We start from the raw sequence: 288,358 nt of genomic DNA, 5'->3' as shown, positions 1-288,358 counted from the left end.
TTTGACAGACTTTAGACGTGGTACACTTAACAAGAAAGTTAAATCATATTCTTCTGATCCGACTACATACAAAAATTCTTTCTAATAAAACTTTAAAAATCTAAAATATTTTTATCTTTGATTAAAGTTGTGCATTGATGTTCCTTATAACTGCTTTGGCTTTTCCTAAGCAAAGGTGGTAGCTGACTGTGTGTGTCTGAGTGGAAATACAGGAATAGCAGATACACAGACACTTCAGCATCTGATACTCTGTGTGTGTAGGTTTAAAATGCTGGGGTTCATTTAGGTTCAGGCAACATTTTATTTGGCTGTACGATGAAAAGTCCCAGCAGTGCTCTTGGCTTCTCTTAGGAGGGTTTTATCCTCTGACTTGGTTCCATTTTTCTTCTGCTCTTATATTTCTTCCCCATCAGTTTGTACCCTTTGTCGACTAACAGGCAAGACATGGACTAACCTTTAAATCAGCTTTGTAGCCGTTTTGGGTTTTGGTGACTGTCATAAGCCATGTTCTGTATGCTAGAAAGAGTCTAAATTTAAATGTGCAGCAGTATGAGAACTCTAAGAAAAGAAGGTGGGGGTGGGGCCTGATACAAAGGAAGATGTGTTTGTTACCGTTTCAGGAAGGTGTGGGAGAAGAGTGCTGACAACAGAGCAGAGCAGGCGGAAAAGGCACACTGAGGGCCTTGTAACTTCAATTTACATGCTGCAGGAAGGAAATTCATAAAGCCCAAGTGCAAGGCAGAGATGTGTTTATTTTTCCTGTTTGCTCTTATGTAATAAAAAACAGAGTAAGAAAATAAGTTTAGGTTGCAACTGTCTGTGACAAAATTTGTTTCTTTGGGGCTTCCATGCACTTGATTTAGTATTAGGCAGGGGAATCATAGATAAGCTGTTTTGGTTTTTTTTTTTTTTGGATGAGGCATGAGGAGATTCAAGCCTGATTTAAGTATAGATGATGTGTCACAGCATCATGTAGTGCATTTTCTCAAAATATTTGTTACTAGGAGTCCTACAGTCCCCAAAAGATATAATAACAGTGAAGGCTGTGTTAGAGAGGTGTCACACTGTGGGGTGTGCAGTGCTCACATCTGGTAATTTCCATAGGGATGCTGAATAGGCCCAAAGGCAGTGAAGTGACTGACTATTAACTTGAGCTAAGTGAGCTTAAACACTGAAAAGCAGTATTCAGTGAGCATCATTCTACAACAGTTTTTGGAATGAACCCGTGTTTTAGTAAATTCTTGGGTTTCATGGGCTTCCAGTTTTTGGAGAGTGGGAGGTAAGGGGTGTAATAAGTGTGGAGATATGGGACATTTTGATCTGGAATATGTTTTTGATTCTAAGATAACTAGTAAGTTTTCATGGAAATGTGTTTTGGTTCTCTCTCTGTTCAGGTAGGTGCTCACAAAGAGTGTTTTCATGGTTTATACAGGCACTTGAATTATTATATATATTCTTTTATATGTATATAACAACATAATATTGTAATTATTCAGGTACTCAGTCAGTTACTTCCATAGTTGATTTTAGAAACTTCACACTTTTGGTGGTCCTAATCTTTCAAGTTGTCAAATATTTCATTTGCTGAGCAGTTTGTCTTCAAAATAACTGACAGCAGTAAACATTGCAAATCAAAGCATATCACAAACTTGTTTTATCTGCTCTGAAGAGGTTTCCATTTTTGTTGCACCAGAAATGCATAGCTACAGAGCTTGATTCACCTGTTTTTCCTAGGCCTGTTTCATCAGCTAGATGAATTCATATTCATTTGTCTAGCATAGGAAAAAGCAAGATGATCTCCTCGTCTTTGATATTTGGAGTTCTGTATATCTATGTTACTAGACATATTTCCCTTCTGTTAAATGTGTTAGAAAGCACTTCTGAAGACTTTGTGGTTAGGGATTTGGATAATAAAATTTTAAAAAGCAATAAATAAAAGGTAAATAACTGAAAGTATTTTTACTTTAGAGGTATCTGTCCAAATAGCTGTTGAAATCATATTGGCTGAAAACACATTAGCTCTGCTCCTAAAGTCTGAGTGATTAAATGCTAGAAAAATTTGGTGTCTGAGAAGCTTCCTTGATTGCTGATGAAGCTTCTTGTGTGTGTGTGTGTATATATATATATATATTTTCAAGAAGCAGAACTTCATGAACAGTTGCAGATTGTCAGCTTCAGGATTCTTTAAGTTGTCTGAAGCTGGTCCAAAGTAAGGAAAGGTGTTGTGGTGTTGTGACTGACACAATCTCCTTGGACATCTTTCAGCCATTCGTTAGATCCCAGTGGAAGGTCTGCAGTTGCATTGGGACAGTCACCAGCATCACTACAGACTGGGTGTTGAATGGTTTGAGAGCAGCCCTGTGGAGAAGGATTTAGGGGTTTTATCTGAATTTCTTGCTCATCTGTCAGAAAATGACCTTTTTGACAGGGGCTGTTAGTCTCAGGGCAAGGGTTTTAAATTGAAACGGATGCAGATTTAGATTGGACATGAGAAAGAAATTTTTTACTAGGAGGGTGGTGAGGTGCTGGAACGGCTGGCCTAGAGAAATTGTTAATATGCCATCCATGGAAGTGTTCAAGGCTGGATTGGATGGGGCTTTGAGCAGCCTGATCTAGAGGAAGGTGTCTTTGCTATGGCAGGGGTTTGGTACTAGATAATCCTTAAAGGTCCCTTCTCACCCAAACCATTCTGTGATTTGGTAGTTAGATTAAAAATAAAACTTCTGGCTGACCTAGAAATACAATTCCATGTCTTCAGGTTACCATATCTGAGCTTTATATGCAAAAATAATTATGTTAATTATTATTATTAGTTATTAATGGTAATTAACATTATTAATAATGTTATTTAACATTAATGTTATCCACTCATCACTACAGATTAGGAAATATAAAGATTCATGGTAAGTTAATGATAAAATAGATCTTGATATGTTAGTCAAAGGTAAAATGCAACTCTAAGTCGGCTTTGAGAATACAGTAGTTTGATGGTTTGTTATTTCAGGTTGCATCTCTTAAGAGTTTTTTAGTAATATGTTAACATTTAGAAATTTAACAGTAGAGATGTGGAACTGTCAAAATGTTAGCATTTGTTTCATGGTGTATGGTACATGTTAGAGAGGAATTAATAGTTAACTTAGCCAATTCTTCTGCTTATAAAACTAGAGGCTGTGTAGGAAAGTAATTATATATTTTTCCTATAAAAAGTTTTAATGAGGAATGATAATAGAAAGTTGGTGTTGACACGTTTCAACAAGAGGAATAAAACACCCAACTAAGCTATAAATGCTCTTACAAAGTAAAAATATTTGTAAACAATGTCCTTTTCTCTGGCAACTACAGAGTGGTTTTTTTTTTTTTTTGCTTGAGGGAAGGAAGAGGGAAACACCTGGAATTTGTTTGCTGGACAAATTGAAAATCAACCTGTTGGTCTGTGAATCTTTGAGGACAGTGATAGTTTCAGGAGCCACTCATTGAGCACTTAATAAATACTGAGGAGCCCTGTGAGCAGATGATGTTGGTAGCCTCACAGTTGCTGTTACCAGAATTCCCTAGGTCATACTTGAGTACTATATAAAAATAAAAAGCTTTTTAAGGTCTCTTACTAAGAACACTGGGATGTTTGTCTTGATACAGGATGTTTATCTTGAATTTAATAGGTCCCAAACCATGTAATTAAAATCTTTTTTTTGGTGGATGTTGCTTGATTCTATTTATCAAAACTCCTTTGTTGTCAAGAAATTGCAGTTCCAAATAGAAATACTAAAAAACTGAACTTTTTTTCTGAGAAAAAAATTGGAGAATGGTTAATAAATTTTCTGTCTTTGCCTTCAATTGTCCAGTCATTCCATCAGCAATAAAGCCAGAAGGATGATGAGACAGTACTGGTGAAACTGCAGGTAACACCCAGTTATAGCTCAGTTAAAGCAAATGCACATAACACCATCTTTTAGCTTCCTTAGCAAGCTGCTGAAATTAACACTGAAATTAATGCCAAGGCACACGGTGTGGACAGCAAACAGGAGGAGCAGGGAGCACTGGAACACTGGCATTGGAACAGGCTCCCCAGGGCAGTGATGGTGTCCCCATCCCTGGAAGGGACGTGTGCATGTGGCACATGGGGACACGGTTTAGGGGTTGTGCTTGGCTGTGCTGAGCAAGTGATTGGACTCAATGACCTTACAGGTCTTTCCCAGCCTAAATGGTCCTGTGAACAGTGGTTGAACAAGTGCTGAAACAGGATCTTTGAGAAGAAGAAAAGTGCTTTGGAGCTTCTCTTGTCCTCGTTATTTTGCTGTGCTGAGAGGATGGGATTGGCTGTGCTGGAGTCTGCAGCAGCAGGGCAGAGCTGCCTATGTGGTGTCAGGGTGTGAGGTGTGTGGGGCATCTGCAGTTACAGCCGTCTGGGGGCTGTCTGGACCAGCAGGAGCTGCTGGGCTGGGCTGGCTGCCCGTGTTGCTACGGGAGAACCAGCACAGGATCAGCACCAGCTTTTGACTGGAGCAGGGGTCAAAGTCTATTCTGATACTCAAAATCTTGTAAAGGGTTGGCTTTCGTGAGCTGAAAGCTTGCCACTCCCTGTCAATATTTATACAATAAAAACTGTCATGGGGACAGTATGTAAGATCTCTTTATTAGTGGGTCCTATTTAAAATCCAACTGCAGATTTCTTTATTTTGGCTTCTGTTATGTTTCTTATATGCATTCATTTTTCTGTTCTTTCAAATATGTGAAGGTTTGCTTGTTTTTTGTCAGTTGCATGGTCTAAGATGATGCGAAGACCATGCTTGGAAATCTCTGTAGGAAACACTGCACACACTAAGGCTTTATTTTGGACTCTAGATTGGAACTACCTAAGAGTGTTTCTAGCTTGAGTGTGTCTGGGCTGTGGAGCTTATAATTGAACTGGAAACACAAGTGGAACATGTCCTTGTTTTTTCTTACAGATCTTCATGAGTCATAATATTCATTTAAAAAAATCCTCAAATTCCAGTAGTTATGTAAATATTGACTAATTGTGTTTTTATATTTTTTCTCTAACATAGTAGAAAGCAGCCTAGTACTTAGTGCTGCGCTATATTCAGATGTATTAAATGCCAAGGTATGAGTATATACAGAAAAAAACTTGATGTGAGATAGAAGATGGCTGTTTTCCTGTGTAGTCAGTGACTGCTATGAAAATGCTGTTTCTGTGGAGGCTGAGCTTAATTTTTAGCAAATAAATAATGGCCAAAAAAAACCCCTGACTACACAAAACTAAGTATGTCATCTGGAATGTGCTTTTTGAAGAAGAGGAAGCCAGAAGATTGTCTTGACATCTGGAAATTTCAGCTAGGAAATTTTTTCCTGTTTTGTGGTTGGAGATGGTACATTTTTCAGCAGATGGTTAGTAAAACTTGTATTATAGCCATAATGGTTATTTCCAGTGGGAAAGTGTAAAGGACAGTGGTTTCAGGCATTCATCTCCAGCTGGCTGCTGTTTGATCATTTGTTTCTTTTGTCTAAATCACTTACTTCGGATGGTGATTTGGAAGTCTGCCTTCTCAATTTTTATTACCTTGTATTGTGGGAAAGTAGTATATTCTGATGTTTTTTTCATAGAATGAGTACAAATGATGTTTTTTTCATAGAATGATTGAGGCTGGAAGGAACCTCTGGGGGTCCCTCATTCCCCTGCTCTGATAGAGTGGTCTAGACCAGGTTGCCCAGGAAGGCTTTTGACAACTCTACAACCTCTCTGGGCAACCTGCAATTTTCCACTTCTCAGAATACTGTCTCTGTTGAAGCTTCACACAGCAGAAAGTAAAATTCACCAAAACTAAATAGACAAGTCATCAGTACTCACTTGGCATTTATTTGCAGAGTTCTGGCCTTCTTGTTCAGTAAATCTGTTTCTAGCCCAAATAATTTTTTTAAAGCTGTTTGTCACAGAAGACTAGAAGACCTTTTTGTGTGGAGGCATTTGTAGATTTGGATATTTTAAGCATAAAAATTTGTATCTGAGGGGTCAGTTGCTGTGAATTTATAAGCTCATATTTTATTTGTGAGTGTGGATGAAACAGATGTAGGATTTTTCTATTGGAGCTAAAAAAAGAGTGATTGCCTTGTTGTGATCTCCAGTTTGCACTTCACTAGTGCCGCTTCAGTTTTTCATGGTTATGGAGCCTTGTGTTTTCTGTATGTGTACACAGATAATTTTCCTCTTGACAAGCAGTGAGGGGTGCTGGGTAGGGCTTCCTTATTGTCCTGGAAGTGTGGAAATCTTCTTGATACTGATGTGACAGGAACATCTCCCTGAGAGACTGGAGGAGGGACTGCTTGTGGAGTTTTTGGGCAGAGTCTTCAGAGGAGAGACCTCGGCTTCCAACTTGGACTTCAGAGAACCTGAAGTGTAGGGTGTCAGTACAACAAGCACCATCTTCCTAGAGTATGAGATCTGGGGGCTCATTTGGCTACAAGTGTTAAAGTAGTAGTCTGTCAAGTAGTTAAAGAGGGGAGGAAACCTCTCCAGCCAGGATCTAACCAAGTAGGAGTGGATGGGGAAGATTCCAGGAGGAGTGAGGTGAGGGTGGGACAGGAGTGAGAGTGTGCTGGTTATAGTTGGCTTGTGCTTTTTGCAGATCCTAGGTTGTACAAATAATACTGGGCAGGACATGAAGCTCTGGTTGAAAATAGAGATAATACAACTTTGTCTTGATACTCTGCACTGCTGTCAGTGTTAGAGGTGGAATCATAGAATTCTCTTCTTTGTTATTAAATCTGATTGTACAAATGTGTTATTATACTAATCTCTTCTTAGAAAGTAGCTTTGATTTTAGTCATGTGAAGAATCCTGTTGGTATTGAGCTGAGAGAATTTATTCTCCCCTTTCAAAGAGGGAAGGTGGTTCTGCCACTTCACTGACGGTTTGTTTGTTGCTCTAATACATCTTCTGTGGGTAGCTGTCCTCCTCCCCCTTCAACTTACTACTAAGTTCATTGGCAATTAAACAAACAATTGCCAGCATAACAATGATACAATTTTTGGTGGTCTTGGGATCTTTCAAATCTGCTGTTACATGCTATATATCCTCTTTTGTGGAAATTCAAGGCTGAAAGTGGTGCCAGCCAAGTGGTAGACTCACTAGGCATTGAAGTTTTTGCTCTGCTAGTACTGGCAACAGTCACCATGGCTTTTGAAAGAGTGACCATTGTTGCCAACATTTGTGTAGCAAAGATGGTGACAAAAATAAAAGAATTGCCCATGAAGACCTGTGAGTGAAAGCTGAACTGTTGATGTGATTGTGTATTTTAATGGGTTGCTTTTTATTTGAGCAGTAGGTTTGTTGGTTGGTTGTTTTGTTTGTGTTTTTTTTTTTTATGTCCAATACACTGAATTTATAATTAGACATGTCATTAATGAGCTAGGCTTTCTCTGTAGCAGATAAATCAGTAGGTTTCCTGGGTGAGCTTTTGTCTGCTGTCTTTTACTAAAATGCCCATGGCTATTTTTAGCCTTTCTCATACTCCACAAACTGTTTTGTGTATATGGGTTTTGGAAGTAGCGTGACCTTAAAGTGTTTGGAGATAGTTTTGACTTGCAAAATCAGGTGGTCAGAGAAATCATCAGAGCTAGTCACAATGTGCTTCTGAGTCAAGCTATGAAGACTCTTGGTAGGAAAACCATGTTTAGGAGAATTCTGGATTGTTTGCCTAAAGAAAAAAGTTGTAACACAAAGAAGGTCTTGTATCACATAACTTGCAAGCTCAGAGCTGTTAATTGATTCTGCATGGCAGATTGGATTGGAGTAAGGAAAGGAGTAAAAGTCTCTCTTGTTCTTGATGAGTGTAAGAGTGTAAGGTCAGAGGAATCTTTGAAGTGTTTTCCTTTTTTTTTTTTTTTTTTCCTGTCCTCAAATGCCTTCCAGCTTTGATAAGAAAGCTTTTGTCCTTCTCAATGCAATGGTACATAGCACTATTATCATTAGTGGTTTGGATTTGGGATTGATGCAGATACCATAGAGAGGCAAAATTGGGGTGTTGGATGCTGGTGCTGCAGGAGCTGCTTTGGGTCTGGGACTGCAGTGACCGTAGGCAGCTCCTCTGCGCCTCTCTGCCTTCTGCACAGTTGAGTTTTGGTTGGTGTCAGGGAATAGTTGGGGTGACTGCATTGTTCTTTTCTTTGGTTGTCTCCTCTTTGAGCTCCTGTCAAAGAACAGAGTCAGATTAACTTCACCTTCGTATAAAGAAGAGTTTCTGTCATAGATCTTTGCAAGTTCATGGGAAAGAAGGGTATGAGAACTATGAGTTTTAGAGGAGAGAAAAAGAGGGTTTTTTTCTTTTTATATATTTCATTGCAATTTGACAAACTCCTAGATATGGTCAGGAATAAAAGAAAAGGTTCATCATAAAACCATTTCTTTGCAGGTTGGGAAGTTTCTTTCAAAGTTTCTGATGCCCTGTAAGTAGAAGCTTAATTTTTCAGTGTAAGATTCAACCAGAATAGGCAGCTGAAGGTTTTCATTCAAATCTGGCTATCTTGTGGGAGGTTGACTAACTCTACCAATGCAGGACATCTTTTGCTTTCTTTCTTGTATGTTTCAACATCAAAAAACTTACCTTACAGTGGTGCTGCATTACTCATATTTTGTGTTGTGTGTGTTCAGAAAAAATGTAATTCTTCTTTCAAGTTGAAATTCTAAGCTTTCTTCTGAATGATAATTCCATTTATAGGCCCTTACATGTAATTTAAGAACAAGTCTTCTGAACTGATGGGTTAGCAAAAGTGGAAAAAAAAAGAAATAGAGACATAAATTTTTGAAGAATTACTTCAAAAAGTAATATGATGTTTTTAGAAAATAAGTTGTTTTTTTTTTTTCAGAGGAGTTGGAATCAACATAACCTCTTTCATGACAATGGAAAAATACACAATCTTTAACAAATAACTTGCAACTCTAGAGCTAAAGCTTATGCTTAAGATTAGGTAATTCTCTCTATATCTTGCTTCCCTTGAATTTCATCATGATAAACAAATGTCTTTCAAGTATAATGAAGTGCAGCTCACAGAAATGAGCTGGTTTATTTGTTAAGCTTCCTTCCCACATCCAGAAGAAGGTGGAAGCAGTGTTAGCCATAAGAGCACCTGATGAAGTTGGGCAAGATAACCATGTCTTCATCTCTGCAAAATACAAGAATCACCTAATTTTTAAGTCCAGAATGGTGGTGTCTGTTGTAATGATTTTATGTTCTTCAGCCTTCACATAATTTCTGTTTCACTTCTGCAGTAGAAATAAAACCAATAATCATGTTCTGACATGGAAAGGAGAAGCAACTAAGGGGACAGTCAACAAAAATTATTTTTTCAGTAATGCCAGTCTTGTCAATTTATAGTTTCTAGTTAATTCTTAAACTTGTGCAATGGGTATTTGCCTACTGTAAATTACTTAATTATTGACAAATATAAAAAATAACTTTATCCTTTTGACGTTGAGGTTGTGAAAAGTCAATTATTCAGTTTAAATTCTTCCTCTTGTATGAGTACTAGTCAAATATCTCTTGAAAAGATAGGAGGCAAAATGAAAATTGGTGTGCCATGTTATCCTCTTACCTTGGTAAATAAAATATCAACAAATAGAAGCATCAGTGCAGTATCCTTGATACTGTGATACATCTTTCTTTGCTTTTGAGTATTTTAAGCTGCAGAACACAACAGATTACATTTATGGTGTGGCAGGGGTAGGGTACAAGAACAGAAAAACGCGCTTTGTGGAGAAGGAAGTCTTGTCTGTATGGAAGATAATTACACAAATATGAGGTTTGGAAAACAGGCAGAGAAATTAGTAAGATCATAATTAAAGATGATTTTGGTGTTGGAATTGTTTGTTTGGCCTAATGTGCCTAAAGTTAGGGTTTCCTGATTTCTTCAGTCTTTTTCTGAGACTGTTTTGTATTTCTGTTTCCTGCATCTAAAATAAGGAAGTACTTCCCCCAACCCCCACAATTTGTGGGTTTGATGGCATGGAGGCAAGTTACTTTTTGTACTCCTTTTAAGGGGTAGGGAAATTTCGCTGGTAGTACCGTTAAGTATTCAAAAAGCAGACCTCAAGCTGCAAGGACGTGTGTCAGACATGAATGGCCAACAAAAACCTCCACAGCAAGACTTAAAGCCAAAAGGCAGGCATGAGTCTGTTTAACATTGCATCTTCACTGGTATGTTGCAAACTGCTTTTTAAATATAATTAGTTGCTTTCAAATTCTTTAATTGTTTTTGTGGAATCACAGAAGTACGGAGTTGGACCCACAAGGATCATCCTGACCTTGTACATTTTACAAACCCCAAGGATCACACCATGTGCCTTAGGGTGTTGTCAGAATGCTTCTTGAACTCTGTCAGGGTTGGTGGTGTGACCAGTTCCCTGAGGAGCCTGTTCCAGTGCCTAACCACCCTCTGGGTGAAGAATCTTTGCTAATACCTAGCTTAAACTTCCCTTGACACAGCTTCATGCCATTCTCTTGGGTCCTGTCCCTGATCACCAGAGAAAATCAGTGTCTGCCCCTCTACTTCCTCTCATGAGGATGTTATAGGCTACCGTGAGGTCTCCCCTGTCTCCTCCAGGCTGAGCAAGCTGAGTGATCTCAGCCACTCCTTGTGAAGTCCTGAACCATCTCAGTGGCCCTCCTTTGGACAGTCTCTAATAGCTCTGTATCTTTCTCATTTTGTGGCACCCAGAACTGCCCCCAGCGCTTGGGAACTGCCCCCAGCACTGGAAGTGAGGCTGCCCCAGAGCAGAGCGGGACAATCCCCTCCCTTGCCTGACTGGTGATGCTGTGCCTGATGCCCCCAGGACACAGCTGCCCCTCCTGGCTGCCAGGGCACTGCTGACTCAGATGCAACTTGCCACCAACCAGGACCCCAGGTCCCTTCCCCTGGTGCTCCTTTTCAGCATCTCATTCTGGTCTGAGTGTACATCCAGGGCTGCCCATCCTTGGTGCAGAATCCAGCACTTGTCTTTTGTTTATGGTTTGTGGTTGCCCAGCCCTCAGATTTGCTGATGTGTCTCTGCAGGGCCTCCCTGCCTTCGAGGGAGTCAACAAGTCTTCCCAATTTAGTATCACTGGAAAAATTACTTAGTATTCCTTCCAGTCCTGCATCCAAGTAATTGATGAAGGTGTTGATGAGCACAGGGCCCTGTGGAGGGATAGAGCCCTGCCGACCCCTGCTCGTGGCAGGTTGGCAGTCTGATGTCACCCCATTCAATACAACTGTTTGTGCCTGACCCCTGAGCCAGCTGCTCACCTGTCCCGTGCTGTGTTTATCCAGCCGAATGCTGGACATTTCATCTGGTGGGACACTGTGAGACAGTACTGAAAGCTTCACTGAAATCCCAAAAGATTAGATCAGCTGGCTTCTCTTGATACCTTGGTGGGTTACCTTGTCCTAAGAGGGAATTAACTTTGTCGAGCAGGACTTTCCCCTCAGGAGCTCGTACTGATTGTGACTGATGGCTGCATTGTCCTTCAGGTGTTTTTCAGTATGCCCCCAAATAAGCTTTTCTCTAACAGTCATTGAAGTGACATTGACAGGCCTGGAGTTTCCAGGGTCATCCTTCTTGCCCTTCTTAAACTGGGACAATGTTTGCCAGCTTCCAGTCAGCTGGAACCTCTCTAGATTCCCAAAATCATTAAAAAATCATTGAGTGGGTTATCCTTTTGAGTTAGAGCTGTAGTTTTCTTAAGTTCCAGATGTTCCCACAGACAAGTAGGGAAAACTGATTTACATGGACAGAGGCTTATGACTGCAATATTCTGGTTTTGGGTAAAGAAAATTAGTTTCTCTGCATGCTAATGCATATTAGTACATGAACCTAGAAATTACTGTGCTTCAGTATAAGTAAAATTTTACAATACATTAGCTTTTTTAGTAGCATGTTCATAATTTTCATCACTCTCTTTGCATTGAATGTGTGATAGAGAATTACTGTATTTTTAGGGGGGAAATTGTATACAAAGAGGAGGTTAATGAAATTTGATGCTTTCAATGGAAAAATGTCAGTACTGGCTGTTGGAACTGTGCTGTGCATGTATATGAAGCTGTTAAAATGAAGATATATGCACTTTAAGTTGCACTTAAACTGCAGTGTCCAGTGCTCCGCTGATAATGCTCAGTAGTATAAAGGGAGACTCCTCCTGTTTGCCATAGTTTCCAGTGGTGTAATCACTGGAGGAAAGGAGGGAGATCACTAAAATGTTCCATTGACCTTAGCAGTTTGAGGGTTGTAATAAATAAAGTTTATTAGTTCTCGGAAATAATTTTCCTTCTTGTTAGCCTCACCTACTGAGTAGGTAGTGGTTTTGTACCTTAATGAATTCATATACAACTATTGCTTGCTTTTTACACCTGTGGAAAGCTTCATTAATCACTCAAGATCATAATTAAATAGATGAATTGGTTAAAAAGAAATTATTAGTACCTCCACAGACTTTTATATACATAAAGTAGTTACATCACAGTATATGTGATGAAAAATATAAAATCATTACTTTCATTTTCCTTTTAAAAAAAACTGCAAATTCAGTAGAAGTACTCTAAGTTTCAGAAAAATTGATAAGAGTTTTTGTTTTCAGTACTGTGCAGTTATAATTTTCTACTCTAGATTTTATTAGAAGGAAATTGTGGTGAGAATATTTCTGTATAGTGAATGGTGACACCAAAATGGCACAAGGAATAGTCTACCTAAATTTTGCTAGTGTAGAGTTGAAATAATTTTGGTGGGACATCAAATATGTATTATTTTAAAAATCTATCAGAACTTGTGGTGGTCAGTGGGTTTTACTCAGGCTTGCAGCCTGTCACAAATGGGGTCTTCCAGGGTCGTTGCTGGGCAGTGTCTTCCTGCATGACCTGGATGGTGGCATTAAAAGTAGCCTCAGTAAATTTGTTGATGGCACTGAACTGAGCAGTGAGGAGACTTTTTAGAAGGAAGAGACATTTTACAGAGAGATCTGGACAGGCTGGGAGAGTGGGCAAGCAAGAAGAGTATGAAGTTTAAGGAAGCCAGGAGCAGTGTCTTACATCTGGGATGGCACAACCGAAGGGCCTGGTCCAGGCTGGGATCTGTGAGGTTGGGAGCAGCCTTGCTGACCTGGGGCTCCATTGGACAGCAAGGTGGGCATGAGCCAGCAGAGCACGGCTGCAGCAACAAAGGCAGATTGGATCCTGGGCTGCATCTACAGCAGGGGCAGTAGCAGAGTTGGAGGTGTCATCATTCCACTCAGTGCTGGTAAGGCCACATATGTAGGGAGGTGTCCCGTTCTTGTTCCTGCAGTTCAAGGAGAGCTCTAAAGGAGGGTCACAAAGGTGATCAAAGGGCTGAGAACTTGGATTGTGAGGGAAAAGTGAAGGTGCTTCCCCAGAGGTGGCTTGGGGGACCTCATCACCGTGTTCCGATGCTAAAAGGACGGCTGCAGAGAAGATGAAAGCTGTCTTTTCAGGAGAAAACAAGGGCCAACACGTACATTGCATGGGCATTGGGGGAGGTTTACGTACAATGTCCCATGTTGCACTGGGGGAGGTTTACGCACAAAAAATTTTTTACTGTGACAATAGTCAGTCATTGGAGCAATGTCCTCAGGGATGAGGTGGAGTCCCCATTGGTGGTGGTTTTCAAGACTCAGCAGGGTGCTGGGCAATGTCATCAAGGCTCACTTTTGCTTGAATAGTTGAGCAAGGTGAACTTTTGAGGTACCACCAAATCTAGACTGTTCTGTGATCCCCTGTCTTTGGAGAAAACATCTCTACAGTTTCACTGGTTGATTTTCACTTTGCCTTTTCCTAGCTTTGTTTCAGAGCCTCAGTGAAGCTCTTAAATCAGTGCAACAACATGTTTGCAGCAGTGCTGGTTAAGCAGGAAGTAATGGTATGTGCTATATGTATGAATTGTTTCCTCAGCTATCGAGGTCCCATTTTCTGACCTGTGACACTATACAGGATATCAGGATGTGATATCTGTGCTGAGCACTGCAATGTTAATTCCTCTTTTAAGGGCAGACCTGGTCTCATGAGGGTGAAAGAGACTTAAAGAGAAAAGCCTTTAAAGGTAGTGGCCTGGAGACATGGAAGAAACTCAACCACAGAATGCATGCATAAAAAATGTAGTTTCTAAGTGGACAAAAATATAAATCGCCTTTATTTTCTTAAATATTTTTCACTCTAAATGATAACTCTAAATAGCAATAGTATCGGAATTTAAAAAGGAAAGCATCAGGAAAAGCAGCTCCCACAGAGTTAATTTTTGTCTCTTTGTGACATTTAATACTCTAGAAGTTAAGATGAACTCTGTCTGGAAGGAGGGAAAGAATATTCTGAGAGTTTAAACCAGCAAGTTCACATTATCCATTTATATTGAAAAGATACCTCTGTTAAGGTAAGAGAAACTTGTAAAATGATCAGAGCTAGTAGGAGTTTTGTCTTATGATGGTTTCAGGTGAGATTAGTATATGCCTCCAAATTAAGAATTAGCATAGAATGAAGTTTTCAGTAAATGGGATGTGATTCTTCTTTATGTGTATGGAAGTAATACAGGTAATTTGGATATGACAGGTTATTACCATATACAGTCAGATATAGCCAAGCAACATTTAACTTTTACTAGATGAAGATTCGTAGTTTATTTGGGCACAAAATGAAGGCTATAGGTACACTATCAAAAAATAACTGAAGTAATTGGTTGAATCTGTATATCTGTTAGAGCCCTAAGAATTATATAGAAAAAATTGTCTAAACTCTGCTCTTAAAGTGTATTTTATTTCTCTGCTGATTATTTTTCTGTAATAAAACTTGGAAGTGCAAGATATTTGTTTTAGAATTCCACTGTACAGTAAGACTGGTATTGGAGGGTTCTGTAGCAGCAATCCTCAGGCCAGTCCATCAGGAGTGAGGCCACAATCTTTCTGCAGCAGCCTCTTGTCTCTGTTTTGCAGGCCAGCATCTAACACAGTTACTGCCTTTGTGCTGCATTCAGGAGTTGCAGTATTTAGCCACAGGCCTTTTAGAACTTACCTCCCTCATGTTTTGGGTTGTGGGGCAGGAGGACACCTACCATCATCCATGCTGTGATCCACCACTGAAGGTGTATTAGATGAAATAAGAAGGCCTTGGAAGAACTCAGGGGAAAGAGCAAATCAAATTCCATCTCTTGCTTATGGTCTTTTCCCACTGGCCATTGGCATTCCACATGCACTTTTGAATGCGTGCTCCAACATCTGTGGTGCCAAACAGGCAAATTCAGTCACTGTCACTGTGGTGTTGGAAGGAAAAGAAATGAAATCAGGATGTCTTTTAGTCATCCCTTTACCATCAGGCTCCTATTATGTTTCTGCTAGTTCAGAATAATTCAGTGTGTTGGTAGTTGACTCTTGACAGAGCAGATCTAAGCCATATTGGCCTTTTAAGGCACTCAAAGGTATGCTTCTCCCTTTTTACAGAAAATAGCGTATTTATTTTGAGGATTGATAAGGAATGTAAGCTGTATTATCCTGATTTTGGGTTTGTAATTTTTAAGACCATACTGCTTGTAATTAAAAGTTTTTAAAAACATGGTACTGAAAAGTCAAAATATGTTTTTGGCATGCTCATGACATTGAACAGCTTTTGGAAACAGAGCAAGTCAGGCTGTAGGATATTCAGATGATTTTCTGCTGTTAAGATTAACTTCTATGTAGAAATAGTATGTGAGAATTTAGAACTATTCCACTTAGCTTTTCTTCTGAATTTTCTTGCTCGTGTCTTCTGGACAGCCATGGATTTTTATATTGCTTTTCAGAAGGAATAGCTTATCTATTCATAGGCTGGTTTTCTTTTGTTTTCTTAATTCTTTACAGCAACATGTACAAAAAGAGGTATTATCTCGAAGAAGTATTATCTCAGTGCTCTTATTTATGAACGTTGGCTTGTAACTGAATCTGTTGAACTGGATGGAGTAAGTGTCATCTTCAGAGAATAAGCCGATTAAGAGGTTTTTCAATGAGGTAAGGTTAAATAAATTGAAAATGTGTCATGTCGTAGTTCAGTAAAGGGACAAAACTATAAGAAATGACCAGTTTTCATATTTGTCCCTTAATTGTGTATTGGAAGGAAAGAAGGAGAGCTCTAAACATGTGAATGTGACATGATCTTAGAGTTGATCTACAGCAGTTCAGAAAAGGGGAAATTCAGTTCTTTGCTGTTTGCTGCAAGTTACATAATGTGTTATCTTGACTGAGGCAAGTAAGGGGGATTTTAAATGTGCTTTACATGACAGTATTACATGAAATGCTGCATTGCTGTTCTTCTCTGAAGGCTGCATATAGAGCTTTGCACCATGAACTACTTGTAATTTTGCAAGTGAAAATGAGTTTGTCTCTGTTGTGTCTCTGTTGAAGTATTTGGTACTTATTTCTCTTCCCAAGCAAACAGTTTGTAAAATGTTATTCTGAATGAAAGTGGTGGGTCACTTTCAAAAAAAATTATTATTATTGGAAATGCTTGGTTGTTTGGGATGTGTAAATCTGTCTATAGAGAACGTTTGCATGCACACGCTTCCTGGTGTTAGGCCTTTCTTAATGTCAGATGGTTGGGTTTTTCCTTTTTTTTAATCTGTAGTTCAGAGTTTAGTTAAATTTAATGATAGTTTACCTCAATGCCAGTGCATTTTGTTAGAATATCACAAAAGATATAACTGCCTTCTTAATTTCCTTTTGAAGTCTCTTATTCAATTATAAAATGACCATGATTGGTAACAAGCATCTGTTTCCAAAATTACTATTTCCATCCATGTTTTATGTAGTTCTTCAGAAATTGGCTCTGTGGTCCAGCAGACTTCTGGAAAGTGAAGTGCAGGACGTCTGACAAAAGTGTGACTCTAAATACTTGAACTGATTATTACTCTTAATTACATTCCAGAATATCTCGTGTTGATACTGCATAGTATTTAGAAATTGGAAACCTGCTTTCCTCAGCTTTCCTCAAATTTATATGAATGGGAAGTGGCAGATACTGCCTGACCTCATTTGACATGGTCTTTGAATGACTTGTTTTTTTAATGTTTTTATACACACATACAATGTATCTCTAATCTCTTAGTTCCTATAGATTTCCAAGAAATCAGTGCTTTTAAAATGACTTCTTTTAAAAAATTAGATACTGGAAAAATGTTCTCATAAAGCAAATCCTGGGGTAAAAATCATATAGAATTTGGATGGAAGTAAAAAGTAGCCTTTCAATTCCTTTCGGTTTATTTTGTAAAAAACACACTTTTATCAGTTTTGCTCTCTGCTTGATGAGAAAGTAAATGACAGCTACTCAAAATGGTCTGTGGGATGGAGGAACAGAAAATATCATGTTAGTGCGCTCTGATTTGCCTCGTGGCAGGCTTTTATGGTGTGACAAAAATATTGCCTGCCCTCATCTCCTGTAGAGATTAAGTTAATCAGCCCAGGCTCAGTCTTGCTCCCTTGTAAGGACAGGCAAGAGAGACTTTGACAAGATTCCATGGTTGTGGCAATAGTCCAGACAGCCCTGGCTCTCTTTCCTCTTGGGTTAAGATTTGTTTTCTCCCATGTCCTAAATCCAAAAGAAAATCATGCCTTTGGAGTCTCCTGTATCCTGGTTGGTTTTCTCAGGTTCTGGAGTGCTATGGAGGAAGAATGGTATTGTGGAGGAGTTGACTTATTCTTGTGTTGTAGCTGGAGAAGTTGGCAGAAGAGTTGCTTTTACAGTTCTGTCTTAGTATTTTAGTAGTTTTCATCCTTATGATCGCAATATATGAGCTTGGTGAAAATACCCAGTGTTGTAGAAGTTGAATACCACTGTTTTATGAAGTTCTGCTCTCTGTGTCTCATGCTTTAGCAAGTGTATTAGGAATGCATGTGTCATGCTTGAGCAATGGAAATGTTGGGAAAAAACTTCTTTCTTGGTCTATGGAGTCAGTAGCTTTAGTTTTCCTCAAACTTTAGTCTCAAAGCTTGAAAAAGCACAAAGAAAAACTTGAGTGCGCGTCCCTAACAATCTTGTAAGCGTGATAAATCACATCATCTTTGGACTTCCTTGAAGTTAAAAATGTTGGATCCTCTAATGGATTTCTAATATTTCCTCTCCTTCTCTAGTGTTGAAATACTGTACTTGAAAATCCCAGATAAACTGGCTTATATTGTTGCAGTATTACATATGGTAAAATCCTTACTGATTATCCTCACAGTTTGTAGAAAGCCACCCTCAAGTTTTCATGGATAGCTTTGGTTCTGTTCTGTCATTTCAGTAGTGGAATGTGGAACCATGATTTCATGTAAATTTTTGATTTTATAGTTGCACCTTTCTTTTTTCACATGCAGTCCAAAGCATTCAGGATTAGTCATGATTTTACTATGGTGTCAGAAAGGGTAAAAAGAGTACTTAGAGATTTGGTTTAAATCAGAGAACTGTAGAATGTTTTGGGTTGGAAGGGACCTTAAAGATCATCTATGGTCAGCCACTATCCACTAGACCAGGTTGCTCAAAGCCCTGTCCAGCTTGGCTTGAAGACTTTTGGGAATGGGACATCCACAATTTCTCTGAAAGCATCTGTTGGGGGAGTATTTTTCGACCTGAAAGTAGTCACTGTTAGTGACTTGAATATACACTGAAACATCCAGTATTCATTAAAATGGTGTAACTAGTGGCATTGTCTGTATATGATACCATTTTTTCTTCAGGTGGGTTTTGAAAGAGAGCTTGTCTCTTCACACTTAAAAAAAAAAATTGCTTGAGGGTAATGGGTAAAACATGTTTTTTAAAATTTATAAAATTAATTCATTGGGTTCTGGACTCTGGAAACAATCTGTTAGCAGAACTGTTTTGGTTCTACATTAACAGTGAAAATTTCCCAAAAATGTGGAAAACTTCCTGTTTTGTTCCTGTTAGTTACAAAATCCTATTAATTCTGACGAATCTAAGTGGTTGGAAATAGAAATGATTTGTCTATAGCTAAAATAATTCTCATGGAATTTTTATAACCTTTTTTAAAAATAACATCACTTGAAAGTCATTTTTGTGGGTATATTCATCATGGAAAAAAGAACAAATATAAAAACATTGGTTTTATGCATACAGACATCTTTTTTATTGAAAGTGAAGTTTTTCTTTTAATCAATGCACAAAAAAATCTACGGGCTTCACTAGGGTTTGTGATACAGAACTGCCTAATGATGCACAAATTCTTAAATAGTGTTAAGTTCTTGTTTAGTTGCATATTTCAAATATGTGCTTGACGTGTGATTGCTTGTGCTGGAATGTTTATTGCAGAAATGTAGCGAGAGCTCTGACGGGAGATTGTGCAATCCAAGAAGCTTCTCAGAGTTGATTCCTTGCTTCAGTTGTGCTCAACTTCCCATATTTTTCGTTTTGCAGATTGGTTAGCATGTGACACTAAGGAAAGACATTGCTTTGCAAATCACTAATTCAGTTCCTGCAGAGTTTTTTTAAGCGTAATTCTTTCATAATCTTCATTTATGGACTTCTCTCATGTAATTGTAGAAGTGTTTTGACTTGCAGAGTTTTAGGGAAGAATTTCCCTTTTAGTGGTGGGGAAGGGGAGATTTTGTGCAATGTTTCCAGACTGCTAGAAAAATTATGATGTTCCCACTCTTTCTTGAAAATTAATTTAATAAATTGTCTGTGCTCTGTTAAAAAAATTAAGTACTTTTGTTCTCAGCATCTGTTTCCAGTCCCCAGATGATTTTTCTGTGGGGTGGATTTTATTACTACCAGAGGGCTTTTTTTCCTTGATGTACCTTTTTAGAGTCTTTTTTAAAGCATAATTATTGAGCTAATATGATCTCCAAGACCAAATTGTCAAAGCTAAAGAGAGAACTTCCCTTTTTATTATTGTATAGTTTATTGTTCATGTCTGTAGTTAGCCCTTAGTTTTGTTTGCAGCAAACATAATCCAGGTCAGGTGACAGCAGGTTCAGTGTGGCTGATAAGGTATTGTTGCTTTATGGAAAAATTAGCATCCTTTCCAGTGACTTATTATATTGCGTACTTTGATGGTAATATTTTTTGTTTGTTTGTTTTTCATAGCAGAGGTATCACTTTCAAGGTAAAAGCATGATGGGAGAGCTAGAAGCAGCAATTTAAGCTGTTGATGTGAGAACTTAGGCTAGTTTTAGTGTAATGTAAAGCTATGAGATCTAAAGTTGCTTTACGTATTTGACAGCTTTTACAAGAACTAAAGCAATTTTATTGCTGTTGTTTTCAGTAACTCCTATGAATGTGTTGGTGTCTTGCTAATTCACATCTTGTCCAAGTGACCAAACCTTACTTTCCAAAGTCAGGTTTCATGGATACCTGGAAAAAAATGTGGGAGGCAGACAGCAATTTCCTAGGCAACAGATGTGGAGGGGGTTCTGTTTCCTTTGGTAAATACCACTATTTCTTAATGGAGTTGTGCAGTTTCTCTTCTTTTGTTGAAGTCTTTACTCGACTCCTTGCAGGTTGCTGCAAAAGAAGCCTTAGACTTTTGAGCTGGGACTGGACCAGTTTGTCTTCATTCTTTGCTATCTCTGATCTGGCTTTATACATTTTGTCGAAGGGAAGTTATGTACCAGTATTTGCATCCATAGTGTTAATTTTTATCCATGTTACTTTTGCTTTCTAATGAGCGTTTCTTAGAGTGTTGACTCCCATTGATCTAAATTGGTAGTTTTGAGTGTTTGTGTTTCAAATGAAAAGGTTGGGAGTCCCAAATCAGAACAGCAGATCTCTCTGCTGCCTGTGGAAGAATCTGCCCTCACAGGATAACCAAGAAAGCTGTGGGGACCTCAAAGAGTGTTGGCTGATATAATTTACAAGTGATGTTTGGCTTAAAAAAATAAAAAAGAGATAACTATCTTATATCTTAGTTGAGGGAATAGGGCTTGCCTTATATTTTTGGTTAGCACCATCACTTTGAGAAGTGGAAAGGATGTGAAGTCACTTTTTTCCATGGCGAAGTATTTCTGTGGATAGTGTGTCAGGTTGTCTGCTCATCTCCAGTTGCAGTTGTTACAGTAGCTGGGAACTCTAGACCTGTGAGGCATTTCCTAATGCCAAGTGCTGCAGTGGCTGTGGAATGCTGCTTCCATGGTGATAAACATCAGTCACTGCTCCTGACCAGGACTCCTTCTTCTAACACTATTTAAATATATATGTTTTAGGTGTACTTGTGTTAATGACATTTAATACAGCTTTCTTGAAAAGGGCGGTTTTAACAGCTGTACTTATGGTTTATTTAATTCTAGTGTTAGCCAAACGTGGCTTGATAAATCATTTAAACCTAAAGTAGGCTATCTATTTTCTTATTTTCTACACATTAAAGTATAAAGAATATCTGTAGCCTTTCAGATAGTTCTACAACTGTGTTAGTCTTTTTATGTAAAGTATTGTTTTCATGGTAGAATGTGCCACATATGATATAGAACCTTGGAAGTTTGTAAAACTTACTCACAGACCATATTACCAATGCAAGTGAACCTTTTTTAAGGAAATGAAGCTGCAAAGATCCAGTGGTCTCACTTGCTGTGAAATGAATTATAATGTGAAGTATAATTTAACTTAATGGCAATCAGTTTTTACTCCCATTTCGCATCTTCCTGAACTGTTTTCAAATTATATGGTACCTGTTTTCTGTCTAGAATTTACTCAATACATTCTTGGTGCTGTATTGGTGTATGTTCTTCATCATCCTTCAAGACACTGCTTTCTCATCTGATAGTTGTTCCTAAAGATGCAATACTAAGTGGAATTAATTCTGATGACAAATTGAAATAATAGAGCAGTAATGTAATAAATTGAAATTTGGATGTAAAGACTATTGACCACAAGAAATTATGCTATTGTAGTGAAATTAATGTTGTAATATAGTGTTAGAATTTGGAGTGGAACGAAACACCCACTGAAATACATCTTCTGGAACACGTCTTCAAACAATGTCAGTTTTCCATAATTTTAGGCATAAAATACTCTCACCGATAGATGTCATTCAGAACAGATGTAGTGATTGGCAGTTTCTCCATCTAGTCAGTGGACAGAGAGGGGCTCTGGTGTGAAGGATCTATGACTTAGACTCTGTTTTAGCGAAGGACTGAGGCATGTGGTGGGTGCTAGCAGTACTCCTGTGTGCTTACTGTGTACTGGTTGATTTCACTACATTTTGTTTTAGTTTATTTTAGATGCTTCAGGAGGTAAGATCCATTGCTGGAGTGACGAAACAGCATTGCCCAGAAGTGCACGTGAAAAAAATTACTACTTGTATGTGTGTCTGTCTGTAGACTTGCTGGAAGTGGCTGAGGTTTCCTAAAGTGCTAATATGGATATAACAAAATTGAGAGGCCTTTTGGCTCTGGTGTTAGTTTCAGTGGGTATTTTGATGTATGTGTTTGTGTTTATCAGTATAATTTGAGATATCAGTATAATTTTAGCTATCTGGATTGATTTATAATGTGGTGAGTCATGTAGGATATGTATATTCCAGGAATTTGTCAGTGCAAGTATTGAACGGCTGCTGTTTGAGCAGAAGGCAAGTACATGTACTTATACATGGGAGCACACAGAATGTGGGTGAAGTTTGCAGCTACACTTGAAATAACCCTTTAAAATGGTCAAAATGAAAGCAATAATCCATACTGCTTTCAATAATGCTGTCTTGAAGTTTCAAGATCTCTTTATTCAGTTGTTAAATCTTCACTGAGTGAAACTCTTCGCTCTTTATTGAGTTAACACCCCAGCCCCCCAGTATTTCTGTTTGAAAGGCTATCTGTTTGAGCAAATTTGCAAGAACTCCTAGGAGTATTGCAGGATACTAGGGAGCAAGGAGCTCTGTAGAGTTCTGTCGTGCTGGGTGATGAATCAAGGGCTTTTTACCAGGCTCATATGTCAGTTTGTGTACTTTGCCTGCTCTAACAATTTAATGAAAATTCTTAAGTGAAGTGCCTTAATTCTGTCTACATTTTCTTGTCCACTTTAAAGATGAAGTGTTAAATTGCAGTTTTCTCTTATTTGGACAGCAAAATTAATGAGCATGATTAACTTAAAACTTAATGGGATCTTTTGTGTATTTGATTAGAGATTGCCAATAGTGCTACATTTATCTTAGTTGACCAGAGAATTATGTGTGACAGGATGTTATTGTGAATTATGATGAACACGTGCAAAACAAGGTGAGTTGGGTTTGTTGATTTGATAGTGAGGGGGGGAGATCATAGTGCTATAGGGATAGGAAAATGGCTGCAATACAGGGAACCAAAATATGGATAGTTAAGTCGCAGATTTTAAGAGTTACTTTTGTCTCTTGAAAAAAGGAAAAGTGGCAAAGAGTTTAAACCTGGGTAACTGCCAGTCTGTCCAAGAAATGCAAATTTTCTATGCTGGTAATACTCATTAGGTATTTTTTTAGTGCTTTGAATGCTAAATAAATAGTAAAGTAATTAGGTGTCTCAATAACAAAGTTTCAACTGAATTTTGTGTATTTTTTACTTGTGCTAGATGGTACTGCATCATAATGAAATGTGTATAAATAAAATTTCAAAATATGGAAATGCTATAATTGTACACTGATAATGTCGGTCATTTATTGCATTTTCTACTTCATATCACTTATGAATCATGAGATACATTTTGCTAAATTGAAATTGGTTGATAGTGCATATTTTCAAATATCCCTATAAAATTATATTAATATTAATTCATGCATTTGAATGAAACCAGCATTACATAATTGTAGTGAGTTTTGAAATTAGGGAATGTAGTTGCAGAGTGAAGAACTCTATTATAGTCATAGCGGACTGGCAGTTTGATGCATTAAAACTTTGGAATTAGGTATAGACCAAAATTGGGAAAAATCCAGTTAATGTGAGACTGCTTAGGACAAACTGAAGAAAGCCAGTGCATTGTAGATGAATCTAATGAAAAGAAGTTAGCATAGCAACTTGAGAAATTCAGTGATAAGAGATTGTGTAGTTAATGTATGTGCTATTGGTAAGTTTTATGTTACAGCATTCTGTATTTTTAGAACAAGTGAAGGGGAAGTATTGGCAAAGGCAGTTGGGCTTGGCTGCTTGTATGAATAGATGGAAAGCTGGTGATCAGTGTATTCAAAACAGATTGGTAATGAAGTTTAACAGGTGTGTGGTATTTCACAGTCATAAGGGATCTAAAATGGTGAATAACCATCAATTTATGATGGTAGAGCAGTAAAAATTAAAGATCTAGCAAGTCAAAGAAGAAATTAATAATTTGTGCCTGGCTGATTAAAAGTGGTGGGTAAAATTCGTCTTTGAATGTTGATTGAGTGCCTGGGAGAAAAACCTGTCATTTTTATGGACTTAGGTTACATTGAACTAGCTTTGATTTCTAATGCCTAGTTTTGTGAAAGAATCAATCTAGTACACAGTGACTGCAAAAACTAAGCAGATATTTCAGTGAAGAACTGAAAACATAATGAAGCACAGAACAGGAACTGTTGTAATGCATTGTGTACTTAGGGTGTGCTCACAACTCAAATACAACATGCAATTTCTCCATATGTGCCCCTGCCCCAGTTAAAAAGTAAATGGTGGAAATAACAAATCACCAGAGGGTGCTGATGGTGGGAATTGAAATAACTTTCATTCAAGGATAATTGGAAGAGAGTTGGCTAGTGGTGAAATGCTGCAAGTGTGTAAAGCTGTGTCTTGGGGGAGGTGGGTAAAGAGTCATTGTCCCTTTTTTGGCTGAAGAGTGGGAAGCTTGAGATGAGGTACACTTTTGTATAGCCTGTAGGTGGTGGAATTCATATCTGTGCAACGCTGTAAGAGCAAGAAACTAAAACAGAGAAAACATTTAGACAAAAATCACCAAAAAAAATGTTGTCTAGAAAATTTTCATCATAGTTAGCTGTGACAGTGCCATTTCTGGCTCACACATACAGCTGAGCAGTGCTTGCTCCTGTCGTCTTTCCTGGACACTCTTACTGTCACCTCCAGAGCCAGTCTGTGCATCTAGACTGACCTTTGGTTTTATTCCATATAACTATGCCTTTTAAACTTCTAATTATGGTGCGTTAATGAACAAAATTCAACCAACAGAATATGTTGAATTGTTGGTTTCATAAGGAAGAACTCTGCATGTTGTAATGACTCCCCAGTGTGCCCTCTTTAAAATTTAAGGATGATATGAGGTCTTCTAAACAGATAATGAAACTATTGAATGAATGTGATATAGAAAAGGCTGTATCAGATCGTGAAACTGACTGAAGAACATTAGAAAAGAAGTTTTTTCCCTGTTCTTTTTTAATCACCTCCAACATACTATTACCATGTGAGTGGAGGTATAAATCAATTTATCTTAGTAATCTAATTTAATTGTTACAAGGAAAATGTCCTTGTAGGCCTGAAAGCTTAACAGGAAAATTGCTCTGTAATGACAAAATAAGGTAGAACTTAGTGTTAGCTGAAAATACCTCTAAGCCACAATATATGTTTCCAAGAAGTATGGAATGTGCTGTATTTAAAGGTACATACATGGCACCCATCCAAGTGGAGGAAAAATCCATCTTAAAATTGAGGCTGTCTTGTTTAATACTGTGCATGATTGCCTCTACTAATGACATCTTGTCATCCTTCAAGAGGAGAAGAGCATGGCTGCTGTAGGCCTTGATGGAAAGGTGATGTTCCTTCCTTTCTGTGTTGCCAGGAAAGTCAGAGGACATATTGAAAGCTTGAGCAAGATGCAATGAAGAAAGTTGAGAGATGAGCTATCTCAGCAGCCACTGGCAGTAATGATCATGTCCATTTGGACTTAACCCTTTCCCTGCAAGGCATTATTTCTACAACTCCATAGTGTGTTCCCATCTCTCTGACCTGCTCCACTTTGAACCAGACTCTCTTTGAGCTTGTGTACTCCTCCCTGTTTGTCCTCTAGTGATACCATTTAAAAATAGCTGTGCTTCTGTGCTTCCCTTTGTGCTGGGACAGCTTGTAGTGTTTGCAAGTTCTTCTGCTTTAGCTAATGTAAATAAGGCTGTTTCATATTACTAGGTATCCCAAGTATTTTACTTCCATTAATTATGATTCCAAAAATTGCTTCAAGCTTAGTCTTATATTTGCAGTCTGACACTAAAATAATACCAAGGTCTTTTTTTCTTCAGAAACTTACTTCAGTTGAAGAAAAGAATTCTTTTGAGAGTTAAGGATTTGCAAGTCTCTTAATTATAGAATATCACCCATCCTTGCCTTTTTTTAATGGGAGTTTTGAACCAGTTTATTCTCTGGATACTGTAATGAAGGGGAGCTTATTCTTGAAGAGCCTTTTAAATAAGCAATTCTTGGCATGTAGCTTCCTTAGATATTGTTTGCATGATCATGAAATATGATTTCAAATGAATGGAAGATCAAGAGCTTAAATCTGTATTTCAGAGTTGTTAAGTATTTTAATTGATAGAGTTCATATATAGGAACTGGAAGGTTAAGAACAGAACAGGAAACTTTGTATATGGTGAATTCTAGGTTAAACAGTATTGAAATTTGCTTTTGCATGTTAAAACTGAATTTGTATACTTTTTCCCATCTTTAAATTAAAACTTTTAAAAATAACACAACAAAATACCTAACATGCCTGAGACACCAAGGAAACCATGAAGTTTTCTGTACTTTATGCTTCTTTAGCATGGGCTTATATTTTAGTATTTTGAAAGAAGAAGTATGATACAAAAGTAAGATTAACGTTATGAATTTAAACATATTGCCATTTTTCATATATTTCTTGTATTTGGTGTTTAAAACCTCTCTTCCTATAAAGTAAGACTGAATTTTGCCTTTTGAAGCAAGCCCTGAATTGAAACAGATAATTGCACAACTCCAGAGCCAACCAGGACTTGATAATTTTGTGCTTCTGCTTGGCATGGGGAAGTTTTGTGTTAGCTGTGGACCTGGACAAATCAATTGACTCTACAGATTGGAAGGCTTCACAGCAGATTGAACCCCAGATTTTGATAGTTCATTGCCATCTCTAATTTGCTTTTAAAAATCGCCTTGTAGCTGGTGTTTTCCTACTGCTTCACACAGCATGGAGATAAATGCACAGAAGCTGCTGGTGGACTTTGTACTGCTGTGCAAGCAGTTATCATGGTTCACCCTTAATTTATTCAACAGAACCAGAGAATTTAATTTTTTTCCTGGATTTTCTGGATATTTGCCATGTGTCATTGGAAGAGGTGTCTTTTAGTAGTTTGCAAAGTATTTCTCAACAAATTAGTTACCCTACCTTCATAGTTTTATTTCTGTAACTACCTTGAGTCCAAATTGTTGTTGGCCTCTTACTTTATTTCTAGTACTGACTGGTTTAATGTTGTTTCCCTGCAATTTGTTTTCTTTTTTCATCATCAGTGTCAGTCCAAAAAGATGATCCTTTAGTGCACAAGATGCAAAACTGACTTTATTTTAGGGAAGTAAAATACTGCAATGCTTTTCTTGATTTATGTTATTTTCATTTTAGCATTTCTTAGTTCAAAATGAGCCACTGCAGGCAGAGGTAGCTAAAAAACGGAATATTTTTATGAAATTGACAATTTTAATAATATCCAGCCTTTAAAGTAATTCTGGTTATCCTTGCAGGTACCCATGTTCAAATTCTAGCATGATTTTACTGCTTACTCTTATTATATCTGAAGTAAACAATTTCTGTCTCACATACTTTAAAACTGAGGACTGCAAGCCAGGAAATAATTTGATTTTGATAGCACTTGGGATTTTTTATAGTTAAAAGTCAGTTGTGAAGACTGAGCTGAAATATAGGTTTGAATTTGAAGTGAAAGATCAAAGACTAATATTTCAGTCTAAATCAAATGTGTTCTCCACTATATATTCCTGGAAAGCTTTCAGAAAGCTTATGCTCTAGCTTTTGTTCATGCACAGTTACTTGATATACTTAGCAAAGACTTATGGATCAGTTTTCAATCCTGAAAAAAGGATAGGAAAATCCTTTTAGAAGCTGAAAGCAATCAAATTAGGTCTAGTCAGATCTGAACTGATCAGATCAAAGATATGTCTGGTCTAATATCTCACTCCAAGAAGGTTAAAAATAGGTAGCATAAACACCTAGCTATGAATGGACAAGTACGTCTCTTGCATGCTTGGGTAGCATCCATCAATTTGTATTTTAGGACCTTTGTCTCTGTTTTTGCCGTTGTCACTTACCTTTACCCGAGGGAGAGAGGACTCCCTAATGCACTTTGATTCTTTGTTACATAATTCCTAGAATACTTGATCATTTTCAAGTCAAAGCCGTATCTGTGGTTTTCAGCCAAAAAAACTGGGTTTAGTTTTTCTCCAAGAAGATGCTACCCACTGAGGAGTCATTAATACCTAGTGACAAACTTAGACTTAAACTGTAAGTCCCAAAGTTCACAGCACTTAACAAGACCTTAAAACTATCTCCTTCTTTGTTGTGTTTGGGTTTCCTGATGGTGTTTGGTTTGTCTTTGTTTATAGGGATGTATGCTGTGGTAGTAGTGCCAGATGGGCTTGTTTGTTTCTAGAATTAAGTAGGAGTGTATAAAGCCAACATCTTGTTCATGAGAATTCACACTGAATTCAGTGGATAAAATGCAGGGGTTGGATTTTGTGAATTAAATTACCATCTTTGTCCTATTTGCCAGTTGCCATTTCATGTTCAAGTGCCTACTGTGTGATGCATTGTGACTTTTTAATATTGCCGAACTTCATTAGAACTGCTATTCTTTTTTGTATTTGGAAAAAGTAATTATTTTCATGTAAGTATGGAGCTAATTAAGGTAATAATACATGGAAGCATATGGAATTAAATTTTGATGAGTCCCATGGAAGTGAAGGAGTAACAGCTGCTTCACATAACTGCTAACAGTCATTAAATAAATGTGAATGATTTCATTTGCATGGAAGATTGATAGGGACAACTGTTTTTTTTAACTTGGCTCTTTAGTTGGCAGCATGGGTAATTATTTTTTCAAATACTTAATTTTGCTTGTTGTTTTGTTTGTTTGTTTTTTTTTTTTCAGGATGGATTAGATGCTTTGGTATATGACTTGGATTTTCCTGCCTTAAGAAAAAACAAGAACATTGATAACTTCTTAAACAGGTGTAAGTATTTAATGTTTAATTTACTAAATAACAGAAGTCTGTAATATCAAAAAGTAAACACTTGTTCTAGCTATTTGAAAGGCAGCTAGGGATTTGGAGTGCACTGAGTTTTTGGGTGCAAGAGTCTTATTTATTTATTTCCCACTGAGCAGTGACAGCTGCCTATGCAAATCTCATCCCCAGCAATTGAATGTCCAATCTGTTGTCCCTGTAAATGGCCTTGTCTGAAGTGGCACAAAGCCTTTTAAGAGAAAGGCCTCTTGTCTTTGTTAGGGCAACTCCCTGGATTCCCATAACTTGTTTTCTATTTTCATGTACTAGGATATCATAAGCAATTAACAATAAAATGGAACAGGGATGTGTACAATGTCCTGGAATCATATTAAATATTTGTTCACTAACAGAATTGGAGCATTATTTTGTAAGCTTTGGGTTTTTTTGGTATAAAAGGTCTCTTTTAATGAAAATCTTACACTGCATGGCTGATGCATTTACTTGTGTATGCAGCTGATGTGTCTGCAGAATTCTCTGCATTTACTTTGTATTTTTCCACTGCAAGATTTCCTGCACATTATACCCTATAACAACATTTTAAAATAGTAAAGTTGATTTTTAAATAGAAATGAGTTCCATAATTTTCATAGTTAAAAAAAAGTCAAGATACTAACAAAGAAAACCCCAGAAAAGGCAATTATGAATCAACACTTATCTGAAGGCTGCCAAACTGGCAAATTCTGAAGATCATGGCAGACATGTTTGCTGATTGAAGACTTGTTTCTGCCTGTAGACTAAATAGGCAAAACTTGAAATTAAGCTAATACTAAAATTTTTACAGGCTTAAGCAATTCAATTCTATAATAAAAGTGGATTTTTTGTAAATACAAAATAATTTGACTAAAATAATCTTTGTCTTTGGTTTGAAATTTATGTGGAATGTTTTTTTTTTTTTTGTTTCCACGGTGTTTTCAAATGGTTTATTGGGTGCGACTATAACCTGTAATAGTGAATTTGTGGTGATTATTTTATATTAATCTCCATTCGTGTGAATATTTGAGTCCACTAGATCTCTTTGATGGCTCATTTGCACATAAGCTGGTTACTAAAAGCCTAAGCTCAAATGTTCTGTTTAACTTTTCACAGTTCAAACTGTATTGATACCATATGCTGAGTTACATGCACATTTTGTATACTCAGTTATTTACTGAGAAGGTGTGGTGAAACTCTTGGAGAAAAGAGAAGTTGTATCAGGCAAAGGAAATACTCATTGCAACAGATAATTTGAATGTAATTTTTATGAGTAGTGAAATCATTAGTGTGTCTCAAAAAGCTTCACTTCTGCAATAGGGGCTGAGTGAAAGAAAACTTTTACATTTACAACCTGATAATGAATATCTTTTAGGTATAAATTATATACTGTGTAAGATGTGACCTGAAGTAATCTGAAGGTGGAGAACAGAACACATTAGTTCCCTTCAAACTGCCTTTGAAACATTAACTTGCAGTGTTTGCTGAAATATGAAAGCAAGCTGTGGATGTGTGAGTAGTGGCCTTAGAGAGAGCTGTGAAGTCTTAGTTTGCCTTGAATTTCTATTTAAAAAAATTTAAAAAATTCATGTTTATTTTATTTTATTAGGAGACTGTTTAAAATATCTTTCTGCAGTATCAGCTGCCTGGTTGCAGAATTATTGCAGAAATTTAAAATAAATTTCTGGATGGCAAATAAAATGGGAGTTTGCTTCCTTTATTTTGTGGGCTGTAATTGCCCTATGAACTACTCCTTATCCCCTCTTTACTTCTCCCTAATTTACATTGTATATTTGTGGAGCATCCAAAATCTGCCTCTACTGGCTGAGGTTGTGAGGATGATTTTTGCAAATGTAGAACCGTATTGTTTCTCTACCATATAGAATTAACAGAATGAAGAAATGAGTATTGCAGGTATCTGAGAGCCCTGCTTTGCAGTGGTGACTCAGTTTATTTCAAAGCAGCATCTGAGCCTATACCCAAAGTTCAGGGCAAGTTGGGAGAGGGTGATTTTGCCATGGGAGCCACCCCAGCTGTTCATACAGCATAAACTGGGCAGGTCCTCCACTGGTCCTGGGAGATAAGAAGGTCTATTGCAGCCTGATACACCTTGTTTAACAGATCTAGAATGTGGAGGTCGAATTTCCAGCACTCTTGTTACTATAACATGGTCTCTGAAAATAACTGAGTGTTAGTATGTATTTCAAGCAGTAAATTTCAATTCGCAGCTGATCAGAAGCTTGGCTTACATAATTTTAAAATCCTTAGTTTAGCTTGCTCTTCGGATGTATTTGCCTTCATTCTGCTTTGTTCAAAGGCAATGCTTGTGATTGAATACCATTTAAGGGTTCATATTGTGCTTAGACTTTTTTGTTGAGAAGAGGTGAACCTCCTGTTGTGAGATTACTAGGGAGGAAGTTAGCAATAGCTAGAAAATTGCTGTCACGAAAATTGTTGCATTTTAGTTCTGTGCAATCTTGCTCCTCCTCTTCTGTAAGCCAGTTGTTACCAGGGCAAATAAGGCAATGCATTATTTGTTGGAACTACTGAGTATTTTGATCTTTATGTGGAAGCATTTGGCAGAATTTAAAATTTTGCTATAATTTACCGGAATAAGCCTGTGATATGCTGCATTGTAAATGGTTGCTTTACATTAGATAATAATGCTGCAGAGTATTTATTCAAACAGAACTATGTTTGTTCCTCTTGAGGTAATAAAATCTTACTGAATTTTTATTATAGATAGGCAGGCAATCTTATGTTTTAGATTGTGGCCTGTGTAGGTAGAAATCTAATGATAATTTTCTGTTAATTGTTTTGTCAGTTTTTAGTGTATGAACTTAAAATATCCTGTTTCTCTTCCGTTCTCTTTCCCTGTCCTTACTTCTCTCTAAACTTTGCTTTTAGGCCTAGAATACTATTTTTGAAAATAAAATACTATTGCATTATTTTTTTATTAGGAGCATATCTGTTTTAGTAGAACTTCCTGGCTTTTAGAAATACTAAAGCACGAAGCTTTTCTACGTAGTCTCATGCCAGTGTTGACCCACATGGATTAAAATAGACTGTTTTAATCTTTTACCAAATTTGGAATTAGAATTAGAATATCTGCCCACTGGGACTTTGTAAATTATTCTAGTTTATAGAATGACAGGTTTATATAAATAATTGCAGTGATTCCCACTGCATGTTTTAAATTAAAATCTACTTTTTTGAGTATTAGGAATCATGAAAGTGCAGAAAAGCATAACTTTTTTCAAAAAATATTTTTTCAAGCATCTTGTAGTATATTTTCTTATACACTTTCCCAGCTGTGTTGCATATTTATTCAGAAATAATATTTGTATACTGATCAGCTTGCAAGCAGGATCATGGTGGATATGAAATTTTTGCATAACTTTTTTTATTTGGTAATTATTTTAAACAAAATTTCTAAATTAAGATCTTCTGTAATAGGATTGTACGGTAGAGTCATTGCATCAGGTTATATCAGTTTTTGGTAACTGGTTGTGAGAATAAGTTCATGCATTCTTACAGAGAATTTTTCAGTGGCAATGTAGGTTCTTTGAGCAGCACTTCTTCTAAAAACGATGAAAAATTGAAGCTAGACAAATGGGTTTAATTAAGTTTGCTATATATGAAATGTAAATTTTGTTCCATGTAGATAAAGACACAGTAAATAAAATGAGAGATCTGCGCATGAAAGCTGAAGATTATGAAGTGGTGAAGGTGATCGGTAGAGGGGCATTTGGGGAGGTTCAGTTGGTAAGTTGAGTTTCTATTTGTGCATTTGAATGTATTCTGTAGTATTTGTCATGCTTCTGTTTCTCAGTGTAGTGTTCAGAAGATACAGTCTTAAATATTAAAGCCTTTGGCTCAGTGAAATTTTATTCCTTTACAATTTATGAAAATGTTTTTTGAAAATGTCCTTTTTCAGTCCTGTCCAATTGCACAAGTACTTGTTTTGCATTGTAGTCTTGTCTCTTAAAATGGAATGTGTATTACTCATAATCAAGAAAATTAGCCTTTACCACCACTGTTTACATGGACACTTGAAGAAGTCTTAAGGGCTAGAAGAGTTTCTGCCAGTTCAGGAACTACACCAGATTTTTGTGGACATAATTCTCACAGATGAGAGATGTGTGTTGTTTGTGATAGGTTAGCAGCCAGGCTTGTTAATCCTGCTTTATTTAATCGAGTCCTGGTGGGAGAAACTGGAGATACAGCAGCAAGTATACACATCTGCTAATGAGCTCTGGAAAATGCATATAGTTTTAACTTTATGGTATTTAACATCACTAACTGCCAATATTTGTCCTTTTAAAGGCACATACATGCAGATTATGTGACTCCTATGCCTATGGACTTCTGTGTTGAAAAGTTCTAGCAAGTATTTTAAAAGTAATGCTTTGTCAGATGTAATTATTTTGTGAATGTACAGTATAGAATCCTTTATAGTAATGTGAAGAGTCTTACAAAATGTGTTAAATAGTAAAGCAGGAAAAGTAACGTTTTCAGTGATGTTCTTCATGTGTTAATATGGCAAACTAATTCTGTGTGTCACATTTGTCTTCATCAGGTAAGGCATAAATCCTCAAGGAGAGTGTATGCTATGAAACTTCTGAGCAAATTTGAGATGATAAAAAGATCTGATTCTGCATTCTTCTGGGAAGAAAGGGATATTATGGCTTTTGCTAATAGTCCCTGGGTTGTTCAGGTAAAGTGATACTACTTTTAAAATATTGTCATTATAGAGTAGTTTGGTTGCAACACTGCATGACCTGGAATTACATGTTTTGAAGTCTCTTTTTTGTTTTTTTTTTTTTGTCTGCTAGGGTATACATGGCTAAGATAATAGCAATTCTGTATAGCAATGCTATACAAAGGAGCAGGTATAACACTTGCTTCAAACTGTATTTTGTCACATTTACCTGATAAACTATTCTCTTTATTATTAAAACTCTTTGCCAGATATATTTTGGTGCATCTGCTCTGTAGTAGTTATTTGGATCATCCAGCATACCAGTAAGCATACCAGAAAGAGGTACTTAAGACAGAGCTTCTGTAAATATTAATTTCTGTGTGTATCTTTGCAAATTATGCCTGCTCTGGTTATTTTTTCCCCATTTCAGTGTTCTCACTGACAGTTTCTTGGGAGGCGCTGCTGCCTTTGAAGTTCTGAGGAACATGCCTGAACCAATCATTGAGCATTGTGTGTGCACATGTCATCTTGTTAATTTAAACTGTTCATACCCTTAAGCATAGAAATTCTTCTGTTAGGCTGGAATGACACAAACTCATTGAAGATTTACCCAAGTCAAATGGGTAACTGCTTTACTATCTGTCTGGGTGGGATTGTGCAGAATAAAACTTAGGAATTTCATCCAGTTTTAAGTAAAGAATAATCTGCCTGCAATACTCATGTTGAACAGAGGACTGGCAACTTTAAAGGAAATATTTTTATTGTTTAAAGTTTAGGCTCATTTTCTATATAATAAATAAATGTTGACAATAGAAAAATAAACATGAACTGATAATACAAATAGAATCAGGCAGATGTTTGCAACAGAGTAATTTTATCTTTGTATATGGGTCCACTAACATCCCAGTGAGAAGGAAAAGACATTTGTCTAAACGTAATGAGCTTTCTTTGAAATGATCTCAAAATTCATTGTAGCAAATACACTAATCATAATTTGTAACCAGAACTCTACTTTTTCCAGGGTAATATAAGGGGATGGAGGATCTGGCTCTGGAGGTTAACTTCTTTTTAGGAGGTTTGCTGAATAATGCAGAGTTGCTGCAGTTTTTGCAGCAACTCTGTTACTTTGGAAATTAGCTTGCACAGAAGTGCCTTTGATTTGCGAACAAGCAAAGAACATAACTGGCTTATTTTTTGGTTTTGCTTTTTTGCAGTTATTTTACGCATTCCAAGATGACCGTTACCTTTACATGGTGATGGAATACATGCCTGGTGGGGACCTGGTGAATTTAATGAGTAACTATGATGTTCCAGAGAAATGGGCAAGATTTTATACTGCTGAAGTTGTACTTGCATTAGATGCAATCCACTCAATGGGTTTTATACACAGGTGAGAAAGAAAAAGATATTACACAGGGTTGTTTATTTCCTGATGCTGCCAGAATTACTTCAGTTTAGGCAGTTTTAAAATTCAAGATACTACTTCTTTATTGTTATTCCATAATTATTCCATCTTAGAAATTGAAAAATTGTTGCCATCAGAAACTGTAAGTCTGAGGTGATACAGTCAAAGAAAAGGTTTTCGGGAGACTGATGTTCCTCAGTTTGGGCAGCGATAAAATTGTCCCACTTTACCAAGAGGTAACAAGAACAAAAATGGTGTGAGATGCTGGCCCCAAAATGGTTCTTTTACTTTGATTAGAAAAAGCTGTTTAGGGAATTTGATCACAGTAGTATCCACTGTTAGGAATTAATTCTCTGCTAGGCATTTGAAGCCTCAGTGACCCATTAAACCAGAATCTGTGAACAATGTGAGGAAAATCTCCCAGCCATATGTTTTCTTGTGAGGGGCAAGATGGAAAATTGAGATGCAGAGCAAAGGGACTTGGATTAGTTTCATATTATGTACTTGCCCTAAAGTGAAAGTCTTTTCTTGGATAGGTTGAGAAGTTTTCTTTTTGATATTTGAACTTGTATCTGTTTCTAGCTTTTAATTATATTAACTGGGAGCAGAAGAATAAATTTTTCAACAGAAAATACAGGAAGAATTGGAGTAGTGTGTAGTATACACTATAGAATATATATTTTCAGTTTGTGATTTGTTCACAAGATCAGTGTTAACACGTAAGCTTTTGCAAAAAAGGCTAACACAAAGCAAAATAAACTACTAATCCATTGCTTGAGTAGGATCTAGAGCATCATTAATTATGTAGCTATGCTGCATCTAATGGGTAAATTATCTGGCTGAATGAACCATTTGTATGTGTGTATTGCAAGCTTTAGAAAGCAGACATTAGAAGATGCCGACAGCACAGAGAGGTTTTTTTCATGAAAATTTAGATTATTTTGACACCAGGAGATTTTTTTTTTTAAGATTTGTTTTCTCCTGTAGTTGATCTGTTCAACTCTGATGAATGAAAAGGAACTTAAGAAAATATGGGCCTACTGCTTAATGGGTCAGGGACTGAGTGAGAAAGGACATGGGAATGGCTGAGGCTGCTGCCTTTGCCCAGCCTTCTTTGATAAGGTCTGTTTTCAGGCCCCTTGGGTCCTGTGCCCAGTGGCAGAGCTTGGGAGAGGAAGGCATTGCTCTGGCAGAGGAAGACCAAGCTGACTCCAGTTGAGCAAACTGCCTATGCACATGTCTGGGGCACACCCTGGGACATGCCATGGGCGGTGAGGAAGCTGCCAAGTAGCATTATGATACTGCTCTCTGTCACCTTGGAAGGTGTGGGGGAATTGGGAGATTCCAGCTGACTGGAAGGAAACAAATGGCACACTTGTCTTGCCCCAAGAAGGGCTGGGAGGAGGGAGTCAGAGGAGCTGAAGGCTAGGCAGCCTGAGGGCACTTGGATTAAAACTGTCAGGAAACAGTTTCCAAGCATCTGGGTGGAGAGGTGATGGTGAGCAGCCTGCATGGATTTATGCCTTCCCAAAGCAATTACCTTCTGTGTTGAGATGATGGGCTTCACTGATGAGGCAGAGATGTTTGTCTTGACTTCATCCAGGCTGTAGATACAGCTGATTTAGAAAGGCACAGTTTGAACAGGCAAAACTGTCTAGATACTCCTTGAGTAGATTGTGCTGTCCAGCAGCAGTCAGCTACCAGCAGTTCCCCAGGGGTTTGGTGCCAGGATCAGCACTGTCTCTGTTCACAACTTGAACAGTGTTCAGGAGGACAGGAAGCAGAACTTAATAAAAAAAAGTGGACCAGGCTTGAAGTTGCATGGTGAAAAGATGAAAGGCAATGGATGACACAAGTTGCAATAGGGGAATACCTAGCTATTCATTAGGAGTTGTTTTTTCCATTATGAGGGAGGTCAAACAGTAAAAGAGAAAGGTTATGGATTCTTCATCCTCAAAGAAAGAAAACTTGCCTGGATTTGACCCTGAGTAATGTAATGTAACTTTGAAGTCCAATCTGACTTTGCAGCTATACTTTGATCAGGCAGCTAACCGAGAGTCTTATAAAAATCCCTTCCAACCAAAATTATTCTGTGAATGTACTGGTATGTTTGCACTACATTTCATCTGATAGTTATGGCCAGAGTTCTCCTTTGAGATCTCTGAAATATACTTTCTCCTGAAATTTGTGTTATGCTATCTTGGTAATTGTTTCTTACTGCTGTTCTGCTTCAGTATGTTCAATGACATCAGCATGCTACACTTCACCAGTTACTTTATGAAAATTCTATAGTGGAAGTACTTGGAGAGTGCTATAAATTAATATTCCTCTTCAGTCATAAGAAAATATTTGAATAATAGAATTTTGAAAATGACATTCAGTTGTTCTCTTGAAATAGAAGTGGTACAGAAATGAAGCTATATTTTCAATGCCACTTTTGACATAATCAGTGAATGTTTTTTAGGAACTTGAAGTTCAAGATTAGTGTCCAGATCTATTAAATTTGGTAACTTAAATGTTCTAATTTTAAAAAATGTTGTTGTTCAGCAGTCTCTGTTGGTCACGATACTTAGAGAAAGCAAAAAAAAATGGAGGCAATAGTGGTGCTTTAATGTTGCTGTTTTTCCATAAAATGTTGCATCTGAAACGCAGTTAACTTCCATTGTGTTCCTAAGTTAAATTTAATAAATTGAATGTTTACTTTTTAAAATACATATTTTTCTTTCAGAGATGTGAAGCCTGATAATATGCTGCTAGATAAAGCTGGCCATTTAAAATTAGCAGATTTTGGTACTTGTATGAAGATGAACAAGGTAAATATATTTTTTATAAGGTTAATGTATTTTAAATAATATGTTTGTGATTTGACTTTTATGTTTGTGAAAGGAAAACATACTTAAAAGTGAAAAAAAAGATACTGAAAAGTTTTAAGCTAAATGAGAAGAGAGTACTCTGTTCTCTTATTGTTCTTCATAGCCTAGTGAAAGGAACTAGATGATCTTTAAGGTCCCTTCTAACCCAAATCATTCTATGATTCTGTGATTCATGCATCTTATTCAGTGACAATGCAAAGTGCAGAAATGGTTCTTCAAGTACTCTTTTTTAGAGAAGAATTTTTCTGAAGGTTTTTTCTTTTCTGAAGTCAAGCTTTTGATTGTATTTAGATGCTCATGGTTATTTTTTCAAGTATTTTGGTATGAAAAGTTAATGCAAAGAAATGAGATGATTTTTACTTAGTGTGCCAGAAATGAAAGAATCAAAACTGACATGCCAGTTGCTTAATACCAGTTTTACTTATTAGCCGTTGCTGACATAGCCTGAGGACAAATCTGAGGGAAACCGATGTCATGAAATTATTTATTTTTAAAAATGCATTCTGAGGTCATTAAAAAAAAATAATTCAGCAACAGTATTCATGTCCTGTGTAGCTCTGTTGTTCCTTACACAAAACTGCCTGGTTTGTCAGCCTGCACATGTATTTGAGGAAAACATATTTGGAAATCTGAAATACGTGGTAGATAGTAGAGTTGGTGTAATGTGTACAATCCTATTCCAGGAGATCTGAGTTACTATACTTAGCTACTAAATAAAAGGCACCAATGAAAACCAAGTGCAGGCTATGTGTAAAAACCCTAGTAGTTTTGAGCCTAGTCTGGGTTCCTCTAGTCTTTTGAAAGCGAAAGGTTATTCTCTAGAAGAAAAACTGCTCAGCATAGGAGCTTAATTTAGGATTTGCTGCATATGCAGCACTAAATTTTATTTGCTTAATTATGTATTTTTATGGCAGTTGTTCCACTGATCCATTTCTAGGAATGACATGGGATTATTTCAGAAGTGCCTGAATGGCACTGGAAAAGAGTGTGTGGTTACACCTTCAGCAGTCTGGATGTCAGCTCCAGTGTCACTGATCTCAGTTCTGCAAGCACTTTCTCAAGGGTGTGAGGAACATCAAATGTTCTTCTCATGTTACCTCTACCCATGTTATCTCATGTTAATATAGATTTTCAAAGCCTTATCTACCTTTAGTCTTCTTAGCATTCAGTATCTAGGGTCATAGGCCAGAAACTTGCAGTTCAGCTGTTCCTGTTATCAAAATTCCTGATGTTGACCCTTTTATGCTAACAGAGGAGCTTTCACTGTTTACAGTACATCCTGTCAGCAAATGACAAATTTATACTGGCATGAGTGGCTGTGTGGTGTGTGCAGGGCCTAGATACAATTCTGATTACTTCTTGGATACTAACTGAGGTTTTTAAAGCAACTTCCATTGTGTTTGACAGATCTAGTGCTTTGTTGTAGCAAAGCACAGCTGAGACTTCACAAATATTAAAAAAAATTTAAAAAGAATGCTTGTTGACAATTTTATGTGGATCTGTTGATGTTTCTTAGGCTGCATAAACTCATGGAACTTACTGGGAATTTTGGAACTTATATTTGGGCCTTGCTGCTTTCCTGTGTTTTGTAGGAAGGAATGGTACGATGTGACACGGCTGTGGGAACACCAGACTACATCTCTCCTGAAGTATTGAAGTCCCAGGGAGGGGATGGTTACTATGGGCGGGAATGTGACTGGTGGTCAGTTGGAGTCTTCTTGTATGAGATGCTTGTAGGTGAGTAGTAGGATCATCAGAAGTGACTGCACTACTTAACTGGACTCCTGTGTTAAAATCACTCTTGTTTTTAACATTACAGCTCTTCTGGCATGAGCTGTGCTTTACAGATCCTGGCATTTACAGAATATATTTTAGAAAAATTCTGACAGAATTCTCAAACATTTGTCCTTGCCTCTTTTTCACTTGGTTGCAAACATTGTTGTATATGTAATTCAGATATTTAATTCAAAATACAATAATTTTGATCTGCTTTTTAATGTTTGTTCTGCTTTTTCAGGTGATACACCTTTTTATGCAGATTCTTTGGTTGGAACATACAGTAAGATTATGAACCATAAGAACTCCCTTACTTTCCCTGATGACAGTGACATTTCTAAAGAGGCAAAAAACCTAATTTGTGCCTTTTTAACTGATAGGTAAGGTTTATGTTTTATTCATAATGAAAATAAGCCTTCATTAAGAGTATTTCTTGTCATGTTGGAAAAAAAAAGTATTTGTGTGCAGTTTTAAACTGCTCAGGAGAGGTGAACTTCTTAGTACCTGGGCATGAGTGCAGTGTAACAATTTGGCAATTGCCTGAGCTGTCCATGATAGTGGAAACAGAAACAGAGCTTCTAATAGACTAAAATTAAAACCAGGCTGTGTCTGAAATATAGCTGCTCTGCTCATATAGAGATCTTATGAAAACATTTGAGTTACATGTACATTTTACCATAGCTTGAGAGGTATTTTATTGTCTCTGTTGTTAGATTATGCTTTAAGTGAGTCTTTCCTTCAGAATAATGTATGGAATCTCATGTGTTTAACCAAAACACTCTTCAACAGGGAAGTGAGGCTAGGACGAAATGGTGTAGAAGAAATTAAACGGCACCTTTTCTTCAAAAATGATCAGTGGGCTTGGGAAACACTCAGAGACAGTAAGTATAGTGCTTTTTTCAGAAATAATGGTCTGGTTTACCTATGTATCATGTTAGCAAATGGACTGGTGTATTTTGTTTAAAGGAGTTTACAGTTTTATTTACTCTGTACCAAGCAAAATTTTCTTAGTGACTTGAGTGATGAACTGATTATTGTCGTACTATTTTGCATTTTTTCTAGCTGTAGCACCAGTTGTGCCTGACTTAAGTAGTGACATTGACACTAGTAATTTTGATGATCTGGAAGAAGACAAAGGAGAGGAAGAAACATTTCCCATACCAAAAGCATTTGTGGGCAACCAGCTTCCTTTTGTAGGATTTACATACTACAGCAACCGTCGGTATGTGTGCAGAAAGCAAATTAATGCTATATTCTTTGTGTGGCACTCTTTCTGACTCTTACCAACCAATATCTAGGTTTAAATCTCTTAAGATACTTACTAATCATTCAGAATACTAAAAATTACCCTCTTTTAATACTTTAACAATGATAAAGTACTGCTAGACATCATTACCTTAAAATATTCCATTGTGTTGTTGAGTGTCCTATTCTGCATTGAGAAGATGCTGCAGAAGTGATGCTGCAGAAGCTAAGCAAGAAAATCCACTGTTGCCACTACCAGGCAGAGCTGCCTGCAGAGCACTGAATTGTGTGTAGACTCATGAATCAAGGTTTGAAAGTCCATTTGTTTTACTGCATATTACTGTCCCTGAGCTGAATATGAAGTTTCCATACTTTCCATCAGTGTTTCAGTGTGTGGTAAATTAAACCTTGGCTTACTAGAAATATTTCCTACTTGCCTGCTTTCTGCTTCATAATTTTTCTTTAAGTACACGTTCACTAGACAGAGTGAGATCGTGATGCTGTACAGCTTTCACTACTGCTTAAAAGACTTTTAAATTACATCAGTTAAACTGTATTAATTAATGCTTTCAACAGTCATTATTATTGTAGGCCCTGTGGTTAGGTGCATCTACACTCAAAAATTTCAATAGCTTTTTAATGCTTGGAGAGCTGCTTTTCATTGTGGTGTCAGTCAGGCTTAAAATGGGCTAAAACTTTAGTCAGAGTGTCAGAGAGAGACTGTTAGTTTTAATAGCATTTCTGGATAGGAAAATCTTAAAGGAAATAAATCTGGTTTTCGTCCTTGCATGGAAGAGGAAGCACTTTTCCAAGCCTGTGGTGAAATTCTTTCCATCTCTGCAAAGAGTTGGATTTATTGTTACTTTTTGCCATGGTGAGGTGTAGAAGGACTTGTAGGCTTTCCATACACTTTGGGTGAGTTCAGCAGTTCAAGAGTTTCACCTATTGTTCTCACTTTAGTCTGTAATTTTGAAAAGTTTCCATTTTTGCCTTGCAGGAATATTTTGGAATATATTGTCAAGAAGTAGCATATTAGGAGCATGTTAATAACAGAATTTCTTCCTTCCCTTTTGGGGGACAGTATCAGGAATTTGGAGAGCTAAATGGCTGTGTTCTTGCTGTCATTGAAGAGTTCTGCTGCTCTCTGCTACTATTGTGACTTTGTAGGCCTACTAGAACTATGATGCTGGCCTAGAACTGAATTTGGTCCTGTAATATTGTGGTGGTGTGATTGTCTTGAAAAATCTGAAATGACTATTCATGCTTGCTAAACCTGTAATCCTAACTTTTGTTTTCTTTTTGTACTGGAAATAGTTCAAGCATTAAAACAAAAATAAGTCTGTATCTGGACATGTTAACACAGATTCTGGAATACCAGCTGAGAACACTTTGTAGCCCTATCTGGCTTGTGAGTTCTCCTCTAGATCTGGTGGAGCTGGTGCTGTGCCTAAGTGTCACATTCTTACTGCTCAACAGCCCTGGTGTGTAAAATAGGGTGGCTTCTTGTACTGCAAACAGCAAGCTTGTTTCCATAGGAAACTTTCATTTCCACTTTGCCATTTGGTTGTCTGAAAGCCAGATTGATGTTTAATTTCACCATGGTTTGGAGATGCCTTTATTTTATTCTCCTTGATCTTTTGGAGAGGTTTTTTTATATCTGGAAATAGCCACGTGAAACAAAAAGGACGTGTCCATCTTTCTCAGTTCATGTGTTGGAGTGTTATTTCTCACATAATCTGAAGCACTTAATAGATGCTTTATGTCTCTTTAGATCAGTTAGCAGGCCAAGAATATCACATCAAATACCAAAGGAATTTGAAAACAGTAATTTGTATTTATTTGCCTAACTCTCCAGATTCATCGCAACTAGAAATTTATGGTATTTTTAGAAAACATTTACATAAAATGAGAACACTGGCTTCAGGGCAAACTTTTTGTGTGTAGAACTCTTAGTAACTTTGTTGAAAGTTACACAATCTCTGCAGACTTTGCTTCATTACTGCTACTTGCTGCATAAGTGCCTGAGTAAATATTTATGGGATGGAAGCCAATGAGAGTGTTGTAACTAAGGAAAGCAAAGATTTTTTTAATGGTTATTAAAAAAAAGAAAAGTGGTTGTATTGTATTTGGCAGAAATCCTTTTTTTCTGGAGGCCTTCTATTGCAGCTTTGTACTTTAACCTTTCAATAAATTGAATTTTTCAATTAAATGTGCTTAAATCTGATTATGTTGCTATTTGATTATCCACATTTTGGAGCAATAAATCTGGGAGTTATATTTTAGGATGTCTCTATTATCTTAATCTTTTTTTAAATAATTTTACTTTTAAACAACTCTTGAAATATAACTTTAGAAATGTTTTTGCAGGTATTTAGGTGTCCCTGCAGAAAATTCCAATGACAACAGAACAGGCTCCAGTGTGGACAAAAGTGTGGTATGTCTTCATCTATATTGTATCCTAATAAAGAGTCTGCTGCATATATAAATATATACTGCATATATGCCATAAACTGTTTGAGTTAGAAATGTCTCAAATTATCTTAGTATTTGGGATCAATGAAATCAATGCATGAGTTTTAGCTCTTTAGTATGGCCTCCCTAAGAAAGTTAATGGAAAAGCAGAATTTCACTTCTTAATATAACATTGGTTGTCCTGAATTGAATAAAATAGCCAAAACTTTTTGTGGAAAAGGATTCACAGTTTTTATCATTAGAAATATCAAAGTACTTGTGCCGTGTTTCTAGAGTGCCTCATTGATCCTGGGTTGCTTTGTGGCAGCCATGGAGTCTGGACTTCCAGTGAACTCAGTGGAAGGTGGAAGACAATGTACCAAGCATGGGCATTCTGCTCTTTCACAGGCCTTCCCCACAAGCTATTGGGGGTTGGGGCACTGATGATCTGCATTTCTAGAGCAGCTCACCTAGCAAGAAATGCTCAGGAATGCTTTCAGTTACATATTCCCAAACATCTCAGCAGTCAGGTTTCCAGGAATATATGCTAAGGTGTTTGAGACTTGGTTGAGTGCTTGGATTCTATGTTAAGTTCTGATATAAATCAAACTATTCCCTGAAAATGGTTTGATATGTTACATTATTTCCAGAAGAAAACATGGTCAAAAATTGATAATTAACTTTAAATCTTGGCTTTGACTAATCTGTGTTCCCTTTTCTCTTAAACTAGCAATGAAAAGGTTTAATGACACATGGCACTACCCAGAGAAAATTTGTACAGGGCAGGGGAACTGGTTATGTCCTTTACTGGGCAAGTGAATGTAATCACTGAAATATCTTGATTTTTTATGTATATTGATGTGCTTGATAGACTTTCATTTCTTTATAAGTGTTTGACTGTTGATACAGTAAAATTTTAAAACAAAGCTAGACTTTCCAGTATTTGAAAGTACTTAAAACTGTGTGCTGGCTTTTGGCTGACTTTGAAGAGAGTTACCGAGTGGACTTGGCATACTCACTGGAATACTACTCAGTGTGTAGCTGAAAAATCCTCAATAGTCCTGTCCATGTTGTCAGACATATTCAAAAGTATTGTGACTTTAGCAGTTTTGGGAGGTGAAGGTCTGGAAGAATTTGAGTGATATAGGAAGGTTTAAATTGATGTTAAGTCTTTATTACAAGTTATGTTTCCCCCACAGTTCTTTCTCAGCTGTTTTTCTTTCATTACATGCTGCAATGAAAATGGTAATGTTGCCACACAGTTAGCAAATCAGTTAGTTCCAGAAATATAACACAAGATGCTACCTGGTCTCTCTGCATTTTGATGTCTGTGTTTTGAATGTCTTGGGAGAAAGACATGAGTGCTACAAATTTTCAAGAAATTAATTGTTTTGCAAGTGTGTAAAACTTAACAGAATTAGGCCATGGTGTTGTGCAAAAATAGAATTCTATATTCTTTTACTGAATATCAAACCTCTTTGAAGATCTGATTGCTTACTTTGGTTTAGTGCTGCCATAACCACCTGTAAACAGTTCAGATTTTAAGAAGGAGATTAAGAGATTCTTTTGCACCGAATCTTGGGTTTCTTCATTGCTCAGGGTACAGAACCAGACTCACTATGCTGAAGTGAGTAAGAAAAAAAAGAAAAAAAAAAATTACAGTTCCAGAGAGCTTTTTCTTTACTTCTCTGTTGCCAACAGGCTTTTCTTCAGTCCTTTCCTCCTCTTCTTCCTACTCAAAATGGAAACCAGGAGCAAACTAAAGCTTAAAGGCATGCTTTTATACTGAGTTAATTGTAACTCAGGATTTTCTGGAGGTATTCTTTAGTCTATTGATAGCAGATTGTGCAGAGCTTTGCCCGGAAGCCTGTTGTCTCTCCTGATATAATTAGACTGCTCAGCGAGCCCAGATGGGTCCCTGGGGTGCAGCCTGATGTGAGAACACGCAGAGAACAGGAGGATGCGATAGCAGCCCGGGCGAGCCGGGGGCAGGACAGAAATGCCTCAGTCACCAGATGTCCTTGTAGACCTGTTCTCATCTATCCCATTTAGTTCCTCTGTGTGCCCCGTCTGGAAGGGCTATAACATGAGTGAAAGGAAATGGAAGAGCAATCACATGGAACCTTTGTTATCCTCTGGTTTGGGGCATTTGCTGTGGTCCTTTCTTACTACAGTGAGAGCCTTTAAATAGTCTTTCTTCTTGCTTTATTTCTCAGTGGTTCATACCAAGGAGATAAATGTGCTGTGTAGTGGTCTTTTCTTTGGCCTCAAAGTCTAGATTTAGAAGCCATCCCTTGTTTTTAACTACAAGCATTGTCTGAGCCACATAGTGTTATGTTCTATGTCACACCAGTAATTTGTTTTCCAGAGCTGCTCTGTTAAGTGTTGAAATGTCTAATTTTTGGAAGTTTTTTGAGATTTTGGAATTAAAGTGGGAAACAACAAAGCAAAGCATCAGAAGCACTTGAAAATGTTGCTTTGAGGAGAGTCTAGATTAGGAATCTAGTACTTCTCTGTGCAGTTCCAAGAGCATTGAGGGAAATATGTAAAAATTAAATAGGCTGAAATCTTTACAATATCAGTGGAAAGGTTTATAAAGAATCAACCAACATGAGGTTGACTTGATGAGCTCCTTCATCATGTTAAATGAGGATTTTGATTTTGGAATGGGATTATTATGCCTAGATATTCAATAGAAGGCGGTAGATACTTTGAGACTACGTGAAAGGAATTAATTTCTGAGTTTATCCTGCTGGTAAACAGTACATGCAGTAATGTGCCATATTAACATCTGAAGTTTGTTACTGTCTTTCAAACCTTGGTACAGTTCTAACTGTAAAAATGACCTCTGACTAAAAAGGTGAGAGCACTTTCTCCCATTGCAGTAACTGGCTGGCCTGGTTCTGCTTCCTGAACTTGTTGGGAGCTTGAAGATGCATTGCAAAATACAGGTGGTGGTCATGCTAGAAGGAATTTTGAGACTTACTAAAGTGTCTTCTTACATTTTTGCAGTAATATATTTAGCCAGGTACTGAAGATATGTAAAACAAGGAGGATTTGATTTAGCTTAGCCCTGTGAATTTTGAAGATACCTAAAATTTCATGTGAATTCAAATGAAAAAAACTGTCTTACTTTTTGTAATGAAATTGTGGGAGGGCAGGGAGGAAGGGACATGCATCACATTTTAATAAGGTAAAATGTCTTATTTTGGTAGAAGAAAGTAAGCTGTGATACAATGTAAGCAGAACTGAGTATTATGAAATACTTTTTAAAGTTTCTAAATTTAATGCATGTTCTTTCATGTACAAATATATATTTAAAGCTGGAAAATATGCAGAAGATGATCTATGAGTTAGAAGAACAGCTACATAATGAAATGCAGTTGAAAGATGAAATGGAGCAGAAGTGCAGGTGAGCCTTTGAACTTCAATTGTTTACATAATTTAAGTATATCTAACACTTCAGCTCTGTGGTACTGCTTTAGGAATTACCAGGATAACACTAAGAATAGTGTTGTAGTTCTCCAGGAGAGTTCCAGGCATAGATCTAAGTCATTCTAAAATTTTCTTGAGTATGGTATAGAGAATTTTTTTTTTTCGTTGACAGCCCTGTAACACATGTTCTTTCTGAGCACTTAATTGTTTCAGTTTACCTGATATCTCTGTATTCAGATGTTTTATTGGACTAAGGTACATGCTCACCATACTGATTTTTTTTTGAAAATGTGAAATTCTGTATATATGGCATATATTGGATTATTAAAATTAATGAGGTGTTTTCTAAATACAGGGTACTTGTTGGAAAACCACCTTTTTTTTCCTATGGCTGACATTTAAGAACAATAGTTTGCTTTCTGAAATTTTGTTTCTACCATGCTGAAGTAGCAGCTATGTGAGAATTGGCATTTTTCCTGCAGTCACATGAACAAACAGTTGAGATTCCCCTTTTCTGATAATCAGACATTTTTACTGAGAGTCATGCAAATGAAATTCCCCTTCAGTTAGCTTCTCCTTTTGAAGTCTTTTCCTGAAGAATTGAATAATCCCAAGGGGCAACACTAGGTATATGATGCAGGAAGAATTTGGACTTGTGAATTAGAACCATAGTGTGTAGCTGTACAAGCTCCTTAGGTGCAAACTGGTAACTGAAATGGGGAATTTTGGCTGTGTGACTCTGTTGCTTACTTAAACACAAGCTCACTGTTGGCACATTCTGATTGCTCTCCACAAGCAGAACATACATTCTTGAAGGATATTCAGTAGATGTCTTCATGTCTTACTACTGAATCGGTCAGAGCACAACCGTGTCTTCTGGTTTGTCGTGCCATTCATTGCAGAGTTAGTAGATAGGAGATATCCCTAACTATTGTAACTGCCTCTTCTTTTACCTGCCAGGCAGCCTTGTCTGGGTCCTCTTTGCTGGTTCTTTGAAGAGGGATGGCTGCCTGCAGGAATGCAATGGATGTGTCAATGCTATTACCAGTTAAATGATTTACTGTGCATTTTACACACTCTCTGTAGTTCAGTCTTCTAATACATTGCTTCAACAGAGAGACTTTCAAATAATATTGTTCATGTACCTTTATCTGTGGTAGGGAGCTGGCTCCTGTGGAATTATTTATGAGCTATTTTAGATATTTGAAGGTCATAACTAGAGGAAATTTTAGCAGTTTACCAGGTTATTCTAACCTTTAGGATAGCCTGTTGTGTACGTACACTGTTTTTTGCAGATAAAGGGATAAAATGTGACACCTAAAGTTTCACATATTTAATCTGTAACAAAGCTGATAAATACTTAGTGATATGTTTTACAAATTATTTGCAATGGTTGATTGTCTTCCTCAGCTTTAAATGTTCATTACAAAATAACATTAATCAAAATATTAACATTTAGTAATGGTCACGAATCAGTTCACTAGAAAAGCAGTATGTATAATTAATCTGTTAAATGATCTTGTTTTATTTTTAGATCTTCAAACATAAAGCTAGACAAGATAATGAAAGAGCTGGATGAAGAGGTAATATTTTTCTTCCCTGAAGATGCCTTAATTGGGTAAAGGGTGGAGTTAGGAATAGTACTTTCATGATTCTAAGATATTTTTTCTGTGACTAAAAAAAATATTGTTCTGTGTTCAAGTTTGAGACCTAACGATCATGTTTCAATACGTAACATTGGGAGATTACATTTTATTTGTAGTCATTTATAAAAACTTTTCTTTCTGTTAATTATGCTGATTTATGTTTACTTTGATTAATATTTTACTTAGTCTTGCTTGTTGCAAGTTTTCTGGAGTTTATCAAAGTCAATTACTGCAAAAATGAAGACAATTTTCTATTGAGTCCTTGTCTCTTAATAATTTTAATAGTTAGTTTAGATATAATTGTACTAACAACAGTTTTTCTAGTAATTGTATAAATTTGTCATGTAGAAGTTAAAAAAGCTGTCTTTTCTGAAAACCTTTCCAAGGAAGCCAGAAATTCATTCATTTGAAACAATCAGTTTCCATGTGTAATTAGTTGCAGAGATCATGCAACTGGTTTAGCGATCGTTCCTTAAAATGTAAGTATAAAATACCAGTTCTTTGAATTTTAGGGAAATCAAAGGAAGAACTTGGAAACAGCAGTGTCTCAGATTGAGAAGGAAAAGGTGGTATTACAACATAAAATAAATGAGTACCAAAGAAAATTTGAACAAGAGAATGAAAAAAGACGTAATGTGGAAAATGAAGGTATGCAATATTGTCCCAACATTGACACTGAGGACATACATGATGTGTTTTGGGGAGTGATTAGTGTCATAGTATCTTAAGTGCTGTGCAACTTTAAGGTTTGAAAAGGGATCTTTTCAAATTATGAACACAGATTTTGAGTTAATTTTTTTTTTTATTTTCAAATTCTGCACTCAGCAGCACTGTGCTGTGTTGTTGGTCTGCAAGGGCAAAATTCGACATAAAAATATATATAAGAAGCAAAAAGTCAACGAAAACCTATCAGTGCAAAACAATATTTTGGAGCATGTTTATAAGGTTTTTATAGTATGCTGTATTAATGGTGCAATTTCTCTTTAGTGTCCACACTAAAAGATCAGATGGAAGACTTGAAAAAAATCAGCCAGCATTCACAAATTTCAAATGAGAAGATAACACAGTTACAGAAACAAGTACGTTGCTTGTGATCCTTGTCTTCATTATTTCTTAGATTTCAGCATTCCGATGTAGCAAAACTGGCTCCATAATCTTTATATTTGAGAATCTTTGTCTGGTTTATTTTTACAGCTAGAAGAAGCAAATGATTTGCTGAGGACAGAATCTGACACAGCTGCAAGACTGAGAAAGGGCAACACAGAAATGAGCAAGTCATTAAGTCAGGTAGAATCACTGAATAGAGAACTGCAGGAAAGGTGCAGAGTTCTGGAAAGCACAAAACTGCAGGTGGAGAAAGATTATTATCAACTACAAGCAGCTTTGGAGTCAGAACGAAGGGATAGAAGTCATGGATCTGAAATGATTGGAGAACTACAGGGTAATTATTCTCAATTTATACCTTACCAAAAAAAGTTGTGATAACCTTATTTAAGTGAAGTAGAGTTTGGTCACGGGAGGAAAGCCAAAAAAAAAGGTGTGACTGAAAATTTTCTGAAGATTGGATCTGGGTTCCTGATCATGTTGAGCAGCTCTTGGGAGAGAGAGAGAGAGAATATCAAAATCAAAGAGTGTCAAACACTGATAGTGAGTCTGGGGCTGTGCTGACCAAAAGTCTGAGTCCAGTGGTGCTAAAATATGAAGAGCTGATACAGTGCTAGAGAAGATGCAGCATTGTCTTACTGCCTTGTGCAATAGCCAAGTTGGTATATCTTGGACTTGCTCTTCTTTCATGTGTGAAGGAGGCTATTGTTTTGTTAAATTGCGTTTGTTTTCTTTTATGAGGATTCTACATTACTTTTACGTGTAAGGTTAAGAGCACAATAAGGCATGCAGATGCGGAATCCTTTTTTCAGGATGATTAAAACTATTCTACTATTTGTATTGATTCTTCTAAAGTAGAAACTATTCAGATGCATTAGTTCATGCCTGTGGCTGTGCTAATGTACGCTGACTCTTAACTTGCCATTTTGAACCATCTGTCTGCAGTATTCAGTTTCCATGAGGTCCTTTTGATGAGGACTCTCCTTTCCCTACTAAAAGAGAGTGTGTAAGACAGAGACTTTTTACCAGGCTCTGTAGTGACAGGACAAGGGGCAATGGTTTTAAATTGAAGGAAAGTATGTTTTCATTAGATATAGGAAGAAATTTTTACAGTAAGGGTGGTGAGACCCTGGGACAGCTTGCCCAGAGAAACTGTTGTTGCCTTGTCTCTGGAAGTGTTTCTGGCTAGGTTGGATGGGGCTTTGAGCAGCAGGGTCTTGTGAGACGTGTTCCTGCATGTGATAGGGAGATTGGACTAGATGATTTTCAGAGATCCCTTCCAAACCATGGGATTCTCTTTAGTATTTCATATAAACTCTTATGCCACACAGGGGTAGATGCTGTGGGGTTTAAGGAACAGTCACTTTTTCCATGTCATTACGCTTAAAATCATGGGATGGTTTTGTTTGGAAAAGACCTCTAAGATCATTGATGCCGACTATTAACCCAGAACTGCCAAATCCACCACTAAACCACATCCCTAACTGCCACATTTACACATCTTTTGAACAATTTCGGGGTGGTAATACCACACCTTCCGTGGGGGGCCTTTTTCAGTGCCTGACTTCCCCATGGTCTGAGTCACACTTAGGTGAATACATGTTCTGTTAGTACCCAAAAATCCATTTGAAACTGACTTTCTGTGTAATGTGCCTTATCTACCTGTTAATGAAGTTAGCATCACTTATAGGTGCTTGTTCCATAGTCTACCAGAACTTGGGTTAATGAAAGAAATTCTGAATATTAGATAATGGAAGTGATGGAAGGCAGGAACCATTTTTGCATGATTAGTTTTTGTGAATTGTTACTGATGATGTGCATAAAGAGTGTCTAAAAAGGGCAGTTTGCTCTACAATGAATGGCCTTTGCATGCCTGAACAATTTGAATTATTTGAAATATTTTATGGGCCCAGAAATCAATAAAAGTTGCAAAGACAATTGATCTAAGTAATGTAACTAATATTGAGTGATACTTAATTTTTTGTGGCAGTTCGGATTACAGCTTTACAAGAAGAAGTAAAAAACATTAAAAACAATCTTGAAAGAGTGGAAGCAGAAAGAAAACAAGCACAGGATATGCTTAATCATTCAGAAAAGGTATGGTGAAATGATGTTGAGGCTGATGCTCTTTGTCAGCTTTTCACTATATTTTTAAATGTTATTGATGTTTCCAAGTCCTCAGGTAGTTCTTACTTGTAGCATTGTGCAAGAAAATTGTGTTTGTCATTCATTATCACTGATTCAAGGATCCAATCCCACTGCCAGTAGCAAGGAATTTTTTTCTGCCTGCCTAACTATGACTGCAAAGACTTGCTTCTGAAAATCTATAAACTTTTCAAAAATCTGGTTTTGTTTTTTGTGGGGGTTTTTTTTTGTTGTTGTTGTTTTTTTGGTGGGGGGAGGTGTTTTTTCTTTTTTAATCTTTACTGGATTTTAATTTGACTGGATCAGTGCCAGGCAGGCTTTTTAATCAACTTTGGTGCGGAATTTTTTCTGTCCTTCCGTCCTTCCTTCTAAATGTTCCTCTAACATCTCTGATCCCTTCCATATGATGGAAAAACAAGTTAACAGTAAGAGGAAATCCTGCACCCTTTCTCCAGACAGACTGCAGAGTTAACTCTGTCTGGTGAGGTCAGGTAAAGACTTTCTGTGCTGTGTGGTCTGTGCGAATAAACCAGAGACAGAACAGCCTGTCAGGGAAGGGGACAAGCAATTCTAATTTGTTGTTATGTGAAGAAGCCATTCAAAGCCCAGTGCTTGTCTCTCAAAGCACATCTCCAGTGCTTGTTTGGTGAATTTCTGTTAATGCCTGGCAATCCTAGCAGTGAAATAACCTAAATCCATCCAGGTAACAATAATTCAGAATCCTCTGTGCTCGAGGATGTCCGTTTGTTAGTTGTATGTTTCCAGTTTAGGTGACTACCAATTATACAAATGGAGAAGTTTCCGTTTTCTTGCAAATTTGTAGACTACTGAAAAAAAGTTAGTGAAATTTTTTCCAGAACACTGAGTACAGTTTTGGTCTGTTACTGTTCTTTGCTAAGCGTGGAAAATAACATTGATAATCTCTTGATAACAAAAATGTAATACTAAAAAAGGGAATAAAAATGTGATTCTTCAGATATTAGTGAAATCTGATCACTTTTTCCTTATCTTTAGGAAAAGAATAATTTAGAGATAGATTTGAACTACAAGCTGAAATCCTTACAAGACCGGTTAGAACAGGAAGTGAATGAGCACAAAGTGACAAAAGCGCGGTTAACTGACAAACACCAGTCGATAGAGGAGGCAAGATCAGTTGCAATGTGTGGTAAGTGTTTCCTGCAAGTTTCAGGTGAATACATAATAAAACATGTTCTGATTATGATATTTCAATACACATTGTGGTACACTGTAGTACTCTTGCACCAGTGTTTGATCCCTTCTATAAAGAAAATGTATATTAAAATCTTAAAACGTGAAAACTACACATTTTAAATTATTTTCTCTAACATGCTATTTCATAAAAATTGTATTGTTTCTTAGTGTTTTACATACCTTACTTTAAAGCCTTCCTTGGCTTCTAAAATGCTATATTGAATCTTGAGATTCTGTCTAATGCTAAACAGAATTGAAAGAATGCATTATCAAGAGAGATGTCTTAGGGCATTCATTCCTGTGTACCTGCATTAAAAATACCAGTGTTGTATTAGGCTTGTCTGAAGTGAAGTGAGAATTTTTTTTTTTATATATGTATAACCATGAATCAAAGGTGTGTCTTGATTTTGTAATTGAGTATGTCAGGTTTTCCTGTGAAGGTCATCAGTACCTAAATGTGGCTTTTAGAGGTAACAATAATGGTAGCATTTTTTTCTTTTGCTGCTATCCATGGAAATGAAACTTTGCCTCACGTCAAAATAATTACTTCAAGAATCTGTGCTTTTTATTTCTTTCACTGTTTATCTTTCAGTTGTCATGATAATATTCCAGTGCTTTGAATGAAGAATGGAATAAAAAATATTTTTATTTTTTAGTGTTCCTTGTAATAATGCCAGGATCTTTTTTCTTTCAAAAAAAAAAAAAAAAAAAAGGAAAAACAAACAGTAGAAAAGCTGAAAATCAAACGGCAGAAAAGCTTATATAGCTGAACAAAAAGGTCTGAAAAATATTAGGATATTTATGACTGTTTTTACAAATGCATGCTTGCAGATGCTATGTAATAATTTCTGTTATTTTTATTTCCTTAATCTTTTTTAGAAATGGAAAAAAAGATAAGGGAAGAACGGGCAGCAAGAGAAAAGGCAGAAAATAGAATAGTTCAAGCTGAAAAACAGTGTTCCATGTTGGACTTTGACCTGAAGCAGTCTCAGCAGAAACTGGAACATCTTCTTCAGCAAAAGGAGAGACTGGAAGATGAAGTAAGTAAAAGGTTCATCACTAATAATTTTCTATATAAATAAGAAATTAGAGTTGAACTGAGAAATAGAAAATTAAATTCACTTATACTGAGCTCCTTATATAATACAACTCTCAGTAGAATTGAGGATAGTTGTTGGCCTAAGTAGGTTTATGTAATTTCTGTTTGTTTCATGACTCTAGCATGTCTTCCATATTTGAACTTCAATTCAATATAACACTTCTTCTTTTGTATTTTCTCTTTTTCTAAAGAAAAGAATTTGCTTGTGAATTTGACTGTGCAGTCTGATTGATGTGGATGATTTACAGGTCTGAGTTTGTGTTGTGTAGTTTGCATTCTTTCCTTTTGTTCAAGAAATGCAATTAGAATATTGAGTGTGAAAACTAGGTACTAAGAATAATAGCTTCATTCTTACTTTTTCTTTACAGGACAGTGGGAATGAATTTTATAACACCTTTCTTCGGGGTCACAACTCATGTAAATTAGTTTTTATGTACTTGATAAGCTGCATTTTTTTTCTAGGGTGAGAGATTTTTAAGATCTGAAATCCATGGAGAGGTTTGCAGACAGTTTAGGTTCCTTCACTTGTTGTCTTTCAGATAAGTTAAATTAGGGGCTTTGAAATAACTAAAAATGGGAAAGCTTTATCATTCTGCAGCATCATAGCCATATGTTCTAAGGGCAGCAGCTTTGTGTGAGATTATTACACTGAAGTGTTTGGAGATTCAGGAATACTCTGACGTGTGTTACACAGTGTAGCATCTAGTCAGTGGTGTTTAATATAAAATAATCCATATGTGAAACCTCTTCAGCCACATGCAATTGGTTATTTAGCAAAGGCTCCTAAATGGAAATATTTCTCATTTAGGTAAGGAATCTGACACTTAAGCTAGAGCAAGAGACGAATAAGCGAATAATGGCACAGAATGAATTAAAGGCACAAGCTTTTGAAGCTGATAACTTGAAGGGTTCTGAGAAGCAGCTGAAACAGGAAATCAATACCTTGTTGGAAGCAAAGAGATTACTGGAATTTGAGTTGGCTCAACTTGCAAAGTAAGTAAAAACGTGAAGTAAAATGGAAAAAATTGCTTAATTATACATGTGCTATTTTGCCTGTTCCTGCTAGTGAATAAAGTTCTCTGGAGCATAGGCATTTTTTCCTAAACTGAAAGAGTATTTTTAGCTGCATGTTATGATTCCTATGTAGCTGCCTGTTATGATTTCTATATAGCCTTCAGTGTTGGAATATTTTTGTTATGAGCTACAATTCAGAACAGTTCTTGGCTCACCATTCTATGTTAAGGCACACACACATATACATGATTGTGTGTGTATATATATGTATATGTGTGTATATATATATATGCCTTTTTATTTGAATGACTTTTTTATGGATTGACTCTGATGCTACTTACTAAATCATATGGGACTTCTAGTACATGGGAGTCAATAGTTTCCTTTCATTGCCTGATTAATTTTCTTAATGTTTCTTTATCTTAAAATGAAGACATTTTTCATTAATTAGACTTCTATCATATATTCTTTCAGCTGGCTTAATGTTTCTCCATTTAGAGTACTTCTTGGCTTCTAAATTACATACTGAAAGGATCATTGTTTTAGACTAAGAACTGTGTTAAATCAGAATTCTAAGATACAGCAAACTGTTGCTCTTTGTGAAGTCATATGTATGCAAATGGAAGATCATTGTAGAATGCTGTTCTGGTTAGAAATTGTCTTTGTCTTTTGTTAGTAGCTGACTTTTTAAATGTTTCCCTTTTTTTTAATTTCTTCAAAGACAGTACAGAGGAAATGAAGGTCAGATGCGAGAGCTTCAGGATCAGCTTGAAGCTGAGCAGTATTTTTCGGTAAGACTTGTAAGGAATTGTGTGTAAGGAATTTTGACATAAAATCATTTAACAGTGAATAGTTGAAACTAAAATTGTTTTAATGCAAGTAACAGCCTTGCATAAATCAGCAGTTCAGAAAATTCTGCTTGAAATACAAACGAGGAGCAAAATATTAGAGAGCATTACATGTTGTATCTAAAATGTTGTTTTCTTGTTTGTCAAAGCTGACATTACATTGGGTAACTCTTACCTGAATTTTTCATCAGAGTTGTTCCCATCCTGAGATTAGAAAGGAGATACTTTTCTGATTCAATTGCAAACTTTACAGAGAGTTGAAAACCTCCAAACTTACTGGAAAATAGCTCATGCTTTTCATCTACCACACATACATTTAAGAACCATAGACCCAGTAGCATTCTGCATGTATTCCTTATTCTAAAAATCTGCCTTCTCTGCACCTGAATCACTGAAGGACCTTACTGGGTACTCCAGGTAGCCAAAATGTGTATTTCATAGATGTAGTTTGGTCTGTTTTGTCTCTGTGAAAAGAAGCAATAGGATAAAATTCTCTGTAACACCTGAACTTCAAATACATTTGTGAATATGGACAGACTCATTCCACTTTGGGAAATACTTTTAAATTTGTTTTTTCCTGGGAGAGGCAGTAAAAAATTTTGTTTACTAAACTACATATGATTATCATTTCATTATCTGTTACAGAGCCTTTTTCTGCATTTCTCCTTGACATACTGCTTATAAGATGCAGAGCATTGTGTTTCTCAGTTTCTTCTTTTTTCGCTAGTTTGTAGTTTAAATAAGACATTCATAATTCAGTCTGAATATTTACAAAAGTAGTTTACTGTAGAAGATCAGATTTTAACTTTCAAAATTACAGGTGATGGTAATAATAAAAATATAATAATAAAACCCAGAAGTAATTCACAGCAGTAAGTAATGTACATAAATCAGACCTCAGCTGAATCCCTTACTAAGTTTGTACAGAAAAAGCTTAAGATTCTAAGAGAAAAAGTACATGGACACAAAGAGAATGCAACAGGTGAAAGCCCAGAATGATGTTAGGCTTGTTGGATGAACATTTTGAGACAAGTGATGCTTCAAGATGCAGTTTTGCCCTGTTGTGTCCGGGAGACCTGTTCTGCTGTGTCACAGTGCCTTCTCTCTCTTTTGCAACACTTGTATTTGTGCAGCTATGTAGCAAAGCACACTAGAAATTGAAAACTAATTTGGTCATATCAGTTCCCTACCTAACAGAAACAGTAAAGAAGCATCTGGGAGAGGAAGGAAGGAGGAAATTTCACTAATGGCAGTATTGGCATTGTGTTGGGGTTTGACAAATTCAAACTAAGTAGTCTGAAAATGAGGAATTTCAGTATGGAATTTGAATAATGGTTTTTTGTTATGCTTTCTTTTACAGACACTTTACAAAACTCAGGTTAAGGAACTGAAAGAGGAAATTGATGAAAGGAATAAAGAAACACAAAGAAAAATGCAGGATTTGCAAAATGAGAAGTATGCCCATTATGTTTCTCATATACACCTAAGTTTTTCCTTGTAATACTGTCTTACTCATGTGTACTTTGAATCAGATCTAAGATGTTTTAATTCCTTTAGAAAAAGGCCTCAAAAGTGTTCCATAACACCTTGTAAGTGGCAAATACATAGGATGTTACCTATACTGACTCACAAAGCCAAATATGGTTATAAATATTTGCTTTGGATATTATCATGTCTGTAAGAAGAATAATGACTTCTCTGAAAATTTACTAAGATTCAAAAATTTTGAAAGACATTCCAATTTTGGTTATCATCTCACCAGCTTTTAAAATTTGATTATATTATCCTGATAATTACTTAATATATTTATATAGTCAGTAAAATAATTTGAGAAAAAGGTAACGAAGTTTTTGAAATTTAGTATATTTCTGATTACAGCTGAACTAGTTATTATTAACAGCCATCAATTGTGATGTGCTGTTTTCTAAGCTGTCAAATAAGAAAAAAAAATTAAGCTTGTTTTTCCAGTTTCTTAATTTATTTTATGTTCTGAAGAAGGAGACTGTGGCCTTACGCATCAAGTACAGTTTCTTCTAAAGTCTGTGTCTCTTGTTCTGCCTGAGGATTGACATTGGAAAGCAGTCTGAAGGGCAGAGGGTTATGTACAGTGTTCATTTTGTATGGCAGTTTGGTAGGCTAAGAAAGGGAGAAAGAAAAGATGTTGTGCTAATAAATATGGTGTAGGAGGAAAATATATGTGTCTCTGCAAGTTGTTGACGAGTGGTAACCAACATAAAGAAATGGGGAGGGAGGAGAAGGTAGGCAAGAGTTCCCTTATTCTCCTTGTGGTTATTTATTTTCTTACTTCTTTTTATAGATGCTTTGTATTCTATTCCCTCTCTATTCTCTGCAATCTTATGTTCATCCTAAACGTTTCTCACTTGGATATAACTATGGGAATTATGATAATGGGCAAACGTGGATTAAGTATCTTTTGTTGGTCCATTTTGTACATATAATTTAGTTTTATTTTCTGTTCCTCGAAGATAGGAGAATCCATATTGGTGTTTCATGGATGATTGAGATGTTAATGAAAATCACAGTAAGCTTGCTGCTGTAGCTGGTGTGGACCATCAAAAGATACAAGTGTACAGAATGCGGTTTTGTAGCTCTTGCTTTTCTTAAGAAACTAAGATAATGGCCATTACTGAGTGGTATAATTTGGGTTTGATGGTCTTCCTGAAAATTTGGAATGTTTTGCATAGAAAAGGAAATCTTAATGACCTTTTTACAGAGAAACACTCGCTGCCCAGTTGGATTTAGCAGAAACCAAAGCTGAGTCAGAACGGTTGGCACGGGCACTCGCTGAAGAGCAGTATTATGAACTGAATCAGGAGAGTAAAAAAGCTGCATCAAGGCACAGACAAGAACTGACTGATAAGGACATCATCATAAGAAGGGTAAATTAACTGTTATACCTGTATACACCTCTTCTGGCTGGAAACCAAAATTCATGGTTTTAATTAATGAAGTCCTGTTGTGATTGTAAGTGATAACTAATTAAGTATCTTATGTTTTGGGCTCACTTACATTTCATCATGTGACAAAATTCACATGATGAATGTGAATTCATCAAAACAAAATTCATTAATCTGAGGTGAGGCCAGAATGAAAGTCAAGTGAATGTCTATAATTCATTTATTAAGCCTTTTGTATTTACTTCTTGTGATTGCCAAGTGTATTATTTAAATCTTGTAAATTTGTAGAGCTGTATATTAGAGACTCTTATTGCAAAGTAACTTAGTCTTTAAAAAAAAAGCCACTTGAGAGTCTCAAGTTTCACAACCCAAACCCCAAAATGTAATTTTTGAAGATGCTTTATAGCATAGCTTTTGGATGGTAATACGAGCTTGATAAACGTCTTTAACTGAAAAGTCTCAAACAGCAAGTCATATGTATCATAGTGGCTTTATCATTGTTTTTTCCCATTTAGCATCAGTTGTGCATGTATTCTTAAAAATTCTGGGGGTGTAAAGTTCCAGGTGTAATTGAGCTTGGCTCAGTTGCTCAAAGCTTTCTGTTAATGCTACCATGGATATTCCATCTCTGTGAAAAGATAGTGCAAATAGTGTTTATTTCATGAATTTGCTTTTTTAAGCTTGAGATTTACAGAATACCACTATTTCTTAAGCAGCATTTAGAAGACTCTGTCTGTGGCATCAAAGGAATACCTTCTTGCCAATATATATTTGGTTTCAAGTTTCTGATTAATTTTGTCAGACAGCTTCATACACAGTTATTTGTATTGGCTTCAAACAAAACCTTTATTTAGGAATACAATTATGTCTGGTTTTTCACATGTATTTGTTAAGTGATCCTGGCTGTGGCAGTGAACGTGGTCACATATTCAAAGTTGTTGAGGTTTTCCTTTCCAGCTTTTTTTTTTTTTTTTGCAAGCTCTGTACATATTTACCTATGTCTGCTTTGTCTTAATCCAAATTTAGTTTTGTTTTTTATCCTGATTTTAATGATTTATGCAGTAAATTGCATAAATATGCATATTTTCATGATTAGCAGTGAATGCCTTGTATCTACTCTAATGCTGGAGTTATAGCATCTGTCAGCTACTTTTTTGTCTGGATTCATGGTATCAGGCCTCTACTTACTAGTTTTTCCAAAGTACAACAAATTAAAATTGCCACATTCCATAACTGACTCTAACTCTGCTTAAGTTGACTTTTGTTTCCATACAACAGTGTTGTCAGTTCTGCAGTGATAATTTTTTTGTCTGGGACAGGTGTATTTTGAGCCTTCCGGTAAATCAAAACAGCACAAGAATAGTAGCATTTTTTACACATTCACATAGGCAGAAGGTGTTCTAAGTAAATGGTTGTTATAGAATTAAGGGTATTTAAAATAATAGTATTATAGATAGTTTTAGAATTTATGTCAAATTTTTTATTCTAAAATGTGTTTCTTTTCATGTAGCTGGAAGAAACTAATAACACTTTAACCAAAGATGTTGATTTAATAACAAAGGAAAATTCAGAAATCAGTGAAAAATTTAAGAAACAAGAGGAAGGTATGTCATATATGGAGTTTTAATTTATCTGTTCTGAAGCATGCCTGAATCTGAAGCATATGTGAAGAAATGGGAAATGGAAAAAGACATTGCTCTTTATCTTCCATATTATTTTGGGCTTGATGTTGGCTTTAGTATTTCAGCTTTGGACCTTTCTGATATATCCTTCTGGTCATTTTCTGTCATTCCAGTAGTGTAGAACTGGTAATTTTTGTCTTTGTAAATTGTATTTTGCTCAAAAAGGGAAGCAACAGGACAACAGAATGGAAAAAAAGATGCACTTACAGAAGTCTAAAAGTTTAAACTTTATAGAAGTTTAAGTTAAGTTTAAAAATAATTACCATGTACTAAAAACCTCAAAATTGAATATTATTTTAACAGATTACAGAATTAAAAAAGAGGAGGAAATCAGTAATATTAGAATGCAATATGAGAAGAGCATAAGCACTGAAAGAACTCTGAAGACACAGGTACAACAAAAACATATTTTTATACAATTTAATAGCAATTATTACTTTGCATTAACAGAAGTATTTCAGGTTTTTTGCTTTTGTGAACTAACTCTTAGTTCCTTTGAAACCAAGTTTATATTCACTATGATGTACAATATGCATTGTTAAATTTACATGTGAAAGAACAAGTTTTGATGCTGTATACTTTTCAGTATTACTTCAGTTGTGAGTAAGGGCCATTTGTGTTGGTGAGGGGATTTTTTTTTTAAATCAGATCCTGTAACTAGAGGAACTGAGAAGTTTTTTATGAAACATGCTGCATATGTAATTTTTCTTACTGGTTCTCCTTTTTCTTAACAGGCCGTCAACAAACTGGCTGAGATAATGAATCGGAAAGATTTTAAAATAGACAGAAAGAAAGCTAACATGCAAGATTTGAGAAAGAAGGAAAAGGAAAACCGAAAGCTCCAATTAGAACTTAATCAAGAAAAAGAGAAATTCAATCAGATGGTTGTGAAATACCAAAAAGAGCTTAATGAAATGCAAGCGGTAAAATAATTTAATTTTTTAATCATACTGTGGAATATATATATACACACACACATATATATACACACACGTGTGTGTGTGTGTGTACATGTGTATGTATAGGTATATATATATATATAGATATATATATATATATAGATGTAGATATGAGTTTTGTTTTCAAAATACTTGGCAGCCATGTTTTTGGTAACACAGTAACTGTGTGTGTATATAAATACAGCAACTAGCAGAGGAATCTACGTACAGGAATGAGCTCCAGATGCAGCTGGATAGTAAAGAGAGTGACATAGAACAGCTACGAAGGAAAATCATGGACCTCCAGCAAGGAATGGATTCTACCAGTGTTGCCAGTCTTCCGACAGATGAAACAGATGGAAATCTTTCAGGTATGAGAAAATTAGATTTCAACCACTTGGCTGTGTTGCATACACATAGTTCTGGAAGGTATTGTTTCAAACAATTACTTGTTACTGCTTCTTAAAAGTCTTCTGGCTGTCTACTTCTGTATCACATCTCCATTTCCTTTCTTTCTTTGTTTCTTTTTTTTAAATTTCATACCTAGGTTGCTTATATTTAAGACTTAATTTTTTCTCACATCACACTTCCCACTGAATGGCTTGGTATTAGCATTTTTATATGCACTTTTGAGGAAGAAGTATCTTTACATCTCTTGTTTTTCAAATACAGTGATTACAATGTGCAGTATTTGGTGAATAGAAGACAGGGCCAACACTTCTACAACATCATGATTGTATTTTATATCTTGAATGCAAAATTGTCTTGATGTTATCTCTTCTTATTCAGTCATGTAGCACCTCTGTGACAACTGGCAGTAATTGCTGTTGTGAAAAATAATTGGAGGAATTTCCATAGTAAATTTATGGTTGTATGGTACTCTGATTTAGCAGATGAAAATAAGAACATGCAATACAGCATAGCCAGCCATTTCCATGTATCAGTACCAGGCACTGTACTTTGAGACCCACTGTTAGACTGCTTAGTTATTTACCTCTCCCCTTCCCCAGAGTTTAAAAAGTGTAATCAGTTAGTACTTTCACATGATCCACTTCTGTGTCTCTCAATACAGGAAAAAAAAATTAGTGTAATCAGGTGTGCTTGACAATTTCTGCACATCATAGCTAGGTATTTCTTTTTTCTATATGCTTAAGTAATTTTTAGAATTCATTGTGAAATTTTTAATATAATTTTGATAAGTCTGAATTTCATTGTAGAAAAATATTTTTAGACATACAAAACCAGAATACTATTTTGGGTGTTTTATGACTTCAGTGGATGAGTAGTCAGATAAAAGTACACAGAATAATTTTAGATGTGTCTTTTCCTGTTAATGCACTTCATGCTGCTCAATTGCCACATTCTAGAGTTTTTCCAGGAGTCTTAGAGTGATTGAAATTTCAGGTAGGTTATCAGTCTTAGTACATGTTTTGATGTAGTTACTCCTTTCTGTGTCTATTTATGTTTCCTATTTTCCCCTAGTTATTTTTAGATTTTTATTTTTAGTTAATACTGTAATGAATTTCATTTTAGAATAGATTTTTGTTCAGATAATAGTATAGTCTTTTTCTCCACAACTTCCATTTTGTTCAAGAAGCCTTTGCATTCTGGAGTTTGATCTTGTAAATTGTCATCTTGTAAAGATTTTGTCTTCTGACACCATCTTCAAGACAGACTCCCATTGGAAATTCTTAGAATTTTTAGATTGGTTAAGGAACGTTTTTCTTCTTAGCTGTCACCTGCTAGGAATTTCTTCTGGTATTTCTGAATTATCAGTACTTCTTAGGAATTTTTCTCATAGATTTTCATTTTCAGTGTATTCCATTTAACAGGGATAAAAAGGAAATCAGAGGGATTTTGCTTATTAAAGTGGATTTTTTTCTCCCCTCAAATTACGAATTGGAATCGAGCCTTATTGTTTTTAAGTGTCTTGTAATTGAAGAAGATTGTGGCTCATAATTTTAGTAGAGAATTTCTGAACTCTCTTCAATTGAGAGCTTTAGGGTTTTTTCCTACAGCAAAGCAGACCAGATTTATTCTAGTCAAAAGAGTAGTTTTGAACTTCTCAGCCATTTTCATTTGATGGCTGTTGTGTATTACATGGAAACCATAAATGCTTCCATCTGGCCATAGATACCTTCCCTGCTTTTTTCTTGAGGGCAGTAGTGTGTCAGTATGACCCCACTGTGTCCCAGATCTTGGATGGACTGTAGGAAAAAGCTCTTTCTTTGTCTGCCTCAGTAATGAAGGTTATTTTCAGTTTTACCTCTGGAGATGTGTGCAGTCAGGCTTTTGGCTGCATAATCCGTTGCATCCATTTTGGGGCAGAAATTTCAGTCTGTACAAGATCTTTTCAAGTCAGCTGGTAATTCCCATTGTTAATTAGAACATGGCAGTTCTGGTGTTCTTGGGTGAGGTGTCTACTTGTTAGCCATCAACTATTTCTTTTTTGCTAGCTTTTCAATTCTCTTCTCTTTTTCGCCCTTTTTGCTACACATGCCTCTGATTTTTACTACAGTTGTCCTGCTGGTTTGATACAGGTAGGACCTCTAATACATATTATTAGGACTTATCTAGATTTAGATCATGTCCCTACATGCTGCTTTGGTTTTGTTTTTGTTTTTTTTTTTGACTGAGTTTCTGAGTTGATCAGGATCTGAATAAGAAGCAGTTTGGTAATTAAAGGAGATTAAGTGACATTAGTGTAGTCAAATTTCACACACTTGTCAAAGAGCTAAGCAGAGGGTGAAAAAGGAGTACAGGAGCATTGTAAAGATGACAAAGAACCCAGCCAGACTTCAGAATATAAATAGCCCATGCCACAGAAAGAGGAAATTATCCAGCACATAGGTTTTTTCCTGCCAACCAGGTAATTAGTGTACAAACCAGAAGGTGACTTATTACAGCAGCTCATTTGCTACAGTTTTGTTGTATGATGTTGATTGTCTTCAACTGTGTGCCAAGTTCCCATCACTCCCACAGCTGAAACATGGCCATTCCTTCAGAGCACCTTGAATAGCATCTTGTTTTTAAGGGCTGGATGTGATGAGTGGTCAATAGCTGGTGCACCAGTTCTAAGGGCAAAGACTCAATTAAATATTTTTTTAGCAAATAAATGGCTGAATTTTATAATAAGTAATTATAGTATGATTTATTCATTTCCCTGTCAAAATAAAAACATCACCAGGGTAAAAAATAAAGATACAAAATAATAGAAGCATATATAAAAGAATGATTCCATGGTCATGATTCTGGCAATGGGCAGTTTTTGATTTAATTGAGAAAAAATTTTATACTTATAAAATTTTAAGGAAAAAAAAAATCTCTATTCAGAAACAGACACAGAGAAATCACATGGTAACACACTTTACAGCTGCATTTCTCTTGGAGCTATTTTCTGTCTGCCACTGGCTTAAATATTCCCTCAAATTTTGGTAGCTGCTAGGACAAATTATCCTCTCCCACGGTGGGGATTGGCCCCTTTACACAATCCAGGCTATTCTCAGGCTCTTGCTCACTTACATGGGAAAGATTATGTGGATGAAATTTTTTCCTTGTATTCAGTTCTAGGCATGTTTTGTAACTCTCACTCCTGATTATTGATTCAGATAGCAGCTCATATCTTGGTTGGTGTCCCCAGTGTTAACAGAGTCCTTGCTGAAACAACTGAGGTATTTGCTTTTAAATTATGCCTTTGGAATGACTTCCTCCTGGCTGGATTTAGGGAGTCTTTATACTTGCATGATTGTAAACAGAATTCCTTTTTGCCAAGACGGAACATGATCAGAAACGTGAGGGTTTTTTCTCCTGATTGTTACAGGGCACTTAGCCTGTTGTGATTGCTCCTTTTCATCTGATTGGCAAGATCATTTAAGCAATTAAGCTGCCCTACAGGTTTAGCTGCAGCACATAATATTTTACAGCATATGTTGTCATGTTTTGCACAAAGATAGGATGGAATAATAAATGTGTGGGGCACTTAAGCAGCAGTTTTATTGGACTCAGATAAGACTTCCTGAAGCAGCCTGAATAAACCTGAATAAACCCCAAAGAGAGATCCAGTCAGAAATCCTTGGTGCAATCCACATGAAATTATAGTAGGACAATCTGCAAAAGGAAAAATCCAAATTGGAAGAATGGAAAGAATTAGCAAGATAGTATCTACAGGTTTTTGGTTGCTGTGGGAGACTCTTAGGAGTAGGAATTCTTGAGCATTGGGAAGAGATGCTCTGCTGTTCCTGAAAGCACCCACATTACTTAGCTCCAGAGCAACAAAGTCTCATAAACACATACAGTCATGGTTATCTTGTGTGATTTTATTGAAGTCTTACTGTTAGCACTCCTATCATACTGAATCCCTATGAACCCTGGTAGTCTGGATACTAGCCATGAAGATGTTTGGAATGGAAATCTAAATTTAAAATATATTCAGAGATAACTACAAGATCTGTAGCTTTTATGGAATTCTTTCTTCATATCCTATTCAGATCCAGCTAACCATCAGATATTTTTGAGGCCTATCTTAGACTTTCTGCATTGCAAATAAGAGGTATCAATTCTGGTGTTTTTTCCAAAATACAGGGGAGTTGTCGGGCAATAGTTTTGAGCCTATTTTTAAAGACAGTAATGGAAGATTCTTTTTTAAAGTCTAGATAGCCCATATTTAATCAGAACACTCATAAATATTAGTCTTCTGGATCAAATATTTGTGAAATGGCCAGATGAGCATTTGCAGTTATGCTAAGTCTGTCAAGAGAAATGAAAATGCACTATAAATATTACTTGAGAGGAACCTTTGTGGTGAGGTTGGAATGAAGGAGCTCATCTACCCTTTCAAGAGTACATTTGGTTCCAGCCAAATTTTAGCTTTGTTGAAAAGATGGTCAGAAACTGTTACCAACTGCAAGATGTTATTCACAGCTCAGAAATCGTCTCTTATTAAAATAGAATTTGCTCCCTAAAATAGATTTGTTGTAGACAGAAAAGAATGTCGACAGATTCATTTGAAATACCTCATTTACTTCCTACTTCTTTTGAAATTGTTTTCAGAACATGCTGAAGTAGAAGGAAACCTAGAAAAACTTATACTGTCCCTATAAGCATCTTTTAAAATTCATCATCATTGGATCTTTCTAGATTTTCATATGCCACAATTTCAACAGAAGCTTTCTTTTCTTTTTTTAACAAGTCATCCTTCCTATATTCCTTTTGAATGACAGTTTTCCATACTTTGTTTTTTATTAGCAATTTATCACTTTGTTTTGCAATGAAAACCTGAGTTCTAGGATGTTTCTGTAATTTCTAAAAATGGAAGAATCTTCTCTTAATGTAAAAATTAATCAAAGTGTTCAAAACAAGGTAAACATATCTGTGAGGCCTGTAGACGTGAAGAAAATAGGTTTTCTTTTCCAAAGCTGCTGAATATCAGTAACTGGGGAGAGTCTGGGATAGCAGAGGAGGTAGGGTTGGGGGGTTTGGGGACCCTTGCCCCCCAGTCCCCACAGTTCTTATGCAGATGTGAGAAGGCAGGGAGGTACAAATTTCCTTCATTTTTCTGGGAAGTTTTCTTGCAGGAATGAGTTCTGCTAACATGCTTTTCTTCCAGTTGATCTCAGTAGTTCAGTGGCCCTCCAGTGTTTTGAAGCCATTCTCTGTGGAGAAATGATGGGAAATGATTCCATATACCTAAGTGTAGTCCATTTCTAACTATTGCCTGCTGTAAGGCTAATGTGGGAAGGGCTTTTATGTGCATCATTATAATGCCTTGCTAGGCTGTCAGTCCCATTGTAATTCTGTATAGCTAAGCATATGGACAGTAACTTTCGTACATCTGAATGCATTTCAGAACTTGCTGGGTTACACCTCACAAAGAGTCATTCTGGAAGGACAAAAGGAACCAGTAGCTCCTCAGGACATAAATAGCTGTGGAGAATGTTTTAGAAAATTTTAACTTAAAGTTTTTGAAGTTTTCAGTGCTACTATAACCTTGCTTCATAATTTTAAATTTTAGAAGCCACTCTCAGTTAGCTGGAAGGGCTTTCTAAATCAACAGTCCACATTAGGCAGAGTGCTACTCTTCCTGTGGCCCTTTTTTGTATCATGCTAAATTATTTCAGTAATTTAATGGTGGGAAAATAGGGTATTACATTTCTCTTTGGATATTTTTTCACTGAAAATTTGAGTAAAACACTTGTCTCTTATTCTTTATATCTAGTTGATTCTTCCTGCATTCCTTATTTAATTATCTCCTATGCTTATCTTCTGTGAGTAATGGGACACCCATGTAGCTTTGCTTGCTCTTGTGCTGTCTCTCCTTTTTTTGTTTCCTGTGGAAAATGTGGATCTGATTTATTTTACTTTCTGCATCTTCCTGCTGAGTATTTTCATACAGCCCCTCTGAATGTTAAATTATGTTTACATTGAAAATCTCCTAATTTAAACTGTAATAAATTTTCAAAGCAAAGTCTTTCCTGCCTGGCTCTTTGCAAACTATTTACATACAGTGTTAGATGTTGGCATCAAGGAAAACAGCTTTACTTTTATTGTGCAGTAACTGTGTAATCAGATGTTGGCTTGTGATGAAGCATGAATTAAATGCTTATATCTTCATTTTATTTAGCTGTGCTTTTTATTCTGCATTGCTGAATAGGTAATTGCCCATTACTGCATGTAGTACATCCTCCTTTCTAGTGGTAGTTTGCTTTTGTGCTATTCTGCTTTATTATTATAAATACACAAAATTATTAAATATGCATTTTTTAAAACCAGAATCAAGACTTGAAGGTTGGCTTTCAGTACCAAACAAAGGAAATATAAGGCGGCATGGCTGGAAGAAACAGGTACAGATGCCTTTTTTTCTTTCTTCCTCAGTTTCCTTGGAAAAGTTTCTAGGCATGTGGTGAATTGGTTTTACAACTCGTATTTAAGAAACAAACAAAATAATTAAGAGTACTTTAGTGTATGTACATTATTGAAGAAAAAATACCCCAAGAAAATTCAAGTTCAGTATGAAACCTTTAGTAATGACATTGTGCAAATTTGCAAGAGGGGAGGAAATGCTTTACAATGCTTTACATCTTGGAACCATTAAAAATCACATTTCTTCTTTGAGTAAGCATCTTTATAATTCTATTACTGAAAAAGAACCTCTTTGTGCAACTTGGCAGCACAGAGTAGGGAATACGACACTTAAATGTTCTGAAGGTCATGGAAGAGTGCATCACTCTCTAACTTGCTGCATATGATTTCCAAGGATGTTTCTGTCTCCCTTACCTTTAAAATGATAGGTTTCTCTTAAAAATAACTGATGTGCTCTCAGAAATGGGATCTCTGTGACAGAATTCCTACTCCAAGCAAAGCAATCTTGTTGTGCCTCTGCAAAGGTTATGATCTGTTTCTTGAAACATCCAATATTCAAATTGAGATACCTAGAACCAGTTTCTGATTATCTTTTCTGGCTTTTCAGTTCCACCCCTTTTATCATCTTTTAGAACAACTAAATGCAAAAGTGAACATGGTCTCTAGAATTTTTTTCAGTTTTAAAAGCTAATTGTATTAAACAGTTTCTTTTCCTTCATCTTTATATTCAAAGACTGCTACTGGGAACTACTGAGTTATTAATCACACTTTTGAAGTAACTTCCTAATTCTTGTTGAAAGGTATTTCTTAAATGCTTCTATTTATATTCACATTCTACAACAGCCGGAAATGATTCCTATAAAATTTAAAGGAGAAGGGATTCATTCCTGTCAGAGAAGCACTTGAGGGTTTGTATTGAGTCTTTAGCTGCTGTGCTCCTTCTTTAGTACTGCTATTTTCAGTGGGCTTCCGTGGCCTTCTTTATACACTCCAAGTGTTGGAGTTCCAGACCTGCCTATTTTTACATCAATATCAGACCGTGGTGATTTGTCTGTAAGTTAAAACCACCGCCTATTCTGGCTTGCTGGGAGTGAGTGATAAGTTCTGCCCTATTTCAACTAATGGCCAGTCCCCTTTCCCCCACCCCTTTGAGTAAGGGAGAAACAAAAGCAGAATTTATGGCTTAACAGTTTACTAAAAGCACAAAGCAGGACTAAGACAAGCACAATGAAACCAGCAATATTAATAGCAAAAGTATACAGAAAGAGATGGTGCTTTACCCACAAAAAAGGTGTTCACCACCAGGAGCAAAACCAAATAGCAGATGTTCCTGTAGGTCTGTTTGGTTGTTAGGGCTGCTTGAATCCTCTTGTTATAGAATTGATGATGCCTGGCACAAATGAGGTAGCTTTGTTCTGTTCTGGATTATATAAAATACTGTGTCATTTTTCAGTCAGGATGCTTCTAAGTACCCTTTTGTGGTTGTTTTGTAAAAATGGAGATTATTTTTGCATTCTCTGACAAATGAAATTCTAAACTGCTGATAAATGCAGCTTCTCCAGTGAAAGACTATCAGAATTTCTTCAGGCATGTCCAGTATAGGCATATTTACTTGCCTCAAGATATTTTAGGCAGTTAATCCATTCCTTTCCAACACTTCCCTAGTTTGAATGTGCTCACACTTGGGAGGAATTTGAGCTGCAGATGGATGGCTCAGTCATGAAATAAATTGTACTGATAAGGTTCCTTAACTAGCTGAGGCTCATATCAGTGAGTCACAGTAGTGAGGGACTGTGTTCACTCAGATGTGCTTCTGTTGCCTGAACTGAACTGCACTTATTTCAGCTGCTGTTGGAACTGAACTGCACTTGTTTCAGCTGCTGTTGTAGCTGAAACAAGCTGGCAGGTGGTCAGCCTCCTCAGGTGCTTCTCTTCCTAATTCTCCTGCAGTTTCAGTTTTGTGAAAGTGAGAGGTATATGCAACCTCAAATATAGGCACGCCCAGATTAAATTAAAGGAAAAGCAAAATCATATTACGAGTGTAATTGGATTGATGCCTGAGTTGTTACAACTTGAGCTGCTGCATTTCTGTCTCAAATGTCAGTAGTACTGATGTTTTTGCCCAGTGCCCTCTGACTTATTTAGCCTAAGTTAGAAGGGGGTGAGTGTGGAAAACTTACTTGAGAATAAACATTTGTTACACCTAAAGCTAGCACTGAAATTGATTACCCTTACTTTTATCTGGAGCTTCATTTCATCCCCAGTGAAGGGGATAAAATATCCTTCAAAAACCATTGTAGAACAGAACTACTGTCAGAATATTTTTTTATATGTTCACAACAGGATATTGACGCTGTTGTACATAACTTTTTTTGTGAGGTTAGGTTGTTCTTTCACCAAGGCTTATCTATAGTGTGACAATTGAATTCCTTTACAGCCAGAATTTGCATTTGTGATGGTTGTCATCTGAAGGGCTTGCTCTTATCTCTGAAAGGTGAAGGTGCACACTTCAAAGATGAAAAAGGCATTAGTTTTCTATTGGAGTGGATAAAGGAATTGAAGTACAATCTTTTTCTTCAATGGGAAAAATCACAAGAGGTTCACACTTAGTGCTTACTGAAGCTGATCAGGCTTTCTATTAAGGAATGGTGACAAAATGCCCTTTCGTGGCTTTTTTTAGATGCATTTCAGTAATTGAGATTTACAACTGTAGCTCACACCTTGCACAGCACATTTTAAAAATGCTGTTGTATAAACTTAAGGTGACTTTCATACTCAGATTTTGAGGTCAGCTTCAATGCTGTGTAAAATGAGGTTGAAACCTCCCTTTGTAGATGGAGTAGACATTTATTCAAATTATCAGTATCTGCATTGTGCAGAAACCCATCCAGTTACCTGCCAGTACTTGGACTCAAGATGAACTATTGGTGCACTCACTCTCATGCTTTTCTGTCCTTCTGGGTTATATTATACATGAATCTGAAGATCAGTGTAGACAGAGCTGCCAGTTTCTCTCCTTTTAATCCTCCTTAGTATCTTATATCTTACAGTTCCTTCTAAAACATTTGAAACTACAGGGGAGGGAGCAGCCACAGCTGTCACTGAACTTATGCTTGTGGACAGTTCCAGCAAAGATGTTAGACTAGCAACTCCCAGTGAACAGCAGCAGGCAGTGAATTCCAGACTTGAACTTACTGGGACGGGCTTAGGTTAGAGGTGTTTGTTCTTCACTATCTCAGTGTATTTATGAGTACCAGACCTCTGTTTCTGCTGATTCATTTGGGCTCTTTATTTTACCAGTCCATTAAATTGGGAGTCTAGGAAATAGCAGGAGCCATGGGACTCTGTTTTAGCCTACCAGCAGTTTGGTGTGAAGTACCAGTGAATCCTGCAGGCCTGTAGAACTAGAGAAGTTTTTTACAACCTTATCAATAAGTGATAGCTTTTGCTTTGTGTCACATTCAGTGATGCAGGAAATTTCCTAGTGACCTGCCAGTGGCAACTGAAATTTGTGAGTTTGTGTACAGATGGACTTGCAGAGTCATCACAAGCATTTTAGTGATCCAGGGACAATACAGTCACTGCAACTGTAGCACAGCACAGCTGTCTGTAGTGTAGCTGCCTTCAGGATGATTTGAATATCTCCTGATGTTAATTGAAACCTTTCATTTACTCTGGCATTTTATGTGCATGTGGGAGTATATGAGGATAAATAATTGCTTTTTAAATTCAATTTCAACTGTTTTACCCTTTCTTTCCACAGTATGTGGTGGTGAGCAGTAAAAAGATACTGTTCTACAATGATGAAAAGGACAAGGACCAGTCTAATCCATCTATGGTACTAGATATAGAGTAAGTAAAGTCATTGTTAGTTTTGGATACAAATTGACAAAAGAGTGTTGTGTGTGAAATAGCAGATAGCAAATCCAGAAGCTTGAAATAAAAATACCATAAATAATTTTTAATTTCCCATACTAGTTGGAAAATGTCTATCTGTATTTTAGTGTACCATTAACAGAACTTTGACAGTACTTGCTCTTTGTCCTGTGATTGCTATAAGTTAGAGAAAAAGAGAAAGGATCATTGCTGTTCTAGTCCAAAGCATTTCTAATTTTTCCAGCTGTTTTCTGTTTGAAGTGGTAAAATATATTAATTGTGATTCCCTTACATTGGTTATACATGAGGAAAATGGTATCAAATATCACTGAAGCCCCTCACTGGTACATGACTGTGATGTTTGAACAGCTGATTGACATTATGGGATCTTACAGAATAGTAATTGAAAAAAGCTTTTAGAATTCATGAATAGATGTATCAAGGACTACAGTGGTCTGGAAGGACTCTCAAACTCAGGAAGTGCTTCAGCTGCCAATTGCTCATAACCAGGAAAGGAGTTATTTTTCCTTAGAACAGTTTTGTACTCTGTTTTCATAAACATCTGCTACAGCCACTGTTGAAAACAGGATCTTGGGAGAGGTGGACTTAGAGTCTTGACTCACATGATGTTTGTTACAATTTAAATAGTTTTTTCAACAGCTGGTGCCCCAGATTTCCTTTTGTGGTGTTTTGGCATAGATTGTTCATCAATGTGGTTTAGTAAAAAACTACTGGATAGTATTCTGCTTAATATGGTTACTTTCATCCAGGTTTTCCTAGTGTTTTGAGGAAGTATTTTAATGCCTTTATCTTAAGTAAATTTACTGTGATGGATCTTGAATCCCTTGTAAGATAATCCTCTTTCTATGCTGTGAAGTATTTTGATCTTATGTGGGTAGACAAAATCTGTATGGTTTATGAATTAGTTCCCAAAACCATATTGCAGTGTTGAAGTAGGTCGTGTTGCTTGCATAATTTCTGAGAACTTCAAAGCAGTTTGGTAATTGTTCTGAACCATACATAACTTTTTAGCATTTTCTGATTCATGTTTCTTCTAATCTAGTAAGCTGTTTCATGTCCGGCCTGTAACTCAAGGAGATGTATATAGAGCCGAAACTGAAGAAATTCCTAAAATATTCCAGGTAAAAAGAAATATATTCTCCTGTCTATTTAACTCTCTTGAAAAAGTGGTGGCTTCTTTGAAGAGGATGTAAAAGTACTTAGTGCTTCAACAGTAACACAGCAGTGTTCTTTTTCAGATTCTCTATGCTAATGAGGGGGAATGCAGGAAGGATTTGGAGGTAGAACCAGTACAGCCGGCAGAGAAGACAAATTTTCTAAATCACAAAGGCCATGAATTTATTCCCACGTTATACCACTTTCCAGCCAACTGTGAGGCCTGTGCCAAACCTCTCTGGCATGTCTTTAAACCCCCTGCTGCCCTAGAATGTCGAAGATGCCATGTGAAGTGCCACAGAGACCACTTGGATAAAAAGGAGGAATTAATTGCACCATGCAAAGGTATACTCATGGTTTTTTTCTGTTCTCTATTCTCCATGTGGTTAAGCCAAACCTGCTGAACTACTGGAGGTGAATAAAAGCACTTCAGTTTAAAATTAAACTTAAAACTGAAGTGATTTTAGATGTGGGAGTTGCTATTAAAGCAATAGGCTATTACAGTGCTTATGAACAGGCAGCTGTGGCAAGCCTCTGTAGGCTGGTCTGTGGTGTAGCTGATGGAGCTCTGCTGAGGGCCCTGAGAGCACAAGGTTCCCTAGAGGTTTGTTCCCAAGTACTGGGCAGCTCCTTGGTGCCCTCACTATTCCCTCTGCACTTATGCTAGGGACAATTGCAGTGGCTGCACCACCAAGCTCTGCTGAGATGCTGAGACCTTGCAGAGTGGTTCTTCAGCCACCTCACAGAGTGGAGGAAAAGTTTCTCCTCTGTGCTGCTGTGAAGTGGAGCATTCAGGGTATGTACTCTGGAACTTGGCCACAAGGCACTCACACAACTTCCCAGCTTATTAAAATTGCAATTAGTGTAAGTTTTTCATTTCTCGAATGCTCATGTTAGACTCAAGAATCTTAATGCAGAATGACAAATCGTGAAAAACATTATATTCATAATCCTCCCTGCTGTTTGCTGTTTTCCAAAAATATATAAACAAATGCAATACAAGAATGTGTATAGGTTCCATTGTTCCTTCCAGTGGCACAGTTGGTACATCATAACTCTTACTTTGAAAAGGAGCCTGGGTTTTCACTGAATCATCTTCCTCCTTTTTCCTTGTAGTGAGTTATGATGTAACTTCAGCAAGAGATATGCTCTTGTTGGCATCCTGTCAAGATGAACAGAAGAAGTGGGTGACACATTTAGTAAAGAAGATCCCTAAGACACCACCATCTACTTTTGTTCGTGCTTCTCCTAGAACTTTGTCTACAAGATCCTCAGCAAACCAGTCATTCCGAAAAGCTGTTAAAAATACTTCTGGAAAAACTAGGTGAGAAATAAGCTACAAAAACTACAGAACTTCTTGGCTAAAAAACCCTCTGTTTATAAGTCCTACTTGTGAAATAATTCCATAGTTATGGCTGTTGAGGTGCTGATACTTAGCTCAAATTCCAAAGGAAGGAGCAGAATTTTCCTGTTATTATGGCAAATTTATCAGCTCTTCACATTTGGGAAGGTTCCATGGAGGTAGTACCTGGCCTGCCAATGCTTGGGAGGGAGCTGCTTTCATTCTATTCCTGTGTGAAGGCAAGGCTCAGTGGATATGTCAGTAATGGCATTTAGCAGCAAGGGTGATCCAAAGTCATCCCATCCATGGATTGACTCAGAGCTTGCCTATGCTAGAAGTCTTCTGCAGAAGGGGCTGAAATGAGAAATTTACAGATTCTGTCTGTTGTTAGGCCAATTCTTTTGTTGTGAGGCCAGATAAGTATTAATTCTGTTCTTCCTGCCTGCTAACTCATTCCCAGTTATCTTCTGTCCCAGCAGTTGTATTTGTAAACTATTTGTGACCTTGTGCATTAACCAGGACATGATGTAAAATACGCTTTTTTAATGCTTAGGTTGCTGTAATCTGATTTTAACCTTTATTAGCTTCCTGATACAGTATATGTGTTGTTTTCTCCCCAAATAACTGAATGAATTGACAGCATGGAGTAGAAACTAGTGTCTCAGTAAGGAAAGAGTCTTCCCAGATTGGCAGGGCTACCAAACATTCCTGGCAATAAATGCAATGGGAGCAGACCTTTATTATATGTTATACCCCATGTCTCCTTACATTATTGTATTAGGAGACATGGGGTATATCATGAAACATCCTCCTTGAAGGGAACAGATGAGGAAAAAATATGAAAGACAAAAGGGGCATTGATTTTCTTGTTCCCAAGAATTCCGTCCTAAAACATAAGTGATGATAGAATGGTTTGGGTGGGAAGGGACCTTAAGGATCATCTAGTTCCAGCCCACTCTGCCAGGGTGGGTCAGGTTGCTCAGGGCCCTGTCTAGCCAGGCCTTGAACACTCCCAGGGATCATAGTTTTGAGATCATAATATATTCAGTGAAGGCCTTCAAGATAATCCCATACTTCTTTATTTCACATTTAGATGTTTAGAGCTGTAGACTTTTTCTTCCAAAAACTCTTAAAATTGATTCTGAGTATGCTCTCCATTTTTCCTTGAGAGGTACTCTGGTAGCTGTAATAACCAGCTTTCTTGCATGTTCTTATGTGAGAAAAATCCATTTTCTTAAATGTATTAATTGATTCTTTTTCACTCTCTCTTGATAGAAGCCCTGGTTTGAAGTTACCTTTAGCAAGGATAAGTGTGCAACAAATCTGTTATAGAAGGAACAGATTGGGATATTTGAAAGTTTACAGTAACTGTTAAAGGAATGGGTATATTTGGGGACATCAGTTACCCAGGCTATTGCTGTTATTAATCCTGTTGGCATTGTCCTGTTAAGAGTGTTACAGAATCACAGAAATGCACAACTAGGGAGTCGAACTACTTTAAAAAATGAGAAACACCATTATTAAAACTCTGTTTTTAAGATCCTAAAGATACAAGGAGTCTAATAGCTCCCCAGCACCAGAAGGAGGACAGCTGCACATTCCTGAGCTTTATCTTGTGTCAGTTCATGCTTCACAGATTACCAGAGTGAGCTGATCTATTTTTCAGCAGAAAATTAATCCAGGAATGTTTTGCCTAAAGGAAAGCCAAAAAACCCAAAGCATGACAACAAATACAATCCAACCCTAACTCCACAAAAGAAAAGCTTGTGATTTTCTGTTGGGTTCAGAAGTTACAGAGGTTTGGGGCAGAGCCTCAAGAACAAAAGGAGGAAGGATGATGGTGATGGTCTTGCACAAGTGGATGTTAGGTCAGATCAGCTGTTCCAAATACTGCAGCCTTGCGTTTTTTCCAGCTGCCCTGGTGTACAACCTCTGCTCACACCTTTTTCTATCACTCAAGGAGATCTTCCAAGTTCTTAGGAAGAAATAAAGCTCTTAGGTTTTCTGTCAATTCAGAAGTTAATACCTGCATGATGTCTTACTTCTTTAGCTTCTTGAATTTATCTGACAAGCTGTGACATGGATCAAACAGTTAACATTTACATGACTCTTCTAGACTGACCCCAAATCCATCAGTGAACTTGATGACATAACTGATATCTTCCTTCTTGATGATATCAAATACTGACAGAGCTTCTAGAACATGTAATTAATTACAAGAAACTCTGTTTTAATGCTGTATATTGTAGTTACTGATTGGGGAGAAAGAGTCCTGTTGAGCATAAGCCATTTAGAGAGGCACAGGGGTGCTGGGTGTGTGTGTGCTCCTGCCTGTTGTGGTGCCTGGAGATGTCTACAGGAGGCAGGTGGGGCCCTTGGAGGGGCTCCCTGGGTGTCTTTGTGACACTCTGTCCCCATCTGACAGCTGGCACTGGGTTGACTGGAGTGCAGTGAGGCCTGCATGGCACCTGCAGAGCAGTGAGAGCCAACAATGAAAAGATTCAGAGTTCCATTGAGCAAAGAAGCATTAGAAAAAGGCCAGGCTGGAACTCTTCATTCTGGCAATTACACTGTGGACATTTTTGTGGTTTCCTCAGACAAATTTTTTGTGAGTTGTATCTGTGAACTGGACAAGTACTGCTCTGATGGACTGTGCTCAGCCTGTGCCCTGATACCACTTCATATTCTGTCCTATGTGTTTAAAAAGAAGAGATGATGGATTTATTTTAGAAAAATTCCTTTCTAATGTACCAATATTTAAATTTGGCTTATTAAATAAATTCACAGTGTAGCTTATATACTGAACAGTTAACTTGTAGCTCAGCACAGTAGCTGAGCTGATTTGACAGCCTGTTGCTACTTAAAGGGGGGGATTTTCCCTCTGTGTCTTCTTTTCCTTCTTTTCTGTCCTTGGATCCTAGATAAGTGTTCAAAATGGTCCATTTTGGACCCTTCCATGAAAGTACACAATTCAGTTTCCTGACTGTCAAAAAAATGTAGACTAACTGTGCCAAGCTAGTGAGTAGATCAGTGCACCGAGAAGTGCAGTGAGGGCCAAAGCTGAGGACAGGTAAGTTGGAGGATGCTCTGCTGGGGTCAGGGATAAAGCAGAGGAACACCAGGCTTTTTTCCTCTCAGGAGGCAGTCAGTTATTGGATCAGCCTCTGTAGACTCATGCATCCTGCAGTTCTCCTCCTCCCTCACCACTTTACCTAGGTGTGGGAATAAGAGAAGCAGCAATGATTTTTTTATGGGATATACATATCTGGCTTTTACTGAGTATCTGAAAATTGTTCTCTTGTCAGACAGTATAGCAGAACTTGCCCTCGGTGATGGAGTCCTACCATGTAAGCAGGCATTAACTGTTTTGTTGAATGGATACAGACTTGAACACATGCTTGAAGACCTTTCAGTACATTTCATTCAGGGTCTGACCCACCTTTCTTTGCAGTCAGTAGGCAGTGCTTCATTGACTTCATGGAGAGGTGTCTCAGACCCATTGAAAGGAGCTTTGCATACCAAAGTTCATCCTAAGTTCTATTCTGCATTTTAAGAACCTATCACTAATGACAATGAATCAGAACTTCATGATGAACTTGCTGGCATTTGCAGTACTGCTTCAAGATCAGAACCTACACTTTATAGCTTCCAGTCTGCTGATTTATTCACATTGTATTAGCACAGCTGAGATCTTTTGTTTTAATACAGTTGGACTTGGGCACTTGGTCAAGTTAATGCATGTTTGAAGAGGAAAACAACCAGCCAGCAAAATGTCTGTGCATCAGATGAGCTCTGCAACTGCATGTGCGTGCTCTTAGCCTAGAGAGCCTTTTCTTGTCCTGCAAGTGAAAGAGGGTCACCTTGCATTTGCCATGAGTACACCCATGATTGTTGACTCTTAATTGCTTACTTGTAAAGCTGCAGTAATACTATCATCTGTTTGATCTCTGTGTTTGCTTAATGTTGTTTGAAACTGAGAACAGTTTGTGGAGGATGATGTAGGTATGATTTTAGTATTGTATCTTGTCAGGTGAAAAAGAATTCTGTTAAAATCAAGTATTTTCTTCACTGAGGCTCTTGGCAAACACGCACTAGTGTTACAAAGCTAATTTTTATATTTGTTGTTAATTGTCTGTTTTCTTTTTTGTTCCAGCTAACCACATGTACAGTGCTTAATGGAACCTCATGGGATGCAGTCAGAGAAACAGGGCTTTTTTTAACCACACAGAGCAGTGCAGACGGGCTGTTGTTCCTTTCAACATAACTATCACAGGCTTCAGGGTTAAGATTGCTATTACTGTCTCCTCCTTGCTTTGGCACAAAAGCACGCTGAGGGTGTTTAATTGCGGGTTTGCCTCAAGGTAGATTAGATTAATTATTACTATGTAATGCAAGTTAAAGCAAATAAAGCTTAGCTAGGTATATAAAAAAGGTGCTGCCTTTTGGATTTTTTCAAAAAAGCCTGTCAGTCACAATGAAACGCAGCCAACTTTCTTCGTACCAGTGAAAGAAAAAGACTGTTAACCCCGTGAAGGGGATATTTATGTCAAGATGAGCATATGAAACGGAGTAGAAGAGGAAGGTTTCTCAGTGAGAAGGACTGCAATTGCTTTCAAGACTCTTAAGTTGTGCTCTTGAAGACTGCAGAACTAGCTTAAAATGAAGCCTTATCACTTGAACTTCAGTGCCTTCACTGCAGAGTTCTTTACAGCCTTAATGCTAACCACCCACTATGGAATGGATCAAAGTGTTAAATATTTTGCATTATGCTTTACAAAATACTGATGCAGCAGGTTTGTAAAGGGGGGAAAACAAGCAATTGCCTTTAATCTATGCATTTTTGCCAAGCCATACCGAATTATTTTATTGTTAGAGGCATTAGAAACTAACAATAAAAAGAACCACCGAGTTTGGAAGCATATTTTGGGGTACATCATTCCTATTACTGTATAATGTATTGCCTTACAATTTTAAGTGATAACATACATTAAGTTAACAAACATTTAAGAATTATATGCACTGTTTGAACTGTAAATTATTCTTAGAACACTTTTACTTGGTTTTACATTGTTCTTTTAGTGCCTTAATTTGAGATAATTGTATTATTGCCATGTCAATAAATGTAGAAACCTAAAACTAAACAAAAGAAACCTCTAAAAAGCTATTGCATATCAGTAGTTTTTACTGAACTATAATTGGTTGAAGTATTGTAGATGCTAGATACATTTCTAAATTAAGTACAATCTTTGAGTGAGAATTCCTCTTACAAAGAAAGACTGATTCTTGTTCATAAGCCAAGAGATGAGTAGGCAATGCAGAAATAAAAAGACAAAAAAGCTCTGGGTGAAATTCAGGAATTTCAGTAAATGCTGTCAGACTCTTGCTTTGTAGCAGGAATACATTCATGGTATGGGCAGTATGGTTTTATTTTATTTTATTTCTTAACCAAATACCTCCTCAATAATTTATATGGCTTTGCAGTTGTGTATTAAATAAGAAGCACTGGAAAACTGATTCGTCCTTAGGACGATTTGCATGTTTCAAGTGGTATTGAAAGCCGCACTGATGGATATGTAATAATAAACATATCTGTTATTAATATGGTAATGACTCTGTGCTCATTTAATGAGAAATAAAATAATTTATGGAAAGACCCATTTGAAAATGACTGGCATGGTGTTTTCTCCTGACTGCAGCTTATACATCTTTCTAAGCATTCAGACATTGCAACAGTTTCCCAGTACAAGGTGCATTTTCATCATAATGCCCAGGGCAGTCTGGAAGGTTTTGTTTTTTTCTTTTACTATTCCTCATGAATAAGTAAATACCATATTAAATGTTTTAATTTCCTTATTCTCTTGGCCTGCTGTAGTAGCCTAATTTGTATTTATTATTCAACCACCACCCTTAGCTGGCCTTGTGATTGCTTCATCCTTCATGATGCAGGTTTGGAGTTTCAGAAATTCCACTTACTTGTGGGAGGGAACACTGTTCAGAAGACAGGGCAGTTTTTGTTGGTGGGGGTTTTGGGATTAGGCTTGTTTGGGCTTTTTTGGAACAGCCATGTGCATCCCATGAAGCTAGCTGTCCATAAATCTCCCTGGGGAATCCACCAAGGCTTGCAGAACAATAGAGCAGTAAGGCCAGATTACATGTGAATCATTGAACGTCCTTTGAAGGTCACAGAGCGGGGAAGTACAGATAAATTGAAGGCATTGATGTAACTTCAGCAAGTTCCTCTGTGTTGAGCTCGCTGTATCTGAAATGTCAGCAATATCAAAGCTGTGGCTGGAGCTCACTGAAGACAGCCTTCCAGATCACCACTCACATTGACAGTGAGCTTGTCAAGCAATATGAGGGATAATTGGGACCTGCTTTAATCTCCTGTCACATACTGGGAAGGGAAAAATACAGTAAGATGATCAAACATATCTACTTAAATATGTATATTATAATAGGAATTTGGAGCAGTTGGAAAGGCCTATGGTCTCTCCAGACTCAGATTAGGTTGTGGATTGCTTTTCTGCTTTCCTTTATGTGTAACCGGCTACCTCTGCAGGCTCAAAACCTTTTGCTTGAGTAATTTATTAATAAATAGTAGTATCGTGTAATTTCGTATTTCATGAATCTGAAAAATAGCATAAGCCCTGTTATGAACAGCTAGTGACTAGTGAGAAGAGGGATTGTGGAAAAATGGTTTTTGCTCTACAGACTGGCACCTACTGTCATTTCCAGAGTGTTTTAGTAATGCTGAAGTTCTGCAGGTTTTTTTTTTAATGCTGATTTTGTTTGAGAAAACAGCAGCAGACATAATGAAGTGTAAAATTACATTGACTTGTGTGTCTGGGATAAATTGCAACTAAAATGCTGTAATAATAAAGTCTAGACGTGCAAATTACAGTTTGTGTGTTCTGGTACACTGATGTTGGCACTTGTTTACTGTAAGCAAGGTGCCTATCTACAGGAATAGCTACACTTTGAATAAAAAAAAGCAGCCAAATGTCTCTACTGTTAGGAAATGTAATGCTTACAATCTCAACTGAAAGTCATCAAGATAGCTGAAACACGTAAGCTGTGAAGAGCCAGCATAAATCACCATGACTGCCTTTATGCTGGTGAAGCTGTAATTTTACAAGATGCTTGACCAATCAAAAAGTTCAGATTCTTACATGATCTTTGTTGTTGTTGTTGATTTGCCTTCACCTTTTAATTTTTTTATTACTGTATTAGGTTCACTGACATTAGCAGAATGCAGAAAATCTGATTCTCTCTTCAAGCCTCCCTATTCCTGCTGAAGGCAACAGGAAAGAAAATGGAAAGAGTAGCTAACTGTGGCTAAACAGCCTGGTAATAAAAAGATAGGGCCTCCTCCACAGGTGGGATTTTCCTACAGTAGCCACTGAGGCTGTAGCCAGAAGCAAACTGGGAATTATGCAGCAAGAGGAGGGGGGTAGCAGCTGAGCTTCCCTCTGAGCTTGTGAACGCTGCTGGGATTTTTCTAATGTATTTTAAAAAATGCAGGTAGAGTTTTGTTCTTGTTCCTTCCCCTGGATGTACACTTATGACTCAGAATGTAAAACGTTCGAAAACTGCTGAAATGGAAGATGTAACACAAAATGGAAGCGGGGGGTTGTTGGTACTCTAAACACCTCCTGGATTGCTACATTTTCTTTACTGAAGATACACAGAAGATACACTGGAGTGTGGCTGCCTCGTCCCCTGAGGTGTTCAAGGCCAGGTTGGATAGGGCCCTGGGCAACACGATCTAGTAAATGGCATCCCTGCCGTGGTCCCTTCCAACCCAAACCATTCTGTGGTAGACAGGTTCCCAAGAAGATGATGCTCCCCACAGAAAACAAAATATACATTAATAAATGCACCTGCCAATACGTTGAATGAGGGTAACTCATCTTGACCTTCAGAGAAACAAGAAATGTAAATGCAGTATTTTAAGTGCTGGGTGTCTGTTATTTGAAGTGAATCTGTTCTGTCCCAGGCACCACACAAGTGCCTAAAGCACCCCTTGTCAAGGGCTTTGGTTTCCTTCCCCACACCTCCTGCTGGATGGCAGCACCTGCTCGTACTGTCTGAGGATTCACCTACCACTTGTGCTCCTTGGAACTGAGCCACGGGAGCTTCCCCAGCATAAAAAACCTTTTCTAAACAGATCTGGACTTGCTCTGAGCCATCCTCCAGCACCCATAAATCCTGCCAGGCCTGTTGGCCGACATGCACTACAGTGCTGATGACACAGCCCCAGCTTTTAGATCCAAGCTGGCCTGTATCCAACCAGCTCAGGAGGGGAAGGAGTCCTGCTCAGACAGCCCTGTCACAGGCCACAGGGACACAGCAGGGCAAGCACTTCTGGTGTCCCCCACCCAAGGTTGCCCTGGGGCCTGCCTTTAAAAGATGCATTTAATAATGTTCAACCAATCTTTTACCGTTTGAATGTCATTAGGTTCATATTTACACATCAGGCTGCACTCTTTGTCTCCTGATCTCAGCACTCCTTATGTGAGTTTGTGTAAGATTCAGGAAAACCAGTGTCTATTGATCCCCTCCTTTAGGAAAAAGGCACACGGCTGTTACTGCAGGAAGGGGCCTACACGGTCTCAGAGGAAAAAAGATGGAGACAGTGGTTCTTCACCTTGCAGAGGTCAGGATGGTTTTTCCTGCTGATACAAATCCCGTTTCTTCTCCTTCAGCACAGCACCCTCTAGTGCCTTTCCCAAATTCTGGAAATGCATGGTCTGTGACTGCCGGAGTCCTGATCAGCTAAGCGTTTTCCCAAAGGGAAGGATTCAGTGCAGCTTCAGACCCCAGAGCATTCCACTTCCATTGAGCTGGCACGAGTAAACGTGACTCTATGTACGTCACTTTTGGTACAAAGAGCAAAACATTCGACTGGAGTTATCCCACATGTAAATTCACAGGCAGGCAGCTGGGATCTGCTCTCTCTTGAATAGATGGTCTGCAGGATCTCACCCTAGAATTGGACCAAAGCTTTTCTAGAAAGCTTCTTTCAGCAGGTCCAAGTAACAAAAGATTCACCACTTTTGCTGGTCAATTTTAACAATTAAATCACTTTAGTAATGGTAAACTCCATCTTTATTCAAGATCCAGCATAATCCAGCAAAATCTCAGCATAACACCCTTTGAAGCTTCTCTGTGAAATGTAATCCTTGCTTCCCCAAACCTCCATGTCCCATCTAGGAGCCTACACTGAACAATAAAATCAACTTTTGCTCTTCTTCTCCATGACAAACTGAAAAGACAGAAATTTCTAAGTCTTTCAAGTAAAGGCTTACATTCAAACCCTGGATTACTTTTATGGCCATTTTATATTTCATTCTTCTACTGTTTCAAACTGAAAATCACATTTGGGGGACAGCAAGGGAAAGATCCTTCTTGTTGAGGATATCAACTCTGGAAAAAGTATGGCCAGAAGTGCACATGCCAACAACCAGGCAGTGGTATAAGCTGTGGCAGAAGCTCTTCACAGCTGCACCTGTAAGCAGCAGAGGAGTGTTGGGAGCTAGGAGGGGTCCAAGGAAGGGATGCTTCTCTCTTGTCTCATTCTTTCCCTTGCATCTCAGAGCACTGGTTTGGTTTCTTTAAGCACATCTGAATACCAAGAGTTTTTGTAGAAGCAGTTGAGATTTGGGTCTACATGTCTACTGGTTTTAATGTTTACAACTTGGGGTTTATCACACTGAAGGCTCCTGGCTGTTGCCATCACGCCCATCCTTCAGTGCTTCTTATCTATCACTTGAGCCTAAAAAATATTGCAGGTTGATTACTCATCTCCTCTCCTTCCCATGAAGTTCTTCTGCTGGTAATTTTAGCTCCCACTTTACCCTTTCCTATAAACCAAACCTATTTCATCCACAAGAGCCTTTTTGTTTTTTCTGCCTGCCTTCCCCTGCCTTGTGCAATCACAGCTTTTGGGCAGGCCCCTGGGGGTGCAAAAGCCCAGCTCAGCTCTCACAGAATCGCAGCATCACAGAATGGGTCAGGCTGGGAAGGAGCACAGCAGGTAAAACCTCCAATCTCATCCAACCTCCCTTCTCAAGCAGGCTCATCCTGAAGCACATTGCACAGAACTGCATGCAGGTGGCTCTTGAGTATCTCCAGTGAGAGAGACTCCACAACTGTCTGTGAAATCTGTTCCAGTGCAGGGTTACCCACACTATAAAGACGTTCTTCTTGTGTTGAGGTGAAATTTTCTGCGCACTAGCTGACACTAGTTGCCTCTTGCCCTATTGCTTGCCACCTCTGAGGAGAGCCTGGCTCCACTCTCCCTTTAGATATTTATACACATTGCTGAGGCCTCCTCTCAGTTCTTTCTTCTCGAGGCTGAACAGGCCCAGCTCTCAGCGCGTCATTGTGACAGAGATGCTCCTGTCCCTTGTCTTTGTTGCCCTTCTCTAGACCCAGGAGCTCCCTGTCTCTGTTGCACTCGCTCCAGCCCTGCGCCTTCCACACCGACGTTCCTCGCCCGCAGCACCAGCCCCGCCTGCCCCTCATTCTGGCGGTCGGGCCCGCTCCAGACCCCAGCCCGGCCCGCTCTGCCCAAGGCTCGCAGGACTGACGGCATCCAGGCCGGGCCCGCTCCCAGCCCGGCCCGCTCTGCCCAGGGCTCGCAGGACTGACGGCATCCAGCTCGGCCCGCTCCCAGCCCAGCCCGCTGTGCCCAGGGCTCGCGGGACTGACAGGATCCAGCCCGGCCCGCTCCCGTCCCGCTGTGCCCAGGCCTCGCAGCACTGACGGGACCCGGGCCGGGCCCGCTCCCGCCGCCGGCCCCGCCCGTTCCGGCGGTGCGCGCGCACTGCTCCCGCCCCGCTTCCGCCGCCCGGCCGCGCTTGCAGCGTCATCCCGGGGGCTGGTTTGAATGAGACCCCGAGCGGGGCCGGGACCCGCCGCTGCCGCCGCCGCCCGCCCGCGCTCGCCCGTGCCGCGCCCCGCCGCCCTGCGCCCGCCCGCCCCGCTGTGCGCTCGGGCCGCGCCGCTCCGCCATGCCGCTCTTCTCAGGTGAGCGCGGCGCCCGCCCCTCCCGCCGGGCCCGGCCCGGGAGCGCTGCTCCGGCCCCGGCGGCGGCGGCGGGAGGCGCCTCGCCTCGCACGTGCGCGCCCATCCCGGCCGGGCCGGCGGCGGGAGCGCCCCGGGAGGCGCGGCCCGGGCCGTGAGGAGGGAGGGAAGGGAAGCGGGGAGGCAGCGCTGGCCTGGCCCTGCTGGCGGGAGGGCGGGTGTCAATCGCGGGCCGCCGTGCCTCGGCACTGCCCTGACTCGGTTTGCTCTGGGTTCCTGCTAAAAGAGAAGTGGTGCTGTCCTTGTGGTGAGCCAGAGCGCGGCATCTGCGCCTTCCAGGTGTGTCTGCCTCCGCTCTTTGAAATCCATTCCATCCTACAGCCTCCGATGGGTTGGAAAAGCCCAAGTCCAACCTTTGGCCAGGCACCACCATGTCAACCAGGGCACTGAATGGCACATCCAGCCCTCTCTTAAACACCGCCAGGCACGGTGACTCCACCGCCTCCCTGGGCAGAATATTCCAGTGTCTAATCACCCTTTCTGTGAAGAAATTCTTCCTAATGTCTAGCTGAAACCTAAAATTAAAGCTTTCTTAAATTGTACTTCATCCCGCTGGCCCTTCTTGCTGTGAGGAAAGGTTTCCGTGGAAGACTTCAAGAACAAAGCTGCCAGTGACACTTCTGGGACCAGTTACTGCCTTGATGATATCTCACAGATTTGGCCTGTTTGGGCCTTCAGCTTTTTAGATAGTATGCAGCCTCAGTACACAACTTGTCCACTGTTTTGGCTGTGGTTAGCAAATTGGGATCCTTATGTCAGTGTAATGATTTTTCCTGAATTCATCCAAATCTCGTGGAGTCTCCCTCACTGGAGATACTCAGGAATGGTTTGGGCACAGTCCTGTGGCTTGTGCTCTGGGATGGCCCCCTCAAGCAGCGGGGTTGGATGAGATAAGCCTCTGTGTTCCCTTCCAACCTGACCTGTTCTGTGAAGTGTATGTGCTGTGTTGTCTGATCAGCAGGGAAAATACGTCCTTCCTCTTTCTTACTTAACATTGTTTTCATGTTTCTTTTGTTTTGCACGAAGTCTTGGTTGCAGTCTCTGAAGAGAAGACAGTCATGATCTTCCATTCTTCCTCTTGAGTGCTGCATTGTCAAAACCAGCAACACTACAGATTAATAATTGCTAACTCTTCTGCATATTTAGCAGTGGAAGCATGACTGTTCAAAAATTCAAAACCCAAAAGTCTGTGCAGCTGACTTGTTCAGTGACTGAGTGGGTTGTCTTCCTGGAAAATGGGAAAAGCCTTGTGCTTCATAGGTCTTAAATATGCAAAATAATAAATGTGTTTTTTACAAAAATCGGAACATTGGGCAAAATATAAGATGCTTTCTATTAGAAATACTGAAAAGTTGATCATTTGAGTTCCTTTGTAGACTAATTGTCTAACTCATTTAGACTTGTCTTTGATTATTCTGTAATACTACACATCACAAGCATTGTATACATCTGAAATCTGAACCTTTTTGATAGAGTTTTTAAAATTATGACTTCTAAGAGTTTTGTGTTTTGAAAAGGTATGGTTGCTGTAATATATTTATGTAAAACCAAAGCAGAGGTAGAAGGATGTGGCTTTCCTAAAGTCTGGTATTTCAGGCACTTACTGTGCATTGAGGATATTGCTGTGTGCTCTATTTGAGTAAAATCTCAGCTTGCTAAGGAAGCCTTATGTACCTGTGTTAGTTCTTGGAAGTGGTCAAAGGTGTGTCACTGTTCTGTTCACTGTGGAGGCACACAGCTTATTCCAGGCATTTTCTGTCTGCTCTTGGTCATTCCCACAGTGAAGTTAACATTCCATTGTGCCATTCTGCCTCCTGTTTCTGCTAATGATCTCATTTCCAGCGTTGAGGTTGACATTTTTTGTGACCAAATTTCACTTTGCTTCTTAATTCCAGTCCTGCACCTCACTGGGGTCAATAGCCTTGCTTTTAAAGAGCGCTGTATTGTTTTTCTCTGGAGGAGGACGGAAGTGCTACTGATAACTGAGCTGGAATCGCACCTCTGAACTTCCCTCAGAAAGTTCAGTTGTTGGCAACAAGCATTGCCAAGAGAATGGGAGAGTTAGTTCCAGACTGCTTTTCTGGAGACCTGCAGAAGGATTTCTCAAACTTACTGTTTACAGGGTTTCTCTGTATTTTACTTTTCACTTGTTTGTAGGATATTTTTACACCTGCTGGAGGTGGTATGTTGTGATGGATGAGGTGCCGTACAGTATAGGTGTTCCCTACCTTCATCATTGACAATTTTAAGAGTCGAAAACAGAATGTTTTGAGACTGTGTGAAGTCTTGGTAATCTTGGTAATTGCATTCTTGAGTATTAGGAAATAATCAAGTTTCAAAACATTTTGTTTGCAGTGAATGTGAAATGGGGAAAAGAGAAATTCGATGGCGTGGAGCTGAACACTGACGAACCTCCGATGGTCTTCAAAGCCCAGTTATTTGCACTGACCGGAGTTCAGCCAGCCAGACAGAAGGTTATGGTTAAAGGAGGAACTCTGAAGGTAGAAATCAGTTTTTATATTATGTCTAACTTTGTTATGGGTTAACATGAACAATGATGGTGTTTCTGGGTGTTCCTCTGGAAGATCTTTGGTTGTATGTGTTAAACTGACTGCGCTTTACTCATTTATACAAAACAGCTTGGTGGGACACTTTTTGTCACTTTTTTATGTTCAGACTCTGAATGCAAATTTCTTCTTTCTAGCTTGTTTAAGAGAAGTGTCTTGGGTGCTTCTCTACTGGAGACTTACTGGTTTAATGAGACGTAGGCAGTTTTGCTGCAAAAAGTTGTTTACATTTAAGCAGTGTTGAACAATGCATGGGAAACCTAATTGAAAACACAGCTTGGCTGCTTTTTATTTTAGTTAGATGAGACTTGATAACATGTAAATAGTTAATATTGTGTAACATTGGATGAAAGACAATTGTATATTTAGAAATGTGATTAATATTAATGAAAATACTTGCTACAACTATCTTGCTACAAGATAACTGACTTGTCTTTTATTTCACAGGATGATGACTGGGGAAACTTAAAAATAAAGAATGTAAGTTCTGAGCAGTAAATTTTACTATTCTGATTTTTTATTTTGGCATTCAAAGAGAGGCTTGAAAGTGCTTGCTGTTTCTGTTTGAATGGGCAGTGCTACCTCAAAAAGTTAGAACTTGATGAAAAATAATTTTATAGATGTCATATGTAAGCATGCTTAGAAAGGTCTCACCATTGATTTATGAAAAAACTTCTTTTTTTTTTTTTTTGCATCAGTAGGGAGCACATGCTATCTTTTCTGGAGTAGTTGAGTGCATATATTTATTTATTCCATACAAGAAATGTTCTGGATCAGAGCAGTGCTGTCTTACCTGTGATCATAAAAATAAGTGATGTTGTTTAGAGAGATCTGCTGAACCTGGGTACTATCTGCAGACCCTTGTCCTTGCACATCCCCAGCTTGGACAGATGTGTTGGTGATGCCAAAGTTACACCTCTGCTTATGTCCTTTTTCACCAACCTGCTGAAATGTGCTCTCCTGTGTTAAATAGCTGCTGTTTTTAAAGAAAGCATTAGTAATGGTAATTCATACATTTGGCTAGTTCAAAAAGAAAACAGAAAGTGTTTGTGTTGCTTGCCTGTATAATATTGCATCAGCGATTCCCACAGATTTTTGTTGGGGTTTTTTTTTGTGTCATTTTTGTTACTGTGCATCTCTTGTAACCTCTTGTAACAGCTTTACTCCAGTTCTTCACTGGGCAGGTTGAATTAGGTAGCATTGCTCTTACCCTTGTAACTAGTTAGCAGCCTGTAGCTGCAGCTATTGTAGCAAAATTATGCAGCAAAAATGCAGTACATAATATTCTTGTCTTTTTCTGCATGTGGTTGTGCTAATAGCTGCTTTTATTCATTTTAATAATGTTATATACAATTTCTAGGGATTTATTTACACTGTCAAAACAGTTTCTCTTCATTCTGTTGTTCATCCTTTTCCTTAGCACTGTATGTTTCAAGACTCCAGATAGTAATTTTCTCCTCCTTTGACAGATCTTATTGTGTAGATGTTCTCCTGCTGAATGCTGAAAGATTCGTTTTCATAATATGCTAGTTCAGCAAGCATGGAAACCTGACTGACTTTTTTTTTTACCCCTTAAGTGTTAGTTCTCATGTCTAAACTGATGTGGTAGTTTAGGTTATTTTTCACTTTTCAACTAGTTTAACCCAGAACTCAGTGGAAATATTTAGCATAGATAATTCTGTGGGGTTGTTCTCAGTAGGTACTTCCTAGATAAGAGGAATTGAGGTACACCCTAAAGTCACAGTAGTGCAGTATTGGTTCTGTTAAACTAGGAGATAAATAAATAAATACAGAAACTGTGTTTATTTTTGGGGAATTAGCTGAAGTGTGTTAAGAGCTTGAGGGTTTGAGTGGAAATAAGTGTCCTTAGACATGGATTGCTGTTTTTGCTGTGTTTCCAGGGGATGACCTTGCTAATGATGGGTTCTGCCGACGCGCTTCCAGAAGAGCCGGTTGCTCGCCCCATCTTCGTGGAGGACATGACAGAGGAGCAGTTGGCCTCGGCTGTAAGCGTGTTTCCAACTTCAGTTTCTTGTAAACCTTATTAATGGCAAGTTCTTAAATGCTTGCAGTTGCTTAAAAGTGGGTTTTGAAACTGTAGTGTCTGTTTAGCATCTTCACCAAGAATCACAAATTTACATTGATGACCAAACTGGGAGCAGTAAAAAGAAATCTGGGATTTAATTTAAAAATCATACAATTAGTGCCGTTTTTTCTTTGAGCATGCAGCTTAGTAGTTTTTATAAAAATAGCATTAGGATGTTTTTAAAGGTGAATTTGTATTGCTCTTACTGCAGCAGTGTCCTGTATTTTGCCTAAACAAGGCCTCTTAGATATGCAAAATTATTTCCTGCCTCTTTCATATCTGTGAGGAGAAACTAGGGTTTGTTTTAGGGTGGGGTGTATTTGGGGATTTGTTACAGTATTAGGTCAACTTTGTGAAAAATGAAAATAAGTTTGACACATGTGTTTTGCTTTGTGGAAGTAAAGTCTGAAAGAGCATAAATAATCTATTATTTTCTTAATGAAGAAACTCTCGAGTTTCCTTTTTTACAGCTTGAAAGGCTTAATTTTCTCACCAATCATTTGAACTGCAGACTTTTTCATACTTAACAGTTGCAAGATTGTTGTCAACTGTGCATGCAGAATAGAAACACTTTGGTGCATGTCTGTATGAAAAAGGATCTGTAGTTCATGACTGGGTTTGTGTGCTTCAGGATTTAGTGCTTTCCAGGCCACCTGCAGGTGGAGGGTATTTATGGATTTTGGAGTAACCCCATACACAGACATTGAGATAACTGAGAGGCAAGCAAGGAGGTGATTTTACTATCAGATAGCATTTTGAAAAGGTTGGTCACGTGAAAATTTTGTTACACATCAAAATTCAGTTGTTTGCAGTGCATGTGTTCATTTCTGAGATAGGCTGAATGAGTTCTCTCTTCCTAAAATAATCTATTTGTATTGGTATGCAGTACCACTTCAGTTTCATTAAACTATGCGTTTTTCCCTGACAAATACCTAAGTATTCAGGATTACACAAAAAAAAAGAAAAATTCTATTAGGTGGTGATTTATAGTTATTTCTGGCTAGCTTACTATTAGTTGGCCTTTACATTGGTCAAAACTTCAGAAATTCACAAGTTGTCTGAAAAGATCAAGTTAATGATCTGTTGCAGATTTCTGGAGAGAAGTTTAAACAATGCTTTTGTTTCCAGCTATGAACTCCATCATTTTCAGAGTTTTACTGAAAACTGATTTTAATTAAAACATCAGTGTTTTGTACAAATGTATTCATGTGGAAATTTCACGGAAATTGAATTTTAAGGTCAAAACTTGAATGGGATTATAGTTGAACTTTCTGAATTATTGCACGCTTGAAGAATATATTAATGAAACTAAACATGCACAGAAAAGCCCCCAAAGCATTCCTGAATGTTCCCTAAAAGTATCAAATAGTGTAATGATAAATATAATCATAAAGTGGATCTGGAAAACCTCATAACATTTGATGGAATATTCCCAGTTTTATGCATAATTCATGTGCTCAGAAGTTGATGTCACATTATAGTGTTTGTACAAAAATGGTTGCCACTTCTCTCTGACTTTCAAGCACCCTTTTGAATTTTTTTGGTAGATGGAATTGCCATGTGGATTGACAAACCTTGGCAACACTTGCTACATGAATGCTACGGTTCAGTGTATCCGATCCGTGCCAGAAGTGAAAGAGGCCCTTAAAAGGTAGGACAAAAGTACTGTGACTAAAATGTTTCCTTTAGCTTATGAAGATATTTTGCAGAATGGTCATCTTCATACTGGTATGGATTATCATGACAGTCTATTACTCTTTAGGTCTATTCAGGATTAACAGAATGATCAATTAAAGTTTATCCTATGGCTGTGTTAGTATGTACTTTAATAAAAAAGTTAAGACTTTGTGTTTCTTGGAACTGGCTTTTAATAGAGAGAATGTGTTTTGCTTAGCTAGAAAGTAGTTCCTGTCAAGACCAGTTTAAAATTCTAAAATAAGCTGCTGAACTCTTAACCCTGTTTTTTTGCTGTTAGTTTTTATGGTCCTGTTCTGCATAAAAGAATCATATGGGAGTCCTGTTCCTTTGAGGACTATTTCCTGCAGTGGTTCCATTGCACAGTATTTTCAGCTGTGAAATTCTGACATTTGCTACTTGGAGGTACAGCAGGAAGTTCTAAGACATATCTTCATGGAATTTTGTTTTTGCTAATTTGTTCTGAATGTAGGATAACTTTTCTGATTTTTATTTATTTTTGTTATTCTAGACTGAAATGTGAAAATGGCTAGTGGTTTTTTGTGGTTGGTTGGTTATTTTTTTTTGTAAGAAATATACAAGAAACTTGAAAGTCATGAATGTTGAAGGAAAAAAGAATACCTGCCAATGTGGCCTGAATATGTCCTCCAGATGAATTGTAATGAGAAAACAATGAGTGTTTATAAAAAAGCGAGAATTAGGTAGAGCATTATTGCCATCTTAGGGTTAATTTAATTCCTTTTCCCCTGCTTTCTTGATTCCCAGTTGGATATTCTGTATTACTGTAATCACTTGTTATTTAAGTAGTTATAAACAGTTTTTCATTCTGTTAGCAGGTGAACCTTTATTATTAAGCACTGAGAACTACTCGTGAAGTGCAGAAATTTGGTTTCAGGGTTTTTATTGGCTATCAGTGTTATCATTTTTGGAAAGTCTTTATTTCCATGTGAAGGACTCTTGAGTTATGACACTGAATCTGAATATTGGACAAATTTACCATAGCAAAAAGTAAAATGCAGCCCGTGAAACTGGCAGACTGCAATACAAGATGTGGCCGTATTGTCCGTGGGAAGTCAGATTCACACTCTGGTTCAAGCTCTGTTTTTCTCTGGAGATTTAGCCTTTTTTTGGTCTTCCTTGCTTGATGACAGCGTGGCAGGCTATAGGGTGCATGGCAGTGGGAAGGTGTGACAGGACTCACTTGGGAAAGCTGTTACAGCTTTTTCCCTGAGGCCTGCTCTGCTGATCTCCCCAAGGAACTCCTCCCTGTTCTGTAGCATGCCAGGGGAAAGTTTCCTGGTTGTCATCTAGCAATGGTCAGAATTTCAAAAGTCCAGTCTGAGATTAGAGAATGTGTGAGTCCCTCCTTTTGCTTGAAGGCTTTGGGGAGTCCATCTGTTCCTCATCCAGCTGCTAAATTAGGAATTTAAAGAAGAGTGGTAGGTTCTTGTCATATAGGTGGACTCCCATTCCTTTTCAGTCTTGGAAATGCTTCCCCAAGAAAACATCTCACCTCTCACTGTTTTGCTTCTGCTGTGGAGGGAGGAAGCAAGTTTGCCCTCCATCTCTGTGCATTTTATCTGACATCTCTCCCTGAAGGTGTTTTTTTTTCACATGTATCTGAAGAAGCCATGGCAAATGTTTCAGAAATGGGGTAGCTTTTGTTCAGACTTTCTTAGTTTCTTTAAAAATAAAACAAGTCTTTGAGGCAAAAGGATTAGAGAAGCAGCAGTGATGTAGCAAGACTTTTTGGTCTGCCTTTACTTACTGTCTGAAAGATGCCAGTTTTCCTTTGCTTCCATGCTTGCAAAATAGCTGAAACGTTGAGGTAAATGTGAGTGAATCTTACCTTTGGTTACTTCTGGCTTGGTGATAGATTTCCTTTAAATGAATCCAGCCTGCTTCAAAAACCCGACTGTCCTTCCTGTTTGTGTTTAATTGCATGCAAATTATTTTTCTTCCCTTTTAGGTATGGTGGTGCCTTAAGAGCTTCAGGAGAAATGGCCTCTGCTCAATACATTACTGCAGGTTGGTGTTTAGAGTAGAAAACAGGGGTTTAGGCAAGTGTGTGATTTCCTGCTAACTGCAGATGAAATTTGCAGCTAAAACTCTGTGTATTGTTCTTTAGTGCATATGCCTTAGGAATGTCAGATCTGCTGGCACTGGAGGATTCATTTTGTCTTTAAAGGCTATTCTGCCCCTGCCTGCAAGGTGTTTATCTCTGCACATTGTCAGGCTGCAGGCTAAGGGAAAGATACTTCTGAGTGATCTAGGCTTAGATAGAAACAACTTGTATCTCTAAATTGTTTTACGTGTAGGCATGAAGTAATTGGAACTTCCTAAGGCAGATTCCATCCATCCATCCATCCATCCATCCATCCATCCATCCATCCATCCATCCATCCATCCATCCATCCATCCATCCATCCATCCATCCATCCATCCATCCATCCATCTATTGGTTTGATCCCTTTATGCAGAAATACTTTAGTTCTTTGTTTCACATAGTGGTAGGCTAACACCATACTCCTGGGATATGTATGTCACTGGTGGTTTTTGATATGATTTATTGCCTGAGCGTTATTGTTACAATGGAAACTGATGCTTTATCAGTGGTCTTAGCCTTTGCCCTAAAGAGCCAGATTTCATAGCTGGAGTGGAAAGGAGAGTCTTCAGAAAAGAAGTTACTCTTTGTTGTGGTGGTGTGGGTGCTCACACTGTGGGAGCTCACGGTGGCCCTGTGTCTTCAAGCTCTAACTAGAGTTCCAGTTAGACCCCTTACACTTGAACAAGGGTACTACTTGTCCACTTTTTCTTTTTTTACTCTATTTCATTGCCCCACTAAGATGCTGGGCCAGGACACTGGGATTTCTACCAGTCCATTTAAGGAAAAACAAAACAATATAAGGAAGGAAAGGTCCAGTTTGTGGGTATGCCTGCTGATCGAATTTTGGGGTGGTAAGTTCAATGGTTACTCTATACAGCCATGCCTGCCCCTCCCCTTTTCACTGCCTTTACTTCGTGTCCCTTGTTTTCTTTTTAAGGTGACAGCTCTGCTTCTTAGGAATTTTAATAGTTGAAGTAATTTGTAGTTAATTCTTGGGTGCTGAGCTGTTCAGGAACTCCTGCATGACACTTATGGCATTTTTTTTTAAATTGCTGTGTCATATCAGTTGCACCTCTTATCAAGGTCAGTGAAGACATTTCTGAAAGAGGAAGCAACTGACCTTGGTTCCCTGTAATCTTGCCTATGTTCACTTACTGGAGAGAGCAATTCATTAGTCTCTTCACTTGTAAATTAGTGACCATGCAGATTTTTGCCTACCTCACAGGGTTGTTGTGAGGATTTACAGGTACCTTTGGAGCGATCTGTGGATTTAAAATGCTGTAACTTGGGTAGATAAAACGTATGCTAGAGTATGGAACAAAAAAGAAAGCCATGTGTGTTGTCATGCAGTCAGTATCATTCATTGGATTGCACATAGTTACGAGCTCTCTGCACATATGCATACACATACTTGTTTTCCTGGGTCTTAAGCATGGGTGTTTCCTAGATATTTTATTAAAGTTTTTTTGCCTTGTAGCTGGTGAAACTTAAATTGCTCTAGAGGATAGATTGTGAATGCCTCCTGGTTTCTCTTGTGAAAGCATTATTCCTCAGATGTGTTCCAAACGAAATCTTAATTGCTCAATTTTTTTCCCCCCTGTTAGTGGCCAGGAAAGACAAGGCAATATGTGCCAAATTCTCAGAATTTCCATCTTTATGCTTTCAAAGTTGTGTTCAGAAAGGAGATCATAGGTGCACTTGTTATGCCACCTGGAAAATTTGGTCCTGCTTTGGAAAGATCAAATTGGATGCTGTTAAATGATCAGTCTTTAAATGTTGTTGCTGTTTTACTGTTCTTTTTACACTTCCTGCCATGTTTGAATTGTTTTTTCGCTTCTCAAAGCATTCACTTTTTCTTCAAGCTCTTAGAGACTTGTTTGATTCCATGGATAAAACTTCCTCCAGTATCCCACCTATCATTCTCCTGCAGTTTTTACATATGGCCTTCCCGCAGTTTGCAGAGAAAGGTGATCAAGGCCAGTACCTTCAACAGGTAAAGACCAATTATTAGCTTATTGTTTAAAATTCTATAGTATGTTGCAAGTTGAGAACAAGAACATTTTAAGACTTTCCTTCTCCTGTGAAAATAATGACTCCCAGTAAAGTGGGGTGGTTTTTCTGTAGAAAAGTTGTATAGAAGTTGAATGTAGTATCAAGTGCTGGTTTTGAGAATGCACGGTGGAATTGGGAGAAATTCCTAGTTAAGGAATCCTCATGTTTGGCTTTATAATTGATGGGTTTCATGTTACTAAATCATAATGCTTGTAGTCAGATTTAATGTTGTGCTCCCTTCCTAGGATGCCAATGAGTGCTGGGTGCAGATGATGAGGGTACTACAGCAGAAGCTGGAAGGCATAGAAGGTGATACAATTATGGAGGTAATTGTAGTCTTACTCTAACCAGAATAATGGTTTATAGTATTTCACATATGTTTTGTTAAGTGTTATCTGTTTGTGAGTTCTTTAACATGTGTCTGGAATTGTGAAGTTGCTTTCTGGTGTTTCTGATCAGCATAATGCTGCTGTGGTCCTGTCAGTGATGCTGTGGAGTGTGCTAAAGGAAACCCTTCCCTTTGGGCTGTGTAAGGGGCAGTGTGTGGTGACACCCTCTCATGTATGTGGTAGTTGGCCCTGATAACCTGTGAATTCAGCACAAAGAACTTTTTTTCTGAAAAAAGTGTGCTACAGTTTTAACTTGAATGGTTAATCTGATACAAGAAATTGCTGGAAGTTTTTCCCAAGATTTTACTTTCTCTTTTCTCTGTAAACTGTTTTCTGGAGACTCTTGGCAGGGCCTTGAAGAACTGTCCTGAAACTTAAGATAGATTTAAGTTGGAGGGCTAGGGATTTATGTTTTTTTTTTTTTTTTCTTGCTTGTTAATGGGCTTCAGGTTGGATTTAACAGTATGTTATAAGCATATTTGTTTTGAAACTTCTATGCTGTGTAAGAAGATTGACTGACCAGAAGAAAATGGACCTATAGAAAGATGAAGGAATGGGCTTTAAAGAATTTAAAGAAATGGGGTAATTTTGTCTGTAGAGAAGACTGTATTTACATTCTGTTTAAAGTTACATCATAAGAGATTTTGTTTTACAGACAGACTCTGGAGCTACAGCAGCATCCTCTAAAAAGAAGAGTTTAATTGATCAATTCTTCAGCATTGAATTTGAAACAGCGTATCCTAAAGACTAAGGCAAGACATAAACGATGATGATTTCACACTTCAGCAGTTGAGTTCAGGGAGAATGAAAAGCATTGTTCAGAATACTATGGAAAATGAAGGTGTAGGTTGGGGAATGGGGTCACGATGTCATTCAAGAGTACACAGAACTTAACTTTAAGATTGGATGTGCTTTGAGAGAGAGGATGATGTGGGGAGAAAGAATGGTAATGAAAATCTACAGATTAAAAAACCCTTGTTGAATTTCAATAGCACATTTCCTCCCCAGAGAAGATTGGTCCTTACCAGCTTCAAGGATGCTCACATGCTTTATCCAATTAAAAGTAATTGTTGTCCTAAATAGGCTTTTTTGGCTTGTAAGAGTGTGTTGCTGACGTACCTGGTGTACTAAAGATGCACAAAAGGTAGCTTGATTGATTTCTTAAGAAATAAATTAGGTGTCCACAGTTGTATGAGTAAGAAACAAATGCAGCTGACAAGTTTCTAGTGGGTTCTTTATAGCAAGAAAAAGAGGATATGACCACATGGGGCACACATCTTATGGCAAGTATTGCTCTTTTCCCATTTCTCCACCCCAAAATCCTGGCTGTCATCAAACTGAGCACCACTTTCTCAAAGAATTATACACTGTGCATTTTGCTTGTCTGAAATAAGGAAACATCTCCTTAGATGAAGTACTGTATCTCATGGTTTGGTAGTAATGAGGAATAAAGGTCTTTTTTTAGATCAGAATCATGCATCTCTCTCCCTCTTCTGTGATGTTTGTTGTCCTTAAAATAGTTGGGAGTCTTGGAATGTGTAGCTAAGAGGAATGATGCATAGGCCAGTATCAGCAAGAAGACTTGTTAGAAGAGTTGCAGACTTTCAAAGTGTGATTACAGCAGCATTTGTAGAATAGCTGCAGTCAGAAAAATACCTGGTTGGAAGGAGATGGATGAGAGAAAAGCATTGGGCTAAAACTATGAAAAGAGGAGAGGACAGACAGAACAATTAAAAGGAATGTGTAGAAAATAATGAAGGAATTAATTTCATTTCAGTGAAGAGGGCAGATACAAGGCAGAGAAAAGAGGCTCTGCATGTTGAAGGAAGCAGGAAGTCTGGCCAGCAGCAGCAGCAGCAGAACTTCATTAATCATAAGCAACAATGGAGTGCAATGTTGCAGGAGGGCTTTGTAACTGGGTGTTGGCAGCCAGTTAATTTGTTCTGTGTCCTGGGGTTAGGTGGTGATGGGGGAGAAGGAAGAAAAAGCAGGCCTCAGGTTGAATGGTGATCAAAGACTTATTTTCCTTTTTTTTTGGTGTGCTGTCTGCCCCTGCTGCCCCTTGTCCTTGGCCACGAAGGAACAGATTGGTCTGAAGGAAGGGCTCCTTCAAATCTTTTTTGTACTATGAGAAGTAAAAGTACTTTCTACACAAGCACAGAATTACCTAAATTGCTGTGCTGCTTGGCATGTTCTTTTCACTAGAGCAGTAGTTCAGCTCTTGGTGCATGATGGTTTTCCTTAATTTTGTGAAGCATGAAATGTACAGAAGCCGAAGAAGAAGAAGTAACTAAAGGAAAGGAGAATCTCCTTCAGCTTAGCTGCTTTATCAATCAAGAAGTGAAATACCTGTTTACAGGACTAAAATTGGTAAGCTATTGCAACTTTTATTGAATTGAAATTCTGAATGGCCTGTGTATTTCTCAGTTGAAATTCTAAGTGACCTAAATGCACTTAGTTTTAAGTGCATTTAATCTGTGACTTGGAATTGATATTTGCTGTCCAAACATTATGAAGTTTCAGGAATCTTTTTGGTGTTCATTGGGAAGATGGCTGTGAAAGGGAATTGCATGTTAATGTCAAACAGACTTCAGCAGAGCATTATCTTCACCCTGACATGGTGTTCCCCATGCAGGTAACCAAGTGCAAGGCAGTTTTCTCTTTGTTTCTTCAGCTGGGTTTCACTCCAGACTGAGCAGTATCATGATTTATGCAGCAATCAGTTCCCAGAAGGTCCAAAAGTCAACTTGGAAATAGGCTGGCATTTTGGTTCCTAATTAAAACCCCACCAGATGATGTCACAACTAAATTTGATATGGCAGATTTTAAAGGGGGCGTAATTTTCCACCAGACAACATCATTCTCAAACTTGTTTTAAGTAGAACTCCTTAAGGTTGTCTGTGATTTTTAGGTATGTATGTATTTTGAAATTGTAAGGGCTTTTTGGGGAGTCTGAAGTAGAAAGGAGAGGAGCTACTGCCAAACCTTTGTAGTTACTGTGTCAGACTAGGGCAGTGATCTGGTTTGTACAGGACTAAAACCAAGTTGTATGATTCTCAGATAATCTTTGTGTATCTCTGTCTTCTTTTTTTCTTTTTCCTAACAGAATTTAGAAGGAAAAGTAGGATTAAATAGCTAATGCTCACAAATGAAAAAACACTATAAAAAAAGAAACTTCACTTTCAGGCCAAAAAAAATCTATAACTATGCTAGATTGCCTGGAGCAAGAGAATTGCAACACTAAGAACCAAGCTAGTCTTTCCCAGAATTTTGTTAAGAGACACCAGCTGTCCATTTAGATGCAGCTCTGGCTGCTTGAGACTGAGAGCTGAGAAATGTGCAAATACTCTTCTCAGAGGAAACTTCAGATTTTCTTCAGTTGTGTTCCAAGCATATGATACATTTGTAACCAAGTCCAGATACAATTCATAATAAAATCCAATTGTGAGTTCTACTCCTGTGGAGCAAAATTTTCTGCAGAGAAAAGCTCAGTGTTGTCAGGGCTCAGGAATGAGCCTGGAGCTGAAGAAATGAATGGGCATAGTCCTTTCTGCCAAGGAATTTCAAAATCTTATGTGTTGTAATGGCTGACAGCAACACAAGAGACTGGCAGAGCAAGATTTAGTTTATGGTTTGTTTAGCCCTGTTGTGCTTTTCTCTCAGCTGTGTTTCCTGATGAACATGTGTTCCTTCTTTCTCTTGTAACAGCGTCTTCAGGAGGAAATCACCAAACTCTCTCCAACACTGCAGAGAAATGCACTCTATATCAAATCTGTGAGTGGCACTTTCCTTGCTCTTTACAATTCTTTTCATTGTCAGTTTTCTGTTCCAAACCACAAAGTTATTGCTGCAACACCATGTGATTTATGTTTATAAAGCATCTGAGTATCCACTACCAAAAATTTAAGACAGAGCTTCAGAAAAGGAGACCTTATTTTATTCCTGTGGGTCTGTGTACAAATACATTCCCAGAATAGACAGTAATTTAGGATGAGCAGTGTTTAAGGTAAAAAAGATCTGTGAATATTTAAAGTAATAGCTTTTTCTAATTTGTTTTTTTTTTTGTAGTCCAAAATTAGTCGCTTGCCAGCATACCTGACTATTCAGATGGTTAGATTTTTTTACAAAGAGAAAGAATCTGTGAATGCAAAAGTTCTTAAGGTAAGTTTTTTGCATATTGAAATTCAATTCCTCTGTATGTTTTCTGTGAGTTTTTATTAAAGGTAGACAATGAGGACTTGAAAACTTCTTTCTTAATTGTTCACCTTTAAATTGCATTTAAAAACATTAAAGAGTCCAGTTTCTTTGCTCAAGTGCCAAGTAGTTTTGTTCCCACTTGTGATGGTGTGTGGCAAACTACAGTACCCAAAATAGACCGAGGAAGGAGGTGAGGGGCAAAAGTGAATTTGTCCCAGTACTGCTAATATTACATCATGACAAAAACCAAGATGTTTTTTTGTCTTTTCTCACCAGTGGTTCTGAGAAGAATGTTTAACTAAGGAGAGGGCCATGCTTTCAAACTCTGAACAGTGTTCTAATGTTGATGGGAGATGTTTATGCTGTCAGACACTTCCTGTATTAGTTATTTTAATTGTCTGGCTTTCTGATGGATAAATGCAGGAACCAGCTGGAAACAGCTGAATGTTCTGTTTTGCTTTCTGTTGGCCATGGCTGACAAACCTCCCAGGCTGCCCAGGAGCATCATGATAGATGAGATGCTCCTTCCTTGCAAGAGGAGGAAATGAAATAAGGATTGAAGGTACATGTTAACTATTTCAGAAGGTAGTTTGGATAGCACAAAATAACATTTTTGCCAGGGTACAGTCATTCTACATGCTTGCCTCTTTTTTCTTTTCCCTTAGGCCTGTATAGGTATTTCCATAGTGTGAAAGTATGGCAGCTAGCAATAAAGAATCTGAATTATTGTTAGTCTATGCTGAATGGAATAATTTATAGTGATTTGTTTGTACTGAATTAGACATTCTTCAGTGAAAGCATTGTAGCTCTTTTGCTAAATACTGAAAGAATCTCAGTAGGTCAGGTTGCCATCAATTTGAAGAGGGTCACATTTAATTTGATTGTGTTGTCTTCCTATGGGAGAATGCTTTGATGTGGAATACCAAATCATGCTAATAAACCTTTGTCTTTTACTTCCTAGGATGTCAAATTTCCTCTTATGTTGGATGTGTATGAGCTGTGTACTCCAGATCTGCAGGAAAAAATGGTTTCTTATCGATCAAAATTCAAAGATCTAGAAGACAAAAAAGTAAATCAACAGCCAAAGAACGTAAGTCTCCTGACACTTTCACTAATTTATACATCTGAAACTGGGGTACTAATAAGGACCAGAGAAAACTTGATGTCCCTAAATATATTATTTTCTTACATAGCAAACTCCTTGGTATTGAGCTTTAGATCTTTTTATTCTGTATTTTCATGAAAATGGTGTGTTTGCTTGATGAGAAATGTTAAATGCTGTAGTCAGACAGCATGTGTTAAATACATTACAATGTAGTGCTTCTGTTTATTAGTGCTGTGCCTAAAAGTTGGCTGTAAGTTACACAGAATTATTCTCTTCAAATATGACTGTTTGGTGGCTGCTCCCTGCTTCAGTGGAGTGTAGGGAGCTGTTCCCTGCTCAGCAGCTGGAAAGGGTTGTACAAGGCACTGTCATGTGCCTGACTGGTAAAAATTAGAGTATGTGTATTTGTGAGCTTCAAGTCAGCATGTAAAAACTTGGAAAATGGTCTCGTGTCTTATCCTGTCTACATAATTCTGACTTCCCTGTCTTTATTGAAGACAAAAGTAAATGTGCTAAAACTGTCATGTTTTATCCAGTTTTAAAAGTTTGCTGGCCTAACTCTTGGCAAATTCTTTTAAGCATTTGGATAAGGCTTGCATTCCCTCTTACGCAGATGGGAGCAAGGGAAGAGTGCTATTTTTGAACAGAATGTATTGGCACTGAGAATCTGTCTCTGGTATTTTCTTATTGTCACTTCTGCTGCTAGCAAGCTCCCACCAAGGAATAAATCTGCAATTGCAGAATTGTTTCATAAACAAACTCATAAATCTCGTGGGTGAACACTGCAGGCAGTATGTGCTAAAATATATTTGCTTTAAAACTGATCTTCTTCAGATAAGGGTTTTGTATGTCCACCTATAAATACAATAATGAGTTTCTTTCAATTTGAACAAAAATGTTTAGACTTAGAAGTGTACTTTAATTAATGGAGACTTGGGATTTGATGTGATTGTGCTAGAGCTTTTATTAAACTGCTCCACATTAATTCAACTTACTCTCTTTTTTAGTCTAGTAAAAGTGATGGTGCACAGAAAGAAGTTAAATATGAACCATTTTCTTTTCCTGATGGTGAGTACAGGGAAGCACATCTACTTTGAAGTAACTTCCTATTTACTTGTGCTTAAGTGTATCTGATGGTAGCACTAATTTGAGAACTCTGTCTCTTTAATGCTTTTGAAAATTAATCTTCAAAGAGTGACAGGAATGGAAAGATTAGGTAAACCAAAACATTGAGATAGTGAAAGGCATAATTGCCATCCATCTGACAAGTTGGTGATAATAGAAGGCACATCAAAAGACATTTGCGTGTAATGTGCACGCTGACTGGTCAGTGTGTGGTGGAAGGCTGAAATCCAAACAAAAACTTAAACTGGACTTCTAAAAGTGCTGTGGTGGTGCTGGTGTTGCCTCAGATTTGGAGAGGCTTGGAGCCTGAAGGCCCAAAGCACTCAGCCTGTGAATTAATTACATCAGTAATACTTTGGGGTACATATTTATTTCATAAGAATGCACAACATCTTCAGTTTCCTGAGACTCTCCTGGCTGAGAGCTGCTGCTGTAGTTCACAGTGGTTTTGTACTGGGCTGTAGCTGGGCTTTTGCACACACGCCTGTGCTGCTGGGGCCTGGCTGATGCAGCAAGCAGGACTCAAGGTTACTTTTTCTCTCCCCTTCAGATATTGGCTCTAACAACTGCGGCTATTATGACCTGCAGGCAGTGCTAACTCATCAAGGCAGATCAAGTTCCTCTGGGCATTATGTGTCTTGGGTTAAAAGGAAACAAGGTAAAAAACAATAAACAAATTGCAGCCCTGTTAACCATCTGCACAGCTCCTTTCAGCAAAGGGGCTGTTAAGCAACCTTAGATTTTCTGCACCTAAGTTACCAATGATGCTCTTGTTTTCCTTGCAGATGAATGGATTAAATTTGATGACGACAAAGTCAGCATTGTTACACCTGAAGACATTTTGAGGTTATCTGGGGGTGGGGACTGGCATATAGCTTATGTTCTACTCTACGGGCCTCGCAGGATTGAAGTCGTCGAAGAAGCAGCTGAACAATAGTCTTCCGTTCTAGCCATTCTGCCTAGGTGTGAAATAAATGTTGATTACTGATCACTTCTTTAACCCCAGAGCTTTAGCAAGTGGATAAATAATTTGTTCAAACCTTCTCATGTGCAGAGGGATATTGGTTTAAAACTGATCCATGTACCAATTAGTCACTATGGGACTGGACTGCCCACTGTGGTGGTGACAATACTTAAAATAGCTTTAATGTCTTGCAGAAGATAATTTTTTTTTAATGAGCCTCTCCTCCTCCTTCTTCTCTAATGTCATCAAGTATTTATTACACACCTACTCTCACATTTGTTACTCTTGCATGGTTTATACCACAGTTCAGTAGCTGTCCATCCTTTGCCTTACCTGGCAGTTCTGTTAGGAAGGTAGAAGAGAAACTGTTGCCTTGTTGTGTAACTCAGTGCTGCTGCCCGTAGCCAACAGCTGTGGCTACAATCAAGTATTTGTCCAGCCTGACCTGCTGATTCAGTCTGTTCTGTTGCTGGCATCTCATGATTTCAGAATAAATTGTGATCAACAATGTGTCTCCATTAAAAACAGCTCCTGTCCTGGTACTGTAGTCAGAATGCGTTTGTTTTCACTTCTTGGGCCACCACTGACAGATGTCTCAAAGCAGTCATGGAATAAAGTCACTTTTTTTTTTAAGCTGTAGGGATGTGTCTCCTGTCCTGTTACTCATTAGTCAGTAGCTAAGTCCAGTGTGGTGGCTGCAAAACTGGGCTTTGCTTACTTACAGGACCTTCTGTAGTAACTGGATGTGTGTGACTGCTTGTAAAAAAAGCCTTTCAGCACTACAGCCTAAAAAGCACTAGCAAGGTCATCAACCCCCTCAGCCCTCGATGTACAGGTTCCCAGTGTTGATGTGTCCCAGTGCCTTCTGAAGAGCTGCCCCATGTTCATATGAAATACTTTCACTTCTCTGGGCAGGGTGCTGAGTTTGCCTGTGCCTCAGTTGATTGGAAAGGGTCCTTCTTTTACCCTTCCCTGGGGACACTGGCATCAGCTGTGGCTGTCACACTCAGCTCTTCTGCCTTGCAATTGTTACTCCAGTGCCCCTGTCCCTGCACAGCTTCACCTGGGAGCACACCAAAAGCCTGGGGTTCTGTTTTAAGTGGATAATTCAAGGCAAGCATCCACTTAAAATAGAGCCCATTAAAGAAGCCCCCAAGGCAGTACTGGCTCTGTTCCTGCAGGCCCCACAGAAACACCTCCAGGGTTAAGTTCTTGTTCTGCATCCTGTTGCAGGGAAAGGCAGGATGGTGTTGGTGCCTGGTTACTGCTTTATGGAACTACATCCTCCCACTGTCATCCTCAGTTTTCCCAGCACTGAAGTTGTCAGTCACGCCTGCACAGCTCTACTCACAATATGCTCAAGTCCCTTTATCAGTTGAAACTGTTGAAGTTCATGCCTTCTACCAGCCCCTACCTGCAGCAGGAGCTGCAGACCTGGGCTGTTATTTCCAATAATTTTCTCTATCTCTGCCCCTACCAACCTTCACTGAAGCACCCTAATCAAATTCCTAATCACATTTAAGTCTGAAGTGGGGCAGACACAAAATCAATGACTCTGCAGGCAGGAACTCTCCTTTGAAGTAGTAGCTAATCATGCTGGAAATTTACAGCTATGAGTGAATAGCTGAAGAAATACAGAGAAGAGTTCAGTGACAGAAGCACTACACAAACTAGCCACAGAACAAGTTGTAGCCAGCTGCCACTTAACACCACAAAAATCTCCCACATTTTGAGGGAAAACAGCTTGTACCCATCTACAGACAACCATGGCCTTAAAATGAAACCTTCACAATTACCTGTGACAAAAAAATCGTCTTTGTTTACCAGTACTCAGGGGTGTTCCTACACAGCCAAAAAACGAGAAGCTAGAAGTAATCACTAACAAAAACCAGCATGGTAATCCCATGGTCATTGACTGAACCAGTGCTTCAGTGGGAGTGCAGGACAGCACTTCTTCCCTGGAAGGCAGTGCTGTGCCTTGGAGTGCCACCACAATTCTCTCATTTTACCTCTTTTGACAGTCCCCAGCTCCCATGACCCCAAAGAGTGACTCCAAAGTCCACACACAGTCCTTTCCTGCTTTGAGGAACAAGCTTGCCAATTCTGTGTCCAGTGGGAGCAACCCGAGTTCTGCTGGTGCCAAACTGTCCCACAGCCTGCCCCAAAAGCTCTCCATCCTCCCCTTCATGTTCTACCACCAAAGATGAAGCTTCCTAGTTCCAGGCCACGGCGACCAATCCTTTTCTCAGACACTCTGGACAATCCAACAGTAATATTAAAAAGCTTTATATCATTTACGCAACATAAAATACCTATCAAAAATCTGTTACCTAGTGACAAAAGTAACAATTATCAATGGCAAGCACCAGAAGAGTCACAATTACCAATGCCCCAGCCCCAAGTCAATCAGCTGGCATGTGAGGCGAGTTAGCTGCTGCCCTCGGTGTCATTGGTGAGGCTCTCAGCCAGCTCCCCGAGGCCGGCCTTGGTCAGCGCCGTCATCAGGTTCTCGGGGGTGGCCTGAGAGCCCTCCTGATCCTGCCAGGCCACCAGCAGCTGCTTGGCCCTCATCTTCACGTCCTCGCTGTCCAGCTCGATCTGCCGGATGTCAGACTCCTTCATCTCCAGGTAGGGGGCCAAGGCCTTCCACTGCTCCCCCAGCCTGCTGGCAAAGGACTCGATCTGCTCGCCCGTCATGGCTTTGTCCCGTTGCACCTCTGGGCCTGGGGAAAACAGAGAAGGCAGCAGTGAGACTCAGGGAGCACCTCCAGACACTGCAAATGAACCCTCCCCATTTTAAATCCTCTGCTGATTTACTGACAGACTGACTTACACCTACTCGAGCTCTGAGAGCAGATTTTTACAGGTGTTTACCTGGGTTTCAAGAGCTATGTCCCTTAATGCCCATAAATAAGGAAAATCTTGCTTTATATGCTATCTCCTTTTATATTGAGAGAAGTGCCTAAGTCTTAAATACATCAGAACTGCCTCCTCCAAATGAAAACAAGGATTTTGACAGACTTCAACACAAGTGAATTATAACATCAAAATACAGAGTGATCTTTAACATCTAGTTGCATTTTGGAATTTTTTAGTCACCTTACTCAAAGTCAACCCACGTAAAAAACCCCAAACAAACAAACCCAGTTTCATTTCCTTTTTTCTCATGTTCCTATTGGCAGTAGGGCTGTGACAATAAATTTCAAGTGCACTCAGTACTTTAATGAATTTTCTATCATTCTGGCATTGACATAAAACCCATGGAACACTGGGCTCTGCTGGGAAGCCAAGTGCTATAGTGATTACAAATGAGTTTGCACATTCATAGCTTATCATGGTCTACAATCTATGGCTTACCACCCGTGTTTATTTCACAATTTTAAAGAAAAATACATAGAGAAAAAATACATAGAGAAATTAATCATACTCCTAATTAAAAAAAATATATTTTAAAAATAATCTCTTATCAAAAATTAGTCCCTTCTTGTGCCACCTGAAGAGAGGTGGCACGGAGCAGAAATTTCATGTCTCTCCAGCCCTTACCAGTCACAATCATTTATCTGACCTAAAGTCACATCCAGGAAAAGGACAAAAGATGCAGACCAATAAAACAACAAAAGCCCTCAGATAATTTCTTATATCTAAGCACAGCAGACCATGGCTCTGCCATCACTGCTTTAAGACAAGATTTAAAGAAAGATGTAAATCCCCCACAGTGACGCCACAAAGGCTGTGTGAATCACCATTAAGCTGAAGAGGAAAGAATTTCTCTAACGTTGCAAAGGAGACTGTGGAGAAGGTCAAGTGCTGGATGGAAAAGGGCAACATGAGAGAGATTCACAGAAGCCCACAGGTGGCTTTCCACTGACAGAAAACAGCTTGCAACAAAGCTGCCAGAGGTAGCCAGTGTTTGGCTTCCATGCCCTGTGCATCCCATCTGCCCGTGCTGGATCCAGGAGCTGGGACACAAGGTTACAACCCACAAGTTGCTATGAGATGAAGGCATGAATGAGGATGGAAGAGGGCAGATTCACAGACAAAGGAGATGGGGAAGGAGACCTAGGAGCAGGACATGCCAGGATTAAAGGCAAGAGACAGTCACAGATTGTGGAGAACAATGAGTGAGATGATGTTTGTCAGGAAGGTTGTTCTTCTTCCAGAGAAACTTTTGCCTCTAAGGTTATTTTAAATGAAGAAGAAGTAAAGATCTCAGAGTTGGAATATATCCATTTTTGAAAGTTCCAGTTACTACCCCAGGAGGGGCCAGGGGAAAGTGCTTACCCCAGTGATTAAAGGGCAGAGAGAACAGGAAAGTGGGTGAGGAGCACTCACACAGGCTTTTACACAGCTGACACGTCAGCCCTGAACACCCAGTGACACTGGCAACATAGACTAGATAGCAGAAAAGGTGAAAGGGGCTCCTAGTGAAAGTGCTAATCCAACAGGCTGGAATCTTTCAGCACTGCAGGCCAGGACACTGGGAGGCTGCTCCTGTGTCCCAAAAAGGCTGTGCTTGCTGGTGCTAATGCACTGGGCTAAGCAGGACTGATGGCCCTCAGAGAAAACTATGTTAAAACACAGATTCTGCAACACACATCAAGAGAAAAACTGGAAAGACTGAGAATATGCAAATCTTACTTTCATTGTTTTCCTTTAATAAAGCATCATTATCTTCCTCATCTTCATCTTCACCTGTTTTTATTTCTTCAGAAGGAGGCTACAATGAAAGAACTAAACATCACTGGATGAATTTTGTGTTCAAAGAGAAATTCTACAGCTCTGTGCTTGTCTCTGGAATGTGTGTTAGAATGGAAAGCCTGACACAATCCCACATGAGAATCAAAAATCCCCCAGAGTCTCCTAAACACCAGTAACAGCAGTAAGTTCTAATAAAATATATTACTAACTAAAAAAAAAAACTCATCAAAGCATCCACTGATTTAATAGGATTCTTCCTTTTCATAGTAACAACAACTAAACATTCCATAGCGAGCTTTATTGCTTGCTTAAAAAAAAAAAAGCCAACCAAATTTAAGATCACTACTGATGATCTTTTTTTTAAAAAAACATTATTATTGTTATTCACTAATTCTATTCCACACTTGGGAAGTCCCCAAAGTTTATGTACTTTCAGACTTCTGGAAGGTGGCAATCAAATACACAAACAACAAACTTTTCATTCCCTCATTCAGGTACTGATCAGCCAGTAGGTTTCATCTTTTTCTATATTTCAGCCACGGGCCTTAGGTACACAGTTGTTTCTTGCCATAGCCTTTGGCAAATGACAGTAGTACCACCAGGAATATTGCATGCAGCCACACCTTAATACATTCAACAAATTACAATCTTCACATTTTTTGTGAACTTGCTCTTAGCTTACAGTTAACTCTGATGGCTGTGCAAACAAAACAGCCATATATTCAACTCCAACCTTTAGACCTCACATCACAGAGGTGGTGGTCTCAGTAGGGAAGCAGAGGTTTGTATCTGCAAGACATTGCTGGGTTGTGTGCCAATTCAGAGGTGTAGAAAGTACCCTTTCCCCACTGGCAGCCTCTCTTATCACTGCCACTTGTCACTTATCTCTTACCTTATCTTATAAAGCCATCTGAAAGGGCTCCCTGGACTCAAATTTGTACTGTTGAACAAGCAAAGAGTTAATGCCTTAATTTTACAGCTCCACAAGATTTATTCTTGTTTTGCTTATTTTAGAAGTCAGGGAGCTGACAGAAGAACTCTGGCAAACCTTGCTGTAATGTTCTGGTAACACTTAGCACAGCACCATCAGCTGCACACGCTGCCTCTTCTCCTGCCACCCCTGCATATTCAGGAGCCATGATTCCAGCTTACACCTTCCATAAGAAATTAGACTAATTTTATTTGTAATTTTTACTTCAGTGTACAAACTTTTTTCCTGTTTTTTTTTCTCCCCCTCTGTCCCCATGTACCAAATGGGCTGCAGAGGGACAACCAGAAAGTGAATGAATTTAGCATTTATTATTATAGGATAATATTACTTACAGGCAGCTCTTTGGCTAGTTTGATTACCATGTTTTCTAGATATTCAGGTAAACTCTTGAACTGTTGGTTTGTTGGCTGGAAGAAGTGGGGACTTCTACGTGCCAGAAGTCTCAGTGCTCTCCAGCCATAGTTAGAATTGTTCACAGCCCTACAACAAAACACAAGTTTGATTATTAAAGTCTGGCATCTATAAAAATACAGAAAAAGATTTAAGACAGTTATATAATTCTGTCCAAGTTTAATCAGTTTTTGTACATTTCTGGAGTCCTACACAGATACTAGTAATGCTGAGAACAGTCTGTTTTCTTTAATAATCCAAACATGAAACAGATTAAAATCAAGTGAAACACAGAGATGGACATACTTATACTTATTTTCAACCATGTTTTCAGGGTCTGCTTGTTCAATAGCTTCCTCAAAAAATTCCTCCAGTGTTGGCATATATTCCCTAAAAAAAAATAAAATCAAATAAGGAGCTTAATATGCTTCACAAACTTCTCTAAAATAGACAATCTTTGTTCCTGCAGACACATCTCAAGCTCATCTACTGAGGAGAAAAATACAAATCCCAAACCAACCCACTCAAACTTAACAACTTTAAATAAGCAAAGAAACTGTTAGATCCATGTTGGTATAAAATTATTAACTGCATAATCACTAGAGTGTGCCAGCAGTTGCTAGCACTGCCTATTATATGCATTTAAACCTCCTGCCATACAAAGAAGTGATATCAACATCTGTCAGCAGCATTTGCACGGCTCACAAGTGCTCAGGAGTCTAAAATGGTTGCTAGTTTTGTGCCATTTGACAGCAGCAAAACATGGCTGTCGCTGCCACCCCCCACCTCAGCTCCATCTGCTCTCAGAACCGCTTGTGGTGGGTTCTGACAGGTACCCAAAGCAGCACAAAAGGAACCCTGACCTAAAAACAGAACAGAAATGAAATTTCACACCATCAGGATGGTTTGCTGCTGAGAAGACTCTACCCAAGAAACCCAGATTGTGTGAGAGCTGTAGGTTACTGAGAGCCAAGACTCTCATGGTGCAAAGCAAGCTCACAATGATCTGTATTTCTCCTACCCAATGCTGACAGAGACACACCTGCTTCTGCAAGGGAGTCTAGCAAAGGGCTGGAGCAGGGGGTAAGCACACTGGTCTATAAAGTCACTTCAGTTTTGTTCTGAAAAAGGCATTTTGCCCAGGGCAGCAGTGCTCCAGGGATTATCACTGACTACTGGAAAAAGCCAGCACCCTGAAAACCCATCTGAGTCCTGCCACATTATCCCCAGAACAACCATCTAAAAAGGGGACAGCTAAGGAAACATTACCCCATTTGAATGGAGAAGTGAAGAACCAAAGCAAAAAGCTACACTTGACCACATACAGTCACAAAAAGCCCGTAACAAAAACCTGCAACTGAATCTGGATGTCATGGCATCTATTTTGCGTTTACCATGCATTTTCTTTGTTTATCTACATTTGTTAAGGGCTTTATTTATTTTTATTTAGAGGCATTGCAGCACAATACAATCACACACATAGAACCAAAAGCTTTGGTTCCAAACACAACTCCACCTTCATCCCTTGGACAAGTACCCTGTCAAAGGCTTTCCTGTACATCCCAGCCTCACAAGAAAGGAGGGCACTTCCTCTGCAAAGCTCTGAACCTCTAGAAAAGCAATTCCTCCACCCAGGAAATCTGCACACATAGCACCTCTCCCCACACAACCAGACTTTAGAGCCACTACTAGCAGAGTTCTCTTTGGGAACTGTCCCATTCCTTCTCCAAATTTTCTTACTCTGTATCATGTCTGCACAGTAAAAGAGATTTTGGTATCTGTAACAAAGAAAGTTGTGTAGCAGAGTATATTTTAAGCATTTCCTACAATTGTGCAAGCATAAGGGACAAGCAATAATTACATTTTTCTGTATCTGCCCCACAAACAGACACAGTATGTGCTGGAACAATGCCTGGTAGCCAATTTCCTCTTATCTAGCATTGTTTAAAGCACAGGCCTGCTCGAAAATCATAGCCAAGCAGCATGCTAACTTCATCAGAGCCAGACTTGGCAATCTTCCTTCATTATATAAGGTAATTAATTATACAATCATGTTCTACAAAAGGGGAGTCTTCATCTGGTTTTCAGCTTAGATTTTACTTTAGCAAGCAATGAAAATTACTGGCAGCATAAACACTCGAAGAAGTGAGGAAAACTGTAAAGAGGTTTTAGGGCAAAGATTCATACAACCACCTTCTCTAAAGGTGTGAAATGCACTTCTCCTGAGATCATCTTGTACATCTTCCTCATGCCAATTTTGTAACTCTTTAATTAGAGTGCTAATTAGTTAGCTTTAAACAATGACACACCCATTTTTTACCTACCTACTCTCAGATTTACAGGCTTCCATATTATCAGGACATAAATTCCAAAGGCGGGTCAGCTCCTCACTGAAAAGAAAAGCATAAGCACACATTGTTTATGTTCATCATTCTACCATGCCACCCTCATGGACTGCTTTAAAGGGATCTGTAAAAGATGGTTATAAGGAAAGAAAGCCTACTGCAAGTTTTAAAAGAGTGATATATCCTTTGGCTGTTCTTTGGCAGTTCCAAAGTAAGGATGTTTGAAAATTGGTGTACAGAAAAAACAGTGGGGGGGAAAACCCCAAATACAAAATCCCTCCAATCAATTAACTAAGCCAAATCCAGAAATTTTGTAAAGGAAAGAGAAACCAACATACTTCCCCATAAGGATTTTTTTATTTGATCCTTTTCCTAAGAAGTCCTCTGGAGCTGGCCTCTTCCTCACAGGCCTCATTGGCTTAGAATCAGGAGGTCTAAGGAAAAAAAAAAAAAGATGCTCCTTAGTATCAAACCAGTAATATCTCAAGAACAAAAAAAGCTGTTTCACCTTCACCTTTCACCTTGAGATGGTGCCAAGTTAAATCATAATGAAAGGACTGAGGGACAGTGAGTCTAAGGGTGGAAGGAGGCAGTGGGGAAAAGGAGAGAGAAGGCAAAGTAGAGATATAGGATTCTGCCAGACACCAAAATTAGTTCACTCAAAAATGTAAAGGTCTACCAGAGTCCCAACAAACAGAAGGAAAAAAAAAATCACAATTGTGCCAGCAGGACGTGATCTACCCTGCTGCTGGGATCATGGCTGCAAGGTCTCTTTCCCCAGCTGCACCTGATTTCATGGGATTAGAGAATGGAGATCCCAGAGCACTGAGGTTAGGGCAAGACCTACCCAAGCTGAAACTCTGGATGAGATCTAAAGGAGACAGAATATTTATAAAAGTCAAATTTCATAAGTTTACTTCCCCACAATCCCCCTGCAACAGCAATTTCTTTCTTCTAACATCCCCCCATCCTTTCATTTACAAACAGCTTAAGTCATGAAGAGGTGGCTGCACATCATCTCTCCAATAAAAGGGAATCTCCAAAGATAGAATGACCCACATGCTCCTTACCACAAAGAGGTCAGTCTGCGTGTACAATGAAGAAGGGTGGAAGACAAATGTTTGGTCATCCCCTCAAGACAGTCAAGTAGACACATGGAGTCAAAGTTCAAGTTTTGCCACTAGTTAGTAACACAGGAAACTTTCAGTGGTGAAAGCCATCTAATTAGATGTCATTCCCTTTAAGGTAAGTGATCACCATCAAGTGGCAAACTAATAAATAAATTGTGTAAGAGAACTCTAACACAAACCCCAGGTATGCTGCCCTGCCCAAAGGCATAATGCCAAAGGCTTCATTAGAGGCAGTCCAAAGGGATAAATGGAAAAGTCAGGTACTAATCACTTCAACCTAGGGTCTGCTGAAAGCAGGAGGCAGCAAAACCTGCTCCAGTCTCCTGGACCACTGGATCCCCAGTACCACAAAATATTGCCCTGAGACATTGAAGAATGCTGTCCTGAGAGCAGACACACCATAAGCACCTCCTCCCTGACACACTGCAAGCCTTATGACTTTTGGCAGAAATCTAAGAGCCTGCACTCGCTGAAGGGACAGGCAGCTGTACAGATCTCCAAGTTGTGTGAGTGGTTAATGCTCATATATACCACGGGTACTGAATTCTGAAGTGGAACAACCATTTCAAACAAACAGCAGAAAGCTTCTGTTCCATAGCACAGTTACCTTTCTTTCACAAAGCTTGGGCAGCCCTCATTTTTCCATGAGTTCCAGTTTTCTTCAGTATTTAATATATGCTGTAGAAAGACAGAAAGTATTGCACATTATTAGGATCATAAGCACTTTCAGAGCTGACCCCAAAGTTTTAAATGGAGTTATTAAAACTAAGGGGAAAACTTTGTTCTAGGTTGTGTGTTTCAGTCACTATCTTGAAGGTCATCAGTACAATCTTAAGCAACTGGATTGATTTATGCAAAAACAGTGTAACTCCTCTCTTCAAAAATTGTGGGAAAAGCTTTATCTCCCCTGTCTAGACAAGAAAATAGAAGCGGTCAAAGTAAAGGAAAAAAGGAAAGCAAAAAGACAATTTCTAGGGTTTTGATTAATTTCACTTGTATTTCATTTCCATGTCTTTGGGCACAGGACTCCTATCTGCAAAAACTTTGAAATATTTTTTGGTTTCCAATAACCCACCATCCTGTATGTACACATGCACATACAGGCACATATCTGTTTCTCCTCTAAAGAAGGAAGAAAGAATATTAATGAAAACATGGGATAAAATGTGACTACAAAATAAAAAGACACTTTTTTAAAGACCATTTTTTAGTAGGATGAGGTAAAAGTTTTCTCAGATATAACAGGTGTGTTACAAAAGCTAGTATAAGCTGAGACTGCTTTTTTATGTGCTATATACTTTGTTCAGGCAGACATCAAAATACTCACCTCTACCATTTTTGAGAATCTTTCCCCATCTGGAGGATTTTCTGAAAGAAGCTATGAATGAGAGAAAAGAAGGTGAACTTTTTGCATTGTATCTGCTGCAGAACATGTAGGAAAAGAACTCCAGAGAAAATGGTGGCTACTGCTCTAAAGGTGGTTGATACAATATTACCTGCTTAATATTCTTCCATGTAATTTTCATGAAAGTAGATACTGTACCAACCTGGTAGACTGCTTTTGTAGTATCTTCAATCCAAAGAGACTGTTCATCTGTTAGAACATAGTTTGAACTGGAATTACAAAAAAACCAACACATCAGAAAGTGTGCTGAGAACACCGAATTTATACTACATACCTTCTGAGGGGTGTTAAGAGGAGATCTGAGGAAAGTGCTTTGAATGTGATCTGCTCTGGTCCCAGGGCACTTATTAGTTTGTGGAATTAATTAGATGTGCTTGGGGACTACACTTTCAAGGTGTAGATTCACCCAACAGGAAGCCCATTGAGTGATTCAAGATCAAAACTCAATATCGGACCCAAAATACAGCAAATGGGCACAATGAAAAGATTTCCCTCAGAAACACTCAGCAAGTGTTATACTACACCATCTGTACCTCATGCCATCCTTGACCACCAATAAGTGACCATTTATAATGAACATTTTAATGCAATGACATTGAAATGACTGTCAGCTCAAAAGGACTGAACTGGAATTCAGAAGACTTGAATTCCATTCCTTCTCAGCCACTAGACTGCCTTGATAAATGATCTGGAGAATTAGGATAATGATCCTAGTTTACAAAGTTCTTTGAGAGGTGTTTACAAAAAGCAATCTATAGCAGGTGGGAGACAGCTGCCTTGTTAAGGATGTTAATTATTATGTGCACATACAGCCCAGGGCACAGGAAATGAGAGAGATGGGTTTTTCTTCAGAATAATGTCAGAGACTAGGAACAGATGGGGTTTGGTTCTGTCCCATGAATTGATAAAAGCAATAATCACCATTGCTATTTCTTGCCATTTTAGACAGAGTTCTGCAGTGCACTAAGAAAAAACAATGCCACATTGCAAAGCCAGTATAGATTCAAAATGATGCCACACACAAGTACCTTGCACTGGTCTTAACAACTGAGTGCTGCCAAGGAGAGTCTCCTTCCCTCTCATGGCTGGCACTCACTGTAAGCAAATTTCAATGGCCTCTACTTCTCTGAGACCCCACAACTCACCAACTTGGCAGAAAACTTACTCTGCAAAGATGAGCAGATTGCATTTCTGCCTGTAGAGTAAATGGCACAATTTTGAGCAAGTCCAACCAACATGAGAGCACAGGAGGGCAAAGAATCAGGCAGAGGAACAGAGAAATTAATTGAGATCTCTGCTTTTCTGCTGTAAAATAACTTCAGCCATTCCCTGTATTTACGAATTCAAGGGTCCAGGTTCCACAAACTCAGAATAAGTAGGCAAACTATTTTAAAATCTTTGGGTTTATCTCCAAGTTCCTAGTTGCCCATCCCCAAAACACAAAGTATTCCACCTTACCTCTTAAATTTGACTTGTCCCTTTAGATACTGAAATAGTATTAGGTACTGCAACAAGATGTGACGACGGAAGTTACTGTCACTCAGCTGCAAATCCATCAGCTAAACAACAATAAAAAAGCAAAAGATCTTTAAATATTTACTCTCTTTTAATTTATCTTTGTAAAGGCAACATTAGAAATGAAATCCAATAAACAAATGGCAGTGTTACTGAAGACACTTTTTCCAGAAATAGAAGCCCTTGAGTCATTAATTAATAGAGGCAACCCAGAAAGAATAAAATAGAAAAAGGAACAGAATAAATCTATCTAAATGAAGCAGCCAAACAGTGTAATGGGATGTCCAGAGAAACTGTGGAGTCTCAACTGGACATAGTGCTGATCAACTGCTCCAGCTGACAGCTTTGAGCAGGGAAGCTGAACCAGACATAGGTTCCTTCCAACCTCAATTGGCCTGGAATTCTGGAAGGGAAGCCACATACCTTTTCACTAGTTAGGAACTTTGCAAAATACACATGTTCTCCTCCTGTTTTTAGTTCTTCCAACTTTTTTCGGGAAGCCTGAGTGTCATCCAATTTGTAACTTTTGAAAACAGCCAGAACTTCTTCTGAGTACTACAAAACAGAGTTATTTACCACATGAAAACAATACTGAACCTTAGCAGACGTAAAGCCAAGTAGTAAAATACTTGGAAGATCTGCTATCAGCCCATTGAAACAACCCATTTGTTACTGATGTGCAGGACTGCTCTGAACACCACAAATGAAGTGAAAATGTTATCATGTCAGAACATTTAATCATGTAGAATATTTAAAGTATGCTAAGAAAAACAACATTTTAGGTTCTGAACAATGATTTGTTGTTTAGACATCAAGAAGAAAAACGATTCACATGATGACAGTGCTACAGTAAAAAATTTCATCTGAAAGACCTAAGTCTGGCCTTTGATCAGTTTCTGAACTGCACCTGTGGTGGTTAACTGTGGGTTTGGTTTTTTTTTTTTTTGCCTCATTAGTAGATGTCATAAATTAGATTTATATTAGGATGTCTGAGCAAATGTTACCTCTAATTACCAGCACACAGAAAATGAAGATTAAAAAATAACTAAGCTTCTTTGAATTAAATAAATACTGAGTGACAAATTTTGAAGAAACGGGACCTCAGCAATAAATCCTCATCAACATTCATACCAAGCAAAACTGAAACAGCTGGCTGAAAGGGACATTCAAGTCATTGCTTCTACAAAGAGTTTTGCTTTGTTAGAAACCAGTAATCTTTAGGATGCCACTGATATTATCAGTATGACTACTCAAAAATAACAGCAAGGACTAGATAGAGCTATTTATCTTCTTGGGGTAAAAAAACCCACCCCAACCCACAACTTCTGCTTTTTGCAGCTAATAAACCACAAAAAAAAAAAAGTACTTCTGGCACTGTTGCAACATATGAAGTATTTCTGGTATTGATATAAAGTAGGAAATTTATTGTACATTTTAACACAATATACTAATGTACTGTAAAAGGCTCACTTAAGAAAACAGCAAAATGCATTTCCTCATGCACAATCATTTTCCAGCAGCCTGAGCCTTTGAACTGTTCCATGCTTATGCAGTCACTGCTACTCATGTAAACAATGACCTTTTCTTAGGCTGAATGGTTGAAGCATGAACTCAGATTACCTTAAGAAATGTTTTCCATGACACCTTCTCATAGCACTGCACAGGATTTCTAAAATAATCTTGAAGTGACCAGAATTTTCTATACAGGTTATAATCTATTGGAATGGAACTGTGGAAGAAATAATGAAAAAAAAAGAACATATTGAAAAGCAATATACTATATTTAAATTCACTCAGGAATGTACATCCCCAGAAAACATTATTCACTTTGGAAGTAAATTAGTGAGTCAGTAGTGAACCATCACAGAGGAATCTGTAACTCAAAATTTGTCCTTGTAAGAGTTTTCCATTCAGTCTGTTGTTACTTGCTCACCATAAAAGCAAAAAAGTAAACAAAAGGGATCTTAGGAGTTTTTCACAATCTGTGGCATGAAGGGGAACACAGCTTTTTCTCCTTAATCATCTACTCAAAATCCCTGAATACATCTTATCACGAGTTTTGTGAAAGGAATTTGTAAAACTCTCAAAACCAGAGTGGTTCTCAGCCAGGGTATACAACTTTTTCAAATCTGTACATTTCTGTTTTCCAGACAACTTAAACAATTAAGCTTCAGCTTTTAAACTTCTGTCAGCTCACCAACTTGTTGGTGCTTCATCATCTCCCATTTCACCTTCTTCCACATCCATTCCTTCTTCCCTCTCCTCGGTGTGCTAAATAGGAAAAAATTATTCAAGATTTATAAAAATGCCACAACAGTTTGCACAGGGCTCTCACAGTGTTGTTTACTGTAAACATTCAATTATATACTAGATCAGAAAGCTTAAGCTGGTAACTCAAGAAATCTCTGAAGTATTATTACTGTAATATGTGTAATAATTTTCTGTCTTAATGCAATGGTAGCCTCATTTCTCCTGAAAAAAGCTGAAGCGACAGCTCTGTCCTCTGCATACTGTGGGGAAAACTTTGCACAGTAAGTGACAGTACTCATTCCTCACAATCAAATCTATCTTTTTCTCCCTCAGAGTGCACAGTTTAATGTTCCAGGTAACCTAACAGACACCTGGGAATGCCTATTCCCAAAACAACAGCTTGGTCTGGCAGAGGGACAACCAAATTATGAACCTACAGTCCCAAACACTTTTGGTGCAAACAATCTTACACATTAACTGCAGAATCAATGAAAAATTACATAGGAATTTTCACCTTCTGTCCCAGAGTGCTCTCATGTTCATTGGTATTGAAAACAGTGACATTTTCCAGGTTAAACTGACTCTGTAGGTTAAGCCCTGTGAAAAACAAAGAGAAAGTCTTAGAAGCTGTGAAGTTCCCAAGTCTGTTTAAGAAATACTGATATTCAATTCTCAGAGCAAAAACTTACATCTGAAACCAAAGCAAATAAAAGTCACAACATCAAGGAAAGATATAAGAACTAGGATGCAAATGCAAAGTGATTTGGTCCAACTGGATTTGGTCTGCAACCATCACAGACTTGAAAGTTTCAGCTTATTTAGTCTCAATGCTAAGTGTGATGAAATGCAAAAAATCTCACCTGACTTTTCTGAAAGTGGAAATAACCTAGCCAAGAACAGCTGAATTCTTCCACAAAAGACTGTGTTTTGTGACTTAGACAATCTTCTTAGGAGATCTAAATATTGTAAAAAGTAAATAACATTAGTATTTATCCCTCTTTTAATTTCTCATGCAACAGAATCCAAGACTTGCTATTTACATGACCTACAGAGCTAAGGAAGCTCATAATTGTAAATTCAAATGCCAGTGACTCCTTCTGATCAGACATACTTCTTCCAAATGCATTCTGCCAATTCTCCTAACACCTTCAACACCAATAAAAAATAAATTTGAATGAATCCTACTCAAATATAGCCTTGGATACAGGCGTTGTCATTGCTGAGGACTGACATTCTTTTATAATGATCTCCACTGATGAAAAGTTCCGTGAGGCCTGAATGACTTTTACATTAATAACCAAGAATATGTATCTGTTCAGAGTGATGCACCTTTTAACTTCATTACTTACTGAGCACATCTGAATTTAAATCAAATTATTAAACTAATTTTCATTTCCTGAGATAGGAAGCTCTTTAATACTGCTCTCCCCTCCCCAAAAAACTACCACTCACCATTGCACATGCGCAGCAAGTAATTCTTCCCTGCAGAGTAAAATGTGTTCTGAAACAGAGTAAAAGTATTTAGAACATTAAAAGATCATAAAACCTTCTTGAGCAGACTTAATACAATCACAAGATATGAGTAAGTCTGAGTCACTCCTACAGATAACTCTAAATTTGAGTCTTCCCTTACATAACAGGCAGGTTTCACAAAAAGGCAAGTCCCACAAATTGCAAGAAAGCATGAAACACATTTACATCCAGCCTTCATAAAGAAAAATCACGTGTGACAATGAACTGCAAGAACACCAGCCACTTTTTTTTTCTTGGAATGCACTAATTTTTACACTCATTTCCTTTATTACTCCATGTGTGATTTAGACAAATAAGCAAAGAGCACACACAAAAGATTCACAGTGTTCACAATACTGGTGATCTGGAAGAAGAAATCGGTAGACACTTGGATTAACAAGTTTGTGAATATATCAGGGGCCATAATGCAATCTGAAACAAATCAACCTAAATGACTCTGGGAGGAGGTTCTAGTTAGAAAATCCAGGATAGGAAAACACTGAGTCAGTAGAATTCTTTTCAGCTGCATCCCTGGAGTTCCTGACACTAATGTGTCAGCCACAAAGACAATTAAATTCTGTTCCTTAAAATGGTTCTTGAAGACAAAAGCTCTGGCCAAACGATGCAACATTCTGCAAAAATACCTACCGATTTCCATGTAGCAACATTTTTCTCCACAAAAGTGAAAATTTTGTCACACTGATCCAAAGGGAGGCAATCCAGAACATCCCCCAAAAGCACAAAAGGAGTTGATGCAGTGCAGATACCTATAAGGAACAGGGAATTTTTTATTCAACAAATTTTAACTGAAATACAAAACAAAGGGATGAATTACACTTGAGGGACATTTTATTAAAAAAAGTAGAAGAAAGAACTTCTGGGTTCCTACAAATCCTAACAGAAAACTTGGGCTAAAATGTGAACTTTCATTAAAGCTATTTCTGCACATATTCAAATGAGATTTGCAAAAGCTTTGCACTAACATAAAACAAATATTTTAAAAAATCACTGTTATAACGACCTCAAAATCTGATCTTTCTGCAGACTGCAAGTGAACTTTTTCAGACTTCTATACCCACAGTTAGTCCCTCTACACACATCCATGAAGGCTGAGAGCCTTTTCAAGCACCACTAAAACACTGCTCCAAGTCCATCCACCCATGCTCTGCAGGCAGTGCCTGCATTCCTCACAGCACAGCTCTTGTTATTCTACAGCTCATAAAACACACATGGAATTGACCTGTACTTACTGAAACAAACAATTCTTGGTGAATTATGTGAACAAACAAACAAAAGGAAGAGAGCAAAAGTCACTTCAGAGGAGAACAGCACACTGATTTCTGACACAATCTGTTATTGAAACAGATTCAAGTATCTAAAAACCAGCCATATCCTGACAGGAGATGTTACTTCTGCCTCTGCCAAGTCATTTTATCTCTCTGCCTCACTGGTCTCATCTCTGAAATTATGATGGGAAACTTCTATCATTTAGAGTGCTGGATAAAGAAACTGCTTATCATGCTGCAACCAAATCCACCCATCTTTCTTTCTTAACAAAAAAAAAAAAAAAAAAAAAAACCCAAAAAAAAACCCACCAAAAATATTCCAACACAAATATCACATATATAACCAAATGTCATTATATTATACTTAATTTCTCTTCTGAAATGAAACACTAGCATAAGAGACATATATCACCAAAGATAACCACAGCAGATGACTTACAGAAATCAAGATTTTAAAATTCCCCTAAATGGTCCCTAAAACTGCCAAAATATTTGAAAGAGAGATGCTCTTTCAATGCTCACCTTCTGTGACTCCATTAATAGCAAGAGAAATAATTGCCAGGAGATTCTCACATGGAGCTTTGTTTATCTAAAGAAAGAAAACACTGTTGAAATTCTCCAGTCTGACCATAATGTATCTAACAAAACTGAAATTCTTGTTTCCAAGTAGGTATATTTAAAACAAATACTGACATTCAACTACCCAAAACAATCTCTAAAATCTGACCTATCAGTTAACTGTAGTAAGCTTTTATTGAGAATTAAACTGTTCCTGACTGCTTCCAGCCACTAAAGACCCAAATGCACAGTCATTTGCCTCTGAAAATTAATATCCCACATCCAGACTTCATTCAAATATTATTTGATCATACACTATTTGACTCCTTTCATAATTCTTTTCAGCTGACAGGGCAGCTTTGTTACATAAGTAACAAATCACAAAATAGTTTTGATTTGGGGAGGCCAAAATATCTCATTGTTCAAAGTCCCCTGTCAGGGGCAGAGACAACTTTCACCAGCCCAGGTTGCTGAAAGCCCCATCCAGCCTGACCTTGATCACTTCCAGGGATGGGGCATCCACAACATCTTGGGACAACTTGTTGCAGTGCCTCACCACCCTCACAGTGAAGAATTTCTTTCTGACATCTACTCCAATCCTACCCCTTCCACCCGCTTTTTAAATACAGTTATTGAACAATGCATGTTTATGAATTGAACTGCTAGAAAAGGCTCAGACAACAGGTCTCACTACAGTGTGATGTCTGTAAAATACAAGGTTCTACCTACCTTCTTGAATCATCTGTATTTAATCTCAATTACCTCACCATTACATAGCTCCTGTTTTTAATAAAGTTTTCTTACACTAAAGTAAGTTGCTGCTACATTAATATACTAGCCTGCTAACAGAAATGTGAGCTTCAACAAGAGATAAGCTTCAGCAATTTAAAATACTTACTATTTCTTCTTCTACAACAACTCTAAAAGCTTGATCCAAGGTACACTTCTTTTCATTTTCACTGCAAAAGCAAACATTCCACCTTGGTTAGTAACAGCCCTCAGGCACAAGATTCCTAAAACTTATCTAAACAGGCAATTAAAAAAAAAAAAAACAAGTGACCTTCGCTTACCTTCCAGGAACCTGGTTAAATGCATTCAACAACGGCTTGATGCTTTTGTTAATCAGAGCCTCTCTGGTGGATGTCTACCAAAATGCAAAGAAAGAAAAGCTACAACACCAGTACAAAAGTAAAAGGATCTTCCTTCTTCTTCTGACAGTGGACAGAAATAACAAGGAATCTTTCTGCCACACACCATGTGTTGTTAGTTTACAGAGAGACCTTTGTAACAGGAAAGGGAAATAACAAGCACATGGGAAATTAGGCACATGAGCTAATACAGCATCTCACGTTAAACGGGGGCTAACAGCCTGGTGAAAACAGCATTTCTAAAGGACACACGGGATCAGGCTCTTGTGACCAACACTGGACCTATCATTGTCTCAGGTGCCACACTCACAGCTTCGGGTGGTTATGATTGTTTGGGACACAGGTCAGGGAACCCTCTGAGTCGGAAGGGACCCACAAGGATCACAGAGCCCAACTCCTGGTCCTGCATGGACAGCCCCAAGAACGGCATCGTGTGCCTCAGAGCCTCTCCCTGTCTTCAAGGGAATTAACAGCTCCTCCCAATTTTCTACCACCTGACAACTAGCATGGGATCCCTGCGAGTCCTGCGTTTATGAAGATGTTAAAAAGCACATGACTCCAGCTAAGAAGGTGGTCTAAAAATGACTACTTCCTGTCACAAAATCGCTCTAAGGGATCGAGTGCTTGTGCCTCGAGCACTCCTGTGCAAATCCCACCCTCTCCTCTGACAGCCTGAGGGGCTCCAGAGGCCGGGAACACACGGAGCCCCCCAGCTCTGGGAAAGGAAAAGCATCCTTCAGCAGAGGCAGCAAGTGCAATACCCCGGGACGTTTTGCTGCTGGGGGCACGCTACACTTTCATTGTCTTCCATATTAATTTTCGCTAACCTGAAGACTCATCCCCCCACCCTCGGCCGAGCCGGGGCGCAGCCCACCCTCACCCTCACCCTCGCCCTCACTCCCATCCCGCCGCACCCCGGCCGCACTCAGCGCTCCATAAAGCAGCGCCCGGGCCGCTCCCGGCAGCAGCCCCGGCCGGGCCGCGGGCCCAGAGGCGCCGAGGCACAGCCCGGCCCCGCAGCTTTCCGTCCGAGCGGCAGGGACGGAGGGAAGGCTGGAAGGACGGAGGGGGCTGGAAGGACGGAGGGAAGGCAGGGGGGATGCGGGGAAGGCTCACCGTGAAGCGGAGCCGCGCCTCGGGCAGGCTGAAGAGCGGCGGCGACATGATCCCGGCGGGCGGGAGGAGGGGCGGCGCTGCTGGCGCGCGCCGATGACGCCGTGGCTCCGCCCCCCGGCGGGAAGAGGGAGGGATGCGGGCATCGGCGGCTCTGGGAGCGGGACGGTCCTGGGAGCACCCCGGTCCTGGGAACACCTGGTTGTGCCGGGGTTTGGGTCGGGAAACACCCCCGGGATGGCCGGCTCCAACCGCTAACCCAGCACTGCCAGGCCCGCCACCCAAACACGTCCCCAAGGGCCGCATCCGCACGCTTCCAGGGTTGGTGGCTCCATCGCTTCCCTGGGCAGCCTGTTCCAATGCTTGGCAGCCCTTCCTGTGGGGCGATTGTTCCTGATATCCGGCCTGAAGCTCCCCTGGCACGGCCTGAGGGCACTGCTCCTGTCCTGTCAGTTGTTGCCGGGAGGAGAGGCCGACCCCAGCTGGCCGCAGCCTCTGAGGTGCTGCAGGGGTGATGAGGGCGTCCCTCGGGGTGCAGGTGTTAGAAGGATAAATATTTGCATTTAATTCTTGTCGGTAGAATTGGCTTGATAAAGTTCAGTATTTGACATGTTTCAATGATCTCGGATGCGGGGATGTTAACAAAGCTTGGGGAGAAGGAGATAGCGCTGAGAGTGGATGTGAAAAATGCATATTATATGATTGTCTTTTCGCAAAAATTAAAATGAATATTACATGTGTTATGTTGGAAAGTTACGCCGTATTAATTTTTTAAAGTAGTGTGTTAAATATAGCTTTAGGTTATAACATAATGTTAAAATAGAAACTATATATGTGAGATTTTTTTTTTAAGAAAGGAATGAGGTACTCGCACCAGGTAGCAGCCACAGGACACCTAAATCTTTCAGAGAAAAAAGAATTTATTGCTCCATTTTCAGAAGTAACAACCTTCCCACCACGTTCAGCCCTGAAGACACCATCAGGATTAAGAGGAGGAAGCTGACACTGACCAGACAGAATCCTGTGTTTGAATGGAATTTATGCATCATGTATGAGGTGTATGAATATGCAACAGGTTATTATTTTTAAGGGCTAATCCTCTGTTAACGTGGGTCCTTTTTCAGGCTTATTTTGGCTAAGAAAAGGTACCTGGGCCATCTGTAACTCTTTGTTCTTATTGTCTCGTATTGTCCTAATCACAATTGTCCACACTTCTATTACTCTAATTATATTACTAATTTTATAACTATTTTATTACAATTAAACTTTTAAAATTTTAAAAGCAAGTGATTGGCGGTTATCACAGTGGGCACAAAAGAATGCAGAATTTACAGGCCACCAGAACGTTTGGCAGACCTCCCGAGATAAGGATGGAATTAACAAAGCCAGCTCTGCAGCTGTGCTGGAATCAGCTGGAGATGGGTAAAAGGTAATTCTGACAGGGAGATTATGACTCATGGGCTCAAGAAACCCACCAGCTTAGGAGAAGGCCTGACCATACAGACTAATTAGCATGAGAATAAGAGAATTATTTAACCAACAGGAGATAGAATACAAATTAATAAGAGAACTATGTAACTTGTAGCCAGTGAGCATTAATATATTTTTTTGCTAAAATGTATAAATAGTGAAACATCCTGGTAGTCAGCGTGCAGGCTTTGTGGATTTGCCCCTCAGCAGCCCTGTCTGCTTGGAGCTGCAAATAAATAAAATACCTCAACTCAGCTTGTGGCTTGGCTTCTTGAATATCAGGTGAGATAACCTATTTTGAACAACAACCTGAGCCTCCTTTTCTCCAGGCTAAGCAACCCCAGCTCCCTCAGCCTCTCCTCATCAGACTTGTGCCCAGACCTTTCACATTTCACTATTGCTAAAGTAGAAATGACTCTTCAGCTGTAGGTGTTGGTTATTTTTTTGTCTGATAAACAGCCCTGGACCACAGTCTGCCACCATTTTCAGAGTATCACTGAAGTAAAAACGATTAGGGACTTATTTATATCATCAGTAAAATCACCAATGTGCTGACAATTTACAGGTTGAGCAAGATCCTACAGATACCTCCTGGACGACAGAAATATTTCCAGCAGAAATTACATTTATCATGACATAGAATCATGGAATTGTTTGGGTTAGAAAGGATGTTGGTGTCTGGCCAAAAGCTCAGGTACTGCCAGACTCTTGTTCGAAGGTGGGAAAAAGCTCAAACATCCAATATCCCGTTCATGTGGGAATAGGCGAGTAAAATTAAAGTTAAACGTATTAAATTAAATGCAAATATTTAAAGTAACGCATGAAAGGATAGACGGGAATATGTGGGGTTTTTTAAATGATGTGGCTGTAGTTAGCTGTTGTACCGGGAGAGGGAAGTGTTTGCCCAGAAATGGAAGGTGCAGCGGGAGGGGCAGCCTGAGCTGGTTCCTGGGAAGCTGGAGGCGCCCTGCCAGCCCAGCGTTTGTCACCTCATCTGTAGCTGAAACCATCGTTTGACACGGCCTGGAAAATGTGGGCTATGCCAGAGCCGTGCCAATTCATGTCAGACCATGGGGAAAGGGGCTCCATAACATTGGAAACAGGCTCCACATGATCTGTCTGTCTGTCTGAATGAGTCACCTGCGTGTGCTGTGAGACTTGCTGAATGTCGATCATTCAGGCTTGAGAGAAAGTTGACTTCCCCCCCCACCTCATTTCTCATCTCTTACTTTATATAAATTAGATCGTATTATCAGCTGAATAAAGGGACACTCTAAATGAATAATTTGAGATTATTCTAGCCCCCATCTCTTGCTGGGAGAAAGAGAATCAAAGAAGAGCTCTCTGAATTGATTTTAAAAAAAGCTTTAAAAAGATGGTAGAAAGTGAAAGTAGAAGTGTTCTAAGGAGATACTGCTAAAGAAAATTGAGTATTTCTTTGACTAGAAGTGTTCCTTAAGCCAAAACTAATGTTTTAGATGAACAGAGAGAAGAACTGCCAACATACTGAAAAAAGCAGCGCAGTATGTTTGTTAATGAGTACAACATGACTGAGGAGTTTTTTTTTTTTTTCCTTGGGGTAGGAACAGATAAAGAGTAAGAGAAGTGTGATTTAATAGTGATTTATAGCCATTCCTTTTTCGATGCGGAATTTTTCCTGTTTGGAATGGCGTTTGTTACTTTCTCACAGAGAGGGGATGAACGCTGAGCTGTTAATGCCCGTGTTGGGTTGTGGGCAGATGAGGCTGCAGCGCCTGAAGAAGTTCTCGCCCCAGCAGCTGCTGCACACCCCGGGCAGAGACCGCCCCTTCCACAGCGATTTTTAGTCAGAGAAGCTCAGCAGCGTGGCACCTCTGCTTGCCACGTGGTGGAGTCACCGTGCAGCATCTGACAGCATCCCTTGGGGCCATCCTCACCCCTCCTTAACAGCCCTGCTCTGGGCTGCCAGGCAAAATCTGGTTTTGCGGGTCAGAAACTCAATCGGAGGAGTAGTGCTGTGTACCTGTAAATTAAAATGCCACAATTATCCTGGATACAAGGAGGAGCCAGTGATATTATCAATGTAGCTAATTATAAATTAGATAGCAGTATGTTAGAAAAAGCTGTGTCTTCTAGATGTGCTAGGTGGGAAGCTAAGGAGGGAAAAAGAAGTAAATATTGCTTTCTGTAGAAGTATTATAAGCAAAATAATTTTTCAGCCCAGATTTAAAGCTATCAGCAGCTGAAAGCTCAGATGGATGAAAGCAATCAACAGCAGCAGTATCTCAGGACACCTCTGTACTCAGAGGTCAGTTGATAGAACAGGTGTTCTATCATCTTATGTCAAGAGGCTGTGTAGATGGAATTACAAAAACTTCACCCAGGTGCTGTCTTTTGGAGTAAAATCCTGTTCCAAGACCAATCTAAGCTTCCATTTTAATTTCTGTTACCATTCCTGCAGAATGGAGACTCTGAAGCCTCCCACCTCTGAGGGCACTGGGGCTTAGTGCTTTGTTCTCACTCCTTGGTGCCAACCCTCGTGTTTAAGTGCTTTTCTTCTCAACCCACTTCCTTCCCCACCACCTTGCACACCCTCCAGTGTAGAACCACAGGCATGAAAGGTGGATAAATTGCCTTAGGAACCTGGTTTAAATAGCTTACCTGTTATTTCCACAGCAGTCATGGGAAGTTGCACAAGGCAGTTTTATCTTTTAAACATTGATGAATACAAGGTGTCCCACCTTAGGCACTTAATTTTAAGGTGGCATCCTGCCAGCCACTGTAGCTTGTTACTGACTGTGAGATACAATTAATAATGTGTGGACTGACGAAGGAGAAACTAGATTAACACAAAGCACAGCCCCTCAGGAAAATTTAAATAACATTTTAATAAAGTGAATAATAGAGAATCTTTCTGCATTTTATTAGTGTGTTACACTTTTCACCAGAATATACATATAAGTTTTATATTTGTTGAATCTCATGGTGATTTTTTGGTGCATTTAATACTTTCAGGATTTCCTCTTGATTTATTGAATGAATTGCTGGGGATTGTATACCATATGATCCCATTCTCACATACCAGTTACAGCAGAAATGTTTTACTGATATATTTTGTATTTTGGTGTCATTTTTCAAATAATTTGGTAAGAGTGCCTAACCATTTATCTGATTTCACCTAGAAGACTGCTTCACATGTGAATCTGAGAATGACTGATTTTTCTGCTGCTCATCTTTTATCTGGGACATGAGACTTGCTGGCATACAACACCTGGAATATTGCCAGGTATTATACTTTATTTATATCAATTTATAACTGCAGATAGGTGGAAGTATGGTCACAAACAGCAATGATTGTCAAATGGCCTGCTAAGGACATAAAGGACCAAGACCAGGGATTTGACCTTAGAGTCAAAAACTTGCAAAAGTGTTTACCGTATATTGTTTTTTTTATCCCAGTGCAGAGAATGTTGGGGGGGGAGTTGCCAAAAGAATTTACTAAAATTCCTATCTGTGTGCTACACAGGACTATAGGATTATGGAAATCTGGCATTTTTTTCAAGAGCAAGGTCTCACAATATAGATGCTACTCACAACAACCATGCTATCAACAATTCTTCCCATCACGCAGCAATACTTTTTGGATTCTAACCTAACAATACTACTGTGATTTCAGCAGAGAACTTGAATTAGTCGGACATTTTTAAGCTAGAATTTCCTTACAATGTGCCTCTCATTTTGAGCATACTCTCTTATGGAACCCCTTTAATTGAATTCATGAGTGCATTATAATGTCAAACTTAGTTATTAAAGAATGCAGGAAGGCATCTTCTGGACCAGATATCCATGCTTCTATACCACAAGTGCCTGGGGTTGCTTTCACATCTGCCAATGGTATGAATTCTGAATGAATTCTGGTATGAATATTGTTGTTTTGTGATTATGCTACTGAAAAATGATACCATTTTTGCAAATTCAGTTCCTGTGGATTGCACTACTGAAGCTCATTCCTTCCTCCTTGTCATCTTCTTTTTGACCTTCCTTGTCAATATTCAGGAAAAATACAGCTCTGCCCCAAAGAACTTCTAGTTCAAACATACACATAAAAAAAACATACAAAACCCAGAAAAAAAACATAAAAAAGTGGAAGAGGTAGGCAACTAATACTGACCATAAACTTTTGAAAACAAGCTTTTCTTTGACTATAAATTTGAAAAGAGAGAGCAAAGATACCTAGCAATCCAGGACTGGGGTAATAAGAAAGAAATCAAGAAAGTTAGAATAACAAGACAAGAGAGGGAGAATCCTAGAAAGATAGGTGAATGGAGGGAGTGTGATGACCCACCCTTAAGGGGAAGGAAGTGGGAGTAAGGGGTAAGAAGGGGTCAGAGTTATGAGTGCTGGAGGGTGAGCTTGGTCTCAGTGGAAAGGGAGGGAAGGAACCCTTGGAGGAATAAAGGGCTAAAGCAGGGAGAGCCTATCTTAGCTCAAATGTTCAGCCTGCTTTGGAAGAAATCCACCATGCTGCAAATGTTTTAGTTTGGGTGCCCAATAGTTCTCTGTGTGGGGCTTGGTTAATGAGGTAATGGTCCCCACCAGTGTTTAGTCCAGTCCAAATAACCTCTGACATGTATAGGCAAGAGGAAAAGAAGGAATCAACTCTTGTATTTCAAGCTACAGAGGTGCAATCAGGAAAAGCCCTGCTGAGAAGGCATAGCAGGAATTCATCCAAAAATCTCCCCAGACGAGGAAAACTATCTGGGTGAAGTTTTTATACCAGAAGTTTTTGCACTCTGCTGTATCTCTTCTGTACTTCAGCACAGGGTATAATTTACAAGAGGGGATCCTCTAGAGCAGTTGCTGCATGATCACTATGTGCTGTTCTCATATGTTGGTTCTCCTTGACAAAGAATAAAGAAGGAACGGGAAAATGTTTTAAAGATGTAGTGAAATTCAGTATAGTATCTTAAAATATGTAAGGTCAACAGGTAACAATTTTATTAAGATACTTGAAAAAACCCCAAAAAGCATAGGGAGGACCAGCAGCAAATTGTACACATTACATCTCCCAGCTCACTTTATGAATATGTTCCTTTTTAGTAAATCTGTGTTTGGGTTTTGCTTTGGGTTGGTTTTTTTCAACACTGCAAAACCCATAAGTTCTCCATAACCAAATGGAAGTACCTTGCTCTTTGGGACCTGTGTTTCACCTCAGCCTCCTGCTCTCTAAATGTCATTTTAGATTGTCCATGCATGGGGGTTTTGTGTCCCCCTCTCAGATGGATTGTGGCTGGAAACTGCCAGCCTACGGCAACTGATGACATTCTTTAAGAGCCATCTGAAAACAAAGTGAAAAAATCCAGCCATGTCCATGTGTAAATTCTAACTAAGGCATGTGTCATTGATAAACTTTGCTATTGGGGCTCTCTGTTATACTTTATTTATAACAACTTAAAGCCTGAAAGAATGCTGCTTTGGCTGCCTTTCAAAACCTGAGAACCGAGCATATGTGGATTCATTGAAAGGGAAATTAGTCACTCTTATTGCTTTAGAGAAACCAGTCACTTTAAAATCCCTGCAATATCAATATGCCTCCCCATGATATAAATGCCCCAGAGGTTTTCTTGTTTTGAACATTCCCTTACTGCAACTATCTAACTACAAAAACACAGTTCACCTACCGAAGTATGGAAAGGCATTTGGAAGTATAGCTTGTTCAATCAAAACATCTGAACAGACTTGGAATCAGCGGAGTGTTTACATTTTTGTCAGTTATCTCCAAGTGCTTGCTGCTATTAGAAGCTGTCTTTTTCCAGGCAGCCTTGCTTGTCATTCAGTACTGGAGAAAGCTCATGGAGAGATCCAGTGTTCTTGAACATTGCAATTTGTAGCAAACCTAAAGCTGTTTACCCTCACTCTCACGTGCATATTCATCCACACTTTTGCCAAGCTGAGCTGTTTCTCTAGGTGGAAGAAGGCAGTGCAAGTCTAGAAGATCAAGTGTTATTGCCATGGCGCAACCCGCTACGCTGATGCAACCGAACTCCTTTCCAAGGGCTCCTCGTATCCTGTGTGACCATAATGTGTAGCAAGCAGGTTGCTGTGACTCTGTCATGGAAAGTCCTCTCTAGTCTCCCAGGAGGAGAATCAACCCAAGTGAACACAAACAAAAAAAGGGAACGCTAATACCCACGATGGCAAAATGGTATTGGTTGATAGCAGATCCCTCTTAGGCTCTGAGACTGCTCAGAAGATGTCCCTAGTCATTGCTGGGCAGAATGGTAAGGCTGCTTTTTTCTTGGGTCCCTCCTAGATGAAGAGTCTTGAAGTCTTGAAGAAGCTCTGGAACATCACTCCTGCAAAAGATGTAGGAATGGCAGGCTCCAATGTATTGAGATGAAAGGTGAGGGTAGAAGACCTACTAATTTGTATTCAAATTTAGATCTCATAAATAGCTCTGTTCCTTCAATAAGGCCAGATCCTGTCACATGTGGAACTAAGTGAGGATCCCAGCCTTCATAAACACATCTTCTGACAACATCCCTGAAAGGGATGTTTCAGGATTTAGGTGAGAAAGTGACACTGTGGTGGTCTGTTGTCCTTACAGAGGGCCTAGGACAAGTATGCTTATCTCTTAGGCACTCAGTTAAGTACTATAAATTAGATGGGGTGGATCTCAATGACAGAAATAACTTAATGATCTCCTCTACTTCACTTGTGCTGTGTTCTGGCAAGTGGAGCAGACCAGCCCACTGGCAGGATGCTTGCACACACCCACCCTTCAGCAGGCTGCAGCCTAAGAGTAATGGCTAAATTGAATTGCTCAAGATAATCTCTGATCTGTTGCTTTTCCAGATGTCTGCTGACCTTAGATGCTTCTTACAAAACTGAAGAAAAATTTGATCGACCTTCTCGCTTTTTCTGGGACTTGGTCTGGGTCCTGAGACAGAGAACCATGAAACCTGATTGCAAACTGCATGTATCAAGAGATACATCTAACACTGTAGTACCTGCAGTGTCATTGTGATTCCTCTCCTTAGGTAGCTGGTTCCTCAGACTTCACAAGTCTGGATTCTTTGTGTATTCACAATCATTATATTAAAAATTTCAGTTTCTTCACTACATTTGGTATTGAATTATTCATAATGAGACTTAAATTCTCTAACTATTCTAAAAGTTTGGCACAGTTACTGGCCACAGGCCTTTTTATTGTTGAGGAATTTCACAATTACGTGATTAAAACAAGAATGTTTGTATGGCAGCATAAGAAACTGAGCCCCTGAGCTATGGTTTTGGATTTTAAACCAGAGGTTGGAACTTGTGCTCAGAGGTGTGACAGCAACAGATTTGTAAAAACAATTCAGGAACAAGGTTTCACTAGGCCATTGTTAATAATACAGTCTGCCAGCATATATTTGAAGCATGGAGATAGCTCCAAAGAAAAATTCCTAGACAAGTTCCTGTGCTTTCCTGAACCTTGGGATCTGTGCAAACAGCTGAAGAGGAGCATTTGCTACCACACAAGAAAGTTCCCCCGGCTCTCGGGGAAGAAGTTGAAGGGGAAGGAGACTCTGGAATTAGTTTCACTTTCTCTACTTTCCCTTGACTCTAAGTGCCAGTTTAAGTGACATTGTGGTACATTTTCTCCTTGTTTTCATGTTGTTTTGCACTCCTTAAGAGCAGGTGGGAGGAAAAAAAGGAGAACTCATTTAATGGAGAAATATGTGAAAAGAGTTGCCTAACACACAAAGTCAGTCCACCAAACAAAATATATTTCCCTCTGAATTTTTAGGTAGGATTAGTAATCTGAGGTGCCCCTGTACTTCACAGCAGTAAGGATGCTCAGCTAACAGTGTGGTTTCTAACCTGAAAATAAAATACCCAAATGACAAAATATAACACCTGACTACAGCTTTCTATCAATCACATTGTTTCATGTTATATATAACTCACCTACTTAAGTTTCACATATAAATTACTTCCCTGGGTTACCCAAGGGAACCGTAATAATTTTCCAAAGTATTCACCTGAAGGTTCCTAAGATTATTCAGGTATCTATTAGACTCTAGAGAGACTAAATATAACCACATGGAGTCTTCCTTTAAAATCCATGTCTGGAAGAACAATTTCTGCTTCAACAGCAGGCAACAGGGCCATTTTCTTGGTGAAGCTGTAGATCTCAAAATGTTTTAAAACTTCTGTGGCTTCTTCACATGAGAAAAGTGTAAATCAGAGAAAGATGTGTTGCAAGAAAGGCCATCTGAAGCAGAGCAAGCAGTACACACAAATCTTATCGCAGTTTTTTGAGCTGGGGGCATTTGGCAAAGGGGAAATTGGGAGGCGCTGCTGGTGGGATCGATCTTCCTGGAGCAGTGGTGATGCTGTTTGCAGACAGTCAGTGTTGCCATATCTCACTACCTGTGCTCCTGTTCTCACAGCTAGGGGCTGGTAGACCTTAGTTTTGTAGTATATATGGCAACAGTGCAAGTTCATATTTTTCTCTACATATACAGCTCAACATTTTTGCTGCTTTTACAAAAGGAGGGATAGAGTCGACCTCAGAGAGTCCTATTCTTAAATCCTACCCCTTAAATTCTGTCTACCTACTCAGTATAGGCCTTTCATGTAAGGAGAAGCAGTAGTTGCTTTGGCCAGCTGCTGTCTGTTTTGTAAATGAGGCAGAGTTGTTTTCCTTAGTCAGTTACAAATATCTTGTGAACTAGTGCATCTTTTCTGTGTGTTTATATTTCTACTCCATCCTTCAGCCAACTTTCTTAAAATATTTTGCAGGTGTTTCTGTGGGAATACTCACAAACCTGTTCTTTGGTTGAAAAAATTCACCAGCATCTGTAGTGAATAGTGAGAGAAACTGGAGTGAAGAGTCTTTTAGACATTGATGAATAGGACCAATGATCTGTTTAAAGCCAAGCAAAAATTTAAGTGATTTACCACACCAGGTCTTTAGATCTTTACCAAATGTCATCAAGAAAACTGATGGTAGTACTCATATCTCCTACAACTCTGCCAGTCTCAGACTTTATAGCAAACTACTGTTTTATTTAGTAAAAAAGAAATCTGATAAGCAAGAAAGAAAAATGAACTGTTTTTGTGACAGACTGCTATACATAGAAATCTTGTGTGACAGTGGCAGGATTTAATCTGGTTGACTCCCCTGGAGAAAGGACTCTATAGCCTGAGTGTGTTTGCAGAGAATCTGGGAATAGAGGGATGGACATCTGCTGCGTAAATCCTCTGTTGCCAGGCTATAAGAGTTTTTAAAACACAGGGCAAATTCTACCTGATTTCCTGGAAAAACATTGAGATAACTCTAATTTCTGTTGCCTAAACTACAATGGCATTCAGACAGGGGCATGAGATAGTCCATTTTAAACCTCACAACCATGGTATGAGCACTATTAGAAAAAACTGCTGCTCCATTAAATTCAAATTCTGAAGTTAAGTGTTATATTCACCACAATGCTCTCCAAGATTTTTCCTTCTCTCTCTGGATGTATGTAAATGACAATTTACAAGAGAATTTGCTGTGATATGTATATTTGCTCTGCAACTATATATAGTAGCAGGATTAGAAGGCAACTCAAATATCCTTTAGCTGATGCTTCAATTAATATATAATTTCAAGTGCACACGCTTCATGCTCTAGAATTTCATGTTTGTGCCATTATATAGTTGTTATTATATGCACCACACCAAATGAGGTGCAGGCTGTACGTGGTGCTGGATGGCATTAGGGATGTGTTTGGTGAGCCCTCTCTGCTGTCACCTAATGGTGCCACAGGTTCTGTGGGGTGGCTGAGATGTTCACACAGGATGAACATATCTGACACAGCTGGCAACCATGCCCTTGGCAGTGGGAGAAGATAGCCCTGAGCAGTAAAGCACCAAGGAGTAAATGTCTGAATAAATCCTTTCCTCCTGGTTTTTCATTCTCAGGCAGCAATCCCTTTTGAACAGAAGCAATGGGTCTGATTCTGTCCTCCCACAGGTGTTATACTTGGTGTCTTCTCAGGTGTGTCACCTCATGTGAAGGAGAAGCATGTGGTGTGCACTCCCTCCCAGTGCCTGACAGCCCTGGTCACAGTGACAATAAATTGCAACAAATACTTTGTTTTCTCTAATCTCTACTTATCACATATTTTAGCTAATGATAAAATAATTTACCTGTTCTAGGTTTGGTGTAGTTTCTATTTTTGTTTTTGTTTTCCCAGCAGAACTTCAGCTTCTTCACCTGATTTCTTCAACTTCTTTTTCAAAATGTTCATTAATTAGGGCTGTACCTTGCAAGATGCTGCATGTGCATTGGAAAAAAGCTGACCCAGTGTTATCTGGGGTCTTTGAGCATGGGAACACCTCTGGCTGCAGCATCAGCAGTGAAGGGGGAATGCTGCCTCCATCCACTATGGTACAAGAGCCATGTACTTCTCAAATGGTGACTGAAGTGCCAAAACAAGGCTTGCCTGGGCTCCAGGAAGCTCATTCTTGGCGCTCCATGTGGAAGGACTGTCATTCCTCATCCCATACCCATGGCGTGAGTAGCCCAGGGCATGGCCAGAGTGCTGTGGGAGCCAGTTTCAGATGGGTTTGTGCAGCCTATTACATGGTGTACACTCATTTTCACTGTCTCTCTGTGCTTGGAAAGAGAGCAGTATTCCTGGCTCTTTTTCCTGCTTTCACAGCCACATATTCATACAAAGTTTTTACCCTGGCTGGTATGATCACAAAGGAAATAGTGCAGTAGCCTCTCAGATTAAGGGAAAAGAGCAAATCAAAACACATCAGTCTCCTGAGCCAGAGTCCCAGCTACCAGAGGGTTGGGAAAAATGCCATGCACGTGATTTTGCTGCATGCTAAAATAAAGGGAAGGGAAATGAAAAAATATATCACCATGTCCTTTAAAAAATTGTACCTACAGAGTTGAAGCAACCACAAGCTATGCTGTACAGATGGTTTTTCTCTTGCCAGGGAGAAGTGCAGTGAGGCCAGAGTCTTTTAATCTGTCATATATATAACTGAAGATTTGCAGTTGGAATCAGACTTGAAAATGTAAATGGCTTTTCAATTGCAGAGTCTGGTCCTTCATAATGGCTTTAATTCAAAGCTTTGTCTGGGTAGAACAACAGCTGTTCTGCCTGTGGTTTTCCTTGCCTTATTTTATTTTTAGAATTTCCTCATATGTAAGATGCCACAAAATGGATGCAGACTGGGAGACCTCATAAGACCTGAAATAAATAAAGTGCTCTCCTTCTCCACAAAAAGAGTTAATTCACCTAGTGGAGAGTCCTGGCCTAGACTTTTGACCACCTTCCCTCTCCTAACATGGCTAATCTGGATAAAATGGTATCCAGAGATCCAATCTGCCTTTGAAATTTGGTTTTTTTTTTGTTTGTTTTTTTTTTTCCTATGAAATCATCAGCTGGTGACTGCTGACAGTCCCCAACTTCTGCATCTTAAGGTTAAAAATTGGGGAAAATCAGTGATTGGTCATTTAAAAATGCTACCATTAAAGCAAATTCAAGGGTATTTAGAATTGAAGTGTTTAAATTCAGCAACTGTCTGTTTTTAAAAATCAAGGTACCTCCTCTTTGTATCCCTTTTTTCAGCATGTGTACATTTCTGCAGCTGTTGTTTATTAAAGATCCATGTTTGATTTCATAAAGTGCACCTGTTCAAATGTTGATACCAATGAGAATTTAGTATAAAAATGGTAGCTGCAAGTCCAAATACTGCTGTGGACATATTTTCCACTGCAGACAGTGTTTTATTACTTGGAGACCTACTGTAGGTTCTTGCTTCTGTTTTTTCTTCCAAAGTTGAGTTTTGTACTTCTAATACAGATGGAAAACTAGAAAATATTCTGTGTTTCGAAACTTGTGTAGGAGGGAAAGGACACATAGGAAAAACCAACCAACCACCAAAACAAAAGCTTCAGCCCAGCTCCCAGAAGACCTGGAGCCACCAGGAATTTTTGTTTGTGTTGGGAAAGTAATGCATGACTTCAGGCACCAACTGAATGACATGCCTCTCTTGCAAGGCAGGGATGTGTTCTTTTCACAGCTGAGAATGGGAATTACGAGAACCACGACACTGCCCCTGTTATGTTGTTTCTGAGAAGAGAGCTCCTCTGTGGTTGATCTTACTAGAAACCACAATCAGGGTTCATTATGCTCCTCAATCATTCTCTGTATTTTTTTCTTCCACTCCCTGAGCTGTTCCTTTCTATTTTTCTCTGTTCCCCTTCTGTCGTCAGCTCTTCTCACTTGACCTTTTCTCTTTCTTATCTCCTGCAGTTTCTTTGAAGCACAGCAGGAAAGCAGGGTTGCCCCAGTCTGTCAGATGATGGGCCAGTGACAAGGCTGTGCCTGTAGGTAAGTCTGCTTCTGACAGCAGATAGCGTGAAGCTGTCTGTTGTTCAGATAGCAGTTTGTGCTGCTCTCACAGGCAATAATCCAGGAACATTATTTGCCTGCTACAGTGGGATACTGCAGTGCCAAGGATGCTTTGTCTGATTTTAATTCCCAGGCTTTTATTTTGACATAATAAACCAAAGTGGACAAAAATACATTGTTGCCATTCAGAAAAATGATTCATCATCTGTTTTATGAGTGTGGGTAATAGAGATGGAATTAAAGAAATGTCATCTTTGCAATATGCCCAGACTTCTGAATGAGAAGGATTCCTAAACAAAATCCTTCCAAAGTCACATTTCAGACTTGTAGCTTCCATCAGCAGGACCTCTGGCAGGGCTGGCAGGAGCATGGCTGCAAACATGGGAAGTTTGGAAGCAATCCTTTGAGCCTGGAATCACACTGATGCCTGAGCTGGGGATTTGTGCCTTGGCAGGACAGATAGAAAAAGTAGAAGTCACACTCTAATCTCTGACTTGGAGATTTTAATCTATTGAAGAACAAGGACCTAGGTATAACTTGAACTTAGATTCTGCTCTGGTGTAAACCCAGAATAAGTGTGCTTAAGCTCAGATACACAGACTGATTTTTCAAATGCCTTATAAAATGTGTTACTGCCTTATAAAAAGCCAGGCACTGGTAACCTGCTCTAATTCAGCGGGAAACCACCCTTTATACCCGTGTTGTTTCTCTCTGCTCTCCTGCAACACTAACAAAAATGAGTATGGAAACTTCCACCATTCATCAAGATGCCCAGAGTGTCCTCAGATAATCCCTTGTGGGGCTGGATGGTGGGATCAGAGCCAGGCTCTGTCATCAGGGCTCCCCAGCTGGTCAGAGGGATGTGTTTGTTCCCAACCACCCCTTGCTGTGTCTCAAGATGAATGGCTCCACACTGACCACTACAATTACTTGACAGTCCCAGGAGAGATGCTGTTTAAGCTGAAGGACAGCACTGTAACCAGAACAAATGTGTCTAAACTGGACATAATTGCATTCACACTGGTTATTAAAAGAAGATTCCTAATAAAGTTTTTGAAGAGCAGCCAAAATTATTAAAGGGATATAGCAACCCATAATTATTTTTAAAATATAAGTTGGTATGGTTTTGGGAAGATTTATTGAAGTTGCAGAGGAGTCAGAGGTCTCAGCAGTCCTTTAACCTTCTTGTTTCTGACCAAGGGGTCTCTTGGTAATTTAGTGTCAGGTGTTAACTCTTACCCACACAGGACATTGCTCTACTCTGCTGCTGCTCTTCTGCTCTGATCACACTGAGCTCTGCTCTCCAAAACAGCAGCAGAACTGGCTGCCTCCCGTGTGCAGGGTGGTGGGGGAAGGACGCCCTCTGTTTGATTTAGCATTGAAAAGCCCACCCCCCTTACTAAGGTGTATGAAAAATAATTTGCTGTGTGTCAATATTGGTTTCAATGGAAAAAGTCACTTCTAAAAACTACCTACCTGATAAACAAACCCAAAATCTCTAAAATAAGACCTCAAAATTAATCACATTCTTGAAAATCTCCTTTTTCTTCCAGTCACAAAATGGGGCTGGCAATACTTACATGCCTCTGGGAAGTTCCCTGGGTAAGAAAATCATAATGGCATGCAAGATCTTCTCCAAAAAGGGCATTATTTGCCTGGTAATTTGGTTTTATTGTTTTGGTCTAAAAAAATCCCAAAACATCTCCACACAAACTTCGTAGTGTTACACTGAGTTTATTTTGAAAAAGAAATCAAAGAATGTTTTTTCATCTCTGAGCCAGATGGGAGGAAAAAACAAACGTATTCCACCATATGAAAGAAAACAGATGAGAACTTTCAAAAAAAATTTTAGCCAAGTTCTTTTAGAATTTTTTTTCCAGTAAACAACATGGAAAAAATGCAGTGGAGATGGTGAATGAACAAATAGGCTCTGGTTTTAGGAAGGCCTGGTTTCTGGCGAGCAAGGGTTTTGTCTGTAAGGCAGTTTACTGTCCCATTTATAGATGCCCAAGGTATCTCTGAGTGTGGGTAAGCACTGGGAACTTCCTCCTCCAGCTCCCGCCCAAGCCCTGGGGAGCCCATGGTGTCCCAACGGGGGGCAGTGCCAGGCATGGGCAGCTGTCCCACTGCTGGCCTCTCACCTGGGTGAGCCCCAGCACCTGCACAGGGCAGTGCAGAGCCTGCTCCGGGGACAGCTCATGGAAGAGCCGTGGAAGAGCTCTGGGGAACACAGACACCCACAGAAGTGAGGGAGGAAAAGCAAAGCAAGGCTGGAGACTGCGTGTTCTCTTTGGATGCTACAGATGTGTGAGCTGCTGTGCTCTTGGGCAAGGAGCCTGCACTGGGGAAAAGTGGTTTTGTTTTCTCACGTGTGAGTGGACTCAGCCACCCTGCTCCTTGCAGATCAGTTTGTTCCCACAGCCAGTGGCTGCCCTCTGACCAGCTCCTTGCCTTGCCACTGCTCAGACACCAGTTCCTGCTACTTGCTAAAAGCAGAGTAGCTACTTGCCAGGAACAGAAAGTTAAAAGGGGAGGTCAGCTGTCTGAGAGAGAGAGGAATAGCAAGACCAGATCAGCCATTATAAACAGATAATTTAAGCCATCATAATGGCTAATGTGGGGGCTGATGTGACTTAGTTGAGGACATCCCTCACCTGGAGGCTCATATGAGGTGTTTGGTGTGCTAGGACAGTAAGCAGCAAAGGGCTTCAGCCCTTCTTAAAGGTCTTGTTCAGATAAGACCTTCCAATCCATGTTCCTATCCCCTATGTGCTGCAAGAACAAGGCACCTAAACCTGCAATTACAGGATAAGATAGCCCCAGACATGCTCAGAACCAGGGTGAAAAAGAAGGCTTTAATGGAAAAAAGCTTCATCAGTTTGATTTTTAATACCTGTGAATGCTCTGGGTCCACATCCCTCTGATTTCCATATCCCTCTTGGTTACACACACATGCACAGAGTTAACAACATTAATTTCTGTGTTTTCACTTAGTGATTCCTTTATTGGAACATTTGCAAGTATTAATTATAGACAACAAAGGAAATGAGAGTTAAGATTTATAAGCTCTAATCAGCTGAAGGCATTTCCAAATAAATTAATGAAACAAGTCAGAAATGACATTAAGAAATCCAGAACTTAATGTAAATCACAATGACTTTGTACCTTCTCTGCCTTTCCCTCTTCTTTTTCCAACAGTCCAGTGCTTGCCAGGGTATATGAACTTTTATTTAATTTTTATGTAAAACAAGAAGGATGATGGGAATGTGTGCTCAATATGACAAGTTACAATACTTGTGTATAAGAAGGAAAGCAAAGCTCAAGCTGGGACAAAATAATTTGCTATCACTCAAAAATTTCCATAAAACCTGCATTATTACTCAAACCATACAGAAAGATTTGATGAAGATGTTTTCCCATTAAGGAGTGGCAGGTGTGACTTTCATGACAATTGGCCCATTCTGGTGTCCTGCTTGTGCTCCTGCCAATCTGTCCTTTCTGTGATGTGTTCCTGAGCTGTCTTAACACTCTTGGTCCTCTCAGTGATTTCAATTCTTGTTGCCATTGGACACCTCTGTTTCCTTCCTGCAGGAATACTAGGTCAAAAGGATGGTCTGTCTCAGCACGCCTGGCTGCTCAGGCCGTGTTTTAAGGATGACTGGCCACGTCAGGCACGCAACTGCAGCATCCCTCTTCATCCAATTTTGTCTAACAGCTGCAGTGTTTGATTCAAGTGTGTGAACAGAGGGTGTGAGCCCAGTCACGTCTCGTTTCTCAGTGTCCTCAGCTTGTCATTCCTCTGGCTGGGGGACACTAGATAACTCTTGGATAATCTGATCTCGTGTATGTACCATCACTGCTGTTGCTGAAGGAAGAGAAGGATGAAATCTGGGCAAGGAAGCAATACAGCTTGGGCTTAAACAGACATTTCTCATTCACTTCTTTTGGTGACAGAAGTCTGTGACATCAGTAGAAAGCATAAGGAATGTAATTTAATGTGATAGATGCTAAAAACAGGCTTATTTCACTCAAATAAGACAACATTCAAAACAAAGGTAGCAGTCCTTCCACTTCAGTGTGGCTCTTCAAGGCTCCACTCACCATGGTTTGTGAGGCTCTCTGGGCACACAAAATACTAGTTTTGTACCCCATTATCCAAAAATAGCAGTTTAACATTATCTCCACAGACAATGTGTAAATATATATGTAAACACTGCAGCATGTGTCTACACACAACTCCTTGGTACAGCATGACAGTGCATGGCAGAATCAAGTTGTATTCAAAACCTTGTGAAAAAGAAAAGGGTCACAAAATCCAGACAAGCCCTGCCTCCACGATGGTGACACAGGGTTTCTGCAGCTGCAATACATAAACCTTTTTATGTAATACATATACCAATTTTCGTGTTGTTCCTGTCTCATATCTAATTTGTAGTCACAGAACAGTTTCCCAAATGTATCATTTTGTGTATTTTGAAAAAAAATTATAATTGAAATTTAAAACACTTGAGGGAGTGAGAGATGTAGGGAAACAGCAGTCTTTAATTGATTGATCTTAGGAGCAGTATTTGAAAATCTGAAGTACGGAATCTTGTCTCTGTTTCCAACAGAGCTGGAGTATTTCAACAAACTTATCTGCATTCAGCCAAGGTAAATGGCAGGTCAGGAGGCAATGGAAAAACAGCTCTCCTTCCCAAGAAGCCAAAACAATTTCCTTCATTGTAGAGCATGTGGCCATGAGAAGGGTATAAAAATTGGAAACCAATACCAAGGTTTCTGCTAATGAATTATCTTGCTAATTTTTTAAATTCCTGATAAGCTGCCTAGACAATGGCTCATGGGACTGTGGGGGAAACTGGATGGGTAATGGTATAATCTCTTTCTGCTTTGCAGCATATTTTATTTTCTGTTTTGTTTGGGAGAGAAGTACCAGTCCAAGAAAACAGACAGATTGATTTACAAAGCACTTTGGAGAAGTGCAAGTTTATTAGATTTTTCTGAGTATGGCATGTTTTTGTCACCAAATCTTGAAATCTGTCTTAAAAACAAACATATTGCAGTGTGTGCAGCTTCTTTGTTTCTCTTTTCATAAAGTCTCTCATCTGGGCTTGACCTGCAGTCATGTGTGGCAACTACTGGGGTAGAATTCCTTACAAGAAGGGAGAAGGAATGAAAACATTTCAAAATTATTATTGAAAATTGGAGATTTACTTCCATGGAATTTTCTCCTAAGAGGGAGGGAGGGAAGGAGGGAAGGAGGGAAGGAGGGAAGGAAGGAAGGAAGGAAGGAAGGAAGGAAGGAAGGAAGGAAGGAAGGAAGGAAGGAAGGAAGGAAGGAAGGAAGGAAGGAAGGAAGGAAGGAAGGAAGGAAGGAAGGAAGGAAGGAAGGAAGGAAGGAAGGAAGGAAGGAAGGAAGGAAGGAAGGGCTGGCTTTTATTAAAATGGTCTTTCCATAGTACCCCAATGAAACACTGGCTGTGATCAGAGCTATAATGAGTATCTAGTCCTTAGTCAACTTAATTGTTACACATGCAGACTAGACTGCTTACAGTAAGGAAAACACTATCTAAAATCTGCTTTAAAAGTTATTTAACCAGAACAAATCATCTGGGAAAGTAAAAATATTTCTAACTGGAAAAATATTTCTCTATAGCTGAGCTAGGCCTGATAGCAAACCTTAATGAATTATTAGTACCTTTATTGTTTTCTTTGGCCCCTGTGCACTATATTTGTAAAAAAAAGTCAGTAAAAAAGAGAACAACTGTAAAAAGCAAATATTTTGTACAAAAATACAAAGTTTTAAAAGCTCTTAAAAGTATATTCCATATTACTGATAAGAGTTGGACTATATATATATATTTATATAAAATCTATATATTCGTGTATCTGTAGAATTTTCCTACATTTGGGATTTTAGCAAATTAAGCAACTGTTTACACAGTTGCTTTATGTTTTTCTATGTGAGTGACCAACAGTCTTACTCAGATTTATAGAATGTCTTTTCTCAGAAGACACAAGCTGGTTATGGATGTGGTTACTGGTTGGGAAGAAAATCTAAAACAGAATTAGTCCAACAGTATTTCCTGATGCTGAGGGTCGAAAGGCCTTAAATAATTACAGGATGCTGGAGAAGAGTTATTGCTGAATTCCTTGATGCTTTAAAATCAGTTTTCAGTGCTTGCTTTTTTTCTGTTTTCTTTTTTTTTTTCAAATTTGGAAGTCAGTGTTGCTCTTTCCCAGGATTTTCTTCTTCTTTACATAAATTTCCTTAATATGAAGATATCTGTAAAATTACAGCCTATTACACTCCAAGAATTTGCCCTACAGTATGAGAGAAAACAAGAAAAACAAAGAGAAAATGAAATGCTGTAAAAAGCCTGTGAAGATTAAACAAATTTCAAAAGAGAAAACTTACAGAGATCAAGGTATGGAAAAAATTTGAGCGGACTCATACTCAGATCCTGAAAGTCCTGGAGGATAAATATTTGTAAACCTTTAAGTTTTCTTAAAATAACAAATGTATGTAGGAAAACCAGGGTAAATCTTATTGTTACTTACACATGGTCCTTCACTCTGGACATCTAAACAGAATTATACATACAAAACTTGTTCAGCACTTAGTTGTGTCTTAGGGGACCATGGATGGGATGTAATTTTGGCTCTGGCTGACATTTATGTCTGCCTTCACTGAAATCCAACCAACAAGTTTCCAGTTGGAGGAGCCAGGCACCCTTGGCAGAGCAATGTTTAAACAGGTTGTATGGAGGAGATAATGTTTCAGGCAGAGCCCCAGCATGAACACAAACTTTTGTGCCACGTTTGACCACATTCTGTGGCAATGGGGCCGGGCTCTAAGCGGCCATGGGAACCACCTGCCCTCTGCTCCTGCAGAAATGCCTGTGTCAACAGAGAGAGATGCCCTGTGGCAAACACCTGGCTGACTGCTGGCCACACCAGCAGCTTATGAGCCCTTCACTCCAGCTGCAGGATAAGCTGCTGATGGCCTATGGACCCAGCTTCTCAGTCCCATGGGACATCTCCTGGTAGTGACAGGAATTTTAAGATCTCCTCAGCAGTCACCAAGTTTGTGCTTCCTATTGCACAAACTTAAAAAAAAAATATTTTATGGTTTTTGAAGACTGGCTCCTGAGCCACTCTAAGGCCAGCTTTCCCTGTTGTGTGGCCACTGAGCCTATAAAGGCAGCTTCCAGCATGGGTAGGATCTGGAGCTTGTGCCAAATCATGCCCAAAATTTTAGGCAAGTGTAAAGCCTACAGGAAATGGTCAAGATTCTGGGCATTCCATGGCTATAGCCAGCTTCGAAGCTGCTTTTTCCAAGTGCAATAAATCCAGCACTTGCATGTGGATCTGAGTAGAAGTGCCTCACATGTGATTCCCCCTCTTCCTCAACAAGGCACTGCTGTAGCATTTAGCTAAGATCTCACCTCTAGCTGCGGGACATTTACTATGGGCAAGAGGGAATAATCAAACCAAGGGCCTTGCTTACCTTTGTCCATGTCTTTTTCACAGATGAAATTGTTAGCATCTTCACAGTGGAAGTCATTCCAGAGCCCAGCATAGATCAACCCAGCACAATCTTCCCCTGGCCCGTGATTGTGATCCCAGTTATCAGGCTGCCCAGGTTTCCAGTTTCTTTCCACAAAAAAGCAAGAGATATGATTGCACAACACAGCACACATGGCAGGTTTTCACCACAAGAAATTAACGAAAACATCATGAGATCTGTTCTGAACGGGAAACACACATTGAAACAAACAATACATGACTCTTGCTGAAAATGGAAAACAGATGTATTACAGAGAAGGGAATCTATTCGGCCTCAGGCTGCCAAAACTCAGAGACCTAAATTTAGACCAATGAACTTTATTTCAGTTTCTGAGCGTACATGCACACACAGTGGGAGTGCTCTGTGCTCCAAGTGCATTGCTCCAAGCCTGTGAAACCTGCACACCGCATTCCCGCTGGCAGATGGGGCTCAGAAGAGCCCACAGGCTCAGAGGTAATGCCAAGAGGTATTACCAAGAGGTAATGCCCTTGCTCACTGCAAAGCTCTCTGACTGCTCCAAAGGTGGGCATCCTGGGAACAACAGCAAAGATCTATGTGTTTTAGGAACACGTGCTCAGATGGGAAGGGAATTCTATTGAGTTTTAAGAAATCCACACACAGTATATTTACACACATCTTTTGAGATCGTTAGCTTTGATGGTGAAATTGAAGGTAGCAAGTAAAAAATCTTGCAGCAAGTGTTTCCTCATCCTGTTTTTGTTTAATGAGTGAGAAATGCTTCCAAACTCAGGATTTAAAAGCTCAGTTTTCCTGAAGAAACAGGTTGTTGAAGGGAGCTTGTGATTGCTGGCTGACACAGTCCATGCTCAGCTAAAAAACATGCCTGCTTGACATAGAGTGTCCAACCAGGCACCTGGGAGGACACACAGCTTTCCAGAAGTAATGAAATACTCAAAAAACCTGTAACCAACAGCTCTGAGGTTATGACAGAGCACCTAAAACCATGGTGCAGTGGAAATCTACTAGAAGCAGCACCTTAAGTAGGATCAGTCACACTGCTGCCATGAAGAGGAAGAAAGATGAAAATGGGAAAGGAGAAAAAGGGGAAAATATTACAGCTCATTTTAAATGAATGTGACTTTGTCCATGTTTTTCATCTAAATGAACACCAATGAGATCATAGCTAATCATTTCGTAACATCTGACTGACTGTGTAACCTGTTTTTCTGAAGCACAGCATGTTAACATCTATAAACTCTTTAGTCTACTTCTCAGTATTAAAAATTTGGGTGGTTTCAATCTGTTCCATTTAGGACAAGTTAGGTGTAGCCCTAGGATTCCTGGAAAGCTGCCAGTTCAGTTCTCAGCTGGCCAAAGCATAGACACCCTCATTTCATGCATTTTCCTTATGCTAAATGCTTTCCACTTGGATTTGGGCTTTATCTAAAGACTGGTCATTTTTTATTAGAACGAGTACTCTATTTATAGCCAGTTGTAATGCAAATAAGGAAAATTCAAACCAAAACAGTAAAACTGTGCTTTCCATCTCAACTTTGTAATAAAAGTCAGAAGCAAAAGTTTTGGCAAGAAACACTGGGCTGCATAGTTATGTGATTCTTTCATTCAACATTCAGTTTTCTTTCTGGCAAGGAAAGGAATCCTTGTGCATGGAGAAGGCAGAGAGAAAAAACCCCAGCACCCTCAGTAACAAATTAAATTATTGGCATCTACAACCATCTGGATTCATTAGATAATTTCTAGATGCTGCTTTTAGAAGTGTCAGCAAGAGCGACAGCATTGCTTTTTATTTACGTACGTGTAAACTGGTAAAGATCCATCCAACCATCTCCATTCATTTTCCTTCTCTGTATCTGTTAGTCCAATCCAGAAGCTGCCTTTCCCAATAATCTGCCTTTTTATCCATTGCTGTGAAAGAAAGAGCTTAGTCCATAACAAGGACAACGGTTTTTGGCACCAATAAACTACACTGGTTTCATAAGCCTCTTGTTATGAGAATACAGTGGGCCAGAGAAATTTTTCTTAGCTGAAGATATGTTTCAGGAGTTGGCCTTGAGACCTCTTGCCCAGACTAGAATCCCTTTCATTGTTTGGATTGAGGTAGAAAGAACTAGGCATGAAAATTGGGTTGACATAAAGCCACAGCTAATATCTTACAGACACAAATTGAAAAAAACCCCCAAGAGTAAGGAATTGTATCTTGACATCTCCACTACCATGTTGAATAGTATTTAAAATATAGTTAGATTAAAGATACTTTTGAGTCATACTAGTCTTAGGCTGCATGTATTAAATCAGATAATTTAAAATTACATTACATTCACTGCTGTGAAAAATACTCTGATAGTACACAAGGCGTAATGGATTCCATCTTTAAAGGTTCAAAACTCCTACAGTTTTCAGCATCTTTTTTGACTGCTCTGTCCCCACCACCTTCTGCTCACACTACCCTTCTGCACAGGGAGAAGCTGCTGATCAGGCACAAGAGGGTGGACAAAATTCTAATGAGTCAATGTGTTTATTTCTACTATATGAATTCATGGTGCTCTCAGCTTCCCACTATCTTGTGGTTTCTGCATGTTAAACAGCTTCAAACTTCCTCCTTGAAAACCAGCAAGAGAAGGTAATTACCTGCTCCTCTTTGTCATTGATGATAACCAAGCGTGATGCTTTCTCTTCACAGAATAATTTTGCATCTTCAAAAACTTCTCTTTCAGTTGAAAAGTAGTAGCACTTTTCCGTATAGTTCTTCCAACGGGGGGAACAACCTGTGATGTGAATTTTTTTTGGGTTAAGCCAGTTATTGGTAACTCAAGGGAGCAGTGATAGGGCCAGTAATAAGTGGAGGAACCCATGCCCCTGCACAGCATGGTGGTGGTGATGGCTTACCATTAGCCTCGGGCACGGGTGTAGGCTGGCTCTGTAATGCCATTGGCATCCCTGGGCCTGGTGGCCCCGGTGGGCCAGGCGGGCCCTTCGGACCAGGCAGCCCAGGGACCCCAGGGAGCCCAGTTATTCCTCGTGGTCCTGGTAACCCTGGGCTTCCCACCGTTCCTTGCAGGCCTTGAAATCCAGGTGGGCCTTGGGGCCCTGGTGGACCATCCTTGCCTGGTGGCCCTGGTGGCCCTGGGTCTCCATTTGGTCCAGGCAGACCGGTCTTCCCAGGAGAACCTCTCTGACCTTTGGAGCCAGGCGATCCTCTTGAACCTTTCCCTCCTTTTTCTCCTGGTGGCCCGGCTGGCCCAGGTGGGCCCTTCTCACCTGCAGGTCCTGGTGGTCCAGGCTCTCCTTTCTCTCCTTTTTGTCCTTTTAGACCAGCGGGGCCAAGAGGACCAGGAGGGCCTCTGTCACCTTTAGGTCCCCTTGGACCAGGAGGGCCTGAAACAATGCAAGTGTACAAAGTGGGGATATGCACAGAAAACAAAACAAAAAGACCACATGGGGTGGGCTTGTTTAATACATCTCAGACCAGCGCCACTGGATATTTAAAAATACAGAAACTGGGCTAACAGCTGCTTTCATCAGTGCTTGTAATAGTGCAGCTGCTTTCCAGGTCCTGTATACTGTTGTCCTTTCCTTGACCTCCACAAAATACAAGATACAGAAAATACTCTGATACACCCAGCCATGTGAACTGGACAGTGACATCGCGCCCCAGGCCACCAGGCAAGGTGCCAGTCTCTGCAAAACTCTGTGCACTTGTCTATACTAGTTTATGCACTAGTGCTGTGTGTTGTTGGTCTTGTTCCCTCACTCTGCCATGCTCCCTTCTCCTTCTAGTCTCATCACTCTGCTCTTAGTCCCAGGACTCTTTCTCCTGATCCTCGTTGTTTGTCTGTCAATAACAGGGTGTCAAAAAGAGACAAAATGATGGATAGTGAGCAAAAGGCCAACTATGGGAAAGACCAGAAGTTGCAAATTGGCCAGCTCTAACAAGACAGGGGACGATAACTCACAACAGGAAATGGCAATACTGTGACAGCAATAAACAACAAAACAGTTTGGGATTCTGTTCATGGATGAGCAAATCCCTTGTCACTACCTTCCCACCCCCGGCACTAATCTACATAATTCAAACTCCTCCAGAGATAGATCACCAAGCTGGAATCATTTAGGCCTGGCTGAAATGAGAATGGTTAAGGTTACTGACATGTAATCTTGGCTCTAATGCAGCCTTAGTTTATTTGGAGCAATGGATTTATATTTGTGATTAGAGGTTTAGGCTGATTCACATCTGATTGGAAATATGAGTGTTCTTTTCATTTGGGATAATATTTGGCTGGGAGAAACCTTTTAAACCTGATGCTATTTATTTCTGGAGAAAATAAAGTATCCCAGGATTAAAAACTAGGCAAAGTAGGATGTTTTCTGGCAGACTAACAACTGGCTTAAAGTGAAATAGTAACTTGTTTTTCAGTAAGGGTGGACCTTTCTGGGAATAGTCCAACATATATTTTTTAGCCATTTCCTCCTTACTGAGGATTGGTTTCTTGAGGTTCCACACCTTCACTCACTTATTTTAGAAACTAAATCAAAAGCAGATCCAGTCAGTCAGTCAGTCAGTCAGACAGAATAAAATTCTGCTAAGTCAGAACCTTCTTTCATAACATCCCCATTTTAGCTAGAAAAATTAGTACAGAAAATTCAAGCTACATGTTCATTTCCAAAGTTTAGGATTAGATAATGGAAAACCTCAGGACTCTGTACCAGCACACACTAACTTCCACAGAACAAAAGAAGTAATGCAAGCAGGAATTCAGCACACACACCATCATTAGGGAAGCTGCATACCTTGTAGGATAGTGAAGTTCTTGATGAGCTGGCCATGTTTGGAATCCACCAGCTTCATTTCTTCCATGATTACTGACAAATTGGCGACTTCAACATCTAATCTTGACCTCATCAAATCCTGTTGCACCTTGAGAGATGCAGAGTCTATGCGAATATTGGCTAGTGTGCTGTTCATAAAAATCAGCTCATCCGAGTGTTTACTTAAGGTGTCCGTACAAGTTGTCCTGACCTCATTGAGATTGCTCGTCAGTGTCCGTAGGTGATGAGCAGTGTAGCTGACATTGTTGATGATATTGACTATATCAGTCTCAAAGACCTGGAATCTTTCTTCTAGATTGGTGAATCTGGCAGCAGTTCTGTTTTCATCTCCTTTATGCTGTTCCTGGAGATCCTTTAGACTTTGTTCATTGGCTTGGGCAATTGTGGTGATGTTCTCCATTTGCCCACTGAAGGAGCTGAGCTGACTGTTCATGTCTTCAAGTGTATCATTGTTGGCTTTTGCCATTGCTGAGTTGTTGGCAGCCAAGGCCTGTAAACTGTGCACTTTCTCCTTAAGCCAGTCAGTGTCCTTCCGGGCCTGAAGGACAACCTGCTGCAGATTTTGAAAGTCATTCTTCATTCTTAGAATAGCCGAGCTTGTATCTTCCATTGACTTCTGTAAGACACTGATAAGATTTCTTTGCTGTATTTGAGTCAGGTTTAAGTTGTTAAGGCTCATGATGACTACACTGTGAGAATGCTCTTGGCTTTGCAGGGTTGCTTGTATATTACTTGTGTCTTGTTGGAGATTGTTGATATAGCCAGTATATGCCTGAAGTGTCTTATTGACACTGATGATTGTGAAAGTGTTACTATCTAAGGCACTTTTCATTTGGTTCTGCCTATCATCTAATACATTTCCAGACTCTTGCAGCTTCTCCAGTGTGTCTTTGTTTCTGCTAGTTTTCTCTGCAATATCATGAAGTTGCTGACGAAGAGCCAGAATGTCAGATCTGAAGCTGGACAGTTCAGTGTTAGTATTCAAGGCTTTTTGTCCAGCTTGGTCATCTGTTGTACAGGAAAAAAAAAAAAAAAAAAAAAAAGGGAAAGGCCTTAGGTTTTTTTTTAACACAGTATGAAACAACACAGTGTATTTTAAGAACAGTCAGGTTGTCAAACTATTCAGTAGGATTTTTATGCTATCTTTTCGAGAAAAGAGAAACGACTAAACAAAGTTCTGCCTCTAGACAGAGAAAACAAGCAAAGAGGAATTGATGGAGACCTTGTGTCTTGCTGAGGAGAACAAAACCGTGATTCTGTCATCACAAATGGGAAAAACTATGGTTAGAAACTGATGAGTATATGCAGTCAAGAATGCTGTGTTCTGAATGAAAACTGAATGGGAAACAGAATTCAAAACATTAAACAGGTACCAGCAAGTGTAGGTTTTGAAGTTACAACTGGATTTTGCTGAAAGACCAGAAGTTTATTTTATCTGTTCATGTTTTCTTCTTTCTTTTCATTGCCAGTGGAATACCTTCATTGTGATTTAGTACATATAGTTCTAATTTTTAAAATCTTGGGTTTAGCTTTCAGTAAGTTCTCATACTTATTTTAAAGCAATCTGGATTAGAGACAAAACTTTGCCAGCAGGCTACTTCAAATATGTCAGGATAAGATATATTTCTGGTTTTGTCTCTAATACATTACTATTGCTTTTAATGACATTTATTTTGCCATTATTGTTGCCTCATGTTCTGAGTTTGAGGAAGGCAAAACCTTTAATCTTTGAGGAACATCTCTGCCTGTGCTTACATTGCCCTATGGAATACTTCTGGAAGCTTGTCCAAGTATGATGAAACATTTGAGACTGCACAGCCTATCATCCAGGACACAGAAACCAAGGAAATAAGCAGTCAACACTTGCTCTCAGGGAAGACTCCCTTGCTTGACCTCAATCACTTCACTATCCTGCTCACAGTCCATATATTTTTGTCCTCATCTACATGGAGCTATATTTATGAATTAGATAGTCTCAAGTCCATAATTTCAGATGATGCCAAGAGAGAGCAGTATGGTTTTCATAAATTACAGTGAATACAGCTGTGTATGGTGCTTTTGTCTGGTGTGACTGAATGAGTCATGATGCAAATGTCAAAGGATGGCTTGTGAGACTTCAGCCTGAAGTGTTTATGGAGTCTTTTGTGGATGGATATCTTCCTGAGCACAGTTCCTCTCCCTGCCATTTCTCTCACTCCCAGATCTTCTCAGCTCTGACTCCATGTTTACCTTTTGGCTGTAGCTCAAATTATACAGTGTTCCTCACACAGCTCTGACAACTGCCAGGTCCTCATACAGCTAATCCCTGAAGGCCTGTCTTCCATTCACCACACACTTTTATCCTTCTGGCCCTACAGCACTTCTCTTACTTTTATGTCTCCTACTCAAACTGCTCCAGAACTTTCCTAACTTCCTCCATGGCAAGGCCACCTAAATGGGAATGGATGATCCTGAGCATCTCACTGAGCTTCCATCCAGCAGTGTGCAAAAATGTGTGGCCATGAAAGAAGCAAAGGTGCTCCAAGTCATGAAAATTTAATCAGCATAATATAATAACACAAATAGAATCCAAAAGGTTGCACAAGCAACCTTTACAGAAGTGTAACATTTACTTCTGTAGATGTGTCAGTAAAAGAACATCTCACTGAACTACCCCATGTTTTTGCACTAAATGTAGCGTACAAATACTTTAGAAGCCAGCTCCTTTTTGAGAGAAAAAAGTTGTAAAATTTTACAATCAAGCTGCAAGCAAAGAAGTTTTCCTAGAAATACATCTCAATATATGATTTACAAAACTAGACCAAATTTATCTCAAGAATCAAATGCATGTGATGTGTATTAATACTTCTACAATAAAAACTGTATGTATAGGAAGAAAAGTAAAAATGTACACTTAAAGAGTAGAATCTTTACCCATGATTTTTTTTTTTTTTGCATCTTCCTGAAAATTGAGAACTTTGATAGTGCTTGGGAGACCCAAACACATAACAATCTTACCTCCTGTATTCCCTGAGATGATCAAGAAATAATTTATGGAAGTAATACACTTGCCTCAGACATAAGAATTTTGAATAGCTGATTATTGTGTACCTTACAAAATGAATCTTAATTGCTAAGCAGCTTCAAGATGACAGGTGCTCATTTTATGTAGAAGCTTTTGCGCTGTAGAACAACTTCGGTTATGTTTTAGATCTCTACCTCAGAGAAGATTCTCTCCTGAGGACAACATTTAAGTGTCTGTTTATTTAAATATAAATGCTTTCAGAGTGACTTCAGTGGGAACTGTAAATTTTGAAGTATTCTTAAAATGCTTTTCTAAGTAGAGCTGATCTGAACTATTTCTAAGTACTTTCCCAAGTACTTGAGAAACTGGAATGGAAGTGCTGTATCTTGTCATAGGCAGAGATTTTTCAGACAAATTTCCTGTCTCAATCTGCCAGGAGAACACCCCAGGTCCATAATACAAAGGGGCTTTGCTTGTGGGTAGATTACCTAATTTCTTCAGATCACTCTCCACTTCTGTGAGCTTTTCTGTGTATCTTCTGTGGGATGTTTCCAGGCCACCTGTCACATTGTCCATTTTTTCTACAACTAGGGGAGAGAGAACAGTGTGTTATGAAAAGAAGAAAAGGGAAATTATGAAAAAAGACTAGTAAACAATAAAGCAAACAAAACCCCATACCATTATCACCAAACAGTAAAAAAAGAAAACATCTTAAAATTGCCTTGCTTGCCATTACACACTGCTGTTGCTCTGTGAAATCTTGGAAGGATGAGCTCCTATTTGCTGGTGGACCCAGAATTCTTCTACTTCTTCAGTCTGCCAGCAGTCCCTAATGATTTTTTTTTGCCCATGAGAAATCTCTCTCCTGAATGAGGAAATCCCTCTTTGTGGGTTTTCCTCACAAACAAAGTAATTTTCTTTTAACAGTATTTCCATGCTTCCAGCACAGTGCTGTGTAGCAAAGGAAAATTGATTGCTAAAGGCTCAGATGTGTGAATGAAACTTCCTTTAATTTTGCTACGAGCCATTTCTCCTTAAAAAGAATTCTTTTTTTTCCTTCTGCCTTTTCATCAGTAAAAGGCACCACCTGGATAGTAAACTTAGGACTGAGATAGGAATTACTAAATGTTTTGGGGGGTTTAAACATATTGATAATGGTACAGATCATTCAAAGCAGTCTTGAAATGATTCTGCCTCATTAAGACTGAAAGGATGGTCATTCAGGAAGTGCAGATTTATGACTGATGTGCCCTTTATTTTGTAATGCCAGAGTACTTTTATTGTCACTGAGATATTCAATTATTTGATGAAATTAATATGGGAATGGAAAAAGCAGAGCAACAAATAAACAGCCCAGGGTGGCTTCCAGTGGCAAAAATGTGAAATTCTTGCAAGGCTAGAGGTAGCCTACAGATTTCACAGTAGACTTTGTCTAACAGCCTTTTGCATTCAAGCCACAACTAGGAGTAGAAATTGCTTCTCATCATGAGATTATTTAGTCCTTTTGCTACACTGGGAGCAGAATGGGTCTGTAACAACCCTGGGAAAGGCTACACAAGTTGTTGTGCCAGCTCCTTTTTTTCAAACTGGAGAAATAAAGTGTTTCCCATCTTTTGAGGTTCTGTAAACATGTGTGGGATAGAGGTACCTCTAACTCTTCCTGTCTGTGAAATGATCTGCAGCTAGGAAAGAGTCTCATAAAAATGTTGTTATGTAAAGGTTTGGGTTTTCCCAAGAAGTGAAATTTAGGAATCTTTTGCTGCTCATGAGCACCCACACGAATCCCAGACCTTTAAAGTGTAGTCCATCAGGTGCTCCTTCTTTATTAACGTTTGCATTTGTTTTTCTGATTCTGGGTACCACAGTTACTGGAGGCTTTTACTGCTTCCCCAAAACCAACATAAGAAAACCAGACCAACACTATCTAATGGAACACTACTGAGGAGTTACAACAGAGAAAAAGTCTCAGGGTCTTCAGAGAGACCATACAGCCTTTGGTGAATTACCTGCCTGCTCCTTTCTAGGCTGCTAACAAGCCAGTAAAAGAGAGACTCTACTGCTTGTGCAGAGTGTGGCTTTCTGTATTTGAGATGATGACAGATTGCTTGCTAAACACCAGACCCAGACTACAATAAAGGCTTTGCTTTTTCAGAGAGACAGTTGCTCAATATCTTCAGCTTTAGAAAGCATTTTTCTCCCCATTATAGCACTAATTTTTCACTGGTTCTTCTGCCCATTAAAGTTGTCAAAATGCTATATGCCATTTTTCCTAAATGAAACCAGAGTTGATTCTCTGTTTGTCCTGCCCTGCTGTCTTCCAGGCTGGAGCCCAGATCAACAAAGGTCCTTCAGCTACTTCTGACACTCCACTGATGCATGTATATGCCTATGCATCATCACATGCAGAGGGAGTGAGGACTTGGCTTTTCCTTCTGGCTCCTTGTTCAGTCTGTGGTGTTCTCCTTTGTCTAGAGAAAGTCACTGCCAGGGCATGGCTCACTCTGGGCACTTAGAGGGAACTTATGAAATCATCTGTATTTAAAAAGCAGGCTTAATTCAAGTGTTTCTGCTGAAGCTGTGCCTTGACTAGCAATGTCACATCACCTGTGGTTCTTGTTAATTCAGTTTTAGTGTAATATTCAACTGTTTCCCCAGTTATACAACACACTTGGAGTTGGAAAATGAAGATATATTATCAGTAATTAAAATAAAAAGGTGATTTCTTCCTTTTGCTGTCCAAATGAATGCTAGTTTTGATGTAGAAAAATGTAATTTCTTTCTTTTGCTGTCCAAATGAATGCTATATCTGAAGTTTGTAAAACTAAACTATCATATAACAAGTATGTTTTCATGGCCGAATGAAATCTAACACTGGAAACTTGAGTTAAAATTTAACCCTGAAGAGTCCAAAGCAAATGTAAACAAAACAGTAGTAATCCTATCAATAAGTAGTTGTCTGGCAGTTAAATGAGACTGAACAGAAGTAATTATACAACAGCATATGGTATTTTCATTGTTCAAAGTGAAAAAACCCGAAGCCACTGAACTCCAGCAGCAGAAACAAACCTGCTGGTCTCTGCAAACCTGACTGCAGGGTTAGCTCAAGGGCTAAGCTGCCATCCCACGGATAAACCAATGCATGTATTTGCTTTATATTGGAGTGGGATCTCATGGTCAAATAAATCATGGGTTTGGGGAACTTGATCCCCTGCCCAAACTCCTTCCCAAAGTAAGTTGTAGCTTATTTGCTTTTCTTGCTATTGCCCTGCATGTGGAAAGGATGAATTTGGGAGAGTAGCGAGAGGTCAGTGTTGTGTTTTTTTGCTCTTGGTGTCAAAAGAGGTCATATGGACAAATGGTCCTGTTACTGGGAATGTCTTTCCTTCCCTGGTAGTAACTCCCACCACCATCTCTGGATGGAGCCTTCAGTGATATGTGAGCGTGTGGAGCACTCTCAGAAGTGGAAGTCGGCCTCTAGCGAGTGTCCCAGACTTGAACAGCCACATTCTACCTTCTCCAGAAAAAGGCAAACAGGCAGAACAGCTGTAATATCCCACACAAAAGGCCACTCTGCTGCTCTCAACAATCTGCCCGCTCTTAAAAAGGCAAAGCTGTGTATGTCTTAACTTGCTTTTGGTTAACTTCACCTTAATTCACAGCTTGGTTTCTCTGCATTGTCATCTCAATTCCTGACAAGATCACAGTGGAAAATGTGGCAAAGATCCTCTAAAGGAAGCCAAAATTTCAAGAAGTTGCTGACCAGAACAGTGAGGAGTGTCTGCATCTAAGCCGCCATGACAAAATGGGCCATTTCACCAGGATGTGTTGGCCCCAGGTAATGGCAGGCAAACTATGTCTGGGAGACAGATAAAAGAAACAGATGAAAGTCATGGTGGGCATTACTCAAGAAACTTAAAAACAAGGACTGACTAGAGAATAAAAACTACCAGAAATTCAGCCTGCAAGCATTCCCTTACCGGAATGAGCCACAGGAAGATCATTCATCTTCAATAGACTAATCTGACACCAGCTGGTGCCAGAAAAATTATAACTTTGTATTTTTAATTTAATTTAATAAAGTATGTGCAAAAAATTGCAGATTACTTTATTAGTGTTTTAAACAACAATTTGTCTTCTCAAAGAAACAGAATACTAAACTTGCCTTGTTATTCCTTCATGTTTTGTCTCCTTGTTATTCATTCATGTTTTGGTTTCAGGGTTCTCCAACATACTATATAATTTTTACCACTAGTTTGGAGGTTTGTTCTGTGTTGACTTTGCCTCCCATTGAGTTATTTTTTTGCTTGCCATATTTAATCCACTGATTAGTAGTTTTAACATTTTAAATCACAAAGGATATTTAAATGCGACGTAGGAAATGAAAGTTTTAAAAGTAGTTTTGGGCTTTATAAACATAAGTGTGGGAGGCAAATTTAATGGAAACTTAGCTAAGAGACTGAAAAAATCCCTGATGCCAGCAGAATTCCTTCTTCCAGTGTAATGTTGCAGTAAAAAAGAGAAGCCAAATTCTGATACAGAGAGGAGAGTTCAAGAACAATATGCTTTTATTCTGAATTTTGTTCTTCCTTTAAGGCCTAATCCCTTCTCAACAATCAAAACTGTTGCAGTAATTAATTTGAATATGTACTTTCAGCTGGGGTTTTATCTACCTTATGTTTATCTAACTTATGCTTTCTGCAAATTAGCATGTAGGTACGCTGAAGACAAAGCTCTGAAACTGCAGGTACAAAGGGCAGAATTAATGTCTGACATATGGCCATTTGCTGCGTGGTGTTACAGAAGGAATACTTGGATTCAACAAGATTTTGTCTCTGCCTCTTTTCCTTGGCATTCAAATGTTACAATCACCAGGCTGGTGAGCAGTGGTCACCAGAATGTCGTAGGGTCTGTGAGTAAGATATGCATTATCTGCCCTCCTACAATCCCTTTTCCATTTATTTTTTGAAGAGGGAATTCTTTTGTCCTTGTCCTGGATAGCTGTGATTTGGTACTGCTGTGGCAGAAAGACTCATCCCTGATGCGTGACTGCTCATTCAAAGAAGGAAGTTTAGAAATGAGTGAAGCAAAGTTTGGGCCTCAAGTAAAGAGCAAAGCCTGGAAAAAAGATGGTGCTAGCAGCCCCCACAGATAAATAAGCTTGAAAACTAGATTGAAATGAGGAAGACAAAATCTTTCTCCCAGACTCTGCTGGACAGTTTCCTTATTGATTCTGCCTCCTCCACACATGTAAATCATTTGCCAAAGCAAGATAAAGAACAGTAGTCTCTCCAACTTGATATGCTGCATCTGATGCTCAGTGAGGGCTCTGAGAAGCCCCAGAAATGATAGTTTTATGTAAAACTCTTGAGGGAAATTCTGCTAAATTCCAGTTGTTTAGTGGCTGGATTAAGTTGGGAAAGACCCCCATTCTCATCTGATGTAAGCAGATTTCTGCAGATTTATATCTGCAAAAGGCCTCCCCTAATCCATTTGACCAAATCATCTTAGATCAAGAATAGGTTTTTGAATCCTGGAAGGCTTTTTGTCCCTCAAAATCTGACTTCCAGAGACCAGTTATTTCAGGAGACGTATCCACATAGATGTACTACATTTTTTTTACATTTGATGTTAATTTGCCACCTTCTGTCTGCTTTATCATGAAACAAGATTACCTAAGTCTCTCTATCTGTTCCTCACATTCTCTCTTTTCCCTGGATAAATCTTCCATCTAAACAAAACAGTTTTAATTTTCTCCCACTCAAAACTGTGCCAAATCCTCTTAAATAATTATTTATCCTTTCTATTTCTACAATTTCCTTTTCTTTCCCTGGCAAAGGACCAGAAGTGATGTCAGCTGTGCTATGAGTGCAGCTGTTGGCAGCACAGGATACACTGCATGCTAATCACATGAATATTTACTCAGCTCCTTGGAGGAGTTTTGAAGCTACTCTCAGAGCCATGCTCAAACAGGTAATTTAGAACTAGCTTGGTTTTCTCTGCAACAAGCTGTGAAGCCCTGTTATAATGCTCACAATTATGTTGTTCACTTTCCTTTCCATGCCAGAAATTCACATCTTATTTATTTAACCTATTATAGATGTAACTGCACAGTAAGCAGGTGTTTACATCAAAACATTTTTATAAATGCCCAAGTGGCTACAGTTAATTCGTGACAAGGATTTATGGGAATTTTAAGCCATGTTTCCCAGTGTGCCCAACCAATGACTTGCATAAATGAAATTCTCGCCATTACTGGGTTGCTCAACTACCAGAATCTTTGAAATTACTGTTAAAAGCATCTAAGTGTCTTTGTTCATCACAATTATTGTGGATAGTCAATACACTGGTACCTCCTGGTTTAATTTTTCTTCTTCTAGATATTTCAAATTAATATTGATACTACATTTTGTTCCTGTGATAAATATTATATTAGTAAGATATTCCTGTCTGTTGCACATGTTACACAGCTTTGTGTCTTCCAGTACTCCTTCTTGGTGGAGGAATGATCATTTTGTTTCAACTTCCCTTTCAAATGTCTAATCTGGTTTCAAAAATTCATAGTTATTTGAAAGTCAAATTCTAAGGTTGAATTTTGTTGTTATGTACATACAAAAAACCAACACTGCCCAAGTACTGATATTTAGGCTAAAATGTGACAAATTGCCCAGCTAGCTAATAAGTGACAATGTGTTTGGACACTTGTCTGAAAGTGCAATGTTGGTCTCAATGCATACATACCTTTGTATCCCAGAATGGCTACTGTGATTGTTAACAGGGCACACAAAATGTATAGTAAGATGATGGAGAACTTCAGTGCCCAGTTATTTTTACACTTGGTACATTGGCTCCCCTCCTGAATACCTGCAACAGAAAATTTAAAGAAATTTAAAACAATGGCAAAGAACACATTGCTGGGTTTGTCTCCCCATCTCCTTTCCTCTGTTTTCTAAAGAGCAAATTATTTATCTCAGCAGGTGATGTTTACATATGGGGTGCCTATTTGCCTGTGCTGCCAGGATAAAAAAATCACAGTGGTTAGAACATCTGCACAGTGAAACAATCACTTTGGGATTTTAGCATGTGTAAGAAAAGTAGGTTCTGCTTCACTGGACAACCTCTGGCTTTCCTGTGAAGGTGGCTATTTTCTGATTGTGCTAACAAGATTCTGGTGAGTTTTGGAAATAAAACCTTTATTAGCATCTCCTCTGTCAGGCATCACACTGCAGCAGCTCTTTCTTAGCATTCGGTATCCCTATGGGGGCAAAAGGACACAACAAATGTTCTGGCAGAAAAAAACCACAGGAAAAAAAGAGCATTGTGAAAGACTGGTAGGAGTAGCTCTGCTTTGTGACAATCACCACAGACAGTTACCATGCAAACACTTTCTTTCCACAATGAGACTTCTTGCATATTTTTGGGGGGTTTTGGAGAACACTATTTCCACAGAAAGAAGAGATGCTATACTGATACAGTGATCTGTTCATCCACAGAAAAAGTGCTGGTGAATTTCTCTTTGTGGACAAGTTAAGAAAAATGGCCTCAAACTGATGAAAGAAAACAGAGCTATACTAGTCTATATTTAAACTTTTTTCCAGAACAGCTTGGTATCTTTGAGTCTATTATGGAAGCAATTTTCCTATTTTCCTCTTTTGTGCTCCTTGGGAATAGCTCAAGAGTGTTGGGAGCATGGGTTATTAATCAGAAGCACAAATGTGTAAAAACCTGAAAACTGGAGCGATGTGCTGGAAGAAACAGATGGGATTTATCCATCTTTCCAAGGTGCACTAAGCAGGCCAGGATTAACCTAACTTTCTGTGTCTGTCAGAAAATGCATTTCTTTGATATTCACTCTATTTGTGTACTATTAGGGGAGTCCCACAGGAAAGCTTTAAGCTCTAATAAATTCTATGTACCAGATTACTTAACTAATCAAAACTTGCTCTGCAGCTTTTTATGAATAACTTATATTTCCCCCGAGGCCTAACACACAGATGATTTTACTTTTCCAAACTCATAACCTTCTACAGAGTGTTTTTTTCTTTTTTTTTTTTTTTTTTTTTGGAGAAAAGCACAGGCCACTTCCCCTGTGTTCAAGAAGGATGGGTGACCAACATAATGAGTTAAGTCAACTGCATTTCTGTCTCCAATGACATTTTCCAATGGCTTCCTTTAAACCTAAGATACTTGAAGAAGGAAGGATTACCATATTGGAGCAACCGAGGAAGAGGATTTACACAAATTTATTTGACAAGGCATTTTCTTCAATCTTCTCTGCACATATATACTCGCTGTGGTTAAGGTGGAAATGCATCTTTTTCAGGTCTTTTCCACATTACATCATCACATGCTTTTCCTAAACTTTTCAGGTGTGACATCACATTCTGTTGCCATGTGATGAAAGTGATGCCATGATTTGGGTTCTTGTGGTTTAGGCATAAGACCAGCTGGGGACATCTGGTTCTTTTTTCAGGAACATTATGGGAAAATGAAACAAAGGCTTGTAAGCATAAACTCAAGAACAGAAATTCCAGAGGGTAAAGGCTTCTTTTCTGCCCGTGGAGTGGGAAGGGAGGGAGCTGGCACAGAGACAGGCAGCTCCATAGCCTATTTATTGGTGACTTGGATTTGGAAGGCGGGTAACTTCTGCACCACAAAAGAAAAGGTGAAGGGCCCATAATTCAGTAGTCAGGTTTGCTTATGCATCCTGATGCATGGGCTGTCTTGTTTGCTTTGGTCTCAAGGAGTTTGCCGGTGAGGAAGTTCTAACTGCTGAAAAAGCAGGAAAGGGAAAGTGCAGTTTTCTAAAAGTTTGCACTAGGTATTTAGAGACTGAAATGAACTCACAGTGGGAACTTGGTGGTGTCTGGAGCACCATATTGCTGGCCTTAGCCAGTACTAATGGGCTCATTGAGCCCCTGTGCCCTAAATGCAAGGCACCTTCTCATGGAAGGATTTAAAATTTCAATCTAGTTGTCTTTAAGAGTCCACATATCCAAAAACAAGTTTGGGGCAAAACTCACATCACATTCACTTTCTAAATACACAGACAAACAGAAAGCTTGATCCTCCTTATTTTAATGTTAATTGAAGCAGGCCTAGATCCTAATCTGGGAAAAATGATGGACTGCAGAGGTACAAAACACAGAGAAAGGCAGAAGTAAAAACAAAGCCTTTGGCAGCAATTGCACAATGAAAAGTTTCACTTGATAAGTGTCTCATAGTCAGATTACTCATTTTATGACATGACCTGCTTTCTGTCACTGTACTCCGGCTTCCTGGGTAGTGTAACGAGCTGAAACTTCACCGATGTCTCTGGGTGTACTGCAGTTCAGCATCAAGCATCATCTATGTTCCAGTGCTTCACAGGGATCCAGTTTCACTTGTCTCAACCCACTCTACCTCTGGTTCAATAAAACAGCACTTCAGCTTTTCAGAACTTTTTGTTTCTGTGTGTTTCAAACTGACACCAGAACAGCACCCCAACAAAAGCCAGACCTCTCCATCCTTTTACAGCCCAGCACGGTTGGTATCAATAACACAGGCACATCATACTAAAACAATCATACAGGCTGGAGTGATTCCATTAACTAACTGGCCTGGAACTGTGCACTGCATTCCTTACTGGGGCTTTCTGCCTGTCAGCCTAAAACTACTTCTGATTGCCCTGCTACCCTCATCTAACATGACCCAGGTCCAGGGCTGGAGTGAAAAGCCCGGGAGCTCTAATAGGCTCCTTTGGTTTTTTCTGCCTGGGATACAGTAAAGTCTTTCAGAGAAATTATATTTGCTCTTTATTACAAAATTGTGGTGCTTAACTCTGCTGCTAGTAACACAAGACTTTCTAGTTTGCTAAACATATAAAAACTACTACAAGAATACCAAAGACATAGGTACCCCTTGAAGAAAAGATTTGGAAGACTCATTCTGATGTCTTTCTGAGCAATTAAATGCATCAGGCTACATGCAAAAGCCATGAATGCAACCCTCTCTGTGTAGGGATGAACTCCAGTATAATCAGACCTCCCCAAATTCCCAAGCACACACCCTGACTTCAGCTTGCCCTGTTTTTTATCCCCACTACCTCACTTAAGAATCATGCCCAAATAAGATTGTTCTGATATAGGAGATGCATTTAGTCCATGTTGTGGGGACACATTTTTATTCAAAGGTTGTTCTCAAAAGATGTGATAGCCAAAATATTAAGCAACAACAAATGTGAGTCAATTAAAAATGCTTACTGTGATTACACAAAACCCAGCAGGCTGGCATAACATCATGCAGATTTACCACAAAAACTGTGAGTTGAGCCTTGAAGGATCCCATGCTTGGGCTTTTATTTGGCAGAAGTTCCCCAGTTTTATCCACTAGACTGCTTGCTGTTATGACTGACAGATAAAAATGCAGAGTTCTTCCAGGAGACATATCACATTTCATCTAGAAAGCTGCAGACTAAATGGAAAGGGAAAGGCTCTACACACACATCCCATTGACAGAACAAATGTAAACCTGCAGAAGGGCGTTCTCAGCTCAAGTGAGCTCCTCTCCATCTGTTAGTGATGCTCCTAGTGCAGCACACTCCTCTCTGTGTCCTGTACACATGTTTTCAATGCTGCTCTGCTCCCAGACATTTGTCACTGCCTTCCAAACCCAGGGAGCTGGGGTCACTTCCGCATGACGTGCATTTCTCACTGCTGATTTGATCAATGTTTAATAAATATCAGATGGGACACAATCTGCCTCGTTTCACTGGACATATGCTTTTTTCCATTCCTTTCTCTGACTTATTTTAATAAGAGCTCTGGTTTTTCTGCCTCACTGTTGGGAAGACATCTGGCCAAACAGACAGCAACCTAGTACAAAGAGATCCTGCTGGCTCACATGCTTTGGGGACCCCCTTCTCTGCAAACCAAAATGCTCACAAAAAAATATGCAAGTGAGACATCCCCCTGTTACCAGGCTTTGTAGTATTTGTTTTTATAGCATTGCATTCCAGTGACTGAAGACTTTGTTCTCACACAGGGGGTATACATCTGCAGATTCCTTTTGGGCTCCAAGAAGAGGTTTTGCTGAAGGAGGACCTGGGTTTTTTGGGTTTTATTTGTTTGGGGGATTGTTGTTGTTGTTGTTTTGTTCCATGGTTTTAATGGGAGACTAAATAGCTTTGCTCTTGGTAACCACCTTACAAAATGCCTGACTCCTCAACTGTATTGCAATTCAGGAGCACATCTTTGAACGTTGGCATAAGGCATGTATATGTTTTTGGGTTTTTTTTCCCTCTGAATAATTCTTTTACAAGTATTTGCCTCTCTGTTCTTTTCTTGGCTCTGGCTGCAGGATCATAGGTGGCCTCATAATATTTCTGCTAGCAAATCAATTTTTACAAAGATGCAAGGTTTCCTTCATAACCCCGACAAGAAATGAGAATAATTATGATAAGATAAAGAAATGTAGTACAGGAAATGAAAATACATTAGTTTGGAGGGGGCTTCCCCAGTGTGATTCACTGAAAAGAGATAACAAAAGGAAGACTGCAAGACTACTTTGCAGCCTTCAAATGATTGTTTTCTCAAAGTTAATGTTTTCAAAACAGCAGTGGATCTATATTTAAAGGGACCTGAGCAAACTATATACATCTAATTCAGGACTCCTGCCCTGAAGGTGGCACTGCTCATGGCAGGGAGGCAGAAACTACCTGATCTTTGGGTTCCCTTCCAGCATGAACCATTCTGTGATTTAGTGTGTAACTAGGAGTCAAACACTGAAACGTAATTAACGTTGCAGAGTTGCAACGTGCTCCCAGTGCGTCTATCTCATAGCAAAAAGTAGGTGATCCCATGAGGAATCCACCTCTAGGTTTACATACCTAAATGTTTTGAAAAACCTGTTTTAAAGTGCTTAAATTCAGCCACCCAAGTGTAAAATGGTAGGTGTTTACTAATATGCATGACTAGCAATTATGAAAGTAAGTTTGTCTCACAGGACAGAGAGAATTTTAAAGTTCAGGCATATAAGTGTTTTCATATATCCATACACACAAACACATTTATGTTCAAATATATGGAAAAATGAGTGTATTTTTTTTACAGAGAAACTTTGGTAATGACAAAACCCCAGCATATTATATCAGCACACTAAGGAAAAGCAGGCAACAGCATCTTTGACAATGATAACTTTGTATAGGTTTGAGATTACTGGATCCAGTCGGCCACAAAATTCACAGTGAGATTTTTGTCTTCTCTTTTGTACTGTGTCAAAGGTTATTAACCTACCCCTCACAAAAACAATTCCCATGATCCTTCAGGAATGGTTCTGTTGCAGTGAACAAAACTGATGCTTTGATAGTTCCATATGCTGGCCTACTTCAGAAAGCAATTGTTCTTTATAATGGCAAAAATTGAAACTGCTTCATGACTTTTTAAATTATTGCTTTGAGATAAAACTAATTTCTTCAGTTTAGAGTCTATTCTCACATTGTAAAAGCTGTAATTTGAGCTACATGTAAATGGATGCCCTATATATTTCCTAGATAATGTGTAAAGATCCACACCTCCTCCCGTTCCACAGTTTTGGCAATCCCTGTCTCCACAATGGCAATGGTGCTGCTCACCCAAATAGTGCAGTGCTGGCTTGTGGGCAGGTGGATTGCAACAGCCTGCTTAACTTAATCATCACATTTTTACAATGCCATTGGAAAAAATATCTAGCACAAACATGCTGTCATTTGTTCCAGAATTTGCTAGTTTTGCTTCTGGTTTTGTAATCAAACAGGGATAAATGCAAGCATGCTTGCTTTGAAAAAGTTTCTGGTTATTTATTAGGAAGCAATTAAAGCAGCTAAACTTGAAATCTAACCAGTGGGTATGTACCACCTAACTCGTGCCAGTTTTCCTATGCCAGGTGGAAAATTATGAAGCATGGCAGCAAGACACAGGCTGAAACAGCCACTCTATATTCCAAGTAAACACTGCAAGACAGAGCTTCTTTCTTCCAAAATTAATAAATAAATGGACCCAACCCAAACCACTCCATCTCCACAGGTTTCTACAGCATTCAGCATAATCTGATTGCCCTGCTACACAGCAGGCAGAAGGCAATAACCTCTGGAGAGAAGAAATAACACCTCAAAAGCCCAGTCTGAGAATTTGTGCCTTGTGAGGCTGTACAACCCCTGCCACAGACAGTGGTACCAGTTCCTGTGATTATATCCTGAACTTCACATTTAAGATTTCCTATTCACCTGGTACCCCTTTCTTTCAAAGTACAAGGTTGGGACAATCCCTGGTATCACTATAGGTTGGGGCATGAACGGATCAAGAGCAGCACTGCCAAGAAGGACTTGAGGATGCTGGTGTACAAAAGCTGGACATGGGTTGGCAATGTGCTCTTGCAGCCCAGAAAGCCAGACACATCCTGGGCTGTGTCAAAAGCAGTGTGGCCAGCAGAGGAAGCAGGCAATCTGCCCCTCTATTCTGCTCTGGTGAGACCCCACCTGTGCACAGTTCTGGGGTCCCCACCACAGAAAAGACATGGACCTGCTGGGGTGGGTCCAGGGGAGGAACATGAAGATCAGAAGGGCTGGAGCATCTCTTCTATGAAGACAGGATGACTGAGTTGGGACTGTTCAGCCTGGAGAAGAGAAGGCTTCAAAAGAACTTTATTGTGGCCTTTCAGTACTTAAAGGGGGTGGATAAGAAAGATGAGGACAAAACTTTTAGCAGGCCTCTTGTCCTAACAAGAGGAGATGGCTTTAAACCAAAAGAAGGTGGATTCAGATTAAATAAAATGAAGACTTTTTTACAATGAGGGTGGTGAAACAGGAACAGGTTGCTCAGAGAGGTGATAGATATCCCATCCCTGGTAACATTTAAGGTCAGGGTGAGCAGGGCTCTGAGCAAACTGATCTTGATGAACATGCAGAGCATTTGGACTAGATGACTAACTTTAAGGGTCCCTTGCAACCCAAGGTTCTACGATTCTTGCAGCTATGTAATTATGTAGGACTTTCAGCTTGCATTCTAGGAGAACAGATTCCCAGACTCCTAAAAAATAGAAGTGGGGAGGAGTTGTTCATTAAGGCTTAAGAGAACTGAAGACTTCACCAGGACTTTCATAATCCCACCTCTGCAGAGCAGCTCTCAACACTGAGGGGGCAATGCTGGGGCTGGGGCTGGCAGGGCTCACCCAGTCCCTGCACCCCCTGAAGTGGAAGGGGTGCATTTTGTCCAAAAATCCCAGGGTATTTCAGTAAACATGAGGGATTTCCTTCTCTGGGACACTTTGGGAAAACCCAGCCCTTAATGATCAGCACACTGCAGCCCAAAGTTCTGCACAAAGGGGCCATCAAGCAAATTCTCCTCCACACACCAGATTGAGCCTGTTGGAGGCAGCGGCCACTTCCCATAAATCACAATCCCACATCTGACATAATAAAGAGTCTCAGAGGGCCAACACTGTTATCTCTGGAAAGCTTTCAGCCTAAGAAATACTTTATTCTATGTAATGTACACAAACCTTTTCATTAAAGGAGGGGAGAACCCTCATTTTCAGCCTGACCATCATCTCTCACTTATTTATATAACCCAGGCAGCATTTTCTCTCTGGCTTTGTTCTTCTTTGCAGCAGTCCAGAGAATCACAATGAATTGTCAGAAATCCTAATTATACACTTCAACAACCACCACCATTTAATTATATAGTATTACCAAACAATGTCCTACTGTGATTAAACACTAAATATTTTAATTGAAAGGATACAAAAAGCCGAACCACAACACAGGGTAAGCAAAGACTGCTGCGTATCTGAACTGTATGTTAGGCAAATATTACAAACAGAGCTGAAGAACCAGTGTGGTAAATTTTATGAAAAATCACGGATTTGCAATAGCTTAAGGTCCAGCCATAACAATGTGGTAAGAATATCACACCAGCAGAGGGTCCAGCATCCCTCAGGCTATTAGATTTAAAGACAAACTCAAACCAGAACAAACCTCAGAAAGTGCTGGTGCTTTTAAATAACTGTCTGGAATAAGAGAGATGTGTCTGTCCTCAGTTACGAAAAATCAAGTAACGGATCACTGAGTGCATGTCTCTGGAACTAAACCCAGAAATCTAATTAGTCTGTTCAAAAGATGAGAGAAAAACTAGAACAGTTAAAGGAAGATAAAAATTATGTATGAATTAAAGAGCTGTTCAATGACAGGCAAGACAGCCATGATACATGACAATAAAGAGCCTCTCTCAAACTCTGTCTCAATAAAGGAGAATTTAGACTGACTTGCAAGAAGAAATATAGCCAGACCTATAAGGAGATCAAAGCCAGATTTTTTGTTTGTGAAGCAGTTTCCTAAGACAACCTGAAGATATTCCATTCAATGATTTAAACAAAACCAAAGGTAACAAAGCATTAGCAAAGTCAAGGAAGGGATCCGACCCCCAGAGTTGTGTCAGATGGCAAAGTAATGCCATTTTTGTCAAAGTCCAGGCCTTCCATTCTGAAATAAATATGCTTCCTAATGAAACATAGATCCTAATTAAGATTATATAATTTGATGACTAATGTAACTGATTTTCCACCCTAATTCAATTTACATTCAACTGAAAGGATGAAAAGAAGTAACATATAATATACACCCAAAGTGTGTATTTTTCCTAAGATTCTCTAATTTTATAACACAGTACTTAGGCGTTAGTGACCCTAGCAATGGTGCTAAATGGTAGGCAGAAAAGTGGTTAACTCCATGCTTTGTGGCTTTTAGTACATTTCTTGAGGAGGGCAGCATGATCCCCTCCATGGCTGAATATGGTAGGTGCCAAAACGACGGCAGTGCCACCTGTGCTGCAGGGCCACTCACCAAGGACATGATGAAGTCATCCAGGGCACAGATGCAAAGATGATGCTCTTCACAGAAAGCTTTCACCTGTTCTTTTACCAGTTCTGCAACTTTTAAATTTAAGGGCAATGCTAAAAACATTGGATCACTGTTTTAAAGAACAAGAAACAATGGGAACTCCAGCCATGCACAACAAAGCAACATTTCTGTATCCGCTGATGTTGCCACAAAAGCTATTCCATTTAACTACAGAAATTAAATTTTTTATGTGCCTTCACAAGTTAGATGGAAGTATTTGGCAGCCATCTGTTCCATGTAGGTCTTTGTGCACACATGCACCCCTGACATGGCTGAGGCAGGTCATTCATTTAAGAGCATTGTAAAATACCATGTGTTACAGCAAAGTGTGCTTTTAAACTCTTGTAGCTCATATGAATCTAAACCAATTTTCACTCAGTAGTCAGAAGCACAACCAGCATGCCCTTCTCATCAGGATTTTATTTCTCATCTACTACCTGGTGGAACTGAACAAAACAGAGTTTCAGCCATATTTGATAGCATAAACCCCATATTTACATTTTTTCTGTTAGGGAAAAATGCAGAGATACTTTTGATGAGGTTTTCAGTGGGGAAAATGTTGCCTGAGACTGAACAAGTATACCCAGAAAATCTAACCTGCAGATGTATCTGTAACTACAGGTTTTGTTATGTTTCATCTGAAATGTTGCAATAAATGCTGACATTAACAGAATTGAAAAAAATTAATCAAGATTTGATGCCTCAAATTAATATATATACCTTTATACACTCTTATCTGGATTTAGTGGTAATGGTCCTGTTGCCTTCATTAAGAACAATTCTAATACAAAAATCACCTCTTTTCCAAATGAAAAGTGTCTCTGAGGACATTATTTGGAATTCAAAAGATTCATGTGCATGAAAAAAGAAGAGGTAAAAGTTTTTCTGTCCATGCTGGGTACTTAGCAGTTTCAAAAAACTGTTACTTGTAAGGCGACCCCAAAAATGAAGAGGGCCACAAGGAAGAATGCAGTAGGACCCCCCAAAAAAAAAAAAAGTGAGTTCAGAAAACAGTAGGTATAAAGAGGCCTGCTCTACTCTTTTAATTATGCAAATTGCCTCTTCTGATTAGCCTTTTCCCTGTGATATCAAGAATCTTTGGCTGAGATACCAATACTGAATTGAGAAGAAAGGATCCCCATAGGCACTGCACTGAACATAGCTCATGGTCACAAATCCACTGGCTGTAAATTCATTCCTAATCTCCTGAGGCTACATGCTCAACTACAGGAGAGAAATTATGTCGAGGCATGAGCACTGTTCCTCTAGAAGTGTGCTGCCTTACTCCCCTCAGCCAAATTGAGACTCTGCATTAAATCACCTCCAAAAGAGAGGAGCTGTCAGGGCCTGGATTTATTTTCCACCTCACTGCCCTTCTAAAACCACTTTCTAAAGGTAGGGCTTTTTCTACAGAAATATTGCAGGCTTGATGGCAGACACAATAAATCTTGTTTCCACCCTCCAATATAACCAACCTCCCCCTCTGCCTCCTTTTCCAGAATCTTATATTTTCAAAGTGGAAGTTTTCCCCATGTGAAGCTGGATCTCTAAGTTAAGGAATGCAGCTCCCATCTTTCAGTTTCCTCATTCTGTTCTTCCCTTTTCCCCCTCTCCTGTCTCCTTGTGTCCTGTAGCATCTCCGATTTCTGAGGTCTCCCTAACCCTGGTTCATTCACACCTCACTAGCATCCAATTTCCTGGATAAAAAGCAGACTTAGAATGAATTCCTCAGGCAACCAGAACATTTTTTTAAAATGCCTGTGCCAATGTGTAATGACTGTGCAACAAAAGGAGGAAATAGCCCTGATAAATGGATTTTTTCCACCTAATATCATCACAATTTCTGGGATTTTCCCCTGGTTAATATTCACTCTTATCTAGATAGGAAATTTTTATTCTGTAAATTACTACAAGAAATTTTCTGTACAGAGCTGGGAGTGTGGTTGGTGAATATAATTAGTGTTTTCCCTCCTAATAAAACAATAAGCAAATCTGCACTTTCTTGACAAATGCTGGGAAATGATGAATTAAATGTGCTTGTTACAAGTGAGGAAAAGCGATGCAGAAGGACATCCAGAGCACTGCAGTCACAAAGATAAGGAATTAGCCAATAATTAGACAACAAACATATTACCTGCCTACATAGCACCCACCCTGCTGTCAATGCAGTCACTGTGGTAAGGAGGTGAAAACTCTACTGCAATCACGAAAATACATAAGCTGACAAATCCATTAAACATGAAAAATTTGCTACACTTTCAACAGCAACAACAATAATACTTGCAAAAGTAATCATCTTCCTGAAACATACATTCCTTGCTATAATCCTTTCCCTGATAGCTTATGAAATCATGAAGAACCAAGTCTTTGCAAAATATTTTTTAACAAAGCCTGGCAGTTTTAGGATCCCTGTCTTCAGAGCAGTACAAAGGGAAGGCAGTTGCCATGAGACAGGGTCTCATGAGATTCCACATCTGCCGATGGAGGACTAAGAATCTCAGAATCACAGAATCATTTTGGTTTGAAAAGACCTCCAAGTTCATTGAGTCCAGCCTTTGACCCATCTCCACCATGGCACTGAGTGCCACATTCTGCTGTTTTGTGAGGACCTCCAGGGATGGTGACTCCACCACCTCCCTTGGCCGTTCATTCCAATTCTCAACAATCCTTTCCATGTAGAAATTTCTCCTGATGTCCAGCCTAAACCTCCCTTGGCAGGGGACATATCTTGAGGCTATGTCTTCTTGTCCTGTCACTTCTTGCCAGGCAGAAAAGGCCAACCCCCAGCTGGTTCCAGCTCCTTTCAGGTGGTTGTAGAGAGCGATAACGTCACCTCCAAGCCTCCTTTTCTCCAGGATAAACAACTCCAGCTCCCCCAGCCATGCCTCATAGGACTTACAAGTCTTTTAAGTTTGATTTAAAGTCTGATTTAAGTCAAGACTTAAGTACAAGTTGCTAGTGTTCAGTCTGGTAAGACTCAAATCTCAACATGCATTTCAGGCTCATAGCTACAAGCTTTATCAGGGGATTTAGGCTGACAGTAAAAGGCTTAAATTGAACAAAATAATTTTCTTACCCAAAAGACTAAATGAAAAACTTAGAACTTTTCACTATAAAACGTATGTGCTTTAATGGAGAGAAAATCCCAGAGCACTTTAATTAAGAGGCAGAAGGCATAATATAAATCTATATATGTTACAAGTGGGACTTGGTAAATTTTAATTCAGACAAAAAATTGTAAAAGAGACCTTGGGGTTTTTTTTTCCTTAGTTGACACATAAATATATTATTAAAAGTTCTTGTGAAAGGTCCAACCCTGTGCAATAAAAAACCCCCAACCCAAATATTAGCTTGTGTTTCAGTGAAAGCAATCCCAAGGTAACTAAAACTTCGGAGGACAACTATTCAGGGAAGAGGGAAGAAGGAAGCTGAATGAACTCAGTCAAGATGTCTAAGCTCATTTTGAAAAATTATTCTTCCTGAAGTTAATGCCAAAGACTTTTGGACTGCAAACCCACATATCTGCTGTAGAACTTTCTCACTGGTTTCTGATGTTCTTCTACACTTGTAACTTTACCACACTTTTAACTCTCTGAGGAATGCTGAAGTTCTCAAATAATGGCTGTAATAATCAGTTTCCTTGTTTTGATATGATATACCACTAAAAATACAAAGAAAATAGTCCCTTTCTGTAAAAGATGGCAAGAACTTAGAAAGCGAATAGAATTGATCATATTTGTGTCCAACCTGAATTTGCATTTCCATTCTTGGGTTTTTTTGCCAAATACCAAGATTTATTGGTCCTTGAAGAGAAAAAAAAAAAGACTGAAACAAATTTGGGGTCAATATTTGACTTCAGGGTCAATATATCTTGCCTTTTCACTCTCAAAGAGGTCAATATCTGCTGTTATTTATGCCATACTCTGCAGCTGCTCTTTTGAACTCCAGCAGAGAAATACATCACACCCTTGACCCAAAGCCTTTCCAACTAAGTGTGGAGACACTGTAATTTATTTGTTCAAAGCAAGTGTCAAATGTTTTTAGCACTAAACTGCACTAAACACTCTTGTTCCTTATCACAGCTCCAGTTACACAAGTGCAAACTCTCTGGCTTCCACTGACTTACATGCAATTTACACCAGTGCAGGTGTATCACTCAGCCAGGGAGCTGGAAAATGGTTTTTGTTCCATGACAAGCCAAAAGCATAAAACAGAAGAGCAGGTGAAGCAGCCAAATTGACAGCTCAGTGGAAACTCTGCATTAAAAAAAATTAACACACGGTACTATAACCTATTTAGGGAAAATCCAATAAAATACAAAATAACTCTTCCTTGTGTCTTTGGAATCCACAGGCACTAAGTCCCAGTAGTGCTCTGAGGTTTATATGTAATAGGCTGAAGAATAATTTTCACATATTAAGAGTAAAAATATTTTCTAAAAATTCTGTTTCTCCGCAGTTTTATTGACTTAGTACATTTATTTCTTGGCTAGTTTCTACTACAGTAAGTTTCAGTCCAGTACAGATTTTTTCCATGGCTGAACTATATCCTCCTGAAAAGCAGAGCCGGAAATGTTGAAAACCATAAACTATAGCTAAAGGCACACATCACAAAAAGCAGAGTTCTCAGTGTGAGCAGAACCTTATTTTTCAATGAAATATGGACTTGGTTTGTTAAGCACACTTCGTACCTCCTCATACTTTGAATCTTACTCCAGTCTCCAAAAAGAAGAATTATTTGAACGTATTTGGTGTAGCCTTTTCACTTAAGAGACTAAGAGTTTTCACTACTTTTCATGTTCCTCTTGTTCTGCACTTATTTCCTGATCCACAAGAAAAGATGGCATCTTGTTTGCCATCTCATCTGAACAGTGCACTACTCTATTTAAATAGCTTAGACAGTCTTCAAAGCTGTTAAAACTGAGAGTTCCAAAAATATTTTAAAGGAGAATTAATGTAGTAATTCAGTAATTCAGTTTCTTCATATCCTACTATATGAATACTATTTTTTACTGACGAGATCAATGTCTGTAAATTTTTAGATGAACTTTGTTGCACAGTTAAAATACATTAAACTGCTTGATAAATGTCCTGGTAGTTCTTGTGCCAAAAGATGAGAGAGAATATGCCCAGCAGAAAGTGTTACACTCCTGCAGATATTGGGTAGTACTATTTGTTACGCAGCTTCTTCTGTCTTCCACTCCTTGTTTTACTGAGTGCTTTGTTAAAGAAATTTAAATGAACTCACAGAAATTTCCTCTAAGTGTTCTGCCAAGGTGCATGAGCAAACTCAGGTCAAATTTTTACTGTACATGGACAGAAGCCAGAGGACAGAAGAGCACTTAATTTTTAATCATTATTTCATTAGTTAGTAAACTGCTTAGCTGCTCCATAATATTTTGGATTGTCTGAAAATGGCACACAGCTTTGCAGGAAATCCTTCTTTGGCCACTCTCAGTCGCAGACATAAACCTTACAGGTTTCCCAAGGGAGCACAAAACTTAGTGCATAACTAAAACATAATGATGAGTATAGGGCAGCCATTCAAGCAAGCTGAGTCACAGGATAAGCTGGGACCATATACAGGAAAGTGAACATCAGGGTATCTGGGAGAATGGTGGAAACAAAATCGCGAATCCTGTGTGCCATGTGTGGAGAGCAGTGGCTCCAGAGAAGATAACGAGTGAGATGACAAGAAGGTCACTGTGATGGTGAGGACAAAAGGGCAGTGCCAGCTCCTTGGCTTGCTGCAGTGAGCTGGCAGCTGGACCAGCCTTGGGTATCACAGCACCGATGAGAACTCAGCTCCACACAGGGACTGGGAAAGCCCAACTCACGGCTGCAGCTTCCAGCTCCTCGTGCTGCAGACAGCACTTGGAGGCTGGACAACCTTGGACCAGCTCTGCAGCTCCAGGGCCACACCAGTCACTCAAAGGCTGAGAGAAAAGGTCTCCTGGAGCTGGTGGCCAAGGGCAGCTTCTGATGGGGTCAGGAGTCCTGAGAGCCACTGGCTCCAAGGCAGCATACACTGGAGGGAGCTGCTGCTGAGCTCATGACCCTGGTGTCCCTTTGTGGGGAGGCTGCAAGTCACACCAGGTGTTTCCACCACTATGAGTTTTACCAGGAGTCTGGGGTTTACAGTGAGAGCCTTAAATTGAGCCAGATGCTTTTCATACTTGGAAGAAAACAGTAATTAAAAGAAAACCAGAGGACTTGGCTGCAAACTTGGGTTCTTTAATGGAGCACTGTCACTAAAGGGCACTCTGATGTAGAGGTAGGAGTAACATATGTTCCTGGCTACAAGCTGGAGGTAGAGACTCTTCTTGGAAAAAAAGCAGAAATTGAAGCAGTGGGGGTGATTACAACTGGAACAAATTACCATCACAGGGGATTCCCTGTACTTTAATGCCTTTAGATCAAGCTTGACTCCTCATTTAAAAGATATGCTTCAGCCAAAAACAAAGTCATTGGACTTTGTACAGGAGTAACTGGATAGAAGTGCACAGCCTATCGCACACAAGAGGTCAGAGTAGTTAAGTGCCTTGGCTCTAATCCCTACAGATGGAAATATGTGTGGCTGTGCTCTGGCCTGCTGCACAGAAAACACGTCTCTAGGGGAAGTTCATGGTGATGACAAGATGGCTCACTGCCCCAAGGGGGATGTGTCTTTCAGATCCAGCTGAGCTCAGAATTAAAACAGATAACCCTCTCAGATGTTTTATGGCACTGGATGGAGACAGCAGGTGATAAGGCTCAGTGTATGCTGGAACACAAGGGGGTTTAGTTTTTTCTTACAAAGCAGGCAATAAGTCTGTTGAAGAAACAAAATAAAATTAATCCAAAGGTATAAAGACTGGAAGCTAATTAAAAGCCTACTTGTATTAATAGAGGGTGAGAAACTGCTCCGGGATAGTTCATTATGTTGAATAATGGACCTCTAATACTGCCACAAAATGCTAAGAGCTTTGGTGAGTTATCTCTGACCTGGTTTGTTAGACAAAACTACCCTTTTGTAGCTTTTCCCCAGAGAGGGGAAAGAGATATCCACATGGGGAGGCAACAACCAAGTCAAGTATATGTCTCTCATGTAGGGGTGAAAGGACACGTTTCCCATCTTGACCTTTTTTTTTTTTTTTTTTCTTTTAAAGCTGGTTCTTCCAGTCTGCCAGACCTTCTTTAGAGCTCTCAGCCAAATTCTGGAGGAAAACTCTTTTTGCTGAAGTCCAACTTTTTCCTTGAAGAGCACAGAAGTGAGTATGGAAAAGTACAAGTATTTCAGTCAATGAATACAGCTTTGGAAAACATAAGTATACTAAATTTTTACTACTTTTTAGTATGAGTTACTATTTAAACCAGTGAAAATTTGCTGATAATGCTAGTGACTACTAAAAAAAAAAAAAACAAACAGTATGGAAAGTAAGGATTTAGGACCAGGATATGAAACAGAAGAATTATCTAGAAAACTGAAAAGGCCTAACTTGGACAGGCTTGTAGAAGCTATTTACTGAAGTACTACATAAGATGAAACTCACTTGACATTCACAGAAAACTTCTGAGATGCAGCTGGTCCCTGCAGTCCCTATACTGAGCACCCCTTCTGTTGTATTTGCCCCATTACTTCAAGAAAGAAATTAAATGCTGTATTTTGGGACAATTTAGTTACAACCAAAAAAGGATGATGAATGACACAATAAATCAAACCCTGGAAGATTGTTAGAAGTACTGGACAACCATGCACAAAGGCTTAAGAATTAAAACTTGTTTTCTTGCAAACTTTCCTTAATCCACACGTGCTGGGAAGGCTCCCGGAACTTGCAGGAGAACAGCGACAGAAATGGGGGACTTTGGTCAGCTTTTCATGGCATAACAGGCAATCAACACATCAGCCTTTCACAGCCAAGAAAACTGCCTCCCTGTGTGCTGAGCCTTGAATCATTCCCTGTGTAAGTCACAGCTGGGGGCGGCTTTGCTCTGCTTCCAGCCACGGCTGCTGCACTGGGGAAGGGGTAAGGGAATCTCTAGGGAAGCTTTTGGGACCTGCAGTGACTCTGTCACGGAAGGGGGACAGCCACTGCAGGGAATGTGTGGCCACCTTCGTGTCAGGGCACTGCTTCAGGGATGCTCACACTCACCCTGGGTTTCTCTGCAGCCTGGAGGTGTGTTTGTTTTTCAGCACCTTTTTCCAGCAGGCAGCAAACTGTGGAAGGCTGAGCCCCCAGATATCCTATATTGTCCAGTCTGACACTTATTAACAGGGAAAATGCCACTGTAATACTGAGGGTGCTTCTTAAATGAGCGCTGTTAAACTTCAACAAGGATGCTTAATGTATTGCAAAAAGGAAGAATGAGGGCCTGTGTCTTCTTGATTCATCTGAACAGTACCTGGCAATCTTACAAAGTGAAAAAACCCCCATTGCCTTGAATTTTAATTAAGGCTCAGTGTTTGGATTCAGTGCCAGTTGTCATTGACTCACCCCATCTTCGAGATAAGTTGCAGACTAATCTATTTTACTTTCATACAGCACCGAGGCCAAATTACCCTTGTACCTGCTCTGGTGGAGCCTCAGAGTTAATGTCATCACACAGATAAAACTCAGCCCAAAATCTGCTGAGCTGATTTATGTCCATTCCCTGGTTTTCCACCCTTTATAGCAAAGGAAAACAGCTCATCCTTCAGCTGTGTGTGAAAACTAGCAAAGACACGAGTTCCAAAATTTGTATTTTTTATTTAGCTTGACTGGAGACTCTTTAGTGAATGTACATTTTTTAACAGATTGAATTTGCTTAGCAGCTATTACAGACTGAAATTCAGCTCTAAAAGACTATTACCATAAATTGAGACAATTTTCTGTACTGGAAATTCACCTCATAAATCAAGTCTGGTATTCATATGGCAGCACAGATGCGCCAACTCAACTTGCAGCTGCAGGCACTCAGAAAGCAGCAGAATTTGTCCCTAAATTTGCAATTGTTTGATGACAAAATGAATATATTTTGACTTTCAAGTGAACAGACTATTGGAAGATGTTTTCTAATACAGAATTTCAGGATATCTAGTCCAAAACACCACTGCTGGTAAAAACGAGGAGACAGTGGAAATTAAAGGGTTTTCCTAGTTCTGTCTGTACTGCAGTTTTTCAAATACATATTCCTCTGCCTCCAACGTGCTGGTCAGCAGGACAAGCATTTCTTCAGTATTGACACACCATTCAGCTCTATGTCAAACATGGAAAAGGGTTGGTTTTGCCCCACAGGAATGCAAAGCACTTCCAGGTCCAGGGGAGTTTCTAAATAAACAGCTTACATTTCAAAATTACCTGGGAACTCCTGCTGAAATTGGGATCATTCATCAAAGGGAGAGTTCAAAATTAAATACCTGGGTAGGAGATTAACTGAAGTTGCTGGTGGTTCAGCTCTTCTGGAATTTGATTTATTATTACTACAAAGCCAAATGTCCCTGTTTTGAAGACTCTAGACTAATTCCACTTACTTCCTTATTTTTGTCAATCAAAAAGTGGCTGAGATCCTGATTTTGGCTGACCAGACAGAATAAAACCAAAAATTCTAGAAAAAGAAGTTTGTCCCCTACATGTCTGGGACAAACACAGAACTCACAAGAAAAAAAAATTCTGTGTTTCAGCTACCACGGAAAGCAGAAGATATTTTTCTATAATTATGACATTTTTTCCCAACTGAAAATTCTCTATTCACAATAACTCATTTCCTCAGATTCTGATTCTTAGCATAATCCAATTTTCAACCCTAAAATATGCCACACTGGCCATTTTGTTAAGCTTGATGGCAAAATTTTGACTATTTTATTTTGTATTAACACCTTTGTCCTTAAATACAAACTGCCAGTCATGCTGTCCACCTTAAATTGCACAGAAAAAAAATTTGACTCCCATCAGGTAATAGTTTGAAATATGTGGTCCCTCCAGGGCTGAGATACACTGAAAAAAGTCCTAATTGCAGGTTTTCATGGAACTTGCTGTCTTTCTGAGCAATTTTTTTTTATTTCTTAACCAAAATTTCAACTCTTACATCAGTGTAAATGCAGGATAAGTTCAGTGTAGTAACTCTAGGTCTAGATTAGTACAAGTGAAAACAGAACAGCCCTAGAATATGATACTGCAATTAAAAAGTTACTTGTTGAAATAGACTGTAGAAGCCATGTCCAAAATTTCTGGCTTTGTTGCTTTAATGTATTTTGTGGGATATTCTAAAGGACTTCAAAAAAGGGGTCACCAATTCAGAACAAGAACTGTGTTAAAAATCAGCTTATATCTTCCCAGAACCCAGTCTTTCTGTAGCCCTTCCTGTTCCCTGTCAAGGCAGTGCTTCCAGGAACACCCTAAGAAACTCTGAAAACATCAATATAAAGCCTGGGCTGTGGGGAAAAATATCATTAGGAGAAACTAAAGGAAAAAGGCATATTTTTGCAAATTCAACACACACAACTGGAATATCTCCTGTACATAAAATTCCTGCTTTATGAAAGTGGTATATGAGAAAATCTAAAATCTCATTTAACAGTTTTAGGAAGTGATCTGCATTCAGAACATCTCATACTTAACACCACATCATTTACCCCCATGAGGCTGAAGAATAATGGGATTCTGGCTCACATGCCTCCATCCTGACTTATTTTTCCTGCTTCTCCTGTCCCAGGCCTCTCTTCTAATTCAGCTAGTCAGCTTGGTAGATACCAGACACTTAGGAACCAGGCTGGGATAAATTAGCCCTCTGAAGCCAATTTAAATTTTAGCCAGACGAGGTAAAACTGCGTGACTTGTGTTGTGCAATAACTCACAATTCAGTTATCTCCAGCCTTCTCCACACATCCCTATCTCCCCTCTTGCAAACACCTTGAGAGATTTTCAGGCCTCACTTTACCTGCCGTGCCTATCACACACCAAAGCTCCCCTGGATGAATACATACACAGCTAGATATTACCCAGTTCCTGCTGGTATCCCACCTGCTCAGCAGTTCCAGCTGTCCCTGTGAAAACTTATGGAATGTGAGGTTAAAACTGCCAGAAAGCCTTCCTACAGGCGCTTAAAACAAAGTCTTAATTTCCCACATTGTTTCAAAGGGGTGCATATCAACAGTTCATTCCTTGCTGGTTTATAAATACATCTCAGATTTGTAACTCAAGCTGAAGCTGTCATTAAGTCACACAGGTTCTTTCTTTAGAAGTTTCTACAGTTAGCTTTCTCCACATTTTTACTACTGAAATTTTGAAGCCAGGGTTGGCCACCCCTAGAGTCAATGATTAAAATCCCTTTGCCCCTGGATTCCTTACATTTTTTTTCTGACCTCTTCCAGAAGAGCTCCACAGCAGCTGCTACCTCCCTTTCCCCCACGTGACTCCTTCATATTTCCTGTATCCCTCTGCTATGTCCCACTTCCCCACTCCACAGCACACACATGGGTCTGTCAGTAACACCAGATGTCCTGGGGAGTCATCCTCCCCTAATGTCTCTCTTTTCACGCCCTGGCCTTCCCTTCCCTCCTCCCACTTGTGAAACTTCTTATGCACAAGGGAATCTCTCCATTTCTCAAGAGCCAAGCAGCACCTGGTCCTTGTGCAAAGAGCCCAGACCTGCTCCATCACATTCTTCTCCTTCTGACTCCCCTGCAGAAATCCCCGGTGGCCTCAGGATTCAGTGGCTGCACTGCACATGAGTCTGCCACCTGGTTGCCTGATGGGTCAGCTTATGTCCTTACAGCCCTGTCCTTAACCGGGAAATGATTTTGGACAGGGAATGCACTGAATATGTTACTGTTTGAATGGTGTGACCTAAAATGTATTACAAACTACTTGGTAGTACAATATTTATAGCTACTTTGCCTGGAGTCTGGCAGTGAGGGCTGTTGAAACATTACAGAGCAAAGTTTGCAATAAACCCACCCCTCTAAACTTCCTCCTCTCTCAATCCCCTCAAAAAGCAGGAGATACAGTTAATCCACCCATTTTCATGGCAATACCACTTCAACAAAGGTTCAGAGGAGTATCTGCCTTCCCCACATAACATTTTGTTATGTAGGGAGGTTCTGACAGAAACAGATGTTGACTGTGTATCAGAAGGAGGTTGCCACCATGCTGATTCACTTGTTATCTGAGTGCTGCAGCTGTCACAAGTTTTGTGCAGACTGCAAGCTCACCTGGCCATTGAATGAGGACACATCAAAGAGGCGCCGAGCCAGAAACAGCCTGACATAATGCCCTTATTCAGCACCACATCCTTGCAAATGGCAATATAATCTCCAAAAAGATGCATGAGGGTATGGAGAGTATGTGTGTACAGCATAAAATGTCTGGCAATTGTAGTGTGTTTATCAGTCTGTGGATGATGGCTGAAAACCCCACCAGAGGACACAAACTTTGGAAAACACGAGGAGTCAGAACTAGAAAGCAGTTGTGAGGCAATTGGACTTGCTCATGCAATACGGTCTTCTTTTAAAATATTGCAAACTAAATATAAAAGGCAAGAGCCCAGCCATGTAGGAGGGATAGGTGACTGTGTTTTAGCAAGCAGGGAAGGCAGTGTGGGTAACCACCAGAGCCTGACAGTAGGAAACCCGGTAACTGAGGAGAGAGCAAATGAGGAGAGAGAAAATGCAATGCCTAAGTCTGTAAGCAAAATTAGAGGTGTGGTATAACTGTGTCTGGTGATGGTACTGGAATAGTTTATGATGTTTCTGCATCCATTTATTGAGCAACTGAGATGCAATAAAGAATTGGACAGTACAGATGAAAGGATGATAAAAACTTTCCTTAAAATGAAGGGTTAAAGAAAACATAATTTTACTGAGTTTAGCAAAGATAAGACTAAGCTGACTTATTCATGTTTTGTTCATAAATGAAACCCTATCTGACAATACATGACTTTCAAATAAACAAAACATGATAAAAGCCAATGTGGTGGCCAGTGAAGTTAAACATATTCCAAATAGACAAAAGCTGAAATTCTTGTAAAAGATGATGATTAACAATGGGAAACAGTGAAAAAATACATAAAAGGGATTTTGTGCGGCCTGAAACGTTAAAATTAGGTCTCATGTCTTTTATTAAGAAATGCTTTAGCTACAGGTAAAAAGAATGATGGGAATTGTTCAGCAATTCTGCTGTCTTGTATTTTGTAAAAGGTCAGGTTTCATTATCTTGATGGTCCCCTCTAATTGTAAAGTTCTGAGCCTATGCATTTTTAAAGTATTCTATGCTCTTGAAAACCATTAATTGCACCAAACTATATGACCATGAAAAGGAGTTTTGGTGGACAGGCTGAAGAGGGTAGCTCACAACAGCCAGTAACTGTGCTTGTGCTTATGGAAACCAACTCAACAGCAAAGAGCAAACATACAGGATGGCTAACTTTCTGAGTACACAGAGGCTGCCCAAGATCCCATGCTGGGTTCTCCTTTGTGTAGAAGATCAGAGAGGAAAGCAGTAATAATATGCCATGCTTGTTCCCTTTCTGCATTTGAAGAGATGTTTATCAGAATTCAGTTTTCCTGTTGCACCAGGAAAGTCACCCCAGGTATCTCTCTCTTGCTTGTAGTGCCTGTGCTTCAGCTGGGATGTGTGCCTGTGAAACGAGGGGTATCAGACCAGCCATGTCCTAACTGTGCCCCACAGTGCCTGAAGACCTGGCTCCTTCCGCCCTCAGACACGGCCTGAGCTCCCACACAGGCATGTGCATTCCCATTTGGCTTGGGAGCTCACACCACAGGAGGAACAAGTGCATTTCTGCTGGGAAGTCTGGGACACAGCAGAAACTGAAGAGGCACCAGACATGTATGGCAACTGATGAGCCCCAGTAGGCTTTGGTGATCTCTTTCCATTTCTCTCCCTCTCTGGCCCCTCAAGGAAGGATAGGGAGAAACTTTTCCTCTTCTGCTGCTGTTTCAGGAAAAAACAAGGGGTTTTAAAGAACTGTGAGCCATTTAAAAGGAAACACCTAAACATACAGAAAAATTGTTTTTTAAAAAAATCCATCCCCGCAACTATTCCAACATGTTTCAAAGAAGTCACTGTGGATTAATGATGTCTGCAAACACTTTTCTAACTAAATAGTTCATTTTCTCCTTGAACACTGAAACAGCTTTCATCTCACCTTTCAGTTTGCTGTGAACTCTTGTAATTAAGGAAAGAATATTGACATGGTCTTTGGCTTTTAAAATAATGCCAAGAGACGCAGCTTCTTTATATTACTCCACTTGTGCGGAATTAGCAAAACTCCAAACCTCCCTGAGAAAGAATGGAGAATCTGACTGGGGGCACTGACAGATTTTCTTTGATGCCTCACAAATGCCCTGTTCTAGTGCTCGTGTTTCACTGCTGGTGATGTGAAACACAGGGCTGGGAGCCCCAGGTTAGCACTGAGCCTCTCCCTGCACTCCCAGCACCACAGCATTACTGCACCTGTCCCACTGAGTACAGCCACATCAGCTCAGCACCTTTGTTTTGTGTCCTCCTGCCTGCAATGATGAAATACATCCTTCAACACTTGGGCACCCTCCAATAAAAACCAAACCAAACCAAACCAAACCAAACCAAACCAAAGAAAAGACTTATCCATATGCAAGTTTTGAAAAAGCTTTCAGGAAGGCACTGGCAAAATGTAAAATAGATTTTGAAATTGTACAACATTTCTAATCCTGAAAGGTGAGGCGCCACTTTTGTCTTTGGGTTTAAATTCAGAGAAAGCTTTGTCTACAGCTATCCCACTAGCCCTGACAAGATCTGGTTTAAAACAGCATTACCTTTATCAGATACAACTGAGTTCCTCCTCTGAGAAAAAAAAAAAGGGCTTTAATGATGTTCAAATATCAGGCTTTCTGAGGTCCATAAGCCAAAATCTATTTGACTTTCCCCCTCAGCCTCCCTGTCTTGAAAAGCAAACTTCACATCTGCTTGTTATCAGTAGTTATCTCACAGCATGCCTCTGAATCATTTAGAAAACTCAAAGCACATGTTTATCCCTGCTGAGGAACCAGTCATTATGATGCTATTTACAGGCCCTTGGTGACCCAAGCTCACTACATGGTGTAGAAAACTGCCAAAGATTTTGTCTCAGGGGTTCTCACTGCTGCTAGGTTTAATTACTTACCATCAGCTTTCAGCCAGGAGGCTGCACTCCCTCCTTTCAAGCTGCATTGAGGCATGCCTGTGTGAGGACATGTGGGAAAGCTGAGATAAATCAATTAGACATATGAAGCACGTTGCATGTGACTTAAAGCATGTTAAGTCCTCATGTGGTTACTCTTATTCAGAAGAATAAAAAGGCTTTCACTTTCCTGTGCAGGCAACTTCAAAGCTGCATCATTTTACAGTTGTGGAGTGTAGTTAAAAGCAATGAGGGGCTAGGAAGAGATGCCAACAGTCTGGGCAAATGCATTTAAATCTGAAAATGCAAACACTGATTGTTTAGTAATGTGGAAGGATGATATGTCCTTCTGAGACCAAATGTGCTTCTTCCAAGATGTTGTGCACGCAAACCTCTCCAGAGCCCTTCTGCTTAGATGGCCAGGCAAACCTTACATTTGTCTTAGCACAAGGATAAATAACTATTTCACTACAAGATACTCAAAATAAGCCTACTTTTGTTGTGGGACATGAAGGTTCATGCAAGTCTGCAGTTCTCCTGTCTGTTGAGAGTCAGTGGTTTTGCTCAGTATTTTCAAAATTCAAGAAAACCATTTAAAGGTCTGATCCTACAGCCAGTGTCCAGTTTGCAAGTGCTCCTTACAACACCATAGGGGAAATACGCAACATCAAACCCAGACCTTTGCCACTCTGGTACAAAAGGCTAAGAATATTGGTTCCTCCTTGTGCAAAGAGCAGAAATCTCTTCATATGATTCTTCTTAACCCTCTTGAAAATCTGTGCAGGACTAGCCCCAAATGTCATTTTTCACAATTTTGAATGAAAACAGAGCCCTATGTTTTTTGCTTTTCATTTAGTAATTTCAGCAGTGAGCAATATTTTAATTTTTTTTTTTGGCTACAGCTGTTTCAACAAGTTAAAAAAGTTCTTTCTAAAGCCTTCACAGCACTTCAGAAACAGAAGAATCCAAATATGGCGTCCTTGTCTCATTTTGCTAAAGAATCTTTTGGAAAGGTAACATCAGAAAGGGATGCTCCAGCTTTGGCTGCTTTCAGAGAATGTCTCTGTGAGGGGACACACATCGAAGTGACCTACAATGCCAAACTCCAAATCTTTCATGTGAAAACTTGTCTGAAGCTACTTGCTGTGGCATATCTGTGTGAAGTACCAAGTACAGACAGAGCCATCCATTATAAATTCCGTGCAGAAGTTGTACAGTGTCTGTCATCTTCTTAATTAAACTAAACCCAAAACCAATAATAAAATACCCCCACCCCAAACAAAAATACCTCAGCAGACTAAAACCAGCTGAATGTCACCAGTATTTCCATTCCTGCATGTGGGTAAGTATCTGCAGCAGACAACTTCAACCGCACGTTCTGCAGGCTGCCTTGTTCCACGCTCTTGGGGGGATGTTTATATATCCACTCACATGCCTTATGCTCTTTAATAACATAATATAAAGAATGGGGAAAAATTTAAAGAGAAAGCACTTGGCTACAGCTAGGTCCAAACCAAAGTTATATCTAACTTAACTATGCCTCAATTCCTTGTGTTGCTGTCACCAAACTAGCATAAAATTTGACTAGACCTAACATTTCTGTCTTTATCTTGAGAAAACCATAGAAACTTGGGGCTGAAAAAAAAAAAGCTTCAAATGCACTGCAATGTGACTCTGGAAAAAAAATCTAGAGGCTGTAAGTGTATACAAAATATCCGCTCTGCCCTCTAAATAGATATTAAAAGCTTAGTTAATATTTCATAGTGGTATGACAGAATCTTTGAAGAAATCAAATCAGAAGTGAAAAATACAGATGCCATTTATTTTGAACACCCTAGTGCCATAGGTACAGTTCACTAAGTGTGAAGAGCCTGCTACATTACTCAGAGGTGAAATGTGTATTTCAAATCTGCCTTCATTTAAGCAGTGCAGCTCAGTTTCCTCTGCTTCTCCAGTTTCTGGCTCACATTTGGACTGGGCTGACTCTTTTTGCTGAAGCATAGCTTGACTTGGGACTCAACTCCAGATATCTACATCACTGACACTCAGGAGGGAAAGGCAGTGATGCACTGGAAGGGGGGTGTTTCTGCTGTTGTTGAAGACTGCCATTCTCTTCTCATGCAAAAACTCATGATTCTTAGGTGACACTAATCTCCTGAATAGGTCCCAACACAGCACTTGCTTCACTGAAGGCTTTAGAACCTTTTCTTCAGGCCTGGCACAGTTAGCCAAAGCTTTCCACTTCCATTTAATTTTTCTTCAAGATGTAATTACTGCAATGCTCTCAGGCTTGAAGATCAGTCAGAAGCAACAGCTGCCACACACTGTGGCTTCCCACTTGCTAGGAATTGCTCACCACAGGCGACATGTCACAACAACTCTTTCAACACACTGTACAGATTTTCATTTCTCATGTTCAAAGTTGCATTCATCTGGATTAGCAGAGACATGGGGAAGCTGGCACCACTGTGCTAGCTTGCTGAGGCTGGGAAACCAAGGGCTTGGCTCACACAAAGATTAGGCACTTTTGGGTCCAATATATTTCCAGGCCTTTTAAAGATGGACCTCACTGCTTTTGTCCAGTCCTTTGCTGGTTCTTTACTCCAGGACCATCTTGGTGTCACCTCATCAGCAATCTCCTCCGGGACCCTGTGCCTTGCCCCTGTGTGCCTTGCTGTATCCCTTCCACACCAGGAGGAACTACAAGCCAATGCCCCTGCAGAGCTGGCTATCTATGCAGTGCTCTGCTTGAGGCTGTGTGTCCTTGGACTGGGCAGGAGCTGGCAGCCTGTAACCCAGGTTGGGCATGTTACTCACCTTGGGAAACCAGGATACAGCTCAGAGAAGGCACTGGACTGAGCAGTGCCTCAGGTATTCAGTTACCACCTCAAGAGGTGGGATGTGGTTATCTGTAAGGTGCTGTGCCAGAACCAGAGAGCCAAAGCAGAGCCACAGCCTCTCAGGGCTGCACTCTAACCTCCAGGTCACCTTAACTGTAGCTCCTGCAGTAACCTCCAGGTCACCTTAACCAGAGAGCCAAAACAGAGCCACAGCCTCTCAGGGCTGCACTCTAACCTCCAGGTCACCTTAACTGCAGCTCCCAACAGTAAACACCATAATGGAAAGGCTGGCATAGCCATGCAGGGATAGGGGTCATTCAGACTACAAACCAACCTCTTTTGCATGAGAATGCAACCATAACTGAATTTAGCTAGCCCTTGTTTTGATCAGGACACAGCCTGTTTATACTGCTTAATTGTAGTCATTCCTGTGGCTTTGTTTATTTGTTTACAGCAGTACTCCAAAGTTTGGGAAAATGTTGCAAAAGTTTCAAATAGCAAACATGGCAGTCATTCTTTAAACTAGTGTTTATAGTTTCTAGGAGGACTTCAACATGCATTATAATATTGCAAAACCCCAGCATGTTTTTGCACAGTTTGTCAGTACAAATCTGGGGACAATTTATGCAGTGCTGAGAAACAGCTACTTCTGGTACAGCTGTAAGTTTTTGCAGACACACAAGATAAATCACCTACTCAAAGATGATGGAAACACTCCCAGGAGTTTCAAACAAGTTCACAATTAATTAATATCTATCATCATCAAAAATCCACAAAAACAATTCTGAAAATAAAAAAAAAAAGGATGTGACACCACCCTCCTGTTAATGTCCCCACATAGTATTTGCATCAATGAAGAACTTACAGCAGCATTTCATCCTCTTTTTTTCCCCAACACAAATGGGTCTTCTGAAAATGTCCTGAGCTGAGTCCATATGTTGTTTTTCTCATACTTTAGTACGTATATTCCAAGTGTCCCTTTCCCTAGGATTTGTCAGTCTTACCAATACATCAAATGAGGAATCTCAACCTTTTCATAGTCTGGTTTGTGCTAGACCCATTCACTTGAAGAAGCAAAGGTCTGGCACCTAATTTAGCAAGAATTGGTAGGACAGTTTAGGAACAGGGAGTTTGAGGAGCTCTATGAGAGTCAGGAACTCCAGTCCAGCAGAATTTGAAGAGGGTATTTTGTTTCTACATTCACTAGGTACATAAGCCTGAAAATTTTCCTTGCCTTCTGATGCAGGGTCCTAAAATGTATAATTCTGGTACCATGAAACTGAGAGAATTCTTGAAGTGGGACATGTTTCTTTTAACAGCAGATAAGTGCTCTGAGACATACCAAACCCCAGGATCTTTCAAAATAACCTCCTTGTGAATTCTTTCAGGTGAGATGCTCTCTCCATACCCTTTGATCCAGCCTAAATTCTATATTTACACAGTGCAGACAACTTTTTGCTGTGACACTGATGACATTAGCTTAGTGTGCATGGTGTACTTTTTACAAGGCATGAATATTTAATTTATGATATCTGTTCTCTGTTGCCTGAACCTGGAATTTTAACTCAGAATTGCACAGGGTTTTGCCTTGCCTCCTTTTGCCCTTTATTTTGTGGAACCTCAGGGTGTTGAGATTTGCAGCTTCATGTTCCCCCTCAGTATCGAGGACTTCACTGGCTTGTGGGGAAATATCCATCTTATACTTTCTTTCCTCTCTGTTCACATCTGGAGCGAGGCATGATGTCATAAGTATAGCATGTCATCTGCCTCATCTCCCCTGGTAAAAATGAGAAAATTTGCTTGATTTTCAAGCATTCATTGAGGAATCTGAATGCAACATGAAGCTGCTCGGAGTGGCCTACTCGTTCTGGCCAGTCTGATTAATCTGCACCATCACACAGCTCTCTGGGAGGATCTGAACAGCCATTGCCTTGTTCTGAGGAAAAAAATAACTCACAAATTCTTATTCCTCTCTGCCCTTCCCCTGGCCTCGAATCCCATTTCTGTGCCTTTAAAGGTGAATTATTTTTCTGTTTCCCTTTCATTCCAGCAGAAAGATGGCCCCTTTTCTGTTTCAATGGGACCCGGGCCTTCCTGCCGCAGCTGCTCCCTCCTGGCCAGCGGCCGACTGCCTCATCTGAGCTCAATCTTAATGTAGTTTATTTTTCTCTGTCTTAGTTGTTTTGTTCTTTGCCTTTTCTTCGGGTTGGACCTCTCTTAATCAATCTCAGTCTTAGCCCTTTTCCCTTTCAATTCAGCCTTTCTTGCTCTGCTGGGTTTGGGGTAAAAGAAACAAGGCTTCCTTAGAGCGATTGCTTACTCTCTTTTTTCCTGATTTCCTTACCCTTCTCTTCCTCTGCCAGGGAGGTCAGGTGGGCTCTGACCTTGGGTAACAGCACAAACTGGAACATTTGTGATTGCAACAGAAACACTTTTTAAATCAATTTAACAATCCAGCAGTTGCAGAGGGAAGCCAGCAGGGTTCTCCTGCCTGCTGGGCCCTGCTACACGATGTCTTACATTGTCTTCCACGCTGAAGTTCACTCTCACGGAATGAAGTCATGACTCTGATACATCCCTCCTTGTCAGTCAGCAGCAATACAAGTCAAACATCTTTATTTATGTATATTTGTTTTTACCTCTAAAAAAAATTCACTAAAATTACCACTTAAAGCTCAAGTTGTGTCATTTTGAACCCTTACTTTGCTTCATGTGGCTTTTGTTTATACAGCTGAAGAGTCACAAAGTCGATGAACTAGAAATATCTGAAGAATTCTGTAAGAAGTTATTATATGAAATCCTAATTGGAAAGAAGCAGTGTGTTTGCTTGCTGCTATGGATGGCAGCAGGGCATGTACCATTGAGTACTATGAAACAGAATGCAACACTACAGTTTCCAACTGGAATGTTTAAAACCATATAGGCCTGAATGGGTTCTGAAAATTTCTCCTATGCATAAGAGAAGGAAATTGTCTTTAGGAGGCTTTTTCATGTGTTTAACAGATGTTCATAGAGATCAAGCCATGCTTCCTAGGAGGGTCGGGGCCACTGAACCAAGGAAATATGGGGATATAGGGAAAATACAGGACAATGTCAAAACACCATTTCATTATGGTGGACGGTTATCTCACCAGCTCTCAAGCATCTAAGCCAAAATTTTCAGCAATGCCAACTGACATAAAATTTAGGGCTGAACATTCTGATATAAAAACACATTGACTGGAAATCGTAAATAATCCATAGAGAAATCCATGGTCCTTAACTTATAATCACATTGCTTTAGATCCTCAAGTTTGCCATGTGGTGTTTGGTAGTCTCCTTTTATGAGTAGCCACACTTCATCATGCCATCTGCAGAAGAAAATAACTGCATTTAACAGAAGCCTCTCTTTATTTAGAGCTGCAGGGGGAACTAATTAAAGGTAACTGAAACCACAGCTGCTAAAATAATTATATGGCATGTAAACTATTTTGGAAAGCTCTCATTGCTTCTCAGTGTGACAAAGTGGAGTACGATTGAAAACCTACCATCACCTTAAGCAATACATTTGTGGTAAATGATGTACCTAGAACTCCATAGGATACTTCTAACATGTGAAACAGCCATGCATGTTTTAAGTGTATGTATACACAAGCACACACATATATTCTATAAATGGACCTTTTTTAGTGCTCTTACTAGCTGCATATAGTCTTGAAGACTCAGGAAGGAAAGAGGTACTGTCATTATAGAACTGTAATAAAGAGATGCCCACATTATTTTGTAAAGAAAAGCATTTTATAATCACACATGGAACTGATTGTTTGGAATTAAATACACTAAACATTATTCAACCAGTCATCAGTGAAAAAAGCATTTCTTTCAATCATTTTCATGTAAGAAAAAGACTTGAACTTCATATATATACATATACACACACAGAGAATGGCAGTACTGAAGTTTGGATAAAGAGTTTCAGATGAGGTTTGAATTATTCCAAACTCAGGGCTCAGTGGGGAGCTCAGATTTTACATTTGCACAGAGATGCAGCTGTCAAAAAGAAGTAAAATCAATTGACAAAAAGCACCAGCAAACAAATCTGATTGATTGTGTAATTTGGAACTTATTCATAAGAAGTTCTTTAAAATGAAGAAGAGGAAGGATGTGCATTTGAACTCCCTTCTACTTTAATTTGTTTCTCTCCAAATAATGTTCATCATCACGGCATTTCAGCCTCTTTTGAAACTGTTTAATGCAAGCAAGCCTGAAAAAGGCAGGCATTATCATAGAGTGACTCAAAGCTGGACCTGGCTTTAATTTTACAAGCACACTCTTCTAACACCCTTTCCAATGTTTATTACAGATCACACTGAATGTTTTGGGACAACAATGTTTCCCCAAAAAAGCCACGACCAAGTGCAAAGCAGGGTGCACTCTCCTGATAGTGCACACACTCCCTGGCCCCGCTAAAACCCAGATCCTTGGCTCTTTCTAGAGCAAAATCCCTGTATCCATCTCCATTTGTTGATTTGTATTCAGTTTCGAGGAAAGAGAAATGTGGTGGTCTACCATAAAGTTACCACAAGGTTTATCACCAGTTAAGCTGAGTTTGCTGATAGTCTTTCTCTTTTAAGTGACAGCCCAGCCAGTACGCAAGTGAAGCATTCAGCTTCACAAAACCAAAGTACTAATAGTCTGTCATGAAAAAACCTCAACAAAGTAAAGTTATCCTCAGTGACATTTTAGTGCCAATACTGCTTGGAAATAAGCATGAATACCAGATATTAAATAATTTCCATACCTTGGAAACAACATATTATCCCCCTGGAGATGCAGAAAAGGAGATGACGCCAACTTCTTTGACAGGATATCAATTGACAGGGCAACAGCCACATTTACCATCTCAAATAATATTTGGTCAGCAAACATCTATTACTAAAAGACCAGAGTACAAATCTCCAACTCAGACATTACTTTTGTCATCATGTGTGGATGTGCAAGAGGGAAATCTATCAAAATCATAGGCAGACTCTGAACAATTTGAAGAAAAATGCTTCAAAAAAATACTAGGCACTAAATGGATTTCAAGGATAATATATAACAAGATATACCAGAGCATCTAACAACTGGTTATGTCTTGAGTGAACTAGAAAAAGCCCCTTATGAACAGTGACAGGACAATGGTGAGGAAATATGTAAAGAATTAAGCTGATTTGTTTGCCATAGCAGACATTGCATAGGTCAGTGGGTAAACCCTCAGAAGGCCTCACTGAAAGAATTCCCTCCTTCAAGCCTGCTGAAGGAAGGGGATTGCACTTGGGAACATGTTCAGCATGAAAGCAGGAATTTCAGTTAGTCAGGGGCTGACACGACTCTTAAGTGCCCTAAGAAAAGTGGGGTAGGTTAAGGAAAGATTGAGACCCAGGTGTGACAATTTTCACAAATTCATTTGCCTCATTAATTTTTTTTCATAGAAAGTTTAAGTTGTCCCATTGACCTCTTGTACCCTACCTATCTTCCTTGACATAGTCAAGGAAAAAGAGTCCAGGAGCCAGGATCTTGATCTTGAATGGACAATGTCCTTTCATTGGCTGTTACTGGGGCTCAGAGCAAGTCATGCAGGCATAGGCTACTTTACGGCACAATATAATCTAAAGATGCAGGTGCAAATCTCCTGTGACTTTAAAAAGGGCCTTAGCAACTAAATCTTGTTGAACCCAAAGAGCGACTAAAATGCAAACAAAACCTCCAACCCTGTGACTCTGAAAGCAAGCATGAATTAAAAATGAAAAATTTCTTCAGAGTCCTGTAGTCAAATAGTCTGTCAAAGCAAAACACATTTTCTTTATTTTCTCCCAAACTTCTCTCTTGTTGCTATTCTAATGGACCCTGTGAGAAAGCAGGAAGCACGCAGGCCTAAATGTACATGGAAGCTATATGTAAACTGCATGAGGCTGCTCTCAATTACAGCCAAGCTGGAAAGAGCACAAATGAAAACCAGACTGACAGTCTGGCTATTTTATGTCTCAATGAGACCTGAAAATTTAGATAGTTTCAAGATTATCCCATATGAAGAATATCATATATTTGATTGATAAACAGCTTAGAGACTGAATGGTCCCAGCTTGTAGTCATCTTCATTTTGACCTAATTGAAAACATCCTTCCCTGTCTTGGATGGTATGTGGGTCACATCAGTGGAAGGATATTAAGTTCACCCTGTTGGTGCCCTTTCACATCTAATGTGTTAAGAATGACCCTGATGTGCCAGAAGTGTTGACTGACAGTCGTTTTCATGCAGATGCTGGAGAGATTATGCAAATCATGGTGTTTATGAGCTGCTACACAAGACCCAAGCCAAGTTTGGTAGAAACCACCCCTTCATTTTGCTGGCTCGTGAGCCCACCCAGAGTAGCTGAAAACCTCAGACAGTGTTCCTTTCTTATGGAATGAGAAAATGCCGCACTGAACTGAGAAACGAAGATTGACTTGGGCTTCTGCGCCAAGATCTTTATGTTTGTTTCAATTGCTTTTTTAATGGAACAGCAGATAGTTTCCATTTTCCTCGAGGCCATTTGCAAACAGGAGAAAGGGTCTGAAGAGTGAGTTACAGCCTGTGCCAGCAGAGAAGATTAAAGTTGTCAAGATACTATGATAAAAATTATGTTACTTTTACACTAGGATTTGGGATTTAAAGTATTAAAAGAAGGCCCTTACAGAGAAACTTGGGGCCTCCCCTCATTTTCCCTGCTACACACTGTTCACAGCTGCCCCCCTTTGTAATACAGTAATGATTAGAATAGAGAAGCTGTTGGTTTTAGTTTGGAAGCCAAACAAATATCAACAAAATACCAAGAAGATGTAGTTGAATACATTCTCTAAAGTCCTAAATGTGGAGAAAATTTTCCAGTAAGAGTGATAGCACTGAAATGAATGCATACCACTCGTGCAGAGGTAAGGACTGGCACTGCTCAGAAAATGTCTGTCAGAGGACACACACTTGTTGTACAAAATATTTCATCACTCAGCACTGTGCTCTCTCCATCTCATTTCATCTCCTCTCATGTGATCATCTAATCTCATCCATCTTTGCTGGTATTTCAGCTACAGTCATACCAATGCTGATCATTGTAAATTCTCACTTCAAGTGATAGAGTGATAGCAAACAGTCCTATTTATGTGTCACTACGTGAGAGTGACATGGAACTATCTGGACATTCTCCATGCTATATTAGCCATGCCCACAGGCTAATGGACAAACAAACTGAGGCACTGGAACAGGCTCTGGCCTCAACCAAACTCAGACCCTATGAATCACAGTAAGTGAGAATGATGCTTCTAATCTATCTAAATGACAAAATGATTTTGAAGTCTTTAGAAAATCATCTACCAACAAAAAAGTTTTTTTCCTGTTGAATATCACACTATGAAGCTGGGATCCTGCATGTGTGGGTAAATTATTAAAACAATCAAAAGGAACTGAACAATTCAATTATGAGTCAATCATACAGGTTGAGTAACAAATGCATTCAGAGAGAAATATTTCTGAATAAGGAGTAAAAATATTTTCAATATTTCTGAGTAGAGAATCTTTAATAAATAACTTAACCTGTAAATTAATTCCATCAATAAAGTGACTTGGCCAAGCTTGGAAATCAAAGGAAGTTTGACATTTAAGCAGATTCACAAATGGAAGACATGTGGCCTTAGATGAACAACAACCTTCCTAAACATGCTGGTTTTCTGAAGAGCAAATAGCTGCAAGTATTTTAGATGATTTCAGGACAGGCTGCTATGGTTAGGGTCTTCATTTTTGCAAAGTATATTAAAAAAAAAAGCAAGATATTGAACATAAACATGGCATTTTGCAGATAAAGCAGATTAAGAAGTGACAATTCCTCTTGCTATTAAAACTATTAGTGTCTTGAACACCAAGGCAAATATAATGTCAAAAAGCATAACCTTTCTGCAATGCAAAAGGTTCAAAACAGCTGGTAGGATGTGCCAGGTTTATTTGCCCCCCTGGGCTCCACACCCCACGCCCTCACCCTCAGGCCAGAAGCACCAACAAGCCAAATCCTGGGCCCCTCACGATGGCACCACCTCACAGCCAGCCCTGCACTGATAACTTCCAGGCTGGCCCTTCCCAGTGCCGGGTCTGTAGCCATGGGCTTGCTGGGGAGCACAGTCAGTGCCTGCATGTGTGCTGAGCCCCAGGGGCCCAAGGAAGATGGGTCTTGTCCAGCCAGATGAGCAGTAGGGCTAGAACAGGAATCTTGAAAACTTGGCCCTTCCCAGCTTAAATAAGAGAGCTAATGAAGAAAGCGACAGTGGCTCTAATGTATGGTAATAATTAAGACATATTCAAATGGTGGCAAATGAAAAGGGTTGTTGAAGACTAAAGAAGTAAAATTGCAATTGTAAGTAGCTGAGCTTCCACTTCATACAAAAACAAGAGAGACACTATGAAGGATGCCATATTGCACTTGGCTCCTGTCCTAAAATAATTCCACATTATAAATATTTGACACAGCACTTAAGACTATTGCCTCTACAGGATTTAATGCAGTATAATGTAACACATCTGTTAGCTACCCACATGGCATGAAAAGAGTGAATGGGGAAGATAGGAACAAAAAGTTCAAAAACAAATTGTACACTATTACTTCTGTGTTGGTGCTGATCATGCTGCATTCATTACCTAGTGAACTAGGACGACAGAAAATGTTTCATAGTGCCTAAACAGCACAATCTTGTCCATTGGTTTTTTGACTTGGGAGACTACATCAACCCAGTTCCTGACTTAACTTCCTGCACTCCTGAAAAGTACCACGAGAAGTCATGACTTGCATGGATACTAGATACAATGTGAAAAACTGGAGTACCTGGATGAAAATGCAGAAGCATAAGACACGTAAGGTCGAGTAACCTGGGGAAATGCACCTGCTTTTTATGTCTTCAATTTACGTACTAAAAATCTATTGTCATCAGTTTACACTACCTGAAAAATTGTAAATTGAAGAGATGTGTTAACCAAGTTAATAAATGTTTTTGTCAACCACATGGTAGCTTTCTTGCTCTGCTTTGAAGAGTTGCAGGATTGCCATTTGACAGTTATCTCTTGTGTGAGTTCCTCGCTCAGCATCCTTCCTGCTTGCAGGGAAACTTTTCTTAAAGGTATCTTTCTCAGGAGAAACTCATAGAGTATCTTTCTTAAACTGTAAGTGCTGTAGTCAAAGAAAAATGTTAAAAGCCACGGGTCATACTAACAAGCAAACAAACTAATATGCAAACAACACTTAAGGGTTGGCATGCACTTTCATCACTGCAGGTCCGCCAGTCTTCTGGTAACAAACTCCACACCAGCTTTTTGTTTTCCTGAGAGCAGCTTAGATTGGTTTTGGAGTGACCATGCACTGGAACAGATTGCCTTGAAAGGCTGTGGAGTCTCCCTAACTGGAGATATTCAAGAATCGTATGGATGCAATCCTGTGTCACGTGCTCTAGGATGGCCTTGCTTGAGCAGGGAGGTTGGACCAGATGTGGTCCTCTCCAACCTTACCCATCCTGTAATTCTGTGAAAAGAAAGCTACACTGAAAGAGTAATTACAGTGGTTTTCTCATGGTTCCATAATAGAAGTGCCAATCTCTGCTCGGTTCCCAAATTTAACAGTTAAAAAACAAAACAGAACAAAACAAACAAAAAACCCCAACAAACAAACAAAAAAACCCAAAGAAAGTCTTACTGTGGGATAGAGTTTAAAATCTTTCCAGAGGATGAAGTCTTGTCTTTATTCAGGTTTTACTTTCATCAAAGCATTTTCATGTGGTGCTAGACCCAACCAGGATTTTCAAAGCTGCAAACCAGCTTAGCTGTGCTTTGCTCATTTGAAAAGATCATTGTTGATCTGCAGAGAGACCACGCACAGCCTGGGCACTGCTTTCTGTGCCTGTGGTCCAGCACACAGCAGAAAGCAGGAGGTGGCCAGGAGATGGTTCAGCCAGGAGCTACAACAGTGCCAGGTGCCACCAACACTGAGTGACCTCTTTGTGAGGGCTCTGAAACCTCATAGTGGGTGCACTTTGGTAAGCTCAGTATCTCTGTGATACTCTCTGATCTCTTATTCCCCATGTCTAAACCACAACATTTTGTTTTCTCTGAAAGCTGCTGATGAAGCAAACATTAGCTTTTTTGGGAAATTGCTTTGGCGTTTGTCAGACTATCAAAATGAGTAAATCATTTAGCAGAGAAAAACAAATCTAGGCACAACTTTGCATACCATTATCTTGACTCCTCTACTGTATAACTTTTCATAACTGTGCCTCATCTGGGAAAAGTCACAAATCTGTTGTTTGTGGGAAGCTAGATAATTAGACATTCTAAATGACAACTTACAAACTATAGCTAAAAGCTAACCAGACTGGTAAACAGGAAACGCAAGACTGATTTTTTGCTTCTTTACTCAGAGATTCACACAGATTAAATAAATGCTTAATTCAGCCCTTCTCTAGCAGCAGTTCACAAACCAGGGGTGGTTTGTGAAACCACAGATCTTGCTTGTGGAGCCATGTTAAATTCGTAACACTTCCCAGTTTTGATTGCCTGTAAAAGTCATCCCTCCCAGAAACTTGCTACGTGCTGGTTCATTCATCCACAGCTTGGAGATCCATACGTTTCAGTCAGGTCTAATGACCAGAAATGTAGCCAGTTGTTCATAAATATTTTCCCACTCAAAAGCACAAGAGCTTGACTAGGCAGCCCCTTGAGACAACAGCAAATCTCCTAAAAGAGCTAAGAAATCAAGGTAACAGCATCTTGAATAAAGTATTAATTTTTTTTTACACTGGTAAATGTTCACATTTTCCCTAGCAAATAACCCATGCACATGTACTTGGCTATGAATTTCTGATTTCACAAACACTGTGGGCAAACCCTGTGGTCAGAGGTTGCTAGGAGCATAAATGTGTATAGCTGTTTGTCATCATGTCCTCCTGCCTCTGTAGAGGACAAAATTAAGAGTATATCATTCATCTCTTTTGTTTGAACTATGGAAGGACCTGGCTGAGAGCAGCAGAAATGAACTCAAAACTTGGGTCACAAATGTGAATGATTAGAAGAAGGATCTCAGCTAGCATATTTGATCTCCTAAGCTTGGAGGACAATTAGAGCAAAACTGAACAGCTTAAGTGTTCTTTAATTAGCCTCCAGTCTGCAGTGTATGGAGGTTCAGAGCTTAAATAAATTCTTACATAACTCAAGGTCCTCTTTTCTTTTTCCATCAATATTACTATTGCCATTGAAAAATATTTAGGTTTTAGAAGGAGGGAAATGTGATAGTCATTTATTGCCCCCACACTGCTAAGAAATTCCATGCTTTTATGTGCAGGAAGCATTGTGTTGATGTTGGCTTCCCCATGAGTTAAAAATCTTGTTTAAATGTTGCAGAATCTAAATGCTCTTTGAGGTTTTTCTGTGTTGTTTTATGGAAAGGCTTCTGCCTGATTATTTACAGATGCTGTCTCTGAGAAAGCCAAAAATAGTTATTTACTAATTCAAATTTTAAACTAGCATTTTTATTATTTTATTGTGTAACCAAGGAACTCTGCTCCGGGGTCCTCAGTTCAAAGAGGAGAACGAGCCCTTGGGCTCTGCGTTGGCATCACAGGCAGCGACATTCCCGCTCAGCCAACAGCAGTGCCAAGCCTTGGCAGACCACAGGGTCCTCCCCAGCAGAAATGCAGCCTCCAGAACATCTTGCAGCACAGACTCCGTAGGTAACATGACCACGAGGGACTCACATTATTTCAAAAGTTGCTTCTCCCACAGTAGCACAGGGTGTTTAAAGCAAATTTAGGAATGACGACAGCCCTTCAAGCCATGCTGCTTTTCCATGGCCACCTTGGCTGAGCATCAGTAAGGGATTTTTTTTAATAGTTCATGAAGTGCTAAGATGTATCTTGAGCTTAACAAGCAAGAAATATTGCTCAGCCAGCTCAGCGAGCAAGCATTTCATCAGATGGAACACTCATTCAAAGTTTGTCTTCACTTCTCCAAGGCTGAGGAGAATTGTGAACACCAAAAAATAGGGGGAGTACCCTTGTTAAAGAGAAGCCAAGGAGCTTGGATCTCATCCTTGCCAGTCTAAAGACAGATTTTACTCTATATTCTCTCAGCAACCAGGGCCAGATTAAAAAGCCTGAAGCTATGGCTTTTCACTCGTGTATATACCTTCTTGGTGGGTGGTTTCACTGATCTGGAATGCTAGACTACTCCCATCCTATGGATATGGCAGTCTCAGCAGTCCTGGGAAGGGACTAGGGATCAACACAAACTAGGAATATGAGAGAGAGGTGGGTTACCAGACATTATTTCTGCCTCACCAAGAGCATGGCTCAAAATAGCTTTTCTGACCCATGTGAACTCAGCTTCTCCAAATCCATGAATCGTGATATGGTTAGGAGGGAGAGTGATGTATCAAAACCTCAGCATTGCAGTAAACAAGTACTACAGCATATTTCTGTTTTCATTACAAAAGGTTCTACATAAAATATTGTTGATAAAACATTTGCAAATGTAGTTTTCTGCCTGTCAGCAGGTACTCACACCAGGTGAAAGCTGCCCCTAACTCAATTTGCACAAACACTTGCCCACCACAAAGTGGCTTTGAAACAAAACAGGAGCTGTTTGTGGGCCACTACTTGTCTCAACCCCCAAGTAAAGTACCACACAGATACAGGACAAATCTGTGGGTTTCCATCATAGATCTGCCTTCTAACAGACTGGCTTTCAATTTGGATATCTCTCAAACACATGGCTTGGGGGGTTTGTGTTTATTTCTCATAGTTCAACTTCTTATCTAAAAATAGCATTATAGATTTTGTGAAAACAACAGCAAACACCCCTCGGGTGATTTCTTTACAGACTTCTGTAGTTGGTGTAGCATTTGTATTTAGTTGTTCTGCAGTTTCCTTAAAAAAAAAAAGGAAAAGCAAAAGATGAGCCAGTTACATTTGCTTCCTCCAGTAGAAAATTTCCTTCATTTCAGAGCTACCAGTGGAGATTAGAAAACTTGACATTGTGACAAATAAATTAGGTTCTTATTTACATGATCCAAAATATTCTCATTTGCTTTGAATGGAAGAAACCTCCTGAGCACAATTACCATTCTTTACAAACTATAGATTTCTCCCAGACATGAAACCACTTGAGAACCAAGATCACATAGTCAAATTTGACCTAAAATTGAATTCTCATCTTTCTTTCCTGAAACATATTGGAGCTTGCATTCTTCCTGGTTCTGGCTGGATGCAACTCATCTCTGGCACTGATAACAACTGGCATCTGCTCTTTCTAAATGTGGAATTCTTCTACAGGAAAGGCTGTATGATTTGTTTAGTTATGTCAAGTTTCTTAGCCCTACCACAACCTGGCAACATAGTTACTTCTCTCATTCCTTACACCTACACGTGGAAAGAGAATTTATATGACTGATAATTTGTGCTTGCAACTGAGTTTGCATGGCCTTGCTACTTTTAATCCAATAATTTTCTGTTCTCTAGAAATGTCTATAAATTTTCCTAACAGTGCCACTTCCTACCATTGCTGCAATTTAAGAATCTCCCACAGTAACACTAAACTTTTAAGAAGTGTCAAAAAAATTTTGGCATTTACCTCTTTGGTTATAAATCACTTGTTCAATGTATTTTGCATTTTATTTCCATGCTGGGATCATGGATCTGAAATGTATTTGGGTAAAGTTACCTGGGTGCCGCCCACCAGCCCTGCTTTGTCTCCAGCTCCCTCGCTTTCTTCTGATGTCTGTGCTCTGCTCTTCTCAGAGGCAAAGAACCAGACCATCTGTAAAGTATGTTTTCTCCTTCTCCATCTTCATTTTTCAAATGGAGAACATGTGAATTTTCCAGCACAACACAGGCATTTGCACTAGAGCTGGAAGATCATTAGGACTTTCCTCCTGTCTTGTATCAGAGCACAAATTAATTGCTAATTTCTCTACATGTTCCTCAGAAATGCTGATCTGCATGACCACAAAGCAAATTTCTTACCTTGATTTCAGTCTCACCTTCTGTACAAAAGGACGATGACACATCTTTCCCTTGTTGAAAAGATCAGTGATGACTGAGAAGTGACCAGTGAATTCCTACTGTTGTTAAGGAAAATACTTTCAAAAAAACTCTTCACCTCTCCTCACTTTGTTGATGAGTATGCAGCTTATCCACGACATGATACACAAGAAACCAACATAATTGTGCTGAAGAGAGTGTGATTTCTCTTTTTCTAATAAAAAAGAGGAGTGACTAGCAAAATTTTTCTTTGGCCTCAGATGTCTTTAGTAAATCAAATGGATGTACAAGATGTAACTGAGTATCTTCCTCTGGTGAGAATTTTCTGGTGAGAAATATGGTTGGTTAAAGAAAACTCCTTAATCAGCTTTGAAATCCGGTTCCAAAAGAAAAATTGTAGGATAATGGCCTCTGATGAAACAGTAATAACAAAAATAATAATAATCCATGTATTTCCCTAATTCTACCAGTATTATTTCCATCATCATTGCATTCAGTACTTGTGCCTTAATTCCCACAACATTTTGCTGTGTTGGAACACACGAGGTATAAACTAAAGTCCACAGCTGTTTCTTCCTTATTGTGCTGGTTTGCAATGGGGTAGAGTTAATTTTCTTCCTAGTAGCTGATACGGGGCTATGCTGTGGATTTGTGCTGGAGACAGTGCTGATAACACAGGGACATTTCATTATTGCTGAACAGCTCTTATGCAGAGTCGAGGCCTTTTCTGCTCCTCACATCCCCCCACCAGTGAGCAGGCTGGGGATGCACAAGGAGCTGGGAGAAAACACAGCTCAGGAGAGCTAATCCCAACTGACCACTGGGATATTCCATAACATATGGCATCATGCTCAGCATACAGAGCTGGGGAAGATGGGGGCATTTAGAGTGATGGTGCTTGTCTTCCCAAGTCACTGTTAAAAGTGATGGAGCTAAGCTTTTCTGGAGATGGTTGAACACTTGCCTGACCAGGGGAAATAAATTATCTCCCAGATATTTCACAGAATATTCTGAGTTGGAAGGCACCTGCAAGGATCATTGAGTCCTACTCCCAAGGGAATGGCCTGGATAGTGATCAAACATGCAACATTGGTGTTATCAGCACCATGCTGTAACCTACTGAGCTAGTATCAGGTGGTGCATGAATTCCTCGTTTTGCTTTGCTTGTGCACAGCTTCTCCTTTCCCTATTGAACTGTCTTTATCTCCACCCACAAGTCTTCTCACTTTTACTTTTCTAATTCTCTACCTGATCCTGCTAGTGGGGAAGTGAATGAGTGGCTGTGTGGGGCCTAGCTGCCACCTGAGTTAAGCCATGACACTTACTAAAAAGAACAGGAAGCTTCTTTTAACAACCGTATCAACAAGGAACGCTCACACAATTGACTGAAAGAAACCTGAAAACTGTATCCTTTTCATCATTATAATGGTGGAATAAAACTGCTACGTTTCACCCAGTGCATTGCACTGATATGAAGAACATTAAGTGCCAAATGTAGTGCTGAGTTTCTGAGGTATTTTCTCTCTCTGCATTTCAGCTTACACATTTAAAGGTTTCCAGGTGCTAAGAGGAAATCTGTCTAAAATTAAGTACTTGAGCATGGTTACATTGGCAAGACTCATACCTAGCTAGAGCCTAAAAACTGATCCCTTATTAGAGCACCTCAGTGGACTGAATTTATGGGCGATCTGAGCCAGAGTGCAAGCCACAGACTGAATGCAATTCAGTCAGAACATAGGCTTGCTGCTTGGTAGGGTTAGGGATTACTCAGGCTGCAGAAATGGAGTATCTCTCCCCTGGATGCTGATGGTATTGTTCACCATGTGCTCATGTGTCTCTGCTCTGCACCACAGTTACACAAGCAGACTTGTGAGTGCAGCATCAGCCACCTGTAGCACAAGGAGATCCTACTGGGGTCTGCTAACAGTGGTCTGTCTGGCTCCTGTTGTTTTGTTACACAGGGTCAGCAGATTCCCCAGGACTTCACATCCATTCCTGTGACAAAGCAGAAGCACCACCCTGAAATATTTTCTGTCTTCTCTTATATTGGGCATATGCTCACTATAGACTACAAAAATCTGTTCTTCCGTGCCAGGCCAGGTTTTATTTGTCATTAGTAAATGCCTGCATAACCTCAGCACTTCCCTCTCATATCTGGAGAAGGTTAAGCCAGAATTAATGACACATGGCTAACAGGCATTGTGGCTAATATGTCACCAAGGCTATATCTCCCAGAGCAGCAGTCTCTGCTGAGCATCAGTCCTTGCCTTCGTGACTCTGCTGTACTCCTCCTTGTAGCTTACTAATTCAGATTACGTGGAACATCTTTTGTTATTTAACACTAATAGGATTCAGTTGAACAATGCTTAATTACATCCAGGTCTCCTTCAATGGATGGCTTGTTCCCCCTGTCAATGATCCAATAAGTACTGAGACATACCACAAAATGCAGAATGAGTAATGCACACGGAGGTGATTATTATGCTGTGGTGCTCATGATAACAGCTGGAACAGATCACTGGATTACTGAAGCTACATGGACTTTGGGATAGCCCCTGCAAAACATTTTCAAGAATCCAGAGTTTCTCTCAGTGCCCAGGTTAACATATCCATCCAGGCTGCTCTATCCTTCTTTCCAAAAGACTGTTTCCTTTACACCATTTACTGCGTCCTGATTTAATCTCATCATGGATTTATCCTCATGAAAACTGGGGAAGACAGGATGAAGTTTGCAGCTCATTTTCATTCTTAAGTAATAGTTAATGGTAGATTCAGGACAACATTCCATCTCTTGATCTCTTCCATCAACACCTACACAGTTTGGTTAGCCATGACAGAAGTTGTCAATAGGCATAAAATGTGTGATACCTTTTAGATTGGTGAGATGGTTCAAGTGAAACTTCCCCAGTTTGACAGAGCTGGGGTCAAATATGGGGGCAGCCCGAAAAGCACAGCTTCAAGGCCACTGCTGTTGAAGCCAGGCATGGGAGACAGCGGTCTGCTGCCCACCCTGTCACCTCACTGTCCTGGGCAGAGGACAGTGGGCCATAAGTCAGGATGCCTGAGGTATACTGGGTGTAAGTCTCTGAAGTGCTGTGACCACCCCAAAAATGCTCTGGATAGAAAAGGAAATGGTGCATGCCACCCACCCAAACCCATGAGGTGCCAACAAGGGCTTAATTTACACAGAATTGGACCATGGGCTACATAACTCAGTGTCACCCCTCGGCATGCACAGCCAAGGACTGCTTCGCTTCATTAGTGTTCAGCAGTGAGCACACACTAAACTCCACTATCCTTCCTTATGATTCAACCCCTTGAGAATCCTTGGGGATTCTCTAGCTTCTCTAAGTCATCCAAAATATTTTGGAGAGGAGCACAACAGGCCAGCCAGACTCTTTCCACACTCGACCAGAAAAAGCAAAACACTCATCCTGTTTACATCACATGTTTTGGGAGCTGGGGTGCACACCACCTCAGCCAGAACAATGCAGCTCATGGACAGTTTGCAGCCAGTTCCTGGACCATTTTCTAATGTGGAGCCCTCAGTGCTGAGAGAAAGTGAACACAGTCAGCTTCCACCTGAAAACACCCAGCAGGGTGGGCTGCAATTCTCAAAAAGCCTTCTGAATAACAGTATGAAAAATTCTGCATCATACAGAAGCATGATCTGTCCAGTGGGCTGTCTTACACCCCTCCACATCACATTCAACCTAACTCAGACAAAAAACACCCCAAACTAGGCAGAGCTGATGGATTCAGTTGCCAGAATGATCCAAGGGAAAACTTTCATCAGATTGAGTGGGCAGCCTGCCTTTCTCCACAGTGACAAGACAAAGATTTAATTGCTTATCATGGATTTCTGTCAGGAAAATCACTTGCTCCTTCTCTTTGCTTATTTCTGCTGAAACCAGTCTAATTAAATGGGACTTGGTAAATGTACTACAGTAATAAAAGATGGTCTGTGCCATCATTTCAATATCAGAAAACACTTTAACTTCAAGGCTATTTTTCATCAAAAATACATTTTCAGCAGATTCCATCTTCCTTGCCTTTAGAGTGTTTCAGGAAGAAACAGTCTCCCTCTGTTCTGGACACGCCACACTCCTGTTTTGTCACAGCTGTGAGCACTGGTTCCACCCCTGGAATTTGTACAACCTGAGCTGGTCTGTTTATATTTGCCTACAAGGAACTGAGTTAACTCTCACAAATGCTGATGTGGAAGCACAGTGGTACCACAGAAGCCTCAAACTTGCCCAACTCCTGCCAGAGACATGTTGAATTAGCTGCAATACCTTCCGTGATGCTGCTGCAGCAAGGAGTCTGTCAACAAGTCCTTTTTCAGCACAGAACACTCCAGGCAAATACAGCCCTCATCTGTGTGGGGCACTGAGCAGTTTTATAGCCACAACACATCACTCGGTGATGAACCTCTGCTGAACTGAGCAGAAGAATGGGAGTGCTACATCCCTCCCATCCTTCATCTCTGTGCCCTATTCTGCAAGTTTTAGAGAGGTTTTTATTCTCTAAAGCATAATCTGGATGCATCTAGAAATTGTAATTTGAGCTCTACTACATATTCTCTTGGTGATTTTTTAGATTGTGTTCATTAAACTCACATTGCATTCTGATACTCAAAGTGAAAAAAACCCCAAACAACTGGAAATCCCTTAGTAAAATGTTCCTATGGTAGTTCCAGATTAAGAAGTTGAAATGAGATAAAGATGATTGACATATAAAGACTCTCCCTGCCCTGTACCAAAAGATCCAGAGGTGTTAAAAAAGGAAAAAACAGCATTTATGAATTGGAGAAGAGTTCAGTCTCATGTTTACTAGCTGGTTATAAACAGGGCTAGAAACCCTTGCCTGTTCTCAATAATTTTTGTGGAAGGCAATATAGATGAAAACATGCTTTTATATGACAGCTAACAGATGAACTAATTTATTTATTGCTCATAAAGACTTGAGGACTTAGTCATCCAGCAGGGAAGGTTCTCCTGGAATCACGGATGCTCCTAAAATGCTACTACTATCTATTATTTTTACTCTTTGGATCTCAAGTCTAGAACAGAGCAGATGTGTGAATTCCTGCTGTCACATCCTCCCCTTGGCCTGCAGGTTGTTACCCACTCTTTGCTCATCTCACCTGCTGAGACTACAGGATCTTGCACGATTCTTACTATGAGTTTTTTTGTTGATGAATTTCAGATGTCATGAAATAAGCACCATGAGTAACAGCAGCAGCCCATCATTTAGACACTGGAAAGGGAACAGTTGTTCACTCATTTTAGTCAGATCTTCTCAGATTTTCTGCAGATAATAAATACATAGTTTCTATAAATGGAGGAGTAGTTTGCAATTTTGAGTAGGGCACTGCTGAAGAAACCACAGTGAAGAATCTGACACTTTTTTTGGAAATTAAACAAGCAGAAATTTTTACTAGATTAATGTGTCTCTGGAAGAAGGCAGTTCCATTTGAAAGATTTAATATTTACAAACACTTTCAGATTTTTCTTTAATGAAAGCTAAAATAAGCTGTGGGTAGTGTTTAGATTCTGGATAAAGCATAATGAACAAGCATCAAAACATTCTGCAAAAGTGAAAAATTGCACTACTCAATTGAAATGTGTTTATTTTGAGGTAGCAAAGAGGAAACACTGGACAGTATTCCTAAATAAACCACTGTGATACCCGATGCAGTTCTGGCTTGGGAGCCCAGCCTCCTAGTGAAAACTAATTTATCTGATCTATTTTTCCCATAAAACAAAAGAACAAAATTTAAAATCACACAAGAATAAAGTAGAATAGCTCAGTTGCTCAGGAATTCTGAAGCTGCTCTTCAGCTGAAGACCCCAAAATAAAGCTGTATAAGCTTTTCCAAGATGATCCTTTCTGCAACTGTCCCTTGTTGGTGGGGGAAGGTGGGTGGGAATCATATGGTGCCTTTATTCAGAGCAAGAAAACAAAAAAAATGAAATGCCAGCACATTTTTCTGGGACAAAAGAGTCAAAAGTTTTTGACAAGCTCTAATATTAGAGCAATACATCAGCACTGCACTAATTCTGAACAGAGGTATTTCTGTATAAAAACAAACTTATATACTTGGAATTTAACACCAAATTCAGCCTCATGCAATGCAGCTGTATTTGCAGTATGCAATCCCACATGTGAAATCTAAATGAAAGAAGCATTTCATGTTTTGAAACTTCCATATCACAAATAGATGGGCCATGAATCATGGTGACAACAGACAGAAAAAATATATTTGCTGCCCAGTCTTTCAATAAACTCCTAATTCACTGCTAGATGTGATTACCAACCAGTCAGCCTCCTCTCCATGCCTGGTAAGAACTGATCATCCTGGAAGTTACATTGAAATATAAGGAAGAGAGGGAGGTGATTAGAGACAACCAGCATGTCCTCACCAAGGGCAAATCATGCCTGATAATCTGGTGGAATTCTATGATGGAATGCCTGCATTGGTGGTCCCTCACCATAGGGAAGGGACGCCATCCAGGGGGACCATGACAAAGACCAAGGAACAGACCCACGTCTGATTCTGTCTGCTCTCTCTAGAACATGTCATAAATATATGCATTTTGTTCACAGATAGTCTGAGAGCATACAGACCCTCCAAAACAAGACCTGAGTTTCCTGATGGGTGTCTGATGAAGACATCAGCCTATATGCCTTCATTTGTGAAGCCCTGATGACAAGAAAGTGAAAAATGCAAATCTCCTTGGAGAAACTGTGGTAAACTGAAAGAATTTACCAGCAGTTGCCTCTGAAAAGCTTATGCATTTACAAGCACAGTTTTCCCATTTGTTACAGCACTCTCTACCACAGTTCGCTGACCCCAAGTTATGCTCAAATGGCCTGATTGTAAAAAATGTGTGGTGTTTATGAGAAAAACTTGGTGGAGGATTCACCCTTTTAGTAGCATGCTATGAATAGAGGCTATTGAGGACCCCAATTTGTAGGCATGCACGAACATGGAGGTGTCTTCCCACAGGTATGGTGTGGCAAGGGCATCCACAGAGCAGTGGGCATGAGGATGAATGGGCATCCTGCTGTGTATGCAGCAGGATGAGCAGCTGACACCAAATCTTTGCCACCAACCATTTGCAGGTTCTCGCTCTGGGGTCCTGAATTTAGGCCAAAACAAATAAGGAGAAAAAAAAATCCACATTTTGGGATGGGGGATAAGGGAGATAAAATTTCCCTAGACATTTTCTCTTTTCATTGGCAGGCACTGGACACTGCTCACAGGTTTGGTGTGTCAGACATGGTCCCAGCAGAGACTGCCCAGCCCAGAGGCTGCAGGTGAGGCAGCTGCTTCAGCCAGGGCTGCTACCACTACAAACATGCTGCTCTTTTGCAATCTATTTGGTACTTGTCCTTGTCTCACCAAACACAGGAAATATTACAAAAAAAACCCAAACAAAATCATATTATTATTATTATATTTTCCAAACCCAGTGATTTATTGTGACAAAGATTCTATTTGGCCAGTCCTGTTTTCATATTTTCTTTAATTGCAGTATCACTAGAGGAAAGCACATCACGCTTCCTATATTCCTCTTACATAACAGAGGAAAACAAGCTCAGGCTCAAAATAACCCAAGAACCCCATACCGGGGGAAGAAACCAACAGAAAAATTAACATTCCACATGTTTCAAGAATGTAAACAACGTCATCACACAGACATGCAGAAAACTGGTGTTACTCAAACCAGGCACTGCCAATTCTCCGTCTAATGAGTTGTTGAATCCTGAGACAATCAGAAATCGCTCATGAGAGCTTAGAGAACAACAGCATTTGTTTACCCTTCTAATTTCTCCTTATTAAAAGCTACAGGGAAAGCACTGGGCTAGAAAGACTACCTCAATTACTCTTAGTTGCTGTCCATAATGATTAGTTCAGGCCACAGTGATGCTGCAGCAGCCAGCACAGGATACAAAGCAGGTGCTCTGTCTCCTCCTGGTCACTCCCTCTGCCTGGAGTGGAAATGCCATTGAGGGAATGAGTGTGAGCTCGCCCTCCACAGAGGCTGGTGATACCCATGACTGAATTTCATGATAAAAGGAACGCTTGGCCTTCCTCTTTTGCTCAGCTGCCTTTCTTTTTTTTTTTTTTTTTTTTGTCTCTATGTTTTAGGCAGTGTTCCAAGTAATCTCATGAATGAAACCCCACCTCTCAGAGCAAGAGGGCTGCTTCTGCTTGGATGGGAGGGTGAAGATGGCTGTGGCAGGCAGCTGATCTACAGAGCAGGGACATGTGTACGGCCCAGAGGGCCAGATACATAAAAACAGCAAGAAACACTTTTCCAGAATTCAAGATGAGGACAGAGGACTGCCTCAAGGGAGCTGAAGGAACATTGAAGCTTTTTTGAACAAAACAGAGGAAGTAAGATATTGCTTATTCCTGGTCCTTGCTATTTCTCCTTTGGCATAAATCTGCGGGACAGTTGGGGCATGACTCTGAGTTTTCAGTCTGCTTCTGACAAGGTTCTCCCCATTATAACATAAAAAAATATCGGAAACATAGATAGTGGGATAATATATGTTCTATATATGGAGGAAGTGGACATGGCTTCAGAATATAAATTATGATAAAATCAAATTTAACTATTAGCTGTTTTATCACCCAGTCATCTAGGACAACATTCACTATTGCTTACTAAAAATTAAGAATACAGCAATGAGAATGTTGGAATGCCCATCTCAAATCAGCCTGCAGTAAAGACCAACTTACCAGTTAAGCAGAAGGAAACTAAGAGTCTCTTAATACTATCAGTCAGTGAGGAGACCCAGTACTGAACAAAATGTTATTTTTATAAATCCCATACCAACCTGATGCAAACCTTCATGGCAGGACTAACTTTACCACTGCAAAACTTTAAAAACTTCACAGTGAGATGCAATTATTCTTTGATGTTAACAAACTTCCTTATGCTCCTCTGACAAGTGTTAAGGAACTGCATGGTACAAGGAACTACAGATGAAATTAGTCTTGCTCACTGAGATCCTGGCTCTAATTCACTAAATACAATGAAAATAAATGATGGATTTTATTGTGATTTAAAGCAACATACTTATTTAGGCCTTTCAGCTGCCTGCACAAGTATTGTTTGACTCTCTGTCTTTTAACAGTGGGATGACACAAATCTACCCAAATAATTTCACACTTCAACACTATCAGGGACAACACTGCTTTAATCAGTAGAATTGTACTTATTTGCAACAAAATTGTCTGTGACCTAAGAATGTAACTCCTGAGAGATAGTCACAAAATTCTCCACTCTCCTCAAATTTCTAAAAGACATTTAAAATTATTATGAGAAAATCATGTTACAGATAGCCTCCATGAATTTCAAAAAGACCCTGAAGCAAGAAATCCCAGAAAAAATGCACAATGTTTTGCTTACTGTACTACAGCTGAAATGAATAATCAGACTTTTAAGGCCTGGGAAATCAGCAGAGATAATCCCAAAACCTTGTAACAAACCATAACCTGATGAGAATGACGGTCTGCTGTGAGTATCTCATCTGCAACAGGCAGAACTGCAGAAAAATCACAGATCATCCTCCTCTCAGCTCTGTCTTTCACCTAAGCTTCCCTCATGCCACTGATCAAATATTTCAAATAAGCCACTTTGACTTAAATGTCTAATTTACTGGAAATCTGCTGGCAACATCTTATGAGTTGGCTGAAAAGCAAGCAAAGTAATCTGCAAATCTTTAAAACCAGCACAGTTTTAAATGGGGATGTTTGCTGACTGCTTTTTCTCTCTCTCACTAGTGGTCAGCTCTGGCAGTGAAATGCTTTGAATCTTTTTCTAGCCCATGCTAGAAAAAGATCAAAAGCAGATCAGATGGCAGCTCCAGCTCATGCCAGTCGTGCAAGAAAGAGGAAAAAACAAAGTGAGAAGATGATTTTTTTCTTGCCATTCATCACTCTATGCTCCTCATCTGCACACAAGGGCTCCTGGGCGCAGCACAGCATTTCTGCCAGGAGACCTGGACCCACAGCATGACTGGGATTGTGCTGTCCAGCACTGTCCCACCCCTCTCCCCAAAGAACTGACCAGCCTTTATCCTGGTAGCACCAGGACTTTCCTCCCAGTGCTCCTCCTCACTGGGCTGGCAGTCCCGGAGAAGGCAAGGAATCCTGGGTGCTGGTTTGACTTGACAGCAAACAGTGAAAGGGTTCAGGGTGAGGGCAGCCCTGCTCACAGGCAGGCAGTGTTGCCCACGCAGGGCCTGGCTCTCTCGGGGAGTGGGAGGTGAAACTCCCTGGATTTGTGAACAGTGCCAGTTCATGGCACCATCTCCTTCCCTGCCCTCGCTACGCTACATCCCATTTCACCTGTTTGCATTTGCAAGACTACACACACTGTGCTGGGCTAAAAATGTGCAGATAATGCTCTACTTTCTTCAAGAACATAAAGTCTTTTAAACATTTTGGAGGTTGACATCAAAGAAGAGTCCCCACCCAAGAGTCTTAAATGCCGTACCCATTTTCTGTGGGATTTTCCTAAAGGGCTGTGTTGGGACCCAGATAAGAGCAGTGGGTTGGGTTCATAGTCCTGTACATCCCTTCTAGACAGGCACACAATGGCAGCTGACTGGGGACCACTGCCTACATCCTGCCTGCCTCCTCTGTGCTCTGTTTGATGCTTGGGGGTGAAGGTGGTGAGCACCAATTGGTTTTGGGGCAGGATTAACCTGAAAACCTGCCAGGGATTTTGGAGGCTGGCTGTGCTGACGTGAGGGGAGCAGCAGCAGCCCATGCCCTGCTGACTCAGCTGGCCGGGCTCACTCAGGCTGCTTGGTGGGCGAGATTGGGTTACATGGCAGAAATCATAACAAAGGCAGGAAACAGATCAGGACTCCCTGGGTTTAACTCCCTCTCTGGGGACCCTGCTGGTTTCCAGACTGCAGATTGTTTTAACCCTGTCCTGAAACCTGCCTGTGTGGCATGCTCTGCTCTGGTGAAGTCAAGCCTGGCACATAAAATAAAAGCAAATCAAGGCAGTAGAGGAATGGCCCCAACAGGCATCAGTCAGAGAGGTTAAAAGGTCTTTACATTGCTTTTTATGAATGGGCACAGAAATATGAACCCTGCTGAGCAGTGGTCAAATCCGAGTAACCAGACTGCAACAACAGAGTCCCTTGGCAGAGTTTAGGGATGACCCCCTCCCTGCTGAGCCCTGCCAGCTCTGTGTGGCTTTGCCTCCCCACAGCTGCAGAGCATCTCTGTCATCTTGAGCCTGGCTCTCCTGCTCTTGCTCTCAGCAATGCACTTCCAGCACAGGACAGGAGGAAAACCCCATCTGACTTCATGCAGCTTTAGTAATTCCAGTACCAAAATAGCTGTGCCATCAACTGCGTAGTTTTGGTGGCTGAGTTGATGCAATGTGTCCATCAGAAAGGGGATGTCTTTCATAAAACCAGTCAACTATGCAGGATTGTATTTTATTTTAAGAAGCTCAAAGGAAATTATACGAACACATTGCTGATTCTCTCAAGCACTGATCTGATTTCAGGTGGTGTTTTTTTCACTTTGAGGCAAGAGGCTTAGGAACAAGTCCTACCTGTGAATGTGAAGTGGGGAAGTGTTGCTCAGAGGAGAGGAACAGGAAATCAAGCTTTGCAATCTCCAAACTGAAGGTGTTTGGGGGAAAAGAAGAAATTTCTCATGAGATCATAATGACCACAGCACTACCTTTGGTTCCCTCTTGGAACTCTGGTGTTCTAGAAACAGCAATCTTGAAAGGTGAAACATGGTCACCTGGAGGCTCCGAAACCTTTTCATATACAGATCTGATAGCAAAAGGACAGAGAAGTGATTACCAAAAAATTCCTTGCTGGGAATTTGCCTGAGAGAAGGTTGCAGGACTAGGGTGGTATCATGGCTTCCCTCCATCAGGACTTCAAAGAGGGTAATAGTCCCATAACACATGGTCCTGCAAAGCTCCCAAAACTGGTGGAATAAGGAAGAGTTCCTCAATTTAGTTTCCCCTGTATTAAAAGCTTATGAAAACTATTTAAAAAATAACCACATAGGGGTAGTGTAATACAAAAACCCAAACAAACCTCAAAACACTCCCACCCTGGAAATGTCTCCCATTCACAGCTTCACCAAGTATTTTCTTTTAACTCACCACAAGACTTCCCAGAAGAACAACTGAAAAGACATTAGACATTATTTATTTTTCTTTTAAAAATATTGTTTTAGAAACCTCCCAGAAGGGGGAAAAATAAAGTAAATTATTATAGTGCCACATCAGCACAATCGCCAAGCTCAAAATGAAGAAGGCTACAGTGATCTAAGTATCCCTTTGACATAAAATGCTTTTTAATTTCACAGTCAGCTGTTCTGCTTCCTTTTACAAAGACACTTCCACTTAATGTCTTCTAAGTCACCTTGAATACCCACATATACAAATTCTTGGTAGCTCTTTCACTTATTTGGTGGGTTTGTTTTGGTAATCTGGTTTCATGCATGGGAAAGTTCATTCTTTGTAGTAAATGAAAGGCTTTCATAAGGGGTCTTCTTTCCATTTGAGACATGATTAGAGGCCAATTGCTATTCAAACCAGCTGTAATAAAAAGGGCTTGTTGTGAAGAACACAGCTCTATTTCTTTTTATTAAAGCACAGAACTACTCACAGTAACCTTTTGCAAGACAACTGAGAATAAAAACAGCTTCACCATGTTGTATTTCACACAGCAGCTTGCCAAGAGCACGAGTTTCTCAGGAGTCAGAGCTGCAGCAGAGGAGCAGATGTGGCTATTGCTGCAGAGGTGGGCCCCTGCCAGCACCCTCCCGTCCTGTGGGTCAGCACGCACGGTGGTCACAAAGGGGCAAAGGGGCTCAGACTCATGCTGAGTTTGGCCCAGAATCAAGGCCTGCTGGAGCAAGAGGCAGCTGAGAAGTTTATGGGGTGCCAATCGCCCTCTGACAAGGGCAGGCATTTCCTGCAGCTACCAAACTTCCCTCCTGCATCCTCTCCATGGGCTCAGTACTGAAATGAGCTTTCTACCTTCTGCTGGACCGCTCCAGACCTAACTGATATGGGCAGGGGGAATAATGGACAGAGTTTCAGCTAAACATGGAAAGGACAGGAGCCACATATGCCTTGCTCCTATCACCCCTTAAAAAGCCAAAGCAGACACGGCATCACAAACCAGCATCTCCACAGAGCCTGCAGTTTTCTGAAGCATGATGAACCTGAGCTGTGACCACCACACAAAGCACAGAGATCTTTCACAGATGTGGCTTCTCGTGCTGCTTTGGACCTTTGCAGAATGGATGGTTCTGATCTGAGACCAGCAGAGATGGTCTCCGAGGGTTGAATGACAGGTCTCTGAAAAATGACCTTTACTTTGGTTCTCTTTGATGAGGCAAGAGAAAGACAATGAAGACATGTTTACTCTTCTTCCTCCTCCTGCAGTATTTCAGGTGATTCAGACCCTTACACATACCAAACTCATTACTTTGAGTACCCCAAGTTTTCTCCAAATTTTAGCTACCCTTGATTAACTATTTAAACCCATATTAGTATTAAACCTGTCAATATTATGGAAAGTTTTTTCAGCTCCTGTGTAATGAGCAGAAGAACATGATGGTTTATTTGCCTTCCCTTAAAACTGAGCTATGCTGCTGCTTTCTGCAAGGCGCCTTGAGTAAAGAAATATTATAAAAATCAGAAATCTGCACATGGTTATTTTTATAAATTTGCAAAAGAGGTTAACATGTAGTATTATAAAATGAGAAGAAACCTGTTTTCTTAGGGAGACGAGTTACTTTGTTTGAGGCAGCCAGAATACTCATGAATGGGACCTTGGAATACAGTGAGCAGAAGAACCAGATTTTTGGCTTTCCAGACCTAGGAAACAATGTTTGAAGCATGAATTTCCAGATGGAACCTACATGCAATCTAGTCCTACAGGTCTGTTTCTGAAGTTGTGCTGTTAGGTAGTCCTACACACCGAGCCAAATCCAGTCTGGATGTATTCACACAAAGCACAGAGGTTTAAATATAAACATCTGTGCATGCAAGAAGGGACAGGTGGTAACTTCTGGGGACAAGCGAGTTTAGCTGTGCACAGCTGCTGTGCTGAAACCTGGACAGTGTGTGTCTGGATTAATTGGCTTCAGACTGTGCAGTCTTAATTAAAGACAAGATCTCTCCCACTCCCAACTCAAGACTCACAGGTTAGATTTAAAATGAAATCACCAGTTTTGTGGGGAATTATACATCAGATTTCCACCTGAAGCAAATAACTTCTAGAAACAAATGAAGAAGGAAGAAAAATATCTTTTGGCTCTATGTATTATTATTTCTTGTAACCAGACTGTCCCCTATCATATGACAAAGCAGAAATATATGTAAGGAATCTTTCAGGCAATGGTTGTCACTATATACACAGATGGTTTGAAATCATAACTTCACCCACTAACAAAACACAAAAGGGAAGGTTTTTTCTGCCATTGAACATGACCAAATGTAGGGTATATTGATCATAACAAGCCCAGTATGTAAAATCTTCCAGGTCCATTCCTGGACTAATTAAAAATATAAAATTTGGTGGAATTCTCCATCTTCCCTGACCAAGACCTTGAAAAACAAGCTCACAGATACATGCTATGTAATACAAATCAACATGCATTTTCCAAATATTTAAAATTTCAGGTTTTGAAAGGTATGCAGTGAAGCCCTGTTAAGCAGACCCTCATGCCTAGATATCCTTAAAGGAAAACAATTCTGCTCTGCCTCTTTGTGGCATTATGAAACGGCTGCCAGAGAAGATATAAAGTCCTGCTATGCTAGGTGTGAATGTCTGCACACAACTTCAAATACAAAATCTCCTTACAAGCCTCAGCTGGGCTGAAGCAAAGTGGATCCCTGAGTCTCACACTCCACGTATTACAGAGAGTTCAGCTGCTTCTGTCAAGAGTCACAAGCTGAATCACAAAAACACATTCACATCTTATTTATTTAAGGCATCAATCTCTCTCTCTGGCTGAGTGGGTGGATTTTCCAGATGCATTCCTGACTGAGCTGGAGTGTCTGCAGGACACAAACCTCTCCACACCCCCACTGCACAACTCCTGTTCGGGCACCGAGCAAGACTCCTTCCCACTCACACCTCTCTCCCAACCTCTCTCCGCTTTCCAGAGTCTCAGCCCACTCACTTAACCCAGGCTGCAACAGGAGAAATGGAAATTTTTTGGCTCTTGGCTGCTTCACCTAAGATTTACCCATAGAAGGCTAATTGAGACTGGGTAAAACTTTAATCCAAGCTTTATTTTGGCTAATATTCTGTAGTGCAGAACAGTGGAATTTGGATTGGTTTTGACTTAGCAAAGCAGCATACTGTTTCCTTGTTAGTGTTTGCAACAGGACAAATCATCCTCAAACACTTACCCTGTTCTTCATTTGTGTTATCCCTTATATTGTTCTCTCTCACAGGCTTCTTTAGGTTTTTCCCAGCCTTTATACAAGACATATTACAGAGGTATGGAGTTGACAATATTATCTATGTCATAGCTCAAAATTATCAGGATGGTGATGCTCTTGCTCAGCATGGAAATCCTTCATGCATCATTGGCCTCTCCTTGCTATTGCTAGTTTAAGGACAGGTATCTTCAAAGAGGTAGTTGCCACAGATCCCTAAAAGTAGATGACATAACTCCTACCCTAAATCCTATATTCAGATTTTATGGAAGTCAATCTTCAGACAGAAAATTTTCTTTCTGAAAATTATCAAGAAATTTGTCAAGTACAGCAATGTCACATAGCTGCATTCAGTGTTACCTGGCCAGGACACTGGCCAGGCTCGGGGATGCTGAGTGTGATGGTAGAAGACAGCAGAGATATTTAGGTCTGGGTATAGGTCCAGGTCCCACATTCAGGTCTGGGTGAAGCTGGTTATGTTTCACACCCTCCCTGCCGTGGCTCCCACAGGAGCATGGAAAACCAGGCACCAACCACGCACACAGCTATAGTACAAGTTGAAGAAATTCCTAAGAAATAAAAAAATCCAGGATATTAAAGTAAGCACTACATGACAGGTATGTGATTAATTTTTGTGTGTTGTTAGGTTCACCCAAAAAAATAGCCTCAAGGGAATACAGCACTCCCTTTCTCATGGAAAGCCCAGTGTCCCTGTGTCACTTTCAGATAAAATCATTATGAAGAAGGTACAGAAAAGCCAAAGATCAACTGCAGACATTTGAGCACTTGAAAGCTAAAGTTCAGCTGGCTGTAGTAGCAGCTGGCTACAAATGCAGTTTTGTATTTGGAATAAAGCTTAAGAGGAGCTCAAGAGTAATGCTGGTGCATTCTACAATCCCACGGCAGTGCTGGGAGAGTCCACTAATGTGTATTTTCCATTATTTTCTGCTTCCATCTCGTGATGGCTTCATATCTGAAGTTTTCATTTCTACCACAGTTTTCCTGTGATACTCCTCTGCATGGAAACATAATGGTACCAAGCACTGAAAACACAGTGCAGAGTTTCCTTCCAAGACAGTAATTTCACAGGTAATTTTGCTACAAAGTTGAACAGCCCAAAATGCAGCCTAGGTGTTCTGGCAGCAAGCTGATGTTACCAAACATCATTATTTGTCCAGCTAGTTTACAGGGAAATAAAAACAAAATCCCCAGGTGTCGCTTACAGTGTAGCCAATGTTTTTCATTCCTCTCGTAAATACAACATGCTGTTCAGCCCACACACCTATTTTACAGCTCTAATGAAAAAGACAGATCAAAATTCACACATCATGGTGACCACACTGCCTTTCAATTCACCCCTGTAAAAGACAGAGATTGATCAAACAGGTATTTCTGCGAGCATGTGAATGCAATATATGAAGAAGCATGTCAAGAATTTTAATTGTACTAAATAGGAAAAACCCGTAACTAAGAGAAAATAGATTGCCTACATAACAACACACAGCTGGAATGACTTTAGTCCCCACAGCACTGCTAAGAGGCCTCTTTATGGGCTTGGATTAGAAGTTCCTTTAGCTAGGCACAGCAGGACAGGTTGGATGGGGCAGCCCCAAACCCACAGACCTGAACATCTCGGCTCTTTCAGCTCCTGACTAAGTTAGCACAGGGCACATAGACCCGATAACTTTTTGGATCTTGCTATTACTGCCTGACACTGATGGATTTCTCAGGGTCCACCAACTATTCTCCATCTTTATGAAGACAGGTGGTTTCAAATTTGTTGTTTGGATATCCCATCTATCACATGTGCCACGACACTGCAAAAGGCAGAAGGTACTGACAGAGTACCAGACACATACTGGTGGCACAAGAGCACCTTGACAGTTCCTGAGCACATTCCTCTGCAATGGAAATACATGTCAGCATTCTTTATTTATTTAATTGAGACTTCAATTCCCTGCCAACTGCTCCAGTACTGGGAGTATCTACTGAAAAAGAAAAGAAAGACAAAGAAACTGTATATAGGTGGTCCCTCTCCATGCAGCCCCTGATGCTGGGATTGAAGCCCCAGCACAAACCAGGGCCCCTGAGGGTGCTGGATTCTCTCATCTGCTCAGGGCTCACCCTACGAGAGGGCAGGCCCGACCCCCTTCCACCTTACTGGCCATGGCAATTAAAAGGGTCATTTCAAATGAAATTTCTTGGCCTGAAATGAACAGCCACACAGGCACCGCCATTCACTGGGGATTTCATACCCCAGGACACACGCAGGCAAAATCCTCATCTGTCAAATATGGCCAGATCAGTGAACTGGAAGCAACAGTGCCTGACTTTCCTCTGCCTTTGTGAGTGTGAGTGACCCTGTGACTTTTTATTAAGCCATATGATTACACACTGCAGGCACACAAGTGAAAGAATGCCCAGGGAGGTATGTGGTTTTGGCACCTGAAATCCCTCACTGGTCGTTTACAAACCATAAAGAAAAGTCGACAAATTCCTAAAGCTTAGAATTTACTTTTTTTTCCATAGGGGCTTAAGGTTTGTGTGCATATAGCAAACCACCAGGCTGATGCCAGACATTGTTTTGGTGCTTGTTAGAGATATGAACAATGGCCTGGATTTATTCAGAGACAAGGACTAAAATTATTCCATCTGTGCAGTGTTAATGAATAAATGCTGTTCTTGAACTATCACAAAATTCTGAGCCATGAATTTTGATCATGTTTGAGCAGTTATTTATAGGCACAAATTCCTCTGCATGTTTTAAAATCCTTTTCAGAAAAAGCTTTGTATCTTAAAGTTTTCAGTTTTGCTGTAACCAATTCGCAATGCTTTTGTCAATTGTACACTCCTAAAACTCCATAGTTATATGTTATCAAAGGTGAAGAAAGAATATATAACTTCTTACCATACAAAATTCTATAAAAAGTGCACAGCAAGAAAACAGTTAAATGGATCTTGTTCAGCTGTTCCCAGGCCACTCATCAAAGGGAAAAAAACCCCCCTATTTTACAAATATGTTTTTAAAATATTTTCCCCCCTCACCTTTTTTTTAGTATGGCAGATTTCATTACTGCATGGCAGGATGATTCATCCATTCCTGGTCCACAAATTCCTAGACTTTATTCTTACACCTGGAATCATGCTTAGGAGCTAGATGGTTGTAACTGCATGGAAGAGGTATCCTAACCCAGTCATATCTTATATGCTCTAAAGAAGTACCTGCCTTCCTTCAGGGGGCCCCATGGTAATTTTTATTGCTCCTTCTCTGGCAGCTCTTGACCTAGGGGGTGTGGGGAAGGTTGGAGGATCAGTGCCTTGGTGTGCACTGGACCTCCCTAGGGACATGAGAGACTGTCCCCTCCTGACAGCTCAGCAGGGAAGAGGGGAGATGATGGTGAGGAGTACCCTGACTCACCATCTAGAGCATGGAGGTGGCCAAGATGGGTGTTTCTGTGGATAACAGGCTCACAGTCTGTAATTCTGGCTGTGTTTGTCGAGAGCAAAGGGTAATTATCTTGCACAAGCTGTTTAGTCTTCCACTTATCTATAGTGTAGTGGTCCTATCTTCTGATTCCATGGGAGGCTTCTCTTCATCAGCAGGGCTTTCAGCTCATTTATTTGAAGCCTGTTTTCTAAAACAGTACAAGTGTGCTTTGCAACAGGTCAAAGACCATCTTCTCTGCTTTCAGCAATCTCATATTGTACTGTAGCTCTGCACTATGCAATCAGTAATTTAACAGGGAATTTCTACTTCAAATATTCTATTTATTAAAGCAGAGATATTAAGTTCTTAAACATTACCATAAAGAAAAAAAAAACCCACAATGAATTTTACATCTATTACCTCAGAATGCCATGAATTAGGAAGATCAGATCTTCTACCTTGGAGTCCATTTGATCCCTTCAATTCCATTGCCTAGGGAGATGCCCAGAGCCCAAATCTCAGAGGAAAGAGTCAAACCTTGCCAGAAAGAGGTCTCATCCTTCTGTCTACATTTAGAAACTAGCCTTAGCTCTCATGCTTGAGATTTAGCATCCCCAAAGTGTATCATATTGGAAAGGAAGTTTTGCCCTTTCCTTATTCATTGTTTCCCAAAGTGAGTTGTGCATGAGGTGGTACAAACCAGTGACACTGATTGACCAGTTAATATTGGTGGCAATCTGGTAGAGGAAAGCCAGTGGAGAGGCTTAGCTTCCATCTGGAGCAGATAACTTTAAGACAGCCTGAGAAATGGGATTGAAGATGAAGTAACTGGAATAAGAAACACACTTCCTCCCTTTTTCAGTGCAGCAATCTGGAGGCATTGCAGCTGAGCGACTTCTGGCAGCATCCCTGCACATCTGTAGCATTCATTGAAAAGAAGTAAACAGCATCAGTGAGCTGGAAAGACTGTTTTTCTTACTGACCCCCTGCAGCAAATATAGCCCAACCTCAAAGGAGAAAAAAATCTGATGTGTACTTTCCTAGGAGTTGTCTGCATCTGTATTCATTATTCTTTAATATGTTAGTGTGTTATGCTTAGTATGTTTGGCTTAGTACAACCAGTTAACGTTCTATTGACTAAAAATACAGTAGCTTGACAAATTCTCACAAATTAACTTATTTGAGAAGAAAGGACAGAATGATTCAGAAAAAGGGGAAGTGGTGCAAGACAGTGTGTATTCCATCCTCTTTTCAAAAACTTCTTCCCCAAAATGAGAATTGCTGGAGAATGCCTCCCTCCTTCTCTCCTTCTGCTGATCTCTTCCTTCCTTGAACCAAACTACAGGCTCTGGGAACAAGGCAGCTAATAATAAACTCCTCAGCTGAACTCTAGGAAAGCAGCTTGGTCAAGGCTTTGCCTGCCAAATGCTGACCAACACATGTTCCCAGCTGCCAGCAGTGACTGACTGCTAGCCACGTTTTTTAAAACAGTTATACTTTAGCCTTCTGCCCCTCAGAGCACATTTTGCTCCAAATAAGACCTCCCAATTCCAAATGATGGAGTCAAAGGTACTTGACTCATGGTCCACCTCCCATGCCTCATGTCCATGGAGCATACAGGGAGTTCTCCAATCATAATATATTAACACAACTGCTCTTGCACTATGACTCCTGAAACAAAAACCCCACTGCTGTTTTTATCCCTGCCCACACCAACAGGCTGTACAGGAACAGGGCTGGCATTTCTACAGTAGCAGCCAGCAGACAGACAGCACTTCTTTCAAAATTACCTTTTATCAAGGTTTGTGTAATAAAACTTGGTTCTTGCCTTGAGATTCCCCCTTATTGCCTTCTTTTACCAGAAAGGACACAAGGCCAAGCCAAGAGGGAACACCAAGACAGCAGGAGCAACATTTCCTACTGGTCAGGCAGGAGCTCAGCTGCATTTTGGCCCCAAGAGCAACCTCTGGTGCTTCACTTGGAATGCTGACCCAGCTGTCCACTGAGTCTGGAGTCTTTAAAAGTCGTGCAGGTCCCCTCTCTGTCTGGAGGAGCCCAGTGCCGGATGGAAGCAGCCAGCACTGTTGAAGGTATGAGGCTCCCACTCTCTCCAGAGGCTGCTCAGAGGCTGCCTGGAAATGCAGCAGAGACTGTAGAGGTGGAAACTCACTGAGTCAGGTTCTCTGAAGAAGGGGAAATAAACCCTTTAAGGCACACAAAAGCATGAGCACCTATATTCAAACAGCATGGATGCTGGTGCAGGGGTGTGTGGAAACCAGGCCAGCCTAGTTCCTCCGTGAGATGCCTCATGATGCTGGGAAAGATGAGGAGGTTATAGGAGGAAGTTTGGGCTCCAAAATAGTATGGACAAAGGTGTCTCCTTGGATTGGGACCCTACTGAATTACACAGCTCTCACCAGCGTCAATGCTTCATGATCCCATCTCCCCTTTAATCAAGGCTCTTCTGTACTGCAGATATTTGGGATACCTTCCTGACCACAGCAAGGTTGTTTTCCTGAGGCATAAGGCACTTAGGGCTGGTTTCTAAGGGTGGAACTACCCTGACTCCTCCTCTTGTGGTGAAATCTCCTCCTACCACTTCCAGGCTGTAAGTCCTCTCCTCCCTCCATGCTGCCCCACCAAGCACAACAGCACAAGCATTTCTGGAAATGGTCTGAATTTCTAAGGGGAGAAACAACTCACCTTGGTAGCATCACAACACCCAGGAGAGAGAAAGAAATGACAGCAAGTTAGTAGGCAAAAATCCCATCCCATCACAACAGCGCACTTACTATTGGGACAGTAAGGATAATGGAGTGCCCACTCCTCCCTAAAATCTTGTTCACTGCAAGTGTGCTGCCCAGGGATAGCCAGGTAGAGGATAACACCAAAGGAACCTATTTTTATAGCTGTTATGAATTGCAATATTTTTTTACTTATTTGGAGGTGACAGAAGTGAACAGTTAGCATTTCTTCCTATTTCTCAAGATTTGTTTTGCTTTTTTGCTATTCCAGGGCTTAATGCAGAACAACAACAACAAATGGAAACAAACAAAAGGAAAACGACAAACAAAAAAGGAAAAAAACCCTGTGTGCAGCCTTATGGAGGACTTTCCAAGCCACAGATGCTGGCTCTGTGGTTGGCTGGTCTATCCAAAATAAAGCTCAGCAGCAGGGAGTAATGGAGTAGTTCAGGGGGTAGAAAAGGTCATGTGAATGTGGTCCCCACCTCCCAAACTCCACATCTCCTTATGCTGCCTCCCCCTGCTCCTTTTGGGATGGAAGGAGTTTTTTACTTACTTTTCATTTTTATTTTCAGCCTGCATTTTTTATCCGTTTGCCAACTGGGGTCATTGAAAGTGACTCTTGCTGCAGCTACTTTCCCATGACAGAAAAAATGAGGTGAACTATTCTGATGGCTCATAGGTGAAAAGGCACCAGCAGCTTTGATGATGAGCCCCTTTGGCTGTGCCAAGACAGAGCTGGCACTGTGGGAGATCAGAGGCCACCATGTCACCTTCCCCTTGCCACAGGGACAGGCATTCTCCTGCCCTGGGTGAAACTGTTGACTGCAGAGACTGTTTTCCCAACAGAAAGAGATCACAAGAGCCTTGAAAACAGGGGCCTTGAAAGCTGCTAACCCCTGTGCACAGATGTGTGGTACTACCCTCCTCACATGAGAAGGCCATTTTGGGTGAACAAACATAAAAAAAGAGGAAAGTGGAAAAAGGAAAGAAAGTGAGCAATCTCATTTTAATAATTTATGACATCAGAATGCATTCATACCATATACTTTTCCTTTGAGAGGAGTGCACAGCCTGTGTCGTGGCTCAGCTGCTGGTACAACTGGGCCATGTCTACAGGAGATGCCATGAAACCACTCTGGGGAAAACCTACAGACTCTGCTGCGCATCACTCTGGGGGCTGAAGCAATGCCCAGCTCAGCAGAGAACATGTAAGAGGCATGGCCCCTTTTTTTCACAGCCAGCACATTCATTTCTCTTCAGGTGTGGGCTTCAATTTCCTAATGAAAGAACTATTTTGGAAGCCTTATGTTTGCCAAGAAAATAAACGAAGTCTAAACATCACACATTCCTCTGGGAGGACACTGGATGTGGATGATGAGACTCTACCTGTACATCTCAATGCTGCCAACAGGAAAGTTTTTCATAGCAAGTGTTTGATTTACCCTGAGCACTATGCAAAAGCAAGCTGAAAGACTGCTGTCACTTACCAAACCTCTTGTAGCCGAAGGACTGCACCTCCTCCTCCTCCGCAAAGTCGTCTGGAGAAAGAAAGACACAGCAGCAGATTATTACTACTACCACTGGAAAAAGATGAGAAGAAGTTTTTACGAGTGCATGTTCAAATAATGTAAGTTTACTTGGTTTGTTAGGCATGCTACTGCTCTTCCCCTCTGCTGCTCCTATCCCACCTCTGTCTCCAAGTGCAGAAGGCAGTTCAGAGCCTTTCCCCCAATAAGAATCCCCAGCAGAACTCTGGATTACAAACTGTGCAAATTTATCACCTGGCAGCCATCCTGAGGCCTGCTTGGCCAGCTAAGTGCAGACCAGAGCAGATATGAGCTCCATCACAATGACAGCCACAATTGTCATCAGTGTGCCACCTGATCAAGCTTGCCCAGGATACAGGAGTCTGAGGGGATGGTTGTCCATCCATCCATCCATCCATCCATCCATCCATCCATCCATCCATCCATCCATCCATTACCTGCCATGCACACTAGCTTGGCCTGAAAATGATCCCATAAAACATGGGAAACAGAACTGGGAAACTCAGGTGAGATGGTGAATACCGTGAAAGGTCTAGAGGGAAATGGCTGAGGTCACTTGGTTTGTTCAGCCTGTAGAAGAGGAGACTGCAGGGACACCTCACAACAGTCTACAACTTCCTCGTGAGGGGAAGTGGAGGGGAAAACCCTGATGATAGGACCTGAGGGAAGGGAAGTTGAGGGGAGGTCTAGGTTGGCTGTTAGGAGAATATCAGGCTCCCCAGAGAAGAGGTCACAGCACCAGCCTGCCTGAGTTCTAGAAGTGTTAGGACAATGCGTTCACATACACAGTGTGATTCTTGGGGCTGGAGTTAGATTTGATGATCCTTGAGGGTCCCTTCCAACTCAGGATATTCTATCATCTGATAATTCCATCATGCCCTTTGTTCTCATCTTTACAGTAAGCAAGCAGTAATATGCTAATAATCACAAGGTTATTTTGTCGGAAGCTGAATTTCTCTCCATTTCCTTCCGTCAGCAAAGGAAAAGGCTGGCATCAGCAAAAAAGAAATACACTCATGACTCTTTATTAAAAAAAGAATGTTTGTGTTCGTGTGTTCAGCCTCCTTCCACCAAGACAACCTCTCATTCTGCTGAGCCAGGAAAGGCAAAAGCTCTGCCTTGTCGCCAGCTCCAGCCTCTGCATCAACTGCTGGGAGGGCAGCACAGCCCAGACTGTTCTTCTTCGGCCTCTGTATTTCCCAGAGGGAACATTTAATGACTGGTGGAGGAAAAGCAAGCTCAAAGCAGATAAACACGTGTGATGGTGTGAGAAGTCTGTGTTTAGTTAGATCTTTTTTGCCCACAGACTTACTGCACATGATTGGGCTACTCTGCATTATGAAATTGGGCTAACTGGTGCCACAGCTACCTTGGGACAGCACACAGCCTTGGGGGGATTAATTCAAAGGCAAAGATACAGTCTGCATCCAGGTTCAACAAACCTAAACCATTTGTGTGCTTGTCTCCAGCAGGAAATCTGACTTGTTCTTCCTTCTGACCTGTGAGGTGCCACAGACAGAAGTCTCTGAAGGACACTTTGCCTGAAGCAGCAGCAGGGTCCATGAAATGCATCGTTTTGCAGAACATCACCCTTTACTCAGACAGAACAATTGATTAAACAGCTAAAAACATATTCTTCACCAGGTGAGACATTTTGCCTGCTGCTAGCAGTGCTCCTGTCCATATGTTTAACTAGACCCCCAATTCAGATGTGCATTTAAGTTGAAGAGCCAGTGGATGCTCCTTAGGCAAAACAAACGCATCCTGGTTTTGAAGACAGAAAGAAACCTTTAAAAAACCAAGCCAAACAAACCCTCACAATTGTCCCAAATGTTATCTGAAGACAAGGCCCCCCAGCTAAACATGACAAATACTAATAAACCATAAACAGTCAGAAACAACTTCTCATCCCAGCAGTGAGCTACTCAGGAAAGATCTTCCCCTCTTGCATGAAAGATAAAATGATGCACAAAATAAGATTACAGCTCCAGAGACCTTAGCTTCCTGCCCTCTCCTGCTATCAGGCTGCAACACAATTGCCTCCTTTGTTTCTCAGGAGTGTAACCTGGCTTATCTGATCTGCAGCTGATCTATACAGCCAGGCCACCTTTAAATCCTGCAGCTTCATCCCACACCACATCTCCACATCCTTCCTCCCAGGCTGACAGCCCCTTCCCTAGTTTTCCTGTTTTTCATGCTTACACCAACAGCATTGGCTTTTACAACTTTAATTACATTTTTGTTTCTTTGGGCATTTCAGTATATGCAACATGTTTATATATGTACATATTATACATTTCTATACACATATACTTTTAAATATATATATATTATACAAATACATATATATATATATATATATTTTCAGTATTTGCAATGCTGCGTGTTATTCTTTCTGGGGATGGGCTTTTTGCTTAAGCTTTGGATACATTATAATTATTTATTCACCTCCTAATTTTTAAGAGCACTTGTGATATTTGAAACAAAGATGTGGAGATGAGCAAGGATGGTTATGTCAAATGGTGACTCATCTCCCTGATCAGTAAAATCTCAAACATCACCTCTGTGAGTTGATCCTGCAAAGGGCAGTCAATATAATTTTAGGGGAAATCTTTAAAAATTATTTAACAGACAAAGCTCAATGTTCTTTCAGTCACAACTGCAACTTTGCTGAAATCACATGCAAATATAGTACTTTAAAATATTAACTGTAATGTAACAAGTTTAAGGAAGAAAAAAAGATGGAGGAAATTAATAAAGCAAACTTGGACTAAACATTCAGAAATTACAGCACTTTGGAAAAAGAGACTAAGATGGGTTGAAAGTCCTACCTCAGAAGAAGTCTATGCTTGAAATATTAAATATTTAAAATATTAAAAATGAAGTTGACAAACAAGCCTATAAATTTAAGTCCCAAGGCAAAGCCCTGCACCCAGCCTGTTCCTCCCATGTCTGTTGGGCAGTGTTGTCCTCATTGGAGGCAGCTCCCTGTTTCAGTGCTGGAAATATTAAAATTTTGTCACAAGCTCTACAAAAATCTCAAAGTTTCCTGATATCTTAAAACCAGCAAAATACAGGAGAACCTAAATTTTCATTTAAAAGGTAACAGCTTTTCTAGTGAAAACTATGAAAATGTGATCTGTTATGAATTACAGAGGTTAAAAAAATATATGCCAAGTCAGAAGTCAAATACTATGAACACCTCTAGTATGTTTTAATGACTTATGGTTTTAAAGGCAGTATCAGAAATTGTTGTGGCAGAAATTCATGAGCTTTGAGCACCAGTGACTGATCTTAGAAATGGAAATTCTGCATTTCACATCAGCGGTGCCCACACTTGAGTGAGGCTGCAGCTGGTGCAGGAGGGGTTTGCTGGACATTGTGAAAGCTTTAAATTAGAAATAGTTTACTTTAGTTTAAATCCAGTCCTCAGTTACAAAGAGGACAGGAATGAACACAGTGTTTCTGTTACATACACATGCATTAATATGCAGGCAAGGCTTATTTTCATAGGTGAAAAATATGAAGGGTAAACTCCTCCTTGAAGCAGACAATCAAGTAGAATTTGTTGTTATGTCCTGGTCACAAGAATTAACTCTTTAGTAGGGGAAAGACCAGCCCTAACTCACTTATAAGACACTCAACTGAGCTCTCAGCTGTGAATCAAAAATCCAGAATAAGAAAGATGAAGAAACATGAAAAGCTGGTCTCTTATTCCACTGACTTGTACAGAACTCTGGCAGCAGGAAGGTCCATAAAAAAGGTGAACTTTGGGCAGAACAGAAACATATGTGAGCAACCAATTGTATTTAACCATGTAAGGGAAGGGCCACCAGAGATCTCCTGTTTTATTGGGCTTACAAGAGACTCCTTGGATGCTAGAACAGATTGTCATGGGGAGATTACAGCAAACTGCTACAAATCACTGTCTCACTGAGGCTAAACAGCAATACATCAAATATTCTATGGAGTCAGTGCAAAGTAAGAGCTCTGGTCCAAAAAAGTTAAAAAAAAAAGCCTTTGAGATATTTTGGCAATATCCATGCCCAATTGAGTACCAAAGCCAAATTCCACTTGCCCTCCAGTTATAAGCTATTACTGCAACACCTCTAGTAAATACAGTTGTAGAGTTAAATAAGTTACAGTACAATGCTTCAAGGCAGTGGGAATTATGAAAAGGCAGTTCAGCCGGGGATTAGCACAGCGAACAGAGGGAATTCATTTAATCTAAAACAAATTAGACTCTCATTTGATTAATTTGCCAGTGGCAAAGCAAATCTGTGGAGTAGAACTGTTTAATTTCTTGTTCTTAAACCTTAAATAAATTAATCATGGATCACTTATGAGTCACTCTGAGGTCAAGAAAGAAAGAGCTGGCCTGGAGCCAAAATGGATGCTAAATCTGCCCCTGAGACAATGCAGGGCATAAAACCTCAGTGCCAGATCTGAGGAGCCTTTGGTGCAAGGTGATTTTAGGGAAGTTGTTTCCATTCTAACCCCTTCCTTTCATGGGTGTCATTGTTGGCATATGGAAAGTGTTAAAGAAAGCTGCTAATGTACGTGTCCAGCTGTCTCCTTTTAACAGTACACCTTGCTCAGCCATTTAAACCTAATTAACTAACGAGGCAAACAAGACCTCAGAACCATTAGAGATGCTGGGTCATATGGCGGCTGCAGACACGTGGTATCCAATAATTTCCAGAGCACCTGTGTGCTGCAAACATGGATACAAAGTCTTTGTTTAAAGAACTCGTCTGAAGTCTTAAATAAAGAAAACAAACCAATATTCTACATTGCATTTCAAAATCTGGGAAAATCCATTCCAGGAGAGAATGAGGCATCTGGGCTGAAAATGGTCATGCCAAGTTTCACCTCAGATTTTAGAAATTCCTTTAAAAACCCCTGAAAACTCAAATTCCAGTACATTAGAATGTACCCCTAAGTACCAGGCTGGGAACTCAGATTGTAAGATTAATTTGTAGTAAAAATGACATCCAGTGTAAGAGTTTCCTCTAAAATAAATCTCTCTTTCAAAGGGCTTTAATGGTTGGAGCCCTGCCTTTTCCTGCTGACTTAATGGGAACTATAGAACTATATCTCAGTGCAACTCTGTAAAGCTCATTCTAATATTATCAAGGAAAGAATTTTACTTGTACCTTTTGGAAAGAAGGTGTGCCCATTAGTTGAAAATCATGATATTCCACTCTTTAACCCATCAGCATGGATGAAGAGCTCTACTCAGAACTGTGTAACAAGTGCCTTTCCTTCATGAGAGACTGCCTGCAGTGTCAAAAAGCTGCTTCTGCCTGCTCTCCCCCTCTCAGCACTTTCACTGAAAGGCAAAACCCATCCACTTGTGAGGTTTCTGTAATATTAACAACTGTTCAGGCAGACAAGAACAGCGACACCAATATCTTTCTCATATCACATTTCAAAAGCCTTTTGAGCTGCCACCAGATTTATATGCTTTTTTGCTCACTATTAACTGGGTCTACATTCCAACTGCTGACCTAGAGGTGAAATGGAGCCAGCAGAAGCACAGCAAGCAGCTGTGGCCTTCAGATGTTGATGACTTCATCAGTCTAATTGGTTTCCACTGGTTTTCATAGCTTTTATTCTGGACAGTCTCCTGCTTGTGCTAATGGGCTGCTCATTCCCAGTTCTCTTCACAGATGCTTTATTTCACTTGTCCTCTTGTTCTGCCTTTCTCCACTACTTTTTCCTTATAGGTCCTTTTCATAGTCAAGTCTCTCAGCCTACCTCACAAAATCCTACCCCCCACTTGAAGCACTTCCTGACTGAGAGGATCCCGAGCTGACATGTCACACTAACAGTCACTGCTGTTGGCTGAGTGTGTTGTGCCCATATTATCCAACCCTTCCTTTGTCTGGCTTGTCATGCAGCAGACTCCTTTGGACAGAGATGACACGGATTCTGCACTTGCAGAGTACCTGGTCTCTAGGGCAGCCATGGCTGAAGTTCAGCTGAGGCTGTCCTGGAAGAGAGACCACCTCCCTGCATTGCAAAGCATCCTTTGGGATGTTGTTTGAGCTTGGATTCTGGCAGCAAAACTGAGGCTTTTCCTCAGCTCTGTCCAACCAAGACTGCTGATCTGGGAATTCTTCTGCTTATCTTAGTGACTGAAAGAGGCAATGTCCTAGATCAGAGATCCTCCCTTGGTACTATCCTATGGCTTGGATAGTGCCTCCCATCACTTAACACATGCATAAAACAAACAAAACCAGTAATCGTGACAAATGGGTGCACTTTAATGTCTTGGTCTTCATCTGTTCCCCTACTGCTGTGCCCAAAAAATGTGAGCACTTACATTAGGAACATACACAAAAAGATAGAAGATTGTGAAATTTAGAGGTATAAAAACAATCACTCTAGTTTGCTTTTTAGGCACAAGATGAAGACAGTAAATAGGGAGTTTTGAACAGAACTTGTTAGCCCATAAGTGCCACATTACCGTACTGGGGTCAGGAGCAGCTGCATGGTGTGGAGGATCGACCTTAGAAGTTAAAAGTTTAAATCATATCATATTTCAGAATAATGATTTAAGGGCAAACAGATATGTTCTCATTAGTGCACTGAAAAATCGTGCCTCCCTGTCTGTATGTCAGAGGAGGCAATTAACAGCGGTATTAAAATGGCATACACATTCCTAACAACACATGTCTCTATTACCTGCCATAACTCATTCACTTTGTTCCCCAGTGATGTCCCAGTCTGCACCTCAAATTTATGCACCAAAAGGGATTGCAGTTTTAGGTGGAAGTGGTCAAACTCCAAAGACAATTCATCTTAGGTTGCTCCCTTGCTCTCACAGACCACACTCACATTATGAGGAGGATCAGGTTCACTTTCCATGCCTTGTAAAAAGTGTCTTTATTTTGCTTTCCAAGGGGGAGGGCTGGAAGGAGAGATTCTCTGTTCTGACATACAGAACCTCAGGATAAGGAAGGTTTTGTGAAGCTGAAGATAACTGGGTATGCATCTTTTGCAGTACTAAGCTGCTTTCATCCTTGACATTTGTCCCAGCTCTCTTTATTTTATTCTGTTTTATCTCTGCAAGGCCTGATCAGCTCTATCTCTCTGCAAGATTACCTTTCCCTCCTTATCCTAGCAGACAGAAGGGTCTGAACCTCTGGGCACAACAGTCTTTCAGTGTGGATCTAAGTAAACTGTTTAGTGGTTGTGACAAAAAAAGGGCTCTGTTCAGCCCTCAGCTGTAACAAAATCAGTCCAAAATGAATCTACGTTATCCAAAGTAAGAGAAAAAGGATATTTTAAACAATTCCCTTCTTCACAGGGAGTTTTGTCTGTGCTATTCTTAGTTGCTATTCTTAGTCCTGTGTGGCTGGGAAAAGTAGAATTGAAGCAATAACAAACAATTACAAGTTCTTACTGAAAATGCTCCTGTCATAAATTGGTTATATGCTAATTCTGCTCAATATCCTTTGCAGTTGTATAGTAATATTTCTATCTGTGCAAGAACAGATTTCTCTTATAATTTCATAGCTCTGTTGTCCTCCATATTAGTAAGAACATGCTTTGACAAACAATTGTATCTTTCTCATCCATATGTTTAAAATCCTCTGTGCTACCAATCAATTCAGGACACACACTGACTGTATAGTAGCGTTGCTCAGGATTTGTTCTGTGTTTTATCACACATTTATTATAACTGCTTGTGCCTTTGAACTTCTGCTGTAGGGTCCTGTGACATGTCCAACACACACCACTCAGACCTCCTACATATGTTTCATGTTTATGTCACTATATTCATATAAGCTCTGTTATAAATGGACTAAGGAAAGGTTACTGGATCACTCCACTTCTAATCCTTGGTGTTCAGATGCTTTCTGGCTTCTGCAAAATGCTCTGGACTGGATTTTTTAAAAAATTCTTGGTTTGAAGTTTCTATCCAGGAAAGACCTATTTGCAGATGACTGTTCATTTGATTTTGTGCACATAAAAAAGAGAGAGAGAGTCTTTTCTGCAGTGTTACAAAATTATAACTTTTATTCCTTTATTCTTTAAAATTAGCAGTGGTATCAAAGCTGGGAGAAAGACAAAACCTGTCAAGAAGGTAACCATCATATAAATAGATTTTAAAAAATTTTTCAAGGTAGTCAAGAAAGAAGTGAACTTGCATACACTTGCAGTAGCTTTTGCTACTTTAAGCATTATTTGCAAATTACATCCCAGCTCTAAGTCCCTCAGAAGGGACAATTTTAGCAACACAGGCTGATATGGTAATTAATTGTCTGCTAAAATGCTCTCTGTGTAAGGCGAACTTGTGGCCAGCTGAACTGGCACATCCCGAGGGAGCTGGGTGTGCTCTCCTCTCCTGCACATGGAGCGCCTCTGAGGCAGAGGGGCCGAGGATCAGCAGGGCAGGAGTTCAGGCCAGGCTGGTCCCCAGGCACCAAGGGCTTCACTGCTCCAGTGCAACACAACCAAGGCCACACCTGCTTCTCCCCCGTGCATCCTCTTGTATAGAATGAAAGCAACAGCACGAGACAGAATATTTGGCCCCCCAGATGATTTGTCCTCCAGCAGCGCTATACAAGCGCATTGCTCCTCCTGCATTGCTATCCAAGTGGTACACAGCAAGGTGCTTGTGGTGGCAGAGAGGGAGGAGGAGAAGGAATGAAAAGAAGCAGCTAAGCTACTTTAAGCATCTCTAATTAAGAGCTTCTCTGTCATCCTGGAGCAACAGTCCCAAAATGACCACTTTGGCTCTGTCATTGCCTGATTTTGGGCATTAGTATTAAGTGGTTATCCAAACAGTATCAGTATTTCAGAGGGAAATACTTACCACCAGCACTGCCCATGACAGTTGTGATTACAGGTATAAAGTTTAAAGTAGCAGTTACAAAATATATTGCAGCTATATGGGAAGAAGCTCTCAGTTTTAACAATGCTTGTCCCTGTCTTAAATTAGGGCCAATGGTTTTGAACATGTGGTGGTGTTTGACTATGAGGAAGTTGTTTTCATTTGTTTCCCAGGCAACGAGTGCTCCTTCATACCCCAATAAATAACTACAACTTAGAAGTATCATTTGATAAAGATATATCTGACCCTAAAGCAGACAAATCCCTATATAAATCACATGAATTATTGCTAAAAAATATGACCAAGTTTGTGAGCTCAGTGTTGTTTGCTGGAAATAAAACTGCCAGCATATTGAACATAAACTTCAATTTATTTTACTGATTTAAAACATAACACATTACAAATACCAGCAATGGAAATATAATTTATTCCTTACAGATATTTAGTGATGTAATTATTTAGATATTCCTCCATTCTCTAGAGAGGGTAGATACAGAGACAGCTGCAATCAACAGATCTTTTTGTTTTTATTGAGAATAAAAACAAGTACAAAACTATAAAAAACTATACTACAGTCCTACAATTATCACTACCATCAAGTTTAAAGAGAAAACATGAAAATCCAAGTCCATACCCAGAAAAGGAAATCACTGAGTCAAAATCTGATTTGACTCTCTGACTTCTCTAACACTGGCAGAAGCACTTGATGTGATGTTTTGTTTGACTCTTTGCTATTAGCACAGTCCTTCAAGTGTTCTTCTTTGCATGTTTTATTACTGATTTCTGTAACTCTCTGGGGGAAAGAAATAAGATGGCTGTGATCACTCTTAGGGAAGCCAAATGGTAAGGACTAGCACTCCCTCTTGATGGAGTGTGGGGCAGCAGGGAGTGCTCCCAGGAGCAGGAATTACATCCTCCCTTTGAACTCCACTGCTCTGCTTTGCTAAGAGTGGTGGAAGCAGAATGGAAGGAGACACAAGTTGCATTATATGTTATTCCCATCCTTGTTCCTTTGCATCCCACCTCTCCCCAAAATCCCAAAGAATGGAGTGTAAGGCTTTCAGTGGTAACAGGTTTGTTCTATCTACTGTCAGATCCCCATTATTTTGGTTTGTTCCTGCCCTTACACTTATGCTGATAATGACAAAATGATGACAAAATTTTTGGCATGATCAGTCTATAAATAAAGAACATTGTAAATACATTATTTGTCATATGTTGCATGGCTCTGGAGAGGCACCATGTCACAGTGTCAGAAGTAACTTAAATAGTGTGTGTGTGGGCTTGCAAAATAAATGCCCCCCAAAAGTTTTTCCTCCCTTCAGGCAGCTACTCCGGCAAGTGAATAAATAATCACATCATTTGGTGTCCTAGACTCTGGAAACTCAGTGTAACCATCATGATGTTTACTGGCCTCCTGGCATCTGGAATAAAACTCTGCATTCCAAGAACAGGCACAGTGGTGCCCAAAAGCAATTTTCATGTATGTATGTCTTTTCCTTAAGCTTATTTTTGCCTCTGAAGAAAAACTGAATTCAACTCTCAGAACGTCCCAACTAACTCCTAAACTTTCCATAATGTCCTTTAATGTTTTCATTGTAAGTATTCCCCAGTGTGTAAAGCCTCTGCCTTTTGCTGTAAGGCTATCAATTTTCATAAACAGAAGGCTTTCTTGCACCTCCCATACATCTTCACTAGGTTGCAGAGTAGCAATTTGGCAATCTGCTTCTTTATTTCAATTTAAAGTATGTGATACCTCTCTGTCACGGCTATGCAGGACAGGGACATTCCACTCATTTAAAACAGAGGAAGAAGAGAGGAAAAGAGAGAAAAAGGAAAAGAAACAAAAGTTTCAGTTTGAACAGATGCAAAGTAAAGACCAAAAATTTTCCAGGCGGTGGATGCAGAGAAGAAATACGCCAAATACATTTCACAAGCCAGTTAGGCTTCTACTGGCACCTAATCACTGCCAGATGTTTAGAAGCAACACCAAGAACATCGCAAAACGCTGGCAAAAACTAAACAAATCAACCAGGGAGAAACACCACTCTTCTTCTCGGGGCACCGGCGAGGGAGAAGATAAAAGTTGGGCGCCGAGAGAAACCGTGCCGGGGCAGAGCACACATGCCGGGACACCCTCACTCCCACACTCGCAGGGACAGCCCGCTCCTGGAGCGGGACTGACGGACGCACGGCGCAGACCCCGCACCCGGGTGGCGGTGAGAGCCCGCTCTGCCTCTCCCGGCACCGGCCGCCCGTGCCCTGCCCGCCACCTGTCCCGCGGGCACTGTCCCCACGACCGCCCTGTCCGCAGTGTCCCCTTGCTGAGGCTGTCCGCGCTCCCGCCCCGTTCCCGCACGGCGTTCCTGCACGCCGCCGGTCCGTCCGCGCTGCCCGGTGCACGTGTGCGGGCTCCCCGCTCCGTGCCTACCTTTCATCTTGGCGCCGGGGCGGCTCGCATAGGACGGTCGGGGCGCGGCGGGGCTGCCGCCGGAGCGGCGGGCGGCGGGGCGCTCCCTGCCTACTGCCGGGCCATGACCGCCGCGGGCCCCGCTGCGCAGCCCCGCTCGCTTCGCTGCTCGGCCGCCGCCGGCACCCAGCCCTCGCCGCCAGCCCCGCCGAGCCCGCCCGGCCCCGCCTCCCTCCCTCCGCCCCGGGGAAGGGGCCGCGGCCGGGGCCGGGCGGCGGGGGCGGGCCCGGGGTCCCGCCGCAGGATGGGGCTGCGGGTGTCGCCCCCCGGGAGTGTCACAGCCCGCCCGCCGCGTCCTGAGGGACCGCGGGGCTCCCGGGATGCCCGTGGGGAGCAGCCCCGGACAGGAGGTACGGGGCACCCGTCAGGGACCGGGGGAGCTCAAGCGGGATGTGGTGCTCCCGGCAGAACGGTCCTGGCTCTGCGCTCCCCACGGCCCTGCAGGCACCCGCGGGATTCCCCGCCAGTGCGGTGCCTCCAGGCTCCCGCGGCAGCGTGCCTCACTCGCGGCACTCCGATGGAGGGACCCTGGAGCGGGGGTGCATAGCTGACTGCTGCAGGATGTGCCAAATTCACCCTGGTGCTGAATGAAGGGCCACGAGTAGTCCTGTTGCATTCAGTGGGACTGCGTGCGCTACAATTCACGCGTACACTTCAGTGGCACTGGAGAGTGTGTGTAAATATTTGCGGGATTAGGGATATACCGGCCAGTCATCTTTTTATTTTTCTAGTTCTGGATGTTGCCAGGAATAAGGGATTGTTTCCAGGCTCCTGTTTTCATGAAAGGCATGGTTTGTTTTCCTGCAAAGCTACCAGTTTTTAGGCAATTGAAGACGGTGATTAATGTTTATGATCCAGCGCTGATGAGGCAGGGCAGGTGCAGTGTGCCCCAGTTCGTTCTGGGGATGAGCAAAGTAGTGCAGGCAGAGAGGAGTGGAGGCACCAGAGTCACTCCTGATGCAGTGAGAAGATGCACATGATTTTGCCTTTGCAGTTAGAGGTACCACAACCTGTGGGATGTGGGGATTCTCAAATACATGATTATACTACGTGGTCTTTCCAGAGGGTCTATAACTTCATTAAGGACCACAGTGTACCAGAAAGGTCATGGCTCAGAGTCACTGCATTAATTTAACACCAGGTCAAAAAGCACTGGAAACCTATCAAGTAGGATCTCATATCAGCAACGATTGGAGGATTAAATCCGCCAAAAGTAGTCATTCTAGAGGAAAAATGAAAGAACAGATTCAGAAATCTGAATTCCTTCAGTTGGTCTGATTACTTGAGTTGACATCAGCTTGAGCATGTTTCACTGACTTGGAGGCAGTACCTTTAGTTTGGGACTGATGAAAATATTGGAATACCAGCTGCAGTAGCCATTTGCTGCTTTAAAGCAGGGCTCAGATATCAAAGAGACTTGACTCAGCTTTTAGTTTACACTCTGGCAGTTGGAATATCACGAGTAAAACACTTAAATCTGAATACAGTCATCAGGTAATTACAGGGTCCCTGTAGTGCTGTGTTGGTTTAGGACTGCAGTGTATATGAGACACACTTGTGCTTACTTGGTGGTGTGAGGCTCCTAAGTTAATTTACAATTTTTATTTTAAAGAATCAATAAAATTCTATTTTCAAAACTGAAAGCCATCAAAACTCTGATCCTAAGCCCATGAGTATGTTTCCAAAAAGAAACCTTTCCATCACTTTTCATTGACTGTATGAAAGCAGTAAATGAAGCCCCATTTCTCCATAGAAGGGTACCTCTGGTTGAAAACAAAGTGCAGAAGGAGTGCTTTAAAAAAAGATGGGGAAAGAAGAATATGACCTTAAACCTGTGCCATCAGGTGATGTGCAAGGAGCAGAACTGTGCAGGAATTTAGAAAATTCCTCAAAAGCAGTAAAAGATAACATTTTCTAATTTTTTATACAGTAATCTTAAGGAACTGAAAAGTAGCAACCAAAGCTGCAGAGCTTGATGAGTTAACTTTTGCATCTGAGGGAAATATGTTCCTTATTAATCGAAAGAAAAATTATTAGTATTTTGAATTCATACAGAGCTTATGATTGATTTAGTAGGCCTGGGGTCTACCTTAATTCTTGTGACTTGAAAATATTTATTAATTTGTGAACACAGTGGGACACTTCATATTTCTGGAGTAAGCTTCCATATGGGCTTTTAATCATGTAAGTTGTATTCCATACTGGATTTCCTATACATATGTTAGGAATGTGTGAGAAAGTATAGGTAAAAATACGTTAATTTAAATGGCTGATGAGCTTCTGTTAACACTGCTATAAAAATCTAGTGTTAGTAAAAAATGCAGGAAACTCATGAACTGTTTCACTAGTCAAACCTTCCCTTTAAACCCAAGTATTTTATGTTTTAGTTTCTAAAGTGAGCATTCTTCTTTCCTTCACACCAATCCATGTCTGTCCACCAGAGGAGGGTGTAGGTGTTAGACCCCATCACTGCCCTTAGCAATCCTGGAACTAACAGAGGGGAAGACAGATTGTTGATGGATCATGGAGATGGGGTAATTGATCAAGCACACTTAACAAACATCAGTGGATAATTGATATTATGGAGCAAATTCATTATTGTATATGTTCAGCTGAATACATACTTATTAAGAGTGCAGTACACTGCATAATACAGGTTTGTATTATGCTAGGAAACATAATACTGTGTTGCTCAGTCACAGGCCTTCACAAACTTTAGTTTTTTATACACTCTTTCATATTTTTCAAGTTTCATTTAAATCTATGGTGAAATTTGCCAAACACAGTTACTTTGCTTTTTTGCAGAAAACCACGGATCTTCTCAGAAAAAGTTTCAAATGTATTTTCATATTCTTTTATTTTTAGGAAACTTTAGACCACATTCTAGGGAAACTAATTTCACAGAAATGCTTCATTTTAGGGGCTTCTTTGTTACCCTAGTTCAGGACATAAATTATGAGGCCTGTTTTTTGATCCAACAATAACAATATAACAGCAGCTTACTGCCACAACGGGCTGCCTGTCACAAAGCCATGCCATGTTGCAGCCAGATTCAGACTCAGAGAAGGGCTAAAGGATCTAAACAAATCATCCTTCTTCAGAAATGTTTACATATTGCCTTAATATGGCCTGTTTATATGGAACTATTACAATTTATTCATCAGATGCTGAAATAAGGTACCCAAGTGAGTGCTTTGCAGTTGCTGTGGCACGGTGTGACTTTAAGCACTTACCAACCACATGTGCATTGTTTATTTTTTTTCTTGCTGCAGTCTCCTCTTGAATATAAAGGAAGTTTGTTTATAATGGATCTCACTCACTTTTAGTCTGCAAAATGTGTTGAAATTCAGCAGTAATCCAAAAGAGAAAGATGTCAGTGTTTAATCTCCCCATGTGTACTTTAGAATAAATTGTGCAGGCTGTGCTGAAGTGATTGAGCCAAGGTAATGGTCTCAGTTCTTGTTCACTTTGATTCCACTTCATAATGGACCATTACCCTCACCTGGCTCATTCCCAGAGCCTAACCTACAAAATTTGTGCTCTTTGGCAAGTCTTGGAGATCCTGGAAGCCTTGCTCCTTGCACATGGAGGCATGTGTGGCGTTCTCTTTTGATCGGCAGCTTTCTCATAACCCGAACTCACATACAATACAAAGGGCAGCAATTGAATTTAAAAATGTCTCGAAAAATAATTGCATGCACCATTGAGGAGAGCTGCATGTGACACGGGAACCATATGTGGAGGATCATTTGTCTGAAGTAAGTACCATTTGGGTTCCATACAAAATGTTCATTTGAAAAGTAAGAGTTGAGTATTATAACATATTTTAATGATAAATCTTTTTCTGCGCAACAATTTCATATTGTTGTTAATGACCATTTTGGAGCTGTGCCCAGAGTGAAGACATTATCCTTGGATCTGGGTAATGAGTTTGTAAATGATCCTGAACAAATGGTGAAGCTATTTGCTAAAATTTTTTGTTAAATCTACAGATGAGCCTTTTCTTAATCTGGGTAATCAGCATCATAATTTGAAAGTATTTAGTTATCTAGACTTGTCCCTGGCAAGTGAGGTTGATTTTTGTTTTTCCTTTCCTATTTTTTGATTAACTGTGAGACTGAGGGGGATTCTGAAAGCAGCAAAACACCTGGTTGTCTTTTCTGTATGCCAGAATTACTCAGAGATACAGACTTGTTCTAGCTATGATTTGGATGTTGATCCTGCAAAGGCTCATGTGCCAGTTCTCTTGTCTTTCAATTGATGTGAACTTTTTATCTTGGAAGGAAAAAAAGGAAGATAGCTCTAGAATAGGCTGGACAGTCACATTGCACTAAATTTAAATAAAAGCAAAATGCAAGTAAAAGTACAGCTATTACGCTAATGTGCGGGTGAGATTGAAGGACCACTGTTTAATATTTTTGATATTTGGTAAAACACATCATTGTGGTGTTTTTTCATATTTTGCATGAAGAGAGATTGTTTACAGTTCAGAAAGTTTGTGAAATTTTATTCTGGCAATTTACAGACCAATTTCCTTGCAGTTTTTTGTCAAAGTTGTCTAAAACAATTGTAGCCGTTGTATCTGCTGAATATCCAAACCAATGAAATATTTGACATTTGCACTCCAAAATTTCCATAATGAAAAGTAATTCCATTACTGCTAGAGTGCTAAAATGCTGAAGACACTAAAACCAAGACCAAATAATTTGTGCCAATTTTATTAGGATCCTTGCAGAAGCAGATTTTTATACATTACTTATGACATTTTGTTTGCTCATAGAATGTGTTTCTTTCAACACACAGAAAAATAATTCTGATTGCCTCAGGAATAGATTGTTATTGCCTGAGGTCTAACCAGGTCAGCTCTCTCTTCAGCTGGAGTACATAAAAATGATACTGACCAGAGTTTGATTTATGTGGATAGAAAGCAACAAAGGTCTCTCCACGTTTTGAGACTGTCCAAATGCCAATGACATTCAGTTTATGGCTATCTTTAGTGGGAGCAAGCCAGCAGGAACCCAGAATTGGGCTGTGTCAGCCCAGAGAAGCATCAGTCTGCTGTCATTACATGCCACACATCTGGGCTTGAGCTGGGTGTGTTCTGCATGCCCCAGTCTGGCTGTGCAACTTCTCCCAGAGGCAAAGTGGTGCACAGAGCTGTCTCTGTAAGGACACCTGGCACTAGAGGGAGTGGAAGCCCGTGTAAATTACTCACAGACACCAACACGCGTGGTTCAGCTGTGTCCACTCCCCAGATTTGTTGGTTATGTCAATAGAGATTCACATGGTTAGTCCAAATGCACGATACAATCATACAATCATAGAATGGCCTGGGTTGGAAGGAACTTCCAAGATCATCTAGTTCCTTCCCCCTGCTGTGGACAAGGACATCTTCCACTGGACCAGGTTGCTCAGAGCTCTATCCTACATGGCCTTAAACACTTCCAGGGATGGGACATCCACCACTTCTCTGGGAAATCTGTTGCAGTGCCTCACCACCCTCACAGTAAGGAATTATTTCTTATTATCTCATCTAAACCTTTTGTCTTTCAGTTTGAACCCCTTCCTCCTTGTCCAGTCACTGTGTGCTCCTTTTAAAAGTCCCTCTTCATCTTTCTTGTAGGATCTCTTCAGGTACTGGAATACCATATGATCCTGATCCCTTGCCTGGCAGTGCAGATCTCAGAGTCAAACAGGGACTGAGTGTAGCTTGTATATTGCTTGGTCACAGGAGAGGATCCTAGCAAGAAAAAGCAAATAAAAATACAGTGAATCCTCCCTATATTAAGTTAATATTATTGCAATGTATTTTGGCTCCTCAGCCTGTGAGTTCCACCCATTAGGACTCCCTGACGCTTCAACAAGTAGGTGTAAGTAGGTCCAGGGGAATATTAAATTACAACTCTTCAGCTCTGACTTTGGCCCAAAAAGAAGAGAAAAAAACCCTTTGAAAGTCAGGGAACATCATGATTGCAATTGTAAAATATTTTGCACGCTATGTAGAACACATCTGTAAATTATGTAAATTAATATTTATGGAGAGTGTTGAACCTTTGAAGTTTTGCTTTTGGGAACATACTGAAAATAAAAGATGGCCACTCTGATTAGTATTTCTAGTAGAATTTACCAGGTTTACATAGATGTTTTTTTTACATCAAATGGACTTCAAAAGGAACAAATGTACCAAAAGATAGGAAGTGATTGCTTCTGAGACCATATTATCAAAGATAGGAAGCGATTGCTTCTGGTGCAACGGATGTTCTGCTTCTGTCTTCTTTCAGGTAGATTACAGAGCATGAGATACTCACTGGAAATATTAATGAAGGCTATAAAGAGATACTGTGACTTTTTCATTTTGTAAGGCATGCACAAATAGTTGTGGTCAAAAAACATTATTGAGGTGGTGAAATTGAGCTAGGAAATGCCAGGAGAAAGATTTCCCCTGGGACTTCAGCTCACTTGCCTATGTTTGGAATTACTGACAAGACATACATTCCTACTGACAAAAGGTATCAATATGAATACTAGTTTATAAGGGTGTGTTATTTATTTTTTTCTCGTAATTCCATTTATCTAGTACAGAGGAGGGACCGAACTCATTTAGGGAGCACCCCTTCAATATTTTATCTTTTCTTCATTGTTCATATAGGTCCCATTCACTGCAATGTTCATGCTGCTCTCTGAAGATAAAATTATTGATTTCCTCTATGTCTGTCATCAGGGTAGCATTGCCCAAATCTTAATTTAACTTTGCAAGCAATAAGTAGCATTAATACCTCTGTTTTATAGGACTGAGACACAGTAAGATTAAAGCCATTCTCTCCTAAGAAGTGAATCCCTTGAAGTGCAATGATTTCTTGAGCTACCCAATGTTGTCGATGTTTACACTATACACCTGAGGGCACTTTCCACTTTCCAAGCCTGGCTGAAAGACCCAGTGACAGCCCCACAAGGCTCAGCTACACACAGTGCTGCCTCTGACCTTTCTCTCCCATCTTTCCATGCGTGTGAAACCTGCAAAGAGCAACACTGGCAGTCTCTGATTGAAACCCCACGAGTGAATCACTGGGACATGAGGGGTGCTGCTGATTGCAGAGGTCCAGCAATCCAGCTACAGTCATACTCAGTGTTTCCATGCTTAAAGGCTGCATTCCATTGTCTTCCATGCCAGGGGGCAGTGCTCAGCCCTTCTGCAAATGAAGCCATAGGGCTCCTGTCAGGATTGTTGAGAAAAACATGGGTAGTGACAGACAGGGCTGAGCTGGATGTTGGTGACTGGCTGGGATGGGTCAAGGCCAGCTGGTGGCAGCTCAGCCCCCACCCCGTTGCTCACTCACTTTCCCCCAGAGAGATGAGGGAGAGAGCTGGAAAGCCAAAAGTGAGAGAAACTCGTGGGTCAGGATGAAAGCAGTTTAATAAATGCATGGGGAAAAGAAGATTCCAGCTGATGCAAAGGCAATCAATCACTCATCACCTCCCACCAGCAGTCCTGTGCCCAGTCAGTCTTCAAGCAGCAGCTGAGCACCAAAAGTCCCTGTTTTATTGATGAGCACACTGTATCTGGTGTGAAACATCCCTGGGCAGTTTGGGTCAGCTGTCCCCTTCCAGCCTCTTGCCCACTCCCAGCCTACTCAGACTAGAAACAGAGAAGGCCTTGGTGCTGTGAAAGCACAGCAACAGCAAAAACATTCATGTGTTACCTGCTCTCTTTTGGTCACAAATCTAAACCCCAGCACTGGGCTGGCCACTTGAAGAAAGTCACCTCCACCCCACCCAGACCCAGCGTAGCTGCTCCCATCACATGGGCACTGCCTGGCAGAGTCAGAGTCCTGTTCTCTAGTTTCAGCTTTGAAAATCACAAATTTCTTTTTCCCTGCCTCTTCTCTGACCTTTACAATTAGTGAGGAAGAACTCTTAAAAGACTTAAAGTTTTCCTCACTGTACAAACCTGGGGTTGACATCTTGCTTCTATGCTGTGCAGACTCCCACTGGGAAAGAGAAAATGTTATTCCAGGCACAAAGATCACCTACCCACCAGATTTCAGGATTTTGATGCAAAGCCTGGGAAATGAGAGTTTTTAAAGGAAAACATCCACAGGCTTTTGACACAGACAACAATATATACATTTTCCCTTAGGTTCTTTCTTGGAAATGACTGAAAATTTTCCAAAAAAATTATCAAAAGAAGTCCAAATAAAATCAGCCAGAGGCATCCAGCCAGCAGGAGAAATTACAGCTAGGATGACTGAATTTTGGCAAGGCTATAAGGTCCTTATAATGGAAAGTATTGGGTAACTTTAAAGAAAGGCCAAAACCAGTTCAGGAATGAAGAAAGAATGGCCATGGTGGCCAGTGATTTTAATCTTTCATCTACCATGTAACCTTATAAAGGGAAGACATAACCCAAAATGTGTTTGGAGTTCTGTGGAGACGATACAGGGGAACAAGCTGATTTTGATCTTTCTTGTGTCAATCCAGGCTGTCAGGTCTTTTGAAAGTTCTACAAAGCTTTCTCCCACAATAGAAAAGTCAATTTCTCCACTTGAGATATTTGTGTGGAATGAAACACATTGCCTGAGAGAGGCATCCATGCCTCTCTCAGATCCACATAAAACTACCTACAAGCCCAGCTGAGCAATGAGTTACAGCCCTTGGCTTCCAGACTCAGCATCAGCCACTCACACACCCTCAGGTAGAGTATAGACCTCTTTTCTCTACTTTAAGGATGGCTGCTCAGCATGCAGCTGGCTTCCAGAGTGTTGTGTAAAGGATATTCCAAACATTTCAGGCTAAAGTTCAGGAAAGAAATGCTGCTATTTGCCAATTTCAGTGCAGGTGCTAGAGCAGAGTATTGAGATTGGGAAAAACTCCCTGCTGCTCTGGCAGAAGCTCATCTGCTGTGGCTGACAGAGCTCAGTGAGGTCTCCAGCTCTGCCTCCCAGGAAGGGAGAAGCACAGAGATCAGGAGCAAAGCTCTGCACTATTCACCAGCTTTGTTGTTCCTGCAGGAGCACTTGGGATGGAGAGGAAAGAGTTCTGTCTCACATTTATAAAATAACCCTTCAAAGTGCAGAGTTTTCATGCTGTAACTTGTCATGCTGTTTTCTTCATGGAAAGAGACCAGGCATGCCTGTTGACAGTCAAAATCTATCAAAATCAGCATGAACTGCAGAACAATAATATACATACACCTGTTTGTTCAAACTTTTCCCTTAGGACCTGGGGATCTCAGGGGTTTCTTGGGCAATGGATGACTGCAAGGGCAGCGAGAGCTGTGAAGCATGGAGCAGCACTGTGTTCAGTCCATGTGCCACATACAATACATGCAAAAAACATTTTCATAGGGAACGAAAATGAAGCAAGGCACCAGAGGCACCACCTGACCATTGTTCCTGGGGGATGTTCATAAGTTCGAGTATGGAAGAGTTTGCTTCTTCTGTTACCATGTATTTTTCTGAGTTTTGGAGTGTTACTGGTTTTGCTTTGTATTAGATTTCAGAAAATAGACTTCAAAATTGGTAACAGGCAGCTAGTCTGCTCATAATGTTCCTTCCCCCCACCCCTTGACATATTTGTCTGTGTAATAAATTCCTTTTTTAAAATTTATTAAATGAACATAGTTAAGGTACTTGCAAAGAAATGAATATCCAAATATATGCAGAAGTATCAGAAAACAAAATTCACTGGAATAAAAAAATTGCAACATGGAGTCATTTATACTGGAGGGAACCATGAAGAGGTCTCTGGTCCAGCCTCCTGTTCCAAGTAGGGTCAGCTGTGAGACCAGACCAGGTTGCTCAGTGCTTTTCCCATTTGGATCTTGGAAGCTCCAAAGGCAGAGACTGCACAGCCTCTCTGGGCAGCCTGCACCCCTGCCTGGGTGGGACTGATCACTCAGGCTGAGCAAGTTTCTTCTTGTGTTGTGTCTGAACCTCCCTTGTGTCAATGCGTGCTTGTCTCTCATCCCCCCAGCGTGGAGCACTGTGTAGAGCCCAGCTCCATCTCCTCGCCAGCCTCCCAGCAGGAAGCTGCTGTCACCTGCTGGGCTGCACTTCTGCTTCATGCTCAGCTTGCTGTCCTTCCTGTGGAACTGCTCCCCATGCTCCCAGCCCCCATTCCAGTAAGTTAGTCCATCCCAGGAGCAGAAAATTGAACTTGCTCTTCAAAACATTTCTGTTGGCCCAGTCCTCCAGCCTGCCTAGATCCAGGGCTGCTTCCTAGCACAGTGAATGCACTCCCCAATTTTGTTTCATCTGCAGATTTAATAAAGTGCACCCCATCCCCTCCTTCAGATCAGGAATAAAGGTATAAGACAGGACAGATCTTGCTTGTAACTAGTCACCAGACAAGGTGGCAGGAATCATTAACCACTATCCTTTGAACCTTTTGGAACCCTTGCACAAACCCTATCTAGTTCCATCGACATAGATCAAAGTTTCCCCACGAACCTCTGACTCAGTTATTTTTCCTTTTTTTTTTTTTTTTTTTAGTTTCTCTCTCCCTGACCATCACTTCTAGGCAAAAAGGTCTGAGACACCTTTTTGCTGAAGACCAAGGCACAGAAGCCATTGCTCAGCCTTGCAGCTGCTGGTGCTGCTGCATTCACCAATGGAGAGTACAAGCTGCTCCTGGCAGTGGTCTTCTCTCCCTTGACCTTTCCAGACAAGTCCCAAGAAGAACCTGCTGGAGATATGGCCAGGAATGGGGTGTTTGTGGCAAGCAAGGATGCTTTGAGGCAGTTTGCCTTGGCCCAGCTCATAGGAGCAGTAGTGTATGTTGTCCTAAAGGCAGGACATCTGGAGCCACTTTCTGTCCACCCCTGCAAGCCTCCATTGACCCAACCAAGCAGCCTAACTTTATGTTATTATCTTTCATTTTACATATTGATAATATTTGTGCTTGCAATTAAAGAAACCTGAACTTGTAACCAATTTTCCTGTTCTTTTGACCCAGATACTACTTTTTTCACAGAACTAAAATGCAGAGTGCAAAATTTTGCTTCTGGTTGATGTGGCCCCTTGGTCTCACAGGAAAAGGGAGGGAAAAGTTTTGAGTCATTCAGCAACAACCACAGGGAAATATAGTTCCATCCACATTCATTTCCAGAGAGGAATTTGAGGTTTGGATGACACAGAAGAGGAATTACTGTGGGGAAAGGACTTCTCAGGCTTTGCTGGTAGAAGGACGTTCCAAAGCGGAGAGGATTTTTATAGTTTCTGTAATTCCTCTAACTCTGTGTTTCTCATTTTATGAATGTGAGCTGTCTCCATTTCCCTGCCCTTTCCCGTTGGGCTCGTTCGCCTTTGTGCAGCCCTGATTCAGCAGCAGCAGCAGCTCAGTGCCTCGGGATGAGGGTGAGAACTGGCTGCCTTTGCTGGCTGCAGGAACAAGCATTACCTTGCCTCAGAGAGGCTGGCTGAGCTGCTGCCAGAAACCAGACTCGGCTAGCAGAGCCTTGGCCGTGACTGCAGCCACCTCTCACTTCCCCCTCCTACAGGGAATGATCTCCTTGTGACTAAGAGAGTTTTCTGGTAACTCTTCCTAACCTCTTTGCAGCCTTGGGGTGAAGAAAAGGGATGTGAAAGTGCAGCCTCTAATGTCAGAAGTGTTCAACATAAGAGTCATAGACTCATAGAATGGTCGGGGTTGCAGGGGACATCAAAGATCATCCCTTTCCAACCCTCCAGTCATGGTCAGGGACATCTTCCACTGGACCAGGCTGCCCAAAGCCCCATCCAACCTGGCCTTGAACACTTCCAGGGATGGGACATGCACAGCTTCTCTGGGCAAGCTGTTCCCACCTCACCTCACCACCCTCACAGTAAAGAATTTATTCCTAATACCTAATGTAAACTTACCCTCTGTCAGTTTAAAAGCATTCCCTTTGTCCTATCACTACATGTGCATGTAGAAAGTCCCTCTCCATCTCTCCTGTAGCCCCCTTCAGGCACTGGAAGGCTGCTATGAGGTCTTCCCAGAGCCTTCTCTTCTCCAGGCTGAGCAACCCCAGATCAGCCTGTCCTCACAGCAGAGGTGCTCCAGCTCTGTGGTCTTCTTTATCATCCTCCCCTCATGCCTGTGGTGAATTACTGGGGCTAAGATAAAGCACAAACAAGAAATTTGCATAAGTTATTTGGGAAAATATGAAGTCTATAACCCTCATTATGTCCTCTCAAATGTATTCCAGTCCCAATTCAACTTTGAATCCATGAAATATGAAAATTCTTCACTGATAGGAGGTACAATACATGGTCCTGCGTTAAATGGCATGGCCACGCTCAAGCTTCTTTCATCCAGTTGGAAGCAGAGTGCTTCTGTGAGCCCTTCATTTGCTGCACTTTGGAGCGTCTTTTCTGACTTTGGTAGTTGCCCCAGAAAAACAATTGCTGTAGAAGGTGATAATGCAGGAGATTAATTCATCTACTCCCATAGCTATCCGGGAATCTGGTCACCAGAGAAGAAAACTTGAATTGCATTTCTTTTATGGTGGAATTGAAATGTGAGGAATGAAACCTTGGGACATGATCTGCTCTGCTAACTAAGTAGGCAGCAGCATTTTATACCACTGGAAGCTTTTTTCAGGGTGGTGGCAGTTCTTGTAATGGATTGCTTTTACCAAAACTTTGAATTTTAAGAGTCTTCTGAAATAAAACTGCAACTAATAATTGCAAAGAATGAAGGAGAAAGCTGAAAGTTCATAACCTGTATGAGTCCAGGTGAGCCCTATTGAGTGGATTGTTTTGTCACATTTTAAACCCAGGGAATTGGTGGAATCTCCATCCCTGAAGGTGTTTAAAAGTTGTGTTGATGTGGCTCTTGGGGACGTGGGTTAGTGGTGGACTTGGCAGTGCTGGGTTAACGGCTGGACTCGATGATCTTGGAGGTCTTTTCCAACCTGAGTGATTCTTTACAAAAGTAAATTCTAAATTATACATTAGAGTCTCTGTTGCTTGTTTTATGGCAAGTTCATTCTGTAGGCAAAACATGGTTACAAAGGATACATTCAGAAGTGTTCACTCAGTTGTAGACCCCTGTATCACCAAGTGTTGCAGGTGAAGAGCCTCATGCATGGTTTGATGCTCTCAGCCTTCTGCAGGCATCAATTGTTCATGCAGACAACACTTCTGTGAATGTTCTTTTCTTGGCAAGGATGAGCTGAAATGGTTTGTATATAATTGCACAGCTTTACTTGGACTTGTGCTTCCTGGTTATGCTGATGGGCAGCATTTCTGGCTAATAAGAAAACTATATACAGTCTTACACTGTACATGGTGATGATATATGGATTGATATTGGAACAATGACTGAATTCCTTCATGGTTTATGAATACCACTCCAAATTTAAACAGTTTTGATTAAATGCTCGCTCGGGCTCATGCTGTTCTATAACATGTGGCACTTTTTGGAAAGAGGAATTTTCTTTTAACTTGTCAGTCTAAGTATCAGTCCTGATCAAAATATGGGATATATGTGCTCAGGAAATTTTGCAGTTGAAAAATTGTTTTTATTCTGAATTAAAGGAGAAATGACATTTGAACTTATTTTTCCTACACTCCACAGTGCAAAAAAAAATTTAAAAAAATTCTCTCTACTTAGAACACTGTAAATTATGAGTAGGATTTTGAAATTCTGGGTTAAAGACTTTTAAATGTTTGCTGTATTTATTTTTTTGTGTTTTTACATTTTGATATTACTTTTTGCCACTTTCATTGCTTTGAAATCAGTTTATGACTTCAGAGCAGCTATATTTCATTATATTACTTTAAATAATTTTAAAGTCTGGCTTCTGTTTATTGCACATTAAAGCATTTTATCTTCTCGATGTAGCTGTCTCCAGTTTCTGTTGTGTTGAAAGAATTTATCAGACTCTTTAGTTCCAAAACAAACAGGAAATACTTGGATAGGAGTGACATACCAGATCTTCGCAAAAAACAGGAGACACTGTGATCAAGGAAAGAAGTTTCATTCAGTGATAGAAAGCAGCACACAGTAATGATTTTAAAAGATAGTAAAACCCAGGAAGGGAATAAAATATTTCAGCTGTGATGATAGTTTTTATTGCATTGTGCTATGTTGTCATCTGCTAACTGCAGTATTGTATAAATTGCCATAAGTTATAAAATTTATTTTAAAATTAACACAAGACAAATAGAAACATAATTTCAGAATGCTGAAATAAAATTTTCATAATGTATGCTGAAATCTATTTTCTTGAAATAGTGCTTTTCTTGAAACATTTGTGCTGAAAGATTTTGGGGTGGAGTTGATTTGTATCAACATATTTTAAAATGTTTCACATTTTGATGAAGAGAGCACTACTGCATTGGCAAATATTTTGATGAAAATGTCAGCCTGTGTTTTAGGTACTGTTCTAAGACAGGATGGTAGTTTATTAAAACTTGCATAGGAAGGAAATGAACGCATTTCAAGGACATGTGCAGGCGTAGATGCAAATATTGCTGCTTGTTTCCTGAGAGATGGAGCAAGCTGCCATTAGCGTTAATGGGAAAGATGCCATTTACTTTTCATCTCATACAGGAGTGGGTATTGTTTAGTTCTTTAAAAGCTATTAAATATCTGCTTGAACTTCAAATGATCATTGGATATACTCATTTTAGAATATCCTACTGCTTTTGCTCTTTCTGATGGTGCTAGCTCTAGAGAGACTGGTAAGGAGGAACCTTTACAGATGTCCTTTGCCTTCAGCTTTCACATTCAACAGCTTGGAAGACCAGAAGTCATCGCTGAAAACTTGGAAAATCAATAGGATACGTGCCACTGGCTTCAGCAGAGTCAGGATTTCACTGCACGTTGAGAAGATTACCATTTTAATTTATTTATTTTATTGGCAGAAAGGAAAGCCGTGCAAAACCAATCCAGTTAAACAAACTTCTGATGGGTTTGGATGTGTAACTCCTATTTTATACTATTAGAGGCAAATTGTGCTAGAACCTGCCTGTGCTCTCACTGCAAGCAGGCAGCAGAACAATCGCTGATCATAACAACACACAAAGTTCTTTGAAAGCCGGAATTCCCCATACATCTGTAAGAAATAATGTTGCAACACTATGCTACTTTGATCTATCAAAGATCACTTTAGAGAGGGAAAGGTATTTTATTGGTAAAATGGAGTAAATTTCATTCACACTCTTGTGCCCATATGCTGACAAACACCAGGAGGGGTATATACCCAAATAAATGCATTCAGGCATCCAGATATGAGTACCCAGACAGTCTGCCTGGGACTCCTTGGCAGGTGGGACAAAGAATGCCCCCTGTGAAGTCCTCCCCACATGTCCTGGTTTGTCCTTAGCTTGGTAGCAGTGATGTGATTTATATGTGCCTCTTTCATACCATCTAGAAATCAGGTCATCATTATTCAGCCTGGGCACCTCCGTGTCTCCCAGTCTGGGTGTCCTGGGAAGCTGCACGCAGTCCATGGGTTCTTCATGTGCCACCAATCCAGGTACTGTCAGCAGATATTGCACTCATAAACCTTCCCCTGCTGCTTCTTTGGGTGGATGCCCACCCTGACTTTTCCACTCCTGCTCCACTTGTAACACTCCTAAGGTTTATACTGCAGTTCTCTACATGTTGATGCAAAATTCAACAGACTTATTTTTTGTTTGCAATTTTCTCAAGGTCTGTACAAAATTGAACTACTTATGAACAGATACAACGCCCTTTCACTTATTTTACTTTGAAAGTGGCTCTATTCTGATGCTAAGAATAACTTTCCCTTTCAGGGAAAAGATCCATCTTTTAATGGGTCATTTGTCAAGATTGCAAAACCTCTCTGAATAATTCCTGTGTTTATATATATTTTTTATATTACATCATATTGAGAGGTCTCAGCAAGACATATTTTTGTGAGTTTATGCTAGAAAGAATCATCTCTTTGAGCCTAAATGCTTGGCTTTGTAATCAAGAGACACTCATTTGATGAGGCCCCTGGTGCTAAGCCCTCCGAGATGAGTAAAAGTCATTACTTTTGGTCAAACTGTAAACATCACATACTTTTAAAAAATATATTGGATAAAGAAACAAGACAGTAAAGAGGTATCCTATATCTGTGGCATGTGAAAAACTGTGTGAAGTTGACCAAATTAAAAACAAAACAGATAGCATTCTATTGCAGGAATGAATGAAGGCTTAAAAATGAAATATAAGAACAACCTTCCACCCACAGAACCCAGTCCAAAAGCAAGATTTTGATTTATTTAATTCTACACATATTTTTGTCATTAAGCTTTGTAGCATATTCTAAACTTTTGCCGTGCTGTTATGCATGCTAAAACATTGATTCCCACATGGTGAGCTAATGGCAAAGAAAACACTTGTGTCACCAGGAAAAACAGAAAGTCTTCAGCATGGACACAGAAGATTTAAATGCTCTCTCAGACACATTCCCCTATGTGAAGCTGACACCACACAGGATTTCTGAACTCTTCTCCCCTGTCTTAGGACACCTACATGAGCTCCTTTCAGTCATAACAGCAGAAAGGAGGACAGTTTGTAATGAAACCACATTAAAAGAAGAAAGGAAGGAAAAAAAAAGGGAAAGCAAACTAAGATCTTTAATTTTAGATAGCTGGGCAGACTTAGCTGCACAGTTTTGGAATAAATAAGTCAAAACCACACATGGTCATGAAAAAGAAGAAGAAAAGCTGTTGATAGTATCAGCAGAGTTGCATTAGCTGAGCATGTGTGTGTGCATGCAAAGATCAGGACTTTGAGGAAAAGAGCCCATACCCTGCTGCAGAGCCCACTCACATCTGCTGGAGTCCCACCACTGCTAGTGCCTGCCCCAGCTCCTCTCTTGGAAGGCAAGAGGCTCCTTGGAATTCTTTTTTTTTAGAAACAGAAAAAACATAATACAATTTCTAATGAATATGCCAAACTCTTGTCATCTTTTGAGAGGCTCAAATGATAATTTTTGGGTGCTATATAAAAATTAGGAGTTAATGATATCAACATTTAATTAGCTAATTTATTTATTTATCTCACTTAAAGCTCGGCCATCCTATGGATTTGCCTACTCAGCTGTGCTTGTCCTGGCCTGAAGAGGTGCAGAGACCAAGACAGCTGCCCTGCAGGAGCTCTTTTGAGTTTTCCTCTACCTGGCACCTGAAGGGATCTGCAGCAGCACAAGACCTTGGCCATTGCCCATATTTTCTGTGCCCCCAAGAGGGAGAGTTCCTTGTATAATATACCAGACAGGGACCAGCTTCTGGAGGACAATCCAAGAGAGATGCAATTTGCTCTTAACTAAATAAGTTGCATCAACAGAGACGTCCATCTTCACTTCCAAACAGAGCTGTTTCATCAAATCTGTCCTACCTCCTTGTGGTGGGAGGGCCAGAGCCATTGTGTTGGCCTATGGCTTTACAGAAAGGAGCGTTAAAATAAACACTCCCAAACTGACAGGCTTGTCCATACAAACTCTGTGTCTATTGGTGAGGTTTTTACTGTGAAGTCCTTTTGCTGTGTGAGCACAAACTCCATTCATTGGTGAAATTTGTGCCTTCACTAAAGGTGTTTGCCAGTGTTACCACTCCTCCTCACTGAAGTACCACCTAATGGGTGGGGGAAGGAAAAAAATCACCTTGCCAAGGGAGTTTTCATTATGGTCAAATACTAAGGCTAGACTCCATAGAGGATTTTTATTTAGTTTTATATTTTTAGTTTTATTTTCTCCTGCTTTTCCTGCCTGCTTGTTTGAATCTGTGGGAATATGTGTGCGTGTGTGCTTTTTAATTTTTTTCGCAATCATTTCACAGTGTCCCTTCTGATGTGTTGGAGACCACACATTAAGGAAGACTGGGTGTAGATTAATTGTAAGACTTTCCCAGTAGCATGAATCTAAGCTTGAAATCCCTTCTGCTCTTTTCTTTTTCTTCCCACAAGCAATATCAAAATGCCAACAAGCAGGGAGACATTTCTAATAGTTTCATTTTTCATATTTATCTTGCATCATCCAATACACTCACAAGCAAAAACCCATTACGGGACAAGCCAATGAGTTACTCTGAAGTGACTTAAGGGCTGAATCCCGGTGATAACTGCAGTTGTCTTCTGTTTTCCCTTTGTGTGGAGCAGTTTATCTGCAGTCCCAGCTGGATAACCTGCCTTCTGCTGGGCTGCAAGGTATGAGCCCACACTGAGTGGAACAGCAAGATCATGGCTTTGAGAATTTGTTTCTGATTTTTCAAGGTGCACCACAGTGGAGCCAAGATCACTGAAACACAGGCAAAGAAGTAATGAAATGCCACAGAAAAGGAAAAGGAAGATGTATGCTTGGTTTAATAAATGCATCTTTGTGTTGTGCTCCTTCAAAGTGCAGTAAATGAACACGGCACAGAAATAGTGCTTCTTGTTTCCTTTAGATGTGGGATATTTGTTAACATTGTTAGATGGACACAAAGCCAGATGGCTTCATTTTGAATTGTTATATGGTGTTCTTTTTCCACTGTGCCTAACAAAAATTCATTTATGAAGCAAAAGCAAAAAAAAAAAAAACCCTCCTTATATTACGTAACTGTTAATTCAGCCTCAAAAAGAAGAAAAGAAAAAAAAAAAAAGAAGCCATTTGGGATCCCAGGGAAATATTATTGGATTGTTGCTGAAAATTTATTGCTTAAGACAAACATTGGATTAAATGACAACTATTATAATGGCACCTTCGTGGCCAATACATGTATTCATGGGAAAGAGGTTAATATTCCCTACAAAGCTGCTGAACTTTTCAGAGAGACAAAAAAATGTACAGGGTTTTTTTTCAGAGGCAGTTGATGTTTTCTGAAAATTCACATTGCTGTATGTGCCCAGGAGCTCTGTGAACATCTTCTGCTACCAGAGCTTCCCCAATGCTCCCCCAGCACCAGGAGCCCAGAGTCCATCAGGAACAGCACTGTTGTGTGGGAAATAATGAAAACAAAGCAGAGAGGAGCTGTGCATCATGTAATGTGATGGTGGCAGGGCCAGGAATAAACCTAGACCTCCTGGCTCTCTACCTTGTGATCTCCCTGCTAGACATCTTCCTGTTTTTCTTTGAAAATGTTGACAGCTTACTGGAGAGGAAAATCTACAAACATTACACATTCCACTGTCCAAAAGGGACTTTGTTATTTGATATAGGAACTCTTTTAATTATTGAGGTAACTTCACAGCATGAGGTCACAAAGGGCAAATTTGTTAGCAGCATTTATGAGTGATCTGCCCATGAGCAGCACACAAGTCCAGAAGAACTGGCTTGACATGCTGGAGTTTTTTATGCAGTCCCATTCAAGAACATTTTAAGAACAAGTATCATAACTTCTTTGACTGGAAATAGTCAAATTGGTACTGATCCAGTAAGAAAACTGACCTGAATTCTCATGCACCACTTGAATCAACACCAAAAACTGTTCCAGCTCCTTATTCTTTGGATTTTAGTTTCAGACAGAAACAGATGCACACAAATCCAAAGAGACAGTTTTCCCTGTAGGAGCCAAAAATTTAAACAAAACTTTGTGCACTTCCATCATACTGACTACTTCAACATTTTAACTTTTCAGACAAATACAAACTTTTTATTAGCAGGACCTTTTAGACAACTGGATAGCTAATTTGAATGCTTTCATTAGTCACAGAATATTTTTGTTGTTTCTTATGAATATTTCTATTAAATTAGTTCACAATAAGCCATTTTTGTCTCTTCATTATAATGGGAATATTAAAGGGGTTAGAACTAAAATATGTCACAGGCTAAAACTTTTCACTCCTTGTACACCAAACACACAGTAAAAAGAAGTATTCAGCCATGTAAAAAATAAGATATGAAAACCTGATTGCTCTTGATCTGTCACCTTTTTGTCTTATAACACTTAATGGTACAAGGCACATTGAATTCAGCACAGTGACAGACTGGGAGAACCTGGAAAGTGTTCTTCTTAAAAAACCTCAAACATCAGCTTACACCTAACAAGCCAAAGCGTACATCTTTGGGAATTCTGCATCACGCTCAGAATTTGGTTTGGGCCTCAATAAGGCTCACAGGTTTAACGGGGTATTGTGCTGTGGAATCACTGGAACTTGTAAGGAGCTCTGCACCCCTTTTCAAGCAGGTTAGACAGTGACTGTGATATTACAGTGGCTGTGCTAAAAAGGATGCATTTTTCCATAGCTATATTAAACAAGAGCTACAATAAGCAATGCTGATGCAAATGAAAATAGCAACTACAATGATGACATCATAAATATCAGCTCTTAAAGAATTCCACAAAGGGAGATTTAGATCTGTATCTTCATACTGGTGATGGAAAAGCCCCCAACACACCATGTGGCTTCTTATGCTCAATCAAAGAATGAAAGATGGATATTCAGTCCAGCATCCTTCCAATTTCTGGCCACAATATTCAATATATGCATGTGGGTGTGTAATTCCTGGGGGTGATCCTGCACTTCAGATTCTCCTCATCATCTGCCTTGTCCTGGAAGATTTTAGCTCTGGGCAAGGCTCCGAGCTGGCAGGGCTGGGGCTCCCAGGCACCACAGGCCATGCAGTCTGCTGTGCCCATGGTGCCGCTGTTGTGTCATCACCCAAGATCATGATGAGCTCTTCAGAGCTTGCTCATATGCCAGGTTGCCAGGTCCTGGCTTGTATGGATAGAGAAGGAGACTTGTGACATCTCAGCCAAGAAAACCCTTCTCTACAGGCACTTGTGGTAGTGCCACCACTACAGCTACCACTATGGCATTGCATTCAGGAGCAGTGGGGCATTGGTGCTCAAGTCCCTGTGCTATCCCAGCCTGCCCTGAAAGGGTCTCAGAAGAAGAGTGGTGGGTGACACTCAAGCTGACCATTCCAGGCTTTTAGACTAGATTTCATGGCTTTGTCTTCCCTTGAATATAGAGGATGCTAGGATTTGGCAGCCTCAGGTTGTAGGTGGGCCACAGGACTCGTGAGGCTCTTGAGCTTTGACACCACAGTGGCACCACCGTCCCCCTTTAGCCCTTCACAGCAGCTCTGAGCGTGGCCAGCACGTCCTTTCCTAGCAACATGATCTCTAAGGGTAGACCTTTAAAATCGACCTTAGACATTGCCAAAGAAGGTATGGGGGTCTGCACATGAGCCTAAGAGGCTGAGTTTGAAATACCTCACCCTTGTAAACTTTCATGGTGCTGGCAGATGTTTGTGTGAACACAATACCGCACCTTCAGGAGCAGGGCTTGTTTTCTGCCTCCACTGACCTGGACCTGTGAAATACTTTGGATCTTCTATATCATATAGCAGGGTCAAGCATTTTAATTTATAGAGGGTCACAGTTGCTACTCCCCTTAAACACCAATGGAATTTTTCAATATCCTTGAAGTAAATCCGTTTTGCAAAACAGTAAATGCTAGTATGTCAAACATGGATTTGTTCTGAGATTATTTACTTACAATTAGACAACTGTGCTGGCTCTCAGAGAGACTAGTCATCAAAATCAACATTATTTGAAAGAGCAGCGGGATGGCCAGTGTTTTAGAATCCGAGGAATGTGGTTTCATAAATTCCACAGCCTGGTGAGATGCCACAGAACCAGCTAATTTGATCTTCAAAGGTTTTTTGGAAGGCTTTTTTACACATATCTACATTTTAAAGGGTTTCCATTTTGTGAGGAAAAAAGATCTCCATTTTAAACCTTGTGAGATGGATACTTTCGCATTAAGAACAAAGTATTTTTCATCCTTCTTTTTTTTTCCTTTGACATTAGTGTATGTATACACCTACACAGCTCTTGGGCAGGGCAGGGAAGAACAGGGAATCAGCTGTAGCTGAAGCAGCTGCCAGGAGTGAAATTACTGAACACGAAGGGACAGCTTATTTGCAGCTCCAACCTGCTTCAGGTCTCCACCAGTAATTTTGCATCTCTCAGTTCAGACTCTTCTTTGAAACTGCTTTTTCTTAACAAGCATTCCTTGTAAATCCTAGCTGTGTGGTTTTTTTATTCCTGAGCTGAAAACAAAAAGGTAGAGCCTATAGTTACATGCAGGGAGGCAGTTTTTAAGCAGACGTTCTTCCTGGTGTATGTTTTCAATAAAATTTTAATTATCTTTGCTAAACTGGCATGGTTGTCTTTGTGGACACAGTGTAGTTCAGCACATACTTGTAAAGAAGGGCAGGGACCGCAGAGAAGCTGCAAAGCCCACTTGGGAGTTAAAAAATGGGTGTTTGGGCATCTTTTACACACACATTGAGGGGCTGGCTTTTGATTTAGCACAACCCAACAGAGCAAAGGCAAAGCAGATGTGGAGAGCTCTCTTCCAGTGCCAGGGAGAGCAGCAGACAGCAAATGGAGATCTACTGGGGCAGAGCATCTCCATGGGAAAATGACAGTGACCTGGGTGCTTCCCTTGCCTGGGTCACTGCTCAGGACAGACAGACTCACTGCTGCTTCTGCTACAGCCACCAGAGCAGCAGTTTTGGCAGGGCCAACCCTCCCAGGGGTACCTGGTGAGACCTTTGTGCCTGCCCTCCTCTGCCCTGCTGTCCCCTTGCTCCCACAGCAACCCTGCTTTCCTGCCTCCTCTTTGAGACCATCCCTGGCCTCTTTTTTTTGTGGCCATCTTGCAAATCCCTCAGGGTCTCTGCTTATCTACCCATACCACCATTCTTTAATTTTCTCTGCAGAGTCAGGAGGCTGTATTTGTTGTATGAGAGGCTCCATATATAAGCAATATTCTGGGCATTGCCACTATTTTTCAGCTTCATTGAAAGTATTCCTTGAAATTTCCCAAGATTAATTACAATATCCCAGTAAGTTTTACTTGGTCTTTTCAAAATTTGCCTGACATTTAAAATCTAACTTCAAGACAGCTTCAGTATTTCTCATTTGCCTCTTAGTGATGAATTCTGTGAGGAACCTCATTCCCTCCCTTTCTCTATCCATCACAATCAGTGACAACTTGGCTCCAAATGGAGGAGAGCAGATAAATGTATCAGAAAGCAATGCTTCACATCAGGTGTGTCAGGTAAGGAAGTGCAAAAGGGAGAGGAAATCAGAATTTTTTTCATGTATGTTACAAAGCTCTTTTCAAGTTGATCCTGAAGGGTAAAAGGGTGGGTGAAAAAGACAGCAGATTTTCTTACCCATTTACACATTTGTATTCACTTGATAAGCAAGGTACAGTCTTGCTGAAACATTAAAGACATTTTTTGCACTCTGTGTTCACATAATGATGTAGAAATGCATGCCAGAAATAGTCTCAAGGGAGGAAAAAGAAACAGTGAACTAGGAAACCAGGCTCCTGTTAGGGCAGATAATTAGAATATCTGAAGAGTGACAAGATTCCAATGCCAAAACAGCTTCATTTCACATCACAGAGGAGGTTTCAGGAAGATGGAATATAATAAAACCCTAAGACAATTTCTCCTAGTTTCTAGCTTTTTGCAAAGAGCCCATGTGCCATGAACTTTGCTTCACCAGCATACTCCCTCCTTTCTAATCTTCCCCATTTGAGTGGTTGGTGCCTCCACTACTTTATTGTCTATTCTTCAGAATTTGCAAGCAGACATCGTGTACCACCTTGAGCATGTGAAATTTCAGATGCATGTACCAGAACCAAACCATACACAAGAACCAGACCCAGACCAGCACCAGAGCTCGCTGTAGATGAGAGGGGTTCAACACTGAGATCCATTCACACAAGCCAGCTCCATTTCACATGAGGAGATCTGGGGGTACACAATAACCATCAGGGGTTATTTTCCCTTCAGGAAAGGAGAATCCTGTTAGTGCAGATCTCTTCTTTACACTTGGTTGTGCAAGAGAAGGGGAGAAGGAGGCAGCAAGGATCTGAAAAGCAGGAAAGCAGAGATGTGCTTTGCTCTGCTCCATCATGTAGCCCTGCCTTGGTCCATTTGTTGTGCAACTTAAAACTGCCTGTCAGCAACATTATTTATGGGACTGCACAGGCTGAGTCTCAGAATCAGGAAGCCAAATCCAGCTTCCCTGATATCATTCTCCACCCAGGCTATTGCATTGTTAGCCTTATTTCTTAAGAAAACGATTCCTACGTGACTTTTGCAGCCTGTTTGTACAAGAGTCTGTGTGTCAACTCTCAAGACCAGTGTGTCATCTCTCCTTAGAACTTTGCCCTGCAATTCACCCATTTCAAAGATTTAGCTGAAAGACACGGGCTCAAAGTTGCTTGGCTCCCAAACTTTTGATTGAACCATTTGTCCACAAAGGAAAACAAGAGCCAGAGGAGCATCTGTTCCTGATGGGAATGCAGACAGAGCTCAGCCTTTGTTCAGGCTGCAAGTGGCCATCCAGCCCATGCCCACGTGCATGTTAGGCTGGCCAGCTGGCATGCAGGCACGTCCCAGCCAGCCACAATTTCTGCTGCCCAGAAGATTTAGGGACACTGAAACAGGCTGGAGGGGGTATCCATATTGCAGTGGTGGAAGTATGTGGGATGTGAGGGGAATGGAAACATCCTGTTCTTGAAGACACAAAGAGGAATTGGGGTGATTCACCAAGAGGCATGGGGGCTATGGGGTGCAAATCTGAGTTGGGGCACTTCCAGAGTGTGCAGATCTGAGGTGAGGCTCCCTACAGAGCACCTCAGTCATTCCATGGCTCCTGGGCTCAGCATGACCCGGCACACATCCAGCTCAAGTGTGAGACAAGTGGTGATCCCTCCAGAGCAGAACTGAGCACATTTTTTGCTATTTTGTGCCAAAATGGCCTGGACAGTGCACTGGAGATAAACCAGATGATGCACAAATTCACAGATCAAAGTTCAAGAAGATTTAGGAAACAGGACTTTTGATAAAACAAGGACCCAAAAGAACCTTCAGATTGGAAATAGTAATAGGAAGGGTCCAGAGACATGTTGATAGCAGTAAGGGCTGCATTCTTATAATAAACCAAGGGGCTCTGATTTAATCTATGGAATGACCAGACACAAAAGGAATTCAAGAGGAATTTTCTGCCTGCAGAGCAGTGGACAGAGCATGCAGGAAAAACAGGGAAAGAAGAAAAAGGTGTAGTATGCAAGCACGGACTGAAAATGGTTGTGGAATTTATCTAGAGACTCAGAAAGGGGCACACTTAATTAGAAAGGACTCCTAGCTTCCTTCTGTCCCAAAACATCTCTCATTTGCCATTAGCAGCTCAGCAGGCCCTGTATGATACAATTACTCATTAAGTAAAGGAATTTCAAACCTTTGCCCTAAGAGGAGGCTAAACTTGTCACTCAAACTCAATCCTGCATCTTTTGATGAGCCTGAGGAATACTCAAACAAGGATCACAGAGCTGGGCTTTATTTTTGTTTTGCTGCAAGTGCTCAGGGATTGAAATGGAGAGTTTGCTCCTGGTAAATCTGTGTTACTCTGCAGCTGTCCTGCACACACCATCCTCCTGCCTGCTCCGTGGGCTGAGACAGCCTACTCTTATCTGCCTAAACTCATTTCCCTCATGAAATGCATCAAATACAGCCTCCCCTTTCCTAACAAAATCATTAGCTCTGAGTATAGTAACCATATTTTATATTTGGGCAGAAGGGAGGATGTGGACAATGAGGTTACAGAGGTTTGTGGCCATGTCTGCATAAATGATTCATCTTTTGTATTATCATACTGGTGTTGCTGTAACTTTTGTGGTTCAAGGGTACTGTTTGATTTTATAAGCCTGAAGGACCATATTAGAAAAATGAGCAGAGGTTTTAGATTTCTCTCCTTTTTCCCCCACTCTGGTAGCTAGGCCAATAAAAGATACTTCCTCCCTCTACAAATCTAAGTTTTCTGATTAAATCTCTACAAGATAAATACTACACTGATTTACAGCACATTCAACATTATCCCTGTGTGCCACTCTTTTCATTCAATAACTAATAAATAAAAATACCAAGTTAATGTACAATCCAAGGCATTTATAATAAAGTCTTGGGATTAAACAGGAACACATGTAGCTCGCATATCTTTATTTGAATAAAGTATATGGAAAAACTAACAAAGGTTACAATTTCAACGGATCTGTTTTCCTCAGAAAACTTTGCTGAGTAAGACACTGAAATGTTAAACTTTGTTTCTCTTTCCACTTCTGTTGCTTAAGGAATTTTCTACAATACTGTGGGGTGTGTGTGTGTTGGGAAAAAATGCTGCTTTAACATTTCTTTGTAAGTCACTCTGATTCTCTTTTGTTATGCCAGAGATTTACTGTTTCTTTTGACATCACAGTGGTTGTTTTTGCAAGGACTGCTTGGGACAGCAGCAAAGCAATCCTTCTCACTTCCATCCCCATGTACGGAACAAAAAGCTGAGAGACACCACGTAGTTTTGACAATTGTTTGGTTGTTTGGTGTTTGGTGAATAACAAGGAATTAGCAAAAAAAAAAAAAAAAAAAAAGAAGCAAAGTTATCCAGGAAAAACACCAAACACCATTTAGTTTGTGACCAAATCTAAGAGCAGCATCTCAGATTTCTTTGGAAGGCCACTGCCTGGGATCAGGTGGTCCTACAGGATGTACTCTTCAAGCCAAGGTTTTTCCCCAAGGCTTCTCCGTGGGACTGTTTGCTTTCCTCAATGGAAATACCACCCAAATCATCCAAAGACAGACTGAACTTACCACATCTGATTTTTCCTAGGAGCCCTTAGTGGGCAGAAGTACTATCTCCCCTAGCAAAGCAGGTTATCTGTCAGCAGGTGAGCCATCACTCTGCAAATACCTGCCCTTTTACAGCAGGGCTACTTTTGTGCAACTCCATGGTTTCAGACAAATCCCACAGAAATCTCCATCAGGAGATTCCCCAGACTCTGAACTAATAATGTTCATTGCTCAATATATTGAAATCCAAGCCTGAGCCTGGAGAATGGGTACTTCCCATCTCTAAATATTCCCTTTTGTACAACTGGTTACAGAGGATTAAAGTCCCTGAGACTTGCCTAAGAGACTGCAGCGTATAATGAGATATACGTTGAAAAGATGGAAAAGCAGATTTTTGGAAAAGCAGCCCAAAAGCTTTCAGAAAACATATATTAAACATATATTAAACATGATCTAAATGGATGGAAAGAAAGCACATTCAGAAAACACGATGAGGAAAGCAGTGAAGCAAGTGACCTTAGACTTGGAGTTATGGAAAACGTAACAATGAGCAGAAATACCTTTATTTCTGGCATGTTAGGCAATGTAAATTTTCCTTTCCTGACTAACTAGGAAGAAGCTAAAATTAAGTGCGAGCTGGGTGTACCAAGCAGTTTTTGCTGTATTGGAGCCAATACCCCAGGGAAAGCACAGCAGGTCTCATCTCTGCAAATATCCTGGGTTACTTGAAGAAGAAACTAGAGAATACAGTGAATGGCTCTGTTCTTCTCCAGTTTAGGCTTGGTACCTCATCAGATAGGAGGAGGCATTTACTTAGAACAGGCACTTGCTGGTGGGTAAATTGCTCTAGTCCTTTCTCAGATTTGTTGTGCTTGGTCTTTTGATGGTGTAGGATTAAATAAAATTAAAATGCAAGATAATGCACCATATACCAAGTGCTCTCAAGGAATAAAAAGCACCTACCTTATTGTGATTTCATTTGCAATATACAGACATTGACTGCAGTTTCCTATTATCAACACAAAAGAATTTAGAGACAGGATGGTGAACAAAGCACACTGTTTTGTGAAAGAAACCGAAAGAGCTAGGCAAGAGGGATAGACTTACCTCTGTGATGGCATGTGGTCAAAACTCTTTACTCTGTGTGAAGACAGAGTGCTCATTCAGGGGTGGGAGCATGGCAGTGTCTCAGCAGTGGGTAATGTCACTATTGCAGCCAATGCCATTCACTACCACGCTGCCACCTTGACCCAAAGCATTCCAAAAGAGATAGAAAAGGTAGAAAATCCCATGAACACTTCTCCCAGCCCTAGGATTTCCCCAGGGAAGTCTTTGTCCCTGGGCAGTTCCATCTTTGCCATACAGACAGGGCCAGCACAGCATCCTTAGGCATGGAGGGGTCAGCTGCAGGTATTGAGGTGAATAATCCTACAAGATGGTTTATAGAAAACATTTGTGAAAAGCTTTTGATTGGAGAGGCTCTGGGGATATCTTGGAAAACTTGGAGTGAAAAAAAGCAGCCACATAACTGGGTTCCTAATATAAATGCCCTCAGCTACATATGCAAATAGGGTTTTCATATAATCACAAAATGGCACCTGTCTAGTAATAATTCTCTTTCATTTTACTCTCAGCTTCTTGGCTACTTGGAACACAATTAATAAGAAATGGAAGAGCAAGACATTAGAGGATCCAGTTACAAAGTAAAAAATAAAAAAATTATGTGCTAAGGATATAGACTTGGTATTTCTGACAAATGTCCTCATTTAAGTGGACTTTTCACATGATATGAATAAAAGTTGTGAGTTGTTGACAAAAGTAATTTTTTCCGTTTTATCCACGACATGAAAAATCCCTTTTCTATTTCTGCAGTAAGTCCAAACACCAAGGACTGCAGATGCTCTTTAACCACAAGGAAACAATACAAACATTGAGTAAAGTATACTGTTTTGTTTGTTTGGGGCTTCTTTTTGCAAAGACCAGCTACCTTAAGTGCACATAATAGAGTGAATACAACTCCTTGGTTGCTTCCACTTGGAAGACTGTGGCTATTTATTTCTCTTTAATATTGACTAGTGCTGAAATAAGTAGATCCTAAGGCTTTTTTCTCTAAACTGCTTCCTGCTCTGACAACAGGTGTAAGTCAAGATGTATGAGGGATAAGAGAGCACTCTCCATGGCTATTTCAGTCCTTGATAATGTTTGCTGGATTGCCAGAAGAGGATGCTTCTGATGACGTAACACATGTGAAGACTCTTCCGGCAACCACTCATATTGGTTCCTCACAGCAGAAGTGAAAGCATTCCATTGCAGAAGTTTCAATTGAATTGTACCTATACTCATGTCTCTGAACAAAAAAAGGAAATATCATGTTTCCTTCATGTTTCTGAAGCTAGAACAGGAAGGAAGCACATCCTTGAGCTGAAAGGAATGGAAAGAATACTTCCCCATGTGAAATTACAAGGAGGGAATAAAGACAGTAGCTATCAGCAAAACTAAGCACATATCGTTCATTTGCAAACCCACTTCCTTTCCTCAAGAAAACTGGAAGTGGGTTTTGGGCACAATCTGACAATTAAAACAACCACTATTATCTATTGCTGCTGTGTCACAGAACAGGACTTTTTATCATCATTTCTTTGGAAGATGTTCCATTCTGAATTATATGGGAGTGTGTGCACTTCCCAAGTGACAAGAGGTCCTAAATCTGTTTGCATATGTGAGAACTGAAGCCTGACTTAGACACCACAATCCTTGTCATGTGTAGCAAGGACAGAGATTAGCTGTGATTGCAGCAGTGTAAGCCCTTTGTTAACACAATGACCTGTAAGAAAAGTAGGGACCCCTGCTATTTACATACATGAGAGCATCTTATTAATCTGCTGTGCCCTTTCACATGCAGCTCTTTTAACACACACATTTCAGGCAGATGGGGAATTGCAGTGTATTTTTTTCCCCTCATTTATGCCCCCATAAATTATGGGACAGATTTGATTTTCTCCAGATCTCAAGCCATGGCTATTTACACCTGTAAGAAACCATTGCAGTAGAAGATTATAGTTCTAATGAGAAAGTAGAGATGCCATGAGATGACAACAAAGGACTGTGGTAGCTCTATGAAATTATTTTATTGAAACAGTGAGATCTGACTGCTCTATAGCTCCACAGTATTATGGCAATTGCGGAGGAAATAGGGATCATTGTCCATTTACTGCTTCCACTTTCCTACCATGAGAAAAATTTTTCATTGATATTATTAATATTTCAGAGGTATGCAAGCTAAACCACAGGTTTTCCTTTTAGACCCTTGTACTCTGGGTGGCTCACACAGCTCTTATCTAAAATCCAGATACTTGGGACCTTGGGAATGCTCCTCTTAGTGTCTTATCTGTATGGTTCCAGCAGGACACAGATAGCAGCTTTCAGCTGCAGTTTGTTGCTTTGGCTGGTGCCTAAAAGCAATGTCTAAAATTAATGTTAGGCCTCTTCTCTTAGGTAAAGATTTTGTTGCATTTTTGTTTGTTGGGCTAAAGATTCAGAGATGGAAATGGTTTCTTAGGAGAGCTCAGAGGTAAAAACTTTTGCTAGGGAAGTTTTCATGAATAAGTGCCTGGATTTCTCAGTACTGCTGACTATCATCAGGAGAAAATATATGCAGAAATATCTAAACTCCCTCTTGGAGCCATTGATGCCTTGTCAAGGCTGACTTGGTAGAGGAGTTAAAGAGGCTAGATGGAGTTAAAGAATAAAGTAGGTATTTATTAGAAGGCCTCAATGGATACACCATGGGCAGTGCAAGAGTCCAGCCAGGGCTACACCCAAGGTGAACCCAAACTGGTCACAAAATGGACAACTGGGCACACGGTCCCTCACTTTTATAAGTTCTGGCCCATTAGCATATTGGAGCTAATTGTCCAATTACAGCTTTAGGCTATGAAGTCCCATCTTTCTTGTTTTTCTCTCTTCAGCCCACAACGTTTATGCTCTTTGGGCTGAAATTTGGGCCAGTTGTCCTTGGTCCCAAGCTAGAAAAGGAATTGTTTTGTCTAGCTGCTCTGTGAAGAGAGCTTACTATCCCCTAATATGAAACTCAGAACTACACATTAAAGCAGTATAGAATTCAAAAAATATAAAAGCTGAAACTGAAGGCATCATCATAGACAAACATCCATTAGAGCTGGAGAGGAATCCATCACAGCAAAAGAAAATTAGATTCAAATGCTGTCAGTGGATGCCTTAAGTGGACTTAGCTTCTTTACACAAGGCACTGTCAGATTAAGAGACTCATGTTATGGCTGTAGGAAATGGTGAATAATGGCAAAGTGTGAGTTCCCATCAGTCATGGTTTGGATGAGGCTGATAAATTTGCATTTAGTTAACCTATGTTAATGTAACACCTGATTGTACTGCTTTTGTAATTTTATATCGTACCACAGGACTGGCAGAAATCAAAAATACATCTGTGTTTCCCAGTAATCTTAATTGCATCAGATTGCATTTAATGTCTCCACTGGCAGAGAGTTTAACTTCATTTGTGGCCATATTCCATGAGAATGCCAACATCACTTCAAACCCCACCTAATCAATCCATAATGAAATTTTCTGAAAAAATCTCAGTTTCATTGATCCTTACTTTTTTTAGCCAGGCACAATACTCCTTCCCAGACTGAAGAAATAGAGAGTAAATGACCATTACTGTATTTTCATTTTGGATAGATTAATCAGATTTAATGTCTTCTGTATGGATATATGTACCTGCCCCCAATATTCCAGACAAAATTTAATGGAATAATGATGCCACCTCGACTATTAATAGAATGAGTTCAGCTGATTAGTCAAGCTTAACCTACTTATTTTGACAAGGTCTTTGAGTTTACTTCTGTTTAAACAAGCACAGAAATCTTCTAACTGATGTTTATTAAGTATAAACCCATATTTTTTCTGTAATTGCAGTGAAAAGAAATAAATAGCTCAAAGGAGCAAAATAAACATTTTAATTTTAAAGTATACTTTGCAAAGCAGATGACCCCTGTTTGGTTTGTGTCCTCAGATGCTGTGAAAATATTCAACACATTTAATAACAGGAGACAATCCAGCATCAAATTCCTTTGTTGCAAGTGAGCAAGAAATACTATTTTATATATTTATAGGTAAAAGGATGGGGGTTATTTAGTCTTAAAAATGCAATTTAATGGAAGGATTTGCATTACTACTAGGAAACTATGACTTGCAACTCTACATAGTAAACTTATTTAAATTCTAGATAGTAAATTCAATTAAATTGATCTTGAAGAAACTGAAAGTCTAAATGTTAGCCCAGGTCAGATGCACAGAAGACATTTAAGAAATCCAGCCCTACTGAATTTACCTACTGAATTAAATGTGCTGGCTAGATACCTTTTTTTCCACCAGTTTCCCTAGGACGGTTTCTCTGCTATATCCCCCTCCCTCGGACAGTGACAGCCAAGGGGACAATTAGGCCCTTAATGGAGGAATGTCACCGAGGCAGGAGAGTTCAGGAGCCCTTTTATTTGGTAATGCATAACAGTGGCTGGCAGAACAACAGTTCCCCTGGAGCTATGGCTCTTAAAAAGCTGCAGATGAGTTCCTGTACAGCTCCTACAGCTGTTCTTCATCTCTCTTGGTCTCATCACCCAATTAGTGAAAGATACATCAAGTCATGCTTCCCCTTGTGTGTTTGCACCTATGCCTGGATCCTCAGAGCCAGTACCTTGGCTGTGTAGGCTGAGTAGGTTCTGCAGGGTTGGGTGGACAGGGAAGATACCTGGCTGGTGCACATCAGTGCCTAACATCAATCTGGAAACACAGCACAGCCTGGACACAGAATGTGGAAGTGAAGACAGCTCTGATGACTTACACATTGCCTAAGCATCCTCATCTGAATGAAACCATTAGTTATGAGTATGAAAGACACACAGCTCCTTAATGATCCAGTTCTCTTTCAGCCACAGCTGTGAACTGTCAGACTGAATCTTACCTGTCCTGGCTTGTAGTGACAACCAGGCCTGCGAGGTGGCACAGAGGAGCAGGGGGTGGCACTGACCAGCTTTCAGGTCTGGTGGTACGGGGAGGAGGGCAGAGGAGGAGATGTCTGTGCAATCACCCACAGGCAGCCCAGCTCCTGGGAGAAGCTTGCTGGAGGCAGTTTCTAACATCTGGATCAAGAAACAGCTGTGATTTGCTGATCTACATAATTGAGATGTCTCCCTGGAACTGTCTCCAGAGGAAACTCAGCATCTAAGCAAGTAAGACAACCAGGAAGGATGTGGTGTTGAGATATATGGAAGTCAGGTCTCCCATCTCTCTGTCCATGTGCTAAACATCTTTCTCATCTTTCTTGGGTACCCTGCTTCTTCACAGGGGATTTATAGCAGGCAGTGTGAGTGCTGCAGCCTCGTGGCATCACCATGTGGAAGCTGCTAGCTCATGACCAGTCCTGTGTCTCTGGTTCTGGTATTTGAGCTGATGGACATGCATCCGTTTGTCTGTCACTGCAGTGTTCTTGCCTAGAAGGCATTTCAGATTCGATGTCCAGTCTCTGTCTTCCAACACCAAGCTTGCCCTTTGGACTCTATTCCAGTCCAGCAGTGTGAGGATATTATATTTAGGCTATTTTTTTGTTATTTTGACCTCTTTTTGGTACCCCACACTGTTCTGTTCTCTGCTTGGCTCTCAGCCCCGGTGGCGATGCTCCAGAATTTCTCTCCACACTCCTGTATCAAATGCTCAATAGCCCCTGCTGAGCCTGTTCTTGAAAAAACCTGTTCCCCCTTCCTCTAATCAATATCTATTTTCTGTGAAACTCCATGGGAATGCTTGTGAATTCCTGATAAATGTTTCTCCCCTCCCAAATATTACTTTGGGGAAAGGAGAGACAGAGGAGGCAGGGATAAGCAGAAAAATGAGAAATGATAATGGAAATATTTTACATTCCTCCAAATGCCTGAAACTGTGCCTATCATTTCACAATTAAAAGTGAGATTCAGCTGTTTTTCCCCAGAGTGTTGTGAAATGACAGGCAGCATTTTTGTAGTTTAGAGAATTCTAAGACATTTCTAAAATATACCATATAAAAAAGGCAGCCTTCACTGGATTTTTTTTTGCCAAGATAATTTTCATCTGCATGTGCCAAAGTTATAACTTTTCAGGAAAATGCAACAATTACAAATAATAGAATTGAAAACAAATGCAAATAAAGCATAACTCACAAACAAGCAGGGGGAAAAAATCCCTGTTTTATGAAAACAGGTTGTTTTATCAGCCACAAGTAAATTTTCCAGGTTAGTCATCTCTCCCAAACACACACAGTCCTGACCTGCTACCACATTTTTTGCTCACATGTACATAATTAGTGCTTCGTGTTTTCTAATGCTTCTCTATCACACCCAGTGTCCAGGAATGTAGTCTCCTCTGCCTGACAGTGCTTGAGGCTGAGCCAGACCTTGGGCTCTCACTTGTGCTCTGCAAGAGGTCTTTGTTATCAAGCCTGGCTAACCATCTACCTCCCTAATTTAATATACCCACTTTGAGAAAACACACCCTAATCTTTATACTCTTTAAAATGTTTGGTCTCGTGTGGGAATTTTGAATTGCCGAGTAAAACAGGGTTACGTCTCAAATTACCTTTGCCTCATAAAGTCCTGAGCTTTTATATTCCACAGATGGAAGGTGTAGAAGGCAAATTTACCCACAAAGACACAAAACCACCATATGCAAATCTGTCTTACTCTGACTATAGATAAAGGCAATAATAATGCCAAGCTGAAAAGGTGTGTTATTGTAACTTGTACAAAGTGAAATATTCCTTATTACCCAACTAACATTCCTAAATATCTCATTATATAAGTGAGGTTATTTTATTCTTATATCTTATTCTGGCACACAGATAGCTGCTTAATAAACACCTGTCTTAAGACAATGATGACTTCCATTTATCTGCAAAGACGCATCAATCTCTCAATGGTTCTATATCACTGCATAAAGAAGAACAGGAAAATCACTGCTCAGTATTTAACAAAAAGCCCAACATTTTAACTATGATCACCTCTCTGCCATGAGAGATGTAGGCATATTTAACTTTGGGATTTAGGGTAAAAGTGCACAGTTAATTGCTCCTAGCACTCTGCCGTGTCTTAGGTCTAAAGCTAAGAGCTTTCACAGTGAAACCTGCAGAAGCTCTGGCTTAAAACTGCAGAAAAATATTACTGCTATGAACTAGATCCTTAGGGCTATACCAGATGTGCTTCTGGACTAAAGCATAAGTCTTTTCTCATTTAGAACACTTTAAATTATGTGGGCTGAAGTAGGTTTCATTTTGGGAAATGGACAAACAGTGGTGAAAAAGCTTTTCTCCAGTGGCTGAATCCTGTCGGGTCCTATAGTCCATCCTAAATTTTTGCCCCATAAGTAACTATAAATACTTTTAACTTCAGCAGGCCTTTCATACAGAAAGCTGAGAAGACTATCTCCTGCTGGTATCTGTAGCTAATTGAGCTTTCACACATTAAATTTCTGTGAGGATGCTGTTACTAGTCCTTTCTGAATAGCTCTGCTTGTGGTCATTTAGGTGTATGTATTTACTGCAAGCTGAGCCACATTCTTTTTGGACCCCTGTTGACTCGGGCATAGTCTGTACATTGAGTTGAAGTCTTGTTCATGCAGAGTGAAGTCAATACAAGTATTTCCAGGGGCTCAGATGGGCTTTGATGGGCTCTAGCCCAGGACAAGAGTTTACAGCATTTGGAGCCAGAAAAAACTGAGTGAGGTCATCTGGTCTGGTCTCTAGCTAACCACAGGATATGCAAGTTTAATCCAGATATGACAGTATTGAAATAACATTTTTTTTGCCTTAGGAGATTAGAAAGCATGTGCCATGGAGCTGAGAAATGGAGGTGCCTCTGCAAGAGTGCGGCACCCTGGCTGCTGGGACTTGCTCAGGAAAGAAGCTCCCAGATGACTCCAGCTCCATTGACAGCCACTGAGTCACACACAACTGTGCAGCACAGTACTCCCTTCCTTCCCAAATCCTGAAGGAAGCCCAGAATTGTAAAACAGCACCAGGAAATTTAATCAATGATGTTTCCTATCAAACTCATGAACAAAGGGGGTAAGCACAAGTCAGACTGACATATTATAGGGCTAGAAAAGACTGCAAATACCAGCCAGCTTAATCCTCTCATGATGTGTGTGTATGTATAGTGCAGTATTGAAAAGAAATATGGTTGTACTAGGTTAAATCAGAAATATGTCCAGCCAAGTAGTACTTCCAAAAGCAGCAGATGCTTACAAGAGATACAAAAAGCAGAGCAATACAAAATCATCTGTCTCATAATCAATGGTTTAGGAATCTTTTGGGCTGGAGGCTGGATGTGGACCAGGATGCTGCAATACACTGGTGGAGGTGTCTCTTCTCCAGGAACTGTGCAACTCAATTTTTTTTAACTCCTTGAGTTTACTCTCAGAATCTGGATTAATCCCCTTCTTCTTTTAATATGTTTAACTCCATCACAAAAACTCTATGTGAGGGTAAATCCACTCCATTCTCATAAGCTGTCTCAATATTCTCCTCACAGCTAGAAGGAAATGTCTTATTTCAAGGCTGGATTTTTCCAACCCTAACTTCCTAGTGCTAGATCTTATCATGCCTTTGTCAGTACACTTGAAACTGAGGTTGAAAAGAGATTTTCCTCCTTTCCTTCCTCTGTTGTACTGTATTCATTTTTAAGTAACAGCCATGCAGATTTTTAAAATCCTGATCCACTGGACCACTTAATCACATGATTTACTTAAGCACAGAAATAATCCCATTGACTTCCATGGGACTGCTCTCAGGTTAAAAGTTAAATGCATGGTTAAGTGCTTTGCTTGAATAGTATTTAAGTTGTTTCTAATTTCTCCTTTACTTTCTTTTCTTGCTCATGCTACTTGATCTGCACGGTGTTGGAAACACAGTGTTTCCAGTAAATTATTCAGTATGGGATCACATAGGTTACAACACAGCATTTCCATGGCAGCTTTTGTCTAGCACTGAAGGAATTCTGACTGATGGATACCAAGGGCTTCTCTTGATGTTATTTTCTCTGAGGATGTAATGCTCTTCATTCCTGCTAATTCCCTCTGCTGCCTAGTTTATTTGTTCAGCAGTGCCCTAAACAAGAAAGGTTTCCTTCAAACAATAGGCTGCTTTGCACTCTGCGTGTGTGTGGTTTACTGAATCCAGACCTAGTGAAAATGCACTGGTCTTCAGCTGGTATGAATCAGAGCTGTCTGCAGAGACAAGGGAGCTTTGCTTATTTACATCAGCTAACAATCTGACCTGTTGTCTACTGTTTTAATATATTAAATGTGTCTATGTGTGCAGTTAAATATGCCCAGGCAGAGGAACAGGACTTCAAACATCTGCTCTTTGAATATGAGATACAATATTGGAGACACAAGGGCAAAGGCTGAAATGAAAGTTCGTTTCTTCCTGAGGTCAGGTGTGGAAATGCATAATGTGGTATTGTCCCCCAGTACCAGTAGAAAAATACTTCTGAATAATATTTGCAACATAACTATGCCTGTCCCATGGACATTTGAAAGTTTTCTAGCACCTAAGGTTTTTTAAATGCAACTGCATTATTGATTAATTTTAGTAATAGTCACTGACCATTCTTGTGCCCTGCATACACATGACCAGGGGTTCTGTCTGCTTTTGCCAACATTGTGAAGCAGCCATTTCAGATCAGTCAGGCTTGGAAGGTAAGTATTACCCAGCTCATAGTTTCAATTATTTTCTGAAGATTTCTGTATCTGGTCTGTTGATGAGATTCAGGGCCAAACCCCTGCTATAATGTAAGAATACACAGTGAGATTACTCCTTAAAATAGAGTACTACCGCAATACCCCAGATTTGCCTAGCCCAAATATCTTTCCTAGCAGGTGAAATTTCATGGATTTCTTCATTTGGAGAGAACATTTTGTCCATTGTTCTAAATATTCACAATGAGCCTATCTTCTAGGATTTTTTAAAACATACTTTGCAGGAACAAAATAAAAACATAAGGAATAAGGAACAAGGAATCCCTACAAACCACTGCCCACAAAGTAGGATTTGTGATAGTGTGCTGGACACTATAATGTAGCTGACCCAAAACATAAGTGAAAATCTAGCATGACTTTGAAGTGTTAAGAGGTTAATGCTAAGTATATTACTGTGCTCTGTAGGAGTTTGCCTTCATCTTTTATGAGTTTAACACTTTGATTGAAGTTTTCAGAAAGATGATGATTTAAACGTGGTGGCTGCCATCTCAGCTGACTGCAAGTTGTGCTAGAAAATTGCAGACTGGATTTTTTACAACTTTAAATAATTCCTATATTTGTTGTGACAAAAGTATGAATGATCAGACTCTGCCAGCTTCCGTGCATGAGAGATGTTGCACAAATCCATATTCAGCAGGATATCCATATCTCTCATTTTGACCTGTATCGTACATGTCACAGAATCATAGAATCACAGAATGGTTTGGGTTGGAAGGGACCCTATAACATCATCTAACTGAACCTCCCTGTGACAGGTAGGGGATATCTTCCTATAGATCAGGTTGCTTCCTGCTAGCTGAGGTGCACATACTCCCTGTGCACAGACAAATCTGGACTGGTGAATTTGACAACTCTTTTCTTGGTGTTTAGCAGTTCACGGTACCTGAAAATGTACTGAAGTGTGGGCAAGTCCCCCCATCTTTCCCAGAACGGCTTCATGCCAGAGCCAAAGGAAATATGAGGAGCAATAAAAGATTTCAAGAGTTATCCTGTTCTGCCACATGTGTGTCTTCATGGAATTCCTACATTATTTTTGCATGCAATAATGATTTGGCTGTTGGTAGAGGACATGGATATGAATTCATATACTTCCAATTGGAAACGTTATTCTTGTCTGTGTCTCCCCTGACAGTTTTTACTTTGTGGTCTTTCCTATTTCACCTTCCTCTTCCTTTCTGCCTTTTTACTTCATTCATAATTCTCATTTGCTCTGAACTCAATTTTTCTTTTTTTCTTTTTTTTTTTTAATTCTCCTCCCATTTCTCAGGTCTGTGTAACTATTGGGGGTTTTCTTCATAGTGCTTTAAAAAGCTTTGAGTATTGAGGCAGATGCACAGGGCAGGGTACCAGTTATATAAAAGGACAGCTGTAAAAACATGTGCAACAGCAATTAAGCAAGAACTCTTAGAGCATGAGGTCATTAATCGTAATTGCAATAAGAGTCTTCTTAGAAATTGTCCTTAATATTTGAAATTGAGAAAATGTCAGCTTCAGGCAGCATTTCAGCTTTGCTGGAATCCACTTCTGTGCTACTGCAAGCAAGGGGACTGAGTGTGTCTGATTATCAACTACATGAGGAAGCTTTACATTCAGACATCCTTCTTTGGGCTTGCTGTTCCATAGGCACTGGATCATGGTCCACTTTAAATGCAGCAGAAAAAGCTACCAGGCAGAGGGTTATTCCCCAACAAAGCCATTTCCAGTTTCTTCATTGATTGGAGGCCCTGTCCTGAGTGCCTCCAATCCCTCTCCAGCAGGTTAGTGTAGCCACCATCTTCAGGAGTTGTTCTGCACCTCACAAACTGGTGACTCAGTCCTCCCAATTTCAATAAATTCTGGAGTTGTGTTCAATAATCAGTCACTCTTTTAACTAGGTGATACAAGCTGAATGAGAAAAATATGCTTAAGCAAACCAGATGAACACACAGAAGGAACCCTGTTCCTTTCAGTTGCAGGCTGAAAGCTGATATATTACATGTCTGCATGCAATAAAACCTTTTTGTTTTAATGTTCCTAGGGAAGCTTGAAACTAAACCCTTGCAAAACATCTGGTTCAAAACTTCAGAATTTTAATATTAAATGCTTCCTGAAATCTGTTTGTGTAACTGAGCTGTGCAGGTTTGCTTCATAGCTTTCTAATAAATTGTTTCTAGCTCATTTTGTTATCCTTGCAGTGACTTTGATATCTCCTGCTGATAATATAACATCAGTAATGGTGCTTCTCCAAGTTTAATAGTTAGCTGACATCCTCAGCACAAATTCTGAAGACAACTGCAAAGTTTTTAGCTTTCACCTTCACATTGTCTTTCATTCAACCTAAGGTTTTAACTTTCTGCTTCGTAAAGTGAATTAAATTTTTGTTACAGTTTTGTCTTCCCACACATAGTCTCCAGTATCACCACAAATCCTTTCTGCAATGCCTCTGGACAAGGTGAGAAAAAACTTTGCATGGCCCTGTGAAACAACAGTTGTCATGTTACTGCTGGGATTGGTATTCAGAACTTTGTGTCAAAGCCCTGAAGGGCTTGGAAAACAAAAATTTCAGCAGTGAAGTGGAAGATTTTTTTTTCCCCACCGAATTATCATCCTTATGATCCAAGGATAGGCGAGTGAAAGGAAATCAGAAAAGGCTCATGCACTTTAAAGCATGCTAAGCCTTGTGAAATTGGGCTTGCTGACCCCAAAAGCGGTAGCTCAGTAATTCCAGCTAAAGCCACATTCACTCTCAGTGTGATGCTCCAAGTTTCACGGGCTGATTTCTGCCTTTTGCTGGTCTCACGTTTGTGCTGAGCACAGCGCAGCGTCCTGACCTGGCACTGCCTGACCCTGCTCCAGACAGGGAAACTGTGTCAGCCCGACTCTGAGCTTCAGGGCTTGTGAACTTTGGGATCCTGTCCTGCCAACACAGCTGTGCTGCTGCTCTGGGGGCCTGAACTGGTATTTTTGCAGGATGTGTAGCTTAGACTGACTGTAGCTATTCAGCTTAATGCAGCCTCAGCTCCTCTGTCTGAGGCCTTCCAGCATGACTGAGAGCGCCTCAGGAATGTGCCTCTCCCTCTGGGCTAAAGAGGGAGCCTTGGTTCCTAACTTCAGGCAACCAGGTAGAGCTCAAAGACTGAATACAGAACCTCAGGAGGCCTTTGAGAGACTTTGAAATACAGGAGAAAGCAGAAGCCACTCAGGGGCTCATGAAGCACTGGGAAGAATCAAAACAAAACAAAGCAAAACAAACTGTTACAGCACGAAAGTTCAATTCTATACCCTTAAAACCCTTACCAACTTTTAGCAAAGCTTTGTGCATGCCTTAGATTAGCCATGTAATTACACCACAAACCCCCACAAGGATTTAATTTCAATTGAAAGCAGTAGAATTAATAGTGTGCTTACAAATAAAGCTAATTAAGATTTTGTAGAGCTAGGGACTATTTCATGCAAATACCACGAGATTTAATGTCAGTATATAGCACTTTCCATGACTCATAGAGTCTATAAATATGATCAGGTATTTTCAGCCTGATCATTATATGCCTGGCCTAGCTCAGAAAGAAATGCTTAGGAAATGTGTAGCATAGTAGGAAACAACGCTTACAAACAGAAAATAATTGTGTAAATATCTAACTGGAACAAAGTCCTATAGCTGATGTACAACACAGGAAATTCCATTTCAACATATTTCTTGATGCTTAATCCTGCCAGGTGGAATGGATCAACAAAAAGAGACAAGTCACAGTACATGGTGAAAAAATGTTACACATTTGTGGAGGTCATCCAACGGGACCCAAGAAAAATCCACAAAGCAGCTACAACTCTCATTGCTCAAGTTCAGCTTGGTTCAAGCTCAATGTCTATATATCTTGTTACAATTATTTACTTTTCAATTTATCAGTTTCTTGCAAAAAAAAACTATTTTAACTGAAACTCCTTTTCAAGCTATTTTCCATTTCTTTTTCAATGGACAAATATTATTTCAATTAAAATAGAGTAGTAGTGGAATAACAGGGGTAGGGATTTGGAGTAGGAAAAAACCCACTTTCTACAATTAGCTCCCAACAGCTTCTTCAGACTGTCTCTAGTATGATTCAATATTAGAAGAGTACCTTATTAATTTCAGCAGCATTGAATCATCTGCTTGTATAAGAGTGGAATAAATTGAAAATGTCATCACAATGTCATGACATGACACACTATACTATAGCTGATCAAAGTACTCAAATTCAGAGGAAAATAAAATATTAAGAGGAAACTGTTGAACATGGCAGCTGAGCTGAAAAATGGAGATCTCCATAATAGGTCACTGCAAATCAGATTCGGAAAGTTAAAAGAAAAGAGAGTGGATATTTCACATGAAACCTGAAGGTATTATTGATGAGATTTTTGTTTAATTAAATTCAAAACAGAAATGAGAGAGGAAAAACTTTTCAGAGTAAGCACGAGTAAGAGCTGCCTTTCAAGAATAGGGAGCTGGTTTCTTAAGTGCACTTTTAAGGTTAAGTTTAAGCCTAAGATTAAATTTAACAGACATACTAGCTCCATCAATTTTGTCCTTGGGTTCCTTACACTTCCACTTTCAGCCATTAGATATATATGAAAGAACATGAAAGCAAAGAACTAGGATTTTGTGTTTTTGTAAAAAGATATACACAGATACAGTAGTGCCTCTTTCCACGTGGTTACATAATGGTTACAATAAAGTATGAGGAGTAGCACCTAAGATGATGCAAGACACTTTGCAATGTTCAAAATCAACTGAATTGAGAACAGGAGCTCAACACACACCAGGACTCTCTGCCTCAGCATCAGTGAGGACTGGCTTTGCAAGGTGCAAGTGTGTGCTTGACCAGAGACTCCCCAGGAGACCTTCAGAAGGCAGACAATTCTGGGAGTAAGCTTTTCATTTTGTATATGCATTTATAAATGCATTCTCCAGCCCCTTGCCCTGGGGCAGGAGGGCAGCTCTCCCTCCCCATAGGGCTGGGGCCGCCTGCTTTCCCACAAATTCCTGTGAACTATGAGTGATGTGTTGAAACCACCCTTTTTAATCTAGGTTGAGTGAAGCTTTCCCTATACAGAGTCAGATTGAGAAAGACCAGAAAATGAATGCTGCTAGTAAATGAATATTAGCAAAGAGAAACGTCAAAAATGACTGGAGAAACCCTTGCAGTAAAAGATTAAAGTCTTTGTAAGGATTCATTATACATGTAGGCCAGTAGCACGTTTCACAAGTGTCTGTAATAGATTGTCTTCCTTTGTGCAAATGCATTTTCCAGTTTCACTCTCTCCTAAGCTGAGTAGGAGGTTCAGAGGGGGAGAGAGAGGGGGGAGAGTCCCTTCTGCTTCAGCCCAAGATCCAGGGATCCTTTACAAACAGTCACAAGGTCTGCAAGGGTGCCTGCTTACTTTTTCCACAGAAGAGAACTTGAAATGTGATTTGTCTTGGTCAAGGAGTAAGCAGAAACTCAATGAGACAGCAATTCATATAGATCACAACAAAATACATATTCCATTCCATCCATAATTTTCAGAAAAAAAAGTGGAATTACCCTAATTTTTAGTGCAAATTGGTGACTTGCAGTTCCCATTAGAGCTGATAGATTTTCCACTCTTTCTGATAATGTGTTTAAAACTAAATCCCTGAAATCTCTTGCCTAAGCAGCATTAATCATGCTAGATCTTAGCCATCAATTGGCCTTTATGAATGATTAGGTAAACAAAATGGAACAGAATGTCTTAAAGTTGCTGTTACAGACTGTGGGCTAAAAACACCCACTCTTCCCATCTCTTCTTTGGCTACAAGGGAGTAATATTGCTGAATATCACAAGGTGGGATATGACTTGCTAACAGTACCTATCCATATTTTATATTAAGCACCTGTTAGTATTTAAATATCTCATTTCAAAGTATCCAAAAGTGTACAAGTCAGATCTCAGACATATTTCATAGACATGGAGAAACTGAAGGAAATATCATTAAGTGGGCAACCCCCCACAACATTGGCAAGTACAATGATGTACAAAATGCCAAAAAAAATTACTTATCTTGTTTCAGAACCTGCTCATATGCTAGCCTCCATCTGGATTCCCGGTATTTTTTTCAACTCCCATACATTCAGAAGGTGTACAAAGAAGGCCTTTACATAATGAAGTGGTTTTTATAGCAATCTAAAACCATGCTGAGGAGATTAAATGTTGAAAGCTTTTTTTAGCCAAACTAATGGTATCAATTTCACTAATAACATATGCTGCAGGTGTCTCGTAAAGTAAGAAGCAAGACGAGGGAAGACCTAACACGACAAAAGGCTACTGACTACAGAAAAATAGCAGTTCGAAATTACATTAAACCAGGCAATTCTGCCCAACACTCCCCCTGGTGGTTTTGCCCACAGAGATGAGCATGAAGTCACACACATGCAAAATCCTCCAGCCTAGTGACTAAATGTCCCTTAATAGGATTAAGTCCCTTCTCATCAGATAAGTAGAACATGGCAAAATCCCTGACACTCCCAGAAATAAGTCCAGAACACAGCCCAGCCCCTTCCTGACACAAGGAGCAATTTTGCAGAAGAGGTACAAAATATTAATGGTAAATATGCTTTTTTACTTTTCTTTGGTTGTGTGTTTGTATTTCTTTTGCAGTTAATTGGTCTTTTGGTGTAAATGTGAAGGTGAAATATGCAAGTAAGAGTAGAAGTAAATCTGGGCTATAAACAAATCCAGGCTTTTAAGTTACATATGTTCTTGTGGCTGATAATTGCGTCTCCAAAAAGGCTATATTGGCTAACTACAAGGCATCTGAATACTGTGTTCACTTAATCAGATGAGAACCATAAAGTGAAGCTGCATGGTTTCTGAAAAATGAACCTTTTGGCTCTGCTCTTAGGAGGGAAATAAAGCAAATGGCATTTCTTTCCCCTGTTTAGGGATTTCTTTCATTTGCTGATCTGTTTGTTTACAAAATTGATCTAATTACTGATTTTTTGGCACACCTTTGTTGAGTCTCTTATATTAAATCTTATTCTGAAGGACACTGAAAGGAATTGCATGTTTACAAGAAAGGGAACAACATTCCAGAAGCTTCCCTCTTTAAAACTGGCAATAATCTTTAGCATGGATGTATTTATAACATGAACTAAGGACACAATATGAGATGGGTAATTAGTGTGTTTCACAAAGAGGAAAAGGGACAGACTGAACAGCATAAGCTTTTGATTTTATACGTACATGTCCTGATTCTCTTAACCACAGTGCAAACTCAGTGGAACTCATCTAATTAATCTAAATAGCTAATTACAAAGGAGGTCAAGCTTCTTACTCGTGTATTTTCACCAGGTGCATGCTATACATATGAGAAACCATCGTTAGAGACAAAATTAATGGGATCTTGCAAGATACGTAGTATTATAGTTAGCATTTATATTTACTTAGTATACCTAGACATCTGAGCTTCCTGCCAATGTTTACACGTAACTGCACCAAACTTTTCCCTGAACAGAAAGAACATGAGGTCCTCCTGGATACTTCTGATCCATGTGCTGTGTCTGAGTGGCCACCAGTGCGCACCGACGAAGCAGGAGGAGATGAATCTCCGGGACAACCTCAAGCGTACGTAAGCTTTTCCTGCCAGGGTGGGCTGGAAGCCCCTGGGCCCAGGTCTCCAGCTGGGCAGGGCTTCTTGGCTTCCACACTCACTGCCATCAACAAGTGCCACTTGCACGTGTGGAGCTTAGAAAACATAACAAAGTCGATTGCGTGCCTTCACGCACACAATAGGAAGATAAGAACAAGCAGGATGAGAAAGCAAAAGGGATTAATAGATAAGCATCACCTGCCAAAAGAAAAAAGTATTTACAGGATTTTTATAGGTTATTTGGTTCCTTGTAGATCATCAGAATAGAAACCAAACCCAAAATGAGGTTCAACAGATTTTGAATGATTTTGTTTTTTCAAATAATCTTTGAAAATATTTCCTCTACACTTACATACTTCATTGAAAAAGGTGGCTTTTACAAACAACTGAAAAAAAAATACTTAATTTAGAAAATACCAGCTATTCTGCACACGCACACATACTTCTAAGCATGGATTTATTTTGTGGAGAGAAAGAGGATCAGCCATTAAACAATGCTGTGCTTCAGTCTATGTTGACCTATGTTGACAGGATTTTTGTAATAAACAAACAGAAAGTTAGACATGAGGAAGAAAAACACAAAGGAAGAAGTGATCAATGTGTTTTTGGCAGTCCCAAGGTGAGACGGTTTTACTGTTTTCTATAGTTTCAGTGATATTCAGGGTATTTCCACAAAGAAAACAAATGCAGATAAAGGATAGGGAATCATGCAGAGCTTCAAGGTGCAGTGCATGGGCCAGCCCAGGTTTTCACCAAAACTCTATGCTCATTACTTCACAGGAAGTCTACAAATTGTATTTTTATGAAAACAGGTTGAAGGCACTTGTAATCGACATTTTCAAAATGTAGAGGGAAGCTGTCACAGGCTTCTACCAGATCAAAGACAAATATAAAGGTTATGTCATTAGAAAACAGATGAGGGATCCTTGGAGATATTCAAAACCCATGGTGATGATGTCCTGTGCAACCTGATGTAGTTGACCATGCTTTGAATGGAGGGGGCAAGACTTAATGATCTCCAAAGGTACCAGCCCCAATTGCTCTGGGATTCAGTATTCAGCAGTGGGACAGTTGAATATACCTTTTGAGTTACATGCAGCTGATCCTTGCAAAAGCTCTGGGCCAGATTCTTATATGGTGGAAATTGTCTTGGCTCAGTGTCATTCAGCATTCGCTATCTCAGATTTGGCTCTGCCACTGTAGGGAAACACAGAGCTATTTCATTCTCCATCATCAGTGCATGACAATTTGCAATAGTGTTAAAATCTGATTAAGTCACTGTATAATTTGGCTTTTTTTAGAATTATCTGAAGTTGGAGAGAAGTATGTAGATGAAGAGGTAAAGAAAGCTTTGATTGGTATTAAGCAGATGAAAATTATGATGGAAAGAAATGAAGATAAGCACATAGATCTGATGAAAACCTTGAAGAAGAGCAGTGAAGAAAAACAGGTAACATAAATGCATCTGTGGGGGTTTTATGTTTATTCTGGGAATAATGTAAACCAAACCAAAGCAGTGTACATATTTTCATGCAGTCATGGAATTGAGAGAAAACCCACTTCTGGCCCTTTGTTTCACTAGCAGAGGAAAATTGCACATACTGCTTGTTACTAAAAACCCCTGCTTCACTGAATTCACACCAAGGCAACTGCGGGCCACTGTAGAACAGTGTTCTGTGCAGAAGGTCCAGCAGCTCTGCCTGCCATGTCTCTATACTCCTGGGGCCACAAGATGTTCTCCAGCTTGCTTGGCAAACTTCAGACCTGCAGGAGAACATCAAAACCACAAATGATAATGTGCTCTAAAGAAAGTACAATGAATCAGGGAAATTTCCAATGTCTTAGTGCAATGCCTAGGCTCAGAGCCATATGCTCAGATGATCTGAAGAAACAGAGGTTTACTCTACATTTAAAAAAACACAAATATTCTAACTTTGTTTCAACAAAGTTGAAGGAAAATTCTCTCCTGGCCCAACATCTGGTAGTTAGTTAAAACTAAAAAAGTACCTGATAGCTTTCTAACATATTAAGGAACACAGTCAACACTCTTGTTAGATCTTACTGGATGATTTAATTTACACAGGACTCACATCCACAGTGAGAGTTCATAAAACACTGAATAAATGTATTAGAAAGATCAGAAAATAACTGAGCACAGATTACGAAAACTGCAGTTACTGTCTCCATCAAGCACATTCTGACGGAAGTTTTCTTTTATGTGAGTCTCTTCCCTATTGGAATGCTGACAAAAAGGAATAAGCCCCATCAATTAAAAGATTTCTGTCATACTTAGAGATAGCTTGGAACATTGTTTGGAAACAAAAACTATTGAAATATGTTGCAATTGGAGAGAGAAATTGATGATGTGTAACCTACTTCAATGGGAAGAACTTTCCTCTTTTCATTGTCAAGCCTATATCCAAAATTCTGCTTCTTATCTGCTCAGCTTTGTGCCCTAACTGATGAAGCAAACAGAAGCAGCATTGTGAAATGCATCTTGTTGCCCTTCAGTATGGAAGGAGTGCCTCACACTTCCACAAGAGCAGGAAAAATTCCCCTTTTCATTAGCATACTCACAAACAGCAGAGATGCTTAACTTTTATATATTTCTGCATTAGACAGACTCTATGGCAATGAAATATCAATCCCTTAAAGGTAGAGAAAGGCAACAGAAAAGGACTATTTGTGGGACAGATGAGTACTGTTCAGATGATATGGAGCAGAAATAACACGAGTTGAACACATGACCATGGGGGAGGCTTACACAGAATGATGTGTGAGTTTTTTTCTTAACATCAAAAATCCTGGTAGTCTGTAGCAATCCATTTGTTTCTGTAGGCTGTGTCCCCTGAGAGAACAACATCAGAAAAATCCTATAAGGAAAAGGTTTTCAATTTTCAGTTCCTTCCATATGTAACTGCATCTGAGAAGGCAACCTAGCCTAGTGGTTAGGGATTAGCAAAAAAAGGAGCCATAAATAGCCAAAATGAGTGATGAACACTGGGGTAAGTACTTAGAATGCTAATCTGAAAATTGCCCTCAACTGAATTTTTTCCTTACTTAGCAAGCTTTGCGACTTATGGATGAAATAAAGGCAAGACTGGAAGAAGAGGAAAGACAATGTCAAGTATCCTTGAAAAATTTATGGGATGAATGTGAATCTTGTTTAGAAAGTACCTGCATGAGATATTATACAACTTGCAAACGTGGTGTGTCAACCTTTAAGAGAAAGGTAGGAGGAAACTTTGCATCTGGAGAATACTCTTGAGTTCACCCAAAGAGACAGCACATCTTATTTCTCAATACCTAGGTCTGCCAGTTACATCAGCTTACTAAAATTAATTTCATTTGGAGAGTCTGGAAGTATATAGTTATATGGTAGAGATTACATGTGATTATGGGTCATGGAATGCTGAGCCAAAATGAGTTCAGTTGCGCCCTGGCAAGATTCCATGGAAACCGATGACTCCCCTAACTCCAACAGACTCATTCCAGATATAACACGTTTTCTCTCACAGTGGGACTTGAACTAAGATGCTTGAACACTGTTTGTGAAATTACTACATATATTCTTATGGTCCGTCTGAAAAAGTTAAAAGCGTAGATGTAGTTAGCAAAATTACATGGGGTAAAAAAAAATCACCTAATTATTACACCATTCTTTCCTATATTTTTCTTAAATAAACTCTTTAAGTACAAACAAAACTTTAAAATGCTTAACCTCTTGTAATAAAGGAGCCTGTCAGCAAAGGAGAGTCCCCTAATTCTACTAGAAAGAAAATATGGTTTCCTGTCTGGAAACCATTATTACTAAACAATTATTACTACAAAATTTAACAATTGTAATCACATTTTTTTGTTTGGGCATACACTTTAAGTGCAAAAAACTTCTGAAGCAGAACTGTAATTGCTGCTACTAAAATGTCAGCCAGATTCTCTATCTTTCACCCCTCCCATGTACTGAAAAGTACAATAACTTTAACATTAAATGTGGTGTTTCAGGCAGGGTTTAGAGCACAGGTGTTTAATATTTGTGCATATTCTTAAAATAATTCAGGTTAAAATGTGGGAGATATTAAATTTAAAACTATTTGTGATATTTTTAGCTTTTTAGGTATGACTCATGGGTGGCTCATATAAATGTTTTGGGTTTTCAAGAGTCTGTAGATGCTGCAATTACTGCAGTAAAAGTTATACACTGCATTGTCCCTGTCTTTTACCCTCTTGGTAACATCCCTCATCAGTCACTTGGTTTACTTGAGGCATTCAAAGTAAGAGCTGTGTTATGACTGAAGGTATTAAAAAAAAAAAAGAAAAAGAAAAAGAAAAAAAAAGATACTGTAGCTGAGGACACAGACAGCAGGAGCAATACTCACTTAGGCTGTTCCTGCAGTGCTGTTTCACACTTCAACTACCCTCTAAGCTGCACTAGTGGTCAGATCAAGCTGATGATTTGGGGTTTAAAATATATATATATATATATATAAAACTGTCTTTATGTATATCTGTCTGTATCTATCTATCTAAATCTACAAATGTGTGTTTTAGCAAGGTGCTTCTTAACCCTTACCCATTTTCTAATGCCATGGAGTGTGGCTCAAAAAGCCACTCCATTGGCTCAGGCCAAAGTAGTGCCTCAGAGTGGGGAGCAGGGAATCAGTAGCCGAAAGCCAGGAACTGGAACTCTGTGACAGCAGAATTGACACTTGGCCTCTTACATGATAAAACCATGGACTCAGAGCCACTGCTTTATTGATTGTGCTGGTTTCCATTCACACAAGGACATGAGGATTTGCCCAATGGTGAGAGAGGACAGGCTTTTTACAAATCAAGGTGAGAACCTTCTGCTCACTACACTGCACATAAGCAGACAGAAATGCATCTCACATCCTCACAACATAAAGTCCAAGTTGTCTGTTGAAAGAAACCCAAATGCTGACAATAACTTGGAGCCCCCACAGATTAAAGGGCAACTGGCAGAATTTTTACTCCAGATCTGATTTGCAACTAATGATTTAGATTGAATGCACTTCTTCTCTTTGGGGTCTACTGTCTTAAATTATTTCAGAGAATATGCTGTGTTGGCAGTTAAGAGGGCATTGTTTCTTTGAGTATTTGAAAGAGAAAAATTAGAGACACTTATCTGAGAGATGAGAAACCAGTAACATTTCTCTCCTGATCTGTCTCTTTCTTACACACAGGTTGAAGATTTTTTGAGGAAAATACCTCCACTCATATTTACTTTTCATGAGGAGCAAGGAAGAGACATCCAATCTAATGAAAAGCCTGAGAAAGAGGACACCCAGCTAGTAAAGATGGAAGATTTATTTAGCCAGCTTTTATCGGATGTGGGCTCAATATTTGACAGAAGTTTCATTTTTTTCAAGCACATGCAAAAAGAATTTGACCAGTCTTTTCAGACTTATTTCATGTCTGACCTGGAGATGAGTGAGTCCCCCAGTATGCCAGCTTTACCTGAGGTCACCACCAGAATTGAAGGCTCCCAGAGAGGCTGGGGCGTGCCTGGCTTCTTACAGACAGTTTTTGATTTCAGCAGGACAGTGTTCGAAGGTGTCAGCGAGGTGATCACTGATGTGTTTGATGAATACAGAGATTACAGAAGAGATGTGCCAGAACAAACCAAAGGCAAGTGTTAGAAGATGAAAATTGACTGCTCTGTCAATGACATCAACCCCCTTGGGATGGCTAAACTACAGTGAATTACTCAGTTTCCAGTATGAGTGTGAGATATATAAGGAAAGTCTGGAGGCTGTGGGTCAAGGGTAGCTATCAGTTAAATGGACAAATAGAAGTCACCTAGAAATCTCAGAGAAATGTTGCAGGGGGACTTAGGGGTCCTACGCAGCCTGATTTTCATGGCAATTCTTTAAGTGCTCCTGAGAAGCACTTAAATTCAGGGTGGATGCAGGTTTTCATGAGGCTGACTGACAGATTTAATCTCAGCATTTGTCAGGATATGATTTGTATCATCTCTTATTGACATGGTCACCAATTCTAAAAAATTAGGGTAATTTTGTGAGATGTCAAGGCATATCCCTGCCCTTGCCAAATGATGCTAACTTCAGCTTGACAGCTGCAAGTGCTGTTTCAGGCTACAGCAGCAATGTAATTTGACAATCAAATACCAGCTAATCAAAGACCAGCCATCAGGTTTTCCAGTGACCAGAAAATTCTGGGCATACCACTGGTGATGACACTCAGTGAAGGAAAATGACCATGGCTGACTTTTAGAATACAAATAAGCCTAATATTTGACTATTGCAAACAGGACAAATACATGCTGGTCCTTGTCTACAGGGAAATCACAGCGAGCACATGCCATAACTCTGAGTGGCAGGTGACATAAACATTACGTGATCATCAGGAAATACAAAGTTAAGTGACTCTTGAATAGTGTTTTTAAATTTTTCTCTATATCATAAGCACTGTTACCTCAGAAATTGACTTGGTACTGTGTTCTCATGTAACTGTATGTGATTATGAAACATCTTGACTTCTAAGGATCAAAAAGATCTTACCAGAACTCACATGTTGTAGAAATAATGCATAATTATAATTATATAATATTAGCAATGTTTTGGTTATGTCTGGGGAATACACTCCTAAGTCTTTATAAAGGAATATACTACAGCAAGAATTCCTTGAAAGAAAATATTATTTGAATCTTCTCTTGACTTCTACTTTTTAATAATTTATTCCTTTTACTTTTTTGGAGCAGAGGGGAAGTGGAGGGGTAAGGAAGGGGATTTATGCAAAATACTTTGGATTAAGGACAAGAAATTATATTCTAGCACTCAGGCTCGGTAATGAATGCATACTTATAAAGACTCTAAGTTTAACAGCAGTCTAAGAATACTATGACTTCATTCTAGATCCTGAAAGAAGTGGCATGTTTTCAAAAATTGTGTCAGGGCGCCAGAGACTTCAGTGCAGGGAGCTCCGGGAGAACTCCTCTGGATGCCCACAGTTCCATGAGAGATGCCAGAAATGTCAAGACAATCTTTTGCATGGTAAATAACGATTCTCCTTTTTTTCCCCCTTTTTCTTTCTGTA

At 40.0% G+C, this 288,358-nt stretch overlaps 5 protein-coding genes across 8 annotated transcripts in view; 3 read left to right on the top strand and 2 right to left on the bottom strand.

Moving 5' to 3' along the window:
* Positions 1–80,546, top strand: part of ROCK1 (Rho associated coiled-coil containing protein kinase 1) — an 83,774-nt gene extending 3,228 nt beyond the window's left edge. Inside the window, exons 2-34 of one of the 2 annotated variants that reach the window (XM_064705949.1) lie at positions 29,039–29,120; positions 32,809–32,909; positions 33,724–33,861; positions 35,061–35,236; positions 37,980–38,064; positions 39,717–39,861; positions 40,142–40,280; positions 40,690–40,781; positions 40,963–41,122; positions 43,513–43,579; positions 46,920–47,008; positions 48,566–48,614; positions 49,190–49,325; positions 49,665–49,756; positions 49,872–50,118; positions 51,772–51,878; positions 52,941–53,091; positions 54,018–54,178; positions 55,046–55,230; positions 55,973–56,042; positions 57,460–57,554; positions 58,834–58,999; positions 60,528–60,621; positions 61,003–61,091; positions 61,434–61,622; positions 61,843–62,008; positions 68,406–68,476; positions 72,259–72,347; positions 73,435–73,513; positions 73,631–73,892; positions 74,664–74,871; positions 78,195–78,236; positions 79,043–80,546. In XM_064705949.1, coding sequence (XP_064562019.1) covers positions 29,039–29,120; positions 32,809–32,909; positions 33,724–33,861; positions 35,061–35,236; positions 37,980–38,064; positions 39,717–39,861; positions 40,142–40,280; positions 40,690–40,781; positions 40,963–41,122; positions 43,513–43,579; positions 46,920–47,008; positions 48,566–48,614; positions 49,190–49,325; positions 49,665–49,756; positions 49,872–50,118; positions 51,772–51,878; positions 52,941–53,091; positions 54,018–54,178; positions 55,046–55,230; positions 55,973–56,042; positions 57,460–57,554; positions 58,834–58,999; positions 60,528–60,621; positions 61,003–61,091; positions 61,434–61,622; positions 61,843–62,008; positions 68,406–68,476; positions 72,259–72,347; positions 73,435–73,513; positions 73,631–73,892; positions 74,664–74,871; positions 78,195–78,222 — 4,008 coding nt within the window. In that variant the 3' untranslated portion in view covers positions 78,223–78,236; positions 79,043–80,546. The remainder of the gene's footprint in view (positions 1–29,038; positions 29,121–32,808; positions 32,910–33,723; positions 33,862–35,060; positions 35,237–37,979; positions 38,065–39,716; positions 39,862–40,141; positions 40,281–40,689; positions 40,782–40,962; positions 41,123–43,512; positions 43,580–46,919; positions 47,009–48,565; positions 48,615–49,189; positions 49,326–49,664; positions 49,757–49,871; positions 50,119–51,771; positions 51,879–52,940; positions 53,092–54,017; positions 54,179–55,045; positions 55,231–55,972; positions 56,043–57,459; positions 57,555–58,833; positions 59,000–60,527; positions 60,622–61,002; positions 61,092–61,433; positions 61,623–61,842; positions 62,009–68,405; positions 68,477–72,258; positions 72,348–73,434; positions 73,514–73,630; positions 73,893–74,663; positions 74,872–78,194; positions 78,237–79,042) is intronic. The other variant, XM_064705950.1, reaches the window with a different exon arrangement.
* Positions 80,547–85,804: 5,258 nt separating this feature from the next.
* On the top strand, positions 85,805–104,804 carry USP14 (ubiquitin specific peptidase 14). Of its 2 annotated transcripts, none has more exons than XM_064705948.1 (16): positions 85,805–85,920; positions 88,333–88,478; positions 88,992–89,024; positions 90,446–90,550; positions 92,178–92,281; positions 94,295–94,353; positions 96,295–96,425; positions 96,730–96,810; positions 97,529–97,608; positions 99,129–99,243; positions 100,582–100,647; positions 100,942–101,034; positions 102,032–102,160; positions 103,183–103,243; positions 103,851–103,958; positions 104,086–104,804. In XM_064705948.1, exons 1-16 carry the CDS (start codon positions 85,905–85,907, stop codon positions 104,235–104,237), a joined length of 1,479 nt encoding a protein of 492 aa, XP_064562018.1. In that variant the 5' UTR covers positions 85,805–85,904; the 3' UTR covers positions 104,238–104,804. The 2 variants fall into 2 exon arrangements, with proteins under 2 accessions (XP_064562018.1, XP_064562017.1); XM_064705947.1 differs by having other exon boundaries at positions 96,730–96,816.
* A 1,730-nt stretch (positions 104,805–106,534) lies between these two features.
* Positions 106,535–124,752, bottom strand: THOC1 (THO complex subunit 1). 2 transcript variants are annotated; one of them, XM_064705944.1, is made up of 22 exons: positions 124,609–124,752; positions 123,415–123,488; positions 123,243–123,303; positions 122,309–122,375; positions 121,149–121,267; positions 120,441–120,489; positions 119,849–119,944; positions 119,503–119,585; positions 118,936–119,009; positions 118,359–118,467; positions 117,162–117,293; positions 116,682–116,782; positions 115,366–115,432; positions 115,146–115,196; positions 114,426–114,496; positions 113,536–113,559; positions 113,027–113,122; positions 112,668–112,733; positions 110,650–110,733; positions 110,286–110,433; positions 108,903–108,981; positions 106,535–106,987 (listed from the first exon to the last, which is right to left on the bottom strand). In XM_064705944.1, the coding sequence occupies exons 1-22, from the start codon at positions 124,654–124,656 to the stop codon at positions 106,692–106,694; spliced, it is 1,995 nt and encodes a 664-aa protein (XP_064562014.1). In that variant the 5' UTR covers positions 124,657–124,752; the 3' UTR covers positions 106,535–106,691. The 2 variants fall into 2 exon arrangements, with proteins under 2 accessions (XP_064562014.1, XP_064562015.1); XM_064705945.1 differs by lacking the exon at positions 113,536–113,559.
* Positions 124,753–141,436: 16,684 nt separating this feature from the next.
* Positions 141,437–236,401, bottom strand: COLEC12 (collectin subfamily member 12). The gene is made up of 10 exons (XM_064705943.1): positions 236,226–236,401; positions 224,890–224,940; positions 160,580–160,702; positions 154,330–154,428; positions 150,799–151,845; positions 148,897–149,385; positions 148,639–148,775; positions 147,806–147,915; positions 145,969–146,114; positions 141,437–144,782 (listed from the first exon to the last, which is right to left on the bottom strand). The coding sequence occupies exons 1-10, from the start codon at positions 236,230–236,232 to the stop codon at positions 144,763–144,765; spliced, it is 2,229 nt and encodes a 742-aa protein (XP_064562013.1). The 5' UTR covers positions 236,233–236,401; the 3' UTR covers positions 141,437–144,762.
* Positions 236,402–281,156: 44,755 nt separating this feature from the next.
* CLUL1 (clusterin like 1) overlaps positions 281,157–288,358 on the top strand; it is a 12,981-nt gene continuing 5,779 nt past the window's right edge. Inside the window, exons 1-5 of the mRNA XM_064703480.1 lie at positions 281,157–281,259; positions 282,586–282,734; positions 284,349–284,516; positions 286,486–286,930; positions 288,178–288,315. Of these exons, the coding sequence (XP_064559550.1) occupies positions 281,157–281,259; positions 282,586–282,734; positions 284,349–284,516; positions 286,486–286,930; positions 288,178–288,315 (1,003 nt within the window). The remainder of the gene's footprint in view (positions 281,260–282,585; positions 282,735–284,348; positions 284,517–286,485; positions 286,931–288,177; positions 288,316–288,358) is intronic.

The sequence above is a fragment of the Zonotrichia leucophrys genome, chromosome 2 (genome assembly GCF_028769735.1).
Source record: "Zonotrichia leucophrys gambelii isolate GWCS_2022_RI chromosome 2, RI_Zleu_2.0, whole genome shotgun sequence".
Taxonomy (NCBI): Eukaryota; Metazoa; Chordata; class Aves; order Passeriformes; family Passerellidae; genus Zonotrichia; species Zonotrichia leucophrys.
This window is presented reverse-complemented; position numbering and strand designations above follow the sequence as displayed.

Bases quoted from the DNA above. Each gene is read 5' to 3' on its own strand.
- THOC1 (XM_064705944.1), bottom strand. From the start codon at position 124,656: ATGTCGCCGCCGCTCTTCAGCCTGCCCGAGGCGCGGCTCCGCTTCACG. The intron at 123,304-123,414 runs GTAAGCGAAGGT...TTGCTTTTGCAG, and splicing joins TTTAACCAGGTTCCTGGAAG to TGAAAATGAAAAGAAGTGTA. The intron at 119,010-119,502 runs GTGAAAATTCCT...TTTCCTATTTAG, and splicing joins AGAGCACTCTGGGACAGAAG to CACACCGAGGAGAGGGAAGA.
- USP14 (XM_064705947.1), top strand. The intron at 100,648-100,941 runs GTGAGTGGCACT...TTTTTTTTGTAG, and splicing joins ATGCACTCTATATCAAATCT to TCCAAAATTAGTCGCTTGCC. The intron at 102,161-103,182 runs GTAAGTCTCCTG...TCTCTTTTTTAG, and splicing joins TAAATCAACAGCCAAAGAAC to TCTAGTAAAAGTGATGGTGC.
- COLEC12 (XM_064705943.1), bottom strand. The intron at 154,429-160,579 runs GTATGTATGCAT...TCTCTCCCCTAG, and splicing joins AGCCATTCTGGGATACAAAG to TTGTAGAAAAAATGGACAAT. The intron at 148,776-148,896 runs GTAAGCCATCAC...TTCACATCACAG, and splicing joins ACCCGTGCCCGAGGCTAATG to GTTGTTCCCCCCGTTGGAAG.